Here is a 288,358-nt window from a genome sequence, read left to right as displayed (position 1 = left end):
GTGACCATACTGTGAGGAGTAAGACCTTTTGAAGGACACCTGGTTGTAGCCAAAGATTTCTCTGGTCAGCCCAGTGAGCAATGGAAAGGATTTCCCCAAATTTCAGTTTCCCTGTGCACAAGCAACCACAGCATAAGACTTGAAACTCCATCTTAAAAGCAGGAAAGATTTTGACTTGTGACTGTCTTGAAGGCTACTGCATCTCTCTAATAGAAACCTTCCTATTTCCAGTTTGTATTTATTCATGGCCCTCTTACATCTGTTTCTTCTTGTGCCAGCATTGTCCTCTACCTTAAATCTCTCTTTTCCTTTATAGAGTTTACCTCCATAATGCATTTATAGATAGCAATCATATCCCTTTCTCAGCCTTCTCTCTCTTCATCAAAATGACACTAAGCATTTATAGAGTATTTTTATGTCTGGAGGTCTGCACAGACATTATGAGTTTCTCCTCACCAAGAAGATGGGCAGATAAGCAATATGAGAGTTTTCATTTTTTCATTTTTGACTCTTAGTGCGTGTCTGTGATGAGATCATTCAGGCAGAAAGCTGAAGCTGTCACACCACAGAGGAGCATCACATTACAGCAGGAAGGAGAGTCAGAATTCACAAGCACCAAACAGCATTCCAGAAAACAGCCTGGATCAAGGTCTATTTCATCTTGGTTTTGCTTTATATAAGCCTTCCCCTCCTCCTAAACATTGGTAGTCAATAATTTGTCCTTAATTTTACCTACTAAAGAAGTGATATTTTAGTACAGAAAATGGTATCAAATTTGCTAGTGACACATTAAAAAATAAACTAAAAATATATAGGTTTTTGTACAAAATTTCAATGTTTTGGCTACACTGTGGCTTACCAGTCCAAGGGTCACAGCTGTGAATGCTTTGTTCGAAAAACTTTGGAACCATTCATATTTAGAAATTTGTTAATGGAATTATAATGGCCTCATATCTCCAAAAGCAGAGAAATATTTCTGGGGATACTGAAAGAATATATATCAAAATGTATTGAAGAAATGCAGTATCTCTGATTGCTTCCAAAAAAATCTTGCAAGCGGCACAAAGCCTACATGAAAATCTAGCAGTATCTCTGGCTAGTTTCTGGCTAGTTTTCAGATACTTAGAGGGTGCATGTAAATCTTTAGTGCTCAAAGAGCTGAAAAAAGAAAGCAAGGAATCAGATCTTATGCACACAAAAGACAAAAGCTGAGCTTTCATTTTCCAAAGTTATCCAATTCACGTTAACACAACCCGGCAAGTTTTTATTCAGTAGGAGTCCAAGCAAAAATCAAAGCAGTAGACATCAATTCCTCAGTAAAAGGAGACTTCAGATAGCTGGGTATCCTAATATCTGATTAAAAAAAAAAAAAAAAAAAAAAAAAAGAAGAGAAATTAACTCAATGGATAAGTGTATTTCTTGTAACAAAGTCCTATTTCACACTCAGGATTGTTTTCAATAGGCGAGTTTTACTGCCTCCTTTTGACATCTGCACAGCTTCACAAAAAGTTGGCTGTGTCATCAAGAATGCTGATCATCATCACCTGTTTATACAGTGACATCACAGTGGGGGAGGAGAGAGAAATGTTCTGATTTGGAAAAGATGCAATATTTCTAATATAAATTATAGCTCAATTTGATGAGCAAAGACATGATAGATTACTGTCTTGCTGGAGATTTGCATCTCTTCCTAAGCCCAGCAAGGGCAGCAACCCTCAGCAGTTACATTTGAGTCCAAAGCAACTGCTAAATGCCAAAATAATGCCATTGCTTTTGGATCTATTTGGGCTTCAAGATCGAGCACCTGACTGTAAGCAGGGTCTCAATCCTTGCTTTATTCCCCAGTCCATGGAGTGCCTCAGTACACCCAGCTCAGATTCTGAAGCCAGACCTAAGCATCCTCAGGAGCCCCTTGCACCCAGACACAGCAAAAAGTAACCCAAATAGCAAGCCAAGGACATTGCTGTTTCCACTGGGGAATGTCAGAGATGGTGTTACAAAACAGCAATTAGTTAAATATGTGTTGCGGCAGCAGAGTCTTATGCAAACCAAAAAAAGAAAATCACCAGAACAGGTCAAAAAGCAAGGCCTATTGCCAACAAAAGGACCTAGTCCCTCTGGGCTAGTAGAAGACAAATTCTTCATTGATCGATCATTGAGCCAACAGAAGACAATGTAGACAGTTAATGTGTCGAGGTTTGAGGGGAAATGTTTTTTTTTTTTTTTGGGATGGTGTGGTCACGCCAATCGGTGTCCAGATTTTAATATTGGCACCTGGTTTGTCCACTGAGGGCATGGATACGCCTCTGAGAACACAGGGGTTAAAAGCTGTGAACTCCCACTGGAAGTTCCTTTTGAGTTCCGGCCCTGGACCAAAGGAGACCTTTCCCCTGTCCAGCTCCTAGCTGGGCAGGGGGGAGGGGAGCCATGCGGCCGGAGGGAGGTAGGCCAGGCCTGGTCCGAAGGGTGGAGGAGCATTGCACTGCGAGGGCTTCGGGCAGCCATCCCCCATTCCCCCCTCCGGAGGGAGAGAGAGAGAGCAGCCTGTGCCTGTGATAGCACGGCTGGCGTGAAGGAGAAGGGAGGGGGTGCCCCGCAGGGCAGCCAGCCGTGGGAGTTCATGAACCAAACCAGCAGAGCCTGGGACTTTTAACCCTTCTTGAGACGATGGAAACCTTGCAAATGCCGATTCCTTCTGGAGTTGGTGAGATTGAGAGAAGTTGAGAAGAATCCTAGGTGGGAGGAGATGATGGAGTGGCCTTTGGCTGGACTTTTCTTGGATAGCTATGGACAGAACCCTTGAGTTCCTGTGACACAGAGACTGCATTCTAGGGGGAGGCAATGGCTCAGAGCCAGGAGAGTGCGGTGATGTGAAGGTGTGTGAACAGAGACGCCAGGTGAGGAGGGTGGTGGTGGTGCCCTCCGTCTTGGAAGAAGAAGAAGAGAAAGATGATCTCTGTTCGAGAGACCCCTCAGCCCCAGGGGGTGAAACATGGGGGGGACAGGTGTCCCAAAAGGAGAGGGACTGTGCTCTTTTTTGGAACTGGACAAAGCATCCTTAAAGGGAAAAACCCTAGAAGCAGCTCTGGTCCATGTGCAATGGTGAGAGCACTGGGCAAGGAAGGAAGAGGTCACGATGGCAAAATGTTCTCCGGGCGGTGCCACACGTGACACGGAAACACGAGAAGTTTCGACGGTTTCCTGGGTGAAGTCTATAGTGCAAGAGGGAATCCTCTCTTCTCAAAGAATTGAGAATTGATTATCCAAAGGGTGGTAACGGAATTAGAAAATTTGGTGGGGGGAGGAGGAGGAAATTTGGAAGGTTTTCATCCTGTGTTCTGTGTGTTTTTCCCTGTAGCTTTAGGTTAATAAGTTTTTTTCCTTTCAATCATAAGTTGGAGCCTGCTCTGCTCTGTCTTTGATCACATCTCACAGTAGATACCAGGAAAAGAGGTTTTCTCATGGAAGCACTGGCATTTTGCCAGGCTCAGACCATGACATAATGATAAGGACATTTTCAAACAACAAATAGTAGAAAGGAGTTTATAATTCAAATCAACTTGAATTAAAGATGGGACAATCCTGGCTCAGAATTACAGTCCTTTTATTTTGAGCAGGTGAGCTTTAAGACCTGCTTTTTGAAGTCAATCGAACCAAAGATTGCAGAGACCTAAATGAGAAGGCATTAAAAAAGTCAAAGTCAAAGTCAAATGGGTGAAATCAAACCTGGTATATGCATTCCAAGTGTGGAGAAAGGAAAAACTTCATGTTGGATGGAAATCCAAATTAAAAATTATAGTGAAGGTACCCACAAGAAAGAGGTGAAGACTGACAAGTAATTAAAACAACAACTTAACTTTATCCTGAGACAATAGCACTCAATACACTGCTATAAAAATGAAAGAACATATTCACTGCTGTCCTGCAAGTTTTTCCCCAGTCCAAGACCATTCAATATTGTCATTGTTGATGGGGAGATGATGGGATGCTGCACATGCTTATGAAATTTACAATGACAAAAGCTGTGAGAACAAGGGACAACAGGACTGAAATTCAAATTGCTCTGGCAAATTGCATAAATAGCTTGCAAAAATGAGATTCAGTACAAGTGGGAGGACAAACATGGGGCACAACTCTTAGGCAGGAATAATCAGTTTGCACAAATACGAGATAGGGAACAACTGGTTAAGTAGCAATTCAGCATAAAAGGTATGAGGATTATAGGGGATTACAAAATAAGTGCAGTTCAGCAATGTGGGGCTAATACAAATGGCATAAAGGCACAAAACCACAATATAAAAGCAGGAAGATAGCCTGTGAAATATATGAACTATTAATTACTCACTCAGCATTGTGTAAAATCTTTGCTTTAGTATTGTGTCTACTTTGAATACTTTAGGGCAGAATCTAAGGAGACACAGCAGCTGGATTGGGAGAGACTTAAAATATCTGATAAACTCAGAAGGAGTGAATGAACAACAACCAAAAGAAAAAGAGATGGACGGATGACATGATGACAGTTATTGGAGGGTCATATAAAGGATAAATCAGGAACTGTCATAACACAAGTGGAAAGTGATCAAAGGAAAAGTAAATGCACAGTAAGCCTTTTCTTACCTTGATACATAAATAGTAAAGAAAAGAGCAAGGTCATGAAACACTGAAGATGGGATCAATGAACATAATCTTCATAGACCCATCAGCCAAACAAGCACTTTAGCATAGCTTCAGTCACTTTAGTATAGTTTCAATAAAGGTGATAGTGCAGGATACTCAGATATGTAGAATAAAGGCAGAAAACTAGGATCACTGTAAAACAGGGGCTAAAATGAGGTGGAACAAAAAGTACTTATGCAATTGATGTGTCCAAATGATATCTATCCAAAAATCTCTAGGAAAACTACCATATGGAAATATACTGTGATAGCAATAGCAAAAATGCTACCTGCACATCAAAAATGCCAGTCATAAATTTCAGTGGCATACCCAAATCAATTTGCAAAGAAGCAATAATCAAAGTTACAGAAATAAGGGGACATGGTAAAGTAAAAGTCAAAATAGTTTAATCTGATATAGGTTGACCTAATCTAACTTTCCTTCTTCAGTGTATTTGGACTTGAGAAGAACATCTGTTATATATAAATCTGTATGGAAAATTACCTAGACAATAGGACTTCATAGGAGCAGCTACTTAGCAAGGCACTGAAAGGAGGTAAATAAGGATTTTCTCAAAGACTGATTTCATAGCCAGCCTTATTCAGCAATATTTATTTTAGAGGACTCAGCAAAAAGAATTTGAAGGCAGTTAAGTAATATTCTGATAAGACAAAGCTTGTGAGCATCACCACACAATAAAACATGATAATTAAAAGCAGTTTGAAGAGAAGGGATGAAATACTGCAGAGGAGGACAGCAGTAGTAAGGGATGGATGGGAAGTTCACATAGAAGATGGGAGGGCATCAATTTGATGAGAAGGAAGACATGAGTGAGCTATTTTATCACAAGTGGTACTGAGCAAAGGTAACTGCACAAGACACTGCACAGAGAACTATTGAAATGTCCTGTGAAGCCCTGTGGGCACTCTGGTGATCCACATTCCCAAAAATGATAAATTTAAGCTATTTAAACTAGAGCAGGTGCACAGAACCGTTTCTAGAATGACCAGGGAAATAGAAACCTTTGTTAAAAAGAGAAACTGGTTAACAAATGAAGGCTGAGAGGGAATATAATTGTTCTCTATAAACATATCAAAGAGGTAAACGCCAGGGAAGGAGAAGAGCTATTTAAGCTAAAGACCAGTATTGGCACAAGAACAAAAAGGTAGGCACTGGACATAAATAAGGTTAGGCTCAGAGCATGATTTCTAACCATCACAGGAAGGGAATTCTGGAGAAGCATTAAGGAGCACAAAATTCAGGTATTTTATAGTGGAGCTTTATTGGCTTGGGGAGGCAACATGGTAAGGTGACTGCCTGGGACTGCAGGAGGATTTAATTCAATGAGACAAAGAAATCCTTTCAATCCTGTACCACATAAAAATAGAGAGGTCTTTCCTGAGCAGGCTGAATGTACTGTATAAATCAGCTGTTCTCATCACAGAAGCATCTCTTCTGTCATGCAAAGTGTGGGGCACATACAACCACTGTGATGGTTCCTTCAGGACAACATGTAATAGGACCCTGCCATTCCTCTTGCATGGCTACCACCAAAAACACCTCCAAAATTCTCTCTTGCATTACGTAGCCTTTATATTAACAAGTACTTCCAGAGACAGTCACAGCATACACAATCATACCTTACAGCAATTAGAACTGAACAAATATAAAAAACTAACCCATTAGGAAATTATTCCATAATTCTGTATTACTCTTAGGTTGTGGGTTTCCCCCCTTTTCATTTCTCAAACTGATGCCTTACGTTTTAGCTTTTGTATTTTTCAGATTCTGAACTGCATTAGTATGTAAGTCTGAACTTCATATAAGTGTTAGCAAGTTCTCTCACAGTTTAGTTAGACAAAACAATCCTTTTCCAGCCCCAGAACCAAAGGCACCATTGCAGCTTCAGGCCCAAAAAGTACAAACAGCAAACTGAGGAGAGCCATCTGGGAGGATGAGACTCCATAACCTGCAGCTGTAATTGGACAATTATCCCCAGTATGTAAATCGGCCAAAACTTACAAAAGTGTGAAAACGTGTGACCTGTTGTCCATACTGGGTGTAACCTTGGCCAGGCTCTTTGTACTGCCCAAGATGTATCCTTTGAAGGCCTTTTTAAAAAATACCTGCTTTATTCCTTTAACACTGTCTAGCCTCTGTACTAGGTTGCCTTTAAAGGCATCAAAACCTCTTCATGGAAGACTTTGCTTAAAATGAAATTAAATATTATGAAAGTTTCTGGCTAAATATCTAATAAATAGTGTAAGAATTTTCAATTATGTTTAAAAAGTCTTTATCAACTATTTTTATTTAAATAATAGTCTTGATAAATTTTGATTAAATATTCCGTTAAATTTGCAGTAAAATATTTGAGAAACCCTTCTAACAAAGTAATACATTTTCTAAGAGTTAATAGTTTATTAGGTGTCAGATAGGGTTTTTTGACAAAAAATATGTTTTTGTGAGAATTTAGAAATGCCTGACACATATTTTCTACCCAGTACTTTTCCAAGGAGAATAACTTTGCATCCTGTACTACGTTACAAAAGGTAACATAGGGAAAGGAAAGTAATTTGATTAAAGGGAAGACAATGCATTATTTAAGTGCCAGACCTCAAGCATCCAGACTCCAAATCCCATCTCTTTTTACCAAATAATTTATTTCAGAAAGTATTCATGCAAATATGTGGAAAACAGTAAAATATTTTTTTGTATCTAAGGAAAAAAGTGCTATTTACAATATACTTTGCAAAACTATATAGCTTTTGAAAGCTCCTGTTGCTGTAAACAAGGTTAATTTTCCATAGACTGACAGTCCTGGTTATGATGATGATGATAAATGCTGAGAAATTAAATTTCACTTTGAGACAGAACTTAAGTAAACCCCCAAATTCACAGTGAAAATCATGACTGCGCAGCAAATCTTTACAGGGGCTCAGGAATTACAAGAATCCTAGTCAAGTTTTGCATTAAGAGGTAAAATTTATTGCAGGTCAGAAGGGTGATGCAAGGTCAATGAATCACTTAATTTCCCAAAATACAACCTAAGTAGGACTTAAGTAGGAAGGGATCCTTCCACTGCCTGCCTGCCATGGGGAGGAGACTCTTCCTGGAAAGGTTTGCACAGTGCACCCCATGTGCTGCTGTGGGGTCCCACAGACTGGGGTGACCTCTACATGGCATCCAGCCAAGTCCTGCTTGGATTCAGAAAGGAGTCAGCAAACAGAAAGCAGCTTTCTGCTGAAATTAGTTGAGGTGTGTTTGAGACCTCCATCTGGACTGCTGCAATATCCCAAAGTATTAAGAAGTCTCGTTTGAATTTGTGACTTATAATTAACCTTAAATCCACAGCAGATGAAAGCCCTAATATTTTTTTAGTGTAGTTTCTTTATTGCAGCTCACATAGAAAAAAAAACAAAAAAAACCCCAAAAAAACAAACCAATCTTGACAGGCCAGTGGTAGGACTTTGGATTTAAGGGAGCTTTAATGTTACAGCACTTGTCAACAGCACGTTGTTTCCTTTAAATGCTATCATAAAAAAAAAGAAAAGCAAATTAAGCTATCAAACTATCATTCTCCAGTGTGTTAACAGCAAGCACACAAGGAAAAGAAACCTGAAACCTTTTATTTACAGGACTGAGGCAGGAATCTGGAGCATGTCTCTAATAGGGGAGATCAGGTGCAATGAGTTACTCTGCCCCTACTCCCTCCCTAGGAGGGAGATGCCTTCATTGCACTGACTGGAGCTCTCTCAGCACCATGGCAGGCCCAGATCCAGGTGCCATGGAAGGGATAAAAAGGCTCTTTGGTTTCTGTCTCCAGGTCAGGTTTTCCAACCATCAGGATAACATTAAAAGCAAGCAAGGTGGATGTTACATTAATGAACTGCCTTACAGCTCTTAGAGAGGGTTTTTTCTATTAGCCAACTTCCCTGCGATCCTGATTTCCCCTGTAATCTTGATTACAAATCATGAAATTTCTCCAATGCCTCCAAAAATCCTCTCCAACAGTCATAAATAATGTATGTTTGATATATCCAGACTGCAGACAGAGACAGCAAGTTTCACCTGATTTCCAGGTGCAAATGGAACTCTGTGTGTTTGGATATTTTATTGGATAAGAATTTGTACTGTGCACCATTTGATCTCTAAAACTTATGAACTGAAACCTGGAGAAAATGCAAAACTTGTTAAATTCTAGTAAGAAAGGCCAGCATTGATCAGCTTCCTTGGGTATTCTTGATCATGGAAAGTCTTCAGAAATTCCTATTATGAGAAACATTTTGGAGCCAGAGGAGAGCTTGGGGTCTCACCTGGATGTGCATCCAGGGATGGGCATAAGAGAGAAAGTTAAACAAAGCATTTTAATCTCAGTCAGACTTTTCTTGCTTTGGTGAGTATCAATCATAGAATTAATGTTGTGTGTAGTAGCTTTTGTAGACTTTAATGGTCTAAGGGTTTCAGCCACTAGAAGTAAGTTATAGATACACAAAATCTTTCAAATTAAGGACTCAACAGACAAAAAAAATATTCAATCTAGTTCAAAATGTTCCTATCTCTCCATAACTAACTTTGTTGTCCTTCTGTAAAACCCTGCCACTAATGCAGCCATAGAAAGATGTGTATATAAATTGCAGCATAATGGACTTTTAGAAATTAAGTAATTTAACAAATCGAAACTCCAGACAAATACTTTACATTAGGCATTTAGGACTTGGTTTGCTAATTAAAACAGATAATAAATATGTTCACATGAAAGGCATCCTGTATGATTTCTTGTCTCAATTCAGTGGTTTCTATTATTTCAGTGCTCTAAACCAAAATCATACTTATCATAACTAATTATCCAGATAATTCCTTGAAATGGTTTTTTCATTTAATTATCCTGCAACTCAGGGTCTTCTGTAACTAACAAGAAGCAAGCTCAAGAAGGAGACAATAACTTGCAATCCATACTATCAAAGCTGCTCATCTCCAAGTCTTTGATAAGGAAACATTATATTTAATAACTGGGTGCCTCAAGAAGAGGCCCACTGTGCAAGGATTCTAAAGCTGTCATTTCCAGTAGCCTGTGTTTGTTTGAATACTTCTTTATCACTGACTTTGCTGGTAGTTGCTTTCTTCTATTTGGTGCTGCATTCTCTGCTAGTCCTGACCCACAAATTTTCCCTATAGATCAGACAGATTTATAGGCCTTGCATAGTGTGTAGGGCACAGAATGCTACAAAAACAACATTTTAGGCTGATTAATGGGTTTATGCACCACATTAAAAAGGTCTTGTTTTTCTCCTGCTCTTTTACCTTAGTCCCTTCAGGTAAGTTAATCTTGCCCATCATATCATATCACATCACATTTGTCTTGAGGTGCCTATTTTCTTCATTTATCCTCTCTTCCCTGCTTCACTGCTTGCTTGCCTTTCTCTCAGAAAGCACTGGGAGGTCTGTTCTGCAGGAGGTTCAGTCTGCTCCCTCTGTACTGCTGCCAGGGAATGCAGCCTGCTCAAAACCTGGGAGAAGCCACCTCTCAGGTCAAGGCTCTGTGCAGATGTGTGAAGCAGCACTCATTAACTGGCAGGAAACTCACAGGGCTTCTCAGCTGCATTCTGACACATGGCAGATGAGAGAGGGTGGGATGGACATTACAGTAGAAACTTCTGGAGCAAAGAGAGGTCCACAAAAAACCCTCAGGGCATTGCTAGAGCAGGGCCAGCTACAGCACAGCCAAAAGAAGCTACAGGCTGCTCATATGGCACATAAAACCTGGCACAGACAAAAGAGTATCCCATAACAAAGTTATAAAAAATTCACCTGGTGCTATCTACAGGCACTGACGCTGTCACTTTTCACCCAGTACTCCAAAACAGCAGTTTTGTCCCCATCTTTTATTCCTTCTCTGAGGTACATGTGCTCACATCAGTTTTCAGTCTGAATGGTAACACAAGGGTAAATCCTTCCCAGGAACAGGAGATACTCTAGATTTGTACAAGCCTAGAGAGGAAAGTTTTACCCTTCCTAATGAAATGTAACATATCAAGTGTTTTTATCAGCCTAGATCTTTCTAATTGCAACCTGAGCCCACCTGTTTATTTAAAAGTCTCCTGGGATTCTGCTGGCTCAAATATCATTGATCACACATACATGCATCCATAGCCTCATGATATTACCCTTTGCTTGCAAGAGATCAAGACCAACCAGAGAGTAAATTAACTCTGTCAAGGCTGTTCCAATATCCTGTATGTTGTGCCACCCTCTTACACTTAAATTCAAAGGCTGCCATCAGGACCAAAGCTGGTATGCCCCAGAGGGTCTGCTGTGAAAATCCAACACTAGTCAATGGAACACTGTTGGTTCACTGCTTCAGTTTACAGCAAGAGTGCTACTGATGCCAAAAAAATAGTAGCCATGTGGCTTTTTGCTACACAGTAAAGTGCAATGGCTGGGGTGAGAGCTGACAACCTGATGGAAATAGGAAAACACTGTACAGAACACGAAAGTTACTGACAAATTCCTAAGAGCAGAGGCAGCAACAAAGAGGATATTTTTGTCCATGTCACAGTAAAGAATGAGTACTTTGATTGCCTTCCGCTTTTTATAGGTTGCCTTAAATTTCCCAGAGTTGCTAGGGAAGAGAGTTGTATGCAAAGCAAGTGAGTATAACACTTAAATCAGAGAGGTCACAGTGACTTGTTTGGATTAATATGTTTTATACTGACCCAGTCTTCTGGTTAATATTTCCATGTACAGAGTGTGATATGTCAAGGAACACTTTGCTGTTAGATTCTGCTCCTGCTTATTGCAAGAACCTTTGTAGGCCCACAAGCTGCATTCCCTTGCTCTTCCTACCAGAACTCCCTGTAGGAAAGGGGAGTAAAACCTGTGGTGAGACATAGCTCAGGGAAAGACAAATATTCTGTCCACCTACGTACTCCTAGCAAATATGTCAGATACAACAGGAAAAAAAAGGAGGCCCACCCTCAAATTAACAGAAGATCTTGATCCACACCATGCCAGGCTGGTGCTAGCTTCAAAAGGGCCAGAAAGCACCTGTATCTCAGGCTACCAACAACAGCCAGGTCTCTCTCTTCTCCTGCTTGGCATCAAGGATGCTGCAAGAGCCATGACCACTATCGACCACTAATTGCTGTTTTCTTCTCTTTTGCTCTGGCCACAAAGCAGAAAGAAGCAGAGTGCTAACAAGACAGCCCATGTCTTGTCATGGAGACATCTATCTCCATGGCAAGTGGAGATCCTAAGAGGAACCAAGTGCCACTGTGCTGGGAAAGGTGACATCACCTCTCCCCTTCCAAGTAAAACACTGCTGAGATATCTGAATAGTTGGAGCTTATCTCCTCTCTTGGGGAATAAATTGCCCGAGACAGAGGGTTGGCCCAAATCCACCTGCATTTACAAAATGGATCATTTGAAAGGGAGAAGTGAAAATCAGGAGAGAAAACTCAAAGCCCCAGCTGATGGCTCAAACCTTCATCCCCACCACCACGAGGCACATGAGCACCAGGGCTAAGGAAGCCTGCAGCAGAGATGGCTGGATTGGAGCCTCAGCTTCCCTGCTGGCCGTCAGAGAGTCCTGAAGAACTGAGCCAAGAAGTGCAGCTCCAGCCTCTCCTGCAGTGCCTGCTGCTGGCTCCATGCATTGCCTGTACTCTCCCAGAGCCGCACCCTCCACTTACAGGGCTGTGCCTCTCCCAGGGTGGCACCAGTTCCCACCCTACATTAGTGCCTCAGCAATCACTTTGACCATAGCAGAAAAACCTCCACCTGCCTCACAGCACAGGAGTTTAATTCCTGAGTGCCAGCTCTGCCCCAGCCTGCACTGGGTAAAGCTGTGGTCAATCTGTTGTTTTCCTTTGATCCAGCTGTACCATGCCTGAAGTTCAGACACTTTTTCTCCCCCAACTCAGTGGCTTATTGCAGAAGCTCCTCCAATTCCACCAAGAGCTCCTCTTCACCAGCTTTCTTGCAGCTCAGTGGCATTAACAAGAAGATCTCAGCCAGCTGCTATGGACTTTTCCAAGTCTTGATTAATCCATTAAGCACTTCTGCAAGTATGTGGCAACCACACACAAGCAAGTACACCAGACCTCCAAAGATATCAACCAGTACCAAAACATCTACTAGCCAAGCCCACTGCAAGTGTCAAAAGATGTTGTCTCTTTCTCCAGCGATTAAGTGGCGCTACCTTCTGATTTAGAGCATTGTAGCAACTCAGGAGTATAATTCTACTTAACCTGCTCTCCAGTAAGGTTGCAAATTGGAACTCAAGACAGACTATGAAAAGTCCTTGCTTGTTGTCTGTGAATGATTCAGTGACAAATTTTGCACAGAAGACAATTCAAGGACAAATTAAAAGACATGAATATTTCACATTTAAATCAAGGCTTTCAAAAATGTTCTATGTATTCTGCTGTATCTGTTTTTTCCACACACTGGACACCTGTGCAAAAACATGGGCTAAAACAATATTCATGGGACAGTACCCTGCTAAATTTCATATCCAAATCTAAAAAATTTAATTCTTGACCTGCAGTGCATCAATATAACTCCTTGCTCCAAGGAACTCAGTATCTACAGACCAGAAAATTAATCTCCAGCAGTTTTACAATATAAGTGATTTCTTCTCCTGTATGATTAAAACACATTTTCTTCTAAAATTTCCTACCTATTAGTCTCTAACAGAGCTAACCAGCCAATCTTAAGTCTTGTTGGACTTTTTGATTCTTCTAAAGCATATCAGTGAAGTCAGCTCTTTGTCACTTCATTAATAACAAATACAGCCATTAGAAGTGACCATATGTTCCTGCAGTAGCCAGTGTTATTAATTCCCAGCAGGGGATGCTTTTTTCTTCCTAAAAAACATCTACTAACTGCAAAGACCCTTTAGTTAAAGCATGATCTTCTTCACTGTATAGAAATAGCTAAAGTTTCTCTAAGGTTTCTACAAAAGGAACAAAGGGAAATTGCAGAAAACAAACCACATACCAAGACCATCTTTTTATTATATTTCAGTTGTCTACTGAGCTGACTTGAAGGGCCTCTGTAGCAGGCACAGGGTCGGCTATGGCTCCATGGAGGAATGCTTAGAGATAAGTATTTGCTGAGTCATAGGAATTGAACCAGAAGTCTTCACTCTGGTCCTCCAGGCCTGCTTATCTCTCTGTGACCCCATAGGCTAGTTTCCCTAACCCTTACAATTGGTCAGTTTCCAATCCCCCCTAACCCTATAAAAGGGGCTGCCTTGGCCCATTTTGTTAGAAGAGCTGCATTTGGACCCTTTGCGAAACCCTCAGAATAAACCATCGTGGAACACTCTGAAGCCACCTTCTCCTCTCTCCGTCTGCTGTCCTAGAAGCCACAGCCAGCCAAAGCCCCTAGAGCAAGCTAAAGAGCTGAAACCATAAAAGAGCTGATTTCACTAAGAGCTGACAATCACTGAGCTTGCTAAGAGGCCACGGCTGTGTGGTAGTCTGGGCTAGGGCACTCAGCCCCCGAAGGGCTGAGATATCCGGCCTTAAGACTGCTTGCCTGGGGCGCTTTAACCCTACGGGGAGCCAGCTGTTTGGCTAAGAAGCTAGCCCCTGTGGCTTCCTTATTTTACAACTGGCTATTTTACAGGCCTCCACCAGTATTCTTACCTACTTGTGACACTTCATTCCTTCAGGACAGCCTAGGGATGGATGGCCAGTGGCAGCTTGGTTGTTTAGCAGAGCTGTGCATGCTGCAGGTGGTTATTCACACAATAATCAGCAGTGGTGCTGTTGTAGAGCCCACATGCAGCAACATTTCCAGACAGCTCCAGCAGGTGCAGCACACATTTCCCTCCCGGGAGGCAGGAGCTGTGGAGGGCATACTCCATTAGCCCTCCAAAATCTTCATTAGCTCTCTATTTATCTCAGGAGCCAGCTCAGGATGTAGTCACAGTGCTACAAAGCTCTCAAACATTTTCACATGAGCTCTCCTTTGTACCAGGGACAGTCATCAGACTTGAGAGTCTGGAAGTTTCCTGGGGGGGTCGAGAGAGCTCGCTTTTGAGTTTTTTGAGTCTCTTGTATCACTTCCAGCTGTTGAGCAGGTTCTTCAGGTCCCAAGGCATATTAAGAAGCCCACCAGACCTTTTTCCTGGGAGGATGAGCCTCTCAGAGCTGCTGGGTCAACAGCCACTTTGCACACTGCTGCCAAGTAACCTTTTTTCCATAATTTGCACGCATTCTAAAACACCAAATATAAATACAGGGAGCATCCACATGCAGAAGGAATAATATCATTCTCATTTTCATTTGTCTTATCATAAGGAATTTTTCTTCATCACAATGAATTAATTTGCTAATACATTTTCCCTTAGGGCATGTGTGTTTCCTTGATTGAATTGGTTATCAAAATTTACTATCGTTTAAAAGCCACCCCCCAACATGTGCAAGGCCCTTATTTATTATTGAATGCTCTGAATTTTGTGCCTTTGTAAAATGGACATGTGTGGATTTACCTTGGATATTTTGTTAGTTCACTAGCAATGAAGCTGTGGATGTCACATGCAGTTTGCATAATTTTGGTCCTTGCAGAACTTGCTGTTCCTATAAAGCTAACCAGTGCAACAATTGCCCTTTTCAGTGCAAATTAATTTGAGGAAACCTTCCTACTGGGTTGTGGAGACAAAAAATATTTTCTCCATGGACAGTGAAAAGGAAAGAGGCAGGATGCATGGAGCTGTAGAGGGGGAAAAGGTAAAATTGTTTCCCCAAATAAAGGGATTTATTTGTTTTCTTTGTCTTTATGTGCGGTACTTGAGTTAGCCATTTATTCTCCCCTGAATTTTATTTCTGACTTTCTGAAGTGGTAAATCTAATGTTGAATTATAAATCTAAAGCTCTTCACTCTGTACCTCAGAGGGCTGAGGGGAAGACGACCCAAGTAATGTATATTCAGAACAGCACTCGCAGTACCAAGCTGTGAATGAATGAGTTCAGGTAATGAGAAGAGGAAAAATTGCTTTAATGCAGTCTGGTCCAGATGCATGCCAGCTTAATCCAGCTGACCTAGCAAGACATACTTTTTGGAATAGTAAAAACAGCCAGAGGTTCCCTTAGCTTCTGCAGAAATAAGAAGAAAAATGGGCATTAAACACTTACCAAATCACAACCCTCAGCAGGTATTTACTCTTGCAAGCGTGGGAAGGTGCCTCACAGACAGTTCTGTATAAAGATAAGAAATGGTTGCATTCTGTAAAAGAGCAGCACTGGACTGAGGCCCTCCTGACAAGACCCACCATGACTGCCTGAACTCAGTTTACACTGTGCACACATGCACACAGAATTGCCATCCAGCCAGAGGTCTGCCTGCAGGAGTGGCTGCGAGCTGACCCACAGGCTGGTTTTTGTTCTCAGAGCAGAAACAGCAAGCAGAGGATGAACTGAGATCTGTCAGGGACCCAGCACACCTGCAAAACCCAAAAGGAATAGGGGAAGACAATTTCTTTGAACTCAGTGGCCTGCTTTTACACGGTTTTGCAACAAACTTTCTCCCCATCATGTTCAATGTGCTTCTTTCAAAACTGAGAAACAAGGAGGTGTCCTGCCAGGACTAAGTTAACACCTGTAAACTCCATGGCTTGCAGTGCAGTGCTGCACAATGGACAAAATGCCTACTGCAAATAAAGTCACAGCAGTGCATTTGGATACAAGCTTAAAAACACACACTCACTATTTACTTCCCTGGCATTCTGACTGCATGTTCATCTATGATTCCTAAGGCACTAAATTTAATCAGTGAAAACAAACACCAACATTTCCTCATATTGTGTTCAAAATAATTTCATTAATTCTCACATCAGAAACAGCAAGTACCTTCTTTTTCAAGCTGGTTTAACCTATCTCTCTCTGAGAGAGGGATGCAAGAGTTCTGGGCAAATAAGAGTGGAGGTAAGAGCTCTAGGCAAATAATTTAAGCTCAAGAATTCAAGATGTCTCAATTAAGTAAATTCATACCTGTAGTGCAGGTAGCTCAGCCACAGACTCTTTCAAAAAGAGTTTCAAAACTGTTTAAGTTCCTCAGATATTTGACATTCTGCTGTAGTCCACCTGTGCCCCACCAGGGGCTTCATATCTCAAATACTTCAGCTGTACCTATTTTGTCTGTGACAAAGGTTCAAGGCCAGTTTACCCAAGGAGCTGTGCTTTTGTTCAATATCTACTTTGACAGTTCACTTTTCATGAGCATGTGATCTGTATAGTACAACTGAACAGAAAAAAGAATTGCCTTAGGAGCTGTGAGTTTAGCCAGCTGTGAGTGTGACAGAGTAAAAATGTTCCCTCTTGTTACTCTTGCTCAAAACAATAAAAAAACTTCAGCATCTTCTGATGCATTTCCCTACCTGTCTTTAGAAGTTTAAGGCAATTAGTTTCAAGTTTTTCTGATTCTTCCAGTTCTTGCTGGACTTTATTTTTCTGGCAACGATTTGACCCAATGCCCCCAGTTTTTCTCCCAGCTTCTCATAGTCTCAATCAGAAGTGTTCTCACATATTTTCCATTACAAACAATCACACACAAACTGTGTTCATTGCTTGCCTATAGCTTTCCTGTTAAGTCCATTGAATCATGGACCTACTACTGCTGCGAAATCTGATGAGTTATCTTCCAATATCTGGAATCTGTGAAATGTAAGAATAATAATATCAACAATAGTTTTCTTTGAGCTGACCTCCTTCAGAAAACTTCAGCATATCCTTGCTAGCACACTGAAATGCCATTCACTGCCCCTCCCAAGGCACTCCTGTGGCTGATTTGTCCTCACCACTGAGGCAGGTGCCCAGGTGTGTAGACAAGGCGAGCACTAAGGGCTGGATCTGCCTCAAGGAGTCAGAAGCAGCAGCTGTCCACAGCAGTCCTGCTTAATTTGAGCCCCCAGTTAAACACACGTTACAAAATTGCCTCTGCTGGCAGAGAGGTAGATTGCAAACTTTTTATTCATTTGAAGTTATTTTAGGACTGCTTAGGAAGATGTTTAATTATTGATATTCTACTTAATGTGGGAAGAGCAAATTTGAGAGGGTCCCATTGAGGCAGCCTGCAGAAAAATTTGTCCTTTCAATATCTTTCCTTGTCAGAGATGTCAGTTTGCATATTTATTTTCTTTAGGCTTTAAGAAAGAATAGCTAATTCTGATGAAAAAAAAAATTAAAAAAAAAAAGAAAAAAAAATACAATTCTGGACCAAACTATTATAAGAAAAAGCTGGGAAACTAATGCTCATTTGAACAGTAAGCACCCAAACAGCACAATGCATTTGGGTTAGCTGAGCTGCTGAAGTAACAAAGCCAGGGTTCCAGCAGACCCATTCTCACAGGAACTCCAGTAGAAGCTTTTCCCACATTTGTGACACTTCTAATCTTTATTCCTGCTTCTTCCCCAGGCCTGTTCACTCCCTGGAGTCTAATTAGGGTTGAACTCAGTCTGAAACTTTCCATCTACTCATTGCTTGGCAAGTTGCAGGAAGTAAATACCCCCAACTTCTTTGTGAAACCTGATCAATAGATTGTTATGGAACAAAGGCCAAACAACCACACAAATTCTTATTCACCCAAAGCATGACCATAGTACCTTTCCTTCCTTTGAAATTTGAGGGGAAAAAAAGGGAGCTGCCGTGTTTGTTTTGAGCATTACTAGTGCCTGTGCCTAACTGGGAGTGGATGAGGCTAAAATTCAGGTGCAGCATTTTGAAAAAGCAGGGAAAAAAATCAAAGGCTCTCCTAAGGTGTGCAAGTAAGAAAGGAGGATATTGGGTGGAAGGGGATGCACACCAATTAAGCAGGCTAAGGGATACAATTAACTTCTAGTGTTTGGCTATCTTTTTAACTGTCCACTAGACAGCTCATCTATGAATACCTGCAGTGGAAAAAACCCACCCAAAGTATGTCCCAGGCAGATGTGTGCACAGTGCGGCCGTAACTCCTCACGGAAACCTAAGACATGATTTCAGGAGCTGAGCAGGGGAAGGAGGAAGATATATTGATCAGCCAGGGAGGCCAGTATCTTGAAATAGATTCTTTTATGTTTTCCATAGCTGTAATGAGTTGTTTATATTACAAAAACACAGTAAGAGCAAACAGTGCAAGTTTTGCCTTTGCACGTGCCTCGGCAATTCAGAAATGGCTGCTGCCTTCCCACACCCAGAAGCACAGAGGGATGAGCGTGCTGAGAAGCAGCAGTGCTGAATTCCCTGGCTGCATACACCTCCTGAACCTGTGCAGCTACTCCGGAGCACACCTGAAAAGCTGCTGCTGTGCCATAACACACTCACGATAAGCAGCTGCTGGGAGAGCTTGTCTCTGCTGCTCCCCTGCCACCTCCCTGCCCTGAGCAGCAGCGCACGTGTCACTCCGCCTGCCTTCCACTCCAGCAGCTATCTTATAAATTCTTCACTGTGCATTAGCCTATTGGTTTATTTACCAGGAGTCCAGAATACATTTACAACATCCCTCTCGATGAAGCATTCTTTAAGAGAGCTTCCATGCTAATTAAGTTAAATGCGATAATGACACCCTGTTGATGGAACTGAAGCTCATGATAATGATGCCATACATTTAGTTGCAAGCACCTACTCAGTTAAATGAATGGGTCTATTGTTTTAACAGCACTGAGTCCCACAGCCTGGGAGACCACAGGAGAGAAAACAAAATATGTTACAATGCAATTGCTTTGCAGGGCAATAAATAGGTTTGAAATGCACTATTTTGGCTTCGATGAACATGTGTCCAATCAATCACCCTGTCCTGGTATACAGAGATATGTACTAGTGGAAATATGGTGATTTCTAAAACTGGAATAAATGAAAAATTGATGCCTTTTTAATCAAATGAACACACATGTGGCTCTGTCCAGAATATATTTACTTGATCAGTACTTGGAAAAAGTGTTTCTTTCAAGAATGCTTGAAAATCAATAATACTCCCCAACCTTTGCTGATCAGATATCAGACCTTCTTTCAGACTGTAAATGTGCACTTAGTACTGAGTGCAAAACAATCTGAATCATATTGCAATTATTCATTGATTTTACACTCCAAGACTTCCCTGCCTTTTTCTTCACTCTCCCACCAATACAGTATAGTTTTGCTGTGGTGTACCCAGATTTGCCTTTCTGAAAGTATCTTCACATAAGGTTTAAAAAAAAAAAAAAAAAGAAGAGGTCTTTTTGGTTTGTTGGGTTTTTTCTTTCAAATTACAATGTATCTATAGTAATGTTGATCTGAATAAATTATAGGGTTGCTCTTTATACCTGCAACAGTCAGATGTGTCTCTCACAACAGCTTTCTTCTTTGCTCTTTCTTCTATGATTAAAGAAATATTAAAAGCATTCATCTTCTCAAAAATAATTTTCTTGGGCATAGAAGCTTACACTTACACACACCATTATCCTCAGAAGGCAGCTAGGAACTGTGGTAGCTACCCCACAGCCACACACCTCCCTTCCTCCTTCCCAGAAAGTCCTTTTCTGTGAGATGAAGACCATGCCATCCCCTGCAAGCCACTTCTGAGCAGCTGCCATGAGATTACCTTTCTCAAAAGGTAACTGCCTGAGGAAACTTTCTCCCCTGTTTCTGTGGTGGGTGAAGTCCCAGGCTGAACAGGGGCACACCTCGCCCTCCAGCAGTGCTGCTCCCCCGCACATCACCAGCGGGGGGCCCCACTCTGCCCAGGCTCAGCATCCCGGATTCCACTGGGGAGGGGAGAGCAGCTCATGCCGGGAGCTGGACAGCTCCAGTCTTCCCTGTCCACTGTGGCTGCACCTGCTATCCCAAAGCAGACCATGCCAGCAAGTGATCTCAGCTAACCACACGGAGTAATGACAATTCCAATATTTCCAATGGCACATTTGTCCTCTGGAGGACAGAGCAGCTACTTGTGTTTGAGCCATGGGCTCTGCCAGATTATTCTCTCTCTCTGCTTCCTACCCCTCTCTGGCTAAAAGCACATTTTGGAGGGTAGCCTGCTCTTCCAATCACACATTTGATTTGGCAAGACTGACTAAATATCCTGCAAGTAATTCACAGACCAACTCATTGTTGCTCACATTTACGTGCAATTAATATCTGGCCCTAAGATAAACTATCACTTTTCATTCATTCCTGTAAACTCTCATGTACATCCTTAGTATGGCATCCATAAACACTTTCCTTAAAATCACCACAACTCAGATGCATACATTTAGAGCATATCCATAGGTTTTGCCTGATTTTGCTGACATTTCATGTCTACTGAACCCCCATGACTTGGCATATTTAGAAAACCTCTGCGGTAGTTAACAGAGCCCATACTTCAATTTTTCCCATCTTTTGTTTATATGCTCACCCTCAAAGACACGACAGCGTCAAGTGTAAGTGGCAGCAATATGCTCTGTGTGTGCAGAGCCTAACAGATTCCATCTCACACTGATATATATGGGAAACTGAACCAATACCTTTATAACCCCCTGAGATCTGCAGATGTCATCTATAGCCTTGTAAATTACAAACTTTTACTGTTTTATTTTTACTGTTGATGATTGTAAAACATAAAATTTTGCACTATCACTGTGTAATAGCACAAGCTTTAGAAACATTGTGCTACAGAAGGGAGCATATATTAAAACAGAGTATTCAAGGGAACCTTATAATGCAATTTTAAGCTCTACAACTGACTGTATAATAAAACTGTAAAGCCAGATATGAAACAATGTTTGCTAATAACAGTAAAGTGAAAAATTTACTAAATTTGTGGGACATCAGAAACCAGAAGGAAAAACAGATTCATAGAGGACCTTTAATTAAGGATAAAGACTGTTTGAGTCATGCTGGGGCATCTGGTCACCCTACATTAAACTGAACGTGACAGTGGATAATAAAGTATGTAAGAATGACATAAAAATTACTGAAAGGCAGCTTTGCAAGCTGATATGAGTAAGGAAGTCTTGACTTAAGGTCCCTGATGCTCACTTTAAATCAACCTCCTGCGGCTGAACCACATTGTAGCCACACTCAGTGACACTATTTTTAAGGCCAGGACAAGATCAGAGACACAAATAGCCAGAAAAAAACTCCAAATTTTGCAGAGGCCAAATGGGGATGCACTGCCATGTAGAGATGTTTGAGCTCAGCACACTTCCCAGTAGCTTCTCCCACTCCTGGTTTTCCATCATGACAAGTGTGGCACACTCAACCCTTCAGGCCCTGAGGGCATGTGATGGGAGACAGCAGGCGATGGGATTTTAAAAGTTACTCTCTTCATGGTGCTCCTCAGTACTTCACTGCAGAGATTTTGTCCCCACCACCATCCTCCAGTAACAAGCCCTGAAAGAGGGAGGGAGGGATGGAGGGAGGATCACAGGATGCACAAAGCACAGAAAACATCAACAAACACATAAAACAACTCTGTCTTTAAGCAAGCTTTTCACATATGAATCCAGTGCTGAATCTCTTTTAATGAGGTTTTTTTGATCCCAGAGGTTAATGCCTACTAAACCCATGCCAGGTTGAAGCCTCAAAGGCACTACATTGCTTAGAACACTGTGGAAACAAGAGAGCCACAACTCCCATCCTCCAAAGGGCACACTGAGGTGAGGAGTCGACAGAGAAAAATGTTGCAGTCACCCACACTCTGCAAGCAGTTTCAGCCACAGTTTGTGCTTTATTGAGCACATCTACATGGCCCCGGTTTTTATCTCAAATGGACGTCTCTCCATCTGAACATCTCTCCTCACAGTATTCTCCTGAGCAGACTTCATGGTGTCCAAAAGGGGTGACCTTGTACTGCTGCTTTAGGATAAAATTCAATTAAAAATTCTGTCAGCCAAGAGAGGCCCATAGAGAGCCAGGCTTCCTTAATTCCCAAGCTCTCAGCCCTGTACAGTGCTAAACCAGAAATGGTTTTATTCTTCAAATTTCATTGGTGCATATGCTAATTTTTGCTCTGCATTAAAAATTTCACAACCCTGGGTTAGTCCCATCCCCTCCAGCTCATCAAAAGAGGACCCTCCTGAAATGTGATGATTTTTTTCCAAATCTACTGAAAAATGTGTTGAAAATGATTTTGAGACACAGGGGAGCCCTACAGCTTTGCAGTTTGTACATGTTAAGGCTACAGCATCATCTTTTTCAGAGCAAAATTGGGGATGAGAGCCAAAGTCATTCCAGGGATGCCAGTCGTGCCGAGCCCCCCCCAGGTGGATTCTATTTTTGCCTGGAATCAGATGCAAGATCAGAATATCATTTTGTTCTGGGCCAGGGAGGAATTACACCTCTTACTTAACCCTACCTTCATGGAAGAATTAGAATCAAAGAGAAACAAAAAGCAGGAGAAATGAGTAAGTGTTGGTCTGTGCAACCCTAAATCTGGTATTGGCTCACTTTCTCAGTAATACCTGTGGGAATTTGTTTTCTGTTTTCACAGTGTGGCTTGACCATACTTTCCCAGCAGCAACGTTCAGTTTCTTACATTTGGACTCATCTCCAATATCTGGAGCAGTATGTGCAAAATTCAGTACCATATGACCTTCTAGAAAAACATTACCTCACATGCACACATGGGCCTTTCACAGCAGCCCCTTCCTCTACTGCTTCCCCATCACTAATCTGTTCTGGAAGACTGGTCCTCAAACTTTTTTTTTCTTTTTTTAAATATGCTATGCACGAGGCAGATGAAAAACAGCAGAAATTGAGTAAAGAGACAGAGGCAACAGCATGAAATGTTCTGAAGAGATAGGAGATCAAAAAAGGTTTCATTCCCACATGCCTTTAAGGTCTTTTCATATATACAATAGGCTTATCATATCTGGAATTACTTTGCAGGGGAGCTCAGTGTGTGTGTGCTTTTATCAGCTGCCTTCCAAAAGTGCATGCCTTCAGGAAGGACATCCTGGAACGGGCAGGAGAGCTGAGCACCCAGAGCTGGCTGCTGCTGCTGCTGGGAGCAGAAAGTCCTGTCTGGCTGGTAGCCAGTTCTCAGCCACTCAAGTGTGAGGTTTTGGAAACAAACACACTTTGTTGTATTGTGTTCTTATGTGTTTTAGCTGCATTAAGCTGTACTTTGGTTTATCCCAGTTTCCCCCTGTTGTGATGGTTCTGCCCCTCTTGCTCCTCCCTCCTTTTTAAGGTCAATCTCCCTGCCTCCTCCCCTTGTTCCCTAAAGTTGCTGAATCATTCCCTCAGCCCCTCTCTGGTGTCCTGCCCCTCCCTCTAGAAACTTCTACCAAGGACTTTGAGTGATAGGTTCAGGCACTGGGGCCCCTCCCTCGGACTGCCCTTATTAGTCCCTCTACCTGCCCATTTCCCTGATCCCCATGCCCTCCTGCATCCCCATTGGCAGGTGGGCAAACCCCTCCCCTGTTCACTCCCGCCTTTATAACACCCTGCACACCCCATTTCATGCGCTTCACCTGGCTGGACCCCTTGGGTTGAGGATCTTCTTTGAGCTCCATAATAAACCTGGACTTTGTCCCCAACTGGAAACTGGAGTCCACTCTCCTTCTTCTACCGACGTCGTGCTGGTGTCTCATCTGAAAGGTGAAAGCCTTTAGCCACTCTCCTGACCTCCTGAGGAACAGGAGAGTGTCCCTTGCTGCCTGCAGTGCCAGAGCAAGCCGGGATGACTCCGAGCACACACTTGGAGAGGCACTGCGACAGCTTGGCGCCCAGCGTGAGGCCTGAGGTCAGCACTGGCCTCCGCTGACAAGACCTCAGATGCTTCCCTGGGCTTTGTACCTTGGAGTCCCCTCAGAGGTTTCTTGGCCAGCAAGCAAGAGATGAAATGTACACACACACACACACACATATATATTTATACTGATGGAATTAGGTATCCCCTGGGACCATGGCATGGCCATGATAGACATTTGCATCCCAGTGCCCTGAATCCTGTGCTATCATTACCCCAACCAGGGTATTTTCCTTTTCCTCATGGGAGCTCTCTCTAGTCGGGAGTCCTCCATCAGGGACAGAAAAGAGGAGATAGAGCTCATGGAAATGCAGCAACTATCCTGTACAGGTTGAGGTTTTTCCTCCCTCCTCTCTGTTAGCAGTGGTACCTCAGGTCATGTTGAAAGAGCTCGATAAAAGCTGTCTCAAAAAGTCCTTTCCAAGGTGCCCTCTAAATGAGAAAATGAAATGTGAAATTTAAAAAAAAAAAAGTAGAGGAACAGTTTTAAATATCTGCTCTCTTTCCTTGAAAGCATCTCTCTTATTTTCTGGCCATCCCATCCTCTTAGGGCCCCTTCCTTAGGGAAAAGCCATGCTTCTTGGCATGCTGCATCCCAGGCAGCCAATACATTACATTTTCAAGGAAGTGTCAGTGAGTTTAGGGAGGTCTGGCTCGTGATATTTTAGTATCTCTCTTTGACAATATTGCCCAAAACCACAATGCTGATGTCAGTATTTCACAAGTATTCATGAGAGAAAATAAAAGCAAAAAACAATTTTTATGTTTGATCTTCAAAAATAGGAAAAGCTACAGGAATATTGGAGTTTAAACAAGCTTTGCAGACATCAAAATCTATGCTAAGACAAGACTTCCTAAAAAAGTTGGTACAAGGAAAGGCCAGCATTAACATCACTTAGCATTAACTCTTCCTCCACGTAACACCCAAACAGCATTTAAATATCAGGGGAAAAACTACATTTAACTGAACTGGAAGATGCAAATGGTTTTACACTGGAAGCAACACCACCACCTCTCTTTTCACCCTACATATCTGGACTTTTTTATTTCAGCCTGGAAAGCTGGAATGTTAGATTTGAAGTGGCTGCTTTAATCTCTGCTCTTCAGCAGCTCTGGTCTCTTCTCAACTACTCTCTGCCAGTTTGACTCCTCTGGCTTTGGTGTGGCTGTATCAGAGCACCTGTGGGGAGTTTAATTTGGCTGTCAGTCCTCCAGAGCTGAGCCACACTCCTCAACTGTGTCGGCTCTGCAGGACTGATGGGAATAAAAAGTAGGTAAGAACTTATTTTTGTGACTGAAGTCAGCAGATATGACTCTGCACAGAGGCAGCAGATGTGTTGAGTAAGAGCATTTTTAAATGGTGACTTCTCAAAGTGAGATTTTAGTGTAAGTTATACTGCACACCAGTTTTGTGATCTCTCAGCCCTGAGACTGCCCCTGCAATATTAATTGTATACTTTCCAAAGTGCTACCATAAACACTTTTCTCAGTGCTAGCAAAAGTAGTAAGAAATGGCTGGTACCTTCGAGTAAATATAAATTTCCTCTTACTTCTGAGGTAATCTAATCCATACAGATGCATTTCAAGGTCTGTCAAAGTTATTCAGGCTCATTCCACAGCAGCCTGAACACCCTCTGCCCTGGAGTTTTACGAAGATATTCTACAGAAAAAAAATCCAAGAGTAGGTAAATTGGTTATATGAGCTATTTCTGGATAAAACTGTGATATTTATTAAGCAAATAAACCAACAAATGAAAAACAGAAAGAAGATGCCAAACACAAAAATGACACTCCTGTCACTGTGAGAAACATTGAGAATTGCTCAAGCCGAATAAAGAACAAGGTTTAATAAACTGTTCTTGCAGACGTGGTTATAAGTAAGTTTTAGTAGCAATAGGTTTTACTGCTATTTGGGCTTAGAACCAAAAGCACTGATGAAGCTCAATGGCCAACATTATTCAGGGGAGAGCTAAATAAAAGTCTTTGTAGCAGAACTCCATGGCATACAAATATCCAAGCATGAATAACGTGATGCCAGCTCACGCTGGTCCTTTTGTCTGCCTGCATCAACAGTGTGGCTGTCAGCAGATGCTGCCCCTAATACACCGCTGATTTTGCAACCCAGGAAACCCAACCACACAGCAAGGGGCTTAGAAATTTGAACAAGCTGATCCCAATGCACAAGCAAGCCCCCTGTGGTGTGCAGAGAATGCTGCTTAATCTTTTTCTATAAGGATTCTATCCTTCAGCTCATAACATCTAACCTCAGGGGTCTGTGAGGCTCAGTAGTGCAATGAAAAGCATTGCATATAAAATTTGAGCATCGCTGCCCCTAACATACAAGCCTCACCTGAGTTCAATGCTTCCATTCTTTTGGGAACAGCTCCCTAACCCTAACACAGATCTGCCCACCAGCGGCAGCAGCAGTGCAGCAGCAGCCCTGCCCTATCCCCCAGCTGGGAGGCTGCCCGGGGCCTCTCACCCTCTGCCCCCATCCCAGGGCAGGGGCAGGCACTGGCAGCCTGGGGAGGGCAGGAGAGCAGCCCTATCTGTCATGGTTCAACAGCAGACAGCAGCTAAGGCCCACACAGCTGCTCACTCAGTCCCCCCCTGAATGGCATGGGGGCGAGAATCAAAAGAGTAAAAGCGAGAAAACTCAAGGGTTAAGATAAAATTTCACAGTGTAGGAATCCTTGGAGGTACCAGGATGAAGGATGCTTCTGCTGGGGACATTCCAGCTTCCCAGCACCCGGTAACACAGGGCAATGACAGCCACCAAGGGAAAAAATGTTCCATAGAGGATCAAAGCACTGCCAGAACCCCTAACCTCTGTTAGGGAATTGCACAGATAGGTCAGTGAGTGCACATGTGGTCCCAAAGACCTGCCCTCATCACAGCCATCTCCTTGAGCCCACAAACAGGCAGGAAAAGGGCTCATTAATCCCCATGCATTCACCACCTTTGTCTAGTAGAACAGTGCAGAGCACTGCAGAAGACTCTTATTTACTCCTATGATCAATAATTTGATAAATAGGCTTTATCTCTACTCAAGTGGCTTTCAAATTATGTGGCTAGGCTGGGCTAGTCCCAGAAATGGAGAAATCACCCCAGCCTATGCAGGGACCTCAAAAAAAAGAATTTAAAAAAATGGTAAGTCTAACAAACACTAAGATGGAATTTTAAACCCTGGTCATCCTTTATCACCTGAGACTGTAGGCCAGGATTACAAGCAAATTTTATTTTCCTGTATTAAAGATTCCTCTTTACAACAGGAACATCGAGCTGACATTTGAAATACACCATATGACTGGAATTACCCCAAGAGTGAATGCTGCAAAGTGACTGCATCACTGCACACGGCTGACAGTAATTATTAATAGGACTGCTCTTCCTTTGATAGGCATGCATTACAGGTGGCTGAATAATGGAAACACTTGTGAACAATTGTTTGGTGGCAGAAAGAAAACCTTCTGCCAAAATTTTAATGCTTAAACACAATGCAATTAGCCAGCTCCAAAGCCCAGCTCTTGCAAAAGCAGGATCGTTTTCATGACACCTGCTGAGCTCTGCAGGAGCACACACAGTAGTGATGTTTAGAGGGTCAAGAGTAGATGAGCCAGAGGCAGTTAGACTCCCAAATCACCCTCCCTAAGCCACACGAGTTAGTGGGGAATTAATTTCACTTGGATTCAATCAGAAGCATCTATTGCTAGAGCAATATGCAGAGAGGGGTGAATGGAGTCCTGACCTAGCAGGAAGCTCTGCAACCATATAAGTACCCCCTATAATGCTGGAAGGCACAGTAAGTCTGCTGATAAAAAGAGGAGGGAGAAGTCTCTTTAGCTCTTCCAGTAAATCTGAATCAGGGTTATGTCTGTAACAGCAAAGGGATTCACAGACTAAATCAGGGAGGATCTCTAAATCCAGGAACTGAATAAAAATGTCAGCATAAAACAAACAGCAATGACCACATTTCCATCCCAAAATCAGAAATTCAGATTTTGGCTTGCCTCGGGAGGCAAAGGAATTATCCTTTTTTACAAAGGGTTTATGAGAAGGTCCCAGGAGGGCAGGAGGGAAAATTATGCTTCATTATAAGAAATGCTAAGAAAATAATACAATGGCACTATAACACACCAAACTTAAAACCCATTATCCTTAACCAAACAGGGGCATTCACATGCAAGTGTTTCTCCTGTCAGTGCTCACACATTTCATTTGATCTCAGGCACTTGATGCTGCTCCTCATCCCAGGCGCATTACAGCTGAGCCTGTCCTGTGGCCTGCCTGGGAGCTGCCCTTCCTGGCCTGACCTCACACCTACCTCAGTGCCATGGGCTCAACAAAGCTCTTGGCCAACCCATGGCTCTCTGTGTTTGGGGAGCACGGGATGCAGCTCTGGCTGGTGATGCACTGCCGCTGCTGCTCCCTGGCAGGAAGGGCACCAGCTGCCTCCACCTTCCTCCTTACCACCTGTCCAGGAAAAGCACCTGTCTGGGAGTTCCAGCATCTCCAGATGTGGTGATCAGAGCTCCCACACAAATGCTCACTGAGGGCACCTCTGAGAAAGCACAGTGGTTTTGGCATGTCCCCAAAGCTCTTCACTGTGACTTTTCTGCCATGACAGAGCCATGACTGTCTCTAGCCTGATCCATGGCAGCAAAACACCTGGAATGATTTTACCAAGCCATGCTAATTTCCCTATCCACTCATGATCTCCTTCTACCTTCTTTTCTCCCTGTTTTTAAGTAACACAATTTTCAGGTAGTCAAACCTTTATAAAACACATGAGATCAAACTAAAAAAACTGATTTTAAAATAGATTCATCTAAATGACTGAAACACTGAAAAGAATAGTCACTTACAGCATTTCATGAAATCAAAAAATATTTGTGTTGGAAGGCACATCCTTAAAATCATCTAGCTCCAACTCCACTGCCATGGCAGGGACACCTTCTACTAGACCAGGCTGCTCAAAGCAATTTGTACTGGCTGGCCTTTGCAGTGTCCTTTAGAGAAATGCATACTTCAAATGTACGATCACATGTTTTTGTAACCTCATTTTTAGAAAATGAATGCCACCGGTTATTAGTAAAAAAGCCTCCAAGCATTTCTACTTAATGTTTTAAAGAGGGGGAAACGTGTAAATGCAGTTGGCTGTCTGTAGGAACAAATAATCAAAGAGTCTGAACTGTAAATTGTCCAAAACCAGAATACATCCTTTAGCTGGGCTTGTAATTGGTGCCAGCTATTTCAGAGAAGCAAATAGCAAAGGTTTACCACTTTTCTCTCACATTAAGATTTTGGCATTTCAGATCTATACTGGCCTTATGATCTGAAAGAGTAAGTGCTATCTGACATTGACTGATAGGGCAAGAGTTATTCCAGGGTTTTGCTAGTCCACATACATGAGAAAGAAGGAAAGATTACAAGCATGGAGTAACAGGAGTCCCTCCAGTTCAGCTGAGTGAAGCCCACACAGGGACCTGCCTACTGAGGACTTCAAAGTCATGTCATCATCTGGGGAGTGACTCCAGGACTGGGCTTACTTCCACAGCTTCAGGTGGGAAGCACCAGCTGTCCCCAGCATGTGTGAGCAGTTGGATTGAGGAAAACATTCATCACAAACAAACAACCTTGGCCAACTCTTCAATTCCAACTTCACCTCAGTGTCAATTAAGGGAGAGGAGCAGCTGGTGCCACCTTCAGCATCAACATCTGCCTGAAGGGACATGGAGGCAGCAGCCAGCATGGAGCCTCTGGGATGGAGTACAGGGCTGGCAGGGAGAATTTGAGGAGCACGTTGGGAGGTCGGTACCTAAAACTGAAGTCACTGTATATCCCACTGGATGGCACTGCCAGAAAAGTCTCGATCACAGATTGAATGAAGTCAGGGGTCAACAAAAGTGTCAAGTGCTGAAATCCCCAGAGCTTCAGGCCATCCTCTCACAGACCTACAGGCAAAGGAGAAAAAAGCTGTTGCACCTCTGTTGTTGCTAAAGAGTGATGTAAATGTAGAAATACACAGATAAGGCTACTGCCAACGCGTTCTGTAGGATCCCTGAATGTTGCCATGCCAAATGCCAAATCCTTCATTACAGCAAAATTTCCAGCTGCCTCACTTGAAAATGAATTGTTTCTTGTCAGTAAGGCAAAGCTGTCACATGCCAAAGTGAAAAAAAAAAAAGCCAAATAAAATCTGCTGCCTCTCATTAGATCAAAGGTTGGCAGAAGAAATAAATCACCACACAAAATGACATTTATTCAGAAGAACAATTGGCTACAGAGTCATTTGTCACTTTTAATAATACTACAGTTGTAAAATGATGATAACAGAAATCAAGCTACCTTAATGGTAATAAAATATTTGTAAACCAAACTTGTTCATTTTGACTATAAAAAAGACATTGAAATAATTCAACTGCAGAGAATAAAGTTGAAATGGGTCTGTAATTACATAGATTTTTAGCATCTTCTTCTTTATGAAAATAACTAACTGCTGATGACTCCCACATTTCTGGCACCTTACTCTGCAAAACAAAAGATTAGAAATATGTACCAGATGTACAGAAAAGGGGCCTGCAGCAACATTTCAGAAGTGATGTATACATTTCTTCCCAGTTCTCCTTCTTATTAGTAGCATGCCAAGTGTCATATCTCATTAACCGAGTGAGCCTGTATGCCAGAGAAACTTCACTGAGTCAAAAGGAGGGATAGAGCACTATTAATGAAGTCATTGGATTTAAAATCCTCCTCATCACCATCAAGGAAAACACTGGAGGATTTTTGGCAATTTTGATAAGCAAGCATGCTGTCAAAACGCATATTGTTGTGACCTGATGTGGCTTTTCTATCCTAGATGACCTGCCTCCACAGGTTTGATGAATTCAAGGTAAGGATTGCAACAAATTCAGCACTTTTCTCTAACCCTTTAGGTTTCTTTGAATTCTGTTTGATCTAATTTCTAATGATTTTCCTGAAACATTTCACATAAAATGAGTTTCAGGGCTGTCAGCTGTAAAACATGCCGGTCCCAAAGGAAAGAGGGCGGGGACTGAAGAGCAGCACCATATCCTAGGTGTATCCTGGGCTACATTCCAGGATTTCTTGTGCTGCTGTTGAAGATTTTAGTTTATTTCAGATTAGAGCCATGTGAGTTTCTTAACTACATCTAAATTTTAGGAAAGTCTTTTTTATTTCAGAGTAGTGCAAGTGAATCTCACATCAAAATTTTGAATGTGCCTTGCACTCAGGTTGCATCAAAACTGTGCCAAAGTCAATGAGACTGGTACTTCACCTCAGACCCACCACACATGATAAACAAGAATGGATTTTGAAACTGGATAACCTGACTGATTGCACAGGAAAATTTTCAGGTTTTGAAATGGGTTTGGCTGCAGGGACTTGTTTGTCCTGTGTTAGAAACTTACAGAGAAAACCTGGACCTTAGGGAAAATGGCAAGAAACCAAAAACTGAAGCCAGTACATAAGGCATGCCAAAATTCTTGCCAGCAAGGTTTTTATAGCTGCATTTAAAAACATTCCCCACTGTTTGTTTAGGTTTGTAGTTTAGGTTTTTTTTTCAATTAAAAAGGCTGTGATCAGCACTATGCAATGCTCCTGCCATTCAGGGAAACCATAACAGCAGCTTCTGAGGACTTCAGAAGTCCACATCTGCAAGTCCATCATGTTATTTGAAGAAAAACTGTAAAACCAAACTATCAGTAACTGTATCAGTTAAAACCATATCATCAACCTCAATAACTAATGCTAATATTGAAGTAGCCAGCAAGGATGCTTAGCAAAACGGAACAATTGTCCACAGGTTCCTTTCCTGAACCAGAATGAGATTTCAAAAAGCAAATATTTTATCTCCTCTTTTGTTATTTATAGAATTACAGGAGTTTTGATTCAGTACTGTTACTATATGCATGTTTCTGGTAATTGTGTATATATATATATATGTTTGTACATAAAGTTCATCACAGACTTAAAGGATGAGGCACATGCTTTGAATGCAAGGGAGCTCAAGTATCCTAGGACAGGTTTCCTGTGTGGATCTTAACATAGAACACGGGGAGCTCTTGTGCTGCAGCCAGAGACATCATTTCAGTATAATATGAATATACACAACATAGGCAAGCTGGAGTATGTATATATACAATAATGAATATATACAATAAATAATGTATACAATATAGGCAAGCTGGAATGAGGTTTAATCCAGTGAAGCTGCATGGAGATAGTCACCAGTAAAGCCACAGTCTCATCTGGGGTTGTGCACAGTTGGGCCACACTGCCAGGCTTTGCTGCCAGCAGTGCTGGACCAGAAATTATGGAGCTGGGTCATGGCTCTTCCTCTGGTGCTCTGAGTCCAAGGACACTGACCAGACAGGAAGGGCTCTGCTTGAAAATTAAGAGGTCTGAGCTTCCCACTCAAACCCAAGTGGCACCACACACAAAAAAAATTTCCTCCCACTGATAAACTCTCTGGAGAAAGCCCCTTGAATGATCTGTGGTCTGTACCTATACTCAGTGTCACACTGTACCTCCACCTCCCTGTTGCAAAGGCTGTCTGTGCCAACACAGTCCTCCCTTTCCCCTCAGTCTGGAGTGGACCATGCCATTCATGCAGAGACTGACTTGTGCAAGCCCAGCGGGGCTCATTAGCCTATGCTTTATTGCCATGCTTATGAGGACCAGATCCAGCCCTGGAAACTGCCTGCCCACTCTCCAAAGGCATGGAAGAGATTTCAGAAAACCTTGCCTGATTGGAGCTCCTCCAGGGAAAGCTCCCAAGTGTCTATTGGCTAAGTGCTGAACTAGAACAAGAAATTATTTGGGAGCAAAGTGCAGCAGTATCACCTCTACCTTCCTTTGGAGCCAACTCATGCCCAGCCAGGTTTAATAAACGTGGTTTCAGTTTCTGAAACCAGGCTTATTAACCAGACTTCTGTTTTCAGTCCTCTGCAATGCTTCAGAGCACTTTGGGAAATCTCTGCTGTGCCACAGTAGGACACAAAGGGAGCCAGCTGGGGTGCAGCTGTGGCCAGCTTAGATGTCTTTCATCCTAGGGGTAGGCAGGCCCATTGAAGAAGCATTTAGATGCTCTGCTGGCACACAGCCCTCGGAAACACAGCTCTCTGCAGGTGCAAACACCCCGCCAACATCTGCCAGCTGCGGGAGGCAGGACACAGTAACCAAGCATGGCATCTGATTCAGTTAAACATTATTTTACCAATTACAACTTACTGGTTGTATACCTCCTTAAAATATCATGCAGCTTCTGAAAGATATGCAAGTGTAGCTGGCTTTGGTTGGTTTGGGGCTATTTTTTTTTTCTGCCACAACTGAAGCTAATCATAGTAATCTCTGGAGTGAAAATAGTGATATTTCAGCTCAATCAATTCATACCCCAATTCACCTCAAAAATTAAATTCCTTGATTTTACTAAAAAGAAATAAATAAACAAATAAATCCCATGCTCTGGAATAAAATCTAAGTGAATTTTCAAGGCATGCACAAAGGCACAATCCACCCAACCAGTCATCCAAATCTAACATACAATCAGTCTCTCAGAAGCACTATTGAGATTTCACACCCTATGTAATTTCCATGTGCAAAACTTCGTATGCATTTCTGTCCTCAAATCTCCTAAGTGTCCCAAGTGTCAGGGAAAATTTGGTCCATAATATGCTAAACATCACTTTTAGTCTTTGAGAAAACAATGCATGAATCCAAGACCCTGACACTCATCAAATGTACTAGGTGCCAGTGCAATTACTCAGCTCTGACCACTCACTGCAGCTTTAGGAGCATGCTCAATTTTAGTCCAAATCATGACTTTGAAGAAGGAAAAATAAATGCTGTCACTAGTAGTAGGAGGAGAAACAATATATTATTGCACAACTCCAATAGATCCTGATTTGGTCATGGGTTTGACTGAAGTGATGAAGCTCAGATGGATAAATGTGGGCCACAGCCCAGCACTCCTGAGCCTGCTGGCCCTCACGATGCACACACTGCTGGCAGGGCCACCCTGGGCTGATGGAATGATACCCATCAATTTCAGAGGCATTGGCTCAGTCACTGCATTTCCCAGAGCTGATGTGGGAGGGCCACTGAATCAGAACATGCCAGAGAAGTGTCTGGCATACACTAAGAAATAAAATATCTGCAGTCCAGAACTAAATTATAGGCTGAGAGATTAATTTTGAAAAATGCCTTTTTAAAGATGATACATATGTTCTTTTATATATATATGTATATATCAAACACAGGACTCTTCTACAAACACATCTGAAGCCAGCTGTCACTATCTTAGGATGAAGGACAACTAAAATGTGTGGTTTGTTTTCTTCTTCTAAGGGCAAGAGGACCTTATGTTCCGTGTTCATCACTCTGCCTTTTTTCAGTCCTTTAAAATAGCATGCATATAAGAGGAGACTGAATGAAGTGCTTCACACAGCCTTGTTTCCAGCTACAACTTAAATGATTTTTGCGCATGATTGAAATAATTTGCTGTTTATTTAAGTTTGCAAGTGTTTTGGAAGACATCTTGTAACACTGTTTTTCTCTGCTGGGCTGCTGTTTCCAGTGCCTCTGGCAGTTTCCCTCTGTGCAATCACAAAAAGTGATGTGATCTTCTGGACTTTATGGTCATTGAGTTTATCAAAAGAGAACTGCAGGACAGACTTCTCAGCCTGCAAAATCTCTCTCCATCAGCCCAGCACTATCAATGCCCAGTGGGACTTGCTCCAAGCAGCTGATACACAGTGCCCAGAGAGCTGCTGAAAGGAGTGGAAGCTTTCATTGCTGCCCTAGCAGTGGGCTTAACCACCAAAGAGCAGCTCCTCCTGAGCAGTCTGTCAAATATGAACATGGGCTCAGAGATTTTTGCTTTTTCCCTCTCTGTAGGCTGGACTCTGAGACTTATCACATCCCTGCCTGTGCTCTCAAAGACCGTGTGCTTTAAATTGCACTTTTGGTAACCATGGTGAAATGCATGGTCCTATTTCTCATGAATAAAGACTTTCCCAAATATCTTCTAATGTGACTGCCCATGAGCACAAACTTATTCTTTGACATCTTTCCTCCCTGCTCTCAGCTCTGATGAGTACAAAAGATGCATCAGATTTTTTCCACATTGAAAAAACCTCCAATATTACTCCCAGGGTCATGAGGTATAAAACTGAAGTCTGTGCAAGGTCACCCCACACACAGCATTCACATATTCCTGGCTAAAATAGCTGTTTTTTTCTCTGAATGTGGTCACTCTCAGGAATTTAGATTTTTCTAAACATGTTAGTGCTCATTATAACTCTCAAAATTTAGGATTTGCTCTTGCAATTTCCATCCACAGGTCAAGTAGTCAGCTCTAACCATTTCACCCCCAACTTCTTACAGACACTCAGTGATTCACTTTTAATTCTCTCTCATTTGCCCAATTAGCATTCTGTTAATTAAACACAGAAAGTGCCTTTACTTTCCTCACAAAAACACATTCCTGCTTAACCCTTGATTTATATATGTACCTTTACAGGCTGTTTCAATGAGATTAGAGTTTGCACACAGTTTTTGTTCTTGGTTTGTAGACATTATTCTGAGGAAATCTTGCAGTATAACATCAGACTCACTGCCTGGCGTTTATACTGGAATTTTGCCTAGCGTAGTTTGACTGCTGAGATAATTAATAGTCTTTAGTAACCATGATTCCCTGCCTGTGAACTTCAAAGACAGCAGCAGTTTAATATTCTTCCTTTGACTTTAAATAGCAGGCAGTTATTACAGCATTACATGATCTGGAAGTGAGAGACTGCACAGGAACTACTAATTGAAGTTGGCTGGAGGGCTCCACCAAATCTACCTTGAGTCAAGCTGGGTATGGGGAAAGGATTATATGATTTTTCTAATTCTCTCTCCATTTCCATCTGAACTCTGTCAAATTCAAATTATTGTATTATCCAGCTTATATTTCAACACATTAGTGTGTGCCTGTCCCAGAACCACCCAGTGCTTAGGGACTTCCAGCTGTGGGCTCTGTCTTCCACCAGGCTTACACAGCTCTGTTCTCACCTCCTGCTCAGCCTGAGGCAACATCAGGATTTGTACCTGGGTGTAAGCACAAAAGCTGTGTATTTCAAATCCCTTCACAGGTCTTCAAACACCTGAGAAATATCTCCACATACTTCCTTTCTGTTCTGCTGCCTCTTATTTCTATGCCACCTCTTTAACAAATTATTCCCAGCACACTTGTAAATAATTAAGGCACAAATACCATATATTATGAAGAATTTTGAAGAAGAAGGGAAAAAAAAAAAAAAGAGCCAGCCTACATTCATTAAAAATAGTCTAGCCACATTTAGATTTAAAAAGTAAACATGCATGTTGGAATCCAAGCTGCAGAATTTCCTTTTCTTACACTTTTCATAAGACTCAGCACACAGGTTTTGCTTACCATTTAACATGTTCCACACAAGCTTCTTCGTCTGGAAGTCTGTTGCTACTTATGTTGCCAGTGCATTTGAGGTAATCCGGAAATTGCTTTTCTCTGAGATGTTTAATAATAAAAATAAATACAACGTCATTACTTCATCTATTCACAGTGAAACCCAAAGGAAATATTTCAAGTTTATCATTTATTGAAGAAAAAATAAAATTAAAATAAATACATTATGCTCTTGGAAATAAATTTCCATCTCCTTTTTATTTTTTCTGATGTATTCATCAAAGACTTATCAAAGGGCTTTGGGATGAGTTATAGGACTATTTGGTTTCATACTCTTAAAAGTCAATTTTCTTTGTGTTTGCAATTGACTCGATGTAGCCTTTAGGATTGTTGAAGCAGAATTTTAAATCTCTGGAGAAATCATGGCCACTTAAATAATCTAAATAGCACTAACATGTTTCCTTAGTCTTAGCTGCTTTACTGATGTTCATAACAATTCAAGTATAATGTGCAAAATATGTATAAATATCTTCTCAGTCTTTATGGCTGTAGATGCTACCTGTAAGTCAGACAACAAAGGCTGCTGGACTGATCATGACAAGAGCAGACATGCCCATGGTCAGACATTTCAGTTCAAGAAACCAAACAGTAAGACCCAAGGAAAAAAAGGTTTTTTCCTAAAGTCCAAGTCAGAGTTTGGCTGGGCACTCAGATCTTTTTGTGTTCAGTGGTTCACAGCTAACACTGGGAACAGCCTCCCTGCACCAAGGCCTTTGAAAATCCCCCTGAGGTTTCCAAAGGAATCACATTGTCTGGCAGAGGCGCCCTGCACTCACTGCTGCCAGCACATAAGGGGTTAAAAGGGACAGTGCTGAACTGAGCCACCACTCCAGCTCACTGACTGTCCCCTTGGCTTCCAGTGAACAAAAGGGGGATGTCTGAATAGGAGCTGAAGATTTCATTTCAAAAGGTATTAGAGATGTGATACAGAGGCACAATCTGATACCATTTCAGGTGAAAGTACTGTGACAGTGGGGTAAAATTATTACCATTTCAGTGCATGTGTCCTTTTTTCCCTCACAGAAGAATCAAGATACTTCAAGCTCTTTAAGAAAAGAGCCAGTAAAAGGTGAATGACAAAAGCTTGAGCAAAGGGTCAGTGGCAGGTCCCTGGGACTGATTACTTCTTTGAAATCCAGGCAGCAGGGGATGCAAGGTGTCAAAGGCTGCAAAATCACTTCTGCTGAGCATCTAATCACCAATAGGTCTGATCAGTGGAGAACATGGGGTGAGGAACCAGGAGAGATCACTAAGAGGGAAATACAATGAATCATGCTGCTTTATACTGAAGGGGGAAAAAAGAAAAAAAAAAACAAAAATGCAGCCTACAGAAACTGCTGGCAAAGGAGACAGGCAAAACAAATAATTAATAAAACACGTAAGAGGGAGGGTTAATAAATAAAAAGTGGAACAAATAAAATCTAAACATTTTGCCAAGTCTGTGGGAGCTCATTGACTTTAAATGACTTCTCACAGAAGCTCTTTGCCCTGGTGCTGCAGTCACTGGGGTAAGTAGGAGGGGATAGGCTAGAGGTCACCATCTGACCCCAAGAAAGAAGAAAATGGCACAGAAAATATCAATTACAAAATATGGAAATGTCTTTTCAAAGAAATGAGAAGGACAAATGGGAGACACCTCCCCAAAGCCCAGACTGAATGACCTCCCAGGGCAGGCATGGTTTCCCAGGGAGAGGAGCCCTGCCTCACTGGGAGTGATTCTCCAGAGGGGAAGTACTTTACTGACCAAGGGCACTGCAAAACCCATCCCCCCTGCCAGCCCCTTGGCATCTACCCAAGGCACACTGGAGGAATAGAAATCGTACCTGTGCTTCAGCAATCTCAATGCAATCCACATTTTCACTTGTTCAAAGGACCACATTGCTCTAATCACTGGCAGTGTGGAGGCAGGCTTTCCACCCTGCTTACATTGCCACCTGCACAATGCCACCCAACAAGAATCTGTAGCTAGCAGATGTGGGGGTGCACACCATTAAATAGCATCATTAGTTCCACCAGGCCCTGTGTGCTCCTGCATCTCCTGAACAGAGGTGGCAGATGCACTGGTATAATGCCATCACAGGGAGAAGACAGGAAGAAGTTGGAGGCTCTCCAGGGACACGGCCACATCCCTGCCATGGAGTTTAGGATGACCACTCACCAGGATGTACAGGGCTCATGAGAAGAGAGGCTACAGGTCCCTACCCTGCCCCAGGCCAGGCTACAGTCCCTCACACTTTGCTTTTCTTCATGAATAGGCAGCCATTTAAAAAACACCTTAAAATAACTGCTTTCCAGAAGACTGGCATAGCTGTGTTCAGGGGGAATTTAGGAAAGCAACATATGCACATGTACATGAGGACATGCACTCCTGAAGGGACTGAGAATTACACTTCCGGAATTAAAATGGAAAATGCAATTCTGTTTAATGGTTACAGGTTTAGCTATACTTTTCTAGATAAACCTGGGTAACAGCAAGGCATCATTTGTATTGTTAAAAGCTCTTCTGGCAAGTTCAGAAAGAAATTCCCATAAAAAATGGTGGATATTTACCTCTGGATTACTCTTACCAAGTTTCAGGGAATGTACTGATCTGTAAAGGTATCTAGCGGCTAACTGGATGTTTATCAACAAAGTATTCAGGCAGTACTGTTTTTTTTTCCCAGTTACAAGCTACACATTTGTTTCACAGTGTTTTCACTACTTGTATGGCCACTAAAACGATATATTCAGGATAATGAGGTTTCAAGTGGCTTTGAAATGTTATTTAAATGCTGATTTCAGAAGTACTGTTCATAAACTCTGTTAGGTCTGCCGAGAAAGCACAATTTCCAAGAGATTTATATCAGCATAAATCTGTGGAGCTTTGTTGAAGCATTGCATTCAGAGAAAAATTTTGCCACTCACCTGACTAGATACTTTTTAGCTAGGTCAGTGGTTTGTGAGTAACCTGCAGCACCATAAATTGATAGGCACAGAAAAGCATCTCAGTTAAATGCGAACCCTGAATGCCTTTAAAGTTCATTTTCTCTTATTTTCCAGCACTGTTCTTTTTAGTTTGGAGAAAATTTTCCACATCCAGCTTGGTTTTAACCCGAAAGCTCGAAAGTACTTTTGCAAATGGAGTTTGTTGTTCAGGAAGCCTGTTCCTCCATGATAGCAAGAGGGAGTGGATGGATCTTTGCCTCTACTTTTCTAAAAAGCCTACGTGTGTGGCTGGGCTCCTGAATGGCATCACGTAAGTTACATCATCTGTCTTTGCTTCAGATTCCCACACACTTGGAAATAAATAAATAAAACACCTAAATTCTCTAACAGAATCCTTGAAATAGGTGGGTCTTTTTTTTCTAAGTAACAAAGACCTGTTAATTTGCAATGTGGCCAGAGCAAGGATTAGTAAATCAGGTCACACCCTGGCTCTGACACTGCCTTCCTCTGTGGTTCAACTCACCTCTCTTTGCCTTCATTTCCTGTATCTGTATAGGTGCTATTTATTCTGATGCACCCTCTCCAGAATACTGTACTAAATCTTACTGCTACGTAAGAAAGATTCTGAATTACTGAATAATAGAGAGTTGAGAATTGAAGGGACCTCTGGTGTGGTGGTGTTCGCAGGGGTCCTAGGACGAGAGAAGAGGCAAGGATCTGACTCCATGTTTTGAAGGCTGATTTATTATTTTATTTTATATATATTATATTAAAACTATACTAAAAGAATAGAAGAAAAGATTTAATCAGAAGGCTTGCAAGCAAAGGGGAAAGAATGGAATGATAACAAAAGCTCGTGACTCTCAGACAGTCCGAGCCAGCTGACTGTGATTGGCCATTAATTAGAAACAACCAACATGGACCAATCAAAGATCCACCTGTTGCATTCCACAGCAGCAGATAGTTACTGTTTACATGTTGTTCCTGAGGCCTCTCAGCTTCTCAGGAGAAAAAATCCTAAGGAAAGGAATTTTCATAGAATGTGTCTGTGACACTCTGGTGCTCATCTGGTCCGACCCTTGTCCCACTCAGTTTGGGCCACCTACAGCAGTTGCTCAGGACCATGCTCAGGTAGGGTCTCAATATCCCCAAGGAAGGAGACTCCACCATCTCTCTGCACAATCCATGCTAAGGCTTGGCCACCCTCACAGGAAAAATGTCTTTTCTGATGTTCAGAGGGAACCTGATGCGTTTCCAGTTGTACCCATCACCTCCTGTCCTGCCACTAGGCACCACAAAGATCCTGGTTCTGTCCTTTTTGCTCCCTCCCTTCAGGTGTTTGCACACATTGATAAGTTCCCCCTTGAAGCTTCTCTTCTCTGAGCTGAACAGCCCCAGCTCTCTCAGCCTTTCTTGATAGGGAGGTGCTCCAGCAGCTCACTCATTTTTGCAGCTCTTGGCTGCCCTTGTTCCAGCAGCGCCATCTCTGTCTTGTGCTGGGGAACCCAGATCTGGATAAATATCTATGAATAGCTAATAAAAAAAAGATATAATAATTACAAAAACAAAATAACTTCCCTTAGATTTAGAGACTTCAGGAGTCTACTTGTTAGTTTGCCAAGGAGAAAGTTAAGGGAGTAGCTTGATCACAATTTTTAGGGGCCGAGACATGGAACGAAATGTAACTTAAGTAATTGTCACTTCATCAGACAAGAGTGAAATAGGGCCAAATGACCCAATTTGAAAGGGAACAGAAGAGAAATGAAGTGCAGTGCAATTAGTTGTTTAACAATGGCAGCAATTAGCTGCTGGGAAATTTACCAAGTATTCTGGCTGATTCTCTGTATTTGGTGATTAAATCAAGATCAGATTTTTTGTCTCCTTTGAAGTCTTGTCCCAGTTCATATAAAAATTCCTCTGGCCTGTGTGATGCAATAAGTCAGACAAAAAATTATCACAACAGTTCCTTCTGGCTCTATCATCTACTGTTTTATATGAGAAGACATTTGCTCTTCTGATGATTAGGCAATTAAAATTGCAAAACAACAGAAAATTCCTAAAATTCAGCAGGGTTGAATGCCTTGAATTAGTCTTTGCCTCAGTCTCAGAACAAAATTCTGAACACAAAACAGCACTGGACTTGTCTCTAAAACAAGCCAGAAACAAGACGGAGAAGAATTTGCCCTGCCTATCTCAGCTGTGTGCTAATCAGCAGTAGCACCTGTGTGCCAGACACAGGCTGATAAAATCTCCATGCTGCTGATCATGACCAAGTGTGGCAGCCAGATTTGTTTATAAAAATTGAAGCATCTTTAAAGGAAAGCTGTTAAGGGGTTCTTTGTCCTAGCAAAGCTGCTCAGACAAAAAAGCCTGCATTTACCCTGGAGAGGAGTCCTTTAAAAAACAGTCCTTGAACTTAGCTAGGAGCTGGAACGCATTGACTGGTGTAGGTCAGGTTGCTGCAGCAATTATGTGTTTGGATTCTGGAGCCAGCCTACCAGATGTACCAAGGAAGAGCAACTTTTCTGAAATAGCCTTGATAATAGATTTCTAAGGGAGACAGCTCCTTGGAAGCAAAGTGCTCTGATGCCATTTACGAAGGTGCACCACAGAAAGACAGGGAGGCATTAGAAGAGAAAACATAACATATGTTAATCATCCGCAATTCAATCACTTTTCTGTACAGCTAGGAAATGAATAATTTTTTGTAATGCTATGCTCAAGACTTTGACTCTTTGTAGATAGTGCTTGAACTTAAACAATAAAGAAAGCAGCATGCTGCTTGTCATTCTATTGCAGCCCTCACGAGAGCCAAAATAAGCTTTAGGAAAGTTCATGTCTAATTTTCAGACTTGGCTGCTCTAAAGACATCAAGAAGCCTGAAGAATTTCCCTACAGATAAGTCATCCTTACTAATTTCATGTTATTTCTCAGACCAGACCTGAAATCCAGCCCAGATCCAGAACCATAGCCCTGTGGGAAGGTTTGGATGGCTCATAACTGGAGTCCTGGTCATCAAGAACATGCCACCTCCTAAGCAGACACCCAAATGAGAAGTTCCAGAGAGGACATGGATTTATTTGGCAGGCATGGAGTGTAATGTCCCCATAGCTATGGGCAAGCCCATGGACAAAGCCAGTGTTTTTCCCACTAGAGGATGACAGAAGGGAGTGGGGGCTGAACATCTACTCCTGTTTGCACCCCATTTCATGCTTGCAGGTGATACAGTATTAGAATATAAATCCCAATATTGCAGAGTGGAGCGTGCCTGGGCTCGTCCGGCCTTGGTGCACCAAACCAAAGGTATCAGCTGTGGTTTTTCACCTCAGAGACACCTTTGGCTGGCTGGCAGGCACTCAGAATGAGTCCAAGCAAAGTAGAAACTCAGTTTACCTCTAGTGGAAAAGGTTCAGGCGATGGTGAAGGGAAAGAGAGCGGATTCTGCCGGAGGGTTAAATCCAGAGTTTATTCCAGGGTCACAGAGCTCTGAATCCCGCCAACAACTCCAACAGAATCCCGAGCACATGGCTTCAATGCTTTTTAAGCCCACAGAGAAGGGGAGGGAGGGGATAGGTGAGCCACCAACCAGGTGGGAGGGGGAGGGTCTCAGGGGACAATGACACCTGGACAGGCCAATGACCCCAGGTCTGAGAAGCATCTTTTGAACTTCTGCCAATCACACGGCGCCCTTACTGGAATGTGGAACTTGACAGACAGCAGTTAGAAAGAAGGTAAGGGCGCAGGGGGAGGGGAAGGAAGTTGGCACAGCTGAGAGACAGGATATAGCTTCACACCACAACAATACAGATATGCTCCTCTGGCTGCTCAGGTACCACGGCTGCTGGAGGACTCAAAAGCTAGTCAGGAGGATACCATATAAACCCATGAAAGATTTTTATCTTTTTTATTTGGTGCATATCACCACACACTGTGGGTGGAGCCAGTAAACAACCACTGCCAAGGACTGCTCTCCCTCCTTCACCAAGGCTGGAGCTACATCCCTTTAGTGACAGGCTCATTTGCTATAGCTGAATAACTTAAAAAAAATTAGGTATCAGAATGAGAAATTTAAATTTAAGCTCTGTGTGTTTATAAGCCAAGCAAATAGCAGTATTATTTACTGTGTCCCCAAACTCCTGGTAATCAGCACACAGACAGCTGTATCTAAGTCCTTTCTCTTCACACACATACCATCAACTCTTCTCTCTCCTGCTCTTGTTATGCCTGATCCATTATATCTGCTGGAAATTTTTGAAAAGGAAAGCTTGAAAAAATACTAGAATTTAAAAAAAAAAACCCACTAATATACTTTCCTCAGTTAATAGACAAAAACCAAGCAATGAGGGAAATTCACACTCACATCCTAAAAACTGTCAACAGAAGAAGCTCTTAGTTTAGCAGAGAGAGTCTGCATATAAATGCAGGATTTCTGAGACTAGCCCATGTATGCACACATGTATATCAGCTGAAAAAAATTCAGCTGTACCTCCCTCCTGTGCCAAAGCAGATCTGGCCCTTGGTGCATGACCACCACACACAATCCCCCAAACAGGACGGCAGTGTGGCAGAAGAAATTCCAGATTTGTCCTGGCAAATGGGAGAAACGCTCCAAAAGGGTGAAGGATACAGTGGTGCCAAACACACAAAGTATGAGATGAAGGCAGGAGCATGTTAGCTGGGGAGGAGCTGCTGGGTGGCATTTTGGAACAGGGTGGGCTGGGGCACATGCTTCGCACAAGGACAGCACGAGTCCATGATGCCTGGCTGGCACAGGAAACATGTACCTTATAGAAAGGTACATGTGCACAGTCACACACGTGTCAGGCTGCTGCTGTGCACTCCTGGAAAGCATTGGTTTGAAGGCAAATAGAGACCAGCTGGGCATAACATAGGAGCACCACAAGTGGCCTCAGAAACATCCTCCAACTGCAGGTCAAAAGCTGTGTCCCCTGAGAAAGAAAACACTTACTGGTAGAGAAAGGAGAAGTAACAGCGGTCTTGAGTTCATGAAGGTGAAAAAGAAAGGGAACAGGTAAATAAAAATAGCTAAATAAGCAACCAGAAAACTCTGTGGGGATGTCTTTAAGACAAAGTCCCCTGAGTTCAAGGCCAGATTGGATGGAACTTTGAGCAACCTGGTCTAGGGGAAGGTGTCCCTGCACAGGGCAGGGGGAGGGAACCAGATGATCTTAAAGGTCCCTTTCCCAAACTATTCTATCCTTCTATGAAGAACATCCCATCCTGAGATTATCTACCTCAACAACTACAACATTCAGAAAGCACAGAAAATATAAAACACAAATATACACATATAGGAAATACATATAGGTTAATGATAGTTATGTAAAGCCTTGGCTGACGTCTGGAAAAGACAATTGGCCTCAAGTCTCACTTGCAGCATTATTTTTGTGAGGACCAGAGGTCAAATTCATAAGCTTCAAAGGGCATTCAGATGAACTGAGTTAATTTTCAGGGGGATTTGGATGCAAAACTCTTTTCACATAAAATCTCAATCTTTCCCCCTCTGATTTTCCCTTTCCCCTCTAACAGGTTTTGCCTGTGAATGCTGGTAGTGCAGAGACAGCACCTAAAATAATCTGAGGTGCACACTCCCCTAGTAGATACAGATAACTGAGGGTAGCCAGTATATTTGCAGAAAGCCTGTGACACACTAGGGAATAGTCATGTCAAACCAAGACCTTCTCTCAATTTCTGTGTGGAGTCTTGGCTAAGATAAAGTTCAGACAGAGTAGCTGAAAGTCATTTCTCTCCGATGTTCTTTAAAAGCCTAAATGCAATGAAATAGTAGTGTGAGTCCATTTCCCAATGAGCAAAAGTGTCAAAAAGCCACCATCAGATCTGGATCTAATTGGCACTCCCAGTAGGGAAGCGAGGAAGGAAACGGTGAGACACAATGCCCTGCCTCCTGTGGTACTTGTTACAAAACTTTCTGCAGCAGTTCTTCCAACTTTTGGGGCACTGAGTTTCATTTTTTTCCCACCCACATCAAACCCCCCATGCTCTATTATAGTTAACCAGACACCTTGCTGACATGTTCTACCTCTTTATCCCTCCTGGCTTTTGCTGCCAGTGCACAGTTGTCGCTGTATGAAAAGTCACGCCCTGGATCCATATTCTTGACTGATTAAATGCAACTTAAAATGCTTGACCCCATGCCAGGCCCATGACCATTCTGGACTCAAAACTGCCACGGTTGCATTTAAATATATTTATCCTTTTTGCTATCAACAGAATATGACTCAATTGAGTACAGAGTTATAGGGTCAAACATCATCAATTCTGCAGCTGAAGACTCAACTCCCCAACAACTTGCTCCCAGGTCACTCTCTATTACAGTGAAACAATCTCAGAATCAAACCCTAAGCTCTGGAAGACTGGCTGGACAACCTGACCATAAAATCAGATTATGTGAACTAACCAGGCTTGCTCAAAAGCTTTGTGTGAATTTCTGTCACGCATAACCCTGAAGACTTCATGGCAAAGGAAGCACAGTAAGTTTTGCTGTGGCTAGTCCTGTAGTCGAGTTGCCAGCCTTGCAAACCTGGTTTAGGGTAAGTGCCACACCAGGCTTCCTCTGGGAAAACAGGCAAGTCCCATTGATTGCAAAGAGGTAAGCATCTCACTTTTCTCCCTTTCCTTGCAGCCTTCACTTTGCCTGGAAATTTAATTACCTGGAAATTTAATTACCACTTTGCCTGGAAATTTAAATTACCCCACTCCAGGCACTTTCAGAGGGCAAATCTGTCTAAAAAAGATACAAGACTGATGAGAGAGGATGATTATGTACCACCAGCAGCTAGAAAAGCATTACCTTATTTCCAGTGGTTATCTGCAGCTCTCCATGAACGTATGCTAAAACAAGTAGTGCTTATTTCCTTTCAAAAAACAGCTTATTTTACAGCATCCAACATTAGGTGCTTTCTGGAGCCTTCCCAGTAGTAGAAGAAGAAAAAAATCACAACAGACTCATTTTCCTCACTAATTCTCCTCCTAAGGCATTCATCTGCTCTGCACAGTTGAGTTTGTTTCCTCATTCCCCTTTTTTCTTCACACTGTTTCTCTGTCCTCTTTGCTTGTTTCCATTCCCTCACCTCCTCAATATTTTTCTCCTTCTTTTCCCCTTCTGCCCTATAATTTGTGCTAGTCTGCAGGGAAACTAAGTAAAAGCAGCAAATTTTATGTTTCAACCTGAGCACAAGAAGATTGGTCACTCTCATCTCCTCTGAAAATGAGTTTGAAAATTTTGGTCTTGCTGCCTGCATATGAAAAGTGTAAAAGGGAAATGTATCAAGAACTGGCAAAGAGCACATAATAAAGCAACAGGTTGCTTCTGGGCTCTGGCACTGACTTTCCCACCATCCAGAGTTTGAAGAGGACGATACACATGGCACAGACAGCATTTCTGCAGCACTGTTTGACCAAACAAAAACCCCAGGCTTTCTACACTGTCAGACTTAAGTCTTTCAACTATTCTTTCAATGCAAAAAGAGACTTGTCCAAAAATGTCTTGGGAGTTTTGTCCAGAAAGATGCTTGAGTGGCCATTTTAGACAATCCTTGTTGTTAAAGGAAATGTCAAACCTCCCAAACGAGAGGGAAAACAGCAGCAAGTCTCTTTACTGGCAGGCACCAGTCCAGAGCAGGAAGGTGCCTGGACAGAGAAAAGAATAGAAAAATAGTTCCTGGACAACCCATTAACAGAAATGCATCCCCAAATCCTGCTCAGATAGTTTCAAGTAAATACATTTGTAGAAAGAGCTATTGGTACAGATAATTAACAAACTAAAAAAAAAGTCAAACAGGCTTTCTGTGAATTCAGCTCTATTACTAACCAATATAGTAGCATTAATGCTCTGCACCATATATTAAATTCTACACAAAAAGAGGGAAATAATATAGGCTGCTATCAGATTCCTTTGATTCCTCCATGGTTTCTGTAATATGCTATTAATTAATACATAATTAATGTCCTTTTTTTGTAATGTAAAGAGATTTTAATTTTGCTTTTCTGGTTCTGTGTCATTACTGCAGACAGGACCATTTCGTATGAAAGCAATGGTGGTGATGTGTAATATAGCAGCTGGTTCCAACAATTTGATTTCTCTGTTTACATCCCTGGCTTTAAAGTCCCATAGCAACTGAAGAAAAAATAATAAAAAATCCCAACTAAATTACCATATTGAAAACTTCCATATAATCCTATTTATGCAGAAGGGTTTTTCTTACAGCATTTTGCAAAGTTCCTTCCCAGCTGCTAATATTTTAATAAAATACCTTTATTATTATGGAGTGCACTGGGAATTAGGCCTGGAACTTCTCTAACAGCAGCTTAACTGGGAGAAAGAAATACACCATTTGCATCTCAGGTCTTTTTTACTATTTCTTTCCTTTTCAAATTGTTTTTACTAATTTCAAGTTTTACACCTGCTTTGATCACCCATTTTACTGATTATATTTTCTTTATCCCTGCTAGAGAGGAAGCTGGAGCTTTACACTTCTCATTGACAACTCTTCCATCAAGACTGCTTTATGAGATGAGCACTTTCCTTGGCAGCAAAGAAGGAAACCATGATGCGTTACACACAGAAGGCTGCCTCAAAAATAAATAAATAAAAGAACTCACCTAATATTTTATCCAGCATCTTCTGAGTCTCATCAGAGGAAATTAAAAACAAAATTGGCTTCTTGAGAGGATAGATCAGACAACCTAAAGAACAGCTGCAATTTGTGTTTCTGAGAAATGAAAATTGAAATGCAGGCTAAAGTGGATATAGGGTGATTTATTAACCTACTTTCTCCATTCTTTCTGAGTGTCAGTACATTCAGCAGATTATCAATATCACCGTCTTTAATGTATGATTTTCAAAATGAAATTAAACGAACAACTCCCTGTCTCTCTTCCTTCTCACCTCACACAGAGCACAAGGACATCCAGAGGCCCTTGCAGCTCCCGTTTGCCCGGCAGGAGGCACGGAGGCTGCTAGCACACCCTGCAAATCTCTCAGCCTGACGGAGTGCAACAGGCACCAACTGCTTGGTATCAGCGCTGCTTGTGCCAAAGGCTGCTTGAGAGCCCTCATGAGCTTGCCCAAGCACACGAGGCCTGTTCATGAGCAAAAATATCAAATGTTACTCCTTGATATTTTGTTGTTTTAGTAATCTGACCCCACAGAAACTCTATCAAGATCTACAAGCCATTCAGCTCTTAATCATAGCAGATATGAATCTCCATGTCAGTGAACGCTATGTGCATGAAATGCTGGCAATGTGGATTTATGCCACCAGGACATCACTCACCAGTATCACCCCTCATATTTGATTAGAACTGTGGGATTTGAGAAGAACAGACTTACTTAGCTGGTTGCAATTTGAGTCACAACCTTAACAAAAAAGTCAGGGACTGAGGTTCACAATCTGTCTGTGTGCTTAAGCAAGAGTTTCACGTTCACCCTGCTCAGATTAATTGCTTCTTTAACCTGCAAATGCTGACACACATGCACAGCTGTGCACACTAATAGGGGGGACAGCAGCTGAGTCTCTATCAAGTTTCATTATATTCTGCATGCTTAATTGTTCTCATCACTGGAAACCATCATTTTATTTAACAGTTTAAATAAAACAGAAATTCTATAACCTCAATAAAGTATTAAAGACATTTATAAGCAAACAAAATGGTTTTAAGAGGAACACATATTACAAAGATGCATGGACTTGGTCTCCTGGTGCAGGTGAAAGATTTTTCTACTCACTCCCTGTGTCTGTAGCCAAAGCAGGGTCAGAGGCTGTGATAAAAAGTTTTTTGATTCATTCAGCTTAGCCTTGTGACACTAGCACGCTGGGTCAAGTGCACCGTAGCTCCCCATAATTGCAGATATTAATGAAGCTTTGAAAAGGATTCAAAAATGACTTTAAATGTCCATGCTGACTAGAAACCCATTTTGTCCTCATATAAGCATGCTAGATCATCCAAAAAATAATTCAGCTACTAGGGTTAAAATACACAGATAACACTCAAGCTCTTTTACAGCTTTTACCCATGCCAGGCTTCTCTCTCCTTGGCTCATTATCTTGTTCGTCCCCTCTCATTGGATAGGGAGCCCACTGAATATCAGAGCAGCCCATCAGCATGCTAATGCTGCCAGACTTTCTATTACAGAACCCAGCTTGCAGGAGTACACCAGGAGGCTTTGAAAGCAAGACATTAGGTGCCAGCTTTGGAAAAGTGTCAAATTTGGATACCCTGCCATCATACCCCTCTTGAGTGGGTGGATTTTGCCTGTTAGAGACCTGTGGAGTGTCAAAACACAGGTGCCATCATCTTCCCCCAGGCACCCCTCCACTCTGCCTCTGCTGCTGTCTGTGCCCTGAGACTGCCTTCAGTGATCCTGTGGTCCCATCCTTCTGCCTAAGTCCCTCTTCAAGATGCTCCCTTTATAGATAAAACAGGTAAAACCAACTCAAAGAGAGCATGCTGGTAGCAGGTGCTGAGGGGCCTGGGCTAAACTCCAGCTTCCCAGAGACACCTGCAGGATTTCAGCATCCCTTTGACCTGACTGCATGTCTCTGCAGGCAATCAGCCTCGTCGCTGGAGCGCCAGTCCAGCTCACCCAAGGAGGAAAAATGGAGGGGCAGCTTGGAATTTGGCTTCTTCTTCCACTCTCGTTCAGCTGGCCACGGGCTGCACACATATGTACATAAGAACCTAAACTTACACCTGCTAAAATCCTTCTTTGAGACAAGAGAACTTTTCTAGGAAAGCTCAGAAATTTCACTTGTCAGCATGAAAACTTGTCTTTTCCCAGAGAAATCAGGCAAGTTAACACAGCAACTGCTCTGCAGAAGGTCCGTGAGGCGTCGCAGTGCCACGTGTCAGCCCTCCATTGCCTCTTCCCAGTGCCAGCCTTTCTTTAACTGCATGAGGAGTTGAGAATGGAGCTGTTCTATTTCTCCCTGCTGTTAGTCAAACTTCGGAGCATCCAACCGACACTAGTCTGTCAGCCTTACAGTTATTTAAAGACAGCCTGTCAGTTTATTATTAATAGCAGCAATTACTTTATTGCAGCTAAAAGAGACAAGTGGGATTGCAAACGTACTGCAGCTGGGGTTAGAGAACTGCTCAGGCCTGCTTTGTGCTAGAAGAGGCTTTCCAGTTTGGTTATATGAGCAAACCCCCCTCTCTGAGACCCATGATACATCTTCCCACAGCACACAGCAAAGACAGGGGCTCATTCTGCCAGCCCCTCTTTAAGCTGGGGGAGCCACAGAGCCAAACTTCAGCTAATACACCCTTCCTCTCAACAATATCTACTGCCTCAGGTTTAGTGAGGCACTCATCTATCCACATCACTTCTGGTCATTTCTGAGCTTGAGGCAGAGCATGCAGACATCCATTTCTGGCACATTAATCATGCAATGCCACTCCCTCATTTCCAGAGAGAGAAAAAAAAAAAAAATGCACTTCCCAAAGAGAATGTAGATATCCAGCAGAAAGCCACGCTTTATTTTGCCCGTGTAGCTGCATCTAAACTAGGGGTCTACATCAGCATTATTAAAATAGCTCAAACAATATTATTTTACAATCAGCAACTTCAAATGTAGGTCTTAGCCACAGGGAGAGAATCATTTTCCTAAGTAGGCACTGAAGAGTTCACATTTTAAAGGCTTTCTGGAAGAAGGGAAACCAAGGCAGAAAGCAACTGAAAGACTCCCCCAAGGTCATGCAATACATTTATGCAAAACATGACCCTACCTGCTTTTTAGTCCATGGCACAGATGCCATGGAGGCAGCAATTTAATAAGCTACAAGCCCCATCTGTTCATTATTGTCTCAACTGGAGATTGCCATCCCCAAAGCTGAGCCACATTAATTGATTATATGAATGCTCCTGCTTTGACCCAATGCAAAGGCAGTCAATTTAATTTAAATCCTTGTTGGAGAAGATTTCAATTTGCTGGCTGACTTTATGCTGAAGCAGACAAGGAGCACTTACAAAAGTTTCATAACCCACTCCCGCTACGTCTGACAGAGCACATCTGTCCACCTTCTACCTCCCTGGCAATTTTTAAATCAAAACAAATAAAATGTGAAATGAGCTAAAGGGAGACTTTCACTGTGGCACTACCCAGAGCTTTGGGCTGAACAGAATTTCAGCTAGCAGCATTTCCCAAAATTAATAGCACTCCTTCAGTCGGAAGTTTTCCCTGTCTGAAGTTTCTCTGGTTTGCTTTCCAGAATCTCATATTTTCCCCTTCTCTCCATACTTAAATCTGATAAAGAAAAGGGAACACAGTTCATAATGTTTTTTCCAACTAGCAGCATTAGGCAGATGTAGTAGAGTCACAGAAGCCACAGAGATGGAAAAAAGCTTTTAAAAAACTCTCCCTAAATGCTGCATCCACTCTTCTTGACATTTTAAGTCATCAAAACTTCACTAGTGATATGAGAGGCTGCTAAATTTTCCTCTCTTACCCTTTTCTTTCACTTTTATTAGCGGTTGGATTTTGATTACATTATACCTGACAAGGACCAGCTGCCTCCACAAGTAACTGCATTATCATCAGAGGCAGCCGCAAGTAAAAGCATGATGTAGGTAAAGGGGTCATAACATTTACTGTCTTTTTCTTTTCCTTTTTTATAAACTACATTAGAAACCAATTCACATGTACCCTGCTAGTGTTAAAATAATAGACTTGCAAGTCCTCCCTGTGAGCTTGGCTCCCAGGGAAAACCCACCTTCATCCAACAAAATACGTCCCAAACCACCCTTTCCCTCTTTTCTCTATGAAAACAAGACAATTTTTTGAACATATGAAAGTGAATTAAGGAAAGAGTACATTTTTTCTTAAAAGAAAGCAATTTTTAGATCTTTGTCCTAGAAGTTACACCCCTGCTTTGTTTGTATTGGGGGTATTTTTCTCTTAGTCTTGGGGAAAATGAGAAAAAATACACAAATTGCAGCTGACAAAGAAAAAGGCATGAGCATGGACACTTCAGGTATCTCACTCCACTGCAGTGACATTACCAACAAGTGCAACAGTAAATAAAGTAAGCTGATGTTCACAGGCAGCTGAACAAGGTGGTATGAAGATACCCAAATTACTACAAGCAGCCCATTTCTCTTTCTCTTTCACCTTCTACCCCATCACTTGACCGTAATGGCACTTTTGCTGTTCATCACTCTCTCTCCCCATCAATTTTCATTGCCCTCCATAGCTTCTTTATCACTTTTGTTGTCAAACCTACAACTACCTTTATCTCAAATGTTTGCCATAAATTCTGACAACAGACATCCAACCCATGAAGAATATAAATAAATTGGCTAGTTTTAAGAGGCACTAGGTGATAATGTATTTTTTCATATCCACAGATACAGCTAATACCTTCACATCTCTATTGGAAAACTGACTCAGCAGTAATGCCCTTTCTCTGACTGGTTCTCTGTCCCCCTGCACTATTTTAAGAAGTGAGCATGTTCTGGTGCAGTAAATAAGAACGAAACCACCACATGACTCAAAACAGTCACCAGCAAAGAAAAATGTTCAGCCATTCCCTTTCTGCACACCTTGCAGGATGTTTTACTACAAACTGTCATTAAAGAAAAAATATTTTAACTCTAAGCTTTGCTAAAAGACACTGAATGAACAGAACCATTACAATTTTCAAAAATTTAAAATGACGCAGTTTTATCTTTCAGAAAAAGTAATTCTGAATACATTGCCTTCTTTTTCTTGCAATTTTTTGGTGGTTTTTTTGCTGGGGGAGGTTGGTTTTGGTTTGGTTTTGTGTGTGTTTGTTTTTTGGGGGTTTTTTTTCGTTTTTTTTGGGGGGGGGGGATTTTTTTTCACTTTTACACTGATGCAAAAGCACTGACTTTAGTAGGTGCTGAGGTTTACTCCACTACAAGCAATAGAGAAAAATCCATATCTTTGCCCAGACATGTCTATTCCTCAAGCCAAAATGTGTGACTGGGAGCACGCACCAACACGGAGTGCCCAATGTACCTTTCCACCACAATGCCACAAACTGGTGCCTCATTCCCAGCCCTGCTTCTTCTACCCAGAACATAGCTCCATACCAAGTGTAAAATACTGATGATGAGTAAGTCTGGCCTTGTGAGAAGGCCAGATTCATGTGTATCCAACATACCCAGGAAATTTCAATTCTCTCACTAGTTGAGATCCCTTATGTTTTGAGGAAAAACCTCAATTTTTTCTCAATGACTCCCTGCCATTCTCATCCACAGCAAGACACAATATGATTCCCAGTAGCATGGACCACACAGTTGCAAGCTGAAGGTGCAGACTCAGTTAACAATAAAGAGACAGATAAATCTCTAGCTGCAGACAAATCTGGAGAAGCATGACCCAAATTTGGAATCACCAAAATTCTCAGATGCCAAAGAAGGAGTTTAAAAAAAACAAGTTTCAACCACAATTTCTTTTTTTTTTTTTTTTAGGACACAGTGAAGGAACAGAAGAATACACAGGGATGTTCAGCTCATTTTCTGTCACAGGAGTACTCCTAAGACATAGAAAGACAAACTCCAAAAAATGTACCAGCTGAAACTCAGGGTAGCATCACACACGTGTTCATGGAGGCCTCTTGTCCTTTTACTCCTTGTTTACCCTGACCAAAATAAAAGGGTAAGGCAATCCCTGGCTACCAGGGAGACTTCCCATCAGGGCAGGAGCTCCTGTGAGAGCAGCAGCCTGGTCTCCCACAGGTTTCAGAGTCCCTGTCCTCCAGGAAGAGCAGCTACACCCAGAGCTGTCACCTTCTCCTCTGCAAAGCCAGGGGCAGTCCCACTGGTGGGGAGGAAAGCTGCTTCCCCAAAGGTGGCAGCAAGCCCAGCTCATCTATAGAGAGGCAACTGCGTGGACTCACCTCATCCTAGGGCTTTGGGCTCAAAAGTGTGGGGGGAACTCAGCCACTGAAACAGCCACTGAGGCTGTAATTAGCTGACCTCTGCCAGGGGTAAAGATGACAAGGAGAGAAGCTGAGAGGATTGAGATGGCAGCTGAGTTCTTTTCCTTCAGAGAGACACAGGGGCTGGTGCTCCTCCGTTGCCATTGTCACCCTGAGGCAGCCACCTCACAGGCAGCTGTCAAGGCATCCTGGCAGCCAGCCATGCAGCCAGCACATTCAGGTCACAGTGTGCACATGCATTTGCACACACCTTAGCAAGTAACCTGGTGCTGCTGCCAACCACCAGCTCATTATACTGGTGCAGCACCCACCATGCTCCCAGTCCCCTCCAAACAGACAAACCCTCAGGGAGGTTTTGTGTGATCTCATTGCTATCTCAGAGCATCAAGACCTGCAAGTAAAAACCAAGGCAGCCACTGTTATGGCTACACTAATGCACACTCTGTAGAGCACTCCCTTCTTCCCCTTTTAGCTTGGCAGCATAATTTTCCTTCATTGCAGCTACTTAGGCACAGGGTTCAAAATTAAATTAATTTAAATTCCAAACCCTGTATCATCTATGATACAGGGTTTGGAATTTAAAAACATGCAATCCTAAAAACATGCAATCCCTAAACCAAAAAACAAGAGTGGAAGAGGGGATGGAAATATTCAGGCATTTTTAAGGCCATGATGCATAAGTGAAAAGCATATTCATTAGTGAGAAATACTGTTTGATATTTACAATTTACATTCACATTTGACAGTTGAGGATGGAAATGCAGCTCAGCCTCATAGAGGTCTTTCCCATCCTTCCTTCTTGCTTCCCAGCTGAGCTGCCAAAGACAAGCATGTTATTCACCTTAAGAGCTGGGTGCTGCAGAGCCAAGCTCCCCCATTCCCCAAGGTACTTGAGCTCCCAGGGACTTCCATCCCAATCCCACAAACCTGACAGGAGAGATGGCCTGTGTGGGCCAGGCAGCAAGGTGACTGGGGGCACACAACTGCCTTTTCAGGAGCTGGGACAACCGAGGTCACCTTTCAGCACACCCTTGATCTTGCTTAGGCAAACCTGGCCTGGTGTTACATTTCAGGCACCCCAGAGTTTTTAATTCCCAGTGTCACAGATTCGCAGCCACCACATTGTGCACAAGCCAGCCTCCACTTTCTGCTCTGTTACCAGGCACCTGCCACTACCACCATATGATTTAAAGGCTGCTGGTGCTGGCTGCATCTGTAATGCAGTTACTGGTGATGAATCATGATGTCACAGGTGCTAGATTGCAGCATTGCTAAATGGATCTGGATGATAAAGGGAGAAGAACACCTGTATTTAGCACAAATGTCTTCATAATCAGCAGGGCCAGGAAAGGAAATAGAATTAGGCAAGAAAATAGAATTAGCATTATTTCAGTACTAACTGGAAGAAACGTGATGCTTTAAATGCCAAGTACATGTGTTTTTTCATGGAAAAGGATATTCTTTCTGACATGCTGGAGGCAGGGTGGGCAAAGCAAGAAAAGGGGGAGCTGAAAGGTGAAAACACAGGCAGAAAGAGCATTGTTTTCTGCATGAAAGCTTTTACTTTGAGGAGAAGCAAGAAAACCAGAAAGTATGTCACAGACCAAGGTGACTGAATTTTGTTTGTTTATTCCAGAGAGGGATGAAACTCAAGGCTCAAAAGACCCAGTCATGGAAAGGACACCCATGTGGGGAGCTGTACCTCAGCTTCAGTTTTGGCCACGTACCCTTTCCCCTTCCACCTCTTACCTTCATCCTTGAGTGCGTGATGTCCATGAGACAGGGGTGACAACCTCACACTGTCAGACATGTGCCCAGTCTCAGCAGCTTCTGTCATGCAAGCACTGCCAAGAGGCATTCCTGCTGGCATTTTTCAAAGCCACACCTAGCTGGCATCCATCATTCACAGCTCTCTGCTTCCTCCCTCACATCTTCCTTCAGCTCTCAAAGAGCTGCCTCTTCTGATTGCAGGATCTTTGCTTTTGAAGGCAGCTTGGGGTGGACTGCCTCCTTTTGGCTCTCTGGAAGTACAAAATAATGACATGTTTGTTACTTTTGCGAACAGGAACCATTCAAAAGAGACAGTGTTCCTGACAGCTCCTAGAGAAATGATGCCCTAGTGACAGGCTTCGTTTTAAAGCCTAGGCTCCTCCTGATGCCCATCTGTGATCCTTAACATTATTAGGAAATGTTTATGGCCATTTCAGAAATGACAGGCTCCAGGTTTTCAATCTGCAAAAGAAACACAACTTGAAATTGGGCACTATCCTCTCTTCAAGCTGTGTGATTTGACTAAAAAACATAAACCTGCTAATGGAGGAAAGCTTTCCACGACTGTAGAAGTGCTTTTGAACAGCAGCTTCATTATCCCTTTACCTTCAGGGGTATCATAGCACTAGCAAGAAGCAATAACTTTCAAAAGATCACATAGCATTAGACTTTTGGCTAAGTATCTTGACATAGCTCTGCTAATAGTTATATTTATGCATTACTCTACGTAGCCAGTAGCATGCAGGATTTGGGGGTTCTACCTCCTTTTTTCCTATTATGCAATGGATTCCCTGTGCTGCTTAAGAAGGTCAGTTTATTTGCATGTAGCTCATTTCATTTTATTTTGGAGGTGAAGACAATACTTTTCCACCCCTAGACCACCAGTGCAGTAGCTGTGAAGTTGCTGGTTAAAAAGTGCTGTAAAGGTAATAAACTACCACTGCTGGATTTGCACACTCTCTAAGAATTCTTGTCTACAGCTTTCCAGTCTAATTTTGCCTTTTGGAAATCAATTGTGTAATTGATTTCTTAAGTTTCCAACTTGAAACAACAAGGAGAGCTGGTTATCAGAAAGAAGTGATGCTTATTCTTCCCTCTGCTGAAACCAAAGGTGCTGCACTAAATCAGTCACAAATTCTTAGCACTACCAAAGGGTAGTAGCAGGCTCCCATGGCTCCAGGTTACTTGAAAAGTTTAAATCTTTTTTAGTCAACCGAGTGATGACTAGATCAACCACATCCCCAGCCTCTGATGTTTGCAGCCCCGGGAGCCTCACAGTGAACGACAACTGAGGTGAACTGCACAGGGAGGCAAGAAGCAGCCGGACAGGAAGAGCGTCCTTCCTTTGTTCATCCAGTGCTCATCACAGCCTGTCAGCACCGACCCTGCTTTGCAAGGCTGGAAGGATGTGAACAAGGGGATGTGAACACGGGGAGCCGCAGGAGTCCCGCAGGAGCACAGCCTTCCTCGGCGCTGCCAGCCCCGCTTCCCTGCCCACGGCATTCAGGTCAAAGACAAGCGAAGAGCCAGACTTGGAGGCTGCCACAGCGAAGAGCCAGACTTGGAGGCTGCCAAAGCGAAGGGCCAGGCTCGTCCGGAGGCTGCCAAGCCTTTCAGCGGGAGAAGCTGGGGCTCAGCGCCCTCAGTGTTGGCGCTGCCTCGGCTCCGGGGCTGGGCAGGGCCCGCACGGGGACTTGTCTGTGGTTCAAACGGGGAAGGAAAGGGAAAGGCAGAGCAGGGAGCCGGGGGAAGAGCGGACAGGGCGAGGCTGCGGCGGGCAGGGAGCGGCAGAGCCGCTGCCTCCGCCGGGGCTGCACTGGCACCCAGCGGCGGCGGCGGGGCCAGGCCGGCTGCGCTCCGAGGGCCGGGCAGCCCCAGCAAAAATCACTGCAGAAACGAATTTATTTTGACTTTTAAGGGGGGAAAAAAAAGAAACAAAAAAAAACCCAAAAAAAAAACCACACACACCACCCCCTCCACGTCACCGTCTTCGCCACCCCTTCCTTCACGTAAAAAAACAACAACACAACCAGCTAATTCCAAACCATACTCCGTCTGTCTGTCAAGTGCACTTGTGCAAGCTACAAAATGGGAAGTTTCTGGGGGAAGGACTCGTACATTTCAATTTTTGTGTTACACCAGACTTACTCACAATTTGTCATTTTCACTAGGTCTGAAAGTTAAGCCTCGTTGGTGAAAACTTGGCACCTGTACATGTACCCACTGAAAGAAATGTTTTCAGGCTCACATATCTGTTTTTCAAAAGGCTGAGAATAAATCTGTCTTTTTGCGAGATAAGAAACATTTTGCATTTCATTTCAAAGAGAAAAAGTTAAATAGTTCTGCACAACAAGGGCAATGTTTCAATCAGAGCCTCAGTAATAGATGCTCTATGCTGAACAGCCTCATGTAGCAATGACAATATAATCAATTGATGGATGAGTTAAAATCTTTTAGGACTCAGTCAAAACCCACTTCTATATAGCAGCATATGCATGTCCATTTTCCAGAAAGGCTGTACCATCAGTAGTACCAAGGGAGGGGAGAGGGAGAAGCTTCTAAAATCATGAAAGATGGTTTAGATGTATCAAGCTTTTCTTTGCTTTACTGTGCCTAATTTTCCCCACCCATTCCAGTACAGCCTTACAGAAGTGTTTTGTGATACGGAAAAATTACATGCTAGGAAACAGGGCTATGGGAACTAGATTACAACAGGGCTATGGGTATTAGATGATAACCATAGCCCAATGCACCTGGAGCTGGCTGTTTGATGAAGTCAGAAGTGATCTTACAATTTCCTCACCTTGCTGCTATGATTTTTCCAACTTATCTTAAAATTCTCCTTTGTCTCACTTGAAACCCCTCAGGACAGGAAATGAGAGGGCTATACTAATAAAAAGACAATTTACTCTGGCTAAAACCAGAAGTTATTCATTCTATCAGTACTCTAATATATTTGGCAGGCTTATAATTTTGGGAGATAGACAATACAAGTTCTGAACCTCACTTTTTCCACACCAAATTAAACATCTGAGTTTTCACCACCACTGCCCAGTGCTGCAGTTAGCTCCATAATTGCCTCTTCATTATGAGCTGAGGCTCTGGGCATCTTGTAGTTTGTATGGTTTTGTGCTATGGATATAGGGAGTAGCAAGGATTTTATATCTCATTTGAAAGATTAATAACTTAGCACTTCATGCCTTCCACCAATGCAAAAAACCAAAGCACCATGCACTACAGTGTCTTGTGAACACCCATCACCAGAGAAAGGTCTGGAGAATAAGTGGGTTTTACCACTTCACCTCAAAATCTTTGTATCTAGATTTGGTGAATAGAAAAATGAGGTTAATCCCAGAGTTCAGGAGGCTACACTGAGCACAGATTCCACCACCCTTGTGATCTGACAGAAGGACCACTGAGGAGTAAAGATGTATCTGGAAGCAGCAGGAAACCAAGTGAGAGCAACACCTCCCACACTCCCTCCCCTCTTATGTTGGGGCAGGAGCAAGGAATATTCCCTTTTGTGCTTCTGTCAACTTCATCCAGCTTGAAATTTAGGTGCAGCAGCCCCACAAAAACTCTAGCTGAGCCAGTAATACAAGAAGAGAGACAATTTCTCAAGCAGGCTGAAATTTCAGCCACCAGCATTCTCCCACACATCTGAACTCCCTTCTCCCATTTATTTTTTCATTCCTCTCTCAAGAACCGTAAAAAGTCAGCTCTTTGTTTTTAGTGCTTCAATTACTCCCTCAGAGCTCTTGAACTGGTGAGCCCTCCCAACAAAATCAGGATAATGAATAATGTTCATCGTTTGCTTGTGTGTAACCGTTCCCCTGCCCAGGCTTGCAGCATGACTACAGAGGCACAAGCACTGACAGCTGAACAAATCCCACACCATCATAGAAAACAGGCTCAGCAGTGTACCCTGGCAGCCTCCTCAAACACTGCAGCCTGCTTTTCCATGTTTGAGGGCTTTATCCCTGAAACTGGACATGGAGGAACCAGCCCCACTTAAGAAGCAGGACGGCAAAGGAACTCTGCGGTACAGAGATGCCCAGCACAGCAAAAATAGGGATTCTCGTGTCCTTGTTCCCCCCTAAAAGCGCTGTTCCTCACACAACCCACATGAACAGCCACTTCCAGACACATCAACCAAGGCACCAAAGGGGCAAGAAGAGTCAAACTTTTTCAACCTGGCCTGCCTTAACAACATTAGCAGCCAAAATCCACAGCCAGCTGTGGATTTCTGTTTGTCTAGGCGTGAACAAGACTATTTCATATTAAAAATCAAGAAACATACAGATCTGTGTAACATTACATATAATATAGTATTCTGCTGTTACTCATTCTTACAAAAGCCTGTTTCTTTAGCAGAAGTCTGTCAGTGCTGACTCCCCTAGGTCAGCTTGACTCCAGCACCAGGAATCACATTTACCTGCAGCCTGGGAGGCATCAGTCACTTTGCCATCAATACCCTCACAATAGGGCCTTGCAATGGTTGAAATTGTTGCTCAATTAATTGCTGGCTAGTTCCTGCCAAATTGCCTGCAATAGCTCTTCCTTTGGCGTGGAAGGAAAGAATACGGCCCTGTAAAGTGCTCTGAGGTCACATTAGCCTCATACATGCTCCATTACCCATGACCTTGTCTCTCTGGCAGAAGCTAGAAGCTTCTATGCTCATCTCCCAGGGCCTGCAGGCACCAGGATTGAGACTAAAGGGGGAGATGTGGGGTGGCCTGAAGGAGCACAGGGTCAGATCTGCTAAAAATGCTGTCCTCAGGCTCGCAGCAGGGGCTTGGCTTGAGACCCCCACACAGCCAAACAGGGAAGAGCCCCTTTATTAAGGGAGTGGAGCCAAGGGAGAAAAAGGTTGTTTACTTTACATGCTCTGATGATCACATGGAGGCTGCTCCATCAGTAGAGGTTAGGAGGTTCAGCAGGTGAAAACACTAGATTTTCCATGTGAAACTCATGGAAAGGTTCCTTCCTTCCTTCTTCCGCCACTTCCTTCCTTACGCCACTTCCTTCCTCCCTCCCTCCCTCCATCCCTTCCTTCCCTCTTCATGAGCTAGGAATATCAGCAGTGTCAAAAAAGACCCACAGACACCTACCCAATTTCTTGCAGACTCAAGAGCAGAGGAAGGTGACAGCCCTTTGCATCTGGGGTGCAAGAGATGCTCACTCTCCTTGCCCAAAGAGTGAAAGAGAAACACACCACCACGTACCCTGGATACCCAGAAGTCTGTCTCTGGCCTATCCAACCACAAAACTGGGATCTGGGGTTATTCTGTAGTTTACCCACGAATCCACAGTGGAAACAAAACCTCTGAAGTTAAGCAAGAAGCTCATTAAGCGTACAAATATGAGGAACTGTTGGTGAAAATTATCACAAAACTACTGACTGTCATCTTGGGTTATGGAAGATTTTGAGTGGGAAGATGCTCTGTTGCACCTTCCTACGAAAGCTTTTCATGATTAACTTGTCTTACTAGAAAATGAGGAGCTGAACACAGCAAAACATTCTGTGAAGCCATGAACTTTGCAAAATTTTCATTAAAAATGTTTAAAAGCAATGACATTTTTCATAAAACATTTCAGTCAAGTCCAGACTAGCTTTCAGCTTTGAAATGCAATTTCCCTTTTAAAAATGTAAAAAAAATTAACACTGGGGAGAAGTCTTTTGATATTTTTACAATCCCATGTGACAAATGAGACATTTTTCACATTGCCAATTTGATGAAAATATTTTTAAGAGGTCATTCCAAACAGATTTTTTTTTTTTCCAAAATACTGACACGTTCAACAACTTTCATAGGCTTTTGGGTTTTTCTACCCAACTCAGTAAGGATGACATATTTTGTGATTTGTGGGGTTTTTTGGATGCAGTTTACCACAGATTTTAGCTATACAGATACTCATGATTTTTAATTAATTGCTTTACCATTCCTGGCTGTATAAAAATGTCAGAAATATAAATGAAATACCAACTAAAACACTGCATTCTACTTGTTTTCTAGGGGAAAAAAATTAAAGAAAATTGGCCTTTGGTAGGTTTGAGAAGAGAATCTGCACAGAATATGTTTTCATTTCTTCTAAAAGTTATGCCACTTTTCATCATTTAATATGAATATCTGAATACTGTGGTTGCCACACCCTTCCAGAAAGCTATTTTTATCTCTTTTCAGATACAAAATTGTCTCTCTTGTTTCAATTTCAAATATTGGAGCTTCTCTCTTACCATTCTGCCTACAGCATTTTCCACACGTAATATCTAAGGGGGGGTAAAAAAAGAGACTGAAGAATAAATAGGGTGAGGGTGGTATAGAATAAATTTAATTCTGTATTAAAACGTGAAAGGCAAAAAGGTTCTAATTTCTTCATTGTAAGTCACTGAAGAAAATTCTCTATTTTTGTTCCCGTAAGTGCTGCTTTATTTAGTGTGTTATTTCAGTGCTATTTCCAGTGTGGCCCACTGACACGAACACTGGGATCACCATACTGATCTGTCTAAATATAGCACCTGGGAGCTGACAGTGACAGGTACCAGATGCCTATTATTAAACTGCAAGAAGATGGCAAATGATGAAACAGCGAATCCTTATGGAAAGCTGAGCAGGCTCCGGCTGCCGTGGGGTTTGAATGGAGCCAGATTGCCTTGGGCTGCCAAGGGAAGTCCTCCTGAACCCCCAGGATCTTCAAATTCCAGACAGAAAGGAGGGGTCAGGACAACAGGGTCCAGGACCCCCAGTGCTGAGTGCACCAGCCTCCTGAGAGCCTGTGTTAATAGCTCTAAGGGTAGCAAGAAATCAACTTTACCACCCTGAAACTGTGGCTCTCCTGGCTATTAACAACAACTTAGAAAACCAGCAAAGCCTTCAATTATTTCCCTGCTCCTTCAGGAAGTTAAAGAGGTAAGACAGAAGGTGAGAAACTCATAAAGGCAAAACATTACTGGAATCTGCACAATCTGCTGGGAGCAAAGCATCACTATATGGCCCCATTCACAGTAGCATTATCTGTCTGTCTCTCCCAGCTCACCCACTGACTTGAAGCTATTCCAGTTTTAATGAATGTTTAAATTCAAACATCATCTCAGAACTATCCAAGACTCTGCATACAAATATATGTTTATGCCTTTTGTGCAAGGTGGCATCCTTTTCAGCCTCACTGAAAAGAAGCCTAGTCAGAATCTCAGTGAGCATCAACAGAGCCAGCATTACCTTATTTTAAACATTTGTTCAATGCACACTAGCATCACAGGTAGTTTTGGTGCCTCAGTAAAGCAGAGCTCTGCTGGAGATGAGGCTTTCATGCAGACAATCCTTCCCTCACCAGGGGTGGACAGAGGCATCCAGCAAGCTCTATATACCAACTGAAAATTCAGATGTTTCTGGTTTAAGTGTCCCTGTTTACTTTCCTCCTAGAAGAGGAAATAATAGCCCTCAGTTATCTTTTTTTTTTTAAATAGATTACTTTACCCTCTCTTCAGCCAGCCTTAGTAATCTCCTCTAAAAAATTAAATAGTCTAAAAGCCAGAAGGAAGGAAGTTTTTAAACACCTTTGAATATTTTCCCATTGCTTGAAAAGCTGGGGCATGCTGCAGTCACAGAGCAGGGGTATAACCCATGCTGCTCACAACCAAGGAGAAAGAACACAGAAATTACAATGACGGATTCACTCTCTAATTGTTCATTAAGATAATGAGAAGAAGCTATCAGAAGGATTTCTGAAAGAAGCATACTTGAAGGTAAGAGAACTGGTGAGTGGGCCTGAAAGCAAGAAATTTAGAGACTGGGGAAAGAAGCAGTGCAGGAGATGGTGCTCAGAGGGCTTCAGGGGCAGGGAGGGAGAGCACCCCACCTGCCTGCTGAAGGCAGTGGGGATGAAGCATCCAGAGAAGAATTTTCTCACTTATTTCTTACGGAGTTTGAGCAGACCTGTTCCCTGGGTCAGGCACCACACACCGTGGCTCTCAGCACTCCTAGTTCTCCCATCGGTGTGTGGGCAGGAGGACAGGGAAACGACAGGGGCAGCACCGGAAGGGAACACAGGTTCCCAAGGGTGGGAACAGCCTTGGTGGTAGAAGGAGGTGGGAAGGCAGCCAAAAGGGAATAAAGCTCCACGCTGGGGAAGTGCCTGTGTCCTCACCAAGCTTCTACTCGCGGTCCCCAGCCGTCACTCGGTAAAACCCGCGCTGCTTGCCGGAACTTCAGCAGAGCTGAGGGCAGCGCTGAGGGCAGCGCTGCGGGCGCGGCGGCCGCTGTGGCTCGGGGGAGGCTGCCCCGGCCCGGCACACCCGGCACAAACCTGCCCGCGGCGCCTTCCCCGCCGGTCACCGCAACGCCCGGCCTGCCCGTGCTGTTCCCACCTTTCCCAAGTGCCACCTCTTTGGTTCAGAGGCATTTCCCAGTAGCAGGAGGCTGTCCTGTCTGCCCGCCCTTGCTTCCCCAGCATCCCGCGGGGAGCTGCCAGGGGGCTCCCCCGCCTCCGCTCCCCGGCGCGGGCAAGCGGGGATTTAATGGAACACCACGGCGGATGGCAGCGCTCGGCTCTCATCTCGTCATCTCTCAGGCTCCCCGCAGGCACAGCTCTGCTCTTGCAAAATCTGTTGGCAAGGCGCTGGCGGTACAATCTCCTCTTGACCCTCCAAGTGAGACCCCCGCCTGAGAGCAGCTACTACAGGCTGCTCACAGCGGGACGGAGGAGAAAGCCGCTCCCTCGTCCTCCTCGGGACTGCGGCTCCCCAGAGAGCAGGACAGCCCCGATTCGAGCCCCCTCTGAGGAGTAGGTGTGGGGGAGGTACTTCATCATTTGGATGCGCAGGCGAGCCCCTGGAAGCACCGTGTAGAGACCTGCCACAGCAGCACGGCTACTGGCTCCTGGTGCTCCATGCACAGACAAATCGGACCCAGTGCTGATGTGCTCCCACACTACCAGCTCTACCAACTTTTAGTGTACCTCTCAAGCTGGGTTTGAGCTAAATAACCTCTCCACGGGCTTCTGGAAATCCAGGCTCAACCTTCAGGCCTGGGACATGGAGCTGGCTCTCACAGTCATCTCCTCACCTAACCAGAATACATAATGCACTGAAGGGTTTGGTGCTTTGGCTACAATCCAGAAATATTGCTCTTTGAAAATATTCAGACCTGCAGTAAATCATAAGACATGACAGCATCCTCAAATTCTCCTGGAAATGAAATATTTAAAGGAAGCTCTGGAATCTTCAAGTGAAGTTTCCAGTAAAGGAAAACTAGAAGTAAAAGCATTGCAGGTGAGAGAATGAAGAGATCTGAGGAGACTAAAAGGAGCAAATAAATAAAAAGTATGTCAACAGGATAATGTGACTGTTGCTGAGAACAGAAAGAGCAATTAAAAGGAGGGATGAGAAAAAGGAGCATAGAAGTCCTAAGCCAAAGAAAACCCCAAAGCAAGTCAAAGTAACACGTAAAAGGAAAGGGCACTGACCAGCAAATATATATTGTTACATCATAGCAGAGGAAAGGGACAAAGTTAGCGAAGAGTACAATTTTAAGGTGAGGGAAGGGAAAATACGGGAAAGGGAAGGGAGACAGATGTGAATGAAAACCCATGAGGCAACAGGCAGTAAGGAAACATAATGCAAAAGGAGGTCGGGTTTCTGCTAAAGCTAAAAGCAGGCCCTTAACTGAAAGGAGGAACCTATTTCACCACAAAGTGGTGTATAAGCAATGAAGAGCTCTCCTTTGGGACTTGCTATTTCCCTCGAGAGTGCAGGTGAGCCAGACAGGAGATGCTCTCCCCGTAGGCAAAGAGCAGGATGTCATGGCTGGCAGGTGTGATGCCAGGTGACTGCAGGGCACCTTCTGCTCTCTGTTCTTGCCCCAGCCACACTGGAGCCTGACAGTGTTGCTGAACTAGCAGCCAATAAAACAAAGGGCAAAACCATTTTGTCCTTGACCTGAAAGTCCTGCTATTCAATTTTGAGCTCATTTCTCACTGACGACCTACATTTCCCCAGTAAAACCAGATTAATACCAGTACCTACATGACAGCCACTTCAGACCTAATCTTACCTTATGCTGAGGGTCATTACATTTGTATTACGGCAAGCCTGAAACACTTCCATGGTCGCTTTTCTACATCTCCAAGGGAAAATAATAGAAAATTATTCAAACATTTTCTGACAAAATCACTTGTCAACAATGCCATGGTTTTCCATTGTGAAACTCACCTATTATAGCAACACTGGTCTGTTAGTCTTCAGCTCTGCTTGGCCACTTTCACCAGTTCTGCAAGCAGAACCCAAGAACGGTATGAGAAGTTTCTTTACCAAAACCCACCAGCTGGGGAGGAGATAATCTGCTTTTCATCTGGTTTGGACAGTCTTATAGGCCAAGTGAAGACATGACACCACCACCCATGCCTGACATTCTCACCATACCAGGGAGGACTAATTTTGGTTCCTCTTCTTTCAGCAAGGGTGACCCTCACATAAAGGTCAGTTGAAAAGCCTCATCTCTAAGGGAAAAGCACAATTTCTCTCACAAACTAGTCAAAGCAAATAATCCTTTAAAAAGAAGAAATCCTTTCAGAAATAAGCATGTTCCACACCACAAAATAAAGGACTGAAGGAAGGGAAGGATCACCTAGAAATGAGAGGTGATAGCAAGCAGGAAAAGCCAAAGGACAGTTTGAATGATACAAAGAAATCATTAAAAGGGAAAAGAAGCACACATGGTAGAAAACATATGAGAGCAGAGGTTGTCAGAATCAAAGAATACCCACATCTATAGCCATGATTAATTGTGAAAATAACAGGTTATTTGCCCATCTAGAATGCAGAAGTGAAGTGTTGTGTAGAAATGCCATTAATCTCCCTTGATGGGAACATTATTTGCACTGAATTCTACCTGACATTTCAAGTTGCTTTCAATATATTTTATTGTATATTTTTTCATATTTTTAGTGCTCTATTGCCAAAGATTCTGAATCATCAAAATTAATCAGCTGCCTGGAACAGAGCCAGATACAACAAATAAGGAGCCAGGCACTTTTGATACTCTCCCACTCCTAGATGGATGTATAACTCACATTTATGGGTTTGGGAAGATCTGGGGCTGCTCAGAGAAGGAAAAAAAAAAAAGAAAGAAAAAATAACAACACCCATGGGCATTGTTGCAAGAAACTGAACAGGCACTCTTGATGAACAAATGGGTACTGCTTCTGCTTTGAAGCATTTGTTTGGCTCATTGTTTGGAAAGCAGCAGAGAAAAAGGAGAGCCCCAGACACACACCTCTCTCATGGTGGGTAAATCACCAGGAACTGCATCAGATGCAGAGGTGTTACACCAGTGTAACTGAGGGAGGTCTCTGAGGATGACTGAAAATATACAGACTCCACATAAGAAACCTAACCTGAAGGCCTGGCTGCAAAATTAAAGCTTCTCCTTCAATGGAGGAAAAATAAGAAATACTTTTCCTTAATTATCCCTGAAGGGTAGCCTGATGTGATGGAGTAAAGCTTCCACGTAATAAAAGTAAATGAGAATCCCTACCCCTGCTGCCTGCCACAGAGTGCCAATACCTCACAACTGGGAAGCAGCTGTAGGGAATTTCCTGTTACGTGCCTGTGCTAACTCTACACCAAGGCAAATAAGCATAACAATGGGAAGCTAATACTGATGGGAATGGAGAGGACATGAAACAGAGACATATCATTTCCCACAAACCATCAGACGTCCAGAAGAGAAGCCTTGGTGGAAAGGAAAGTAATTTTTTCAAAAAGCCAGTGTGCTTTCCTCCTCCTTCCCATTCCCCTTTTTCCCAAGAAGGGAATGGTTCTTGAGAAGTTTGTAGTGGCAGTAACTGAGGTAGAGTAGAATTTGAGCTGGCCCCTCCTCCCCATGCAGACTCCAGCGGGGCTCCTGGTCTGTATACCTCTGCATCGAAACAAAATTAAAAATTCTGTTAAGAGAGGAAATCTCCTGCCAGCTAATATCCCTAAGCTCAAAGAAATGCTTCAACAACAAACACTGACAGGAATTTCATGCTGAGTCCCAGCACTAGGAGGACACTATCATTTTTCCGTGCTATTTTGAAGTGATGCAAAGATGTCAGCATCGAGGGGACTTAAAGAACCCATTACTGCAAAGCTCTTTCACAAATAAATAAAACATGAAAGCAGTTCCCTTTGCAGGGAGAGCAGTGGAGAAGAAGGATAAGGAGAGGGCTAGGAGCAGGAACACCATATTTGCTATGGATTTTGAATGTTTAAAAACCTGCCTCTGAAAGCAGCTTAGTAATTAGCAGTAGCTTATGTTGACAAGGGTATTTTTGCACAGCTCCATTGCACTGGCTAATTGACAGACGTCATTTGCCAGTGAGGAAATCAGGAATGGGCTTTCTTGCTGACATACCTCAGTGCCTTGGCTAACCATTTAAGAGCCATTCCCACACATAAATCTTAAATATATATGTATGTATATTTATGCAGTAAGTATTCTTACAAACACTACAAATATTTGGTGTTTTAGAAAAGGTCTCATGGAGACTTCTGTTTTCTCAGAATACTTAGCTTAAGTGTACCAGCTAGGAAGCAGAAATTACGAAAACTGTTTGCTCTAAAAATAATTGAAACTGTGGCACAATAAAGTTACTCTGAGATACACTTGCTTCACATATAATCTTAGACTGTTATCTACACTACCATTTGCAGGGTTGGACAAATTAAAATATTATGAGAACTTGCTATCTATGCTGTATTTGCCTTGATGGGCTCATTTTAAAAAGCCAGTTCTAAAAGCAGTTGCTCCTGAAATCAAAATTGAAAGCAGGAATCCTGTATTTGTTAGTTGTGAGCAGAAGTGTGCTGATGCACACTACACTCCTCATCTTGAAAACTTTTCTCCCTGACTTCTGATAAAGAACAGACAATGGACTGCTGCTTTTTGTTTCCAAAGGGGGAGCCAGCAGGAGTCGATACAATTATTTTTGGCTTCTACAAACAAGCTATGCTGCCAGATAAGCACATAGTAATCGGTGTTCCTTAGGAAAAAATCTTTAAAAAACCATTCTGAGGAATTTCTATCAGAACACATAATCTTTATCAGTAACTAATACAAGCTGAATGCCTAAAATATAGGATAAAGTCTTTGGTTTACCTTTTCCCCCACAGTGAATAACAGTTTGAGCATTATGATTAGGACACAAGCCAAAACATGGTGTGTTTGGGTAGCATCATCCATTAAGGCCACTAATCATCTCTGCTTCAGCTTCATCAGGGCTGAATTGAGACCTTTATGTTGACTTCAATGGACCTGGGATCAGCCCTTCTACTGATGCAATTCAGAAAAGCACTTAAGCAACTGCACTTAATTTCAAGCCTGAGGCTAAACACCACTAGGCTGATCTGATCAGGAAGTCAGCCAGTGAAAAAGTAATATCATTCATGGAATCAGTGAGTCAAAAGAGCATAATTTCCTTTGTGATGGCTGCTTCAAAAATCAATCCCCTGTTCCAGGTCTGCTCCTTCCTCCCCTTTGCTGTCCTATTGAGCAAGGCAGCTGCTTCCAGCCTTCCTTTGCTCCCATCTGGCTGTGGCTCTTCAAGAGTGGCAGAAGTTAATTTTTTTTCCATAAGTAAACAACAATGTTCTGTCATCATAATATTGCTAAACCTGCATTTTAGCAAGTTAATCAATAGAGCCTCTATAGAAGCTTGTGAAGGCAAACTTCTACACCAGGTCAGCCCTAGAGAAAGAAAACACCCATGCATTAATACTTCTGCCAGTATTGACTTGTCCAGCCCTTTTCCTGAATAAAATGTATTTTCTTCTTCTCCCACCTCCTGCACTGGGGCCCATAATGAAGCAGGGAGCACTGACCTCTCCAAAGAGATGTGTGTGATGTTTCCCACATTTTCAACATGTTCTTGCCCTTGGATATTTGACAGGGCTCCTGGTGTCAGCCCCCTGTACAGTTTGCATGGCTTCAAAAGGCAGCCAAGGTGAAGCTCCAGGAAGGACAGGCACTGGGGCACTTTGCATGATGACATCCAAGCTCTTGTTATTGTGCATATGGGAGGAGTTGTAAGGTGAGAGAAGAGAGAGGACCACCTAAAAAGGCAAAGTAAGACTTTTCCTCCATTCTTCACCTTCAGTAGGTTTGTACAGCCAGTCATCATTTTAACACACCTCTTGGACAGCCAGGCCCATGACCAGAGAAACTGCAGGGGAAGCATTATATCAGGCATTCACACACAGAGGGCAATTTCCACAGAGAATTCAGTTGCCTGAGGGGAAGGCGGCCTTCCCTGAAGTGCATTTTTCTATCAATAAATTTTGGCAGAAAACCTTCCATGAAACACTGTCTTTAAACATAAATGCAAGTTTTCCTTAGGAAAAAAAGCCTCCCATTGAAAAAGACTGCGGTAGCCTTTGAAGCTTAGGCTTCAGTAAGCCAAAGCAATAAGTGTTATCTGTTGGCTCCAGAATTTTCAGCCTTCATGCAAGCTTCCAGTTGTTTGAGAATGAGCACCAGCAATGGCCTTCCTTTTGCACTGCCTACTGTGAACTAAAAACCCTGTCAGCTTGATTTTGCATTTTGTATTGATTCTGCAGCAATCTGATCTGACTCTGAAGCTGACCCTGCTTGAAGCCAGAGACTGGACAGAGCCAACCTAAGGTATTCTGCATTTCTACAATGCAGCTGGAGAGGAATCTCTGCGGTCACAGGCAGCCCTACTGAGCCAGGATTGCTCCCTCAGCAAGGAAAGAGACCCAGCCTAACGTCAGACAGCTTGGAAAGCCACACAATGGGACAGTAGAAAATCTACCTCTTCCAAAATCCCGGTTTTTCACACTGAACCCATCACAGTGGCAGAACATCTTATTCTCCACATTTTGCTGTGTGGGAAGTAGGACATATCATGACCCTCTCTCCTGAAGGTCAATGGGAAATGAGGACATGTCTCCCCTTCAAGCTCAGTGGGATGACTCTCACTCCAGTACAAGCACATGCTTAAATGCTCCACTGAGTTAAAAGCCAGGAACTGTTCTATCCTATCTGCAGCTATGAGCCATCCTCCCACAAGCATTCATTCTTTGCTACACCACATGGAAAGGTGCAAATGCATGTAAAAAAAAGTTACCTTTTTCTATTAAACTGTAGTGCTTTTCTGTAAGGCTAGTAAATTCAGTTTATTGAGCAGTATGACTGCTTGAGCATTTTTAGTATGCTATAATGCATAAGAGATACTGTATTTATAATGCATAAGAGATACTGTATTATCCAATATATTTCAATCTTTGAAAAGTTTTTTAAAGACTGAAATGCTTGCAATTTAATTTTAGGAATGTATTAGCACATATACTACAGAAAAAATGTATTCATTTTCAGCCAGCATTATAATAATTTCTGTTATCATAAAGGAATCTATTCTATTTGCACTAAAAAGTACATGAAGAAGATGGACTGCATTCACCACAATTATTATTACTCTTAAGCATTTAGAAAGCCTGAGCTCATTACAATTTGATGACATTTAACAAGAGAAGAAATTTTGTTATTAACATCCTAAACATTAAAAGCAAAAAAATTCAGTATTACACTATTTTCAGAGACACATCAGAGTTCCAAAAATAGGATTTTAAATTATTTCAAATATATTTCTTTAATGAATTAACAATGTGTGACTGAGTAGGCTTTTCAGTACTCAGTGCAGGATTACAACAAGTTACACCAAGAGCTCATGTATGACAAGGTTGTTCCCTTAGTGTTGGAACTGACCTTTAAAGGCTCTGATGTAATATCTGAATGGCTACCAATGTACAGTTGTAAACTGATTGCAAAGAAAATGGTGATAGTTTAGGAGAGAAAACTATTAGGCAGTCAAAGTTGAAATTGATAAAGATACAGTAGGGTTTGGTAGAGTGAGGGTGAATTAGGTTGCATGCTATGACTAATAGTACTTGGACTAGCTGCCATAAACTCAGAATTCACAACAAAAAAAATCTGACAGCTTGTTCAAAGAGTTGTAATAATAAGGAAGAACAGATATGTGGGTCTGTTGTGTCAGTGGCACTACAGATTGGCCTTCTGTTGTACGTAGGCGACATACAGCTTAAAGCATGAATCTACCTTCAAAATAGAGAAACCATTTCTAGATGTTCTGTGGTAAAGTTTGATTGCAGGACTAAAGAAATGTGTATTAAAACTACCAGCAGTATTTATGCAGCACATCAGCACACAGAACAGCATTCTCCAGTGCAGAGCAAAGTCCCTGAAAGGTGAGATTTGACACACCAAATTGATGTTATTGAAACTTGAAAAGCTATGCCACAGGCTTAAACTTGCTGCTTTGCAAAGCTGGAAATCAAACAGTTGGGGTGGAAACAGGAGAAGGAGATTGCCTGGATTTTGGTGACTTGCCTTTTGGCAATTGGAAGGCTCTTCCCCTAAAACTTACCAACAAAACCCATGCTTTTATGGCAATTAGACTTATTAATAACACAAATGAGGTAGCCTAGAGGTGCTTCACCTTTTCCAAGGAACCTGTTAATACTGCTAATGTACAAATGGATACAGTTTCTCAGACAGCAGCTCCATCAGTTGTAAAGCATGTGATGCGTGCAAGCTGTGATGGGCAAGATCCTGAAGTTTTAACAGTTTGGGTTGTGTTTCTTCCATCTAAGAAACAAATTTCTTCTTCAGCTATCTTGGGTCCAGCAGAGGAGTTCCAGGCAGGAGTGGATGTGGAAGTGGATAGTAAAAGTATTTTTCTCAAAGCAAGAGCTGGAAGAGGATGGATATCTGTTCCAAAGGACTTAGAGAAAATACATGTGTCTTGCTAGTGTGGGTTCAACCATCAAGCAGCACCTGCTGTTGGTAAACTCTGGAACCATTAGTGTACATTTGAAAGTTAAGACATCAGATCAGGACAGCTGCTTTGCTGTTAAACCCGAGGACCTTTTCCTTCTTCCTGGCGAAGACCGAGTAGTGAGTGTCCAGTTTTTTCCAAAAAGCACAAAAACCCCGAGGTTCTTTAGGAAGTGCCGGGCCACGATGTGAGGGGTGAGCTCCCAGCTCCAGTCTGACTCAGGTCCGGAACTCGACTGGCTGGAGACTTCTGGGCTCCCGGACCTTCTCATTAGACTTTTACCGCACCCCTCCTTCTTGGCTTTGGGCCGCTTCCTCCCTCTAGGCTCCCCCCACCTCCTGCTGGAGGGGGCTAGCATCTTGTAAGCCTTAAAACGCGAGCTCTGAGCAGTCTCATTAACCCCTCCGTGCTTTTCCTTTCTCTCTTGTATGCGTGGACGCGGGTGCGGTCGGCAGGGGCAGAGAGGGGCTGCAGTACAATGCGGGCACGTGCTCCCCACCTCCGGGGTTCGCCATCCTGCGGCGCGCAAGGCAGAGGCCCCGCCCAGGCCTCGCCAGGCCCTGAGCTAACGGCAGCACCCCGCGCCCCTGAGCCAACGGCTGCACTCTGCGCCTCAGCGGCAGCGGCCGCAGTCCGCGCCTCTTGTAACAGTCCCTTCCAAAATGACTGCTTCTCCTCTGCTGCCGGTGCGCCCGGGCTCGGGAGCCGGGGAGAATGTTCCCGCGGCTAAAAATTCTCCCACTCAGCAACTCCATGATCCTGTGCGTCCGCCCCCGTACGCAGCCGAGGCTCCGCCCGCGGACCACCCTCCCACTTTTCCCGCTCCAGCCGAGATTTCTGTAGGGCCCGCATGACTTTTCCCCATAATTTTAGATTTTTCCCCGACCCTGAGGACATTGCTTCCTCAGCTAGGGCGCGAATACAATTGTCCCACACCTCCGGGCATAAAATGTGTCCCGGCTGCCCAAGAAACCCTAACTGCAGGAGCCTCGTCACAGCGAGGATAAAATCTCCTGGCTCGCAGTCGACCCCTGACTGCCTAAAAATTTTAAAAATGACCTCAGCGCGAGACTCCATTTCTCCTTCGCCGGTCATTTGGGGGCGTCCCCCCAGGCGGAGTCGAACCCGCCGCTCCGGCCGCCGTTCACCCGCCCAGGCGACCCCCGTCCCCCGGGCACCTTCCTTTCTTCCCGGGTTTCGGCACCACTTGTTGCCTCCCGTTTGAGGCGTGGCGTCCTGGGTCGGGAACGGCACGACGGCAACCACTTTTGCCACTTGGTCCAAATACTCGCACACACCAACGTGGTCAACGGTAAATGGCGTTTATTAGCCGTTGGGTAGGGTTTTTATAGCAGGGGCCAAAGGTAAAGTAACGGTAAAGGGGGAGGGGTCCCTGCTTGCCCGTGATATCGCGATATTTGCGCACGCTGATTCCCCCATAGGGCTCCTAGCAGTGCTGAGCAAACTGGTGGGTATCCAGCCACAAGACAAAAGAAGAAAGGGTAATTGAGCAGTTTGGTTCCAGCCTCAGAAGCAAGTCTCTTTGTTATTCCATGCACCCACAGCTGGCAGAGCTGCTGCCAGCTGTGGAAGACTCAGTTTTGCAACCATGGCACAAGTGGCATTTCAGGAACATTTTGTCTGAGGGCTCAGAGAGGCACACAAAGCAGCTTTGTGCCTCTAGGCGTGAAGTAATCTCTTGAGTAAAAGTGTAGTGTCTATGTGAAGTGATCAGCTGAGAATTCTACTGAAAAATAAGGCAGACAAGTTCTTTATATTTGGAGGTCTCCTTTAAGAGGAGTTCCACTGTTATAAATGAAGTGTATTTGTATCAGGGCTGGGTGAGTGTCACCAACACATTCTTTGCCCCACAAGCTTTTCCTTTTCCCAAGCCTCATCACCTCTGCAGTGCACCTTCCCATTACTGTTTGAAAGGGGTGTCTTTGACCTAGGGAGGTCTAGCTCTACCCACCCACTGTAACCATGAAAAAAAACCATACTCCTTCCTAGGGTGAGTTTGAGAAGAAACTCAGCACAAGCCATCAGTCACCCCTGGAAGAGTTAAAATACTTCACTGGTGTAAAATAGACCCTCTTTTGAAAATTGACTTTTATCAGACTCCACCATGTATTTTAAATCACACCTACCCAAATATGGAATGGAACATTACCTTGGGCCGTATGAAGTATTTTAACTTCAGCTGTCCATGGGCAGCCTTTATTCCCTCTCTCCTGCTAAAACCTCCTGCTGGGGAATGAAAGTCATTCCAGATGCACATGGATGAAAATTACATGGAACATTAGCATGATTTTGGCTTAAGGAGAATCTTCATAAAAAGTCCCCTGAGGGCTCAGGTAATCCCCATCACATTTATTTGGAGTTTCTCTCACACCAGCATTAGAGAGAACCCGTCCAGAGCAGTGGAAGTGTTGTCTTTTCACTTAGTTTCACTTTTCACGTATTTTGATTTTATTTTTTGTATGCATGGATATTATAGACAACATAAATAATGTCAGGGCAGAGGTGATTCATTTTTATTACAGTTTTTTTTTTGACAGTGGCATGTGAGATATGAGTAATACTGTGTCAGTTGCTTTGGCTCACATTTGCAGCCAATCGTCAATGAATAAAATGAAATCTCACAGCTGCCAACATTCAATTTCTGAGGCTCTCAGGATTTTCATCACACATCCACAACAGAAAAGATATCTTGCAGGTGACTTTTACTTTAAAGTTACATCATTATACCTATTTTTAAGGACAAAAAATAGAACCAGGATTACCTCCAATAAGTTATTGAAACTGCATGCTAGATGCCATTATACAATTATATTGAATGCACTTAACAAAAAGTTTATGTTTGTGCCAAAAACACCAGGTAAACACATTCATTTGCTGTGTATCAGTCTAAATTGATTGCAGTTAGCATAGCAGTCTTTCCACTGAAAGCTTCTCAGGAGGGACTGACAAGTTATACTGGCAGATATATGTTGGAGGCCTTCACATACTTGTGCTCCAAAGCATAGCAGATCAGCTGTCAGGAAAAAGTTTCCTGCTTTTTGTGATTTATGAGTTCTCATACAACAGATCCCAGGTAGCCATTTCAGCTGATAGCTGGTCTTAAGGTACAGAAAGCTTTCAAAATATTGATGGATCTAGCCTTTCAGGCTTCAGCAATTCTGTCCTCTCTTTCTCAACCCACTATATGTATTCCAAAGTCACTCAAAGAGCTTACTAATAGAAGTCTATGAATATGGCACCTGATCCAGACCTTAGAGAAGTGAAAAAGATTTGTAATTAGAATGTAGCTGGCCCCAGAACCACAGAGGTGACATATGGGCTATATCTGTGTAAGCAAGTTTACTGAGGAGCAGATCTATAGAAAATTGGTACTAACGCTTCATACCTCTTTGGGGTGAAGGGTTTAGTGCAAACCATTCACAGTCTGTCCCCATGGCCTGAACACCTGTTAAAGATGGGTAATAAGGTGATTGGCTCTCACAATTAAGGGATGAATATTGTGTGAATATTAAGAAAAGCTTTAGTGATGTATAGTTATGTTATTGTAGTTTAGATGTCCTCTGTTCTCCCCACAGTTCCCTTTCCCCCCTGTATTGTTGCCATCAGACAGCCAGGATTGTCTAGGACAGGTACAAAGAAGGCTGCACGTGTGTCCCTTGCACGGGGCAGTGGGGAATGGAAAAGCTCAGGGTGTGCTTAGGGGGTGCAGCATGGCAACACCTGACCTCCAGTCAAGTTACAAAAAAGCAGTCTCCATCGATAAATGGCAAAGAAGAGCTGACTGACAGACTTCGGGAGGGCTGGGCTGGCTGATACAACCCCCAGGGGATGGACTGAGCATCCATCTTGAAGAGGAACTGGCCACATGGTGTGCATGAGGGGCAGTTCTCAGCGCTACGAGTTTTTCCATATATAGTCCTTTTGTTGTATTTTTGTCAAGGTTTAACAAACCTTTTTAAATTTCAAAGTGAGCAGTTGTTTCTCTCAACATCATAGCTCCCGCAGTGCTGCAGGAGTGACAATTCTGGGTTTTATTCATATGAGAGGTGCCTGCTTTGTGCAACCCAAAACCACTCCAGTAGGCAGGTCAAGGTGTGGGAAGTGAAGGTGGAGAGCTTCACTTCAGAAGCAAGCTTCTCATCAAGCCTAAAATCCTTGATGAGACATATCCACACTTGTCAGTTTGTCTCTTGATGTTTTGTTAAACATGGAAGAAGTAGCTGCAGTCCCACTGTCTTGAATGTGGACGGGTTTAGTAATGACAACATGAAGCCCCTGTGGCATTATCATTACTTGGCGTATTAAATAAGCTTTTTCAGATTAAAGATTCTGAATGATATTGGGATGGAGTGAGTCAGAAGTCTACCTTATATGGACTTTTACCTGTGCAGCAGCCAAGATCAGGAGCTCCTGAATTATCCTTCAAATTTCCCTAACCAGAAGTGCACATCAGTGATTTATCTCAGTTAGACCTTTATGTTTAGACAGCAGCAGCTACTCAGTTCACAGCCTTCCCATAGCCTCCTGCACAGTGGAAAAGTAAAAAATCTAACAGTTAATAAAGCTTGCCAGAACAAATGGCTTTGTTGCCAGAAAGAGAAGAGGAAAACTTCTTATGTTTGAGAAGACCTGAATTCCTCAGGACACTTTTTGGCCACAGTGGCATGAAAACTGTGGGATTCTGAGCCATGTGGGAGACCACCTGCCACAGATACTGCCTTCAGTACAGACTCTGAACATAAAAAGAGCTGGTACTATTCTTTCCTGGAAAGATAATGTTAATCTCCTGTGTAATATGCTTTCTGTTATCAGTGCTCAAGGTAAAACAGCACATGGCAGTCTGCCATGCCACCAATTACATACATATTTATAAAATAAATTAAGTTTTTTGTCAACCTCAATTTAGGAAGAAAACAAAGGTGATGTACCCTCTTCTCCTCAAAGTTTATCATATAACATGAAACATTCTCCCCATCAGCAATATACCATAAACGGCTTTTAAGGGTTTTATATCCATGTTTTGCAGGGAGTTTTGTTAGAGCCTCACTGACAACAGCCAACACTTGTAAAACACAGTGTCTGTACAATTGATCTCTGAACCCTTACTCACAAAGAATCTGCCAACATACCTAATGAGTACTTATCCCTATTGCATTAATTCATACCAATTTGATCCACGCTATCCTACTCAGCTATGGATCATCAGCTGAGAGGAAAAACACCCAAAATATCTGCAGCTTCCTAAAGTACAACCACGCCCTAAGTCATTGCAGAAATGTTCACAATTTGCTTCTGTGAAACAGCACAGTGCAAGCCACCTTCACTGGGACACTCTTAAACATACCCCTGAGTAGGGGAGAGAGGGGGACCCAAAAAATTCACCTCTTTGTCTTTGCACTGCAAGGGTGTTTCCAGGCAGTTGGGAAAGCTACTCTCTCCCATCCCTCAGCTACATCTTCCCAAGGGAAAACGCAGTGACTGACTGCAGGTTGTAGAGAGCATTTTGGGCAAACACTGGATAGAAGCAAGCTGCACAACCCGGCATACGTGCTTGATAGCAGAGACATGCTGCCCTCGGGCAAACAATGTGAAGAAGTTTGCCAAGATGTACCCCAAGAAGAGGGATGTTGAAGCAGCGAGTGGTCAGAAGAGGGCTCGACCCTCTCAGCCACCCGGCAAGCACACAGCACGCTGCTTGCAGTAGGGGGCACTTCCTTAGGCTCGGGTATCCCAGAGAGCGCCTAGGGACAGCTGCTCCACTCTGTGGTGGAGACAGCTCCCTGTGTAGGACGGGAGACTCGCGGCAGTAATCCAGCAATGGAAGAGAGGGACTCCAGCTGAGGCTTGAAGCAATCTTTAATACTGGAGAAGTCCCAGTGCAGAGGACGAACCCAGAGCTGAAGACCAAACAAAACTCCGTTTGCACCAACTTATAAGGGGCACCAGAAATAAGGGTGGAGACAGTCCTTGGACCAATAGGAAGTGGAGAGGGGTTTGGCATCTGCGGGAGTGACAATGAGGAACAACCAATAAGGGAACATGGGGGGCGGAACCCTGGCCCCTGAGCCAATCACCTGACACCTCAGCTAGAACTTTCTAGAGGGAAGGGAGGGGGCACCGAGTGACAGGCAGGGCACCAGGGAGGAGTCTGGGAAGGATACATTGAGGGATGGGAGGAGCGGTGATGATGGGCAGTGAGGAGGAGGGTGGAGTGAGCCAAGGCTGAACCATACCAGATATGGGGGAAAACAGAACAGTCCAACTCATAACTGAGGGGGAACAAATTAACACAACAGGATGTGAAGCAGGATGTTCTAAGGATGTCAAGAGAAGATATGGGGCAAGATGTTCTGCTAACAGTTTCGCCAAGCTATGCTACGTGACCAAAGATATGTTAGCTCTTTGTCTTATACACAGTGCTTTGTAACCAATCAAATATGTTCTCATGTTGCTCATGAACCCTGCACTAACATATAAATGTACCCTCAGATTTGAAATAAATCGAGCATTGATCACTACCTCTATGAGGATTGATCTCTGACTCCCAAGGGGTCCTCTCTCTTTTCCCCCGTCTCTCTCTCTCTCCCTATACCCTCCCTTCCTTTAACAGGTGAGCACCTCCACTTCTCCAATCTCCACTGCAGGGCTTTGCTCTGTTTCATACCTGCTTGATCTGAAGATGCTCAGGTGTGGACTTGCACCCTGGCCCTTCTGAAGCATTCTGGTTTGTTTGGCAGATGCTTCACCCTCTAGGCACAGCACAGTGGCTGCACTGCACTGCACAGCAAGGTGCTTTTCCTGTCCTAAGGTGTCATTGAAACAACTGCAGAGCTCTCCCACTCTCAAGAACATGCTTGCAACTCCTGCAGTTTCTTCATGTGCCTAATGGGTCTTCCTGTGTCATCAAAACAAAGAGATGTGGGCACTAAAAAAGGGCAGAGTTCACATGTTACAAGATGCAGGTCTGTTACTGGAGCACTGTCACTTCTGCGTCCATGAAGGTTTTGGATCAATTTAACTTCACCTTGCTCTTTCAGAGAGCCTGTGCTCTGTGCAAAGTCCTGCTGAAGGGTCTCTGATTCATCCTGTCAGGACAGTAGTCCATGAAAGCTGGTTTTGCTTTTTATTTCACAGAAAAAGAAAAATGCAGTTTTGTTTTACTGGAAAGGCACTGACACAGCCTGAAATTCTGTACCTGAGTACAGAATTCTGCCTGAGTATTTTCAGGTACAAGACTGTCCCCTGCCAATAATTTTGGTTTTACAATCACCTTCTACTTTGTTCTCTTTTTGTTTTGCAATAAATTAGATTCCCCACTGCTGAGCTAAAGGTCTGGACAAACATTAAGGGAAACAGCCTTTACATAAATTGCTGTCAAACAAACAAAGGACAAACAATGCTTCCCACTACTCCAAGGTGTGACAAGACACAAAAACAGGCAAATAAAATTGCAGCTTTGAGCATGATGCTGTACACTAACCCCATCTCTTTCATCCCTGAAAGCCCTGAAGGAATATCAGGGGCTGCTTGTGGGGTGCTGGGTTCCATTTCACCTTTATCTGCAAGGTGCTGTCAGTTCAGGGTGTTGTCTGCTTTTCCTGTACTGTAAAATCCAGGACAAATGCATTCACAGAGACCTTGCCCACACAAGCTAACTGAGGAAAACCCTGCTAGGTCTGAGGTTTGGTGCTGTTGCATTAAACTCTGGCTCCCTGTCTGGCCTCAAGGAAACCACAAGATGAAAGTAAAAGGGTTTGTTGGGGATTTTTTTGTCTCTTTTATGTTTTAACCATTCTCACAACCTTGCCCTTTGCCTCTCTGAATAAAAATGAGAGCTCATCAAATAATAATTGTCATAAATGTGAGCTGGTGGCATTATGAACTATTGAAAATGTTAGGAAATATTTGGACTTTGTCACTGTGAGCATTGCATAGTGTCAAAGGTGGCAACTAATTTGGAGGGGTCTCACTTAAGGTCCTAATTGGCATTTATTGAGCAATATTTGCGACTTCAATCTATAAAGTGATCTCTGACTCGTGTTTCAGGCAACTTTACTGTGTCAGTTTAAATATGTAAATATGCTCTCAATATTAACAGATATCAGATGCCCTTGCATTACACAGTTATCCTTTTCACCACTTTTGACTAAGTCTTTGGAAGCAATTATATTCTTATCAAAGACTTTTTACAAGTTCATGGAAGTTGGGGCATTCCCTAGCACAAACACAGGCTGGGCAGAAAATGGACTGAGAGCAGCCCTGAGTGGGACTTTGGATGTTGGTGGACAAGAAGCTTACCGTGAGCTGGCCATGTGTCTTTGCAGCCCAGAAAGCCAAATGTATCCTGGGCTGCATCTAAAGCAGGTTGCAGTGTGGCCAGCAGGGTGAGGGACAGTGTTCTGCCCCTCTGCTCTGCTCTGCTCTGCTGAGATGTCACCTGGAGCACTGCATCCAGTTCTGGAGCCCCCAAGGTAAGAAGGGCATGGACCTGTTGGGTTGAGTCCAAAGGAGACTACAAAGATGATCAGAGGGCTGGAGCACCTCTCCTGTGAAGAGAGGCTGAGAGAGCTGGGGTTGTTCAGCCTGAAGTGGAGAAGGCTCCAGGGAGACCTTAGAGAACCTGCCAGTACCTGAAGGGAACCTACAAGAGATCTAGAGAGGCACTTGTTACAAGGGCACAGAAGGATAGAAAAAGAGGGAATGGCATCAAACTAACAGAGAGTAGGTTTAGATTAGATATTAGGAAGAAATCCTTTTCTGTGAGGGTGGTGAAACAGTGGAACAGGCTGCCCAGAGAAGCTGTGGATGCCCCATCCCTGGAAGCATTCAAGGGCAGGTTGGCTATGTGCAGCCTGGTCTGGTGGGAGGTGTCCCTGACCATGGCAGGGGGATTGGAAAAAGGTGATCTTTAAGTCCCTTACAACCCAAACCATTCTATGATGCTCTGAGTCAAGATTTATACAGGAAGAACAGTAAAAGAAATTGTTTGTAAAAAAAGTTCATATGCTTGCTAAATGCTTAAATCATTTCAAACTAGCATTTTGAAAAGGATAGAGATTTTAAAAAGGTTTGATACACTGTGGAAAAAGAAGAAAACTATCAAAGTTGTAAAGACTCAACATACTTTGGTAATAAATCTTGGCTGTCAACATGCTTGTCTTTGTTAATTCATGTGCATCAAAGTATTCTAACAGAACTCAAATGATATACTTAATCCAAATTTTAGGTTTTTTTAGACCAAGAAAGGACACAGTCACATACCTGACTTAATGGTTCTGTGCAGCATGCAGTTTTGTCACTAATTCATTGACTTTTTATTCTTCTGGAACCCAAGGTGGCCCACAATGAAGGCTGAATTCTGTCTGCATTCTCCAGCCTCAGAACAAATACCCTTTATCTATTCACTTCAGCCAGGTGCTGTCTCTTGTTTAATTAAATGTATTTCTCTGAAAAATAAGTTATATCTTACCAACATTAATTTTTTCTCCTTGGCATTACACTCTCACAGGCAATGATGTGGCAAGAAAGAGTTGTGACACGTGGAGCATGAGTGCAGGAGGCATTTGATAAACATCTTGTAGAATCACACAGGCCTTAAAAATATCAAATGGGTAAGAGGAAAGCAGGAATGCACAGCAAAGCAGGGTAACAGTGCCAGCTAGTTTCTGGTGTAGGTATGATGAGTTTAATGACCACACATAAAAGCTAGGAGGAGAACATGTGTTTGCTGTTAAGAGCCTGCCAACCACACTGTGCTTACAAAACAGAAGTGTGGTGCCCTTTGCTCGTTTATTTTATTGTGTTGTGATGAGCTTGGTCAACCCCCATGCTGGCAAGGTGGATTGTTAGAAAGTATAGATACTACAAATGAATGGGGAAATATAGTTGGCAAGGCCTCCTAGAGAGGATATCCCTTAAAGATATTAATTTTTTTTTTCTAGGAGAGAGGCATCATAAAGGGACTAGAGAAGAAAGCAAAGTGATGAGATAAACAGGCCTGTGAGGAAATACCCTAGCTAAGGAAAAAAGCCCACAGAGGGAGCCCAGAAAAAACACAACATTCAATCAAAACTACATTCCAGTACTTCTTAAGGAAAGAAGTAGGTTATGAAGTCTACTTAATGATGCCAGAGAAAAGCTTTGCTTTTACTTCTGAAAAAGAAGAGTGACTCTAAAGAGGATGTTTCTTGACAGGGAGACACAATACTCATAATTATTACTGTAAAGGAAACAAATTGGGTCAACATTTTCTTCTCTAGACTTGCTTATTGCAGGAATAAAAGAATCAACGTGATGGAGTGCAGAGCAGTTGCTGGCAGGGATGGCTAGAAGGAAAGGTGCCACTGCACCCAGCAAAGCACACCAGGCCAAGGGTGCCAGTGGCAACAGTGGGAAGCCTAAAGTCCAAGGATTAAGAGAGTAAGGATTAGGAGAGTAAGGGTTGCCTGTTTCTTGTCCTTTAAATTCCAGTCCCTTTATTCCATGGACTGGTTAATTATGGCTGTGTCAGACACAGATCCTATGATCCCTTTTACAGTTATTCAATCCTGTACTGAAGTTTGGGGTTTCCAGATTGCAAAGTGTGCTCTGTATTGCTTCAAGCATGAAATGAACTTTCCCTGTAAAGGGATATTGATCATCTGGAAAACCTAAATCTGTAGCAATTAGCATTAGTTACTTTTTTTTCCCTTGAATCTGATTCTTCATTCCAATTTCCTAGACTTCAGATGGCAGTTCCTTCAAATGGCTGACCCCAGATTTTGCATATGAATTTTTGAATTTTCTTAAATGCTTCTACCCACTTTTAATGCATTAATAGTAAATTCACTATGAGAAGTCTTTCAGAGCTCTTTGAAAAATGAAGCTATGTGTCCATGGGCAACAATTTTGTGGAAAAGATAAGCAGAGACCAAAAAAAGAAAAGAGGTAACAAAATCAATGAATTGTACTATTTGAGGAACAAAAATTGAAAACTCACAGTCCTGAGTTGTAAAAATGGCTGGGAGAGATGGAGGAGGAAAGATGGTGGTGTACAGCAGCTTTGTCTCTAGTCTTCTTGCCTAAAAAAGGGATGATCTAAAACAATTGTTAAAGTTTGTTACTTGCTTTGCTTGGAAGTTTCAACATGTATAGGAAAGCAGAAAGCTAGGCTTATCATTCACATGTGTTGTACTAGTAACCTCTAAAAATTTTCAACTGGATGGTTATGACATCCACTAAACCTGCTTTTTAATACCTGTGATCTTGGGTAGTAGCCAGTAGCCATAAAATCTCACTTCCAAGAGCACATGGAAATGCCAAATAGCTCTTATCATTCTACAGTTGCATTCATTAACAGCCTAACTTTGTGAAAGCATTATTATGATTTATAAGATTCAACAACACTGACACCTACTGAACACAAAATGCTGAAGTCCTGGTAGAGCACATGTGCTTACATATAGGAGAACATTGCCTGGCTGCAGTTCAAACTTAGTTTAAGTATTTATGCTCTTGTTCCTCTTTGGTTTATCATTTAAAGTTCTGACACATCCTCAGAAAAGGTTGCTCTTTGGGTGTTTTTTTTTTTTTCTTGCTGGCTGAGATACTAGTCTGTTTGAACTTTTTATTTTGAAGAATCAGAAACAGACATAAAAGAAGACACTGACAACTCTACAGCCTTCAGCAGCCGGTTAGATCACTCAGTGTCTCATGCCTGCAGCTTCACTGTCTGTGATAGTAATATGTGGTGATGACCTGTGTCTGTTGCTAGAGGTGTGTGGACTTTCATACCTTTGGAACATTTCTCTGTGAAATAAGGGTCCATTTAGGCTCTGCCTTTGATTGTGCTCCAATAACAATAAACGGTGGCCTCTTCCATCCCTATCTGCTGGGTTGCCTAGGAACACATTGCTGGAGCAGATTTTGAGAGATCAAGTCTCTTGCCTACTTTTGCAGGAAGACATATCATAATCACACTCATAAATGTACCGAGATGCATCTAACAAACCAGCAGCTGCCTTACCTTTACTGTTTCTTGGGGAAGGCTTGCTCCATGATCCCGCATTCCCACATACCATGCTAGTACATCATGTCTTTGATCACACAGGTGGCCTTTCCTCACTTGTGCTCCAGCCTGAGTTACTCTTTCAGACATAAGCCACCAATATTTCAGGTGACCTAGGTGACATAATACTAGGATACAGTAACATCAGGATTTATTTTCCTACTACAACTGTCCCCCTTTCCTGTCCTGGTAGACTATGGGACTGTATTAGTCTTTCCTGTCATGCTGTGGATCACAGGCATCCTCTATCCATTTAAATTTTTGTCACCTCTAGCTGATGAGTACCAGTTTAGAGACAAAAATTTTATATAATCCCAAGTGCTAAATGTCTTACACACTGCACTACTAAATCTCACCCCCTCTCTTTGTTCTACCAGACCATCAAGGTCATTCAGCTTTTTCATATCCAAATTTTGCTGGCTTTAATGACTTCTTTAAACTAGGGCCTAGTGAAAATACTAAAATATATCTGCTTCAAGACATATTATTCATTAAAAGGGAAGTGTTGAATCTAGAGAAAGATTAATCCTTGCCACCATTGCTTTCCTTTCCATTAGCCTTTTCATGTCCTATGGTTCTTGGAGTAATCACACCTCTCCAAATACAGGCAGATTTTTTCTCCAACATATGGACAATAACAAACATTTTTTGAAGTCCAAGAGATTAGCTCTACTGCAGTTTTCTGTCAACTTATCTACTAGACAACAGAAATGCCAGAATAATCAATTGGTGCAGCCCAAGCTGACTTTCAACCATGTCCCATTTCCCATTGAATTTTACTTCCTTACTTGATATTAAAATTTCCAGACTCAATCAGAAAAGTCTTGGCTATATTTGAGGTCACATGACAGGATGAATGGTTGTTCAGATTCTTTTTAATACTTTAGAATACTTTATTCTAAAAAGAGGCATTGCACTCTGTAGAGCTATAACCTTGCTCTTGAACTTTTCTTTCAGTGTCACAGAAAAAATATTGAGACTGGAACTGTTGTCTTTTGCCCATATACCCTAACATTTCCATTCTTTAAAAATAAAGCAGTGTATTTAGGGAGAAAATAAGAAGGACATTTCTGATTTTTTTTTTTTTAAGTCTGTATCATCCAGTATTTCACAAGGGAAATAAGGGCTATGAGTTTCTCTCACACTTTTTGTATTTTTTAAGTGGTTGAAGAATGTTTCCTGATTTTTATCCTGAGCAAGCCCCTTTTGAGCTCATCAATTCTCTAGACAATCCTATATTTCTGATTGAGCTACAAGTTCTTACATTGCTTATAAACTTTTCCAATATATCTCCTCTGAAGCATTTATTTGTTCAGTGAAATCTGGAACTCTTTCCAAAAATTGTTTACCTTGTGCTCAAGAAACAATTTCCATCTTAAATGTTTTTGTCTCTTTGCTTTGAAATTCCCAGCATCTTACACACTTATTTAATAATGATTTTATATTTCAAGAGAAAACACCAGACAGCTTTAGCCATCAAGTTTGTCATTTTTTCAGTGATTTTAAACCACAGCAACTTGGTCTAAAGCTGTTTTCCTCGTGCAGCTTGATCTGTAGGCTATTCCACATCTGAGCTCCACTCCTAATGCTTCTTTTTCCCATCAGAGAGACAGGCACTCATAATCACTTACTCATAGAATAATTTAGGTTGGAAAAGGACTCTAAGATCATCAAGTCCAACTGTTAACCTCCCACTGCCAAGTCCACCATGAAACTATGTGCCTGAGTGCTGTATCTACACATCTTTCAAATACCTCCTGGGATGGGGTCTCAACCACTTTCCTGGGCAGCCTGTTTCAATGTTTCTTCTCTAGTAAGCTGTCTCCAAGGACAGCTCTCCTTTTTTTGTCTCTTTGCTCTAATCATAAATGTGACATCAAAATCGCCTTTCTTAATTTCCTTCTAAGACCAGACAAAAAATTGTTTATCTTCAAAAAGACATATTAGAAAAAGGCAGAAAAGGTAGAGGAAGGGTAGGAAAACAATGTCTTAGCTGTAGAATTAAATTGAGTTGACATGTAACTGTTTCTTTGCTCAAATCTCTACCCAAACAGAAGAGACCCTTTCATTCCAAGGTCTAGAATATTTGATTCACATGGCATTGTTTTATATTGGTTAAAACTCTGTAGCTGCCCTGTAAAGAAGAGACTTTGCCTCTAATACCAAAAGAGGCCACTATGCCCTTTCTAGATCCCCACAAAGACAGGAATGATTTTGCACAGTGTCTTAAAACATGTTTGGCTAGAATTATAAAGCAAATCTTTCTAAAATCTCTCGATACTTCATTCACCCACTGCACTCCAATAAATCTGGCAATTTAAGGAGGTCCAGAGGTGCTCATGCACATTCTAAATTTATTCTTTCAGAACATTTAGCCTGTCCTGTATAGCCTCTGTACTTGAATGATGTTGCTATGACATTTACACTAACTATATTCATATTGAGAAAAACCTGCTTATTCAGAACACTATAAGACATCTTGCAATGACAAATCTGAGGAGAAAAACATCCTCCAGTGTTAACCAGGATTTTGAAATTGGAAGATGCTGCTGAGGGCACAGAAGGAGTGCACAAGTCCAATCTTCAGTCAAACTTTGCAGCAAGAAAGGTCTTTCTACCAACCTAGCCTATGGATAAGGACAAGAAGATGTTAAAGTACTATATAGAGATTATGACAGGACTAGTAACCTTACTCCTCATTTAAGAGTGCAACAGACTGCTCTTGTGGTTCTTTGAATATTTTTAAGATTATTACTACTGACCTTAACAAGAAGAGTTTTTATGAAGCTTTCATTGAGTTTTTCAACTCAAGAAAAGAACTGCTTTTCTAGCCTGCAAGATAATCTTGGTTAAAGAAAAAAGCCAAACCTACAATAAGCAGCTATAAAATTATTAACTTGGTGTCTCTTCTCAGTTACATAACTGCACCTAACCTTGCATTTAGTTTCCATTTGGAGTTTTTATGTAATTTTTCACTGACATTTTAACTTTCTGCCGTTTTCATATCTCAGGACGTGTTTTTTAGTATGAAGACTGCACTTTTACGTTTAGGAGACTAAGTAAAGCAAACAGAGCAGTAAGGAGAGCTCCCTATATCTTCCCATTTCATAAAAGAAAAATATATCTCACCATTATAAATAGGCCTACGAGAAGCAAATGAACAGAGTACAAAATGGTTGCTGCTGACTCCTGACATCTGTTTATAGTCAAAACAAAGCTATAATAGTCCCACAGCCAAATAATTACAAGGCTGGTTTTGAGATTTGATTTAAAGTGTTAAATGGGGGACTAAAAGTAATTTTGAAGGAAGACTAATTACTTCCCTAACTCTCCACTAACTTGAGAGATGTATATAATATAGTATGTTGTCTAATACATTATAAAATTGAAAAGTGCAAGCAAAAACAAATTACAGTTGTTTGGCTCCAGACACCAAAATGATGCAGATCTACAATAAATCAAAATATACCAAGGTCAAGCAATCTCTGTTGTTGTTTCGGCACCTTTCATAAAATGGTTTGCAAACATAAATAGTTTACATACTTCAGGTAAATAATACAGACATCTAAAAATATTACTAAATTGGTGGGTGATAAACACAAAAAATATTGCATTATTGAGGACAGACTCAGACTGACATGGTCAGTTAAAAAAGAGAAATACCAATTTGTCTCAGAAATAGAATAGAATCACAGAATGGTTTGGGTTGGCAGGGCCCTTAAAGACCATCTAATTCCAACCCCCCTGCCATGGGCAGGGACTCTGCCCACTAGACCAGGTTCTTAGAGCCACATCCAACCAGGCCTTGATCATTTTCAGGGAAGGGGCATCCACAGCTTCTTCTGGCAACATGTTCTAGAACCTCACCTCTCTCACAGTAAAGAATTTCTTCTTAACATCTAATGTAAACCTCTCCTTTTTCAGTTAAAGCCATTCCTCCTAGTGCTATCACTCCATGCCCTTGTAAAAAGTCCTTCTTCAGCTCTCCTGTAGCCTATGTATGTACTGGGGAGACTGCTCTAAGATCTCCCCAGAGCCTGCTCTTCTCCAGGCTGAAAAACCCTCTCAGCCTGTCTTCATAGGAGAGGTGCCCCATCTCTCTGCTCATCTTTGTAGCCCTCCTCTGGACTCACTCCAACAGGTCCATACCCTTCCGTTGGGGCCTCAGAGCTGGATGCAGTATTCCAGGTGGGAGTGCAGAGATGTTAAAAACTGCCAGTCCCAGCACCGACCCCTTAGGAATACCACTTGTGGGAATCCATAACATCAGAGGGTTTTGGGAAAGCTGCAAAAGGCAGGCCTCAGAGACAGCAGAACTGTGATTGGAGCGAAGCAGTAGCCATGAGATAGGTCAGCAGAAAAATTATAGAAGAAGTAGAAAAGTAAGGACAAATAGAACAATGGACTGTGTACTAACGCTTGTCTAGAATAATTTCCTAAGCTGCAGAAAAGTATATCTAGCCAGGTGTTAGGATTAATAATGGAGCTCTGTGCATTGTGTTTTAAGGCTTACAAGCAGGTATTGTATTTGAAATAAGCAAGCATTGTTTTAACCAAAGGTATGTGTGCTTATAGTGGTTGGATGGAACTGTCAGTATGCTTTTGCTTTGTGTGATTGGTCAAAAAACTTATACAGTAGATTGTAACATTAAGTTCTTGGTCTGCTGCCTGGGATGTGAGCTGATGGCATCTTCCCACTGTCATAACCATGTCATGAGACTGATGCTGGAAAATACAACAGCTTGGGACGCCTTCCCCAGCAGTCCCTTTCGTGATTTGTGCATAGACTCCCGGCCAGTGATACCACTCATCACTGCTGTCCATGTGGACATCAAGCCACAACTCTTTGGGTGTGACCAACCAGGCAATTCCTCACCCACTGAGTGGCTAATCCATAAAATCCGTGTCTCTCCAGTTTACAGACAAGGATGCCGTGTGGGACAGCATGAAATGTTTAAGTCAGATGAGATCTGGTTCTTTTCCATTATCCACCATGAAAGTCCACATCTTGTCACCTAGCAGAGAGAGGAGGGATGGACAGAGTAATCTACAGGGTTCCGTTCAATTTTGTCACCAACAATTTTATGGCCCAGTTCTTCCTTTATTGGATAAAGATTGCATATAAACACCAGAAAATGTAGAAGTCTGGAAAGAATTTGAACATCCAGGTATTGGAGCATAAACAACCTCTTAACTAGCACACAAAGGAACTCTTCTCACCAGCAAGTCAATTTGTAAGCACCCAAATCTTGCCTCTCATGGGGAAACATCTGGTACCAAAAAGAGGATAATTTCTTTTTCCTCTAGTTAAAGCTCACACACCTGAGGAAAAAAGCAAACACTGAACACAGATGGCACCTCACATTTTACGCTTGGAAAAGAGTGAAGTTGTGAGAATGATAGTGTTACACCCACATACCTGTGCTGCTTTCTTTGGCCAAAAATGACCATGATAATCCAGCATCAGAAATCCAAATTGATGATGATAATATTTTGTTCTGACAGTGGTTGTTGACCTTTACCACTGACATAGGATTGCCTTCTTCAGGTTGGGCACAAAGCTCTATGGAACAATGAATGTGGTGAAAATATTCCTCTTTAAGTCCTTTAAAGCTTACCTACCTTCCTGTTTTTTGAAGCTCTGACCTTGATAGCTTCTCCCTCTGCTCAGGTACCATCTGTATCCACTTGCTGCTGCAAGGAATCCACTTGCCGCTGCAGAAATAATAGTATTTGGCAGTTTTCACCTGATTAAAATGTATTTGTGTAGAGGAAAGAGATTTGGGGGTTTAAATGCAAAAGAAAAATAAATTCCATTTGCAGATGAATTCTTCTTGATTTTTTTCTTCCATCATTAAAAGAAAACTGTCAAAAATTTTAGAACTTTTTCAAGTGCTTCTTCCACTTCTTTTCTACATGACCTGAATATGAACCAAACTTGCAAAACAATGTTTATCGTTCCAAGACTACAGTTTTTATGTAGGCTTCAATTCAATTCACTAAATTTTTTTTAAATATTCATTTTTATCTATAACTACACAATTCCCACAAAGTATTTTTGCTAGTCTTATCCTAGCGTGATGGAAAAATATGGTTCATCAGTATTCAGTGATTCTTCCCATTGAGCTGTGAATCCTTATTTCCTTTCCATATGTGGTTCTTCACAAAAAAAAAAAAAAACATACAAAATCATATTTAAAATACATATATTCCATCTTAAAAGTGGTGATTTTACATAAGACCTGGCAATTCTTTCTGAAGTATGCATCTACTCTATTATTTTTTATTTCACTTTAAAAATTAATTTAGGGCATAGGTGGAAACCAGACTAGATTCCATGAAAATCATGCAAAACTCCCACTGACTTCAACTAACCCCAGATTTCATCCATGTGTGAAAATCCTTTGGAAACAGTTCTCTGTTGGACAGGGGTGAGCTGCTGAAATTCTTGTGTTTCAGTGAGACTACTATAGTCTGTCTGCCCAAAATACATTCATCCTGTTTCATCTGATGTTTATCACATTCCCCTACTCTAGAATTTCTTTCTCTCCTGAAAAATTTTCCATTCCTTGCCCACATGAGGAAAAAAGTTTCCTTCTCATCAGGAATTCTATACTTAACCCTTGATATTTCTTCTTTAATTTCTTCTGCCATATTCCATCTAATAAGATTTGTGGCATAAAAAGGTCACCTTAGTTTTTATTACACTAAGAAAGTTTAGAGAGGTGCTCTCAAAACTCACTTAAGGGTAATTAGAAAAAGAAACAGAGAAAAACAAAGAAACAGATGATAACCAAAGGGACAAGGCATAAAAGAGACAAGATGCACACTAAATATTATGCCCATCCCAAAAAACCCCTCTTCGGTTCACATTTGAATGCAGAAGTGAGAGTAAGATAGATGCCATGCAAGTGTGCACAAATATATTTTACAAGTCCCAAACATCTACAGCACAAGATCTTCCCAATGACTTCTGTAGAATATATGCAGCAATTGTTTGTACAAAACAGCAGTATTTAGGAAGTAAATGTAAAATCAATGTCCCTTTATAATGGGTGAATTTGTAAATGAGATTATCAGAACAGAAAATGTGGTCTGTAATAAAAAGATACTGCATAATCTCCTGACAGGAAGACAGAAATACAGTATGAAGGCAGTCATTTGGCAGTTTGCTGACACTGCTGTCTTTTTCCCAAATTGTTCTCTGCATCGTGCAAACATTTTGAGAAATAAATTCAATATTATTTTCGGTTCCTCTAGTTTTTCTCAGATTTCTTTTATGGCAACAGATATTACCATACAAAACATAAAACTACCAATCATACTAACTTAAACACATCACATAAAATTTAGCTGGCAGAAAGAGTAATAAAAAATGGAGAGATGAAGCAGGGGAAAACAAACTACCAGGAGGAAGAGGGATCCCTGAGAGAAAGATTCTCGGCACTATCCCACAAGCTGTCCCTGTATCCTCACAGACAATGATCAAGGCTACATACAGAACCAAACTGAAGTTATTTACATGGGTCTAATACATGCTTCTGTGAAGGCAATCAGATGACTAAGCCATTAGAGCTATATCATGTCGTTTTACATTGAATAAAGTGAGATGCCAGCAGCTGGTAGCTACACTGGTGCCTGGAGTTTTGTGTAGGTTCCATCTGGTTGTGGCACTTCTGATCCTGCTGAGTGGGGCCACAGCACTCCAGCAAAAAGGAAGATTCAGCACAGTAGTAGTACTGGGTCCCAAATTGTCCTGTCACTGTGTGCTTGAGTTTTTCTCTCATGTATCAATTTCCTGTTGGACTTCAGTGCAGGTTTCTCCTCAAGATGTACAAAAGCCACACACTCATCCACTTCCATAGGGCTTCTAGGACTTTCTGTGCCAGTTTTCCCACAGCAGAGGTGGTTGAGCATCAGATATTTGCAGCCTAACCAAGCTGAAAATTCTGCCTGTGAGAGAGGACATTTCCAGCTGCCTCCAACCATGGCAAATGTCCTGGAGGAGGCAAGTTATCGGAATGCAAAATGCCCCATAAATGCAGGGAAGATAGTAATTTTCTCTCTATTACCACACTGAGGACCTTAAAAATAATCATTGAGCAATCAAGCCACCTGCCCCCATGATAGCAGGCATATAATACAACATAATGTTGGGTAGTATAAGGCTCCTAAATTTCCTTAATGACTTTTCTTTGTTTGTTTCTTTCTTAATTCCCAAGAACTTGAAACATATTAAATTTCAAAAAAGTAAGAAAAATATAACAGAAACTGGTAATGTACTCAGGGTGGAAAGAAGACTGGGTAATATATTCATTCTAATTGTATTAACCTTCCCCCATAATGAGTGGGGGGGAAGCCTACCATCTGTTTAAGTCATTAGTCAGTTCCATAATTAAAGGATTAAGATTAGCTCAAACAATTTCATTACTTTTCCTAGGAAACTGAACATCTGACTATTTAAAATTAGTCTAATGCCATTGAAAAGTGCTATTGATTAGTTTTGTCTTATACTTTGGGAGGTTGCCATCAACCCAAATTCAGTACAATTGATTTATGCCAGGAACATTTCCTAAAGTTGAATACCGTGTCCAATACCCAAGGAAAATATTTTTGTCAATCTGATATAAATAAAAGTATTTCATCAGCATACAGTAATAGTTTAACCTGACACATTCCTGATCTCATACTCTGCAGTTTATGATCAGCCCTATTTTGTATTTCCAACCATTTGAGAACAGTGATAAATAAAAGGAGTGAAAGGGGATGCCCTGCTCTTTTACATAGCTTTTAAGAATTAAGCAATTAACCTCCTTTTAAGTCAAAGTGATTGTGGACTAAAATAAAGCAACAAAATCAAGGTGGGAAATGACAGCACAAGCCAAATCTACTTAAAGGGCCAAATCAACCTAATCTTGTCAAATGCCTTCTCCTCATCAGGGCAGCCTGCAGCAGAGATTTATCTGAGGATCTACAGACACTCATTAATTCCATCAGTAATCTTGTACTATCAATACCAGATCATTATTTATTAAATTCATTTAATTAGGATGACAGGTAACATCTATTATTTTATTTGATCTTGTACCAAACATTTCAATGAGATATTTATGTTGGCAGAACCTAAAGTGCTGTTGTAGCTCTTTGCCTGGTTGAAGCAGAACTGAGTAAGAGCCTCAGAAGAACAGTCTCTTTCAACATGAGCAGTTGCATACAAGGTCTAAGGGCTAACATTTCTATAAAGAACCCTTCCAGGTTCTTGTGTCTTTTTTAACAGTGCTTTTATTCAAATATTTCATCATATTTCTTAGTAGAGCAGGTGAGGAATCCTGAGGTTACCACCTGCCACCCACCACCAAGGCCTGACACCATCTACAAGCTGTGTTCCATGTAACTGAACTCATCCATAAACAATCCAGGGGGCAGGAAATGTAGCAATGCTGATATTTGCCAGTAAAAGCAAGCAATTCTTGGCAGTAAATCTTAAAACCATCAGTGAGTAGTTTTGGAAGACTCTCACAATACTCAAGTGACCCCAAAGAGGAAGCGGCAGGTGAGGCTCAGGGTTCTTAAAAGCAAAGTAAGGTCCTTCAGATAAAATAATCTACCATATCTGAAATAAATAGGGCAGGAGATCTTTCTCATTTTTAATGCCTTTATTAAAAGTGATCAGCTCAGGTGGCAAGGCCCGATGGGGCCACGGTCACGCCGCCGCTGCTCCCAGGAGTGGCTCGGAGGAGGAGGAAAGTGCAGCTCTGTCCACTGGTCTGTAGGCAGAGCTCCATCCTCACAGGAGTACCAAGGATTCCCCTTGTTCTGGTTTGACATTTGAGGACCTCTGTCCAGCCAACATCTTTAGGTTATGGTGAAAGGCAAAAAGGGTCTCAGCATCTCCACAGGCTCTGGATTCTGTTCCTCACGTCCAGACACCACTTGGATCTCTTAATTCTGTGTTGGCTCGTTGTTTTTAGGGGTTTATTTGCTAAGTTTGGTGGGGGGGCTTCCCCCGTTGCATGCTGGCTCCGAGGTCATTTGCATGTCAACTCCAATGTCCCCTCCTTTCACGGTCTGGGGGGGATGCCATCCTCCTGACAGCAGGCAGGGTGGTACTGAAAAAAGGGAAATTCTCAATATTGGGAGTTAACAACCAACTCTTAACAGGTGATTACAACATGAAGCTAACAAAGAACTCTCCTCTGCCAGAACTGGCTCAGCTTGTAATTTCACAACCTTTAAAAATTGGGTAACCCTTTTTTTACTCATAATAATATCTATATGTAGATAATGAATGGGTTTGCATTAGCTATGAGCAAAAATTCAGTCATTGTGGATACCTTTCAGAAAATGCCAGCAGAGTGGTCTGAGGCCACACAAGGAAAACCATATTTCAGCACTGTCTGCAAAAGGCCTTGGGAGGAAAAAGTATTTTGCCATTTCCCTAAGCCACCACATGCTCTTCCCACATACAGCATGTTGCAACAATCAGACCATGTTCAACAAAAGAGGAACTAAAACAGCATAGAGGGAAGGATGACAGAGAAAGACATGAAACTTGTTCAGCTGGAAAGGAACACACATAGATTAAACTTTGGCATGGAAAAGACGTGTTTGTTTGAGGGAATATGGCAGAGGGCAAGAAAAAGTTAGTACTGACTGTTGTCCAAATAGGTGCATAAGGAACAACCCTTCTCCATAATACCAAGTGTTCTGAATATTGGCAAGCCACCACTTTTAAACAGAGGAGCTGTTTGATTTTGAGGGACAGTGTGTTAGTGTATGGTAGAACTAAAAGCAGTAGGATACTGGGATGGTTAAATAAATTTACAGAGACTAGCCAAGCTTACAAAGGCTAAGTGACTATTAAGTGACTATTTGATGATATTTCTAATTCAGGTTCTGGTTTAAAGAATGCTTAAATCACTTTTTGTCAGAAGCTGAGACAAAACAACAAAGAAAATAGTCATTCATACTTTTTGAGGGTGTAAATGGCTAATCTTCCTTAACCTTGATTATCAGGATTTGAGTGTTTGAATCTCCATTTTTATCTACATCATAATAATATTTTTCTTCATCTCCTGATCAGACACAATTCATGGCTTAGACTTGATATCTGAAGCAGGTATCACGTCTTAAACAGATTTTTTGGACTAGATTCTTCATTAGCTGTAATAGGAGCTTAAACACTCCTTTTACACTGAGATACCAGCACCTAAGTATCACATATGAACTGAATTCAAACTCTCTTAGAGCATTTATCTGACTAAGTGTGTTTCTATTCAAACACAAGGCAGACAGCAGGAACACCATTTGCAGTCAATGGAGAAAGAAATGGTATTTGCAGAGACCCCTCATTTTAACTTTATGCATAGCAAATTCAATCAAACAGACCATGTCCTAAAGCCCGCAGCCCCCACCCCTCAGGATGGAGGGAACAGTGTGGGGAGCTCAGATGAAGATAACTACTGCGAGGTTTAAACACTGTGTCAGGTGAATGTTTCCTTCTGTCATGTTTAAACAATTCAGAACAGGCAGAAAAATCCCAGCTCCTTCCCTAGAATAAGGAATATATTGCACCCATAAAGTGACATGAAGCATATGAATGCATGAGTGTGCACATAACAGTCAAGCTCCTGCAGATTGGGAATATTTTTCCTACTTCACCAGGAAATGGAAACAAAACTCAATACAATTCTAACATTAGTTTGCTATAAATTCCTAGTCTTTAAGCTAATGGCAAAATAATGTTCCTCTCATTAGTTTAATGATCATATCGTGCTTAATACAAGCATTCTTCCCTCTTTTTCCCCTCTTTCATTAACTCAGTCTAATAGTTGCAGACAATTTTCTTTCACTATGAAGCTGTCAATCTTTCTCTCGTATGTAACATGCCAGTCTGTTAGAGCACAGAATTAATGCAGAGCATTTATCAGACTAAGACCTCTTTTCATTTACTCACTCAAAAATTAGTTTGAGCTATCTATAATGATGCATGTTAATGGAGCACATTTTAAGATGAAAACATTTAGATCATTTACAGATTTTCTTTTTTAACTATGATATGTGCTTCCTTGGCAGTGTTTGACTTAGAATAAACTAGCTGACACTTGGAAAAAAGGAAAGGAAGCCGAAACTGATGCAGAGGAAAGTCCCTCAGCTCTTACTGAGCTGGCTGTTCCCCTGAGGCACTCAAAAAAAGACTTTTGCTCATGGCAGTATGCAGCAATATAAAGCAGCAGCAAAGTTTCCTTCTCTCTTAATGATGCAGACTCTTGTTATGAATATGAAAAATTAAAATAAAATAATTCTTTTTATATGCTAGATTTTAGAAGAAATCACCAGCAATTTCACTGAAGGGATAAGGAAAAAGAAGTGCTAACAAAGGATGTGTCCAAGAGCTGCCATGTGAGAGCTTTTGGATGCTTAAGACCTCAGATATTTATGGGTTGACTGGAAATGTGGAGAAACTTTATTCTAGGCATGTGACCTATTCAGCCTTTATGTTGGGATCTCCTACATTCAATGGTGTCACATCACCCAAGTTGACTTGCTGTGAAAGGACAGCTTGCTAAGTTTGCTGTGAAAGGACAGCCCTGCATTTCCATTGACACTCTGAGTTTGCATTTCAGGCCCTCAACTGCCTCTGACACCTTTCTGTCTCTTGGTTATGTTTATCCCAGCTCCTTCAGAGCTCATACTGCTTTAAAAGAACAAAAATTTATCTTTGTCCACAGTCCTGCCTCTGGTCAGATGCAACAAAGCTGCTGTTCTTTTCTTCAGTTCTTTACAATAAAAGACTTTATCAAATGAAAACCAGAAACTGGTGAAAAAAATACCCATTTCTTTACCTTAGCAAAATTTAAGGGATTGCTGTGCCTACTCCCTTTGTTCTTCTCAGAGACTGGCATTCCCACCCAAATCTGTTTCTTCCCTTTTTCCATGAAAGTTTACATTAAGACTTTCCCATTTAACTTTCCCCATTGTTTTTTTCCCTCCATTTAATATTTAAGAAAAAAATGCTTCTAAGTGTCCATACTTCAAGCAACCAATTCAGAGATACTGTATCAAACAGTGTTCAGTCAACCTGTCAGTAATTTTATTACATTTTGGCTTTATAAAATGAGGTGCTTAAGAATCACTGCTTCAAAACTGTTTTTTTAGAGCTAAAAGACAGTATTAAGCAAACTGAGAAGCAAAAAACTGTTAATTCTGGACTGTGACTTCAGTGGTTGTCTGCCTTTTGAAACAAGAGGCACTCTTCATCCCTAAAATACATACTTAGGGCCAAAAAACAATACTTTTCAAGGCTGTAGAACATGGAAAGAGAGATTAAATGGAGTTAATATTTCAAACTTCAGCTGTTCTGTCACTTACATTGGGAAAAGGAGCGGGGCAGAAGACTGCCGTGACTTGAGTCTGGCTCCCTGATCCTAGCATCAAAGCATGCTGAGAAGGGTCCACAGCAATGGGAATAACAGGCCATTTACCTGGTGCTCCCATTAATCTCTTAGGTATCTGATGCTGCAGAGGAAAAGAGCCAGGGAATAATCTAGTTACTCATCCATCAAGACCCCTTGTGCTCCTATGAAATGGGCAAATAACCCGGGTTCCTTGTTCACTGCTTGTGAGCCTACACTTACCTCCTGTCATTTCCCAGAGTATTGTAAGCCTTTTAGCTTCCCTCATGTGGTATTGGTATTGGTATTTTGTAAGGCTAGGACCAGTGTCTTTGTTAGAAGGTATTTTGTAAGGCTAGGTATTGGTATTTTGGTAAGGCTAGGTATTGGTATTTTGTAAGGCTAGGACCAGTGTCTTTGTTAGAAGGTCAGATGTTCCTTGACCTAAAAGCACACAGCAAACCAACAGCCAGCCCCAAACACCTCTGACTGAAGGGAGATCAGAAACAATAGCTACCAATAGCTACCAATAACTCTATCATGTGAAATGCACTGAACCCAAATAGCCATATTTGGGATTTTTTTGCCTGTTCTGAATTGTTTAAAGATGACTGAAGGTAACATTCACTCTCCCCTTGCAAATGCTGGGTGTGGGTTTTTCCCATTTCCCCAGTCAGACAGATATTCACACTGCTCTGTCTTTGTGGAGCTGAGAACAGATCAGGCATTCTCTCACACATTGTTTCAACCAAACCGATTCTGAAATTGTCATGGGGCATTCAAGGACAAAGAAGAGGGGAATTAAAAAAAAATTACTGTCTGGCCAGGGCTGAAGAGCCCTTTTGAGACATGTTTCCATCACTTCCCCCTGAAACAGAGCTCTGGTGGCTATAGCAAGGGCTCAGTCTTTGTGACCAACTAACCTTTCCCTTGCCCTTCCCTCCAGATCTCAGTCATTCCTTTCAGCCCCCTTTATTGCAAGAACATGAGCATTTTGGATGGAACTGATTGCTTTCCTAATTTTTTTACTCGATCCACCAGTGTCATGCACAGGGAGACTGGTTCCCAGCAGGGTCTGGAGAAGCTATTCCCATTCCTTGTCTTAAAACCTTTATCTCTCACCCTTCTCTCTCCAGGCTTTGAGAGCAGCATAGGATTTCCCCTGAAATTCACAAAATTATCGTTATCTCATGATGCTGCATAGGCCAGCAGACCTTGGCTCTGGTTTTGCCCTGATAATGTGCAGATCTCTTCACCCACAGCCGGGAGGACAGACAGAACCCAGCCAAATCCTGACCCCCTTCTGCCTGCACCCCAAACCAGGGACCCCCAAAACTAGGATCCAGCTCGCACAGAGGAGCTCCCTGAACCCAACCCTTACTACCCAGTACCTCAGAGGAAGCTGTCCAAGCCTGATTTTATCCCATTAAATGCCACTTTGAATACCTGTGAATTTATTTCCTGTGTGTAGCCTGTGACAGAAGACTGGAAGTATTAGATTAAATCTCTGAAATTAGATTATTTCAGGCACACAGCTGCAATTGAAACACACAGCAGATCTTGGATGATTCCCCACACCACACTCAAGACCAGACAAAACTGGGCATTCAGTGCAATCCACACTGTGCTCTAGGCACTGTATTCAGAGGTGAAGAATACCAAGTCAAGGGATGCAAACTTTCAAATAGCACCTTTTTTTTGCCTCCTTGCATGCATCCCTATTATTTTAGCCTGTCTTTTACACTGCAATTCACCCATGTGCCTATCTTCCCAAAACATATCACATTTGGCTTTTCTGAAATGACTATGTATAAATATATTTACTTTAGCAAGTTGACACGTGTAAATGTCACTGTCTGTCATGGCTCACTCTTTCTGTTTCTTTCCAAAGAAGACAATGTAGTGCCATGAGAAAGGTCACAGGGCTGGACAGCATTGTCCTGCACTGTGTTTTCCTTTCAAACTGAGATGGACAATAGATGCATGCCTGCTGCAGGTGTGAGGAGCTAGCCGAAGATCAGTGAAGGAGGCCAATGTATATCTCAACAGCTTTCAAACTCAGTGACAGTTTCCAAAACAGCTGAATTCTGTCAGAGTAACCAGCACTGAATTAAGAGGCAAGTTTGATACTTATATTTTCATAAGGCTTCTCTTAAGAAAGCAGATGCTGAAGCCATTTAGGAGGACTTGCTCCTGGATTCTTACAGATTTGTTCCACTACAAATTAATGTTACTCAGGTATTATTGAGAAGAAAGCTGAGAATGAATCAAAGAAACTGCTTTTCATCACAGTGCCAGAGCAATACACCCTGGAGCACGGCAGACATGAAAGAGCACAGTGTGCTAGTGAGATATTGAAAGGAGGACTCGTATGTGTCTAGTATTCTCTTTTTCTTTTATGCATGTATAACTCTCCTGGAAGCTTGAGGAAGAACAATTATTTCCCCAAAGTGACACAAGCACCATCTACAAAACATTACAGGAAATTTGTGACCTTCTGGACAGACCCAGCCTCCAGGAGCAGAAAGCACTGAGTGTACCAATCCTGTGGGATTTGCTTTAGAGCAGAACTGTGGTCACCACAGGTCACCATGCCACAGCACATTACCTGAGCTGTTAGCCATGGCCACAAGTGATACGACAAATCAGAACAGTGTAGTGGCACTTCACTCTGAATAAAGGGTTAGAGTGGGAGGCTCAACTGGCAACGAATAAAAGGAGAAATTCAAGGAGAACACAAAAGAGAAACAGTGTTTACAATATGCTTTTTCCCAAGCACAAAAGTGATTGCTTACTCCTAAATGTCTTTTCTCAGCATTTCCAATAAGGCTTAGGAATGATGGAGTTGCATGTTACTGCTTAAACCAAGGTTGAAGAAACTTCTGATTATCTTTTCAGATGCAGACTTTTTATTCTATCCCTTCTCTAGTTGAAGTGATGTTTCCAAGAAATTCCCAGCATGCAGTTCTGACTGACTGCTAATGCCAGGCAACCACATTAAACTCTCTGTGCTCTCACCCACTGCCACCAGGTTGCTGTGCTCTCACCCACTGCCACCAGGTTGCTGTGCTTCACCCACATGTGGTGCTGGAGAAAGAGGGAACTTGTGGTGCAGCTCTGCTCAGGAGATGGACTGAGAGGCAGGGATTGCACTCCTGGCAGCTAAAGAAAAATGGGCTTTTCAGCACCCTCCATACTTCAAAGAAAAGCAGGAAGTTTCAAGGACTGCAAATGTTTGCCATTTGATGGGAAAAGGGCTAGGATATATTCAGGTCAATTTAAAATTGTTACCAAGTACCAAAAAACTAAAATGCCTGAAGATATTGTTTGCAAGAAATTCTTCATACTTGATTTGAAAGCAGTGTTGCATCATCTGTATAAAGGTATGTATTTCTTACCTGAAATCAATGCCATGCCTACCATATTCCTGCAGAAGGTTTTGTGTACGGTGCAGCTTGATTTGGGAAGGAGAAGTCAGACTGGGGAGCTATGAAATGAGAAAAGAAACTTCAACAAACTTTCTGTATGGCAAAGCCAAGAAAGCAAAGAAAGAGATTCACATGAGATATTCATGTAACATTAGAAAATCACTCCTTGCCATCATGTAGCAGATTGCAGTGCTTCAGCAATGACTTCATCACTGCTGAGAAAATGCTGAAAGAATCCTTAACAGGAGCAGGTTTGTAAGCCCCTTAAAAGTTCTGGCCCTTAGGAACTCAAAGTGGATGTTCTTTGCTTCTGTAACATGCTCACCAATCATCCTGTGCTCTGCAGTGGTTTTGAGCCACTTCGTGCTTAAAGCAATGTAATGATCTTAGCTGCAGGAGAAGTTTCGTTAATGCAAGTGCTGGAGGTCAATGCCCGTGACAAACTGAGGGAGAGTCAACATGAGGCTGGCAGATTGCTTGGCACATGCACCAGGGACATGTGAAGCCTGAGCTGAAGCAGCAGGGAGGGAGAAAAGCTGCTGTAGGAGGCTCTGGGAAAAATTCAGGACAGTTATTGCTCCCTTCTCGTACATACCATGAGACACAGTTTTGCAAGCTGCCTTTCTTCAATCCACCAGGATGGCTGCTTTGGGGAAAAACACTTTTAACAAGTGTGCTCAAATCACATCTTTTAAGCCCTTTTTAGCTGCAAATTCCTTATTCTCTCCCCATTGCCAATTCTCAGACAGGTTTTTAAACAGCTGTTTTTAAACTTTTGACACTTCAGGCTTCTCTGCAAGATGTGGTGAAGTTTCTGTCTGTATCTCTTGCTGCTAGTCTGATCTGCCAGTCTAAACAAAATTATGGACAGTTCTTGTCCTCATGGCAGTCCTTTATGCTCACTGGGTATTGTCCAAAAGCTTCAGCAGAAAAAAGATGCCGGATACACAAAAAGGCACAATCAAAGAGTACCATTCATACACCAGCTAGACCCCTTTGTCCAGCTATTTCACAGCATTTCTTCAACCATCTGGTCTCTTTGAACTTGTCCACTCTGCCAGATTAAGAAAAATGTAATTTAAATGAATACTGTTAAAGATCTAAATTAGTAGGCATTGATTGAATGCCACAAGCCAAAGACTACAACTAGGAGAACCCTTTGCAGTTCATACCTTACCTTGTTTTGTTCCCGTTCATATATTATCCAAAAAGGACTTTGATTTTTACTAATCTCCTCATTATTCAAGGCCCTTCAGCAAAAATTAATGCAAACATATTTCAACATATGGATTCTGTCTGTGAGCTAGTCACTTCTTCTAGCCCTTTGACTAACTATTATTTATGGCCTGTGAGTTATCAATTGAACAACATGGCATTCCCATGCCGTGGCTGGATGTTTGCACCAAGCTTTCAAGACTTTCTGAGAAACACCATTCAGTTCTATCTGACACTTCTCATTGAATAAGCTTCAGGTCTGGGTTATCGTGATGAGACACATACAGAAACCAGAGTAGTAGAAAGGGAGGGTGGTTCTTGTTACCCAATTCATGACTTGTGCCTAACCCAGTTCCCTACCTTACCAGTGGTCACAGACCAGAGGTATTTCCCACAGCTTCCCAGATGATTTATTCCATAACTTACAAGTCAATAACAAAATTATGTGTAGAGGAAGACCTGACTAAACAAATTATTGCTTTTTACCCTACTGCTCTCTTCCTTTGTAGTCCATTACACCTTGTTTGGATGTAGCTTGGATACCTCTACATGAATGATGCAGATATATCTTCAGTTTTTTCCAAAAATGAGAAAAAGACAGCAGCAGTGTTTTGTTCATTTACTACAGGCAATGACCTTACCAAAACAAAATGAAGCCAGCAGGGAGAGTTTCCCAGTGCAGGGTGCCAGCCTGGCTCCAGTAGGTGCCCACTGCAACATCCTTGTCCAGCCCATCTCCAGGGCTGCCTGGTCACTGCTCTTTCAGTCTTGGGCAGCCCTCAGTGAGGCTTCCCCAGCACTCGGATCCCTGAGTGCCTCTGGGACAAATAGAGTTTCACATCAAAACTGAAGCATCTGTCCCTTCATAAAGCTATGATTTCTAAAAGATTTTGAGGAGAAGCAACTGGTGTACCTCCAGTTTCTGGGATGTTTTATATCTTAGTTTTTCAAATCAGAAAAGTGGAAGAGACAGCCAAAGGGCTTTTATACCTTTTTACAGAGCAGTGATAAAAGCCACCAAAATCATAATAGCTGCCTGTTTCCTGTTTAAAATGCTCTTGCTTGGCTTTAGAAAAGACAAAACAACTCTTTAGTGTCATTTTCATCAGCACTGCCACCATCTGCACAAGCCTTAACTCATACAGCAGGGATTTGCAGAGGAATTTTAACCAAAGTGGCACCAACAGTGCATTTTCAGAGCAGACAGAATCTAAGAACAAAGAATTAAACAAAGGAGCTGGTTGACCCATGTTGCCAAGCTATCCCTGCAAAGTCTTACACAGAAAAGTCTGATGGGGGAAAAAGGAAAAAAAGCCACAAAGTAGAAGAAAAGTTTCCCCAGCACCATCAGATCTGTTCAATGTGAAAGAATGAGACAGAGAAAGCATATGTATTTATCCATTGCGTTGTTGAGCTCCAACTCTTTTTCCAGACTCAATCAATAATTTTTCTCTTTAAATTCCCCTGTCCACTGTACAGGAGTCAGCTATGTTTGTTTACCAGCAGATAACCATCTTAATTAGACTACTGTATTGAAGCCCTGTTCTCTTCAGCACAGAAATAGTTTTGTTCCCTCTGGCATTGTTTTCCTTGGAGGTGTCTCTTGCTAAACAGAATCTTTTCCTCTTTAATGAAACAGACTAATGTAAATGCCAACCTGTAATCTTTGTGCTCATGTCACTCCCTCTCAAGTGAAACTAGACAGGACCCAGTTAATTAGTACAAGCCATTAAAACCAAATAAAAAACACAGTTAACGTCCAGCTTATTTATCTCTAAGCATCTCATTTCCACAGCAACAAAAACAATTGGAATCAAGTAAAACGACAGCCAATTTTTTATGTTTTGACCATGAAGCCTGTGCACAGTGCAGGCAAATTGTTGTAGAAGCTGTAGCAAACTGAGAAGCAAGCCCCAAGTTACTAAGTGAGCTTTTCCAAGGCCAGCACATGCACTAGGCAGGAACCCTCACAGCACAGAGCCCTGTGCCATGAGCTGCTACTAGAGGTCTAAATCCCTGTAGTACTAGAGTTATTCCAGTCTCATTGCTAGCCAAGGCCAATTCCCAACACCAACAATGCTTGCCAACCCACAGGGAGTTCCGTAATGATTCTGTAAGAGAAGGCAAAGCCTGACCCCTCCCTGTCACATCCTGCTGAAGAGCTGTTTCTTCTCATACATAGGCTCCTGTTTCCTGACCCTCAGCATGTAATCCATGCCATTCCTGTAAAAAGTACCTAAACACAGGGCATGTTAGGGGCACAGCAGCACCATCCTTTACCTAAAGATCACACCTTACACAAACTCCTAGTAAGGCGATGTTGGGAAGGATGAAAGTTTGACAAGTTTCACAGATATGTATGCTTAGCAGAAAGATTTTTGAATGTAGAATCTGAAGAAGGAATAGAAATGAAATCAAGTTTTGATACAGAAGAAAAGAATTGCTGAGCCAGTCTTACTGGATAACCAAGGAGGCAAAGGGTGTGTTAGTTAGAAGGGGGTTTTATGACTTAGAGCAAAGGATAAACCCACCCCAAACAAGAAGATGTTTTTACCAAGCCAAAAGATAGCACAGACAAACAAGTCAGCAAATGTGGCAAGTAGAAAAAAAACTCTCAGAATTTTCCACTGCAAGAAAACTGAAACACAAGTTCTAGCTTAAACTGTAACGTACTAACTTTTAGTGATTGGAGAATAATAACGTGAATAAGGTAATTAGAGTAATTATAATAGGCTATAGGTAAAAGTTAAGGTACTGATTGGTTCTGCTGTATTAAGATGCTCAGCAAAGGAAAGTATATAATGCAATGTAACCAAAACCAAAGGGTCTCCAGGCCTGCCTGCAGCTGGAGCTGACAGCTGTAGGCACAGGCTCTGTCGCCCGTGATCCTGGACTGCTGTAACCTCATGGATGGAATAAACTGCATTTTGGAGAGCTGCCTGGAGTCCTGTATCTCTCATTAGAGCTCTTACAAGGTAAGAAAATGCTCTTGAACCTTTGAGAAACTTGCTTTCCTGGAATGAATTTTCCATGGTTATAGGGCCAGGACAATCCTGTACTTCTGAAGAGGGCTACGAATAAAATAAATTTTCAGTGAAAAAAATCCAGGTCTTTCCTCATTCTCTTTTAGAATAAAGCTACCAAATGTACATTCCTCTTCCAATGTCTTCCACCTGCAGGTTAAATCTAGAAGGAGGACCTTCTTCATGAAGCCCAATCGTGATGATCAGTCAGTTCTACACCTCTTCAGGAATAAGGAGCAGCAAGCACCACTACCAGAGGAGGAACCATGCCAAGAGACCCACCAAAAGAAAAACACTTTTCACTAAGTCAGTGACTGGGACAAGAGACTGAGGGGGAAAGGGGGGGGTTAGATTAACAAAGTATAGTTCAATGCCCAAATCATGCCTTCTAAATCTGGACATTTCTGTGTGAAACAAGTAGCCACAAAAGCTAACAGAATATTTCTGTTCTGAGCGTGCTTTGATGGCTGCCTTTTTTTTTTTTCTCAATGTTGTGCTCTTGCAGCCCAAGAAACTGTAGGCTTTCAGTACAAGTTAAGAAGATTGGCAGAAATTCTTACTCTGTCACTGGCTTTTTGTGAAAATTGACTCCAGCAAACCGCTAGCTATTTCACAGTCATAACCTAAAAATAAATTGAAGCAGATCAAGGAAGACAACATATCTAGTTCTGCAGAGCCACAGCCAAAGATTCTGGTTAAACAGCCATTGTGGTGCATACTCTCCATCACTGCTCACCTCAGCAAAAAGGTAGGAAATATTAAGAGGTGGATAATACTTTTCCACACAGTTTCAGCATCAACTGAAGCAGGGAGGGATGTCAGAAAAGCACTCATTTTAGAATAGGCACATTCCACAGTGTCTGTGCATTGCTTGAAACCCAGGGCTTCCAGAGCACCCCTCCACAAACCTCTCGTACCACACTGGAGGCAGGATATACCACATTGGAGACAACCCAGCCTTCCCACAGCCAAGAGTTCTCCTTCCCCACCTTGGGCTGATGACATTCGAAATGTGGGCATTTTTCAGGTGCACTGGTTGTAGATGCTGGAAAAAGGAGCAAGGAGGACAATTTAGGAAACTTAAATGTCAAACTCTGATATTCTCATTATAGCACCTGGTCATTTTAGGATTTATTTGGACCTGATCCAGAAGCCCTATTGTTGTATTGTATTTATTAAGGCTATTGTGTACTAAATAGCAGGAAGATAAATAAACACATCTTTGTTTAAAAAAGAAAAAGGCAAATTTCATTTTCTCAGCAGCCTTGAAGCTGCACAATTAATGTTCTCCAATTCAAACACAGCATTTACTCATCTGTCCTTTCCTGTAAAAAATTATGATAATAGAAATAGTTGGATATTCTTCAGCTGCTTCCCACTCCAATTTGCTTTTTAATTAGTACTGATTCCAGGAAATTATGTGGCTATATTTTTCAATACTGTAGCCTTTACGTGATGTGACATTATTCAATGACATGATCAACAAATGCCCCGTTCTGGCCCTGGAATACTGCACCCACATCCTTCATGCTTGCTTTCCACCCATGGTCCAATGAATGTAATTAGAAAATGAGTAAGCCTATTTCTATGCTAGTCATGTCCGTGGGCACAGATGAGGTATGGAATCTAATGATGAAGTTTAAATGAGATCCTATATGACTCCCAATAACTTGGTCAAAAGCTGAAACAAGTTTGCTTTGTTCTCAGACATCACCCAGGTAAAGAAGTTCTGTTCCACTTACATGTTTGCTTTGTTATCCTCCAAGCCCTTTATCACCTGCTAAAGAGCTCCCCAGCAGTTCTTCAAAGTCTTGAAATTATTCCCAAACTTTAATATGGTGAATTTTACTAATTTGAACTATGATCAGGTTTAATTCTACAGCATTTTCAATCCATTTTTACAAAACATGTCATTTATCTCTATTACTTTCCCCTCTTCCCTTCACAAATACTGAAATGACTGTACATTGGTCTAGAAGAAAGTGTCTAGATCTCAAGAAGCCCTAGAGGTAAGATATGACTCACAGCCATCCAGCTGTGTCTGGACTCCAAATACAGGGAGGGCACTTCCCTCTGACCCATCCCTGTGAGGGTCCAAGAGCATCCTAATTCTCCTATCTCCACACTGACTTGTGTTACACAGCCCAGTCACTCAGGACATGACAGTGCATAACATGCAGACCTTTTAGACTTTCAGCGACTATTTAGTTGGGAATAATAATTCCTTTTGAATGACAATGCACACAGAGATCATGAGGATTTATTGAGTATAACCTACTGTAGTCTATCCATCAAAGTGACACTAAGTCACTTAGAAAGTTCCTGCTCTTACTGTACTTAATGAACACTTCACAAATTTCTGCAGTATTATTTTTGCCTAACAGAGTAGTCTCTCATGTGATCCTTAGGGAGAAGGACTTCTCTAAGGAGTAGAGATCTGCCTAAGCCCTTGGCAATCACAGCACATGCTGATATTTGATCGATGTTGCTCATTTATCATTTCCCACTTGCTCTTTCCACAGCACACCACAGACTTTAGAATTAACATTTCCATGGCTATTTTGCAGTGCAATCTCATTGCATATTTCAGAGTAACAGGGGAACAAAATCCCCTGTCCTTTTGACTGCCAGCTTCCCTTGAGTGGGCATCAGAAGAATAATTTCTCTTTTGCTTGAAATGTGAATGACAGTAATGATTTAATCCTTCCTTCTAGGGGATGAAACCAGCGTCTTGTCATTTTCAGCCATGTCTTTATCAACAGCCCTGTAAATAAACAATAAGCGTTGCATATAGGCAAAACCTTACAAAAGGAAAGCCTTGTAAAACCACGGCTCAGGCCTGTTACTCCACTTAAATAGAAAAGGTCTATGGGAAGGTGACTCAGCTGAATAATAGGCAGAAAAACAAGTTATATAACCACTGTGTGTTCACATTGTGCTGTGTAGTGGTGGGTTGAATTATGTTTGTTATGATTCAAAACTATGTAACTGAAAATGGCCTGACTGCTTTAGAAGGCCTGGTTTTTGCAATAAAGGGGCATTTAAATGCAATAAATAAGGTGCAATTTCCTTTGCGCCTGACTAGGGACTCTGTGTGGTTCTGCTTTGCACAAATAAGTAATACTCACTGGAGTCAAACAACAAAAAGTAAGACACTGCTTGTCTTCCCTTAATTGTTTTCTGCATACCCTTAAAGATGTCTGTCATCTTCCCTTTATTATTTTTCAAGTTGTCCGATCGCACGCTTGTCTCCAGTTTTCTTCTGAATAAGTGGGTCTGTGGCCACCTGTTCTCACTCTTAGCTCTGTCATAAAACAGAGGTCAGCCCTTCTGCACTTCCTTCCTCTTATCCTTGGCCACCTCTTGTTTTCATTAATAGCAAGACAACTGCCAGGCCAAGTCAAAAATACTCCTACCTACAAGTCTTGAAAGGCAACCAAAATGTCCATGCCACTTTTTCTGAGACTTATTTTCAACACACAGATGTTGCCTTTTGGAACAACGTGCCAACTTCAAAAGTCCCTGGTCAAATCTGAAATCTCTATCGATCAAGGGAATGGGAGGGTTCTGCTAGGGAGAAGAACCACACAGTCCTTGCTCTAGCAAGGGACAGTGGCCCTGGGAAAACATGGACAATGACGTAGTTCTGAGAAAATTTGGGGAGAAGTTCCCATTTCATCTGAAACTCATACATCCCCAAACACCTGGAGAAAGGTCATCACTTACCAAACTGTTGATTAGTCCTAGAGGTTGGCAAGATCCTTTATTCTCCCCAACATCCTACAAACTCAAGACAAACACAATTCTACCACCACAGCCAAAATACCACACTCCTGAGGAAGGAAAATAAGTCTCTTAGGTTAAAAACATCTCCTCTTTCCAAATTTTTAACAAATCACTACAGTTTTCCTCCCTGTTTAATAAGACAAAGGTTTGAGTGTCACAGATCACCTGAGAAAACAGGTCTATGGCCCTGTCCACATAGCTTAGTAATTGACACTTGCTGAAGATGTCTCAGCAGCTTCTCTCTGTTTGATGCAAGGCACAGGCTCTGACAAAGTTGTCCTGGTGAAGAGCCTAATTACTGCTCTTATTTCTCTGGCATCCTTTCAAAGCAGCATAGCTGCAACAGGGAGGTTTCTTCCAGACTGCCCTGTAGCCTCTGATTTAAACCAGGCAAACGTGATTTGACCTCTCTCCTGTGTCCCCAGGTGTCTCTGCCTACTCTGGTGAAACAAGAGCACACCCTGCCGCTATTATTGCCCTTCTCTGAACAGCATCTCCCTCCTAAGACATTCTCTTTAAAAATAAAGATTCTTGTATTTGATGAATATAAGTTACATTTTTGCCTAGCTTCTAAACAATTGAACAGGTGTTTCCCAGTTAAAATCCACCAAAAAATAACTCACCCAAGCAGCCTCCAAATCCTCTCCAAAGTCAAGAAACAGGGATGGTAACACCGTTGTCTGCAGGGAAAGATGCGGGCCGCTCAAGTCACATAAAAGATGCCAGCTAGAATAAGAATGTGCATGTCCTAGAAATATTTGTATGCAGGTCAGAGAGTCTTTACATATGCATTGAAACTATATTAATGTCACTGACCTGTCTGATCACAAGTGCAGCTGCTGCCTTAAACCATCTCAGAATTGTTTCTTCTGAGAGCAAGTATCTGCTGCCCCTCAGATCCTTCCTTTATCTGTAGACGGGTGGAGGGAAATTATTTACTATCAGATGTGCAGTTATATTTACTGATTTTAATAAAAAAGGAAACTTGATAAAGGACACTTCGTTTCCAGTTAATGGCCTGCAAAGGTTTATCATTGGAGACATTTGACACCAGAGCTGAGGGGAAGTTTGTATTGCTGCTGTTCAGCTGTGCTTTGCCTCAGGTTAACTCATATATTTTGTTCTGGTGCAGCTAATCTCTGGTTTTTTTTCCATGAGCATGAAATAGTTGTTTTCCTTGGGGAAAAAAAAATAATAAAGACAAAAAACCAAAAAAGAAAGCCCCATACATACAGAGACAGCAAGTATTACTTGTAACTGCCATAATTTAAGGGCAAAAAGAATCCTCTTATCTCACCTGCAGAGTGGATTTAAAAAATGAGAGCAGGAAGAGAAATTACTTGCTGAAAGGAAGTTTTGGAGGGCATTATTAGGGTCCAAAACCAGATTTATGTAGCTTCCATGCTGTACTTGGATATCTTTCATGCACTTTGGCTTAGACAGGTATTGAAAAGGAGCTGGAGCAGATACAAGTACATCACCGACACACATTCTGTCATGATGTCTCTGTTACATGTTTACTCACTACCAGGTAAAATGGTAACTTCTGATGAGGATCCTAAATGTACAGCAAAAGGCTAGGAAATTATCTATATGAATATTTGCAGCAGGGAGGAGGCGCACACGTGTGTGTTGACAAGCACACTATGCCTGTGTTGGTAGAAAGCATGCTGCAAAGGAGAGGGCCTGTCACTCCATTCCCAGCATCATCAGTGCTTTGCTTCTGTGCCAAAGGAGAGAAGATGCACTAGTTCAGTAACGGTGGTGCTTTTTGTAGGACTGTTCACCTAAGTATCTCCAGGTACTGCTGTCTCTGTGTTCAACTCCTTCTCAAGGACATCAACTAACCTGCTCCAGTGCCAACATGTCAGTCCAGTGATACTGCTAGTGGTGCAGACATACGAGAATAGCTGTGTTGGGTGCACATGCTCTTCTGTAAAGAAGATACCTCACAAGAGCCAAATCACATCACAACCACTATGTAAAGAACTTCTGCTGGTGAAATAAACTCGTGCTTACACACACATACCCCTGTATATGGCCTGTGGCTCAACAGAACAATTTTGCCTCTAAGTGTCCCGAGGAGAGCTAAGCAAAACCACCTTTGTTCATGTTCCTAATCCCTCCTCAGGAAGATTCCAGGCTAGGCTATCAGTGTGCAATTAAGGAAGGTGGCAATCCTGCTCATCTAACTCTGCAATTAAGATAATGTCACTTTATATTTCCACTTTGTGGAAGATCCTGGAGATCATCAGATGAAAGCTCTGTCCCAGTGCAAAGCATTTATGCCTTCATCAATGGAGCAGATGGCATGTGGGGGACTCGTTTGTGTGAGCCCTGTTGTCAATGCTGTTGTAATTAGTTAAGAACCATCCCTTCTGCTGTTTGACAGTGCTTGGTAGGGACTGGCATTTCCACAGGAGCAACACAGACTGCTTCCATCACTGTTGTAGGTGTGTAACTACATTTTGAGGAGTATTGTGCCTATATGGCTGAAACACTGTACAACAAAGGTGTACATCAACTAATGAAAACTAAAGGAGACCTTGGCCATTGCTCTGCACAGACCAGGGTGAAGAACTCCTAAGCATTTCCCAAACAGCTCATCTAACTTGTTTTAAGGAGTGACAGTGATAGACGCCCATGTCTTGTTAAAGAAGCATTAGTTTGTATTACATATGAGGTTATCTAACATCCAATCTCAAATCCCCTTGGGGAAGTACATGTCCATTATTTCTAGTCTTCTTTCATCAATATTTTTTTCCATCCAAGGCCCTTACTCTTTGCAGCTATCTTAGTATATTTGCAGATTATTGTTTATGGTACACTGTATTCTTTTTCATTCTGCTGGGAAATATGCAAAGAGTGTACTTCTCCACTTCATCCATCTTTCTACTGCAAGCCCATGACTAAATAAAAGGAACACTGGAAAAGAAAAAGAAATTTTAAAAAGGCACAGGAACTATCTTTCAAAGTAATTGCTGTTCAGCAGACCAAGGCTGGAAAACAAGCATAAATGTGTTCTAATTATATCAGCCCCTGAGTTTTGTTTTGGGTTTATTCACATGAATGGGAGTTACAGTGATTCTGCCTTTGCCAAGAGGAATAAAGCACCTTGAAACAGGCATAGATATATCTAGCTAAAGAAAAGTTTTATTACTGAGGCTGACTGTTGGTAATCCACAAATAAATGCAAAAAAAAAAAAAAAAAAAAAGGTAATTTGAAACAAACTTGAGTAACTCATGTAAACATCATCACATGTAAGGCCAAGGAAGGTCACCTGCATTTCTCTCATGGCACAGTGCATCGATGCAAAACACTCAAGACTTCTTCTGCATCTTAGAGCACCCATACCCTGTAATTAAATTCTAAATTTTGGAGATTTTTATATATTTGAATTGTTCTCAGACTCGCTTACAGGAATGCTACTTCTATTTGTAATTCACATTCTCCAGTTGCAATAATTACTTTTCTCTTAGATGAAAAGAAGCAGTGACTAAGACAAAGGAGAAGTGGCAGGGCTTTGCTCTGCTCTGTGCTTTACTGGATTCCTACAAAAGAAATTAATTGCTGGGCTGAATCAGGCAGTAAGTCTGTTTGCTCCTATCTTGTCTCTGACAGGTACCAACAGCAGGTGCTTCAAATCCTCATAGACAGTCATGCAGTAATGTGCCCATAGAGGATGTTTCTTCCAAAACCAAGGTGCTTAAGACTAGTTAATGTCTTGAAGCAGAAGGGCTCAAATCTTTAATGATTTGCTTCATCCCAGCTCCTGCAATTATAGACATTCACTTGAGTGGAATCCTCTGCAGTAAAATTCATTACCTCAGTAACAGTATCCAAAAGAGTGAGTTTCATAACTTAAAGAAAAAAAGCAGCAAAAAAGAAAAAAATCATATAAATTCATAGTACTGTCCTCCATTTCACCAAGTTATCCTAATCTCTGAAATAACAATAAATTATATAAAGAAAGGTCTAAATTATACCTTTAAATATTTCTTTATATACTTTCATTTTTCATTACAATCCATTTGATTGCCCTAAAATTTCTGCTATTTCCTTAAGATATTTTACACCGTAAATGCAAGCCTCTGTAAAGAGCTAGCCTTGGTATCTTGTGGGTAATTTCCTTGAACAATTGAACTAAGCATCAAGACATCAGGAAACCCTCCAATCTCTCTTCTAGCCAAGTACAAACCAAGTTAACCAAAACCATTCTTTATTTGTTTATTTGTTCCTAAAATCTTCATGAAGCAGAATGTGAGAAGTTCTATGGATAGACAATTCCAGTGCTGAACTGGTGGAAATCTTGTCTCAATGTTTAGCCTAAATTTCCCTTGCTGCAATGCAAACCCATCCAGATTTTCCCTGTTTGTGTGTCATTGCATAGCTGTAGTGCAAACAACTCCTCCTAAACCAGATTGCCTTAGACATCCTTTTCCTGAGTACTTTGCCTATTGAGTAGTTTCAAAAGACCATTGCAAGTGGAGAGAGCAGTACAGAGAGAGAATTTCAGTGTCCACAAGCACAATGTTGGCAGTGATGCCATGACTACAGAATTAAATATGCGCAATGATCTGACCTACACCCAAGTGCAACTTTGTGCACCAGATCCATCTTCCAAGATGATCTCCAGAGACCCACATCCGCTGGACACTGTGAGGGCCAAACCCAGGCTCTTCAGTGCTATCCTGTGGAAAGCCAGAGTCATTGACCAGAGCAGTGGAACAAATTACAAGAGTATTATGCTTGCCTGAATTTTTCTCAGCATATATTATATACATATATATAGATATAGATAAGTAGATAGAGTGCATCTAATGGGGGAAAAAATTATCACAAGGCAATAATATTCTTTCAGGATGATGTCAAAAAGGCTTATTCTATTTAAGTTTTCTATCTCTTCAACTCCTCCTTGTTTTTCTAAATAAATATACCAAAGTGTCAAAAAAGAAGTTGCTGGGGATCAAAAGATAGCATCTTTTCAAGAAACAACATGTTCCTTAGAGAATATCAAAAGAAAGTACTTGGACTTTCTCAAAGTTTTCTTCAGAAATAAAAACATAAGACAGGATGGTCACAAAAATATAGAAGATCCTTTGTCAACTAACATATTCGGATGCAGCATTTGGCAGAGAACATGCCGTAGGAAAGGAAAAAAAATCATGTCATAGTGTGCCAAGCTTTCACACTGTGCCTCAGGCTACCTGCTCACACTAAGCAGGTGACAATTCTTTTTACAAGGCCTAGATCACCACTCAGCAAGAGGAACATATCACAAAGACACAGTCACTAATTCACTGGAGTGTTTTGGTTATCCATGTAGGCATCCGTTGGTCTAGGCGGCATTCCCGTGTTGGTCTTTGAGCCCAGTTAGTTAACTGGCCTTCCACAGGTTGTACAAGGGTTACAAGGATAAATGGCTGCCCAAATGCAGTAGTGTTTTGAAGTGTGCTATTTATGTATGTAGACACCATAGTGTGGCATTCACATGCTCTGAAAAAATCCCTTTGCTCGGGATTTTTCTCCTGGGAATCTGAGAGGCCTCAGAGAAAAGAAAAACAATTCTTATCTCATTTGCTTCTCCTGAGTTGAGCTTGTGTGGAATGTGTTTGGAGATTGTTTACCCACAGGTGATTGTTTGATTGGATTCTGCTGTGAATTGTTTTAACCTTTGGCCAATCAGGCCAAGCTGTATTGGGACTCTGGAAAGAGTCACGAGTTTTCATTATTAGCTTTTTAGCATTTAGTAGGTATCCTTTCTGTATTCTTTAGTATAGTGTAGTATTCTTTAATATAATGTAGTATTATAAAGTAATAAATTAGCTTTCTGAGAACACGAAGTCAGATGCATCATTCCTGCCTTCATCATGGCTCTCTGCAAATACAATACCATAGAACAGTTTGTGTTGGAAGAGACCTCAAAGCTCATCTAGCTCCAACCCCTTGCCATGGCAGGGACCCCTTCCCTTCCTTGTTCAAAGCTCCATCCAGCCTGGCCTGGAACACTTCCAGGGATGGGCATCCACAACTACTCTGTGCAAGCTCTTTCAGTGCCTCAGCACACTTGCAATAAAGAAATTTTTTCTGATATCTAACCTAAACCTACCCTCCTACAGTTTAATTTATGTGTTATTGGCAATTTTATGAGAGATGAGAACAGATCAGAACAGGGGAAAAAATGAGATTATGCTGTTCTCCTGGCAAACTCTGAAAGTCTTTAGAAGAAAGATGCTACAGTACACCATAATATCATTAGTTTTTCAACATATTCCAAATAGAAGCAAGACATTGTTAAACATCTGATAAGGCCTTGACAATTACAAAGCTCCTTAAATATTGATGTGAATTGAGTGAGTAATTTTATTTTTTGGCTTAGCAGTATTTTACCTTCTATTACTTTGAGAGTACTCAAACACGGAAACGGGAGCAGGATGCACTATCAACTGAGTAAAGTGCCAGAGAGAGCAATATGAAGAATAAATTGGAATCCAAATCTCATACACAAATTATTTTTAACACTAATTTCCGCAAATTACAAAGCAGCTTCTTTGCATGTATGACATTGCCTTTTGCACCCAAACATGACTTTAATTAAGATCTAACTTATTCATGACTATAATTCAGATCTAACTGCTGCTCTAGTCAAATGAGTATAATTAGTCCCAGAGGGTAGATCTAAGAGAACTAGGGTTTCCTTTTTACTCTACATTTAGGCAAGCACAAAAGATGTAAGATGCATCTGGAAACCTGGAAAAGGAAAGAGTTTTACAGAGTTGGTAGATAAACTCTAAACAAAAATATTGTTAAAAAGGACTTTTATAAAGGCTCATTCAGTTTAATTTGTTCTTGCAGACTACACAATAGAAGTGAAACAATAGAGGTGATTAAGTAAAGCTGATAAACTTTTTGTAATGATTTTCTTGTTTATTAGGAAATAGAACCACAGAAGTTTGTTAAGCCCATCCACACATAATTTTTAAAGGGATTAATGAGGTGGGTATTCATTCTTATTCCTCTCCTGCAGAGAATACAAATCAAAGAACCTCCTGCATAAGTTGTCACTGGCATAACCAAGTCAGAAGTCCTAACAAATACTCTATAATCAAGCATTCAATTATCCCAGTGTCCCCACTCACAGCATACTCCCCATCCAGAAGGCAAAACAATGAAAACAATACAGTGCAGATTATTTGTTTTTTCTTCTAGTACATCACCCAACCCCTACAGCTGCTTTGCTTTTCACTCAACTCCTCTTTCCCACACACTTTCAGCACCTTTGTCCCTCATCCACAAGGCACTAACCTTGCCTCTCCCTGCCAAAGCAGTCCTCACTGCTTGGTTCCCCTGTCCTGAAAGAAGGCTGATAGACAGTGGTTGTGCAGCAAAGACCACATCATTTCTCAGCTGCCCCAATGTCAAATCAGCCCCTAAAACAAGGAATTACTGCTAAGGCCCAGCTTAAATTTTTATATATTCTGTTGTGACACCGTGCTTGGTGACCCAGTGGTTCAGAGGACTGTAACTGACATTATTGTACTGAAAAACTGCCCTCTGGTTTGATCATTGATCACGTCTGAACTGCAAGGAGAAGTGTGAGCTTCCACACACTGAACGCTGGGGACTGGTGCTCTTCTGACTTTCACAGCTGGCTTTTAATCTCTCTGTAGCTGGGACTCCACAATGCATGTGAGATCTCCAAGCTGTGTTTGAGAAAAACCAGACTCAAGAGACCTTCTGGTGGAAAATACCATCTCATTACAACCTCTGCTTCAGCCAGAGGACCAAGAGCTGAGGCTCTGAATATTTTGCTGTTCTCATCAGAGTTAAAGTAGCAGTTCAGGTGCTACACGTGCAGTCAGCCAACTTTGGTCTTCAGAGTGAGGTAGCTTTGGCCATCACTCTGTAGGTAATAGCAAATATTTTTCTTCTTACATTCTTTACAGATTAAACTTCACATTTCCCAAGAATAAATCCATAAACTCAGTTCCCAAAGCTCAGTGACAGACAAGAACTGCTTTTTAGAAATAAGCACGTGTTCTTAATATTCATTTAAGATAAATAGGGCTCAGTATAGGCCTAGCTTCAGCCATATGGTATTTGCATCCTTAAACCAAGACTCTTAGTATCTGTAAGTGAAACTTGTTTTAAAATTATTCTCAGAGTGAAGAAAAAGGGAAAAAATACAGTCAGTTTCACAAGGGAAGAGCAAAGTTAAACTCACAGGGTTAGGTTGGCAGCTAATGCACAAGTCTTGTAAGGCCAGAACCAACCGGTGTGGTGCCTCAATGACAAAAGTGAGAGAGGCTCTTTAAAAACTCTATTTCAGAATAAATGCACACGAGAAAAAAAGACAAATTTTTGGTAAGCCAGTATTTTTGTAGTGATCTCACTTAACCAGGTGATAAAAGTAATGGTTTGATTCTGCTCTTAACATCTTTTTCCAACTGTGTATTTCCATCACTTTCGCTGATTTCATCTTTGTATGCAAAAACAAACTCTCAGGAGTAACCACTCCTTTAATTGTTAACCATTTCTCACAAGAAAGTCTCTTAAGAATGTTCATTCAGTCATGAACATAGGACAGTTATTTTTTATCTCAGTCCTAACCCAAAGAACATTCAAAGCTTAAAAGGGAAATGGAAGGTTTGTTTAATTTCCAGAGGCATTTCTGAATTTTTACATCTGACACAACCCTATCAAGACAAGACAATGTCACTTTAGGAGGAGTTAACTGGATTGTCCTTGCTTAATGGGTTTTTACTCAATCAGGTCTTAAGGTGATGTTCTGCTTCAAATTACGCAAGTATTTTTATCTAAGAAATATATTGAACAAAACATGTATGAGTTTCTTCACGGTAATGGACCCTGCACAGTGCTAAAGAAAAGCTAAATCTGAGCCACGGCTAAGAGGCTAAGAGATCAGAAATGCAATTTACATTGCCTTGCAGCAGGTTCAAGGCAAAGCTGTACTCCATGCATCCTTTACCAGGTGTTGTACGACACGTCTGTGTGCATAGCAGGAGTAGTGTTCTGCTGGATAAGCAAGCTTGAACAGCTTGTGCTGCATAATGAAAGACAATGGAGAGTCAGCTCAGAGAGGAAATAAAAACCTATTAGATTGTCTATTTCATCCCCTTACCACTATAAGACTTCACTCTATAATAATTTCAAACCATTTATTCTATTCTAGTTTAAAGTGCCTGGGGTGAAGAAGCTTCCCCTGAGATATTCACAGCTTGATAGATCTCAGTATGTGGAAGCATTTCCTAATACACAACTCATGTTTCCCTTTGAAATTTCATCCCATTACTCCTGAGCATCCACCCTAAATCAATATTTCTTTTCTTTCCATTATTTGTCACCTTCAAGTTTCAGCAACACACCCCTTTTGCTCCCATTTAACAATCCTATAATATGCAGCAGATTTAATCTCTTCTAGGAGCATAAATCAACTCCTCAGCACCCCATTACTTGTGCCTTCCCCTCACAGTGTTTCATACCTTCAGCTGAGGATGGGGCAGAGGGGCTCTGCAGGGCCTGGGCTGCAATGCCCCGCAGCCCTGATTCACAGCCACAGCCAGCCTTGCCTGGGCTCGGTGTGCTCCACTTGCAAATGTATTCTGCTCCTTGGCACAACGGATAGTGCAAGGGTACAGATCCATGTGCAAATCCTTGATTGCAGTTTCCTATCTAAAATGGATATATCATCCACATAGCAATTTAGGAAGTCAAGGAACAAGACAATTAGGAATGAAATCCACTTTTTCTTTCCATGCGTTTTGCTCAAAGGCTGCCAGGTGGCAGTGCATCCTTAGGAATTAGCCATGGAAACCTGGCCACTGCAATTGTCATTTTTTTTTTTTTTTTGCATGGGATGGTGGTCTCTTTTTCTTTTCTCCTTCCTCTTTCATTTCACATTTCTTATTTTTCATATTTATTTTCCTTCCTTATCTCAAATAATTGTTCTCCCCTTCCCTGCATGGAAAACAATTTAATATAATGTGTTTCACATCCTCTCTGTGCATGTTCAGGCATGACGACATTTTTGGTTTATTCCTAAAGGTCCTTGTCATGGTTTGAGAGGAAATGAAGCTTTTTGGGATGGTGTGGTCACGCCACTTGGTGTTCAGATTTTAATATTGGCACCTGGTGGTTTGTCCACTGAGGGCATGGATATGCCTCTGAGAACACAGGGGGTTAAAAGCTGTGAACTCCCAGGGGTAACTCTCTTTGGGTTCCAGTCTTGGAAGAGAGCAGACCTTCCCCTGCCCGGCTCCGAGCCGGGTGGTGTGGGGAGCCATGCAGCCGGAGGGAGGTAGGCCAGGCCTGGACCAAAGAGTGAAGAAGCAGAAGGGTGGAGAAGCACGGCGATGGCTTCAGGCAGCAATCCCCCATTTCCCCCCCCCAGGAGAGAGAGAGAGAGAGAGAGAGGGAGAGAGGGAGAGAGGGAGAGAGAGAGAGAGAGAGAGAGAGCAGCCTGTGCCAATGGCTCAGAGCCAGGAGAGTGCGATGATGTGAAGGTGTGTGAACAGAGACGACGGGTGAGGAGGGTGGTGGTGGTGCCCTCCATCTTCAAAGAAGAAGAAGAGGAAGATGATCTCTGTTCAAGAGACCCCTCAGACCCAGGGGGTGAAATTTGGGGGGGACAGGTGTCCCAAAAGGAGAGGGACTGTGCTCTTTTTTGGACTGGACAAAGCATCCTTAAAGGGAAAAACCCTAGAAGCAGCTCTGGTCCATGTGCAGTGGTGAGAGCACTGGGCATGGAAGGAAGAGGTCACGATGGCAAAATGTTCTCCGGGCGGTGCCACACGTGACACAGAAACACGAGAAGTTTAGACTGTTTCCTGGGTGAAGTCTGTGGTGCAAGAGAGACTCCTCTCTTCTCGAGGAATTGAGAATCGATTATCTAAAGGGTGGTGATGGACTGAGAGCGAGAGATCTAAAGGGTGGTAATGGAATTAGGAAATTTGGTGGAGGGAGGAGGAGGAAATTTGGAAGGTTTTCATCCTGTCTTCTGTGTGTTTTTCCTTGTAGTTTTAGGTTAATAAAGTTTTTTTTCTTTCAATCTTAAGTTGGAGCCTGCTCTGCTCTGTCTCTGATCACATCTCACAGTAGATACCAGGAAAAGAGGTATTCTCATGCGGGCACTGGCATTGCGCCAGGCTCAAACCATGACAGTCCTGTATTCCCACAGACATTCAAAAAAGTTAACCTGCAACGTCAGTAAGAGAGACACTGAAATGAATCAAGCTGCTTTGGGCAAAAGCTGGAAGGAGAAGGAAATCTGAAGTAACAATCTTGCTGATGCAAAGGATATCAGCCAGCTAGCTCATTCTTTCTGCCTTGGAAATATGCATTGCTGGTCTTTGATAAAAGATCAAAAACTTATCTGGTTTCTTCAGAAAACCCAGATGAGACTGGGCTGCAGAGGAAGAGAAAAAAAACAACACTGATACCACTTGTGTTTTGTCTCACCTCAGGCAGAGAGGCCCTCTGTGCTCCAGGTAACAGTAAACAACATCTTAGGGAGAGCAGTGGGATATCCCAGCAGCATCTCCGAAATCAGAGACAACTCCCATGCACTACAGGCTCTGTTCCTGGGCCCCAGTGCTGGCTGGTGGGATGAGGAAGAGCTCATGAGGCTGTCACCTGAAAGGCACTGTATGGACAGGGCTGTAGAGCAGGGGAACTCCTGCTGCCATCAGTCCAGACCAGGGGTGCTGTGGGAAAGCAGAACACTGAGCAGCTTCAGACACTGCCCCCAAATTACATGACTGGAGTTCCAAGAAGCTCCTTATTCAGGTTTAAATCACCTTGCTCTTCTTCTTCCCCACCCCAGCTTTAGTGTATGAAGCATCTGCTCCAGCACTGGGCTGGCCACTGGAGAGATAAGAGCAAAAGGATGTGAGGCAGCAGTTTTGGGATGGGGACAGCACAAGGGTGGCTTTCTGGCAGTGGAGGAAGCCAGTAGGATCATGGCCAAACGGGAAGATGCTGGAAGCAAGTGAGGCACAAACAAGAGAAAAGGCATACAACTACATAGCAAAAGCAGAGGCAGGTCCAGAAGGAGAGGTGAGACCAGAAAGTCCTGAGAAAGATGTCAGCCCCCTCCTCCGAATGCCAGAGCCACGGGCAGACAAGTTAGCACAGCCTGAAAGAGCAGCATTAGCGGTGAGGAAGAAGGCAGAACACTCATGATTCTGTCCTGCAGGCAGTCTCTTCCCATCTCTCATCTGCACAGCCTTTTGGTGAAAGAGAGATGCACAGCAGTGACTCTTGCCCCCAACACCACAGAAGCAAAACCACTTGTTTTTCAGGAATGCTACCACCACTGGCCTAGCCCCTTCACCTGCCTTTCCAGACACAGCTGTTGCCTCCCCATCCTCAGGGCAGGAGTGGAGACTGGCTGGCTTTGGGAGCACAGACAACCCCTACCGACCTCTTCATCCCAGTCCCAATCCTCCCAAAGCTGCTGAGATCCCACCAGCACTGCAGGCCTCTTTTCCCTTTGCTCCCACCAAACTCCAACACAAGAAAACTGCTGTCACACTGTCAGTCTGTGACCAAACCTCTCAGTCCTCAGGGAGCCCCATGGCTCCATATCCTGCCCTCACAGCTCTCCTCTCACCCCAGACCCCAGAGGGAGCACTGCCAGCTGTACTGGTCCTAGCTCACCACTGCCAACTCAGCTCTGCCCAGCCTGCCAAAATGCCTTCAGCCACCTCCAGCCACAAAAATTACTCTGGCCATTTATTTTTATTTATTTTTTTAGGTTTATTAGCTAATTGCTGTTGCCTCTTGGTTATGGCTGTGGAAGGCCTTTACCCTTCAGCTACTCAATCTTTGCACTGTGATGCAGGCCCACATTTCAGTGCTTTAAGTTATGGGCCATTATCTTATTCCCTGGTTCCTCTTTGTGGTACTGATCCAAAATCAACAGAGGCTTTCCTCTGGCTTCAGCGCTCTCTGGATCAGGCTGGCAGCCCCGGCACAGCAGCAGCTGGCACATTGATGGCTGCTTTGAGCAAGCTGCCATCCAAAGAGAGCTCAGAAGAAAATGGCCAATAACATTTGGAGGGGCAGAGTGTTATGGAAGAGATTGGCAGTGGGCATTTAAAAAGCACCATGAGGTGGAAAACAGCAGCTCCCTGAAGTGGGTCAGAAGTCCCTCGCAAGGAGATGCATGGCTAAAAATATGCCCAGTTTGGCTGAATGAGTATGCAGGCGATAGACCAGGTAATAACAGAAGGGGAAATGCAATGAAATTTCAGACCAAGCACCAAGGAAAAAGTCCCCAGACAGACCTCTGCTTAGCTTCTGGAATACCCTCGAACAGAAAACAATGCCAAGCCATCAATTGGTATAGTTAAATGCAGATTTGACAAAGCACCAATAAATACTCTATTGAGACTAATTCTACAGTGACAAAGCTATGAATGCTTTTGTGGAGGCTTTTTTCAGCATTAGGGCATGTGATTTTTAGGATACTAGCTGGAAAAATGACAATCCTTCCCTCCTTTGAGATAAAAACCAAAGGAGCCATGCCAAATTACTGTACCATATATGCAAATGCCTGAATGCAAATTATGTTGTTATCCTTGTGTATACTCCCAAGGAGCCATAGCATCTTTTAAGCCCTTTCTTCTCCACATACAGTGGATGTATCCATCCGTGACAAATTTGTGTTTTCTTTTCTGAGAAGTAATACACTGTATTCCTCAGTGGCAGAGAAGTGAATGGAGCTGCCATGTACAAAATTTAAATGTTTACACCCAGAGGGCAATTAAGTCAGTTTTATATGATAATGTTATAAATGAAATGCTAATAAGTACTGTAAATGGCCATGTAATCACATCCCATCATTTGCCAATTATTAATGGTGGGGGGCGGGGGGGAGAGAGCTGAAAGCCAGCAGTAGAGCTGAAGATGACATACTACTTTAAATGAGAAAATGCAGGTACTGTGTAATGCACAGCCCTGACAGAATTTTTATAACAGAAATTCAAGTTTCTAAGCAATGTCTGATTTCCCCTTGTATTATCATGTCAGTAGTAGTAATAAATTTCTCTGACACAGGCATTTTGTTACAAGTATTGCCAAGGGATTTACAGAGATGAAAATTGGAATTTCAAAGGAACTGAAGTGCACACCTACTTCAGGAGCTGCACAGTGCCCAGGGGGGCTTTGCCTGGGCTCCAAGGCTGCAGCATAACACTGTGCTCTGGAAGCTGTTTAGATGCTTTGTTGTGCAATTGTGTCCCTGTAAGAAGTCCTTACACAGAACTTATTTAACTTATTGTGTCCCAGTGAGAAGTCCTTAAACTGAACTTAGTTGCTTTACCCCCCTGCCAAAATGGTTTCTGGACAATCCCCCTTTCTACCACTTTGAGAGGCAATTTTAGCCAGGTCTCAACAGAGTAAGTAGGAATTTACTTTCAGTAAGGGCTCAGAGAGTTAAGTCTGAGGGGATGCCAGTAAAACCTTCCTGAGCATCACAGATTAAAGCAACTCATACTGTGAACTACTGGGCACATAAAATCTTTTTACAGAAACTGGACTCTGGTCCCAGAAGGTCTATCTCATGGAAGAGAATTTGAATCACATATCAAACTACTGGGAACCACTGTTGACCCCATTACACATGTGACTAAAAAGAAAAAGCCCACAAAGACCTCTTCCCAAACCAAGCCCTCTCCCCAAGACTCATGTGGGACCCAGAATTGCTTCTGCTCACACCAGTCAGAAGCCACAAAAACTGCTCATCAGTTTGGTGACTGAAGGTCAGAATGTCATCTGTTCTGGAACATTTTCCTGGACAGTCTCCCTGGGAGACAACAGGGATGGAAATTGCTAAGTTACTGAAATGACAAAAATTAAATCAAGATTCACCAAACTAACAATTAAATGAATATACCTCACAATAGCTACTACAGCCTGCAGTCTTAAGTAGAACAGAAAGCTCCTTTTCTCAGTCCTAGGGTCTCCTTTGTGAAGGTACCATTTCCCAGAGCCAGTGCAGCTAGAGCAAAGCCACCAGCAGAACTCAGAGGGAAACCCTTTCATATTGACACAGGCTTCTTCAGTTCCACAAATGCAGCATACACCCATTTTACATCAAAAATGCAGATTCAGGTGCCTAGGTGCCAAGCCTTTTTGCTAAAGCAGCAAGATTATTGCCTTTTCATCATTAGGGAACTGTGTCAGGTACTTTAAGGTTGTAATGCCTTCTTCAAGTCATGAAAAGCCACATCGGATGTCAAAAGGCATAAAATTTAAAAATTTTACCTCTGACATTCATTCTTTCACCCTTTGAGCCCTTAGAGATCGCATTTTCAAAATCCTCTCCACCACTAAAAGAGATCAGGAACTTTCTAAACAAAGTCTGAGAATCTCACCTAACCACAAAACTCCAGAAAATGAAACTTTTTTAACAGAAAAAGAATCAGTGGACATACAGCAACACAGAGCTGGCAAGACTGTCCATGGGTAAAGACTAGGAATGAACAGTGAGACTCATGTTCAGAGCTGCACCAGTGGGCAGTGAGTGAAATATGAATTACAACACTATCCAAAGAACTATACAAATTTTATAGACTTACACTATTTCACAAAATAAAAGGCTTTCAGACACTCAAGAGAGTTTTGTATCTGAGAACCTAGGACAGGATGACAAAACTCACAATTCTACCATGTTATATTTCTCAGTCTGAACTTAACTGTGGTACTTCTGACTGGGCTTTGCAGGTCAGACCCTGAATTTTCTGTGTCCTCTTCCTTAATGGGTATTGATCATAAGCACTGGCCAGAAGACTGCAATAAACATGCATAATAAACAAATTTAACTACTGCATAGGAGAAAATTACTTGACATTGATGGTAATTAGTGGGCAATTTCCATGCTTACATTTGATTTTAATCAAGACCGTGAAACATTTTTTTGCTCCTATTGTGACAGATGAAGCATGACAGAGCAAGTCATGAGCTTCACCTCCGACTCGGTGTAAGCAGAGACGAGATTTCTACAATTCACTGTGCAGAGCGCGTTGTTATATTTTATACAACTCAGCAGCTTTGGAGAGTAAGGTAACAAGGATTCTAAAAAAATCACAGAAACTACAAAGAGCAAAGAAGATTGCCTGCCTGAAAGACATCCAGTAGGACATGGGTACACACAAAGCCTTATCATAGAAACAGGCAATCCCCAGCAAGGGAGTAATGTGCTCTGGCACCATGATTCAGAATGCTGAACAATTGCTTTATTAAAACTATACTATACTACACTAATACTGTATTAAACTACATACCAAAGAGATACTGTACTATACTACACTAAAGAAAAACCTGTGGCTGCCTGAAACAGCCAGGACACAGCTTTGAGTGATTGGCTAATCACTCAAAACAACTTTCACCTGTGTCCAATTAACAAAATCACTTTTGGCAAACAATCTCCATAACACATTCCACTTGTGCAAAAACAACAGGAGCAGTGAATAGAGATAAAAATTGTTTTCTCTTCTTCTCTGAGATTCTCGCTGCCTTCCCAGGAAAAATCCTTGGGAAATTGTGCCTGCTGGTCTCTGCGAAGAGAGCTGTGGCCACAAAGCCTCACCTATTTTTTAACAGTGATGTAATCAATTCTGCAGCACTTGCTGTCTGGAGGAGTAAAAAAAGAGTGAGCAGCCCCTCAGCAACATCACCAGAAGTCAGGTTGGTTTTGAACCACCCCAATGAGTGGAGTAAAGTCAGGGGAAGGTTTAAAGCTGGTATTTGCTTTTTGCCTGCATGTGTGCAGGATGCCTGGGTGCTGTGCTGACTCTGCTCAGAGTCTTCACCACACTGACGGGCAGTGCTTTGGGCAACATTTGATCCATGGGGTTTGCCTTTGGATGCCTAAAGGAAAATACTTCTCCTTGTTGAACTCCATACATTCCCTTCCCTACCAGTATTCTAGATGAACTCAAATCTATGAGTACCAGCAGAAGGACCACAAGGACTACGTTGGGGTTTTGTTTTTTCATTCCAGTTCTGCTCTGTCTGCTTTTCTCACCATAGAGAGTAAAATAAAAAAATTAAAAATGGGAAGCTCAGACAACCATTTAAAAGAGCAACACCACATCCATCATCCTCCTCTCCATGACCAAGCCAGACAGCAGGAGCCATACATACACTCAACATGCTCTCCACTGGCACTCTTTGCTCACCTTATGGCCCAAACTCTGGCCATACTTGTAACGAGAAGCACCATCCTCCACACACAGACCAGGCTTCTTTAGCTAAGTGCTCCTGGCTGGAGAGGAGCACTGTTTTCCCTCAGGGCAGCAACCAGAAAAGAGCAAGACTGCTGAGGAGAGGAACACCAGGCCACACCCATAGACCTCGCCACCGTCTGGGGAAACGTCCTGACAGCCAGGAGCTGATGGATTCCACTGGAGGTCTGCCTGCCGTGGGCGCAGCAGGGAAAGGTACAAGACAAGGAACTGCAGTGTTCAATCTAGTGTTTAAAGCACTCTGAAGGTGAAAACCGTGAACTAGAAATGGGAAAGAGCAATGCCAATACTTCCCCTGCAGAATGTTTGCTCACTTCACACCCAGCTTTTTAAATCCTTTCTCCCACTGGAAAAAGAACTCCACACAGAGGAATTAAAAGAAATCTCTAGCATTTCTCTAACAGTGTTGAAGACCCATGTTAGACTAGGTGATCGTGAAGGTCTCTTCCAACCTTGATGATTCTGTGATTACTCTGCCAACATGTGAATTTGCATGCTACTTGAAACTTTCTTTTTTCCTGTGTGAAACACCAGTGAAGTTACAGAAGGAAACAACTCCCAAGGAGTTTACAGGAGCCATGCATATTAGGGTAAAAAAAGAAATAACAAACCACAAGGAACAGGGAAACCAAAAATCCAGCTGGGATATCAAACAACTGATTTGCTTAAGCAACAGAAGACAAATGGGAGGAAATTTCAAACAGGTGAAAGAGATGATGAATATGGGTTTGTAGAGTTAGGAAGCATGGCTTAGCACATCTCATGCAGATGGGAAAACTAAAAAAAAAATTATAAGATTTATGTACAAGGCATTCACATCTAAACATGATTCACAAATTAAACATGAGTTGCAAGATGAGAGAACCTCCCTTTTCACAAGTTTCCCTGTCTTTCACAGCCTCCCACTGGTAGGCATCAAACCCAGCTCAGAGCTCAAAGGGAAACAAGCAGTCCTGGGCTACTGCAGGAAGGATCCTGAATGCTGAAATCAGTGAAATGGCTTAAACCAGCAGTGCAGGGATGAGACAAGAATCTGGCTCCACATTCATGGGGGAGTTTCTGGAACATTAGCTGCAAGGAAAAGAAATAAAAGTCACAACATTTAGTTTTACTCACAAAAGGATATAAGTACTTCTCAGTATGCCCAAGGAACAGAAATGTTGCATAGATAAATGCTATTCCTACATATTGCCATTTCTTTCCAAAACGCACATTTTTAATGGAACAATGTGGAATAGTAAGATGTGCATAATATGCATAAAATGCATAACAGATTCATATTTCCAGTGGTTGAAAAGCCATTCAAAACTACCTTAATTTCTCCTGAAAACATTTCTAGAATAACTAAAAAATATCCCATGCAATCAGAATACATCTACATCCTTGTAATGCAATCTGCTCTAGGTATAAGTGTCAGGAGGAGTTATAAGGTGAGCAATTATAACTGAGCTCCACATAGCCAGTGGCATAAGTACAAAAAATATGCAAGACTACCGGGCTTTAGAGTGAAGGGAGAAATATATTGTTTTTATTAAAATGCATTAGGATCTCATTTGTCTAATTCCCAGTTTAATGATGCAGCCTCTTGGCAGAAAAATAGCTTTGCCATTAGTTAACTTGATTGTGTTGAGGGGGGACTTTTTTGGTAAACAGAAAAGCTTTAAAATCAATTTGGTTTTTTTTTCTCTATTCAAATGAACAAGCACAAAGAGAAAGGTCTTTTTTGAGGATGTATTTTTATTGGGGAGAGACATTTTTGTCCATTCTCTTTTGGGAAAAGATTTTGTGGAATGGATCATCACTAATCTAAGTTACTTCTAATTGTAGCAGCCTATTTTCACAAAATTATTCCTGAGTGAAATGTAATTTCAATGGAAATGCCTCATTTATTTCTATTGATTTGAAAAACAGCCAGAAGATCATTGTCCTGAACCTTTTGCAAATTTGTTACTTTACATAGCAGTAAGTTATTGATGTAAACAGCCTCAATATGAACCAACTAAAAAGTTAACTCTAGGATGATCTATTAAGGATTATTTGACCAAAAAAAAAAAAAAAAAAAGTTGGGAGAGTCAAGGTATTACATACTTATGTCTTCCTTTTTTTATTTCTCCATAAACTATTTAATACATTATTTCTCTGTTTTGTCACATTTAAGAGGAGCAAGCGCTAGAACCCAGTTTTCATCTAAAAATCAAGAAACTCATTTGAAACTATCAATAGAGTTTTATGGATTCATCTTTACTCTGGGTTTGAAGAAGCAGGGAAGGCATGATTACAAGAGAAATAAAGGAAGAAAGTTAGGGAGTGGGGAGAAAGGTGTTAGGGGAGGGGGGAAATGTAGAGAGAAGTGCAAGCAGCTAAGGATCTTTTCCAAATCAGAGGCAGAAGATGGAGGTAAGCAAGCAGTGTGAGCAAAACCAGCATGTCAAGCCAAGACACACACACTGCCACCACCCCTACACCCTGTTCCAAGGAGGAGTTAACTTGCTGTGACTCTACAGCAGTTCTCATATTTCGAAATATCAGTCAGGGCTCACTTTCTGTACCATTTAACTCATTACAAACTTAGTTTTGCAAATTCACTCATTGGAAAATCTTTGTATTTTCACAAGTTTAGTTAGATACAAAGGGGCAGAGATGAAATTAAAATTCCCACGAAGCAAATGTTTTTGCAAGATACAGCTGTTTAGAGGCATGACCCATTGTGGAGCTCCTTATCAAACTAACTGTTACAAGAAGTAGGTCACTGCAGCTTCAGCTATTCAAATGTCACTTCCAAGAATCAGTGACTTCTGGGTCTTGGCTAATAAAAGGCAAATCTCCAGCAAAGGAAAAAAAAGAATACAAACAGAGAGAAGCAATTTCCTACAACAGCAATAGCGACTCATGAAGTGGTACTGACTTTGCAGTATCTGCTGACAGAAATTGTTGTAAGAAGTCAAAGGAGTGTAACTGGCATGACATCTGTCTTCAAATTATGCTTCTGAGTTTCTCATACATCATTTAATATTGAAAGAGCTTTGTTGGCTTGAGTAACCTATCCCTAAGATGTTTTTTCTTTTTCACTGCACAATACTTTCTATGTTTATTCCTAGGCATAGATTGCTATCATGCTGAGGCTTTTTGTTCTCCTTTACTTCACCCCCTGCTATCTCACAAATAAAAAACACTCCTGTCTTCTCTTAGTGTGGAGAGGGAGGCTGCTCCCTGCTTTGTGGAGAACATGTGATGATATTAACAGGTCTTTGCACACTGTTTCCCACCTGCCATTCTCATACAGGACACCATGTACACAAGAAAAATGTGAAACACAAAAGACTCGTGTGTGTCATCCACTGCCTTTCTAGATAGGGCAGACTAACATCAGAAACCAAACCAAACCAGAGCCCCAAAGTCCCCGAGGCTCCATGCTCATGTTCTGAGGGGCTCAGGGTTTAGCAGTCACTTACTCTGTGGAGTGCAGCAATGGGTCCCCAGAATCTCTTTGCCACAACCATACCTGGTGCAGGGTACTCAGCTTTCTGTGACTTGATGCTGTCTGTCAGGGCAGTAACACTTTGCTTTACCAGCTGATACTTCACCACTGTTCTGCTTTAAGTTTCTGCTCACTCTGGAGGTGCTCTACACAACACACTACAGACTTGCAGGTTAAAGAGACCAAAGGCAATCTAGTTGGCCTGAAATCAGTAAATATGAGAGGAGATAACAAGGAATGCTCTTCTTATGCTCTTCTTTCGTTTTCATGTTATTATTGCTTGGCCATGAACTCTCTCCCCTGTATCCTCCAAAGTTCAGGGATCTCGGGTGTTCAGTAAATATTTTGAAAAACTCAGGCCAGTGGCAAGCAAGACTGCTTAAACTTGTTCTATAAAGAGTTAGCTGAACTTTTTTATGGATACAGAGGTGCTGCCTTTTTAAAATCTAAGAACTTTAACTCTTTTGATACCTTCCCACATCCAAGAAAATAAACCAGAGAAAAGCAGAGGCAAAAGATATTTACAGGAATTCAATTTGAAACAGAATGTTCAAAAAGCTCCTGATCTATTAGGCTTCCAGCAGTTTTGGTTTTAACCTATGGCACAGTAGCAAGCTTGAAATAGCACCAAGCTAATGGTGGTGCTGAATCCCACTTACGCTCAGGTAGGATGTCTTACTTGAAAATCCACGGCCAGACCTGAGTTTCAGAAGAGGGATGCTAGGAAGAACCACCTGCTTTACTGTGGAACAAAAACAGGACTTTGCCATGGCCAATAGGGATGTTCTGAAGTCTGAAATTACAGCCTCTAAATACATCCATGCAGATAAGAGTGCAGAGCCCTGCTTGGGCCTCACTGCCCTGGAACGTCCTCAGTAGCACACAAACCTTCTCTGTGCTATTCCACTCATTTACTGCCCCTACCTCCTGCAGGCAGAGGGGAGTCAAACCCCAAGGATTCTGACTAGGAGGTCACTGGAGAAAAAGGGATTTTTTGTTTTTCTTTACTTGCCACTTACTGGTATTTTACAGTTATTCTCAACAACTCCAGCTCCAGCACAGGCTTTCCTGCCTTTCCCCAGAGCCAGGGAATCCCCACCTTGAGAGCCACTTACTCCAGGACTGATTTTGGAAGGACAGGCCTTAACATGAAGACTATCTTGCTACAGACACATAAGGATTTTTATTCAAAACGGTGCTGTACTCTTTAAAACTGAAAACTGCTTCTTAAGTTTGTCTCTTTGTGAAAAACCAGCACACACTTCTACAGAAAATAAAAGTTTTTCATATAAGAGAACACTTATTTGTATTTTCAGCTGGCTTTTTAATTACTCAGTCAATGCTCCTGAAAAACCCTCATCCCTTCTAGCTGCCAAGGAGTTAATTACACATGCAAAGGGCATCTCTATGGCATTTGTCCATGGAAAAAAAAACAAATAATGGCACCAGATAATAGGAAAAAACAATCTCCTCATACTGCAGTACAATGTAGAGCACTATAAAAGCAAAACATGATATTACTCCTCAGCACAAAGTCATTTTCTCAGAGCTCACATGGGTGATGTGAAATAGCCTCATATAGCACTGTAATGATTGACAGACCTGATACAAAATATCAAGACAGATTATATGAGCTGCAGGGCTCTGATTTCTGCCACCATTCATGGGATGAACCAGTAGCAACAGGAAAGAGGTATTGAGCTGCCATCAGAAGCCACAGGACAGAAGCATCCTATCTTTCAAAAGAGGGCAAGAGATAAGGCCAAGAATTTTAGTTCATTATATACAGATACATAAATTCCCAGTAAATACCATGTATTTGTATTTTCAAATGTTGGTCTTTATAATCACTATGTGCCTTCTCTTTACTGGTAAATATAAAGTGTGACAGCTGCAAAAGAAGTATTTTTCCCAACTTTACTCCAAGAAACCCTCTGATATAGCTGGTTCTATCAGCAGTGCTTCTCTGGGCACTTACTGATCTTACATGGACATCACAGACACCACAGCATTAAGTGTAGTAACCTGAATGATTCCCATTGACTCCTCAGAAAATTTACTAACATTACCATAAACTGAGAGCAGCTGCTCATCAGTCCTTCATGCTGCCTTGACTGACTTGGAAATGAGCTAGTTCAGAAACAAAACCTGACCATATGTCTGCATCTATCACACTACTTGCTAACTTGCCAGTGTGACTTCTTAATCCTTGGTCAGTAAAATAACCTTCAAAGCACTGCTCTCTGGAGCTATACTCCATCTAACTGATATGTCCATACAGGGAAGGTGCTGCAATACACCCCTAAAACAGCTCTGGTCTGGATTCAAGGAAGTGATTGAGGCTTGACACATTTTCAGTTTTCACCTGCAAAAATTCTTTTCATTCTTGCTTCTTCATTTTAATTCTGCCTCCTTCCCACTTTTCCATCATTATCCAGCCCACAGTGTTAAACATGGGAATATGCTGCGACAAAGATGCTACAGCACACATAGGTGTTGTTCCAGCATAGCAGGAGATGGGCACTCTGCACTCCAAAAAGCCAGCAGTTGCCCTCCCAGTGCTCCAGGAGGAAGTTACACCCTAAGGTGGGCATGGATTTGTGCTTTACTTATCTTTTGGTAGCTGCCCCACATCAGCTGTCTTACCCAGCCCGAAGAGCAGATGAAGGTTGCCCAAGTACCATGGCATAGTTCACAAACCATAACTTTGAACCTCAGCTTTCTCCCATCACTTGCTCAAGACAGATGCTACAGCATCAATGAATAATCCTTCAGCTAAGGACTGTACAGGCTTGTCTCAACAGAGTGAGACTCAGAACATTATCAGATGCCAGATCCCACTGTCAAGGAAATGAATGAGTCCCAGCTAACTTATGTTCCCATTCTTCTTGTTTGGATATCAACCAAACCTGTACAATACCACCGTGTCCAAACAACTTCTTGCCACCTCAGAATCACAGCTGCCAGCTGGATTTAGTTTCATTCACCACCACTCTCTGGGCCTTGACATCCAACCAGTTTTTTACTTGATAAAAAGCATTCCTATCCAAGCCAGTTCCTCCACAAGAGCTCTATGGGAGACAGTGTCAAATGCCTTACTGAAATTTAGACAGACAACACCCCCAGCTTTTTTCTCATCAGCAAGTCATTTTGTCATAGGAGATCAGGTTGGTCAAACAGAACACACCATGTCAAGAGGTCTGTATCTCACAGGAATATCTATCCATTTCCTCAGTTTTACAGTGGCATAACTCTTCAGACGACTAAATTAATAAAATGGTAACAAATGACTTGTTTTACAAGCTCTCCTCACAACCTTCACAGTTCATGCGTTCTTTGTACACTACTATCCCACATTTATTTTTCACTGGAAGAAACCCTGTCCAGCCAAGGCACAAGTTACAATTAAAAGCAGGTAAAGCATTCTCTGGAGCCTGGAAAGACAGAGGAGATATTTCATCTAAGATGGAAGGATACACAGACTTTCGGTTTCTTTTTTTTCAAATAAAAGCTTCCCCAAAGGCTACTTTGCTAATCCCTACTTTCATTGCTATACCTCAGCAAATACTTGATCAAGGATATCTTGCAAAAATCAACTGAGAAAAAAAATTCAGATTGTTGTTTATTATTTTCCTCTTTAGATACCTTTTCTACTGTCCCTAGCAGCTTTGAAAAGAACAGAGAAACAGAAGCACTGTAATTATAAAAGGCACCAGTGTATTACAGAAGAAGTCAGAGGGTGAAGGACTATTGCAACAGTGCTGAGGAAGGTATTGAAAGATGACTATTAAGAAAGGAAAGTTTTCAGTGAGCTTCTGAAATAGGAAACCAAAATTTCAAAGAAAAGGAAAGGGAACCACGTACAGATGGAAAAAAATTAGGAAAAGGAAGCATGCAGCTTACACCACAAAATTTACATCCCTATAAAATACACCCATGTATTTTGCATCTCTATGAAATGCACCCATGTCACAGAATCACAGACTGGGTAAGGTTGGAAGAGACCACAGTGGATCATATGGTCCAACCTCCCTGCTCAAGCAGAGCCATCTCAGAATACACAGCACAAGATTGTGTCCACATGAGTCTGGAACATTTCCACTGAGGAAGACTCCACAGCCTCTCTGGCCAGTCTGTTCCAATGCTCAGTCACTGCACAGTAAAGAAATTCCTCCTCATGTTCAGTTGGAACTTCCGTGCTTCAGTTTCTGCCCACTGCCTCTGTCCCATTGCTTGGCATCACCAAGAAGAGCCTGAGTCCATCCTCCTGACACCCTTCCTTCAGCTACTTGCTGGTACTGACAGGATCCCCTCTCAGCAATCTCTTCTCAAGGCTGGACAGGCCCAGCTGCCTCAGACTTTCCTCATAAGAGAGTTGCTCCAGTCCATTATTCATTTTCATTGCCCTCCATTGGACTTGCTCCAGGAGCTCCACGTGTCCCTTACCCTGAGGAGCTCAGAACTGGACACAGCATTCCAGATGTGCCTCACTAAGGCTGATTAAAGGGGCAGGATCACCTCCCTCAACCTGCTGGCAATGCTCTTCCTAGTGTACTCATTTCAGTGTTTCTTTCAGCAAGTCAAACAGGAACTGTTTGTGAGGCAACTCTGTGAGAGGCCAGACTGTTTTCACCAGATGGAACCAGATACAGATACCATTAGCTATTCTATTGTATATTCACAGCCTGATAATCATTACAGAGGTATTCCTCACAGAGGGAAGCTCTTTCCTGACAGCAAAACAGCAGCAAAATTCAGCTTCTCTACCTGCAGGCAGCCAACAACAAGTGATCTCCATATCTACCTTAAAAGGCAGTCCCAACACACCTGGAAGCAGAAGTAACCCAGTCAATCATAGAAACAGAAACAAAAAGCAGGATGTAGGTCTCTTTCCAGCCTTCTTCCATGGCAAAACATGTAAAATAATGAGAATGGCAAGTAGCCTCTGTATCATCAGAGCAAACCTGTATGAATTGTAAGGACAAAGAGCTGAGCAAGAGCTTAAGAGGGATGCTCTCTGAGAACACAAGTGTCTTGCTGCTTTATTTTATTAACTCTAGAAGGCCCTCATGCTGTATGTAAATTCATGTAAATCAGAATGTATCAGTGACATTTTTTGCACAACTCCATTCCAAAATGGAATAGACCAAAAATGCTACTGAAGCAGATAGATTTCAATTCATTTTTTAATTATGAGGCAAGTGAAAAAATATTAGTAAAATGTGTCCCTGTGGCTTGACACATTTTCCTTCCTCTTAATACTATTAGATCTTCTTTCCAGTATAACAACAGCAGCAGACCATGCTCAATATATTGAGCATCAAAATTTCCTTAAGACTTACCCAGAGGAACAGTAGGTTTGACATTTACCAAAACAAGAACTCATTTTCTAGACTGTTAGCCAGTGTACGCTTTCATTACTATAACCAGGGGTCTCCTGTGCCCTATCCCAAGTAAATGGAAATTGAAAAGGCAACAGTCACCTAAGAAGAGTTTGGCTTAACCACCTGGAGGAGGGACACTAACACTCAGAATCAGAAACACAGTGGGGATAGTGCTTACATGGCTCCCACACAGTCAGAGCTTAAGGCTAAGCTGGGCTGGGTGGACAGAAGCAGAATTGCAGTCAAGGCAGGCTAGGGCCAGGCATGAGAGAAGGCAGGCACCTGCCAGTCAGGGAGCAACAGAAACTATGGTCTTGGCAGAGCACAGGGGTTAGAGCCTCAAAAAGCCCTAAAGCAGCAGGCAGTGTCAGAAATGCACACAGTGGTGGAAAACTGCACCAGGAATGAAGCCAAGGATTAAGGCTTTGGCTCGAGTACATTGGAGGTGGGGAGAAAGTTAAGAATTAAGGCACAGAGCCTGACTTCAATTTAAACTGTCATTCCAGCCACATCCAGCAAGAGACTGACCCAGAAGCACTGTCAAACCAGAATCAACCAGTTTCACCATACAGCCATCGTCTTTTAGACCATTTCCCTGCCTTATTCACTGGAAACTTAACTTCTTTAGTAAAGAAGATAGGGCTCCACTCAGCAGCAAACTCCTTTTCAAACATTGCTTGAAACTACCCTGGTTCACTGTTCACCTTGTGCCTAGGAGGCAAAGCAACATTCCAAGGAAAATAAGAGCCTTTCCAAGAAAACACAGCATATCTGAGTGTAACTCCTTAGTGCTTTATTTGTACCATTAGCTTTCTGTCAGGATTGGATTTCTGATGCCATTTCCTGATTAAAAATAAGCAATATAACAACCTCTGCTGTGCAGCATTGTCATTGTCCCTATCATACAAGATCAGCAGAACATGAACCTTGAACTGACAGTGACAATCTCTTTCAACCGGACAAATGGAGGAATGATTTATTTCAGCAGGCAGTAGTCACTGTCTACCTGGATACCAGCAACAAATGGAGTACTGTGGAAATCTGCTTGAGATTGTCCTTTTTAATGCCTTTACCAATGATCTGGAGAAGGTGACAGAGCAGACTATTGTCAGATTTTCAGATGGCGCAAATTAGGATCACCACTCAATACTCTTGGGAGCAGGGCTGCCATTTAGAGGGATCTCACCACACTGGAGGAATGGGCTGACAGGGATGTTATGAAATTCAACAAGTACAACTGCAAAGTCCTGTATCTGTTTGGGAGCAACCCCTGCAGTGACACAGGCTGGGGACTGGCTGGTTGGGAGCAGCCCTGGTGAAAATCAGTGGGGGATCTTGGTGGGCAGAAGGCTGCATGGGAGCCAGCAGTGGGTCCTGGCAGCAAGGCAGGTCAGCAGTGTCCAGGGCTGTAGGAACAGGAGCATGGCCAGGAGACTGGGGGAAGTAATTTCTCCCCACTACTCATCACTTTTTGCACTAACTAGATAACCTATGTCATTTTCTAATCCCCACATTAAAAGGAAAACATCAGTAAACTGGAAGAAGTATGGTGGAGAGCCAACAAAATAGAGGCTAGAACAGCTGCTGAGGAAATGAAAAACCTAATATGCTAAAAGAATTTGAAGATTTGAAAAATGCTAAGAAAATACAAAGCGCTATCATAAGCTATTGGCAATTTCCACTCTAAGGATTAAAACTAGGGTAGCAACTGAAACAGGACCCTACTCAAAGCATGTCTAAGTTTCACATTAGCAGTGAAGGAACAAGTCACATCGCCATTTTGGGCCTGACAGACCAGAAACACTCTTATTAAGAGAAATTAATTTAATAGCATCTCCCAGGAAGAGGCTCCTGTCTGAGCACTGTACCTGCGCAGTGTTCTGCAAGCACTGATAAAAAAGCTGACAGAACTGAGTGCACCCAAGTGCCACTGAAGAAAACCAGATGTTGCTGCTGTAGAAGGTGCTGTTTTCTGCACCAGAAAACAAATAGATGAGTCCTTGAGGTTTCAATCTGAACACTTATGATCTTGATGTAAGCTGAGTAGCAGAGCTGATTTGCTCACTAATTCACACATTTCTGTTTCTGTATTTAATTGGTGTTCCCAGAAGAGCAGGTCTATGTGGAGTTCACGTGCTGTTGTCATCTTACTGCAAAAGTTCCCATACCGTCTTGGTGATTGCTCGACGGCAGCTCCTCACAGCATAGACTTCTTCTTCACAGCACAGCCAACAAACTACAGCTCCCTTCTCAACCAGCTAACCCACTCTTTTGTAGCACTCACTGGACACAGCTGTGGCCTATTAAGGGCAGGCCTGTTCCTAATATTTGGTGATTAGTACAGCTGCAACTCCTCAGGTGTGAGATTACCTTCTGCACTATTCTCTTACATTCTATCCCTCCTCAACATGCAGCAGAACAAGCTGCTCAGCAGTCTGCAGCAGCAGCAGCAGTGCAAACAAGCAGCACAAGCACTGCCATGGCTCTGCTCCCACTTTGCCAAGTTCCAGCAAACGTGCAGAGCTGTCCCAGAGTCAGACCTGGAGCCTGGGAACACCAGGACACGGTGAGGAGGCTGATTGGGAGCGCCTGTCCTGGCCACCCATCTCATGGTTCTGCCCACAGTAATTGCAGTGCTGTGATGACAGTATGCAACCCAGTACTCAGTGTTTTGGGGTGAGGGAGGGAAGCCCCAAGGCATTACTCCATCACATGGCATTGACCCAGCAGTGCAGCCCCTTACATCCAGAAGCAGGGTTTGACTCTGAAGTGAGACAGTGCCCAGTCTACTCACCTCCTGACACATCACTGGCTCCAGAACGGGTGCAAGCCTCTGCAGAATACACACCCACTGAGCAGGCATGATCCTCTGAGTCATCCACTACAGACCCTACACTGAATTTTTACCCTACCAGTCATTTGCAATTAGCATTTGCATTAACAGGATCATTATTTTTATCTATTAGAATCTGAAGAGGGGAAAATACAAATCAGGAATATCTGCTGTATGAAGTAGCTTGTGATTGTACTGACTGGTCCAGTTCAGTAATTCCTCCTCATAAAGTAAAAACAAAAGAATTAAAAAATCAGTTTAAAAGACCACACTAAAATGAGGCCTGTCCCTCAAAACAGCTGCTGAGCAGAGACATATTACTACCTGATAAAAGTAATAAAATTGTCCAAATAGAGCTTTATTCAAGCTCAGCTTGAATCAAGAGACAAGGGATTACAACACTGAGGAGAAAACAGTCACAAGAGCAGATTCGTCTTTACCCACTTAGAAGAGTGTCTGTAACGGATATCATTCAGCCTCTCTGTCTTGATGAGAAATATAGCAGACTGCTGGCAGGAACACCAGGCCTCTCTTTATTCAATCTTCAGTCCAGGAAAAGGGGTTGAAAACATGCTGAAGCAAAGCTATTTTTATTTTTGTTTTATTTATGCAAAACAAGAAAGTTTGATAAACATACTTCCGAGACCTAGAGTCTATACACAAGGAGGTCAGGATGTAAACAGAGCATTTTATGCCTGTTCAGGTGAGGATAGTGAATGTCTATAACCACCACCATCTTATGAGTTCAAAAGAGTGAAGATTTCCCCTTTTCACAGGGGATTTCAGCAAACATTTCAGCTATGGCTGAATTTTTTGGTTGCAAAGACAGGAGGGGATCCTGCTTTAGCACAAAGTACTTTTCATGCTACACCCTGAAGTCCAAAAGCAGAGGTTGAAAGTGCAATAGCAGCATTTGAAATCTGGCTGGCCAGCACATTCCTTGGTTTACGAAACATGATTAGTTTACCTTCTTCACAAAATAAGTGACTTAAACAACTTTTCCACTGTATATTTTCTATTTCTCTAATCTCAAGGGTGTGCTTCCTAATTATACAAGCATTCTCTTTAAAAGACCAGGAAAGAGTTGGTTAACTAACAACAGAAAAAATAATAAAACATTTCAAAAGAGACATTATGGCAAAGAGCCACGACAGCACGGCAAACACAGGTCCAGTCTGTGCAGAGCTATTCTCTGATGTCTCTTCCATGTCCATCCTACCTTCTTCTTCCTGAAAGGCATGGTGGAAGGTCCAAGTGGTATTGAAGTAAAACCTGGGAGTAACATGAGGGAGGACCAGTTTGTAACACTTGGAACATTTCCTAGTTTACCACAACACTCCTACCTATGTCTCCTCCAGATGAAGAGGTGTGTGGTTCAATCAGAGCAAGTCTGCTTCTTCTGGCACCTTTGTGAAGCCTAAGAGATATTGAGAGTAAGAAATACTGTCTGCTGAATGAAGTAGGAAATGTGATTTACTTCCAGGTTCCTCAGCCAAGGCCTGTTTCTCAAACATCAACTGAATTTATCCCAAGCACTGGTACACACAGCTCCAGTTGGATATGCCATTTATCTCTTCCAAGGGGGAAGCCTGGAAGTGTTTTCACCCTTCTATACATTTATTAAATTCTACTGGATTTAGAACTGAGCTTAAAATTTCAGTTTCATTTTAGTCTGCTGCACAATCTGGGTCACAGACCTGAGAATATTTCAGTACACTATGATTACCAGCAGAAACCTGACCTCTGTGCCAAAAAAGCATTACAAAATACACACATAACAGGCATCCCTAAAAGAATTGCTTACATTATCAGAGCCACTACTCTTTTAGCAATTCTGTTTCACTTAACACCTGCAAAACTCCCATTTTGTATCGGGCCAGAGCTCCTTCACACAAGGTACAAAGAGTTGTCCTTGTTTCAGTACTTCATTTAAAACTTATGTTTTCATTCCATTCCCCATTCCCTCTCACCTGACATCCTGCCTTCCAAAAAGCAGAATGTAACCTTCATGCATATCCACTCAACTTCTGCCTAAGCTCTTACTTGAAACTTGTGAGGTCACAAATTATGGATTCCATGTATTCCTTAATACCTGTATATTTCTTTAAACAAACCAGGATGGGGATGTTTTTACAAATTCAGTCAGTCTTCACCTTCCTAGAAATATTTTGCCAGCCTGGCTCAAGTTTTCAGCTCCCCTACAACTCATAAATCATTCCCATGTCAGATCTGTAAATGGAAAAGCCTTGGTTTAGGCATCATTTTCCACCTCTGGCTCTCCATGTTTCTTTACCAAGGAGGAACACATATTTATTTCTTTTAATGAATGATGGAGACAAATACAATCTCAATCCACAGCAAGCTCAGTAATGACCCCTACAGATGGCTGCTGGAACTCTGTCACTAATTTAGCTAGAGGGAGATCACCCATTGGTACCAGCAATTTCCACATGAGGAAAAGTTACACAAATATCTTACCTGGTTCTTCACAAAAACAAAACACTATAAATTTAAAAAAAAAAAAAAGAATAATAACATTCTGCATATTACATTATTGCATAGCAACTCCATTTTTGTAATAGGTTACCTGAGCCTCAAAAAATGTGGTCAACAAGACTTTGTTAATTACTATGAAATACATTTCCTTATAGAAAAGCAACAAATTGTCTTCCAGAAACACAGAGGAATCAAATAGGACAAGTATGATACTTCATCAGCAACTTTTTTTTTCTTCCAACACCATTCACTTTCTTTTTCTGTGGTCTTAGCCAAACTGTATGGGATTTGTGTCAGAAAAAGTGTCTCTCCCTCCCTCTAGCAGACACCAGCCTAACATTTTTTAACAGCTGGTAAGTTAAAATGGACATATTCACATTAGTAAGCATTTTTAAAAGTATTGAAGAGATCAATTAACTGCTAAAAAAACTTTCTAAGGATGATAATGGCTATCTCCATCACTGGAAACTTTCATCTAAAGCTGAAAGCAGCTAAAGCAGCTAAAGCTGCTCCTTACTAAGTAGTAATTACATTAATGGGATTTTTGTGGTTGCCTTTATTAGTAAATTAAAATAGATTATCTGAATTTATTTATCCCCAGGCTGGAATATAAATCTCCAGAGTTTACCACACTCCTTTAAAGGTCAGTAAATCTATAATTATATTAATTTATCCTGTATATTGAAAGCTCTTATCAAACCGACTTAAAAAAACAGGTCCAGATCTCCTTTTTGTAGAATGAGGTCCCTGGAAGCATGTACAAAAGTAACAATTGGACAGGGGAAGGAAAACAGTTCAGACAAAGCATCCACTCTGAAATGTTTAATTTTATTAAACAATCGTGTTTTACATGTCATCAGACCTAACCCCTGAAGTGCAAAATTGTTTCTGAGGTATTAAGACTGGAGGAAAACAGGCACAGTATTTGTTGTTAGGGATACTGCCCTACAGCACAGTGGAATTTGCAAACAGGCCTTTATACAGCATTTGCAGGGTCAGAGAAAACTGAGAACAAGACTGTATTTGTCTTTAGCCTTGAGAGCCAAAAAGCCCTGATCATTAGCCAGTTCTGACACATCAGACACAGTTAACACAGGATGATGATAAATATCAATGAGGTGTTTCTAGGCCAATATGTACAGTACAGGAAAAATGAAATTTAACTGCTGTATGTGTGACCAAAATCCCAACTGTCTATCCAGTCCAGCTTAATATGTTGTGTCAGTGGTGGCCTCGCTAGTACCAGCATTTTTGTCTACTCTACACAGCTGGAGCCACTGCCTTGTGCTCCTGTTTGAGGGCACCTGCCACTCACACTCACTTCAGGTAAATCAGATGTTCATCAGACTGACTACAGGCAACAGGACAGTTCTGCTTGTAGCCTGTTATCCTTCTAGTTGCCCTCTTCCCCTCATCCATGCCGTGAACAAGTCTAACTCATGCAGAAAATCTGCTAAAGAAATAAGCACTGATTGATGACTGTTTGTGTGGAAATGAAGGCTTTATCTGAGAACTGAAAAACTCACGGGGCAAAACTTGCCCTTAACAATTAGTATATTAGTGAGAGCTTTACTCAGTTGCCAAATTGTGCTCCAAAAATAATTTTCTGTGAGGAAGGTTTGGGAGATACTTGATACATGATACCTCCACAAGCCAATGGAAGATATACATAAGAAAATACATCCAAATTACAAATAAGTAAAAGTCACTTGTTCCAAGCCTCTCTTCAGTTATTTTTAGCCAAGACAGCTGAAAACAAATTCCTCCTGAGACACATTTGTTTTTGTGAAAAATGTAATGACAAAAGGGAAGTTATCCTTATCTTACTAGGTGTTAATGAACTTATGAACTTTCCTGAATATGTCAGCCTATGTATTAAAGTGGCACTCTTGGAAAGGTTCTCATCTGCAGCCTCTTCAGCTTTTAGACCTTACTGAGCAGATGAAGACATGAGCTCTGTTGTCAGCACATTCATGGGCAAATGTCATGCAGTCTGATCGCAAACACAATTGAGATTCTCAACATTTTCTAGGCTTGTTACCAACATCACTGCTGCTTACCTACACAACATCATCTAGCAAATCTACAAATACAGAATAGCTGGAACAGAAGCTGGATACCACTGGAGTGTTGCCTTAATATTACTTTTTAATGGAATCATACTTCACAGGCGAGAAAGGCAACCCCAAACAAAAAGTGCACACAAATCATCACTTTCAGTTGAAAACTGGGTTTCGGATGCCACTCAGGACCAAACTGTTGGGCCAGTTTCTGTGCAGAAGGGTTAGAGAACATACAAAAAAGAAAATGCTTGAAATTCCTAGTACGACAATGCCTGAAATCAGCACACTGGTGACCGTGTTCATCTGGAAAGGAGGTCCGTTTGGATGAGCTGCAAGGAGAAGAAAAATTCTCAGGTGACATCTGGTTTTACCTCTCATGAGTGCCAAACACTTCTGCCTTCCCCTTCCAGTAACCAATATACTGTATAATTGCAATGAAGGAGCTAAAACTAACTGTACCTCATAATGGGCACCTGTCGACTTGGATAAAGCTAATCTAAGTATATTTTGAAAACAGTTATTAATTCTTTCAATATCAATCATGTTGGGGGATAAAAACATGCGCCTTCTGAGGCATTATCCCTCATCTGCCAGTGACCAACCTTGACCTGTGTTTTACAAGGCAAGGCTATCATTATCCAAGGGCTTATCCAAGAACTTATCCAAGGACTATGAAGGTAGATGTATAAGGATTAGTGGCCTAATCAAGTTAATGAAAGGATTTCTTCCCCACTATCATTATCTACATTTCAATTCAAAGTCTATATAAATCAGCAGACATGTCTGGCACTGGATATTAGACATTCTGGAAGCTTGTTGCACACCTTCAGAAAGGGCTTCATAATATGTTTATCAATTCTCAGGTAGGAAAGGTGACATATTTAATACTTATTGCAGATCAGCAAGCTGCTCACGGACCAGCCACATACACCCACAGCAAGTACTGTGTTTTCCAGCAGGAGGGGAAAAAAAGCATTTGAGCACTAATGAGCATTGGCCATTACCAGTGGTGGAGAGTGAGGTGAAATGACAACACAGTCTTCATGTGAGAAACCAGACTGCTCCTCCCAGAAGCAGCCACCTGCCCCCAACACGATTAATCCCACTCTCCTCACCCAAGCTGAAAGGAAATCAGCACTGTTGGTCTGGTTACCCTCCCCTTTCCAACACTGTCCTGCTTTCTGGCTGCTACAGCAGTAACCTCACCTCACTCTACCTCTGTGCTCTCCACAGAGATAGCAACAGGCAAAGGAAAGGCTTTTGCTCTGGGATGGAGAGGATGCTTCTTTTGTTGGATGGGAAGGAAATATAGCAGCCATCAACACAGCAAACTGTGTGCAGCAAATAAAGAATTTGCTTTTTATCATTTTAATTATATCCATGGGTAGAAGCACACCAGGGAACAATTAATTACAGGCAGAACTCTCCATGACAGACAAGAACAGCAACTGCTTTTATATGTTCTAAACTGAGTAAAGAAAGGAACAAATAGCGTTAGAGTTCAGAGGACAGATTGGATTCTTTGTTCCACTCAGTCCTGTTGTGAATACCAGGTGGAATGGCCCAATATATCACCTGATCATCCTTTCTTAGCCATCAGCCACTCCTTATTACTAGCAGAGAACAGTAACAGGCTGAAACAAGTATTCCAAGTGCCCAAAGGAAAAGCACCCTAAAACTTAAAGAGCTGAACTACCCTGCAGCCTATTTCCTTCACTACCCTAACAGGGCTCAAGTTCCATCCAAATTTCTCCCCAACTTCACTTGTGTGGTTAAACGCTAGGAGAACAGGAGCTGAAGCTCTGACCTTCTGGCTTTGAGATGTGAACCAAGCTAGACTGCACCATAACAACAATTTTCCTGTTCTACTCCTGTGTGGCATGGCAAATTTTACTGCTTAAATCTGGTTTTGCATCTGGTGGCTATAATGTACCCTTTACCCTCATATGCTGTAGCATCAGATCTTCATTTCAATTTCATCACAGGAATTAAAGTTTCAATGTAGATGGTGCTGGGTGCACAAATTAAACTGAGAATTCCATACTCACCAATTGCTTTCTTTTCAGAGCTGGTATTGACTCATTTAAGCAACAAAAATAAATAGAAATTAAAAGAGGAAAAAAATCCCAGCGCATAGATATTAATCAAAATGGTTCATCCTCAGTTCTGCTTCCCTCATAAACCCTCTCTTATGTTTCTTGAAACTCTGATTAACTTACCAAGCTGTGAATTGTTGGTTGGCGTCTCATCTACATAAAAAAAAAAAAAAGTGTCATATTTTTAAAATACCTATGCCTACCTCTTCCCCTCTTGCAACACAAAAGCCAATAGTTGTAGCTTTATTTTAAAAGTACATCAGGTCTACTTGCCACATGGACTAGCAGCTTTTAGCATCTCTGTTAAAATATGGACAATAACTTTAATTGCATGTCTTTGCTTCATTTTTAATATCAGGAGATGTATAAAATATTAATTAAAATTTTTAATTTCCTGTGGAGAAACAAATCAACACCACCTTAAATCAGTAATCTCTTAATTGAAAAGGTGGCCAGTTCTATTGTCTCCCTCAGTAACAGCACAAGCATAAGCACAATGTTATATGTAAGCCCCTTCACTTAATCATATTATAAAATAGCTCTATAGGAAAAAACTTGAGTTTAACAAGAAAAAAATATGTCAGTGACCATAAATTATTACAAAAAAACTCTTTTTTCCATGTTCTTTTTCCTCTTGGCAGTTACATAGTGGCTTTATATTCAGGCTAACATTTGTATTTTGTCTTCAGTTTTTACTTACCTGTGTCCATTTCAGAATTACATTTCTCGTCACTGTTTTGGGGGGGTTTTGTGCAATCTGTGAGCACAGTTCACTTATACATTTTTTTTGAGCAGCTGTCTTCCAAGCTTAAGTGAGATATCCATCAAAAGCTACATAATTTTAACTTCACAAGTAAGTCCCTGCTTTGTTTCCATACAGAGACTAAAGCATTTTCTTCTGTGTACGCCTCCTGTAATGACTTATTTTGGATTAGCAAAAAAGAATAACGTTTCTCTGAAAAGAGCCAAATGCTAGAAATAGGAGTTCAGAAACACACAGGAGAAGGACCAGCACTCTTTTGCAGCAGCACTCTTCCATTCCTACCAAGGCAGTTGCATCAGCAGCCCCACTGCCAGAGCAGCTGGTGGCAGGTCACGGGTGGACCTGGCTACCTTGAGGAGCCTCTGCAGGTGCTGATGTGCCCAGGCCAGCCCTGGGACAGCTGCAGCTCCACCCTAAATGAGGGAAGGGCACATCTGTGCAGTCCTACTACTGGCATATGGACTGTGGTGAGCCAGGTGCAGCAGGTTTGACGGACAAATGTATCTGTGCTAAAGCTAGACCAGAGCTGGCCTTGGAAACAGTGTAAGAACTTCCATGCACCCTCACATCAATGCAAGCCAGTGCTACTCCCTGGTATTCCTCATCCAAAATTTACCTAACTTCTAAAAAATTATCAAAAACTTTCCAAATTTATGCAAAATTATTCATCATCCAGTTAGTTTTGTTCAAGTTCTCGCATGATCTTCCCTCTTTTAGTTTGTTAACAATGGTATGCATAAACCTCCTGGTTCTTATGAGTTTATTTTCACAAAGGGAATTGACAGCAGGACTAATTCCCTGTTTCTGATCCAGAAGAAAAAGGGAAATGCCAGGGAGATTGAGGGACTTGCCCAATGCCAATCATTAAATTCGTGGCAGAGTTTAGAATTGAATCCCATTTTTTTTCAAATATTTCCCATTAAACCATCCTTCTGTCAGCATGAGTGTAATGCTCCAAAAGCACACTATGAAGATGGAGGAATCAAAAAAGTTTTATCCACCCACCTTTAGAATACGCCTAAAAAATTATTTTCCTTTTTCAGCCTTATTCATGATTTCATTTAAACAACCTCAACAGTTGTCATGAAATTAAAAAATTGCTTATACTTTCTTTGGTGCCATTAAACATCCATCAGATCTCTTTGCTTGAAGCTATGCAATATTTAAAGATAATTGATTAGTATCCTTTTTTTTTTGTATTTTTTGAATTGTAAAAATAGCATCCCCAGCATTTGAATCATGAGCTATATTACCTACCAGGGGCTGTTTGTGTAAGAAGCTGTACCTAGTTTCCATTCCTTGCCTAAGGCAGCGTTACTCCAGCACACTTGTTTGGCTGAGCAAATCCGTCATTCATTTCCCATATGTACTCATGTATGCAACTTTGAAGTTAGCTCTTCTCACTTTTTCTTGGCTAATCAGATGGCAGCAACTCAAATGGGACCATGTATAATGAAAAAAAATCGCTCATTTTCATTGCAGATATGCTGCTCATAACAGAGCCTGTTTGCTCTAGAAATGGTCTCTTGTTAGGTGGTTCCCCATTCTGGAGGGTCAGTTGCTCTCTTTGTATACAAGTACAACTACTTGGCACTTAAAAAAGGATTTTATTCTCAAGTTTTAAATTAGATTTCCTAGACCACCAGGTTCAGTCCTACTCTCAGCATCCTAAACCTAAGCCTGCTGAAATCAATTGCTTGACTGCAACTACTTAAAAATATTTGTAATTTGTAAAACTTAAACAGCAGCAATATATTTTTTTTTTCAGAGACTGCAAGTTACATTTAGAGCTGCCTTTTATTTTTTTCCTAAAACAATTGGCAATAAAAATGAAAATCGTGGAATTTCACCCTCAATTAAAAGTGGATTCTGTCCCACTGCTTAAAATTTACAATGGTTTTGTCCCATTTCTTTCTTATAGCTGAATCTAAGAATAGTGTGCATTAATTTTAAGCAACATGTAGATAAAAACCCAGAGGGAAGCTGGAAGAAATGCTGAATAGAAAGTGACAGTGAATATTCATTATCCATCCAAATTAAATTGCAACATTGAACACAGTGCCTTAAATCCTATTATCTCCAGTGAAATCTGACCAAAAAAAAAAAAGTCAAGCCACTGAGCCTAGACTTTTATAATGGCCCTATATGTATAACAGTATCCCACAGTGATTTTATTGGAGGAAGAAACATGTGAGAGCCAAACAAAAATAGTAGCTCAAAATTTCTACCAAACAAAGTAGTAAAAAATGTCATAAAAAATATTCAGTAGTAGTAAAAAATACTCAGCAAAAAGTCACTGCAAATTTACATTAAACTGCAAAACATTTCCCCAGGTTTATGAAATTCCTGCAGTCCATACAGAAAGATTGCTTATTCCTACCACTCCTGGTAATGATGGGGCCAGCAGAGATTACAGCATTGCCAGATGTGCTCTGAGGGCGCCAGGTTGTCCTTCCACCAGTGTCTCTTCTTTCTCTGTTACTGCAGATCTGAGTGGTCAATCAAAACAATCACAGACTCAGAGTGGAACAGAACTGTGGCCTTTTTGTTCTTCCTGATGTAATATGAATTCTTTGGTAAGCAATACTACAACTTTGATTTTATTTCTTAGTGTGCATTAAATCACTTTGCAATAAAAACATCTGCAATATTGCCTAGAAGTGCATCTTATAAATTCCTGGCTTCCCATTTTATTTTGCCTCACTTTGTTTACCAAACAACATTGCTGTTGTGTACAAGATCCATCTTATAGTATATTAAATTTTCAGTAGTTAATTTCCCAAAGCTATGTTTACAGACAGTTTTCCCCAACAAATCTGTTTTGCTTGACAATCCCTATTCTAGGAAGCTTCTTGAGTGAGAGTTTGCACATCTTCCATGGAGTTCTAAGTAGCAATGACACACTAAAACAATCCCCAGCACTCTCATCTGGAATGCGCCCTTAACATTTGGAATCTACCATCTACCTTAATCTATGGTACTCAAGCGTGCTCCAAACAAGAGCATTTCCTTACTTTCAGCTTCTTGTGAAAGAATTTCAAAAACCTCAGAATATAAATTGAATGCAAAATGAATTTTGTAAGTGTGTTACATAAAAATATAAAATAACGTACAAAATTTCAGGACTATACTGAACTGACCGCACTCTAAAATTCTAAACGGGAGGTCATTCAGTAGGAAAAAATGCACTGTTCTGAAGACAGCACAGAACTTTCTGTTTATTTAAATGTTTCCATTTCCAAAATTTATTTGTTGTTCCCGATACTCCTAAAATTAGTTAATTTTAAATAGACATACCATCATGAACTTCAGCGCAAGACTAGTTTTCAAATGATAGAGGAGATGATATACTCTGAGGGGCATGGTATTTTTTTCACTGTGAGAAACTTCCACAAATTTTCCTTGTCAGTATTACAACACTTTCTATAGCTTTAACTTTTCCATAAACTATTTCCAAGATACTTCTCTTCATCCACTGTGATGATGGATACCTTACTACTATACTAAGAACATCAACTTGAAAGCCATCTCAGAGTTGTTACTTTTAAAAATTAAGTACCACAAGGCAAAGAGGTATTTTCTCACATATTCAACAACCTGTGTTTTGCAGGTCTAGCATTATTTTATCTCCAGACAACAGTATTCATTTCCATATTCTTCATCAGTACTTTCACCTTCCTTCAGACACAAAAAACATTCTTACTTCAGCCTCTACAAGTTGCTTTCATTCTGTGCCATCCAAACTTCCACAGCACTTGGGTGCAGAACTCCAGGATGCCTATTTTATATCCAGATAATTACAACTTACTGGCACAAGAAAAGGACAGTCATCTGCTCTGCACAGCTTCGTCACACAGTGAAGGAAGACCGTGGACATCTTCTGGTTCTTGTGCTTCACAAAGCGAAACACCTCAAAGGAAAACCGGCCCATTTGACTCTTGCCGTTCTCAATTATGGTTGTCTGCGGGTCCTTGTCACAGCTAGTTTTTGTAGGGAAGAGTGAAACTGGGATGAGCAGCTCTGTTAGTGTTTTGAAGCTCTTAGCTGGGAATATGATAGCTTAAGCAGCAAGATCAACATTTTAGTTCCTTGGAAACGAAAATATCTGCAAACAGTCTGCCTGCTAGGTGGCAGGTTCCTGTGCTGAAACACATTCCTACAAAAACACTGTTTTGTTTTGCAGCACCGCAGCTATAACCAAGGTACCATTTAATTCCAATGCTCAAAGGAACTTGAGACCTGAAGCAAGAAGCAATCAGGTGTGCTAATCAGTACAGACAGGTAACTCTAAATGAAGACAGTACCTCTCCATTAGGTGTCATGGATAAAATTGAATCTGAGATATTGCCAGGATGTTTTTCAAAGTTCCAATTCAAATAAATGTTATTACTGGGAGTAGAAGTAGGAGCAGCTATTTATATTTGATCATTTGCTTAACTACTTTCCTGGACTGAAGTCTCTGTTGTTTTACATCACTGTCATTCACCACATTCACCTTTGGTAAAATAAAGGCCAGTTTAGCCATTCACTTTAAGCATTTATGTTATTTCTGGTAGAACTACTTTGGATATATGCTTTTCTACCTTCATAATTCTTATGACTTGGCTCCTGCTTCTATGCTTACGTTCACCCAAAAAGAAGCGCTATCTATAAGCCTAGCCCTTGGTCCTGCCTACTAATAGTGCTTAAACTTTCCAGGCAGTTTAAGACACCACTATTGAAGAGGTTTATAATTATTTTTTTAAAGAAGTACCAACAAAATACTGGGTTTGCACAGGCCCTACCTGAAGAAAAGATCATATCGAAGATCATCACTAGGATTGCCAGATGGTGTGGTGTAACAGTAGTCCATCAAAACATTCCACCTGCACAAGGAGTAAAGGGATAGATGAGGGGAGCTGGCAGTGCAAGCATGGGGGGTGTGAGTGAGGTGAGATGGAAGGACAGCAGAAAAAAGCATACAAACAGGTAGTGCAGGCTGTTACAGTGAAACTGAGATACTGTACATTAAACAGGTCACATGCCAGTCATCCTGTTTCTTCAACTACTTGGAAGATTAAACAGCACAACATAGCAGCAGAACATCATAAATCAAATAATTTGGCTTCATGTAAGTCACCATACCAACACACACTGCACACCTCCTCTCAGAAATCATGGCCATGTAGGACTAGAAATCAAAACCAGCCCACTTTTAAAACCCCTGGATACTCTCACTTGGTCCAACAGAGGCCTTTTCTTAAAAAAAAAGCAATATAGGATTTAAAATCTAATTCAGGAAAACTTTCATAACGAGAACTGCAACAAAATATGCATTCACTGCCAAGGACCTGACACCCTCCAGCTGAGAGCAGTGATTATTGAACACCAACCATTATTTTGAAATACAAAAAGCTACAGGGAAAGACAGATGCTTTTAAATCAGGTAAGTAACAAGAGCTGAAAAGCAAGCAAGACAAGAAATAACATCCTCTATGGTACCTGCCATCAAGGTTGGTTGCTCTTACAGCTGCATATATTTTGGTTTTCAAAGGTAAACCTGTGCTTGGAATAAGGAGTTGCTGGCTGTAGGTTGAATCCTGTAAAACAAACATTGCCTCAATTGTAACAGAAATTCCACTTTAACAACCCATCTGCATCCAGACTGAGCGCTCAGCCATTTTTCTGACCCTTCTGTGTAGAATGATTGTTTACTTTGTTCTCTGTAAGGGAAGAAGCAAGAAGCAATGCCAGAGAAATTGCCTACAAGTTTGTATGTAAAGACTGACTTTGCCCCATGCAACAATTTGGGAGAATATATGATTTAATAAGCTGGTTGGATTAAGTGATTAAGGAAAACATATCATTCATTGCCACTTCAGGAAGTCTGCCAGAGCTTACAGGCACACACAGGAGCTACTCTGGTTTTCTAATAGAGGAGCTTTACTGGGTTGTCACACTGCACTCTTTCCCAGGAAAGGTTGCCAAGGTGATTTGAATTAGTGGAGTTAGCAATGTTATCTATGAGATGTTATACATTTTAAGCTGTAGTCTGGGAGCACAAAGACATTCTGCTATGCCAAAGTGTAGTTTCTGTCAAAGCTGACTTGTTGAAAACTACAGGTAACAAACATTTTCATTTAAGTTCCAGTATTTCAAAAGTGCTGTTTCAAGAAAGCTGTATTCAACATAAAAGTTGGGAATTCCCCATATACTACTACTTAAATGTAGCTGTTTTATTGGGGCTTTAGGTTCAAAATCTAAACCATTAACATCCCTTTACACTTTAGCAACAAAGCAATGAAAGAGATCTGTGCAACAGAGATTAATTGAGAATATCAAAATGCACTACCTGGTAAAGTCACCTTTGTCAAACACAGTGCTAATGCAGATAGCACAGTGACTCGGCGTGTTGAGAACCTCTCGTGAAAGTTCAAAACACTCAATATATATGAAAAAAACTGGTAGATAAGATTTCAACAAGGTTCATTGTGGCAAGCAAGACCATGGCAAGCAGCAAATGACAGCAACAAGAGGGTTTACACCAGAGACCAAGTGATTTTTTTTCAAAATTAACAGCATGCCCAATATCTAATCTATGCAGTATCAGAGGCCTTCAGGTAGGTTTGCCTTCTTTCAAATTAATTATACATTTCTATAACACTTAGTTCTGCCACATTTTGCAACTGATTAAAAAGGGCAAGACCCTTTACACTCTATTTACACTCCATAGTTGCTCTTTCATTCTTTAAGAGTAGTTTTTATTCATTTAGAGAGACGTTTGCAAAAAGGCATAAAAGCACATAGCCACTTAGGCTCTGTGAAAGCCTATTAAACATTTTGCTATTAAACTCTGAGTCTACCATAACAGCTCTTGTCTTTCCTAACAATGACATGTACTAGCATCACAAAGTAAATCTAAACAACACTTTGTGACTGGAGACAGAGGTAAGCTTAGAAGATGAAGAGTCAACATGAAGAAATAGCACTACAGCTAAATTTGGAGAAGACAGCTTGCAATCAAGAAACAAACCTGTACGAATCCCCTCACTAATAGCAAGGGTGGACATGAGCCCTGAGGCCCAAAACAAGGACTACTAACAGGGATCAAATGACCCCATAAGACAGTAGGTGTCCAGAGGCACTCCCAACAGGGAAAAATGCAGGCAGCGCAGGCAGTGCACAAGCTGTCCATGTATTTATCCAGCCCTGGGAAGTGAAGCAGAAGGGCATATCCACCACAGGAATCTGCCAGCCTCAGCAGTATTATTCATTGACAGTACTACTCATTAGGGCAAGTCATGTGACTGCTACAAGGATGAAAAGACACCACTGGTCATGGTCAACTTGTAAACTTACAGGGGTGGGCAGGGTGAAAGCACATTTTGGCTTTTGGGGATATCTGAGGGGGAAAATGTGCTCAATATGAGCATCAACAGCATTTATTCCTGTTTGCTGAACTGGGCCCTGAAAGGCAGTCAACATGCAGCTTGGTTTGACTGAGAAATTTGCCTATCTTCATTCTGCCCCATCTTTTTGATCACAGGTTTACTTAAAAATGAGAGAACTATAATCATCATTTTAACAGATTATAGGTTGTTATTTGGAGCTCGGCTCATTCAAATAAACATGATTTTTTTAGAGAATGCCGTTGAAAAATGTCCTGTTGCAATATTTATAGCTCATTATGTTCAAAGCATAAAGCATTGACTTTTAAATCAGTTGCATGAATTATAACTCAGCAACACGATGGCATGAATAATAATGCAAAAAAAAATCGGATTCATAATTTACAAAAATGATGCTTGATAGATTGAAAAATTGATATTTAAATCAGGTATTTAAAATGTATGAGTAAAAATTTTAATCAACACAAAAATATAATTTCAGGGATTAATGTTAAGTTGAGGTCCTTGCATTTTTCATGTTTCAGTGTCACCAACCCATTTACATGGTAAAAGCTTTTACAATAGTGCATATTCAAATTACCTAAAACATAAGGAAGAAGCATTGGATGAAAACTGTCATAATTATTAACCATTAAAATCTTTAAAGTCCGCACCATAAGGCAACATATGCATCAAGATATAGATTTGGAACTGATGCATCCTTCAGATGATCGAAACACTCTGATGAGGCTTGAACATAAAAATACCACAGCCAAAGTGCTACAGTTCATTGCTATGGGAAGAGGTCTGGAATAATTTTATAGAATTCTACAGAGTACTCTCTGTTTGAGCACAAAGCACCCATACACACACCAAGAAACATAATAAATGCAAACAAAGTATGCACTCTGGAGTATGATTGTTATGGCTACGATTGATTGGTCACGTGGCACTCCCAGCTGAAAGCCAGAGCTGTAAATTGAGGAACTGTATAAATGCAGGACAGAAAGACTGTGTCTGTCCTCAAAGACCAGCCATATAAACACAAGACAGCAGGAACATGCAAACAAAAAGGAAAAAGGAATTCAGAGATGAAACATGCCCAGAAGAAAGGCTTGGCTCATGGGAGGAGTGGGAAGAAAACAGCAAGTTATGAAGAGGAATCTATACTTTTGTCTGCTAAAACAGTTTGTATCCACATGGCAGAGAGATTAATTTAGTCCAGGTCATACTGTGTTTTATACTCACATTGTAAAGCAACAAATTCAAAGTGCTGATAAATGTACCATTGTTCTCTCTTACAGAAATAGCAGCTGATGACCTACAACAGACCCAGAAACCAAAAACCCTCATGAAGAAAGATACCTTATTTTTGTTTTTGCATACTTCAGTAGGCTTTATCATTAAAAAACTCAATGAGTCATATCACAAGGAGTTAATTTATGCATTTGGGTTATAAACTTCAGAAACAGGAATTTATAGTGGAAATACTGACAGTCTTAACTATGCAGAAAATAATGGATAGTACTGGAAACACGAATCAGAAAAATAATTAGCAGAGAGGCAAAGTGACAGAAAGAAACTCACGCTACATGATGTACAAGGTTTACTCATGGAAATATTTTCTCTTGCATTCTATATTTACAAGCTTCTATTTCATGAAGAATTTTTTTCTGCTATAACTTTTGAGAAGAAAACCTGAATTTTAAGGGAAGTTTTACATTATCTAAGGGTCTCTTCATAACAGCAGGTCTTCATAAATTATATTATCTCATATAGTGACGCTACAGAATTTTCTTTTTCCTCGCAACACTTCTTATTTTGGTGCTTTTTCCTTTCCCTTTATTCTTAAACAGCCAAAATTGCTACATGGACAATGCTGTTATGGCCTGCACATACACATGCTTACCCAACCACGGGGATGAAACTCATAGAAATGGAAAAACACACTTACGAAGCCAGCTGGGTATTGTTAACCAAGTACTCCAGTGGGTAGCTACAGCTAAATTTGTACAGGAGCCCAGGCAAATAGCTGATAATCGTTGGTGGGTCTGGTGTATCAATATAGCCTGAAACATTACCTATCTGTACCACTGAGGTATTTCCATAGGCATTGATACCTCGAGCTGAGGATACCTATTGAGGAAGAGAGAAAATTACTGTTAGCTGAAGTTAACTGTGGAGCAAAAGCAACTGAAGGACAGTGATGGTTTAGTCCATAATTTACCCTGGAATATCTTCACTAAAACATTCAAAAATTATTTAGTCTAATAACATTTTCACTGTGTTCTGTTTTTTACCTCCCTAGAATCATGAAAATAAGTCACAAGCTGTATCCCTGTTCTTAGAACAGACTTGAGCAACATTTGAAACAAATTATGAATCTTGGAAGCATATTTTTTGGTAGGTACTTTTTTTCTCTACATTCCCATTTAATTTATGCAACTTCTTGGGAAAAACTAAAGCAACTTTTCTGTTACTGTTAAAAATGAACTTCTATATCCAATAAAAAGGCCAATACACAAGTAAGAAACTATATTCTCTCACTGTTGCACTTCAGTTTGGACACATGAAAAATAAGGTTCTTTTATAAGCAGATACAAGCCAAATAGTTGAAATTTGAGTGTGGCTTTGTTTATATTACATATTTCTAAATCTTAAATATAAACTATAAACTGTAAGAAAATACAGAGCTCAAAAGTAATACAAAATTAATGTCAATGCAACCTGAATTGCATCCATGGGCACGCACTACTCTGTATTGCTCAGCTCACAGAGTGTGCAGAGCCTGAAAGAACACAGAGGAAGACTGAGGGACACTTCCCTGCTGGTATCAGCCCAGCCCCACTCCATCTGTAGCTACTGATCTGAATAAGGGGGCTGTTTGAAAAGAACTGAGAACAGCACAAATTCCTTTCTCAGTAGGCACAGACGCAACGGGGCAAATTAACATAGCACTGGACTTCTACTGCAGCATTTCTTTTGTACAACTGTATTGGCAAAACAGATGTTCTCAGTAGCTTTAAAACACATGGTCTCTTAAAAAACCATTTCATTATGGAAGAATCATCCTGAGGTTCATGTGAGTCATAACATTTTGCAGTTAGTAACACATATCACACAGCAGGAATTTTGATTTCTTTGTCTATCAAAAACACACCTAAAAGACAGAAGCAGGCGTGCATTTTGCCCATAGAGTACTTAATAATTTTTTTAATGGCACAAAAATGTTGAAAATAGAATTTTCCAGGATCTGAGTTTTTGCCTAAACAGTACAGGCTAAATTAGTACAGTCAAGCAAAGCTTTTTTAACTTCCTCACCACCCTTCTCCCATAAAGTAAAAAGGAGAGTCTGCTGTATTACAGAAAGACATGGGGTTTACACAAGTTCTGCCTGAACTGTTGTCTTTCCTTTACTTTTATTGAAAATTAGCTTGAAGGTCTTTGCTGTGAAACACTGCCAAGAAATGCAGGGGATTGTAAAACTCCAGTGTGGGGAACATGATAAGAAATGCTCCCTGCTCCATTTTTGTCTTCATTTGGGGACACAGCATGAATAAACAGAGAGGATGGGGGAATATTTTTTGTTATATTTTTAGCAGCTGCTTTGTCTTTGTGTTCAGTGCAGCCTGGTGGGGGACTTCATGGGAAGCTCCAATTATTTGGACTTATCAGACCGGGGGGTCTTTTTATTTTGTTTTTTAAACATCAAACTCTTCCTATTATGATCAAATAGCAAGTTCAGGGAGTTTACAAGGTGACCAGCTACACAGGAACAGGAAGAAGTTGCTTCCTGGAAAATTCTTCTACTGCAAGTCATAGAGGTGCTATAGCTGAAAAAGAGTCTTGAATTGGCTGAACTGGTTTTCTGTTGAAATTTTAAAAGAAAACTCACCCTAAGGCAAAGAGGTCACAGAGCATAGCAAACATTTCAGCAAAATTATTAGCAACAAAACAGGAGGTTTGTTATAAGAACTGACAGTGAACAAGTACAAATAAGAATTTTGGAGAGAATAAAAGCCTTGAAAATAATACATTTTTAAACTTGTTTTTTTAAGTTATTCATAGGTACTTTGATATCACTCAATGAGATACACATGAACTATCAAACTCTCCACTTCTGCAAAATCTAAGGCACGGTCAGCAAGACTTTTAGAAACATCTTGTAAAAATCTCATTCTTCCACTGAAAAAAATACTTAAATAAAAATTACACTTTCTAATCAGAGGACAAATGTGTGTCCCATCATATATTCTCAATAGTAATCAAGATTATAAGTTACCAGCTTCCTCTGGTTTTCTTTGATGTATGCAATATGTTTCCAACGGGGTAAGACAAAGTAAATATTATCTATGAAAGCTACAATGCTGTCAAGGGCATTCACTTGATCCTAGGTATACAGAGCCATGCTATAATTTCACTTTGATTTGGTCTTACCACTAAAGTGTTTCCACAAGATTCCAAAGTACTCAGATTGATGATGAAAATGACCACTGCAGGAAAGGTGTTGTTATTGATGAAGCCCCTGCAGTGAGCATCCCCATGTTTCCCATTCAGCGCCAGATCTGTCTCAGAATAACCAGAAAAAAGAACTGTGCAAAAATTTATCTTCATAGTAATTGTCTGTACTCCACAGAAAACATTGATATCTCGCTCAGCTGCAAGAAAAACACAGGGAAAGACATTGTAAGAAGATTTGAAGTAATCATTATACAACTATTGTAGCAGTTACTTTAGCGTTGTGACTTCCAATCAAACAAATTTTTAGATTTCAGTTTCAGGAAAATATTAAAGTATAAAGGTATGACTTGCATTAGTCTGAAGAACAGATTTTGACCATTTTGCTGAAGAAAAAAATCAAAAATTAATATAGTAACATAGTGTAACCAAGTAAGAAATATATTAATCCCGCAGCAACTCTTTTAGTAGCACATTCATAAAATGAAACACTGCAACAGAGTAGAAAGCAGCAAGTGTTTAAATATTTGGAATCTGATTAAGCAGCCCCCTCTGGAACAGAAATTTCCAGCAATTTTGAGAAATAGAGAAGGCCAAGCTCTGCCTCCCAGCCCACTCTGGCTGCATTTTTCTGAGTTGTCTGGAGTCCACTTTTTATGAGATCACAGACTCAGGCTGTGCAGACTTTGAAGTACGATCAACAGCATATCAGAGTAATTTATTATGATCTCTCTTAAGTTGGTTTTCCCTGGGTTTTGGCTTTAAGTTGTTTTTTTTTTTTTTTTGTTTTGTTTTTAAGAACCATCAACTTGAGCTTTAATGAAAAATCAGTTGGCTCTTGAAAAACTATGATCAATACCACAAAGCATCTTACAATCTTTCATTCTGTGCATTATGACAACACAAAAGACCTAGAAAGAAGCAGCTGTTAAAACTGATCAATTTTTGAAGAGCAAAAAAAGTGTCTTCGCCAATTTGACCTTTTATTCAAAAGTTTTGAAGATTTTCATGTTCCGAATGGAAAAGTATCAGGTTCAGATACAGGCATAGGCAAGAGATTTTTTTGCTTTAAAGCTCTAACATTGCTCTTCTTTAAGGTCTTCTTTGCCCATAGATGGTTGGGGGGCTGTTCTGGTGTTTCCCCTCAGTGATTTACAAAATACATACTGCATTGTATTAAACACAGACATTACTCCTTTATAGAACTAATTTATTACATCTGCTTAAAGATTAAGGGCTATTAAAAATTGTAAAACAACTTCAGTCAATACTGTACCATTAAGCCTGCTAAAACGAATTGTTTCACTTTGTAGTCACAGCAGAGAGGAAATGAAATTTCCATTACAATGAACTAGTTCTTCCCCCATGGTACAGGAGCTAAAGTAGTTTAATTTAGACAGCTTTAATGGTGGCTTTCGAGCCAAAACAATCAAGTGCAGAAAATAACAGGCTAAACTCAGTCCTGAGCTAATGTCATGATAAATGTTACTCACTGGGTGTAAATCTGGGCAGAAAGGTACTGGAGGCAAGGCAGGAGTTGAAGTGATTTGGCATGAAATTCTCCTGGTTTGTACACAATCATAATCCCACTAATGTAACACACAAAGATCAGGAAGCAGCATGCCTTCGTTTCCTCTGCAGGAGGACTATTACCATCCATTTAATGAGTGTACCAAGGTAGAGGGGCCAGCACAAAACAGGGAATGGCAAAGTGAGCATTTATGCTTCCTTGGGCTGATGCACAAACAGTCAGATCATAACCAATTGCAGGATGTAACGAAGTAGCTCAGGTAATTTCATAATTCACTTCAAGCCTTTTCAGAAAGCAGAATAATAACTTTACCAATTAAGTTATCATTACTGCTTGCAAAATTATCATTTGACACTATAGGAGATGAGATCATTCTATACAAGACCAACTTCTTTGAGATACAGGAAGAGGATAAACAACCTTTCCAGACTTAATCTTTTCTGCCCACTACTTCATGAGGAAGTATTGCTGCCAAATTAGTCCATTCCGGAAATTAAACATTTTTTGTGAAGAAATTTATGTGAAGCCAGTCCCAAACAGATCTAATGTCCTCTTAGATGTTAAATATCTGGTGCATTTCTTGACAATTTGGGAAGGTAAATATTATTCCTATATGAATTAAAAGAAACAAACAAACAAAAAGTATTTGCATTCCTGCATTAAAAGCCTCTGGTTTTCTGAGTCAGAGGAGTGATGGCTTGAAGGTTATGGCACCCAGCTGATGAAACCTTAACTGTAAGGGCCTCACAGTTTCCATACAGGCAAACCACTTGGTTTCTTTCTGACTCAGATCACACAAGCTATCTACAGCCAGAAGTGCTCATGGATGTCTCTCAAGCAAGAGAGTAAAGCCCAAGAGGGACACAGATCCTACAGAAACAGGATCTTGAATTATGACTCAGACATGGGGGAGCAGACTCATGGGGCCAAATGCTGGGAGCTCTGCTGCCCACTTCTGCTCTGTTACCCCTCCATGCATTGACAACTCACCCCAGGGCAGGCAGCAAAAAAACCCTCAGAGAACAAGATTTTCCGCAGAACACCTTTGATAAAAGTCATTCCATCAGAAGAGGAATGAAAATACCTGTGTAGTTCAAAACCAGCTTCTCCTCATGAACCTTCTCTTTGATCAAATCCCTGCTTTGATATTGAAATAAAATGCACAGTTTATGTGAAAAAGCTGCAGTATTTCCTCAGTCCCAACAAAGTTCTCAACTTGAACTCAAGACAAGAACCCCCTGAATCAAAACTGCAGGTCTCAACTGGAGACAGACTGATATGGCTCTATGCCCCAGAAGCCTTCTAAAAGCTATGCTTCACTGCAATGCAGAACTAAAGTTTTTTTCCTATGTAAGCTTTCTGAATGATGGCAAGATCTAACCTAATTATATATTCTCTAAAACAAATCTAGCTTTGGTACAAAAAAAAATCACTGCATTTTCAGTCTGCCAAAAATGGGGCTATTTTTCCTTCATTCCTGATGACTATTGCATACCTGCACTCTAAAATAAAGCTTCAAACTGCAGAAACAAAAGTTCTGTTTGATTGTCATCCTGTTTATGCAGCACTATTCCTATGATAAAAGCACAAACAAATGAAAAATGGATGAGCTCCATGGTCTCTCTAGGAAGGCTTAATTTGTCCTCTTTGTTGAAAACAACTTCTGTTTCTTATCAACATTTAAAGAAAAAGAGGAGACAACTTCAACACCCAATGGCTTCTCCAGTATCTGCACATCATGCTTGGAATTCCAGCTGGCAGCAATAAAGACTCCTTGTGTGGAACAAATAAGGAACAGGAAGAAAAATCTATCCATACAAAAACTCTACCCATAACAAAGTTCTGTGAGTATTATCTCAGCCTGGAAGATATTGGTTTTAAAATGTTCTCCTTTGTGACTTCTCCTGTGCCAAGTGCTGAGGAAGCCAGCACAGGAAGAGTGAGCCCCTTCTCCCTGCAGAGGCTCTCTCCACCCTCAGCAGCCTCACAGCTCCACTAGCCTCAGCCCATTACATCGCAGACCCTTCTGCATATAGAAAATAATACCTGTCAAATTTGGGGCAAAAAGGGTTTCCGGCTTTTACCTCCATCTCAGATGCACAACTAACAAACAGAATTATTTTTCTTTCCTAGCTGTCAACATCAGCAGTAAGACTTTTGATTAAATCCCGGCCTTTGAATTTTTATGACAAACAACAAAGAAAAGGACTGCTCTCAGCTCTTATGGCCAGTTAGGGGTGATTAGCATTTACTTTAAAAAAAATGTTTGCCTGTAACCTAAACAGATTTTCACCCAAATCAATGAGATTTGGCAGACATGGAATCTGATACGACTCATTTTTATGAGGCAGAACTGCAAGAGGCCCCTAAATACCCTCAATAAGAGATGAATTCAATTCGCAGGTATCACATTGCAAACAAACATTGGCACAGAGCAGGTGCAAAAAATGACCAGAGAAAAATTTTAAAACACAGAAAGAAGAACATAAACTTCCCTCTATCTGTTGCAAACATCTCAAGAAGCCTGAAACGGGGACCAGATAAGCCACAATTACATAAGAAACTCAAAAGGTAGCTCCGAAGCAGGTGGGCAAAATTCACTTACACTTCAGAGGCAAGTCTGCAAAAATTGATGCTAAGAAGTGGAATATGTATATTATGAATAGAATAGAATAGAATAGAATAGAATAGAATAGAATAGAATAGAATAGAATAGAATAGAAATATATTTTAAAAATAGCTGGCAAAATACTCAGCTAAACTGTGATTTTCTCAGGGGGGAAGGCAATGTATTTGATCTTCTTTGCATGTCTTATTTCTCTGTTCTTCATGTTTATATTGATTAAGTGGAAAAGAATCAAACCCACTGTTGGTCCTTATGTCAACAAAACACCTAGCAGTGTGATAGTAACACGGGAATCAATAAACCGACTTTCTGCCTTCTGCTGACTTAAATTTAATAAAAGAGCTGACCCTTCCTGAAAAAAAAAAATAAATCAAAACTTTTATTATTCAGAAAGCAACAACAGGAGAGGTATTACAGTGTAATACTACACTGAGTGGTCATTACTGAACTTTTCAATTCAATCGCTATCTCAGAAAAACAAGATGTGAGAGAGACACTATTCACAGCCTTCTTTTTATTATTATTATTCTGCCCATGATACAACTGAAGCAGGAAGGATCAGCAATGTAATAGAAACCTGGATCCTTTGCCGGAGTAAACCCTGATACCATGCCACTAAGACTGACATTTCATTTCTATTTCTCATCGTATTAACAGCTCTGAGCATCCAATGTCCCCAAAATTACTTCATTCCCATTTTCCTAGAGGAAGGAAAATGTATCATACGTAGACAAAACTCATTGCTTCACCTGTCCCTAAGCAAGGACTTAATGTTGAAGTGAGGCACTAAAATTCTGCCATCAAGGTAATTTTGCTTAAAAGAGATACATATTTCTTTATTTTACTAAAAGGATATAATTAAATTCTCTTACCCAGGAATACAATTATATCCTAAACATGAAAGAAAACCCAGTTAGAAGTGTGAGAGTGTTAAATCTATAGAGAACATTTACAACAATATGAGCTCTGGAGCACTGGCAAAAGCAGGTCAAGTCCCACTGGTGTGAGGGGAATTGTTTGCCTTGCTACAAGGCTGAATTTGACCCATTGTGCAATTAAGAAGGAAGTAAAGTGCAGCATTAGGCAAGTTCATTGTCAAGAAAACAGTTAACACTCACTTAATGTGGAGTCCTACCCCCAGGCCTTAGACAGATTTAAAGCTCTGTATTTAAAAATAAGCACTGCTTTGAACCAAGACAATAAAGAAGCCATTAGAAAAAAAGCCTATTAAATACTTACCAGGAAACCTGCTATGGAGGTTAGCATCACAGTTGTATCCATTGAACTGAGCAGTCACTGGAAGCACTTCAATCGTCAGCAGGAGCAGCAACCATACCTGTTCCATTGCAAAGCCTAGCAAAACATGGAGTGGTTATTACTCACATCTGTTCATTGCATTAAAGATGCTCACTGCAAACATTCCATTGCTCGGGAGGCGATGATCTCCAGCAAAGGAACTGGGGATAAAGCTCACAAGCTTGTGGGAAAGAGGTCACAGACAGCAGGGCCCATTTCTCTGCTCCTGAGTAATGCCTAATTTCTATTAACTTCTACAACTTTCAGTCATAACTTCTGGCAAAATAAAAGGCACTCAAGGATAACAGAAAAGGGAAAAAAAACAACCCTAAAATATATTGATAGATTAGAACTGCTTGAATTTTTAAATTCCAGCCATTTTTTTACGTTTCAGTGTAAAATTGCTTAAGAAAGACATCTTGGCTAAAATAAAACTATTGTTCCAAGTCATAGAAAACCATAGAAATAAATGGTTACCTCAGAAATTCTGAGGTTCAAAATCCTATAATAAAAATTGCTTCATATCTATTTGCAAAGATTTGTTCTTTGCAGCATAAATGCAATTAAATAGAGCTTTCACAAAGAGCTGGTACAGACACTTGCATCTACTTGAATTGTATCTGGCAATCAGAACACATGAATTTCAACTGTTTTCAGTAATGATTCCTTTTGCAAGGAACTCTCTAAGGTGTAATACCTGTGGGATTTACCACAACCAAAAAAATCCCAACTTCTTATACGTGTCTGTCAAAAGCATCCCAAAATATTGAGATTTTTGTCAGTGAATCCAAGTGCACTAATTTTTTGTTTGGTTTATTTTGTTTGTTTGATTTTTATATATGTAAGATTTTTTCATGCTAGAGAATATAGCTGCTGATGTAGACCCCAAATGTGGCAAAGCTCTCCATTTGCCTAGACAGGAATTCAGCAATTCTAAGATTTAGGAAATTGCTTCCTCTAAGACTACAGATCACCTCTCCCCAAGTGGATAAGGTACATGCGCAAACTCCAGAGATGTAGCACACCTAAACGCAGCCATACCTGGCATGGCAAGGGACTGTCCTGCATTGCTGAGAAGAGCTGGCCACAGCACATGGAGAGAACATTTGAGACAAGCCCTCACTCTTTACTGCATCTTTCAAGGCCACACAGCAGTCTGAGCTACTTCTCCTCAATAATGCAAAGGCTTTCACTAACTCTCAGACCAAGCTCATTTAATGCTCTGTGCTGAAAGACCCTTAGAGGGCACTCCCACATGCTTTGTCAATGAACAGATCAACTCCAAGAAAACACTGACCCAAATTCTTCTAAAAAGTCAAAGGTGTGTCCAAGTGTATAGCCAATGATTCCTGAGCAATTCTGCTTGGAAGTACAAGGAATAAAACGTAGAACTGGAAACACCAGCATCCAGCTAAGCATGCACATTTGGGAAGTCAGGTGTAACTTTTGCTATTATCACATTCAAAAGCAGCTCTCCCACCTAGTTCTTCACAACTTTCTGAACGAGTGTCTTACAGCAACTATGCAACCTCCTTTTTGTTTCAGGTGGATGCTAAATTCCAAACAAAAGCACTCTTTGACTCTAAACACTTTTTCCATTAGATTCCTGTGGAGATTGACAGCACTTGAAGCTAATGTTGATGAAGAATTGTGAAAACATAAGAAAGAAAATAAAATGTCCAGCTGGGTTGCTATGAAACCTCTGTATTTTCATGATCTCTTCACCCTGTCCATCACTCTCAGACGGAGAAGCACAGCAGCGTTTTGCTTGTTTGTTTACTATGAAAATTCATACCTTATTTTGAAAGAAACATCTTTTCTTTCAGAATATTGGCATTTCTCCAGTGTTCTGGAGACTTACCTTTGCTTGTACATACAGCAGTTACATTGATAAAGTGGATATTACTGTTTTCTTGTATATGGACTGGTTTCTGATGTCCATTACAATGGGATGCATCAAGGGCAATTTACCAAGATCTAAATCTGAGTTTAATTTTCTAACATCCACAGTGGTTTTTTGCTAGTAAAAAAACTGTTTGAAAAGAGTTAAATGAAAGATGTCACTGATAAAGCTGTAATTATTATTTTATATGAAAAGCAGAACTTCACAATAAATTCTAAAATTTTAAATTATTGAACATAACTTAAACTGCTGCATTTTGGAGGAAGGACAGATGATTGCTAAGGAACAAATCTGAATTAAGACATTAAGTATTTATAGCATTATTTCTCTAGCTGCATTCAGAACAATTCAGATTTTAACACAACCAATAATGTCCTACTTGCTTTTTGGCTATTTACTCATCTGCATATGAATCAACATGCAGATCCACATCACCAATTGAGCCGACTCCTACTGCTTTTGGTTAAATAAGCTATGAATATGCATAATTTCTCATTTTTCAAGAGAACTGAAGGGCTAGAAAGCGTCCTGAGAGGCCAGCACTGCTGATCTGCCCACCCCAGACACAACTAAGGCAGCCATTCTTGCTTTTCCAGTCTGGTCTTAAAGGCCCCTAGCAAGCCATTTCTCAACAGAAATTTCTGAACTTCAGCCCTCCCAAATGTTTTCTACCATACCAATATGGTTGACCATTTAATACAATTATAGAAGCATATAAGTTTTATCAAAATAGTAACAGGAACATGATATTATTGCTGGCATATAAATATGAAATTAAAAATCCATGTACAAAACCATAAGACAGCATGCAAGTGTCAGGAATGGGATGATTTATAATCTTGGAGTGAAATACACGAGGATTTTTTTCTTCATTTAGCATGCAATTCTTAGTATGCCTTTTTGAGGAATGCAGCTCTTGGTGGTTTAAAAAAAAAGGCTTCTTTGATCTACAACAAACATATTTGGCTTTTAAGAAGATTTCCAGGATTAAAAAGATGCCAACACATACTGCAAGGGAAATCTGACCCTTTCTGTTCATTAAACTCCTAAACAACAAGCCCATATCAGGTTTCACTGATGTACCAGGACTCAGGCCCTGCTGTTCTGTGCTGCTCATCACTGAAGAGTACAGAGAGGTCAGAGTTGCAACAGGCAGCCCTCACTTTAATTCACATCACTTTACAAAGCCCTTGTCCCTGCTTTGATAAACTTCACCATGTCAGAAAACCTGCAGAGAATTCCCAAGTAAAGATGTTTATGATTTAAACTTCACAAGCTTTTGCCGTCAGTTTAGGAATTTAATTCCACTGAGAAGCTATAGTTTGATTAAAATTCCCTCTTCTTTCCTCTGTCATGACCTGATATTCATTTCTCCTCTCTCCCACCCTCTCTAAAAAAGACGCTCAAAAATTTTCCATTGTCAACAGTATTCACTGACTCAGCCCTACATTTTTATTGAATTCCATTAGTGAGCCAGTTGAAACTTCCAAGTACATTATTATTTCAAATATTCTTCCTGTATTTTATAAGAACTTCCTATAGTTCACTGCTTATTCTCTATTTTTATTTCACAGGGATGGCAGCTCAGCCAAATAATATGGTGATCCTCATGCCTTCTGACTGGATACATCTTTCAAAAAGAATAGTTAATAGTAACAACAAAAATTTCTGAAAGAAAATTACAGTTGTGATAAGCACATAATAAACTGGTGCCACATTTATAAGTGTTTTCATACCTGTCTGGTATGCCTAGTAACTGCTTAAATGTTTTCCAGCAATGTACACTAGGTATCTACAAATAATGGAATAGGAACATTACTTATGCTCACAAAAATATTTTCAAATTATCATTACATAGTTCAACAAGCCCATCTCAACCACCTCATGACAAAATAGTTCCTCGTCCTTCTGGCTTGCATTCATCTTTCTGCCACACTTGTTTCTGCATGTGCACCCAAGATGTGAATAGTTGTGAAGTGCATTTACTGTGCCACTGTCAGGTCCTCCAGAACCACTGTGCTTCTAAACACACACGAGACTGCCATCACTTAAAAGTAACCCAGTGAACAAAAACAGAAGAATATCTCTCTACCTCAAGTTCTTCAGTGGAACTTTTTCTTTTGACTTGTACATCCTGTTGGAATAAATCATCCAGATCGTTTTCACTATCGCCTTCCACTTTATATCCTTGGGTCTTATGATGCAGATAAAACAGGACTTAGATCTTTACAGCAACTGTTTTAAAGATAAGTCTATCAAAATGTGATAATTGCCTTTTTCAAAGTTTTTTTAATAGATAAAGGGCAACTGAGATGCAAGGAACTTTAAAACACATTTCAACTACAAAATTTCTCTATGTTGTAGATAATCTTTGGTTCTGAGACTTTGAAACATGTATATCTTTTTTAGAGTGTTCTGTGATTTCAAACCCCATAGTGCCATCACATTTCTGACACCTAGAAAAACCTGCAAAACGGAAAAAATAAATATATACAGACATGCACATACATACATGTACATGACAAATGCAAACACACAGAGGCACACACATGAGCCTTGCAGTTCAACAGTTTCCCACTAAACCTATGAACAGCCTGTATATTCCCAAAATTACAGTATTTAAGGCTCACAGGAAATGTAATAATTTGACATATGTGAGGAAATAATAAAACTAAGAACATCAGAAATTGGTGCACCTCAGAATGTACAAAACCAGCTGATTGTTCACACATGAAAAATGTGAAAATATTTTTGTTTAAAATAAATAAACTAATATATCTCGTAGCTATTCAGAACACAGCAGTTGTGGACTGAATGAGAAAGACCATGATTTAAAAACGCACATTAATCAGGCAGACTTGCCTTCAGCATCAATTATCTGGCCTCAGAATGACCTGTATGTATTTCCTAGTCATATTTCTGCCCTCAATACTCGAGATTTATAAAAAAGAATCCTGAATTAGCTCCATAATGTATTAGATTTGTAATTAAATATTGGGTCAAAGCTTGGAACACCTCCTTAATCAAAATACTACCAGAACCACATGGGAGCTTTCCCTGACCAATTCTAAATCATAGCTAAAGTCTCAAAAGCCAAGATGTTTTGTGAATCAGGTAGGTGCCCATACTGTCTAAGGAAAATGAGACTGAAGAAATTTTTGCAGCTTTTGAAAAACAAAGCTTTTGCTTTGGTTCAAAAGTTTAAAATATTCTAGTGTAAGTTAAAAGAATTTTGTGCTATTTTCAAGCTTTTTACAATAATTTCTTTCACAGAACAAAAAAGCCAAAGGGTCAGAGGAAGAGATGTTAAGTTTCCATAAAAGGAAGCCACATTAAAATCATTAGACTTTAATTTGAAAGACCCCAGGTTTTCACCAGCACACGACAACGGGCAACTCATATTCAAGATCATAAAATATTTATATGGAAGCAACACATAGTGTGCTTATGAATTGAAATGAAATAATAATTATAAACCCTTCTGAACACCAAAAGGGTGAAAACTTACATCTGTTTCCAGAATTCACAGCTCAGTATTTTTTGTGAATCTTATGACTGTAGTGAGAAATAAATGTGTATGTTGGGTAAATTATAGAAGCCTTATAGCTTTGGAATCTATAAAACCAGGTGTGTTTAGAGGGAGACACTAGCACAGGTCCATCTGGAGCTTCATCTCAGAGCCTCAGATAGGTAAAAATCCAGCTGGGACAGTTTTTCTGCCTGCCTAATGACTAGGGAAATTTAATTGGTGTACCATACTGCCAAAAAGCTCTTAAACAAAAAATTACAAACCTACCCTGTAACACTTCAAAACATTCCTAATAAACTTTTAAACATTATACCTTAGTATATGTGTATGTCTTTATTTTTACAACCAATCCTTGGATGGACTGACTTTTTTCTTTTAGTCTGAAAAGAAACTAAGTTAACTGTAAGAAGAGAACGGTGATCAAGTGAATACTACACCTTTATGAAATATTTCCAGGAGATTTATACAAAGCAGCATAATACCTTCTTCCAAGAAGACAGACTACTGGGGAAATACAATTATAATAGTATAAATAAATCTAAACAACTATTTGTTGAACAAGCCAGAGATCTTGACTTACTAGATCAACTTAAATTTATTCATTTGCAAGCATTGAGGTCTCTTTTCCTGCTATTCTGTGCTAAAAGCAGATTTATTCTAGTGTTTCCTACAACCATAAATAATATTCTTCAAATGTGATATCTTCCCCCTACACTGTTCCATATTACTTTCACCGTAGCTCTGCTTAGTAGTGTCTACTGCATCAGAAAAACTTTGACATCAGCAAGATACCTGAGAAAAAGAGAAAGGAAATTCAGTATAAGATTTGGAGACTATTGCAGTGACTAGTCTGAAAAGATCATTTTAGCTCAAATTTGGATGCTCCTGACAAATCAAGACCTCCTTTTAAACATTAAAATCCACATAGCTTGGCTTGTTGTGCTCTGCTTTTCTTTAATTTTGTGGTTAAACTCTTTAGAACAACCACAGTGGATTCAAACACCAGGAACATAAACCAGCTGGGAACATTGATAGATCCCCTATTGAGGTCACTGCATTTCTGTCTCACATCATAAAACTAAAATAAAAATCATGCTGGATTTTCTTTATCTTACTTCAGCCACAAAATACTATAAACAAGCTGATTACAAAACAAGAGCCATCAGATAAACACCAGCTGTGCCACATTCACTTACAGGCTGGCAAGCACATATAGAAGTATCTGTAATGAACAGAACTACAGTGTTTAAGATACTGTCTAATTAATCCAATAGTGAGGAAAAAATAGGACCATTTAGCTCAATTGCAGCTGGTCTACATCGTGTTTCTCTTTCAGTGGAGACACTGCAGTTTGACAATCACTGAGACTAAAGCAAGTCCAGGATCACCTTGGACTGAAACACAAAAGTAAAACCTGTGTCAGGTCCCCTGCACAGGTAGCATACAAAGGCTGTCCCTAAAACCTGGAACTAAGAGACTGTTCTTAAGTTTAAATACATTCTCCACACATGCACATTCAGTCTAGATTTCCTTCTCAGACCACTGATCATTGTAGGGGTTCCACCAGCTAGCAGATTTACAGAGACTGTCAAAACATCTGATGGAGGCCCCTGAAGTGTCATCACACTCCACTGGCCTTCGGTTGCCTCTAACCATGGTCTGGATTCAAACACACTGATCTAGTGATGAGATGCTCTTAATCCTATTGCCTGACCCCAGAGCCCTGCAATCACATGGGCAGATAAAGATCTAAATGAGTATCATTCTACTTATTTACATTTTTTATGCTTTGGAAGAGAGAGATATAAATATAAATCTTCAGTAAAATAATGTTTGATGTCACTAGCAAGTAGATTATACTGCAGCCATCTGTTTGCAGCTTGAAAAGTTACCAGCAAAATAAGACTTCCCTGACAAAAAGCACCAAGAGTTTACACCATCATGATTACTTCAATTTCCTCGCTTTTAGAAACAGCAACTAAGCACTAAGGATGTAGAATAACACTGCAGTAGAGTACAACCTTACCTAATCCTTGGAAGTTAAACAAATTAGCAGTAAATAATGCTGCCAATATCTTGGTCAAAGAAAGCATGTAAAACCACAGATTTCATAAACTATGAAATCAAAGAGATTCTGTTCCCAAATTTACATTTTAAAAAGGAAAACTACTTCTACTGTGAAATAGAAGACATTTGCTTATGGCTATTTCTTTCATCATGTTTCGAGTCCGTGTTGTAGCCATCTGGGACTTAAAACAAGATTTGAAGTAATTTTTGAGCCAACCTGTAAAACAAGCCTGAGGTGTACTGCTGAAGATCTAGTTGGAAAAAAAAACAAATCATCATGCACAGGTAAAACTATTCTTTGACCAAGAATATGCAAGCAGGGCCAGCATTCCTATCTCCTGCAGCTCTTAAAGCTTTCCCCCACAGAACACAAGGCAATTACAGTAACTATGTCAATTTGGCCAGTATCAGTTCATCAGCTTAACCCAAGACTTGATTCCAAATCCCCGTGATCTTCACTGAGGAATATATCGCTGTTATCATTACTTTAAAAATAAACAAAGGTGGTGCAATTACCATGTCCAGCCAGCTTTGTGACCAGAAACAATGTCACTTCCAATCAACAAACTCTTGTCATTCAACTTCAGTGGAGCCAGATAAGAAGTCCTGCTTATCAAAATTTTCCTCCCTCAATGCAATGACTGTGGGAACAGGCTGACTGACACCACAGGCTGGATAACATTGCCTCCTTCAAGCAATTGATTGTTTCCCTCCTGAAAGGAACACGAGTGGATTTGACATACACCCACCTCCACCTTGCACAGGGCTTATAACCTTCCTCCCCTAGCATTAATAGCACAAGTCTGGTCTGTGTATCCTTAGGTAAAAGCTAACTTGCAAAAGTCAATCCCAGTTGGATGCTAGCACCTCCATGTTTGCAGCATCCATTCCCTACATACATTTTCGCCAACAAACTACCACTGAGATTTCCTAGTGAGGTTAAATTTGTCTGACGGGTGATAAAGTAAGAATTTCCTTTTAAAAGTAATGAATACTGTGATATTAACCAATATTTTAGTAAGTCCTAGTTGGCTGACATGGTGGGCACTTACCCAAATCCCCTGTAGTTGTTGAGTCAGCTGTACTCCATCTATCCCGTGCTCCTGCATGTGATCAACTGTTCAACTCCTCTGCCCTGCAGAACTTTTTCAGAAAATACTCTGAGCCTGTGGATGGAGGAAAAGAGACGCTCATTATGAAAATTCTTTTTAAAATAGGTCTGGATTTCAGATGGGAAAATTTGACAGGTCTCAGAATACTTTACAAGCCTGTTCATCATCAGAATGAAACCTGAGTAGGTTCTTTATGGTGGCTTTTTTCAATACTTTGCCTGTTTTTTTTTCTTGCAGGCTTTTGATCTGCTTCTCTCCACTTGTATGAAGAAATCCAGAGGACCATGTGGGGCATACAATCAACCTGAAGAAATTATTCTGTCATCAGCTTGTTGAGGGAAAACCTTGTCTGCTTAAAAAGAGGGGTGGGAGGAAGGAGAGAGATGGAAGCATTGAGATAGGATCAGTAACTAAACTGCAAGGTTATCAATGTACCCTTGTGTGTTGTGAGAAGTGTCTTTTGTTTTTTTTTCAGCTCTGGGCTAAACTCATAGTACTAAACAAAACAAAAGCAAAAAGAGCGACATTTCACGCTGTGATGAAAATGTGATATAGGGGTGTCATCATGAATACAGGTGACAACAGAATGATAATTACCAACAGGACATCAATGCACACAAAGCCAAGTGCACACAAAGGCTAAGATCAAGCTGCTAGAAACTAAGCCTACTTCATAATGTCTACTCCTCTATTTCTGGGATTTTCGAGGGGAAGGGGAGGGAATGTTTAATTCCCGTTTCTGGCATTAGACTTTCTTCCTCCTTCTGCCCCCTCCCTTCAGTTTATATTGTAACCATCTATGCTTGGAAGCTTTTGTTACACCTCTGGCTAGGGAAAACAGTCGTTTGTAGGCTTTTGCATCATAGAGACAGTTCTGAGGTGCCTGGATTTGTTGGAATGTGGGGCAGTTTTTAGAAAAGTCCTGCCTCTGCCATGCCTCCACTTTGGCCAGCTCCTCTTAAACAGCAAAGTGCTGCAGAGCACACTGCATGCATTGATGGCAACCCAGACAGGCCCCACAGAGCAGACATGGCAGAACCAGCACCAACATGATGCACTGACTCACCTCCTCCTCATCATCCTCCAGTGTCAGGGCAGTGACAGAGGAAAGCAGATTTTCCTCTTAACGCTGAAGTGCTGTACAAATCCAAAGTAAAATTTCTCGATGTAGTATCAGTTTCACAAACAAGCATATTTAAAGAACAGTCTAGCCTTAGTAGGCTTCCAAAATTATTATCCTCTAATAGAAAGCATCAAATCATCATAAATCACAGTGCAATTCTTGTTTCCATTGACAGCAATCACAGCTTCTGCAACATCTGGGTTTCCTCCCTCTGCAGGAGTATGTACACAATGAAATCCTGACAGGTGTCATCCCACCTTTCCCTTGCTGCAGACTGTTTTTCAGCAAATAAAGGAGACAAAGCACAGGGCAGCAGGACAGGTCCTTATTATGTGAGCCTTACTCAAGGAGCTGCTCACCAGCAGCTACCCACGGAGGAGCTGTGGCAGTGCTCTTCTGGGAGACAGCTCTCCCCAAAAGCTGTAGGAGCAGCTTGGCTGAGGCGAGCACACCTCCACCTGCCCAGGTGTCTGAGCAGAAGTGGGTTAAAAGCCGGCTGGGCAGCACAGCCCACAGCGGCTGCATCCTGCATCGCCTTCATCCCTGCAGGGCACAGCAAGCGCCCCTGGGGCAGTCACTGCTGGCAAGCACCTCTCACCTTTACTTTCTCAGGGAAACTCTGATTGATTACCTAGATGTTCCCAACCCCAAACAGCTTTTGCCACCTGGAAGGGCAGCTGGTTTCCCCTCAATCTCTTAAAACCCCATAGGCAGGGTGAAAAACATCCCAGCATGTTTCATGATTAATTAACTGCTCTCGTTTACAGGAAGCTGTCAATCAAGAAATCCCTGTTCTTAGTAAAAACAAGCCCTTGACTGCTAGAACACTGTACCTATAAATGACCTGAAGGATATACCACATGCCCTCAAAGATCCAAGTTTCTTTTTCAACTTCTCTATGGAGAATCCAGTAATTCCTCTGTTATAGAATGTGCTATTTCTCTATTCTTTACATTAAAAAAAAAACAAAAAGAATCCCTGAATCCTTTGACAGGAAAAAAACCAAAAAACCAAAAAACCAAAAAAACCTGACTATTTCACCATTAACCCTTGAGACAACGTGTCCCCAAATATTTAATTTTCCAATCTAAGACTGTATTTATAAGAAAAACTATTTTCACCCTGTATAATATTCAATAGTTTTGAAAGTTTTCAGTATGATTTCCAACAGCTATTCTGGTCAGAGCAAATATAAGACTACAGTTCTACACATAGATCACAATACGCTTTCCAAATGTACCTCATTAGGAGACATCTTGCTCATTTCCAAATAAAAAATTTGTCTCCATTCCCTCTGCAAATCCCTCTGCCCATCTCACACATATTTTATGTATTATTTGAAATCAGACAAGCTGATTCTTCTAAACCATAATTTTCTAGGAAACTTGGACAAAGTTTGATTACTAATTTTATCTATTGGCTTCTAAGGAACTTTTTCTTTTCATATAGAAGGTTATAACACATAAGCAAAAACATTTCTTTTTCCCTCTTCTCCAGAACTTAGAAAGCCTCCATGCCTTGCTACCCATATCTAAATACCTGCAAGGAGACAGAGAAACTGCAAGAGAATAGAAAAATTCAATAGAGAAGAACAAATTTCAAATAAAAGATTATGTCCAAAGACTTTTAACCAGTCCACATGCAAGCCAAATTCCACTGCTGTTTTGCCCACAATATAACTACATATTTTGTCAGGTTTGCAATTATCTTAATAAAAATAAGATACATGAGATCATCCTTTATTTATTAACCAGAATAAAGAAAAAAAAACTCCTGGGTTTTATCATTATTATCCTCTAATAGATAGCTCTAGAATTATCTTAAACTTGCTTCTACCAAACACAGACCACATCAGAACTTCACTGTTAACATGAAATTCTACAAACCTCAGCTAGATTGAAGCACAGAGGCTATTTCAAAACAAAATATTCTTCAATGTCTTAAGGCATATGAAATTCCCATTATCAGTTTAAAAGTGGAATGCTTTGCTCTGTGAAGAGGGATTCTGGGTTTTTTGGAAATGGGCTCTGAAGGTGCACAGTGATTGCTGGAGCATCCATGAAATACATTCTGCAGCTTAAATGACCTTCTAATGGAACAATTCAGCCAAAGCACATCTCTATTGTTTAGGAGATGGAATTAAGGAGAGGAATTTTTATGAACTAGATAAGTAATTTTTCTAGTCACATGCTTTTTGTAGAATATATATCAATATCAAATGTTTAAAATGTCTGGAAAAAAAAAAAGATAGTTAAAAGAACAACCTCAGCTGTCAAAACATAAACAAGTAAATCTTTCTGATAAAATAACCTGTCAAGGTTTGGCATATTTTGGGGACATATATCTGTGTATAGGCTTATATTTGAGAGTATTCTCATGGATTATCTCCCAAGATATCACCATCATCACCATCATCATCATCATCATCATCCACATTCAGTTCTTCTGACAGTGAAATTTTGGAAGCCTCCAAACAGGCCCCCACTCCTTCTCCTGTAGCTTTGTGTTTCTTATAGCTATATTCATCTTCATTTAACTCCCCCCCCCCTCCCCCCAAGACTTGCTTTTCTGGGCATTTCTCAGTATTAAGTCCACATTGAGCCCCTTGATATAAGCAATTCACATTACTACCCAAGTGTATTTTCTAAAAGATCAGACTTCATTCAAACCCCAGCTAAACTGGATTAATAACTTATATAATTCTTACTGTACCAAATCAATGTGTGCTGTAACCACAAGGGAAAAAAAAGTAAAAAAATCGATACTGCATGAGAGATTCCTCCCTAGTTGTAATCAAATATACTCACACAAACATATGGCTTAAAAATTGTCATGGCTGTTTACATTATTGGCACCCAGAGAAAGTGCACACCAGTTTAAGTGAATAGTATTCAACCTCAAAACCATCTAGTTCACTTTCTATCTTGCCAAAACAATTGTAATTTAAATCTCGCCAATGCAAACTATTAGCAGAACAGGGAGCACAAGTGAGAAAATTGATCATGAAAGTATACCTGCACTGAAACATCACAGAACCCAAATCCAGTCTAGGCAAAGTTTTACCAAAAACAAAAACATGACCCAAACAGATTGTGAATAACCCTGGCATCAGTTTCATTTGGGTACAGACCACAAAACTGGGATAGACAAATCCCTGTTAGTTTTACTAGCACACAACAATATACATCAAAAGACCAGCATGTTTCAGTACTAGCAGAGGTAAATGTGAATTAGAAATGGCTGTGGTTACAAATTGGGAATTGGAATAAGAAATACACACAAGACTCCTTCAGCTTCTCTGGATTTATGCAAACCTGCCTGCTCAGTGGTAACAAATACATACTCCCTATGCTTTAGAACAGCATTAAAACCAGCTCATTTCTCCATTGAAAATTCCTTTTTATTTCACAACTCTGCTTTTTAGTTTTAGATTGTTAAGCCCATACTGGCAGAACATACATCTGATCTACATCTACACCACAGATCACCTTAGCTCACCTGCGGCTGTTTTGAAAAAGAGTTTTCATGTTAACAGTTACAGATTTGACAGTGTGAAAATAAATCTGGAATTCAACTCCCTTTTGGATTATACAGAAAATTTTTATTTTGTCCCAAATCTAAAAAACCCAAAAATATCACCACATTACCATTTCCTATCTGATCTCCAGTCACAGAGAGTTACACTTTTCACACACAAGACACAAGTTTGTTTTTAAGGCTACAATTTCCAAATATATACACTCTTTGGTAGCATTAGATGAATCCTAAACACTGCACACTTGTATGTAACAACTGAGGCACCCTCCTTTATGAGCATATTTCCACCTCCCAGCCAAACCCACAGTCTTTATTCCTGTTCTGGATTATTCTTAATTTGTCTGTAGTTTAAGTATTTTCTTCTTCTGCAGAGGCCCCCTCACCCCTCAGATGAGAAAGAAAAGGTGTTTTTGACCTGAAAGGAATATTCACCTGGTCCTCTTGCTTTACAGCAAAGCCTTTTTCCTTGTCTCCCTCTGCCATTAGCTCCTTCAACTAAATGCAGATGTCACCAGCCTTTCTTTAGAAAAGGGAAATAAGTGTCCCATTAAGTACTTAGAGGAGTGGACAGATTCTCCCATTCACCTGGTTCCCTACACACTTGCTGGTGCTGAACAGCAAATCTTCTATTTCTGAGAAAGGGCTATCACAGAGAGGTCATTTTCCTCTAAGTGGTTTCCTTTTTTCATCTGTTCTCAAGTTTAGTGTTAAGTTGCTGAAAGATTACCTCATTCATATGATTGCAAGCCTGTTCGCCTCCAGAGTGTAGGGTGAATGAAGCAATAATTATTTGTTGGAAAAATACAGGTAGTTTAGCTTGCATCGCAAAGAAATATGCCTGAAATTTTCATTATTCCAGTGACAAATCCTGAGACCTTTATTTCCTTTTCAGAGAGTCAGGCCCTGCTCACAATGGTGAAAAATTACATGCAGATAGCCCCAGCTTCTGCTCCAGCTCAGTGAGAGTCCAAAGTGAGCTGGGCAAAGGGGCTGCCTGACCAAGCACTGCTGCAGAACACGTATGCACCCACAGCCTGGGGTTTCTCCAAGAAGGAAAGCAATCACCAAGTAAGGTAGGATGAGAGTTTTATGTACTTTAATACACCAGAGAAGTTGCCCAAGTGAAAAGGTTCCCCACGCCTCCCTTGGCACAAGTGGGTTTTTCAGCTTCAGAGCCTGGTTTACATTTCAGCTTCAGAGCCTGGTTTACAGAAGGTTCTTTTGGGAGTTTCTTATTTTTGGAGGCAGGGGGGATTTAGACTACTTATTTTCATGGGGAAAAAAAAAAAAATGCAAGTGTAGTGTGTATGAAATAAATGCTCATGTTTAGTCAATTCATTGACAGATTTCTAAGACCATTTTGGATAAGATTTTTCCCAGCCAAGTACAGTCACTGTTGTAGTTACTAAGACAATTTTTTGTAATTAAATGCAAGGTTAAAACTCCAAAACAATAAGACCACTAAATGTCAGGAAACTCTAATAAAGGAGTAAAAAAGACTGGCAGAGATCAGAAAGATTTTTCCACAGAAGAGCCTTGACCCATTCCTCCTAGATTGCACCTGCTCTCAGAATACAAAAGCAGCAAACTACCCCTAGGAAGAAAAAAGCTTACTACAGAGCCTCTATGAACTGCATTTGAGATGCATGTTCATGATTTTGCAGAAGGAACATTCAGCAGGATCAATATGCCATCAAGATAAAAGAAAAGTATAAATTGTCCGGAGAGTTGGTCAGAATTTTCTTTACTGTCAACCAGGGAATTAAAAACAGGGCAGGAGGCATATTAAAACTGTGCTTTTATAAGCCTAATCAGTAGGCTGGAAAATGAGTTTCACAAAGAGATAATGAGCTCCCAAATCATAATTTGCCAAGGGTGCATCGATTTTCACTCATCTTCAGATCATTTACGAGCACCCAGCACAAGAACACCTTTCTGCCCCAGGCTCCCTCCAAGCAGGGACATGTGCCAGAACAGCTCTCCTTGTGCAAGGAGGAGCTCCAAGCTTAGTGGTTGCATCAGCTAAAAAAGGACATGACTTTGGATCCACCCAAGATGGATATTTCATGGTCATTATCAAAGCTGAGAATGAAAGCATTCTTGTGCCCTGTTGAACAAATATTTGCTTCCCCTCTTGGGCATCTTCACAGATATGGCAAAGAGCTAATCATAATAAGCTGATGATAAAATCAGTTGTGCTGCCATCACTGTGGTTTTACCAAGACTGTGCTCTCATCCCACTCCATGCCCAGAGCTGTTAGGGCATTTACCCAGTGCACAGGAGAACAGGCTGAATGTCCCTCCTCCAGCTCTACCTTGGGGACCACTCCATTAGGTCAAGGGATGAAACTTACACCTGGGTTAGTGGCAACAGGGTTTGTCCCCACCAGCTCATGCTAAAAAGGTTAAATGAAGACTCTATTGTCAATTACAGCAAATGAGAAAGTAATCCAGTTCAACATACGTTCTAGATCCGTGCCTACAGCACTGTCCTGAGAAACAAAGTTGAAACAATGCTCTCAGACTAGAGAGGAATTAAGCCTAAGTCTTTTGCATCTTAGTCAAGCAGCCAGATCCCTGAATTAACAGAGAGGAGCTACTGCAGAGGCAGCTTTCTATCATGGCCAGCAAACTTTTTTACAAATAGCATCACAAGAGGGAAAACAGAAGTTAAAAACATGGTCTTTTCATTCAAGTTGACATTTGATTTCTTCTTTTATGGCAACACACAAAATCCACATACATATCTACATTCTTGCTACCATGAGTCAGGCTTGTTTTCCTCCCACCCATACATCACAATCCATAAATGCCCTATGCTAAAAGCACTCACTGGATTTTTTCAGGAGAAATGTTGGAATCAGTCTTGTCATCTGACTCCTTTATACATTAAGTTCTTTTAATTCCTCTAAAATTTGTATTTAGATTTAAGACTTATATGTACAAAATTCAATATTAATTCTTCTCACTTGTTTCACGCTCTAGTGCTTTATATTTGATTGCACCCTGCTCTTGTCAGCAATTTAGACTGACTGACTATTAATTGTCTATTACATCACCCCTTTATTGTGTAGCAGGCACAATTTTCTCTTGTAAAGAGTTATCTTCATCCCAGAACCTGGTTGCATTCCAAGGGAGCTATTTGTTTGTCAGGGCAAAATTCAATGAAAAAAATGTTGTTTATCTTCAGGAGCTATTTATCTTCTGCTAGAGAGTAAAGTAATTAAAAAATGGTATAGTTTGGGGAAAGGGAATAGGTTGCTGAGATGTTGTTTTCTGTTTAAATTTGGTGTTGTACTCCAAAATTCACTAGTACTTCAAAATCGTTTTTGCTCTAGCTAAAGGCACAGAACTATAAGGGGGAGGAGTGCTCCAATTTTTTGATATATCCTTTCTTTTTTCTATTCTGTCACATCTCTGAACAAGTTAGACATTCCCTAAGTTGTTCATTTCAGTGGAGAATGAGGATTATGTCGCTTACCTTAGTAGTCAGTCAAATAAGATCAGATATTTTTGTGGGGGATGAGGGAAAGAACATGTTACTCTCCCTCTTTGATTGTTTGAACATGTATTTTTAATTGCAGAGTTTATCTATCTCCCAAGGCAGGAAACAACATACCCCACATTCTTCATTGAGAGAACTCGAAGCTGGTGCTTCCTCCCTTTGTTCACTAGCTGAACATGCCCAACACCAGACCTTAGCAGATCCATCTGAATTGGTAAAACTAATCCCCACTTTGAGCTGCCCTTCTCTGAAATACTCTGAAATTCTTTACTCTGCAGGTGACTGAGCACTGGAACAGGTTGTCCAGAGAGGTTGTGGAGTCCCCCTCACTGGAGATATTCCAGACCTGTTTGGGTACAACCCTGTGCTCTGGGATGACCCTGCCTGAGCAGGGAGGCTGGACCAGATGGACCCATTGTAGTCCTTTCCAACCTACCCAGTCTGTGATTTCATCCCTTCTTTGCTGTTGTACAAGGGTCTGCAAGACTACTTCTCAGGACTGAAAATTAAAACATACTGGTGGTTCAGCATTACACATCTTAATTTTCATCTTCCTCCATGTTAAACCAGCACAAAGAGCTACAAAGTTTAAGTTCCAAATTTCATATTCGTTTCCTAGAGAAAACATAGAAGAAATTAATGCTTGCAAATCTTCATTAGTCTGTACATTATGGAAAGTTACTGTAGGCTAAATATCAGAACTGCCTATTAAATACCATAGCAACAGATCAAAGTATATTTTAGTACACTAAAAAAAAACATTGCAAAAAATGAAAAAAACAAAAAACATTGTGATTAAATACATTTTTTAAAAATCCATAAAGTCAAAAGTTGAGGAAAATATATTTTCTCAAGAATTACAGCTCCATTTGATCTATTTCTTTCCTTACTATTAAGTCCACTGAATTATTTATTCATTCAAGTGCTTTAATCAAGATAACCACTCAGAAGTCATTTGATTTAAAAGCACTGTTACTGCTAAATGCAGCAGTAACAGACCACAGGAATTTGCAGCACACGGTTACATGTGGCAGCACAAAAGGCTCGCTGTACTGAGGACAGACTGCACGGCCACAACCAAGAAAGATATTTGAGGGAGTAAAAGGATATTTTTGTCTTTCTATGATAAGAAATGCTATTGTGAGAGACAGACCTCCCCCTTTTGCTCAGGCCCAGGACCCACACTAACCACACCAAACATGGTTTGAAAGTTTATCCTGAGAGAGGAGACAGTGTTTAGCTTCAGCATGTTTCAAGCACACAGTTCTACCCATGGGAGCCAGGCTGCAGCAGCAAGGGACCCCAAGCATTTTTAAAAAACTATCCCTGAATCAGGAAAATACCCAGCACGTTTACATGGACAAAACACACTGTGTTGTGCCTACACAACCTGCACAAGTGTTGTCAGGCTTTTGAATGCTGAGCAGCAATGGCTGAAATGACACAGGGATAGGCACAGACTCTCACATTTGTTACTAGCTGCACAAGGACAACAATTCTTACCAAAACATGGCTTTTTAGGTAAAGCAATGTTCAACAGATGTTTTATTTCTTTTTCTATGTATTCTCACACTGTGGCTGGAGAGTCTCCTGTACTTTATTGTTTGTAAAGGTACTTATTCTTTTCCTCTACACTTTTTTGAGCAGTGAAAACAAAATGAGTTTAAAGAGATCAAAACATTAGCATGTTGGTCGTTGAAAATATCTCAAGTAAAATGTTAAATAAATCATTAAAACAGCATCAGAGTTTGGGTTTGGAGGCTTTTTTAGCTTGATACATCTGAAAGATTTTTTTTTCAGAAACTGAATTCTACATAACACTTGGAACTTCATTTCCATTTCAAATCGGGGTGCTGAAGAAATAAAGAGATCATTTTTCTAAAATAAGTGTAGGGAAGTTCTCCTGTGAAATGGAGAAATCCATTTCTCAGCCAGCTGGCTCCATCACATCTCTTTCTGAAATCAAGCCACTAAGAAATACAAAAACTTTAAAGTAACATAAAAAGGAATACATTGAACACTTCAGCTAAATTTGAACACAGACTGTTTTAAAATTAGAACAGAGAAAAGAACATATGAATAACAATGGGTCACAAAACAGAGAAGATCCAAGAACTTTAGCAATGCTATTCCTGAATAAAATACAAATCACAGCTTCAAGAACATCCTTGTAGCAATGTAGAGCTGCAGACCTATGATTAACCTAAAAGAAATACTGGAGAAAACTAGAAAGCCCATGTCCAGTTGCAGAGCTGCAGAAAATGAAGATCATGGTTTAAAAATCTGCCCAACACATACACACAAACTCTACTTATGCAATAAATATTTTTATACATAAAAAATTATTTTTCCCTCAACAGGACCCATGTACAATCTCAGGGACAATCTCATAAAAGACAGAGAGTCAGTTTGTGCTGTAAGCTCGTGGCAACATTATCAGTAGTAAAATATAGAATCAAAATAAAGTAGATGAAAACTCTTGCAAAAATAATCTACAACTGCAACAACTAATGATTATAACAATCTTTGAACAGATGCATCAGGATGTGATCTTGTATCTGTTTTAAAGCAGTATATCCACAGACCACAACTATACTTGTTGCTTACAGCTTAAGCTAGCACAGGGGAAGGGAGATCATAAACAATGCCTACTGGTTTTACACTTTTTCTAAACAGTCCACATCATTTTCAGCTTTACTTCCAAACAAAAGTAACTGCTATTGCTTTTATTGTTCTATGCAAGAAGCTGCTCTCTTAAGATGAAAGCCTGCTACTTGCAAGACAAATACATTTGGGAAAACAATTCTGCTTTGGAGAGTTTACTGTCTGTTTTAATTCCAAACATTTTAAGTGGGAATAAAAATAGCATATGGAAACAACATAAAACATAATGCACTAGTTAAAAAAATCCCACACTAAAATGCATTTTTCTTAAATAAATAACATTTTCAATTCTCTTTCAGCTTTGTATTTCTATTTTCTTTCAGCTAAAGCTCTGGTTAAAGAACTTTAACTAGATAAAGCACTGTCTATAAAATCCATTGACAATTATACAATCCTACATTTGTGCCAGAGACTGCATAAACACCCAGATGACAGCACCTGTCCCAAAAGCTTAGGAGTTATATTTGCAGTCCACGAGAACATGTGGCTTGCAGACAGGACATCCAGTGGAGCCATGAGACCCCACACAGCAGCAAGAGAAGCTGTGGTGCTTGGGCCCTTGTCTTGAAGCAGCAGGGAAAACAGGCCAGATAATTCCCATCCCCAGCCACAAACCCAGCCCCTGCTCCCAGCCTTTCCATGTTCTTTCCTGTCACATTGAAGCATCTTTTCTGGGAATGGAAGAGAAATGGTTTAGACCATAAGCAGATGTGTTCAGGCCTTAACATAACAAAGCCTTAATAGAAAGAGGAGCAGGTATATTTAGAGATATTTGCTGGGATTTCTTACCTGGCTTGAGAGGAAGCAAAATAATGAAGATAATAGTTTCAGTTTTAAGCAGGACACATCACTGATTAAAGGAAAAGGGAAAAGGCAACATATTATCAGTACTGAATGAGGAAGGAACTGTAACATCTAAAGCCACAAAGGATCTTGCAAGGAGCACAGACACAAGTCAGAGGAACTCAGCAACAAGTGAACAAAAGAAACAGGCAACACTGACACAGCCAGCTAAAACTTTCACATCCTAGAGGAGTACAAGCAGAGCATGAATACACTCAGCAAGCCACCAGACAATGAGGCAGAGCCCCCATCTCTGGAACAAGAACAGAGTGCAATGACAAGAGTGGCCTCATCTGCTTGCACAACGAGGAAAACAGAGATTTCACAGAAGGGAGCTGCAGTACTTAGACAGTGCCTAGAGATAATCACATTAACACAGATCGATACACTGGGTGTGAACACCAATGTTTGAAAGTAATTACTTACAGAATTCACTTACTTCTACTTATACTCACATTGTTTCTATGCACACACTAAACTGTAACATTTTATTACTTTATTTCAAAAATCTACATTAATAGTACTAGGCAAGGGCTCTCAGCTTGTAAATAACTCATATTGGGATAAAATGAGTTCCATAATGTCATTATTTTGAAAATATTATGAACTATGAGCAAGAGAGGAACAAAAATTATTATCAGCATAAATACTTGGGCCAGATTTATAATTCATAACTTTGCAGGGACAGATGACCTTGTGGGTAGGTTCTTTTGCAGTAGAGATGCTTGTTCTAGGGATATAAAATGTCATGCAATTAATGATGTGAACAGAGCTAGATTTTAATAAGTTTCATCTGAGCTCATTTATTGACTTAGGTTAGCATGGTACATTTATGAAGAAGTATGGGAGCTAAAACACACCTATAGGAGTAACAATTAGGTCACACAATTTTCCCATGCCCTTAAGAAAAAGGTTATCAGCCAGCCTAACACTTCAGACCACTTAAATTTTCTATCTAAATATTTGTATTAGGAAAAATATGGGCAGAGACTTTGCTGAGACTTCAGTCTATTTTTATGCATGTGCTTTCTTATTGTACTAGTAAATAGTTGATGAAGTAGATTTAGTGGCTCTACTAAATTAGGGTGTCTTATATTTACATGATTATTTCATTACCTGTACCTTTAAGTCATTTATCTGGGACAAAAACTTCCTCAGCTTAGATCCAGACTAAGGCCTTTTAAACACTAAGTAGGAGCACAGTCAGCTGGAAGTGCCCATATGTCTTGTGTAGATCAGGACAGAAGGATAAGTGTTTGGAAGCATGCATAGAGGGCAAAAAAAAAGTGTGTAATCTACAAGCAGCACTGGTACAGACAAATCCAGTACTCTGAACAATCCTAGCAACACAATCCAGTACTCTGAAAAGAGGGAAGCAGGAATGTTATGTGATATAGGCAGTTAAACAAGATTGTTACTACTGTCCACAAATTCACCTTTCCCAAGACTTTCCATTTTTAGCACATCAGCTTTGGTCACTGCCACAAGCATCCCCCTTCTTCCACAGGAGAACAAAACACAAAGGAATCCGCAAACACTGAAGAATATCCTGATGGCAATCATGTTGAGCTGATCACAGACCTCATGTGGTTTTTATGTTTCCATGACACACAAAAGCTTCTATCACTGACCTACATCAATTTAGCTTCCCATTTTACTGCAACATATTAATGTAACCATTCTTCTCTTCTCCACTCAGGAGATGCATACAGGAGACTACACTGAAGGGCGAGATGTTGTGTTAAGGTGGGTAACATGAATAAAATTTGTATAATTCCTCCCTAATTTTAAAATTGTCATAGAAAAAGGAAAAATAAAAAGAAGGTTCCACCAGTCCTGATTTTTCAGGATAATAATTTCTCCATGCTTTTATACAGCAGAACAAATCCAAGCCATTCCCAGCCTTGCTCCAGCACCTCTGAAACAGTCCTGCATTCAGGACTGTTAACAGTCATTAACATCTCGCTAAAAATCTTTCATACCACCAGCACATTTCAGGTTTGTAAAGAAGCATTCCATAGTTGAAAACCCAGTTTCTTCAAGTGCTGCATGTCTGTCAAAGGAAATGGCATATGTATCATGTTTTAGACCCCACTGTGCAGAAAACCACAGTTATTATACTACTAAAGGTCTTGGGCCATCATGGCATTGTTTCATTATGCTCTGCAAGCAAGATATCAAGGAGATATTTTCTGTCACAAGCTACCAGAAATACTAACATTATTTCCCCTGTAGAGCTAACACCTTGGATAAACAAAGAGACAAATGGTTTCCAGGACCTGATTCCTCAGGACAGCACTGACAAAGACCCACAGTATCTCTGGGCACCTGAGTCACCCAGTGTCAGGCAGCAGCAAAGGGCCAGCTGCTCGCCAGGGCAAGGCAGCCACCAGCCATGGTGCCCTCAGCGCCAGCTCCCAGGGTCTGGGGACAAGAGGCAGACCTGGTCATGGGATTCATCAGTGGCCCTGGACAAAACAAACAAGGAATCAGATCCAAGGCCCCTCTGGAAGCCACAGGCAGGACCACACAGAGCTCTGTCCCAGACCCTGCTGTGAGCCAGGCAGTGATGCCACCATGCTCACCCAGCCAAACAGAGGTGGGGAGGGGCTCTCACAGTGGAACAGGGTGATTTTCCACCCATTAGCCACAGATCTGGACCTTCCTTTTCAGCAACATTCAAGGAAATGAGCCTGTTTTCCTGCTGCCTTTCACTGCAGCTGCTCCCCATGCCTCCCTGAAAGGCAGCAGGGCTCACATGGCCATGGGGCATGGCTGCTCATGCATGGGAGATGCAGGAGCCCATCATCCCAAGGACTGAACACAGCACAGCTGCTGGCCTGCTCCCAAATTTAAGATGCTTATTTGTCTCATCAAGCAAATACATAAAGATGCACCTCTAAGACTGTGAATAATGTTTGGTTTTATCAAGCATCCAAAAGTCCATCTTAGGAATTAGCTACTCTTAATTTATTTTGATTTCTTTGTTCAAATTATTGAATAAATAGAAATATTCTTTCTTGTCTTATATACACCAGAAGGATTTAAACACACCAATTGGGTGTGTAATTAGTCAGCATAACAAGGAGTCCATGACCAGTGTCATGGACTCCTTGTTATGCTGACTAATTACCCCAGTTACCAGCCTCCAGATGAATACTCTACTCCATCATCCATTTATTTTCAGTGGCAAAGTACCTATGCCAGGGCCCTGGAAATGCTCTCACAGGAACCAATTTAACAGGGTCATTGTACCATGTCAAGTGTTCTTGCTGAGAAGTCTCATTGTTGGAGCTGTCACTAAACACCTCCAGGAAAAACAAACACCAATGAAGCAAAGGCACAGTAGAGGGAAAACACCACCAGCAAAAATATCTCATATGAAAACTGGTATTGTTCCAAACCCTGCAAAGTACCAAAGCGTAGAACCATCTACATCTAATGGCAGGCAGAAAACAACCAGCATCACAATTTGTAAATGCCAAAACCAAAGTTCTGAGTCCTCTGCATCATGTTGCATAGCATGAATTCAGTTATTAGCATCTCCACCACAATCAGAAACATTCGGCCTCAGAACAGCATAAATCTGACTTCTAACTTCAAATCTGTATTGAAGACCAGAGGAGCCCCTGTGATGTTCTAGTCTGAGCTTTTGCACAACAGAATGCCTCCCTCGCTCTTCCTATTTCAGGTTCTGACTCGTGCTTGAAAAGTTGTTGGGTTTCTTTTATTTTGTTCTGTAATCTAAGTGCTGGCAGAAAAAAATGGTAGTCAGAGCTTTAGATCAATGGCCAAAAGCAGGTTTGATCTATGCATTCCCTTTAGGAATTTATTCACCTTATATAAATGGCACAAGTACAGAAACAACTGTCCTTCCTCTAATACAATCTTTCACAATCAGCTTTGAGAACAACAGTCCCCTTAAATGGCTATCCCAAACGGTACAATATTCATCAAATACTCCAATGATCAATATCAAATTTGTAATTAGATGAACACTAACAAACACACAATGCTTAGTCATACATTATTAGTGGGGTAAGGCATGCCACCCTTAGTCGTACCTCATTAGCGGTTTATTACGTCTCTGGTTTAAGTTCCAAATCAGCAGAGAAGCTGAGTGTGGCCAAAGACACAAATGGCAGAACATACACCTTTGATCAGAAGAAATATCTCTATTTTGAAGGGACTGAACATGACACTGCCCCCCCCCCCCCCCCCAAAAGACAAAATAAATAAAATCAGTTGGCAACAATTAAGATGGGGACAGAAGCATGCTATGTAAAGGAGAGAATTTTTTTTATCTCAGGCAAAAGTTAGTCTAACAAAGCTCAGACCTCAGAAACAAGTACAACTTCTGGATGGAACAGTTTTCCTTTGTCAAAGGGAGAGGCTCAAGCAGAAAGGTCTCCCTACAGTTTTTGCTTCTGACCCTAGAATCTGAGAATTTTGCCTAATTGAGAAGCATTAGAGAAGAATTTATTGTATAGCCTTATTTAAATTTACTCTGCAAACCACAGCATCATATTTTCAACTGCTGACAAAGTGTTCATAATGCTGATTGGTCTTTACAGCAACAGAATATTGTCTGCTGGATCTAGCAGCACTCACTTACTCCAAATCTTTTTCAGGCACTAGCTATTAAGTGCTTCAGCTCTATGGAACAGATAAGAGTTCAGACACACACACAAAAAAAGGAAATAATTACAAAAGGGAAGCAAAATTCATGTTCTTAGAGACCAAAAAAGATGAGATGAAAAAAACCTGATTCAAAAAATTGTACTTGATTATGAAATACCAAGATATTTGAGGCTCAGATAGCTTAAATATATAATGAACAAATATCCTGAATTTTGATACACTTTATCTTGTAGTAGAATTGGGAAAATTAACTAGAAAAATCTTACTGCATTTGTTCTTGTTTAAATTTCATTAACTTCTAGGTACAACTGTGTTCTCAAGCAGGCAGAATACATGAAAAGAACAAGGATTCAAAATGCAAAGAAAAGCCCTGCCAAGCCTCAAAATTAATTCTGCAAACTCAAAAGCACTTGTCAAAACATGCCTAATTTACAATGCTATACTATCTTTCCACTGAAAGACTTCCATATGATAGAACTACAACAACTGGCACTAGTAGCCTCACAAGAGAAGGCTGATACTTTATTCAATTTTCTTAAATCAGGATCTTCCAAACACCATTGGAGTTATACACATAATACCACACATGTGGTGAACAGCAACAGCTCCAGACAGAATTCTGGCAGCTGCATTAACTAGAAAGGTACTTTAAAGGTTACTTTAGATTTAAATTTCTTGGATAAAAATCACCATATGTTCAAGCAGCTGTTTTGAAGGCCAAGTTCTTCATATTCAGGTTCCTTTCACATTACAATCTATTGAAAAAAATCTAAACTGTGGTCAGTAAAGAGCATGCATTTCTTTACATACAAATATATGGTTGACAACAGCCAATTACATAAACTGATTAGCTGTATATAACTATACAATGTAAATACATATCAAGTACAAGCTCACATGAATAGATTTCCAAGTGTTTCTTGTGCATGGCAGCCACTGCTAACACATCCTTGTAGTTTCATAAGGGTATTTGCTTTCTGTTATTTCAAAGAATAAGAAAGCATAGAATCTCCAGAGAAGCACCAGCCCACCTCTATCAGCTGACATAGGCCTTTAAATACCAGGGAAAATCTGTTCAAGTAATGAAATAAGCACAGAAACATACCCCCCAAGTATTAAACTTCTACTGAATAGCAGATGAGTGTGGTTCAGTAGCCGGGTATTCCTTTAAACCCCACATCACTGGGCTGGAGATTCACTCCTCATCTCTTACTCTCCACACTTATTTCACAGCCTTAACACTCTTTTAATGTAGCTGTTTCTTGGTGCTGTGAAAACAAGCATGTATGCATTCAGCTGCACTGAGCAGAAGATTCATACCCCAGGTGAGAGACAACTTGAAATTCCATTCCCACTTCATAATTACAGCACACATAAATGGAACAAAACATGAAGCAACTTTCCACTCCACACAACACATGGCAATCCTATATCATCAAAATGTATTCAAGGAAACAGAGCACTAAAAGGACCGAAGTACATCTCCATTTGTCAATATGTTTACAATGCATTCTCAACAGGAGGGCTCATCATGCTCCTCTAGCAGCCCTTTTATTTTGATTGCTATTATTATTGTCATTATTACAATATGTTTTTCCCAGCCTGGGCTTGCAGCACAAGCACTGATTGATGAGATAGCCCTGCCCAAGCAGAGAAATGATAGCTGTGCCACATGCCAGCAAGAAATGACACAGCCTTTTTGTAATCTGAAGTGTCTACAGCCATAATTATTTGCCACAAGGTGTGAAGGCTGTACTATAGTCTTGGCACCTCTACAGGTCTTTCCCCCGTTTTTCCTTAGAAGTAAAACAAAACTCCACAATGCTGTTCACCTGCAAGATAGGCAGAGAAAGGTGTTTATGTCACACCTCATATAAGCGCCCAGTGTTTCATTATTTATAAGTTCCCCTCCAACAGCCAGAGCAACGGACAGCTTCCTTCCACTCCTTTTTCCTGCTCCTAAACACAGAAGACAAAGCCAACATTTGCAAGGCCTTTCCCAAGGCTTTTCAAGATGCTTGCAAAGAGAGGACAATAGTTCCTTCCACAAGGAAAGGAGGAAGGAAATATTACCTCCTGTGTGAGTAGGTTTTCACAGCTCTCCCACTCTCCCTGCTGGTCTCATGCAATTCAGTGCAAGCTGAGTGCCAGCCAAAGCAGATGATTGCTTCCATGGGAAGATCCTAGCCCCAGAGATCCAGAACTGGGAAGGTATCTACTGAGTTCAGACAGGCACTCAGAACCTGAACTATCAGGGCTGACACCCACAGACAGCATTTCTTTTTTTCCCATCAGCTAATGGGAACTGGGCCAGATGGGTATCTTCAACCCACTGAGGGACCAGGCAAAAGCCCTGTCAAGAAGTGGACAAGATGGGGCCCTCTGCAAGCTCTCACAGGGAAAACAAAAAGCAAAAAAGTGAGAAACACTGTCTCTAACGCAGCAGGGACACTGCAAGGCAAACCCCCAATCATGTTTTCTTTCCACTGCTTATCTTCAAGCCATATTCATGCTTCACACTTGCCTTGTATATGATGGTCAAGTTTTGGCCTGAAGCACATTCTTCAAGTCCATTGATTTCATCAAACAAATGGAAAATAAATATCTGCTTTCATGCCTACCAACAGGGGCTTATACAAACAACATTTCAAATCAAAACTAGACTAATTAAAGTTACAAAATGTTTGCTATATACTTATTCCCTGTTAAGAGTATTGCTCCATAAAACCTAGTAACATGGTGAAACAAGTATGCCATTAAATGTAATAATCAACTACTTTGAATTTGAAAAAATCCAGCATATCATTTGTCCCATTCATTCCTAGAAACAGTGGTGATGATTGTACACTATTTTTTGTTTATTTATTTCAACATCTCCCATGATTAACCTCCATATATTCAGGCAGTCTCAGTCTCTGCACACAAGAAAAATTCATTAATCACTAATTTCATTCTGCCTACAGACAACATCAGCCTCCCCTAGCAAGCTAAATATTGATGCCCATCATTTGGCTACTTTTGGCTACCGAAAGCAGTACTTTAGAATTTCAAGATGCTTCATCTGGTTTGATTTTATATATATATTGTTGTTGTTGGTTGGTTGCTTGCTTTGGTTTTGTTGAGTATAGAGCTGAAAATCTGCAAGATTCAACTTTCAAAATCTGAGTATTAATCAGGTATGTGGAAGGTGTTATGTTGCAAACTGTGGAGATGGAAGAAGATCAAAGAGGAACAAGTGCTGGCCATGGGGCCTTCACCTTCATTTATTTCTTTGTGTTAGGATATAGGCTTCACATGATATCCATGGCTCTCATTCCTATGAAAGCAAATAAAATGAGAAGAAGAGGCGAATTCCCTTCACAAATGAGTGCCACTCAAGCCAACATATGATAAAGGAGTGTAGCAAGTTTTCACTGACTTCCTTTAAGTGGTTCCTGATTAATTGCTTAGAGAGTCACAGATAAAAGCCAAGACATGAAATAGGTGGCAGCATGTTAGGGCATAAGTGGTCTACTGGGAATCAGAATGAACCCCAAATAGCCATGGGGGTTGGACAGTGACATTTTAGCCATGTCACTGTATAGCAAGAAAGTTAAAACTAGGAACTTGCAAATAGCTGATATTCAACTTAAATATCTCAAAAACTCCAGTTTTAGTAAGTCCAGTAAAGTTGAAAGTAATTTAGAAATGGCATTATCTTAATTCTGAAGTAATCTGAGAAAAGACAGCAGTAACTGAGCAGAAAGACATTGAGTTACTTCAATATTCCTAATCTTTTTATCTTCTTTTTTAAAATATAACAGAGGACACCAACTCTTCCTTAGTTTCAAACATAATTCTATTTGAAAAGCAAAAAAGAAGAATAAGAGTAGTTTCAAACATCATTCTGCTTTGAATTATCACACAGAACAACTCTTACATTAGTCTTGGACTAATACAGTGAAATATTTGGATGGCAATCTGTCATTTTCCTGTGACCAGTGAGGGCAACTGCTGTTGTGTCAAACTGCTCTCATGTAACCTGTGCACCCCAAAGAGTGGTCACAGCACAGTGCTGCAGTCCAGCTTCTTGCACAGCTGCAAGGGCACCTAAAGACAACAGGATTCTGGTACTAAGGAACTGGCAAGACAGGTAAATGCAGGGCTTTTCTCCTCAGCTCCCCCACTCCTACAGCCTTCTGTGAGTCCTACACACATGGATCACACACCCACACCCCAGTCCTTTACCTTGCCCATACTCATTTAGGCACCTCTGCATCAGCTGGAGCCCACAGGAGCACTGCTGAAGTATCCATCTTTGTCAGTATTGTGACAAAAATAACATTGGACAACAAACCACGACTGCACCCTGCTGTTAGACTGATAGCTGGCCTTGCAAGTATTCTTGCTCCTGTGCTTATGATCCCCTGGGAGCATTTATGGGAGACTGAGTGCTGGAGAAAACATGAAAGTACAGAGCAGCACATTCACTGGAGGAACTGGATAAGATCAATAGTATTCGTATCTACTCTGCAGTAAATGAGCTGCTACCTATGGCAGTCCATACACTTGGCACAAAAAAAGGTAACTAAGATAAAGATGTATACCTAGAAACCCTGCATTATTGATTAGGAGCACTCATTTAACAACTGTTTCTTTGGGATTGTCAAAACTGATGACCCAAAGTAAAGTGCTCACTTCTGAGGCAGTATGTATTGATAAAAGCATAAACCAATAATGCTATTTATATTTCTGTTTTCTCTACAGTGCTATTTAATGACCCGTGGTAGTTCTTAAAAAGGTTATTTTAATTACTCAGATCTTATTTCTTTAAGAAGAAGTGTCCTTTGTTGGCAGCTCTTCTAGCTTGGAAAGGTGGAGAAGGAAGATAAGCAGGGAAAAAAGACAGAAATAGACCCAGTCCATTTGTGGAAGTCCATGGGAAAAATCTATGTCAGTAGGTTTATGTACTTGTGATTAAATATACCATTGCATTGTCTATATGGAGAGTAATTTTGCATATGGAACATTCCAGGCAGTCAGGACAGTTCTCAAACAACTTTAATCAACCAATGACCAGAACTAGAAAAGGGTATCTAAACCCTGTACCTGTATGGTACATGGAAAAGTTCTCTGGGCAACTTGTGCCAGTGCTTCATGACCATCAGATTAAAGAACTTCTTACTAATATCTCATCTAAGTTTCTCCTCTTTTAGTTTAAAACCATTTCCCCTTGTCCTCTCGCTATATGCACAAGTAAAAAGTTGCTCTCCCTCTTTTTCATAAAGCCCCCTCTAGGTACTGGAAGGCCACAATGATACCTCCTTGGAACCACCTCTTCTCCAGATTGAGCAATCCCAACTCTGTCTCTCCTCACAGGGGAGGTGTCCCACCCCTCTGATCATCCAGACCTCTGGGCTCACTCCAATCTTTCTCATGCCGAGGACCCCAGAGATGGATGCAGTTCTCCAGGTGAGGTTCCCACAATGACAGAGTAGAGGGGAGCATCACCCTCCTACACCTGCCTTTGGACCACCTACTGTCCAGGGTGTGGTTCACTTTCTAGGCTGTGAGCACACAGTGTGGGCTCATGTCCAGAATTTTATCCATGAAAAGACCCTAGTGCTTCTCTACAGGGCTTCTCTCAATTCCCCTACCAGTCTGTGCTCATGTCTGAGATTGCCCCAACACAGATGCAGCACCTGGCTCTTGGTCTTGTTGAACCTCACAAGGCTCTTGAAGGCCCACTCCTCAGGTTTGTCCAGGTCTGTCTGGAAGGCACCCCTACCACCCCTGAAGCAACAAGAGCCAATAAGGGACATAGAAAATAAAACTGAATGGGTAGTCTAAGTATAAAAAGAAGCCTGTTTCACTTATTTGGTTAAAAACCCCACATGCCTGGTATTTTTGATCTCAAGCCAAATAGCAAGACACATATCCCAATCACCACATTTAATCCCAAACAAATACGCTTTGTTGCCTAAGCCAATGGCTAATTGCCAATTTGTTTCATGAACAAAACCTGACATAGAAAACAGAACCCAGCTATTAAGAGTAGAGGGCTACAAAAGAATGCAGGTAACTTTAAGTTTAAGGCAGAACTGCTCTGCCAGCAAGCATCAAGGCGCAAAGCAAAATCCCACCTTCTTTATCTCCTCTTTTGAATCTAACTTTTTTGCAGCTGGTTATCTCCCTCAAGGGAAAATGTATTCCAAACATTTAAGGGCTCTTACAAAAGGCCAGCACTGATCTCTGTTCTTGAATAATACCCCAAATGGACCCTCATTGGTAACACGATAACAAAATCAGTGTTTCAGTCAAAAGAGAAGAGTCTTTCTGCTCCTCTGTTCTTCTCTTTTTGTGCATTGATATAAAGATCAGAGTCACCAGCATGAATAAGATTTAGAATTCTGATGAAAATAATAAGAGATACTAAACACTTTCTGGCCCTCCCAAATTTGTATTCAACCTCTCCCTTTGTTAAAGCTGTAATCACACTCCCATCGGTATTCAAGGGATTTATGCAAACAAGGTCTCTTCTGTCAAAAATCATAGCAATTTAATGCAGTCACAGCCTGTTGGGTTGTGTAGATTACTGGCACCAAAGACACAACTTAGTATTCTGATGTGTGTCAGCTCTCTATAATACAGGTCAGATGGTCTTAGTAGACTCCTCAGCCATTCTAGCATAATATACTGCATCCACATGCAACAGAACCAAGGGAAAAGTAACAGAAGGTGACTTGAAGCCAAAGTCATAAGGAAATGTAACAATTAAGCTAAAACTCAACCAGTTCCTTAATTTAAAGGACAGTATTTGCTGAATATCCTAAATTTGCTCTCCATGCTCATAGATGCTTTCATCCATTGCTTAGGGGTGGACGCAAATAAATAAAAGCCTGCTGTCTTTACCTCTGTGCAAGTGCTGTTTGTGCCTATTACACATCCACCTTGTACACCCAACACCCAAAGGAGAAAAAGAAGTCCATTACGAAGGTTCTAGACACGGGACTTAGCTCGTTAAATCCAGCTGGAAAAAAATCAACACTTAACGCTCCAGTGGCTTTCTGCCTGACATTCTCATGTGTAATACCAGCTCCTCCATCCCTCAGGGCCATATCCTGCCTCCCCTGGGCAAGCTGTATACCTTATTTCAGTGGGCACAATTTAATCACTTGAAATGACATGGACACAGTCTAGCCATGACCTGCCCCCATCACATTATTAACTATAGACAAATCTGGGCGTGTTAGAGAAATTCTACCTGCACTTGCACAGGGCATCACGTCTGTGCTCAATGCCACCTTTTCAAGAACAAAGAATGGATTTCTCTTCCCGGCTTAACACTTTTTTCTAAAATCAGTTTGATGTTCTGAGAGAAAAGGGGGGGAGCGAGAGTTGATTAAAAGCCGTGATGAAATGCCGGCAATAGAGCGGAGTACCTGCAGTGCTCTGTCACCTCCACCCACTTTCTCCTCAGGCAACCAATGGCCATTACAGCACCAGGGCAATCTCTAATTGGATGCATTCTGGATACAGTTTCTGATCAAAAATACACATTACAAAAAAAAAAAAAGCCATTCCCAAAGCAGGTTTTAATTTAGGCATCATATTACCAAACACCTCACAGGCGTGATAACTTCAGCAACTTCCCTGAGTAAAAGAACAATAAGTTAAGATCTGTATGAATACTATATATAAAAATTTAATACATATATATGTATATATTAAAGTCTCAAAATACAGAGACTGCCTTTGATCACGTGGACCTCTTTTGCATTCACTTTCCAATGTGTTTATGCCACCAAGTCATGCTAGCAGATACGGTTGAAAAAAAGGATTTAAGGATTTCATTAAGAATTTAAGAATTTCATTAAGAATTTAAGAATTTATTTGCAAAAAACAAGTGTTACACTTAAGCAGATCTTGGTGCCAAGATGACTGTACTGCTCGTGTATTTTCCAAAGGAGAAAAACAAGATTCTATTTGCAGGATGAATGCCTGATTGTGTATTATTTACTCAACTGTAGTACATTAATAGCTGGTTGCAAATAAGGACATTGAGGTATATTTAGCACATAGCCTTAGTAGAGAGAGCTCATTCTGCCAAGTGAATTGGGGCCAAACACTTGACTTAGTATTATTCAAATCTAAAGGGACCAGAAGTAAATCAGGTTCTATTCCTTACTTCATTCCAGTCCTTATCTCCCCTCCTCAAACACATGACATGCATAATCCAAACACGGCATTCAAAAATGAGCCTCATTATGTATAAAATGAGCCACATTAGAGAAATCCACAGAAGTGGATAAAAAAAGGTGATGCTCATCCTTTTTTCATGTTGATTTACAGCTCCTTCGAACAAAATTCTCATCTGCGTTCTGTGTCCAAGGGCTGCATATTACTGGTCTCCTCACGGGCTGCTCAATGCACTGATGTGATCTAAATAAATCAACCACTAAAACACACAACACAACAGCTGGTGTCTGTCAAGAGATGTTATTTGGCCTCACAGTATAGAAATGCCTTCTTCAAAGAGAAATAAAAAGTTTAGCTGGTTTTCCGTATTAAGTGCCTTTTCTAGAATTACAAAACATGAATCAAATCCTGCAAACTTGCATTCTCTTCACAAGTGTTGAGAGATGGCGGGAGCTCTGCCTATCAAGTGCCCTCATCTCTTTGTATTTATACTGCCTTCATAGGACCCTGAAACCTCAATATTCATCTACTTGGCCTCAGTTTAGCTGCAGAAGTTCCAGCTGCTTTTTAACATTCAGTCTAATTAGGGACACAAAAGAAGTTTCCTTAGAAGTGTAAGTTAGCTTCAGTGGTGAATAAGATGTTAAAGAGTAGGTGATGGACTCTCTAAAACAGCTTCTCTGATCTTCCAGTACTTCTTTCAAGATCCTAGCTGGTCTGCACCACTATTAACCTCCCTCCACACTGAGAATTAGCTATTTATTCTCAGCCTTTGTTCCTTCTCTCAAAGGGCCCCCTCCTCTCACACTTTAACCAAGAATTCTCAGCCATCTTCTATGAATGTGTATAACAAAAGCCTTTAGAAAGTCAAAATAAATTATATCCACTGGATGGGATACAGAGAAGCCCCTATTTTGACCATTTACAGCACCCTTTGAAAAACGTGATCCTGACGCAATGCTGTTTTTACTGCAGTCTTATGAGTTGACAGTGGTGTTAAGAGCATATCCAAACGACCTCTGCAGCCTCAAATCTTTCTCTCTAGCACTAGCAAAAAGCATGTTCTTTGTCCTTGTGGTGTTCCAGCAAAGTAGTTTCATATAGCTTCAGTCTTTAGCACAGAGCATTCCAGCACTTTATCTTATAATTGAGAAATAGTTCCTCCTGTCCCAGGATCTCTGTCAAAGAGGTACAACAAGGAAAAAAAAAATCAAAAAACTTCATACCTCCTTAAAATATCTGTAAATGTAGGAATAACAATAATAATAAAAAAAACTCTTACCAAAAAATCTAAAAATTGAAATCAGCAAATTGTGAACAGACCCAACAAAGTAACCATGTGCAATGCAATCTTTGTTAAAATTGGCACTCTCCACAAAGAAAACAGCAAACTACCTGAAGTGCAACTCCTTCCACATCCATAGGGTGTTCAGTAAATCCATGCTGAACTTTATTGACTCAAAACAAATGTAACAGTTAACTAATTCAGTGCCTAAGGACAAAATCTCATTCCCAGCTCCCACACATCACAAAATGTCACAACATTTGGCTGCCTTCTATCAAGCAAAGCAAAATACCATGACTTCTCTCAGGGCAGGATTAAAGGACAATGTCAGTGCTTCATTAGAAAGCTGGCAAATGTCTTCTTGTTTTGCTCAAAGTCACCCTGCCAAAGCAGCACGGTGGTAAGAGGCTGAATGGAAAAAATGGGCACGAGAGAAGGAACACATTCCATCTGCCTTTCAGTGTCTGAGAAATAATGATTAAATAATTGTGACTTTCTAACAGAAACAGCAAAGCACTTTGCCATCTTTCTACTCCATTAGAAACCATTTCACTGGTCATTGCAATGAAGCCAAGGCACAATGCACGGATACCTGAAAAAAACCTAATTTAATTTTTAAAAAAGAGAAAATAAGTGAAACCATAGAACCTATTTTAATGGCTCAATATTTGGCACAACTCTGAGCAGTACATCACACCTGAAAATAGAAACTGCATCAAACCTTAACTCAGCACTATCTCAGAGACTTTGTTTCAGTTTGGACTAGGTGGGAATGATGGGTTTGAGTCACCAGGACTTCTCACTATCCCACATAAATCTTCTCCAGAGGTTCCACCCAAGCACTGCTGGGGCATAGTCTGTCGGATTTGATGAGACAGGAGGGCACAGAATGAGAACTGTTCAACCAGATCCGAGAGCAATCAGACTTCCTACAGCATGACAGGGTGTTACAGTAAAGCAGTGCCATGGAACATTGCATTCGGGCTTGGTAATCAAATAAAGCTGTCATTCAAGACATACTATTCTCCTGTGCATAGTTATCCATTATCTGCAACAAAACCTGAACTTACGAAATTACTTCATATTTCCAGTATTATGCTGTTGTTTATTACAGAGCAATATGAAAGAATGCAGACAGAGTAATTTTCTACTAATACTGAACAAGGAACATTATTAGATTAAGGACAGAACATTACCCTTGCAGCTTTTCTCTCAGCTTTGTGCCATTGCAGAACATGCAGTTATATACTTCTCCCTGATGCCTCCTGCCACAGACTTAAAGAACCAAGGCAAATCACTCCCATCACTCTTCTAAGGCTGGGGAAGAGGCAGAGAAGGAGATATGTTAATTTTAGTAACATACCAGAAAAGTACATTGGTGTCATATTCCTTCCATCTGCAGAAAACAAAAGGCTAGCTGGTTCCCACCACACACCTATAAGATGAGACAGGCAGAAATGCCCAATGATAAAAGGTGGTTTACAAAAAAGAAAGAAAGATGAAAACTGATACACATGTAATAGCAGTACCTGGGTAATGGACAGGAGGGAAATCATGTTTCAGACAAGGCCCCAGAATCCCTTTTCAGCGTTTCAAAGACAATGCGTAAGTTGGGGGGTGGGGGACACACAAGAGCCTGGAGTCTCTGCTATTATTCCTCCAGTTCCAATCTTGTATGAGCAGAAGCCCCAGGGCAGGAGTTTAGTTACTAGCCTTTGCCCACAGGTTGCTCTTCTGGTTGTTCATCAGTCTGTCACAGCTCTTCAGTGCTTGCAAGAGCTAAGAGCAGAGGCACACAGAGAACAGAGAGCAGTGCACAGGCAAGGCAGAAGGAGCTTTGCAGGCAGTCTTATCTCCTTGACCTCCTACAGCCACACCCAGAGAGCAGCTAGTCATGATACACCAATTCTCTGGTCCCCTCAGCTGAACCCTCTGAGGCAAGTGGGAACAAAGTAGAAGAGGGGCAGAGAAGCCCAACCAGATCCACTTTCCCAAGTGGAACCCAGCAAGGTCATCTCAAACCCTGACAAGCTGTGTTCTTCCCTCTTCTGGGAACTCTGTCCATATGTTTATGATGAGGAAACAGCTCTGCATGCACCTGCCAGTTATTTTCATTTAGCCCCAGCATTTGGCAATGTGAGACTCTGCAAACAATCTTTTTACTGAGTTTCCATGTGTTTACAGGGTCATCATTCAGAAGCTTTCTGATCAGTTACATCATTTGCCAACTGAAATTAGAGTGCTCAGTAGCTGTGAAGAGCAGATACGTGGTATAATCAAAACCCATAGAAATAAGGATTGGTTTTTTTCAACTTTAACCAAGCTTTCTGACTTCTGGCCACTTTTTTTGATTGATTTTTTTGATCATGAACAATGAGAGAGTTCTGCAGTGAAAACCTTCTCCAACCTCCAAGTCCTAATGAAGACGTCTTATTCCAAGATCTTGGATCAGGAGAAGAGAGGCATACCCAGGTGAATGTTGCCTCAGGATGAGGACAAATTTACACTGCTTTTCTCACTGTGAAGGGCACAGGAGGAAGCCACAAGACAAGCTAGCAAGGGCAAAAGTCTGATCAGCCTCTGATGTGAATAACCTAAAAAAAAATAAAGACTTGGATAACATTTTAGCCCGCAGGCAGAACAGGAGGTTTATATGGCTAAAGGATCCAAAATTAGATTTAACACACTATAAACACAGCCTGCAATGTGGACAATACGTCTTACCCACTTTGGCACTGACTGCTGCCACCAAAGTACAACAAAGCTAAATTCCGACAACAGGGCTCTTACAAGACCTACAATACCCTTAGGCTGCCCTCAGTGCCTTAAGGAAACTCAGAAGTGAGGGAAGTCCATCCTTCCAAGAGACCTTAACAGAATTAAACTATTTCTGGCTTTCACACAGGACAAAAAAAAAAAAAAAAAAGGTCTTACATTGTTTCAAAAGTTAAAACAAGGGAACAGAGACAGGCAGGGAGATATCTACAGCTACTGAGTTTGTATCATGAAGAGCACGAGTAGGTGAAAACTGAAAAGAACAAAGTCTCTGCCAAATGGAAGTAATGTGAAACTGTTACCAACTTCTAAATGTAATTTGCAAGAAAAGAGATGGAACATTCCAAAGCAACAGACAGAAAAGTTGAGAGAGTTGCTCTATGTGCTATCAGCATGCTGTAAACCCTAATAAAATATGGGCAGTGTGTACACTACTGTCATCTGGACTTTTCTGATTGCACCATATGTTGGAAGTGCACATCTGCTCTTTACATAAAATGGATAATATGCACTTTAAAAGCAAATGTGAGGAATTTACAGGGTAGAAGCTGATTAACATTGAGCTCAGCACATGAATTTGTTAGTCCAGTGCCACGTGTCTGACTCACATAGTCATGCTGGTGGAACATTCTTTAGGTCCCTTGCTGTGAGCCTGGAAATTGAACATCTATTCAGTGCTAACAGCAGCAACATCTCCAGCAAGTGACTCCTGGGACAAATGAACACTTTGCACTGAAACATTGGGCTTCTAGAAAAAGCATTTCTCCCCTTTTACCAGGTTATACATATCTCAGTCTCATTTGTATTACAGAAAAAAAAGAAACTTGGATTGTACAAGAATCTTTCAAACAAAACTGTGTTACAATTCTGTGGCAAAAAGTAGATGTATGAATCTGTGATGGGCTGCCCATCAATTTTTGACAAATCAATATTCTCATGACAGATTAAGAGGGCACATACTTCACAATTTATAGCACTCACAATATGCAAACATAGCAATGAGCACTTTGGGTACAGTTTCCTGCCTAGGAAACTTTTTACATTAGGCTTTTAAAGTATTTTCTATCAAATTCTTTTAAATATTTTCTTTTCAGTAATATATATTCTCCCTAATGCTGGAATTCTCTACAAGTGGGTGTTTCAGCAGAACACTATTATGTTCAATTTTTCCTTGCCTAAAACACAATTAATTCTACCTCAGGAAAGAGGACTTGCCCAATTTCTGTAGAAATTGTAACAGAGGTTATCATTTTACTATTAAATAGAGATGTCAGATAATAGAAACTCTAACATGACAGTAGACACAATGTGTCAGGTTTTGAGGTTTTTTTTTCTTCATTTTGGGACATAATACCATGACTAGAGAGTATTAGGAAACTACTTCAAAGAGTTACATGAAATCAAGCAATCCCCTCTCTTAAAAAAAACTCAAAAACAAACACCCTCAATATTTTGCAGAAGTATCATTCCTTTATCATTCCTTTTCTTCCTCTTTCCAACAAAACTGTTTGAAACTCTAGGTTTAATAAAGTTAGTCACAATTATGCAGCTCCTGTTTTTGAGCTCTTTTAATTCTGGATGGAAATGTTCCATTTTTCATGTTTTTTATCTAGCTACAGTTGTTTCTAACATACATCTAGATAAATAGCAGCACCTTCTTTCTTTGCACTTCTTAATATTGGATGCAACATTTTAGGAAAATGTTTTCATTTTAGGAAAATCTCTGGGTTGGGACAGCAATGAAGAGACAAAACAGTCTGGCTTTCTGAGCTCTACCCAGCTTCTGATAAGAAGGCTGGATTAAAAATAATCACCTATGCAGGAAAACTACCCTGAAGTCCAGAGATGAACATTCAGAGAAGGAAATTAACTTGTAGAAAATCAAGGAAAACTACCTCTCAGTAATCTGGCTCACATTTTGTGGAATTTGCAGTGTGTTGCACAAAAATATTGCTTTAACATTTAAAGAGCCAAGAAAGCAAGTTTTTCTAGATAGAAGTTCTCTCTTGAAGAAAAACAGGTAGCTGGAGACTACAATGATGGGGTGGGATAAAAAGGACAGCAGGAGCTGACAAAGCTTACAATAGCTAGAACCACATTGCCACCATATTAAACTACTTTTATTTACCTAATTCCATCCTGTACCATGATAAACCTGAAATAACACCAAACAAGAGCCACGCTTGAATCTAATTTCACTTTTCAAAACGTGCTCTATTAGGATGTTATACCTACAGAAACCCTGTTTGAAGATGAATTGCCAGGATGATTAACAGTGAAAAAGATAGTATTTCCTTTCTTATTATTGACAGGTACTTTTGAAAGTGTATTTTATAGAATTACCTCAATATTTTTGTTGTATGTATATATATCTGAATACAGCACATGTAAAGCATTTATATCTACATCACTTAAGTTATACTCCTATTTAAGAATGGACTTAAATTTTTTATGCAAAAAGTGCATGTGTTTGTAGACTGATGGGTAGATAAGTAGATGTTACTGAGGGCAAAAAGAAGAGTTTTATGTATTTCTAAAAACATGTGAATTTTGAAACCTGCAGACTATCCTAAGTGAGAAAAGAATCAGTCCACTTACTTTTTATGAGTAAATGGTCCAGTGTTTCCAAACCTATTTTTACTTTGTTGAGTCATTCAAAACTAAATCCATCTTCTACAAATATCTTTGCTCTCTGCAAATTACTCACTGAATAATTTATATGAAGGAAATTCACCCTAAGGGTTTGCCTGTGAGCTTGTTCACTTTTACTGTTCCCTGCCTATTATCCAATGTGTTTGAGCAGGTTCCCAAGTCACACAACTTCACTTCTACTCCCCAAGTGAATGAGTGAAACTTTAAGCTGCTATATCCATACAAGAGGAATAACAAATCACGAATCAGGAACAGCCAATTTTGTTTTCTACTGAAAAGCCATCTTTACCAAGCTGTTTAGGAGCTGACAGTATTCCCTCAGGAAGCACATCAAGAAGTGTGACTCATGAGCCACAGCAGCAGGGCTGGCAGGGTGCTTCATCAGAAGGCAAACCCCATTTCAGACACAGGCAGAAGGCTAAATGCTACAGGGGGCTCTCAAAATGGCTTTGCTTCTGTTTCTGAAGCCTAGAAGCACCCTTCAGACCACTGACCTCCCTAGGACAAAGGCAAGACTTCACATTTTGCAGACATTAATAAGCAGTTATTTGGCATCCCTGTGACCCCATGGTTCTTTTGTGCCATATTCTGCTGTACTGTACAAATCATGAATTGCAAGAGACCACCCAAAATAAGTTCTCCAGAAGCTCACCATTGTTTTCAAATGGCATGGCATTCAAAACCATGAAAGAGTCATCAAGTAAGCTAGTTTTGAAGATTTCTACCCAAGCTGAGATAGAGATGGACCAGAGAAGAAGAACTGAACAGAGGCCATGGAAGGGACAGGGAGAGAGCAAGATGACACAAAAACTCATGCACTGTTCAAAACCATGGCTCAGTTAAAAGTCGGGTAGTTGTTTAGGAGGACTGACCAGAAGACCTGGTCTGCACAGACCCATTCACCAGCCAGCTTCAAGGTAGATCTTGCCTTGCTGTAACAACTGTGGCTCTCGAGCCTGAGAAGCAGTAAGCACTTAGTTATTCTGCAGTAAGCAATGACAACATCTCCAACAGTCTGCTGCATAAAATATTTAACACTTGTCAGGGTTATGTCCACCCAGCAGAAAAAACACTTGGGCAGTGTCATCTACTTGTCACCCTGTCTCAGAGCATTCGTTTGTTTTGATCCAAATTCAGACTGCATCACAAGAAAAATTACATGTAGAATATGATTAGTAAAATAATCAATTTTTAGGACCTGAATGCTACACACAGGGTCCATTGAAATAGATACATTACATTTCTGGATTATCCTTCCTCTTTTCCTTTGTGCATGCGTATAAAAGAAATTTTTACACTGGAATCATGTAATACTACCAATACTGAACTCCTTTTCAGCCCACAGAGATTAACAATCCCTTGAGGATTGTATTGACCTTGGCTTTGCTCTCACCACTATTTACCTCTCTGGTCAATGAATCTTGATGCTGATTACAACAAAGTCAATACCTGCTTATTACAGTTAGAATAAGAATCACTGAGAAGGCTTATGAACACTAGCTTGGTGTCTGCCAAAACTACCCAGTTAAGGAGTCTGTCAAGGTTTCACTCTGTCTTCTTTTCTAGTAAAACCTGTCTCAATGAAAAAATGTCACTTGAAGACTCAATAATCCAGTTTTTTCTTATAAAAAGAGCCCTGAAAAGAATATTTTAATATTTGATATATACAAGTATTCATTAGTATACAAATTCAAACACATAAGCCCGGACTTTATACTGGATAATTGTTATTTGGAGGTTGTGTGTAATTTTGTGGGTTTTTCAATAGTTACTGCAACTTTCAGGATTTAATTCAAGTCTTCTTTGTATTAAATATTGAGTGCTGGTCCCCAGGGTAGGTAGCACATTTAGTTCTCTCTTCCCATTTACTTTTATTTTTATGACAGATTTAAAATGAACTCCAGAGCTCATTTGTTGTTCACAACTTTCCGAAGAAAGCTCCAGAAACTGTCCAAGTAACATCTTTACAATCCTAGCACCAGAATCCACAAAAATCCATACATCCATCCAAATCCTGAGCTAGGATGAAACAAAATGGTGAGAAATTATTTTGGAGGGAAAGTATCAGGGAAGAAGGGTAGCTCAGTAAACCTTGAGAAGAAAGGTATGATGACCATGCAGCTTTGACCAAATTCGTGGCAAACACGCAGACATTCTCAGTTATGCAAACCTGTGGTGCCCACCCTTCCTGCTCCTGCTAACAGGATCTGTCCTTACTGTGCAGTTAAGTTTACTGACAAATTTATACTTGTTCATGTTTTATTCCATTAAGGTATCATAAGTGTCTCAAAGCCACAGACAACAGCTAAACCTACATTAGACATCCTGGTTCCATGCATTCATTGCATGCAAATTCAGACAAGCACTATCAAAATTCTGAAGACCTTTCCCCTTTACTCATGCCAGAGGCATGTTCATCTCCACTGCATTCAGCAACTCTTGTCTGCCCACTCAGCCAAACAGAGAAATCCTCGGCTGAGCTTTCGTGCGCATTAAGATGTATAAGACATTGAAGATTAAAGCAAAGCTCATCAGCACAGCTTTAAGAGAAACATTTCAAATATTTTCTGACTGCCCACTTCCTAACTGCCTTAAAAATCTGAGGGAAGGTGAGGTCTCAGCTAGGTCTTAAGGTCCTTGGATAGGCAAGGACATCGAGCATGGTTGGACTGCATTTCTCACAAGGTCCAACACCTTTCCAGTGTTTCTGCAAGACCGGGTGTTTGCCTTTTGTTTAATCACCTGCCCACTCTTCAGTCTTGTTCCTAGAGGAAGAAAAGGGTGTTCCTAAACTGTTTGTTATAGTTAAACATAAAAATTCGGAATAGATTTTTCTAGTCAGTTAACCATATTCTTGAGGGAAAACATAAGGTAGTATGATTATTAAAGAGCACTCTCAGTAACAGTCACATCTTTATTGTGTCAACCCTTTGCCAAAAAAAAAAAAAGATTTATAGTAAAAGCCACTTACATTTCTTCTTTGCAGAACCAAGCCATCTGCCTCCAATACACCATCAGCCCCTGCTAGATGAATTCACACATATTTTAAAGCCCCAGAGTAACCATTAGAATGGAAATTGGACACTACTTGTCTATTGCAGAGCTTTCTTAACTGGAGAGGCTTCCCATTTGTTCAATTAAATGTTTGCATGTGCAATACACTTTATGAAATTTATCCCAAAACAGTGAGGACTGAAATAATCTTGGAGGCAGATGGCACAGCTGTTCCATTTAGAGCTATCCTCGGCAATATATGAAGTGATGGACAGGACTGGGAAGTGGGAGTGAAAACTTGGTACTATGAAGAATATTATCCATGGGTTTTAGCAATAAACAAAGCATTTCAGTGCCAACCTTCCCTCCCCTATCATATGTAGCTGCGTGACTCACTTGAGTTTATCCAATTAGAAAATACCCATTTAATTCAAGAAGTCAACCACTGAAGCCATGCAAGGTTTTCCCCTAAGAGAATCCATCCTTCTGCCTTGAAATCTAAGGGAGCTTGAAAATATGTCTCTTACACTGACACAAGGAGGCAGATATGTGTATGGGCTGAGGAGACAGCCTGCATGCAGAAGTGACACAGATACCAGTAGGAATAGGGAGCAAGTTTAAGCTGCTGCTTATTTGCATGCCTCTCACAGAGCAGAAATCATTGCACCGTGCTCCAGATGCTGCAAATCTCAAGATGCACATCCAGGGCTCATAATTAAAACTGGAAAACATTTTCACTGAGGAGAGGGAGTAAAAAGACCGAGAACAATCCCAGATACTCTACATCTATTTTGACATTTCTGCAGTGCTGATCTGTTCTACCACCTCAGTGTAAGGAAGTTCCACGGAACAGTCAAAAACATTCCCTCACAGACACAAGACCTGAAAGAACCTGATGAGGGCATACCTGTTTCTGTACAGCACCTAGACTGGGGTCAGAGGTTCACTAAACTAAATGAGCAAAGTAATCCAAACATTTCTTCAAAAAGATCTTTCAACCTTCATGAAAGAAAATAGGATAATATGTAGAAAGAGATTTAAATCAAAATAGGCTGTCAGGAAAGGTTTTCATCTCAGAAAGCACTGCTTTACTGAAAAACAAAGAATGAGGATCCCATTGTCCATTGTAAGCCAGCACATTTCCCACAGAAGATTTTCCTTAGATGCAGAACAAAAACCACTTGGAGCAAGAAGACAGATCCCAATCCTTATATCCACAGGTAGGAAATTACAGCAGCTCAGTGGAACCCCGGTCACCTTTTCTGCAGATTTAATAAAACATCAACAGTTAAAAAAAGTTACGAGGCCAAACTCAGTTAAGAACCATAGAAACCAAAGGACAGGTCTCACCACCTCCTTTCCTCCCCACAGCCTACTCTTCCTGCTTTCCTCTTCAATCCTACAGCTTATTAGAGACATTCACAGCTGGAGTGCCGCTGAAAACAGAAAATCTGTTTTGTATGGACTGTCAGTGAGATGAAGAAAGTTCTCCATAGGTGCCATGTGACAATAAATGGCCAGGGAGAAAATGCTGAAAAGCCAAAAAGTACATCCTGGTTGAACACCCATGTTTGAATAGGTTCAGCTGGAGACTCTTATGCCTAATGTCTTAAGAAAAATTAGAGAGGAAAAATACTGCCAATGCACAAGTAAGGGAGGTGAGAGGGCACTTTGGAAATGAATGGCACTCTGACTAGCAAAGAATTTCTTTGTGACAGTGAAGGGGCACCAGGTTGGACATTCAGTACTGTATTACTTAGAAAAATATTTCTTGACCTTGATGTTTCAGTATAAATGCTTCCCTCCCAACCACCTCTTTCCCAGTGGTAATACTATAAAAGATGTGCCCCAAGGGACAAGTTTCTAATAATGCTCTGATCTTGCTTTCCAAGCACTTACAGCAACCTCAGGAGCAATTTTAAAATAAAATGAGTAAATTCATAGGACTCAACCTCTTCTTTATTTGCAGGAAACTTTGGCAATGCTTAAATTATTGCAGACTGTACCATCACAGAGAAATATATTTAGTTTTGTAACTCTCATTTTCTCACACTGCTGTAAACAGCACAATGCATGGAAAGTCCAGACCAGTGATGAAAAATAAATGTCCTAATTTACTGGTTTTGCACCCTGGCTTCATTTCAGCTACATCTTAAACGGCCAATATCTACATATGATTCCAGTAATTCTAATGACATAAAATGGCTATTCATAATTAATTATTTTCCACCAAAGTTGTAAATATGGAAGTCACCACAAGGGCACAGCTAATCCAGAAGTAACCCTGCTTCTGCACAATACCTCTACAAAGCATCAGTGGGAAGCAGAGGGAATTGGTGTACATTCTAAAAAGCATGTCCTCTTTGAATCACTATTTCCATAAGAGCAGTTCTTCCACTCTTTCCTGGCACCCCTGCAGCTTTCTCATCCTCAGTGGAGCAAGACATGGAACAAGTTACCCTCAGACACAGAGCTATGATAATGGCACCTGCCCACCTTCAACTGCTTGTCTCGTTCTACCCTGGCCTGGTGCCCCTCTCAAGGGCCTCTGATGAGGCTCTAACTACTGCTCACCAGCTTCTGCTCCTAATTTTTGGAGAAGGAGTGGAATTCAGCTCACATCCACACAACTGTTACCCAGTAACTCTCCATAGTTCCCTCTTTTTGAACAGCCAGGTAATGATGAGGGGCAGGAACTTGGCAGCTGCAGTAGACATTACACTGATGGACTGGGACCTGAAGGACAGTAGGATAAGATTCCCACCTAAAATCTTGAAGTGTTGCAGGAGGTAGGAACCAGGTCACTGACACGTCTAGGAAATGTGCACTGGAGCACTGATTTTTCCTTATCACCCCTATACCTTGTGGGGGACTTTTCACTTTCTCCTACAAGAAAATGAATGAATTGCTAGAAACTCTGCAGGTGACGGGGTTTTTCCCCTCTCCACTCCAATGATCTTCAACCTGAAAGTTACCATAGTGGCAAAATGCGTTTCCATTTTTAGGGTTTTAGTTATTGGGGAGACTGGGGGGAAATAGGGGGGGTGCAGCAGCTTGGTTGGGCTTGTTTGGTTGGTTCATTGGTTGGGGTTTTTTTAAGGGACAACTGAAGCAAAGGTTCAGCTCTTCAAACAGAACAGAAATGAGCTTTCTGCCATAAAAATTGTGGATATCAGAAACAAAGGAAGCTAGCAGTTACATTTTTTCACTCCTGTAGGGGTTCATGAACCCTCTGTTGGAACCTCATGTGTCCCCTACTCCCTTCAAGCGAGAGGATGAAGCCTCAGTATCTCAGAAAATGGATGTCCTCTTTCTAAAAATAACCCAAGAAACCTCAGCAAACAGCCAAATTCCAGCTGTATGCCTGAGGTCTCCAGAGGAACAAGACCATGCTTTTACAACAAACACCTTTCTGCACTTCTGGGATACCTAACACAAAGGGAAAGAGTAAAAATGAAAACTGAAGATGGCTCTTCAATTCACTGATCTTTTGTTACCAGAAGAGTCACTGGTGGTGTGTGGACTCTGTAATCACAGACAATTCAAATATCAAGTTACTGTAGAGTCAAGGTCCCCAAAACCATGTTCCTAACCTGACTCTAAAGGCCTGTGTTAGTCCATAGGACTCCCCAAGAAATGAAGGCATTCCTCACTTCTACCCAGAGAACACAACCAAGTTGCTTGTCATCAGACCCCTCCCTCTATTGTATCTTCTGGGAAATTTTGTGACCTGGCTTTATTTTTATCATTACTGCCTCTGCTAAAAGGCTACTTCCAGGTTATGTTATTGCTCCTCCAGCAGCAGAGGGTGATACATTAGGCTCAGTTTCAGCAATGCTTAAAAGTTCTGTTACACAAAGCACAAGATAATTTTTCTAGGCCCTGATGTCTCCTCCAAACCCCCTAGATTAAATTTGGGAGACTCCCCTACACCAGACTTCTCTTCTGCATGGTACTAAATAACTCCCACTGAAACACTTACAACTCACACAGTTTTTGATGTAACAAAAATAAATCCATACGAAAGATTAGATCTCTTAAAATCTTTAATACCTATAGGTTGTCAGTAGCATTGAAATGGTGCATTAATAAGTATAGACCCGCATGAATGGTGCTCCACCAGCAGTGAGAAATAAAGCTCTTCATTGCTCAAATCAGAAGTATGCAAACTTGCATTTGCCAGCATTTACCCTTAACTATGCCACAAAAAGGTCTCAAGCTGGGGACCACTGCAATCCACTGGAGGCTGAAACAACTTCTAAATCTTGCCCTTCCCATAAATGATTATCTCATTCCTTGAACAATGAAGCTGCATGAATTTTGCATGTTACCTCAAGCACTTTACTTTACTCCAAGAATAACACTTCCATTTCGAAGCACTTTAAGCCGAATCCCCATTTTATCACCCTTACAAAATGGCTGCCAAAAGATAAGATAGGCAATGAGCACAAGAAACAGACATTAATACTTAAAGCACTATCCATAAGGAAATCCCAAATTAATTTCGAGGAATATATCCCCCTATTTAAAAATAATTTTAAAAACGTATATGTGCATATATATATATATATATATATATATATATATATATATATATATATGTTTCCTAAACTAAATTGAACTCCTTGCACCTATTTCAGGGGTCTGTGGAGCATTTCCATAAAGCTGGAAGTACACTCAGTATATATTTAAACCTTTTAGTCTGCAAATTTTAGTTAAGTGAGAGAATTTATCACTGATGCTGAGATAAGGCCCTGCTTAGAAATGAGTAGTTCAGTTCACCAAACTATTAGAAATTTGTTCTAACCAGCAGAATCAAAAACTTTTTTTTGAACAGCACAAAAAGGATAGAGCAAAACTGACGGTGTCTGACCCGTGATGGTTTGCATCTGACCCCCATTTTTCACCTCTTCTCTCACTCATCCTGATTTTAATTATCTACAAATTTGTACTTACTCAAGGCTAACACCTAATTTATCTATGGAAATTCAAATCATCCCATGTTAAAATAAAGTTTCTAAAATAGACAGGTTTGTCAGCCCTTAATGAGATCGTTGTTATTCATATTAAGTATAGTTGAAAGTGAATTAATAGCAAAATGCTTCCTTTCATTTGCAGGGAGCAAGAGGGATGACACAGTTTGCGGATATCTTTGCAGTGTGGGACCAGTTTTCAGTCAAACCAAAAGGTCTTTCAGCCATGCAGAATCCTGCTCTCAGAGACCTGGAGTACATCCCAAACATTCTTCCTAAGGCAAAACCACCTAACAAAACCAAACAAAACAGCATAAATCTTGAGGATTGGCTCCCAGTCCCTGAGAAGGTGATAAGACTTGAAGAGGCTCATACAAAATCGCATCTTGTCACAATATTGAGCAATAGGAGTTAACCGTGTCACATTGCATTTGAGATTGTCACATGCTGAGCTACTGAAGCGCTCAGTATTAAGAATTCACAGCAGAGATGGCCAGTAAACAGGGCAAGTTCACTCTGTCAATGACTAAGTTCTCAAATTCACCTAAGGGATGCTTCAAGTTTCGTTCTAAAGAGAACAGAAAAAGTCTAAAACATGAAGGTGTGAAAAGGAGCACAAGTACTAAAAGTGACAGCTATGTAATACTCAGAGGCCTGGACAGCTAATTGGAAAAATGGGACTAGCACTCATAATGAACTTTGGATCTTCAAGAAAAAAAAAAAAAAAAAAAAAAATAGCAGGGCTGTGAAGGACGACCAGGGGATCCTTCTCCTGCTTACCAAGGCTTGGAAAGTGAACTATAACCGATAGAGACCAGCAAACCTTCTCTTACTGATTGAACACGCCTGTCAACACAGAGCCGCCACATCCCTGCCTCAGGAAACTTCTTCCAGCCCTTCCCTGTCGGGCACCAGCCCGGGTTCCCTACCCGTGACCCTCACACCAGCCCCCGCTCCCTCTTCCCCACACCCCGGCTGGGCTCCGCCGCTCCGGGCCCGGTTCCCGGTGCGGCAGCGGCCCCTGGCGCCCGCCCCGCTCCCGGGAGCGGCTCCCGGCCCCCGCAGCCCGCCCGGGGCTCCGCAGGGCCGGAGCGGGGCAGGAGGCGCAGCCCAGCCCGCCGGGCCCGACAGCAGCACGGAGTGCCCCGAGAGCGGCATTCTCGAGCTCGGCGGCTGAGAAAGGGCAGCGAGAGGCAGAAGGCAACTGTGTGGGAAAGGGAGGGATTGTACAGTGTGCAGGTGAATTTCCAAATGGGGCGAATATCCAACAAATTTGAAAAATTATGAAACACGGAGACAGTGCCCAAATAAAAAAATTATAGAGTCAGCCCAAATGGCAGGAGTTTCTGCTGTCACTCTTGACAGGTGCTTACTCTGCTCTTGAATACCTCCTGCTGAGTGTGCTCCCTGTGTCCCTCTTCCCATCCTTGCCGTCTTATTCCCCACAGATTTCCCCTAACACTTTGCCTAAGCCAAACGCAGCAATTCAGGTCCATCAGGTCTCATTGCACCCACCACAGAGACAGGGAACACATCACTGCCCTCCTCTACAACACTCTGCAGAGGAATGCCATTTTCTGAGCCAAGCACCATCAGTTTGCTCCAACCTGTCAAAGGTTATGTTTGCCAGAGCTCTCAGATGGTGCTGTCTGCTTGGGGCCTCCCCAGGAGATCACATCTTTCCTGAGCACTCCATACAGAATAACTCACAGAACTCCAGCAGTGCCAGGACAGCAATGGGAAGCAGTATGTCTGCTCAGCACATCTGATTGACTGTAATTCTGTCTACTACACATTTTAGTAACATATTTGCCTCTTTTCTTAGTGTCATAACACTACTGATGCATATGCTACTTGTGATAAATTACCATTCCCTACCTCTTCTTTTGTAGAGGAGACCAGATTCACTCTCCTCCCTGAGTTATACCCACTGAGTTACTCCCCCACCCTGCTTCTGTGCGATTCATTGTTCCTGCTTAAGCAAAGTATCTCATTCTTGTTCTGCTGAGTTATATTTTCCTTCTTCTCTTCTATTCTATGCTATTGTTCTCTATTACACACGATTTTCCTGGTTTCTCAAGCTATTTGTCATTTCCAAGCTACCTGCAGTTCTTTTGAGCCCAGGAAGTTTAACATCCAGCTCCAGTACACTCAATAATCATCTTCTGTAACTTCTCAGCAGTATAGGCTCCAGAACACACTTTCCAGGCTTACTAAGTTCTCCCATTTTGGTGGCAAACCACTGTAAATACTGTGAATTTCATTTCCATTCATGTATTCCATCATTCTTCACCTGTTGTATTGCTGCCTTCATCTAAAACACACTTCTCTGGCTCAGAGAGTTCATTCTGTCTTCACAAGACAGCCCACACAACCTCAAGGTCCTTCTCCATCGTTAGTAACCTCCACTCCTACAGCAGTCCTGTACAAAGATGCTATGCAGGGAGAGGTAGAAAAAAGGATTCACACCAAGGTCTTCTGAAAATAGTGAATATTCAGGGAAGTCCCATTGTTTTAAAAACTTTATTGACAGTAACTCCAATGCTCCTTGCCTCAGTGCCAACCTCTGCTAGCAATCTGTACTTTGTTAGAAATTGCCAGTATTGCTTTACCCAGTCAACAGTGCCTGAATTTACAGACACACCTCACAAACAAAATCCCACCTAAGACAGAGTTCTTGCATTGTATGCCAGGCTACAGGGACAGATACCATCATTGTTATATACTGTGGCACACTGACACCTCAGCTTGTTGTTTGAAGCCAAGCTAACATGGAAAACAGATTTTTGATTAGAAGTAGCTCAAGTCAAGGTTCTGCAGCACATGAGCAACACAAGCACACAGCTCTCACTGCTACAATGATTTCATTCACCCACAACAATGAATAATCATAAATGACCACATGGGCAGAGCCCAGTTTCCATAAGCTTCAATGTGAAAATTAGCTAGGCTTCTGAGAGCATTCAAGGAGCTTATTTCAAAGCCAGGGTCTAAAATGAGAGGAGCAAAGATGGCAGTATGACTTCAGAAATATTTCCAAAAACCATCTTGCAAAGGTCTCACTTAATTCAATCCACAGCAAGTCAGCCACTCCCCACACTTCCCCAGCTGATGGGGATGCCACTTTTAACAGAGGCAAAAAGCTGCATTCAAAGAATTAAAATCTTAAGAATTTTGGCCACAAAGCAATGGTTTCTGTGTGATTTCACTTGCATACCCTAGGGTGGTCCTTGGAACAGCTACTGACCACAAAACACAGCCAAGTATCTCTGGATGTATGGATCCTTGTGACTAGATCAGCTTGGAAGAGAAGTGCCTGACTTCCAGCTAATGTACAGTGGGATCTGCTCTCTGTCCTTTCTGCTGATCTGCTACCCTAAGCACAAAATTTTGGAATCCTTTATCAGAACTAAAATTCAAATCCAGATATTTCTTGTGCCAAGAAGTGTTGTCTTGTGTCAAGAAGTGCAGATGTCATTCTCTCAAAATCATAAGTATTTTAAGCAACACAGATCAAAATCAGCCATCAAAGACTTCAGGTGACATCTGCTGACATCCTTTATGCAAAAGGTGCTATTCTGAGACATTTCTTTTTTCCACTCCCTATCCAAGCCAAACCTACATGCTTAAACTCTACATTTCCCATACCACAGGTGAAGTTATGTACTGGGATCCACTCTGTTTGCTCCTACACACTGATACTGTGACAGCCTTAAGTATAAAACCAATTTGGATCGGGAAACCAGCAACTCAATGGCACTACTGAGACTCACTCATCTTTCATTTGACTGGAAGTACTTGACTATTTTGACTTGACAGTGCTGCAAAATTTAAGGAGCCAGATTAATACTTTTGTTATTTAAAGCAAATATATGAGGGGGGGGAAATAGCCTTTCAGCTGCCTGTCTGGTGCTGGTCAACAGGGCAGGTGATAAACATGAAACAAAGCACCCATCCTGCTGACTGACCCTTATGCTAAGAGCAAACTCCATTTTTAGCTCATTTTCAAGGCAGCAAGTACTACATCCACACCTTAGAGTTATTTGGCCACACACAGGTTCACTGAGCTGTGTACTACTGCTCAATATGCCCAATAAACCCCATTATACAGAACACTGCCCTTTTTTTCAATTATTTTGGTGATTGTAAGAAACCACTACCAGAAACATGACTGCAGACAAAATTGGCATATTGTCATGATTTCTGAAAGGAGTGCAAGTACTCTGTTTAATTGCACATTTTCCAGAGGTTATGTACTACCACCTGCGTGTGTATAAAAATACCTAATAAAAACACTGCTGAAGAAGAGCTGTGTTGCATGGGCAATAACCTTTTCTCATAGCAGTCTTATTTTGATTGATACCAGAACACTAGATCCATTGCTGGGAGGGCTTTTAATAACAGTAAAACATACCAACAAATAAAATCAGCCATTATTATATACAGTAAATGGCCTCTTCAGCCTGCTAGAATGATTACATTCACCCACAATAATAAATAATCATAACAGACACCCAGAGCTAGATCCTGGCGCACAAGCTAACCATGCAAAAAAAGGCTCATAGCAAGCTTCAGCAGCTGGCTGAAGATTTCTCAGAATAAGCTTCACCCTGGAAGTGATGGAAATTCAGAGCTGAAGCCCGCCTCCCACCTTGTAACACATACAGGAGAACAGCAATGAGGACAAGGTCTATTGAGAGTCCTACAGCTTTTGCAATTCACCTTTAGCTGCTGCAGCAGCAGCCCCTGCTACTCAACAGTCAAATAACCATTCATGATGTTACTTCACTCCTTTTCCTGTCTGGGGGCTTCTGATCTCAGGTCTCAAGGGAGAAATTGTTAAATAAGAAGTTAGAACTACTCTAGAAGTAGGTCTCTCCCAGTCTGTATTGGTACCTTGTTTCTCTTTGCCAAAGGCATCCCTCAGCTCATTCTGGGAGCAAGAGCATTCATCAGAACCACAGTTAAGAACACCATGATGGGAAACAGCACCTTCCTTGGTCAGTATTTACTGAGGACAATAACAGGACACACTGAGAGGACATCGCCCTATAATACATTTTTAGTATGCACTTTGTGTTTAAGGATCTTTGTGTCTTTACAGTTCGCTTTCTTCCCAAGGGTTATTTTTTGTCAGCAAAGCATTGAACTCCAACACCTTCGCACTCGGTTTGAATATCTGAATTCACTGCCCTCACTCATCAACCTCGCAGAAGGATTCAGTGGAGAATGCCTGAAGTTCTCCATTTGAGGCATCTCTGGGGATGCTGCTGAGCCGAGCGGACAGGGCTCTGCCTTCGGTGCTCTTCTGCTGCCATCTGCAGGCTCGGCTGCAGCTCTGATCCTGCTCCTTCCCCCTGGCACTCAGCAGAGCCAGCCCAGGGAACAGACTAGCCTGGACTTGAGGCATTTGCCAAATATTCTGACAGTCACACCATGTGTTTCTGACATGCCAGGATTAAAAGGATGCTTCGGACCAGACGCACAAGGGATTCCATTTTTAGAGACCAGCACACAACAACAACAACAAAAAGCCATTGTCTTTGAAAGCATTCAGTTTTGCATGCACTGGGTCAGAACACAAAGACCCTCTGTGGGTCCTTTATCCCACAGCTACTGTGAAAGCAAGTTGTGGTGCAAAAAGCAATTGCCTGCTTGGATGTACAGAACCAATCTGCAGGACTCTCTGCCTCTGAAAATTAAAGAGTGCTATGTTACCTAGGAAAGGCTGAATCATTTTATTTACATTAATAATGCTTTCAGCTCCACAACCTACAATAAAGTTTGGAATAAGATGATAACCAAATTTCATGCTTCACTGGGCAGATCACCCTTGCAGATAAGGAAGCATTTCTCACACATAGCTCTCCACACTTTATACACTTGTACTACATTTTAAGGTGTCCATTTTCTTTTTTTGCCTTTCCCTGAAGCATCCATTCATGTAGAAATTAGAATACCAGATGAGAACAACCAAGACCTGAGCTAGCAGAGAAAAGGCAAATGTAACAAAACTTTTTTCAGTTAAAGGACTTCAAAGGTACTCTAGCTTCTTGCAATAAAATAAGTTGTATATTAAGTTTATGCCTGTGAGGAACAGATAGGCTAGAAAACAGTGCTCAAACAAAGGTCTCTTTCCTGTCTTGTATCCTATTTTCCTATCCTTTCCCTTGCACAGATCCTTCTCCCAGCCCCAGACTGAGCAGTGTTATCCTGTGTTAAAGCTGACTTCACCCTGCCTCTCCTGAGCATGCATTGCTCACAGAAGGTGGTGAGAGCAGAGCCTATTCACCAGCAAAAGCAGCTCCATCAGGAAGGCTAGACAGGGAGGCAGTTTTTCCAGTTTGCCAGTTACTGACACTTTTTAGTCAGCCATTTGAATACTTTTTTTATTCCAAATGCTGTTTACGCATATAAAGAAAACATGATTCTTCATGGTCAACATCCTAAGCTCTGTAGGAATCAGTTAGGGAAGATTTTTGTGGCTAAAATATAGTTTAGCGATTTCACCCAAGCCAGCTTTTGCCAGCCATATCTTTTCAGGGTTATCTGAGACATCACCCTTTCCCAGTCTCATTACAAATAAAAATAACACTCTGCAGATGTTAACATTAAGATGGTTTCTACTGTATTTTTCAGGCAAATCCCAAAAAGTTCTTCTTCTTGGTATGGCTTTAAAAGGCAGAGATGAAGCAGATTCTAAGAGAAATCTGAGGCAGATTTAAAGAGAAAGCAGCTGATGAAGCCTTTACTGTGCCCTCAAACAGGAATAAGAAACAAAAAAGGCAAAAGGTGATGTGAGGATGCTCTGAAAAATTATACCTTTCTCCAAGGGTGCCTAACCTCACTAGTGAGAGCATCCATGTCCCTATTGGACAAGTACAAAAAAGTGATTATAAAAAAAAACAAACCTTTTTTATTTGAAGGGCAAAAGTCAATGGACACCATTGGAAAGCCTTGATAGACAGATACTCAAGCCAGTTTTTAGAAACACTTTATGGGTTCTCTATTACACACTTCTGAAAACTCAAATGTGCCCTCATGATGCTTCCAGTGCTCTAGCAAGCGTGTGTTGCTCAGCACAAATCACAGGATAGAGACCACTGCAAGCAGGTTAAGTTGCAGCAGATAGAAGGGGAATTAAGCTCTTTTTTGTTTCCCAGGTTTCTGTCTCTTGCAGGGTGAGAAGGTTCTCCCTAGCTGCTGAGGGACTGAAATGACACAGGACTGTGGCTGGAGAAAGGAGGAGCGTGAGTTGCAGCATGCCTGATTCCCAATTCCCTCTGACTTTTCTGGGCCAGCTGCAGGCATGACTCAGCTTCTCACAAGCAGCTGCCTAGCTGCAGCATATTCATATATAACCAGTGCCAGTTTCAGCTTTCCTCAGTAGGCCATGCTGTTATTTGTGCTGCTCAGTGCCCCAAACAGTTGAGTCACAGCTGAAGCAGGGCCAGATACCTCAGAGGGGAATAACATCTGAGTCCGGGGCATGATGGATGTCCAGGGAAGGCTCACTTTTCACCAGCACAATTTTACAGTTTGCTCATGTTTGTGAGTCAGCACCACAGATCAGAAGTAGAGAATTGTGAAAGTTTCTTACTGCAAAGAATGTTTTGTACTTAACAAGCACTAGGAATAACTTTCTTCAATGTCAAGAGATCAAAGTTGTGGGCAAGCACAGGTGTGAACACATCTGTTGCAGGATGCTATGAAAGGTGGGAAACATATTCCCCAAGCACAAAGCCCCCAGAAACTAAAAGCAAAACAGAGATGCCACTTGATTTGCCTTATCTGCTAGATGCTTATACTGCTTAGGATTAAAATGAAAGCTAGCAGATAAACAAATAAGCTGATTGGTAACATGGTTATTGCTTATCATTTAAATCTGTCTTTCAGGGAATGCATCCTGTTGGGCTAGGGCTTCCTTTCATTCCTAACACACTCAGAGTGAGCAGTTTTGCTTCTGCAGTTCTCTTGTGGAGGATGGTAGAACATGCTATAGACCAAGTGAGATGGGCTGGAGATTTTGAAACTACATCCTCTGACACCCAAACCAGATGTCTGCTGCTAAGAAACTTCAGAGGGCCTACAATAGAGCTTGGCAAATTAGAGAAGTAAACATTAATAAATTACAACTGCTGTGGTCTAATATTTACTTTGTCCTTGTCTAAACGTTCTCCTCTATTACAGCTTGTAGGTTACTGAAAGCTTCACCTGTATATTGAAAAGTACCAATGCTCTGGCAGTGAGATCCAGTTGTGTCACCAGTTGAAGAAGTTAGCACATCTCGTAGTGGCAGCTCTTTTAGTGCAGTACTGATGAGTTCAGTGCTGCTTGACCTCACCAGAGCAGGTGCATGATAGCAAGCAACCTGTTTATCCCAGCTCTTTAGTCATTTTATTTTCTTTCACAGATTTGCAGACCCTAATTAACACAAAGCACCCAGAAAGCATCAGATCACCAGTCCAGAAAGCCCTGACTCTCCGTATCTGACATTAACAGACCACTAGAGGCCACACTCAGCTCACTTGGTACCAACAGAGGCAGGACCCTTCCCATTAAAAACAGGGCTGAATGACTAGTAGAAGATACAGAGCAGAGGCAGCCCTGGATATTACAAGATAACACTGACGTGCACCTGGGTCAGGGGCTGAGATCTGAGCAAGAGGAAAACCTTTGCTTGCCCTCACGGTTATCATCCCACCCTGGTGCTGACCTACCCTGTGTCCTGAGGGCAGCTCCCTTCCCCTAGCCCAGCAAACCCCAAGGTATCCTGTCATCCCCCACAGCACCCATGGCCCATGGCAGGGATTCTGGGACAGCCCTGAATTCTGTAGGTGAGTGTAGGTAAGACACTCTTTCTTTTAGAGAGGAGCCTTGCTAGAATAAAGCAGCAGGGAAGTAGTCCTACACATTTGCCTCAGATATCAAATGGTCCTTGAATAAGAGCAAGATTATTGCTCACCATCCTCCCTTGCTTTTTTGGGGTGTATCATAGAACAGTTTGAGTTGAAAAGGGCCTTTAAAGACTTTCTAATCCAAGCAGGGACTTTTTCAACTAGATCAAGGTGTTAAAAGCCCTGTCCAACCTGACCTTTGGTGTTTCCAGGAACAGCATCTACCAGCTCTCTGAGCAACCCATTCCAGTGTTTTATCGCTCTAATTTTAAAGACTTCTTCCTTACATCATTTCCAAATCAACCTCCTTTGTTTAAAACTGGTACCCCTTGTCCTATGCTGAAGCCCAGCACATGCTCTGAGGTGACCTTTGTAGCCTTTCAGTACCTGAGGGGACCCACAAGACACCTGGAGAGGAGCTGCTTACAAGGGCATGCAGTGACAGGACAGTGGCTTTAAACTGCAACACGGTGGGTTTGGGTTGGAGTTGAGGAAGAAATTCTTTACAATGAGGGTGGTGAGGCACTAGAACAGGTTACTCAGAGAAGTTGTAGACCCCCCCATTCCTGCAAGTGCTCAAAGGCAGGTTGGATGGGGTTTGAAAACTTGGTCCAGTGGAAGGTGTCCCTGCCCATGGCAGGGGAGGTTGGAATGAGATGGACTTCAAGGTCCCTTCTCACCCAGCCCATGCTATATTACTTTGGTAAAAAGGGGGTTGCCAGCCCTGTACTACAATCCATGCCACACAACTTGCTATAAAGTTAGAAAAACAGGGAAGAGCCTTTTCTCAGGTGTAGAAAAACTACTTCTATTAGACTTAGCCTGTGGCCCCACCACACCAGACATTGACAGGGGCTTCACCAGCCAGTGCTAATGTGGTGAGGACAAAACCAAAACAGCACTGTCAGGGCAGAGCTGGGCCTCTGCAGAGCTGGAGCTGCTGTGATGGTGGAAGGGGAGTGCACACCTGCTAACCCAAGAGGACAGTGGGCACAGGTGCCAAAGCCCTGAAGCACTGACCAGTTATGGAAGTAGATTTCAGTAGCGTTGAGATCCTCAGCTTGAACAAAGTCACGGCAATGTGATTAGGACAGAACATAACAGGAATGCATCATCATAGTTTTTTCCTGTCCTTGTACTCCTCTCCAGTCATCACTACTGCAAGACCACAAGCTGGACCTTTTGACAAAGTTGGGATGTCCTCCTTTAGCTTTATGAAAAGGACAGAGAGCAAAACCACAAAGTGGACAAGGCCATTCTGGTGCCTACCTCCAGGGAGTTCTTTAAATCTCCTGCACCCTTTTCAGAGCCACAGAAGGCTAAAATACAGCCTGGATTTAGATAAGAGAATAAAAAAAAAAAAAAAAAAATCAACTACATGACAGATGCTGAGAGAAAAGTCATTGTTAGAACCTGGTTCCTTTGTGTGACAGATAATGCTCATAAGGAAGAGCAAGTGCTGAAGCTAATGGGAGACAATGAATGGAAATGGCACTTGGCACCAGCCATTTCAGCATGCAAAAAGGGAAGACTGTTTAATCAAGAAGGTGCTTATTATTCTAAGTTGAAATTTACTATTGGACAACACATAAAGGGACTTGTGTTGCAAACACACTCTTACGTCCTATAGTTACATTTTGATCCATCTAACAAGCTTCTGAACATACATTGTAAAGTTAATTAAACACTAAGTAAACGGTTTCTCATTCCGTTATTTTCTGTAACATTTCAATTAAAGACTGTCTTGGGCATTTTAAAATCACTATGTGAGGAATTCTATGTTTTGGTTTGATTAATAATACAGCTTGTTTTCATGGAGCATCTTCCAGAATTCAGCCTTCATTTAAAAAAATACCCGAGAGTATTTCATAACACTAGATTAAAAGATTGTTGAATGTTTTTATTACCAGGGTAAGATACACTATATTGAAGCTATTGCTATGGATTAGGGGTATTTTTCTCATTAAAAATGTTGGAAGGGTTGAATTGATTGTAAATTACAGACAGCTCAAGCATACAAAGGAAAAACGTTAGAGACACAAAATATCCAGATTTCTTTCAGGGATGTTAAAAGAGCTCCCTGTTTCACATGTTCCATTACCCACTCCACCACTTAAATTTAAAAATCTTGCGACAGCCTTGATATATCTTATGAAAAATATTTGGGGAAAGAGAACAGCAGCAGCAAACAAATGCAGTTTCTCAAACCTCACTGCAGCAGAGCAATTGTGTGGGGAACAAGCAACACTGCCTACAAAGCTCACAGTGACTTGCTCAAAAGAGCACATGCAAGGACACAAAAGAAAAGTTTAAAACTATTAAATATATTGTAAGTAGGGAATGAGGTAGAAACAAAGCTAGAGAAGGGAAAAGAGTAAGGATGTATTAAGCAGAAAAAATCCCGTGTATCTTTACCAGAAAACCAGGGTGGGTTTTTTTAATACTAAACTCTCCCTCCAATACTTTCCAACAGCACTAAGTCAGTCCACAGCCAGGATCCATAAGACACCTGCTACCCTTTGTGGTATTACCTGTTTTCACTTATTCCTAAGCCTCACCACTGAGGAGTAGTTCCCACACTCTTTCCCTCAGGCTGATACATATTTTGCATTTTACAGAGCAGCCCTGCAAGCTTTGCCATCAGCCTCCAGTCCCACAGACCAAATCCACCTGTAGCAAGGCAACCAGAAGGGCTACCAGAGAGCAGCTGGCTCAAGCCCTAACACCTGCTTGCTCTTCTGCTCCAGAGCAGTGCAACAAATGGACAGGCATCATGTTTCTGCCAGTCCCTGCCTTGCATATGAGATCTAAAACCTACTGTCTAAATGGCTGCTTAAGGTCACACAGTTCCCTCAGTACTCCTTTCTTTCCCACATTCCAGAGCTGAGGGAGTATCTCACTATTCATTGTCTGCTGAGCAGGCAGCATTCTGCCAGCATAGTGCCAGCCTGAGTCAAGTGCAATCCTCCTTCCTGCTGATGCTCACATGTGTTGAGTCAGGGCTGCTAAATTCTCATGACACTTAACTGAGCACCACCTTCCTCTCTGCCTGTCCTGAACAGGGTAACAACAGATACAACCCAGGACAGTAGGGGTATCCAGCCTGAATGCAGCAGCCAAAAAGTTATCCTTAAAGAATGTTTTGATCTTTAATTTCTACTACTTTATCCACTCTTCCCCAAAAAGTAAAACCCACAATTCATGCAGCAATGCAGTCTTACAAATCCTGATTTCTTTGGGCTTGGGGATTTTTTGGTTTGGGTTTTTTTTCCTCACTAGAGCAACTTCACTCTCCTACCTTTCTTAGGGTGCTGACCTCTTTAGAAGTTTAAGGAAAGAGTAGTTTAGTCCATGGGGGAATCTGACATAATTTCCAGTTCAGTCAAATTTTCCATGGGGCATTTGAGCTGATTACTCAGTGTGTACTCTAGATCTTGTCGACATTTGTGATGTCTCTCATTCACATATTAGGGCTGAAACTTCCCTATTGAGTTCTATCACCAAAGATACTTGGAGGCCCACCCCCTAAGGCTTTAAATCTTTAACAAACTAGGCAGGAAACTAAGATCTGAATTAGCTAAGAAGGTCTCCTCCTTCCTCCTCTTGAAAAGGAAAAAAAAAAATTAGCATGTTTTTTCCTTTCTCTGAAAATAGATTCAGATTTGAAATCAGCAACAACAAACATTTTAATACTGTCCATTTCTAGCACGAGCTTTTACATTGCATGTGATATGTCAGTCCTTCTTGCAAGGCATACTCATAGACAGCATTCTGGAGAACATAAAGCATGCCTTGCTATCATGTTTGATGGTATCTTAACTGTTACTTGCTCTGCCCCCACTGAGAAACCAGAGTGAAACAGGGAAGTGCCAGTTTAGAAAAACCCTCACCCTCAACCAGCTCACTATTTTTCTTTCACAACCAAAGGAAGTTTCATTCTGTGGCAGAAAGAGGTGTCAGCCTCGTAAAGATGCACTTCACTTCTACACGCCAGGGGTTGCTCTCTATGGCTCTGCTAAAGCTACACAGGCATCTGGAATATTGTGGCCCAGAATGATTAGGGTCATTGTAAAAGACACATCCCACTTTCACCCACAGAGCTATGCAAAAGCCTCTAAAACATTAAGGAATTAATTTCTAATTCTTCAAACCAGGAGAACTGAGAAGGCAAAGCTACAATTAGAGAAAGCATAGTCTACCAAAAAGCTCACCTTCTCCCTAGCTCCACATTTAAGAAGAAGAATCTGTCCTCTTCTCCCCAGCCACACTTATTTTCTAATTTTCCTTTTTCAGCCATTTACACACTCAGGAAAATGTATTTAATAGCTTCCAGTAAGTCATACTCCAGACAGTAAAACCTCTACATACTGGTGAGTTCAATTTGTGTCCAGCCCAACAACTTTTAACAATGCAGACAGCCTCCTGATTAAAATTGCACTGAAAGAGCAGATAAAACAGCACACATCTTTACTGTCTTTTTATCAAAACTTTTAAGAGCAAGAGCTGAAAAAGCAGCCTTTATGAACAAACAGTCTAGCAAACCTCATACGTGATAGGTATGTGCATCTATTACTCTTTATATTTAACCATGTATAACCAAAGAAATAAAAGTGTCTTCCCTTTCGGATGGAAGCTGCACAAAAGTATCGACCATAGAAAGGCAGAGCCTGCATTCATGGATTTGCAGTACTGAATTCAATTAGTCTGATTTTCCTGGGTCTACTCTAGGTAAAGAAAGCTTTCCCAGGAAACTGCACTTATATTCCAAGTGATAAAGGAGAAGAAATTTAGTGATTTGCTTTGAATCATCACCTAGATGCAAAAACATTTAACTGTCTGTTTCATCCTACACAAGGCAGATGCCCAAGTAACTTTATTATTTGAATTATGGAATTTTGTATCCTACTCCCGGCTGAAGTTTTGTCAGAATCCAAGCTAGATATCTTAACAAAGAGCAACAAATCTGAACAAGATTAAACATTAAATCTCAATCAATTCAGATTAAAGATTTCATGTCACCTAAACACATAGTAAAAAGTTCCTAAAAGCCATTAAGACAGCACCATAATTATAGTCAATATTTATTTAAACAAATGTCTGCATTTATAGAGCAAGCACTGCGTACTTTGGAGTGAGGCACGTTTTTCCTAGTAACTGACTTTCCACCTGCTGCTATCAGGCATCCAGACACAATGCACTTATTTGTGACCAAGACTTCTTTGGTTTTACAAGGTTGAACAGCTCTATAATTCGTTCTACATTTTATACTTCCATTTCTTTTTTTACCTGTATGAGGTTTTTTAAAAGAAAACTTCATAAAAAGGAATTTGTCTGTGCATATATATATATATATACACAAGTGTTTATAAATACAGAAATATATACAAGCATGCACCACTACCCTGTACATTGGTACTTGTGTGCAATTATACATTTTCTCTGTCTCATAATTAAATTTGATATTGCTGCATAATCTTTTACACAGTCTGAAACACAACTGGGATAAATACTTTTCCAACTGTTTATGTTTATTGCCAAGTTTTCTATTTTATCTGGATGTACAGAACTTCAAAGAGGAACTCCTCCAAACAGATTCTGTTCCTGCCAGGTTACTTGAGATGCACACTAATAAGCTGCTAATATCATTGATTAAAGCTACTCTACCCAAGCATTCTTTACTTGGGCTTCAGGAGCACTTCTGCAAAGTTCTTTGAAGATGATCAGTGTAAGAGGATTCTACTTCAAGAAGTATTAGATGCTGTTTGACTCAGGTTTCCATTCTTCAAAAATACCAGTAGTAGTGATGTAAAAATACTCCCATATAGCCTGATTTTTTAAACTAATCAGTCAACTTGGAATCACATGCACAGTTTTTCTCTCCCAGAAGTCACAGAAGACTCCTCTAAGATCCTTAAACAGGATGCAGCTCCTTTGTAGAGAAGACTTCAAAAGCATCACTGCAGCTCTCGTTCCTTGTTCTCACTCTTTTTTTCTTGTGTGGGTATGTCCTGGACCCTGCATCATCTCTCTTGCTCCTGGTCTTTCAAAAATGAGCTTCACTTCTCCTCTTGCACCCCACCTTCTTCTGTTTGGGAAGAATTGCTGTGTCAGTTTCTTTCCCTCCCTGCAAACCTATTGTCCTTTAACATTTTTCCCCCTCCTTACAAGTGTCCCCACAGTGGGAAACCACTCCCACCACAGCCTGCCATGCACACGGCAATTTCTTCCTCTCATTTAGGTTCAAAAGCCAAGCACAACTAAAAACTGTTCTGTGTGTTAAAAGAGGCTGACTGATCACTTAAAAAACATGATCAGTGGTCAGAAATTAAAAGACCCCAAATGATCAATTGAAGACTCCTCATGTCTTCTAGAAAATGGAGATAGTGTCACAGGATATCCAGGCTAGGCACACAGCTGAGTTTAGCAGTCACACAGTCACAGAATATTCTGAGTTGGAAGGAGCATCGAGTCCAACTCTCAGCCCTGCACAGGACATCCCCAGGAGTCACACCATGAGCATTGAATTGTGTGTGTTCATGACCTTTTTTTTTAAGGAATCCCAATCAGAAAGATGCTGAGAAAGCAACCATTTTTCAGAAATAATTTAGTGCAAGGCAAACTAAATAAAGTGGCCACATGATGCCAGCATTGTCTGAGAAACAGCAGAAAATTCCATTCCTAATCAAAGTATGTGGATTCATTTCTTTTTCATTCTAACCATGTTTTTTAAAGTTTTCTTTAGTGTGCACACATCCACCCTTTCACTTCTTATTTTGCTGCAACCTTTTCATCAAGACTCTTTTCAGCCTGCTTGGATCACCCCACGAAGAGTGTGAAGCCCCCTCCTTCCAGTACTACAGAGATTCAGCAAACCTGTGCTCAGCCATCTCATGACTCTCACCCCCTTCACAGCTTGTTTCTTCTTTCTGCTTTGCATGCCAAGAATCAACTCAGACTTTCTGCTTTTACATACAAGGAAATCCCACAGAATGATGCATTTCCACCTCACTGCTTGGGTTTGCTTTTAGCAAAAGTCTGATTTAACTTTCAGGTCATTACAAATTTTGATCTGGATTACAGGAAAGAAGAGAATAAGGATGGGTTTTTTCCCTCCAAAACAGAATCCTCCTGTCCACCACAGTTTCTCAGTTCAAAATTGTCTTGTAAGAGCATCCAAAGTTCTTACATTCTTGCTTATATTCTTATATTCAATATTCTTGCTCCCTTCCATGAGACCTTGCTTTCAGCTTTGTGATGTACACACGCTTTCCTCATTTTTCCTTAAACGTTGAAAACCTTCAGAAAGAGCATAGAACTAGAATCATAGAATCATTTAGGTTGGAAAAGACCTTCAACATCACCAAGTACAACCATTAGCCCAGCACTGCCACTAAAGTCCACCACTAAATCATATCTCTGAGTGCCACATCTACACATCTTTTAAAGAACTCCAGGAATGATGATTCAACCACTTCCCTGGGCAGCCTGTTCCAGTGGTTGACAACCCTCTTCATCAAGAAATGTTTCCTAATATCCAATCTAAACATCCCCTGGTGCAAGTTTAGGCCATTCTCTGTCATCCTATCATTAGTTGCTTGGGAGAAGAGGCAAACCTCTGCCTCACTACAGCCTCCTTTCAGGTTGCTGTAGTGAGAGATAAGGTCTGCAGTAGCCCACGGGCTGAGCCACACTCTCTGCTTCTAGCAAAGCTAAATTTTTCAATAACTTGGTCCCTCTGCTCTGAGACCATAACTTAAAGAATTCTGAAGAAATTGTTACACTGTTAAACAGAGGCTTCTTTTTTTTTTTTTTTAATAAAAATTAGAGAGACTGAGCACTTCTGGTTTTTACAGTGATATCCAGTAGATATGGACTTTCTCCCCAAAGCTTTTTATTTCTCTGTGTATATGTTGCCACTTTTATAAGAACAACTTCTAGGTGAAAGAGTTCTAGCTTACATTTTTTAATGCATTTGAGATGTATTGATTGGCAGGTCAATTGCACACAAATTGACCTACCCAAATAAATCCATTCCAGCGTCAGAAGCTGCAGCTTGAACTCCAGGCAGAACCACACTTGTCTCCCCTCTCTCACTCCTCAACAGGGACTTGCTTTGCTTGCCTTCCCCTCTCACTATGGTACACTGAAACAGAGCAGAAGTACACCCACACCTGCTCTTCCCAGGCAAAAAACCCCTAGCAAATCAGAACAGCAGCATTTCAAATCTCATGTTGTAGAGGAGAAATACACAACAGCCAAGGTCAGACATATCAGGTACAGACATTTGGCACAAGGATAAATACTTCCCTTTGAAAATCCTCAGCAGAGATTAGCTGGAGTCTCTATTCAGCTAGACCTGCCATACAACCCTGGCATTCATCTCTCTTCATACCAAGTAAAATATTTCAAATGGCTCACAGCCATGCTGATCTCAAGACTCACATCCTAGCACAACAGAAGTTGATCCCTGTTACCTCAGACTCTGTGGAATTGTGTCAATGCAGATTTCAAAAGTGCATTCAAATTCCCTTCACAGCAACAAGAGGGTGAATAAAGATATATTTACCTGTTTCATTTCCTCATTATATTCCCCAGTGCCTTAACAAAAGACGTGCTTTCAATGAGGAAGGTGCTAAAGAGAGCTGGCCAACAGCAGCCTCCAGCACTCCCAGCCTGTTAGGCCACCATGCAAGGGCAAAAGGCACCTGCTTTGGTGGAAAAGCCAGAGCTTTAACCCAGCTGATCTCATTCAGCGTTGCCACCAACAATGACCAGTTGACACACTCTTTGTCCTAGTACCACATCTACATTTCCTATAGCTTTGAAAACACAGCCACCACATTCTTTACTATTTCTTCAGTGAAAACTTCTATTCTTTCTACACAATGGGATAAGCCCATATTAGAAAATGATCAATATGAATTCAGATAGAGCTCTTTGTGCAGAGTCTACTCCACAAGTTGAGCATACAGTGAGGTGGAAGAGCTGGATTAAGTGACATGAGGCAGGAGAGGGCCTAGCCTGGGTACTGCTCATTGTCAGGACCCTCCCCTAGATATCCCACCAGTACTGGTGAGGCATAACAGCACAGCTGCTCCCGCCTCTTTCAGCCAGACTGATGAGAACAGGAGTGATGTCCATGTCCTGACCACCACCCTACAGGTGCCAGCTTGCAGCTGAGACTGAATCACAATCCTTGGAGGCTCTGGGTGTCACAGCGTCACACTACCCATTGATTTCCACTTTACACAGTGCTTTAGAAAGCCTTGTTGCTGCCCTGCAGCCCCACCATTTCTCAAAAAAATAAGCTAGCATGCCTAATTTCCTCAGCTCTGCAACAGGCAGGTGTAATTTCCAATAAATTAGTGGCATCTGCCCTGAAGGCAGATCCCAGCTCTCCTGGAGAGCCCCAGTACACAATTATGTCAGAGCCAGGCAATAAAGGCCAAGGACCTTTGTATTCTTGGCCATTGCTCATCATTCCTTCATATCAGAGTATGCCCAACACCTCTTCCACAAACATGTTTTTTTAAAGTTAAAAACACAAATGAACTTTCAACATATTCAGCTTTCACCTGCTGGATTCCTTTTGCCCCAGAGGTATATGCTATGAAATTGGGGCAATTTCAGAATGATGGGAAGACAACCAGTTTGTTCATGATACAAGAATCCATCACAACTTCCTTCACTTCATGATAAATAAGGTACCTCTGCTATTTGATTTACCCAGACATTCTTGGTTCAACATTTAGAGCATTTGAAACAACTTCACCTTTCAACAAAACTTTTTAAATGTTGTGAAAGGGGGGAGGATGGCTGCTCAAGCAGGTTGGATGATCCTGTTCCACATCAGAAATCTAAAAAAGTGACATAATTGAAGTGTCTGGAGAGTATTACAATCACTTGGGGTTCATTGTCTAGCTCTCAGTACCACATAAAGGAAGCTGCCTGTTAAGTAGGGAAAGAAAATAGTTTTGCATCAAAAGGTGCATCAGTATAAACATCATAATGCACAAGTGTCAGCTTCTGCCTTTTATTCAGACAATGAAGAGAGCAGAGAGCCTATCTTAATGTGAAAAGTTATATGCTTCTGTCAGAAAGACAGCAAATTTGAAAGTCACAAAACAAAAAATTGTAACATTCTTCGCATGAACTGAATTCAGTTACACCTTAGAAGATGCATATTTGGTTATTCTAAAAATCCCAGAAATGCAAATTAAGTAGTGCAAGACATTTCAGATGACTTTTTGTTCCCACTTACTAACATCAATTGCTGAAGCAGATAAAGCTCTGCACACCTGTTTTTCTTTTAATTTACCAATCTGTTACTTTAAAAAATGAATTTCTAGTAGAATTTCAAGTGTTCTCTGAATGCTATATAAAACTTACAAGCTGACAAAATGTTGATCAATACTAAGGGGTCCACTCTTACTTCAAGAGACAAGGAAAATAACAAGAATTTCATTTTACGACTCAGATCTTTTTCTTAGCCATAAAGCTAAATCATTTAAAATGTTCTTATCTTGGCTACAATATGGCTTTCAACAGCATTGAAATGAAGAATACTCAGAATGCAGTTGAAGAGTTTTTACAACAATTATTCTTATATTTTTTATGCTTAAGGTTATGACCAGTATCCATCATCCGTTACACATAAGCATTTATTTGAAGTGTATCTTTTTATACAGCTCCGTGTCAGTTGGCTATTTGTTCATACTATGTTGATACTGGAAGAGATTTAAGTGTCCTTACCATATCATGCTATTTCTTCAGTTTCCTGGCAAAGATGTCTAATAAAATACCTGCCAGAGCAACTTTGCAGAGTCTCTGGAAACTACTTCACTTCCTTAAGTGACTTGGCAAACCTTTGCTAGCAAAGCCAGAGAACATAGATGTGTCTGTTTGGATTTCTACCTGAGTTCATGGCAGAATTCTTTTAGCTTACAGCATGCCAGGAGCTGGGACATTTGGTTGTGCATCCCCTAGCACAGCGAGGTCTCAGATCTATAGCGCAGAGCAGCAGCAATATCTAAAAGCAGAGGTTTCCTCTTTATCTGTCCCAAAGCCCACCTGAAGGCACTGCATCATTTCCAGTGCTGGGCCTGACTGAACCACTTGTGCATCCTCTGGCCAGCCTGCATCAGAGCCAGGAGCTGAGGCTCTTGTCACTGCCAACCCAGCTCTGAGGGTCAGGGACAGAAAGTGAGGGAGAAGGGATGTGGGAAACCTTGTATTGTTCATGGAGGTTATTTGCTGTTTAAGACCTTGAGTCATGGGGAGTTCCCCATGAAGGCAGAGAAGACTGTAAAACCACATGATCACATAATATTGTAAAAACCCTGACCAAGTGCATGACAGAAATTCTTGGGTGACTTTCAGGAAGTTACTGTGAACACCCCCTCAGCAGGGGAGCAGTAACATCCACACATGCCTTGCTCTGCCTTCCACCACAGTGCCTGTTCACCTGGCCACTCCTGGAGAGAGAACAGGTTCCAGACAAACTGGTGAAGCCCTTTAGGTGTGCTCACCATGGCACTGTTGGACAAACTTGCCCAGAAGAGTCTCCAGTCCTGACCTTCAAGTGAGCTCCTTACAACCAACATGGACACAACACCTGGACAAGGCAGGTTTATACAGTGCAGCCACAAGAGGCTCCACGTTTAACTCTCTCCCAGTTGTATCCAGGCCACAAGGTACCAGCACAGCTTCTCCCTGCCACCACGTGCTAGGTAACACAAGCACACACTCAGTACCTCTGCTCTGCCTAGAGCTACTTGGACTGACAAGATCATCTGCCTCTGAGAAGGGTGTGTTTTCACTCCAGAACTAAAATCAGATCACATTCACATCATGGTTGAGCAAGCACACAGATTTGTGTATTTAGGTCCTTCAGTATGTTCATCCAGCACTGAACTATTTTGATTGCCATGCTTTAACATGAGGAATGTGTCTCTTAGGCACGAATGTGTTGACACCGTTCAAGAGAATTAAGAGGCAGTATTGATTATTCCTGCCAGAATCAATTCTTGTGACTGGCAGTAAATCCAATCAGAATCAAACTGTGACTTCGATGCCCTGAAGCATGCATGATACAGTTATTTCTAGCTCTGATAGACTTTGTTTCTATTATTTATATCTCCACCATGTGCTAGCTGTGGCATGGCCATGTAGCCAGAGTTGCTGGCCCAGGAGCCTCCAAGAAGAACAAGGCACCCTGAGGCCAGATAGAACCACAGCACCATACAGGCACCCCACTCACTTGTACACCCTCCTACCCACCAGCCATGCAGCAGGCAAGCTGGCCAGTCTCAGACTGAGACACTTGTTCGCACTCAGCAGAAGTGGAACAGTCCAGGTGAAGTAAGGAGGATGACACTGTAACCACGTTATGTGGGTGCAAAGCATTCCTTGTTTCTAGAAACAACTCTGTCTCTACTTGGTTCGGAGCAGACCTGAGCCAAGAGAGTTCCAGGCATCCACGTGGCTCCTGCCTGGCTGGGATCTGAAAGCCATCCAGAGTGTGGAACCAGCCCCCCCAGTGCCTCGCTGAGCCTCCAGGGCCAGCAGCAGCTCCTGCAATCCGGCCAAGGCATCTCTGCACACACAGTCCCATCAGGCCGGTGACTGGGCAGGCCCTGTCCTGCATTAGATGTATGACACAGTAAAATTCATGAACTATGACCTCTTTCTGAAGGGTATGGTCATGGGCAAGCCTACAATACTTAATTCGATGTGTCTCCAGACCATCACTGATGAACTTTTTGTTAAGGAGGCAATTGGTGCCTGCTGGAAGAGCAAACCCCCCAGAGCCCCACCAGCACACAGCCAGCTGCACAGCACCAGGTGAAGATAAATCCAGGCACAACCTGCCAGTGCAGCCTCGGAGCCTAGAAAGTCAGGGCTTCAGCAAAAGTGTGGCCAACAGGTTGAAGCAGGTGGCTCTGCCCCTCTATTCCACTCCTATGAGACCCCCACCCCCCTGCAGTGCTGCACCCAGCTCTGGGGTCCCCAGCATAAGACTGGCCCAGAGGAGGGTCACAGAGAGGATGCAAGGGCTGGAATATCTCCCATATGAGAGAATCGGGGTTATTTAGCTTTTAGGGAAGAGAATGATCCAGGGAGACCTTATAGCAAACTTCTGGTACACAAGGGGGGCCTAAAGAGAAGACTGGAAAGGACTCTTTATCAGGCAGTGTAGTGATAGGATGGAGAGTAACAATTTTAAATTGAAAGACAGCATTTCAGTAAATTCTTTAGTGTGAGGGTGCTGAGAACTGATTTGCCCAGAGAAATTGTGCATGCCTGGAGCTGGTTATCCAGAGAAATTATGGATGCCCCCACCCTGGAAGTGTTCAGGGCCAGGCTGGCTGAGGCTTTGAGCAGCCTGGTCTAGTGGAAGGTGTCCCACCTATAGCAGAGGGAGGTGAAACAAGATGATCTTTAAGGCCCCTTTCAACCCAAACCATTCTATGATTCTCTGGAAATTACTCCTCATGGAGAGCAAAGGAGGAAGTGGAATTGCTGACTTGTCAGGAAAAAAAAATAAGAAAACTGATGTTGGTCACTTCTTGGTCAAAGACGGAAATTTTTTTAAGTCATAGTGAAACCAAAGTGTGCTGTGTGCATCAGCTATGTCAGCCATACCTGTAGTGAACCAAACAGCAAATTCTTTCAAAGACCTTCCAGTCCTACTCCCTTCACATCCATAAATAACTTTCTCTAAACCAATATGTGCACTAGCTTCTATGCATGAGATTAGTAAACCATTAAATATTTTTGATTTTAATAAGTAATGAAACAAGTCGTTCTGCACTGAATACAGAATTTCCCAGTAGGGTAGCCACATTTTCTCTTGGTGTAGTTGCTCCAATTGATTTTTTTTTAGTTCAGGATTGAGTCATCACAAATAGACTAGAAATTTGCTCTACCAGTGAAGGAGCTCCTTCAACAAACTACATCGAAAGCAAATTTCAGATGATGATTAGAGTATAATTCATCCCTACTGTCACAAGTATTGACCCTTCCCATTATCTGAGAAATATCAAAATCTTCATTACAGCAGATGTTTGGGGTTTTTTTAATTGATTAAATGAAAATTCTAAAAAACAACAATCTATTCTTGCTGGATTTATGGGTATGAGTTGGTTGACATCAGCCTGCAAAAATTAAGATTTTTGATACTCTCCACAAGTGCTGCACTGTGGAGTCAACCACAAGCAACTGTGTTTAGTGTCTGTAGAAGGCTGGATTCTGGCAAGCTTGCACACCCTTTCACACCAGGGAGGAGTGGACAACACCCCTGTGCATGCAGCCCACAAAGGCAAAACAGATGTTTCAAATCACGGTGTCATGTCAGAGACATTCCCCATGAGGTGAAGTACTGCCCCAAAGGAGGCAGTTAAGCAATGCAAAGCTCCTTTGTGTCAACACAAAATGCCCAGATGAAGCCTCCTCTTCCCCAGTGACACAGCAGGTGAGGTCTGCCCCAGCAGAGGAAGGGGCTCTGAGTCCCACTGAGCACCTCCAGCTCTGCCCTCTGGCTCCTTCAGCCCCACTTCAGATTCTGTGCAAAGGCCCGTGCCCCAGCAAAGCTTGAATCAAGAGCACTTCCAAACAATTCACCTGCTCTTCACATTACCCTGATGGAAGTGGCCACGTTTAATGGCCAAAATGCTGAAAGCACAAATTTCTGAAGACCAAGGAATGTGGGAAAAGTGCACAGATATGCTCAGGGCTAAAGCCTGTGAAAGAATCCCAGACAAGGAAGTCATTTGCAACTCTATCGCAGATATAGACCGCTACAAATCACAACAAATATGATAATAATAAAAAAAAGTCCATGAACAAACTTTGTTTTCTCCAAAACATTTCCATAATGATATATTGGCTTTCAGAACCTAATGTCTTTTTTTGGTAGAAGACTTCAAAATATATCTAAACTTCAGTTCATCCATCAAGCTGTTCCTTTGAACAGTCACCTTCAGATCACTAGACTTTGAGCTGCTTCTCTGACATTGTGACAAGGAGGAGGCATGATAAATTAATGAACTCAAAGTGGGCAGGAAAAATGCAGAAATGAGATATCAGGGTTTGCTTTATCAGTTAGTTAAAGAGCTAGACTGCTTAATTAAGAAAATGTAGGATAGCATCCTGTTTAAAGCAATTACTGAAAATAAGACAAAATTTCCAATCCTGTAGATGTCAGAAACTGGTGTATCCAGCATGTTCAGATGGCTTTAAAGCTCAAACCAACACAGAGGATTTGCTTGGGCACTTCAAAATGCCTGCAACTCCACCCCTGCAGACCATCAATAAACAAAAGAAGAGGTAGACAAAAAAATGAGAAGTAATCATACCCTTTACTGAGCAGATGTGAACAGAGTGAGGCACTGCTTACCAGGGATCACTGCCTCTGGGGTCAGGCACTCCTGGGAGCAGCTCTCTGCATCCCCCCTGAGCTCAGCCTGTGCCCTCCCTCCTGCACTGTGATCACACCAACCTACCTAGCCTCTCACATCTGCTCCATCAGACTCCTGTAGCTCCCAGCCACCTATTACCAAGATAATTAAATATTACTACATTTAATTAATAAGTTCCCTCAGAAAACACACTCATATGAGCAGGGTTTCTCCTGCAGCCCTGTATGGGTCAACAGATTATTGCTCTGGACTGATTAGACTTTCAAAACGTGCCGCCTGATGGGCTGTTCCTGGCAGGGCAGGAATAGGCAGCAGTTACCAGAATCCATGTCAGCACAGCCATTATGTAACCTGGCACTGCTCACACCCTTGGCTGCCTGCCTCTGAGGTCCCTCCCTTGCCTGCCCTCCAACACTACCAAAAGGAAAAGAAAACAAAGGAAAATCCAGGAGGCAGCAGGCAAGAAAGCTTTGTGACCCTGAATTTTCTCTCATTGACCAAGTGAACACAGCGGGAAAGGCTCTTCAGAGTAACTGACAGCTGGGGAAATAGGAAGGGTCAGAGCATAGGAGAAAAGCTTCAGTTAGAGGCACTGTTTCTCACTCAAGAATGTGAACATGGGGTTTGGTGTGCTTTGTGCTTTTTTGGGATTTTTTCCGCTCCTTCCTTCTGCGCAGGGACCCAGCCTTAACCAAGCTAAAGCTGGCGCAGAGATGTTAAAGCCATGATTCAGAAATGCTGGTTTTGAAGTTCTTGGCTCACAGAGAGATTTCCTGCATGACCTTGGGCAAGTCATTTCTCTGTACAGCACTTCAGCCTCTAATCCATAAGGCAAAGACAATGCCTCACAGGCAAGTTATGAGGTTATTAGTGACTGCAAATAGCCATGATGATGGGAGGCAGAGAGGCAATCAGGCAGATATGGAAATCTACCTCCTGCAGGATCCTGATCCCTTGGGGATTCTGTCCAAGATCAAACCTCCCACAAGTAAAATGGTCACTGTCTAATTAACACTGATTTCCAGGCATGTTTCAGCCTCTCACACTGAAATTGCATTTATTATTGAAATATGGCTGAATCAGAACAAGATGGACTGTGGGTTCCCCCCTACATAGAAAAGTTTTCCAGATGTGAGGGAGAGAAAAAGCCCCATCAAGCCCTTTGGTCTTCACCTTCTGGACTCCACACTCACTTTTCAGACTTGCCTCTTTCCCTCTCCATTTCCACTCCTGCTAGAAGGGATACAAACATTCACGATGCCCTGGTCATAAAGGGTGGTTAAATATTAAATTCTGCAGACTAGTGGGGAAGCAGATGATCCCAAAGTAATTTTGAGGTTTAATATTCTCTTCAAATTGCACTGTCCTGTTTAAATAAAAGCTCAGATAAATGTCCATCATCACAAGCCTCTTGGGCGTCTCCCATGAGGGCTCCCACTTTGCCCAGCAATTCCTTGGCCCTCCAGAGTGTGTCCTAGTCAGTTCAGCACAGCCATGGCTCCAGAGCCCTCACCCACCCCTGGAGTACAGTCACAGAGGGAGCCACACAAAGTGTCCCTAAGAAGGATGCAGCTGCTTTCTGGCCCAGCTGTGGGGCTGCCCCTCAGCCCCCAGCACTACAGCTCTGCCCTGCTCCAGGCATGGGCAGCACACCCTGGCAGAGCCGAGTCCTGTCCAGCACCCAGGGGGATTCCTCTATTTTATTAAAACAACTGAGAATTCATTCTTTCAAAAAAGGGCTTTGTTGAGTGAATTCTAACCTGCTCCAGTCAAGAAGAGAACTCTACTAATTTGTAGCTGCTGTGTTCTAAGTTTTTCTTTGTCGATTCATACTGTATGATTACTCACTGGGCATGTTTATGATGTTTTACCAAAAGAGTAATAATACATGAAGTCATAAATTAGGAAAAATCCAGTAAGTAGTTGTTAATTAATAACTTCAATCCATCAAAGGCCTTTGACCTTTACCCCTTTGAGCTGGAACCCTGAAAATAATCATATTTGCTTCCTCTATTTTTGTTAGTTTTAGAAAGCATCCCAACTTGTGTTATTTATTTTTTAAAATTAAAAAAAAAGTGAGTGAGTGGACTCCTACCCTACAATCTAAAATATACAATGTTCTGTGCTGACAAAACATCCCATGCTGTAAGTTACTGGATCATGACTAATTTAACATCATTACTTCAATTATGGTGTTGACTGAAGAAAGAAAACATTAATCCAGGTTACAGAAGACAAGTATGCAGGTTAGAAGTGATGGCTGAAAACATTACCAAGTGCAAAATATCTTGCAGACTTTGAAATTCCAGCCTTCACTTGACTTTAAATCACTGATCAGCCAGTTGTAAGGCAGGAAGAAACCCCCCAGTAGGAATTCATGAAAGCTCAGTAACTGATCAGGCTAACATCAAAATAATTGTGGAAGATCTCACCAGAAACATGAGCACAGCCATATGAATTGCACTTGCTTTTTCAAGAGAGCTTCATAACATATGTTGTTTGCATTTCTGTGCTGCCTAGAGGGCCACACTAGGAGCCACAACATAAGTTGTCTTTCAAACCTTCATATCCTCTTGGACAACATATTTAAATTCTTAGGCCAAGCTTTTGGGAGCAGCTAATGATTTTGCTGCTCTTCTCAATGTATGTGCAGGACACAGGCACCTGCTCTCTGAGAATAGAGCTCTCTCACCTAAAATTCCGTGGCTAATTTTTGAAGATACACCAGCAGCACCACATTGTCTTATTTAGAAGCCCAGAAAATTGTGCATCTCTTTAGCTTCTTTTATTCAAGAAGTCAAAATAAACGTGAAAATTTAAACAGAAACTCTGAGACTTCGCCTCGGTGCATTCCTGTAGTGTTTGTCAGCGAGGCGGGGAGGAGTGCGAGAGCTGGAACCGGCACAGCACACAGGAGGTGTCGCAACTCCAAACATTTCAGTGCCCCGGGCTTGCCCTCGCTCCAAGCAGCTCCCGAGCACAGCACAGCGGCTGCAGTATCGGTCAGGGCTGCTGCAACCAGCGTGAAATACAAAGCTGTGTTTCGTGTCAGGTACACACAGGCAACGTGTGTATTTGTGATTGTGATATGTGTGGAAACCGACCATGGGACAGTTATAGAGACGAATTCTAATAATAACTGAGGAAAGCAAAGAATAGAAGAAGGTCTTTGAACTTATCCTTTGTTCACAATTAACTTTTATAAGTCTTAAGTTGATTTAGGAGCATTTCAATTAAAGCTTTAAGATGTTGTTATTTGACAAGAACTTTCTGCTTGTAGTTAGGCCTTAAAGAGTTTTGCAATAATAACCTTTTGAAGTATAATTTTAGAATATTGCTTGTAGTAAGGATCTTTGAAACTATAGCTTTAGAATATATAAAAAGGAAGCATGCTTATCTCAAGGCCTTAACAAAACAGTGAAAAGCAGCTTGAGAAAGAAAGATGAACATCAACTCAATGATTAATAGTTTCAACCAAGGGAAGCTGGATATCGCTATTATGAGATTTATAGTCCTTGAAATTAAAAGGTGGACCCACATCTGGAAGCTGGACCCCACCAGCTGGGATACTTCTTTCTTCTTTCAGAAGCCAGACCCCACCATCCAGGGATACTCCTTTCTGGGGTACATCCTGAGAAGACTAAGACAATAGTGTATAGAATTGTGTCATAAAAATTGGGAATAGAAATGCTGATGAGTAAAAATTGGGAATAGAAACTGCTGAGAAAGCTTATGAGTACCCCTATAAATACCTGTAAGCCCCAACCATCGGTGTTGGGGCTTTTGCATTTGGAGGGAAACTGCCCCCACTGTACCCAGCGCTGTATTGCTCACACTTTACCATATTAATTATTAAATCGATTGCTGCTTGAATATTGGCCTAGTCAAGCTCTCATTTATAACACCCACTTCCAGGCTGGGCTCCGTGGATAGGTGAGGAGAGAGGGAGAGCAGGAGCAAGAGGGACTCGGGGGGCTCCCAGACACCGTGCTCACGCTGGCAGCGCTGCCAGGAGCCTGGCACAAGGGGTATGTCCCTTCCCAGGCTGGCAGGAGGCACCATGTCCCCACAGCTGGCCAGGGACATTCGAGTGTACCGAGGCTCTCCTCCTCACAGCGGTGTCACTCGTCGGAGCGGCTTTAAGCGCAGAGCTGTAGCTGGTGAACATTCTCTCCCCCTCTTTCACAGCCCTGGCTCACCCTGTCAGGCCCTGTGTGGGCTCTCACTGATACCTGCCAAGCACCAGGGTTCCTCCTCCTGCCCCCACCTCCAGATCACACTGATAAAATGAGTCAAGAACATGTCAGCAATGAACGGAGGTGATCAGGAGCAGCGTTCCACAAGCAAGTGCAGGGTCACCTCCAGAGACACAGAACACCTCAGCAGTTGAAACAAGATGCTAAACACAAGGGTGACTTCTCCAAAACAGCCAACACAGGCCAAGGAAAAACAAAACAAAACAACCCCAAACCAACAGCTCTGCCACTTGCTCTTTTGTTTACATCTTGGTTTGGATTTCAGGCTGAGATCATATTCCTTGGATAATGAAAGCCTTAGGCAGCAGCAGGAGAGATTACACTGAAGAAGGGAGGAAGAGCACTTGAAAAATGGGAAGGAATAGCCACCTTTGTAAGCACAGGCACTGAAAAAATGTTCTCTTAAGCTATGTATGGCAAGTCTCACATGCCAGGGCTACACGCATTTAATAAGAGATTGGGTAAAGCCAAATCAATTCCATTCTGCTCGCACTTAGAGGGACAGAACTTTCTTGTAATTGCAGCCAAGCAGCACAAAAAAAAAAAAAAAAAAAAAAAAGTTATTTCACACTTGTACGTGGTGACTATATCTGAAAGATTTATTTGCAGATCTGTGGACCTAACAAATCTGCAAAATCAAAGTGGTTTTGAGGGTCAGTCCGTTCATGCTACTGTCCATAATTAACAGGAAGACTAGCTCAGCTCACTATCCAGAGTCACAGCTACAAAAATGCTTTGTCTTCCCCAGGCTCCCACCAAATGTTAACTAAGGCATATTAACAGTACCTCTCTTTTGTAACAAAACCAAGGCCCAGGCTCAAACACTTATTAAATTGGGCTGGTTTTTGTCAGAAGGAAATAAAACTATAATTGCTCAGAGAGGGCCTTTATGCCTGTCCATAGCTACTACCAGTTCAATGGGTAAGGCAAATAATAGAGGCAGCTTGAATTAAGTACAAATATTCCTTTAGAAGTCACACTGATATAAATTATTTATCTCTTCGTGGATGAATTAGAAAAAAATAAGGACATTAAAGAAACTGCAGCTAAGTCAAATGATTCACAAAAATCAGGAAAAAATAAATAAAGCCTCACTAAAATTTTACACAGCATCAGCACAAGAAAAGGTACTTGCTGCCTGGAGAACACATACAGAAATGAGAAATAATCATATCTTTTGGGCTAGGTTTTCGTCACCACCTGGTCTCTTAGCCAATAAGAGAATCAACATACAAGCACTCTCTTGGCCACAGCCATAGGGAGCAGGTCCCATCAAATCTTTCTGTCAATGTTTCATCCCTCTAGACAAGAAAATAGAAATGTGATAATGCATTTCCAGGCCTTTTATAACCCAAAGGAGGCACCTTAGAGCCCACTTACCTCTTCTCCAAAGGGGATTCTCCCTTCTATAACACATTGATGTAACTATCATCAGCCTCTTCCAATTTCCTCAGCCCTACTGCTGCGTCTCCCTCCCAACGAAGCCCAGGTGGGCCTCTTGACATTAATCTCCCCTGTTCCTTTAAAGAAGGGCTGGTGACTTACCAGCAAAGGGGAATTACACTGGAATAATGGGAAAGAGAGTCTTGAAATACTCAGCCATGCAGAAAAATCTCATGGCATTAAAGATGGGGCTATTCTGTCTGAGCTGGAGGTGGGTCAGCCTTCACAAGCTGTATCCTGTGTTGCTGGAGTCAACAAAGCCAAATCCATTGTCTCCAGTGGGCACTGAATCCAGCTCCAATGGAGTATAACCAAAAATTAGCCTGTTTCTTGACACATACTATTATAATTCAAACAGCACAAGCTTTCCAGTCCATGATTAATTATCATCTCTGCCTTCCCCCATCCTTCAGACTTTGAATTAATGGACAGGGTAATTAGCATGGGTTGGGAAGGAGAAATCTGCTAGCAGTGATGTGTACTCACAAACACACATGCTCACGTGTGAGCATTCAATGAACTGATGGGGCTCAGCACCATGATAATAAATACTGAGGCTCTGAGTCAGCTATGACAAAGCAGTTTTTCATCTTATCCTTTAAAAAATAAACAGAATTTTCAGGTACTGTGCGTCATATCAGATGTAGAAAACAAAGTTACTCACAACTAAAGTTCATGTCCACTAACTGGAAAGCAGCAATAATAGTCAGCCACTCCTGAAAACTGGGCTGGAGAGTAAGACACATAAAAAACAACCCACAGGTTCTGGTACACCTCTGGCAAAGGTCTTATGATTGCTACTGTTTTTCTTAGCAGTGCCAAGTATCATGCAATTAAGACAATCTGGACTCTCATTAAAACAAAATTAAGTTCCCGGAGCTCAGAAGTGCTTCAAAGCAGATATCTTTTAAGAATCAAAACCAAAGGCAAGTGAAACCTGAGTTTGTAAAAACATCTATGTGCAGATCAGTTTTAGAAGCTCAACTGCTATTTTGTGTGTGTGTGTGTATGTGTGTGTGTGTGTGTGTGTGTGTGTGTGTGTGTGTGTGTGTGTGTGTGTTGGTATTAAAAACACTGGGTTATGGAAGTGATGTGGGATACACACTCACCACTGATAAAGCTCAGAAATAAATATAGACATGAATGAGAAAGTGGGTGTGGTATCACAGAAGAGTTTGGTCTGGAAGACACCTTGTCATCTCATCCAGCCCCCCTGCAATAAGCAGGGACACCATCCACTGGACAGGTTGTTCAGAGCCCTGGAATGTATCCAGGGGTAGGGCATCCACTCTTTCTCAGGACAACCTGTTCCAGTGCCTGACCATTGTAGAAAACCTTGCCAAAGACCAAGGCCTAAATCCTTACAGAGTTTGTTTTTCTAGCCCATAAGAATTGGCCAATTGCAAGAAAACTACCTCAAGAAGCATCACATTGAGAGTCCAAATGTGCTTCCATACTACTGGTTGGACATCCTAGGCATGGGCAAAGGAACACTGGAAAAAATAACAAGTCTACAACATGATTGTTTAGGAGCTATGAGTCAGCCAGCATGAAAATTGGTGTTAATCAGTATATTCATAGAAGCATAAGCCCTAAGACAGGGCAGCTAAATCCACTCTGATCTTGGGTTTGGTGCTACAGAGTGCTCATGCTTGCCTGATTCTAAAAAGCTCCAGTATTCATTGGAAGAAGCCATTGTGCACAAGCATTTCCCAGTACTCCTTCTCACATACAGCCCATTCACTTTTTTAAAACCTCAGCCATGCAGTGTGCCAAAGCAGGACATCTGCCCATGCTGGCCCTTTGCCCTCAGCAGTGTGACTCCCTGGTGGTGTGGAAGCCAAGGGCTCCCTGGCACTGCCAGATGGCTGGGTCATGCCCCATGTGCTGGATGGGCAGGTCCCCTCTTCAGCTCCTCACCACCGGGCTCCTGGCACATCTACCCTTACACTGCCTGGGCCTGAAACCCTTACATTCAGAGAAGTTCTGGGAACAGAGAAGCACACAGCCAGAGAAGTGGCTGGCTAAAAGCCAAGGACTCTAGTTTTCCTTCCAGTATGGATTTCTTCAGTTCAGCTCAAACGCTGATACAGCCATTAAAAGCACAGAAATAGAAAATCCCTCTTGGGTCGTCTTGTTCACTGTCCTGGAAGCCAGCTCAGAGAGGGCCAGCATGGCCCATCTAACAGCTGGTTTTTTTATTACTTATTTATATTATTGATTTATTAATTTTTTTAAAAAATGATTCTATGAGAATCAATCAATCAACACGCAATGCCAGAGTGGCACTCTTAATACATTCTCTAGTCATTTGTCCAGTCTTCTATGAAAATCCGTACAAAATGGACCTCTTCCCCCAGGACTTTGCCCTCCAGCCTGTCTTCTATAAACACTTTCCTAAACTGGAGCTTTGATATTTGGGGTACTGAGGGTTACCTGTCTTTTTATGTAATCTTCTAGGCTCCTAAACACATTTCTCTTTCTTGTCAATACACAGAGTTGTTGCCATCAGTAGCTTTTCATTATCTGGACCTGTGGGAAGACAATCACTCAGGTTAGAAAAATAGATGATGAAGCTCCTAAACCCATTATGTTTAGAGGAGTAACCTACCTTGAAAAAAACAGAAACAAAAGGGGGATGCAGAACACTAACAGTCATATTTCTCCCTGCTGTGAGAGAGCATCAGCAATAGTTCTGGACAGCCTGGATATATCAGTCCAAGGGACTCTGGGCAGGCTGGGTGCACACCTCTGGGATTTTTGGGACACCCAGAGGCTCTGGCAGAGCAGCTGCAACTCTTCCCCTTGCTGCACTGTCAGAGATCAGGAATCCCAACAGCAGATGCACAAACTTAGCACATTTTGGGAATCCAACAGCAATATGCCCTGTCCTTGCTCCAGAAGACTGCAGATGAGAAGTGATTTAGGGTGACAGCTTGGATCTGCCACCCAGCTCAGAGCAAAGACAGATGTCACTCCTTGGAACAACTGCAGCAAAGTTACACAGAGAGAGTTACACACCTGCCTGAGAAGACTGTTGGGCCCTGTTACCACCTTCTTGTCACAAAACAACTATGCCAGTGACACAGGGGAGGGCTGAAGGGAGAGATGGGACAGGCAGGAGGGACAGCACCTACAGGGAGCCCAAAACAGAGGGAGAAGAGGACCCTGCACAGCAGTGTCAGGATCAGAGCAGGATTTAGTGTGCAGCTTCCCCACAGTTCAGAGACAGCACAGAGAGCTCAGCCCCGCAGGGTGCAGTCAGCGCCAGCAGGACCTTGCACAATGCAGTGGCAGCATGTCCCCAACCCCAGGGGACACCTCCTTCCTTGTGCCCGTGGCTGGCAGGGACACCAGCAGCAATGCCAGCAGCAACACACCCATCTGCTGCCTGGAAGGGTCGGCAGGGCAGCTTAGCAGGAGAGGGGTTAATTCATCCCTCCCAGCCATGGATGGAGATGCAGAAAAAGCCAAGTGGGATCACCATGCCCACACCCTGTTTAGTTTGGATGGCAGTGGCCAAGGCTCAGAGTTTGTGTTGTTTGTGTTCATTTCATTTCCCCACAATGCTGAGAAGTCCCAGCATAGAGACAAGTCATGCCAAAATGGGAGGGTGTTTTCCAAGCCTCTAGCTGAGCCCCCTCTGGAATATTGACTTACTTGAGGCAACAGCACTGAGCATCCTCCTTGGCCAGGCACAGGGAAGTGGCATTCACCACCCACAGCCCCTGGCCTGGCACAGGGAAGCAGCTTTTTGTGCAACCAAGGGCCAGCAGCAGCTGCAGAACCCAGCCCTGCCCTGGGTGCTGCCAGGGCCTTCTCCATCCACAGGGGTGAGCAGCTTGGCACTGCCAGCTGGTCTTAGCTGGATTCAGGGTGAGACTCCTCAGGGGTGTCCAAGACCATGCCCAGCCAGAACTTGTCCACTCAGGGAGAGCACCAGCTGTGTTTTGTGCAGCTTGAGCTGGAAGTGAACCTCAGCAGTGAAGAGCAGCCTTAATTACCCAGCCTGACAAATCCCACACTGTCAAATCCTAGGCTAAGAGAGATGTGGGGCAATTGTTGCCTCCATGGGCCTCAGTAATAAAAGGCCCAATGCCCAGGGAGAGGGACTGTGAAAGAGGAGGGTTTATGAAAAGATTTTATCATCTTGCCTTGTGAGAAACTGAGTTCAAAATATTGATGTTTTTCAAGCGTCTCTCCAGAATTAAATGAGACTGTGTTAGTTGTCTCATGTACAGTCACAGGGATGAAAACTCTGCTTCTGAACACACCCAAATTTTGGGAAAGCTTGGGATTTTATGACTCAGTCACATTTTCCAGCCCCCACACCCTCACAATGAATAAACACCACTTGCATTTGCTCTGTAATACAGTGTTTCCTTTACACATCATGGATTAAAATCCACAGGCTGAGGCTGAAAAATAGGCATTTAACAACATCATTCATCCTTGCTGTACTGACCATAACTTCACAATGTTTTGGTAAATTTAAAGAAACAATATTTTAAGCCAAACAATATATAAATTCACAGCAGTTAATAAATAGTTGCTGACATTTTAATAGGTGCTAAATCAGAGAACAAAGGAGCTACAGAGACAAGCACAACAACAGTTATTTTATAAATATCTGTGTCACATTATCATCACATTGAGGTCTGTATCACTTTTGTAAAGATCAACCAGTCATCCAGACAAATCTTGAGCCTCTGTTTATTTCATGGTAGAGCCATTTGAACTGTGCTTTTCACTGTGGGTGGAGCAGTATGCTGACAATCTACCACCACCTTCAAAATTAAAGGCATACCTAGACTTTGTGAAACCAAAAGTAAAAGACTGAGTAAATCATCTTGCACATTTGATACCAGCACTGCTATCTAAAGCCAAATGACATTTGGGTTAGGGTTTAATTTCCCATTTTCTGTTTCCTGGTCTCTCTCCTCAAAAGCAGACAGTGTGGATTATCCTGAATTTGTCCTGCATTTGCCAAATTGTATGGTCATGCCACAGACCACCTTCTTATACTTATTGTATGTGCCAATGCTAATCACTACACAGTAGAATGAGACTTGTTTGCATGATCCATTATGAGAAAATTTTGCACATTCTTCCATTTTCCTTATCCTGATCTTATTGACTTGTGATCTAATTCTCACCTTATTCTTACTGCATAATGAGTCAGAAACACAAATTAAAATTAATCTATGAGAAAAATATTTACAGCCTGTGAGCTGTTTACACATTTTTTTAATGGTGCTGTGACGTTTCCCATTGTGAGCTGATTATCTTAATTGCCCAGTATTGCTCCTGTTTCCTGATGGAATGCCACTCACGTGAGTGAGAGCTGTTCATAAGCATGCTGTGAGGCACCACCAGGGTACAGGACACACATCCATGCACAAACAAGGAGATGTCTTTACAGCAGGGCAAGGCAGATGATCCTGCTGTATATGAGGATCTCACTGCTATTTTCTAGATGCCAGCATAACTCTTTGCCTGCAGGTAGCCAGTTTATTTTTTAAAAACTGCATCTGTGCTTTAATGTACACAATTGCTGCCCACAGAGACTCTAGCTGAGAGACAAAAAGAGATATTTGCACACCCACAGCCATTCAAAATTCTTTGCAAAGGGGACAAATTGCACAAAATCCTGAAGTGACTGGGAGAAACAGATGTGCAAGACATGGATGCACCTACCACAGAACAGATGAGAAGAGTTTAAGGGAAAAAAAAGCAACCATTGAGGGGCACTGTGATGAGGACATTGAGGACCACAGTGCTTGCCTACCAGGCACCCAAGCAGGTCCAAGGCTGATGGGGTTTGTAAGATTCTGCTGCAAAATGTTACAAACAGGGCTGTGCCAGAGATTGGCATTGTTGTGCAGCTCTGCTTGCAGGAGGAGAGGCACCCCAGCCTCCACCCCACAGCCTCCACAAAACCCAGCAGAGACCCAGCAGGTGTTAGCTCCCCTCCCCTCTTCACCTCCAGCCCCCAAGAGATGATCCTAACAGCAGACAACAGGGCTGTGCAGCTGCCCTGCTTCCTCACCCCATCCTGGCCCAAATCACCTTCTTGCTTCTGCCACTGCTCCCTGCAGGGGTGGGAGATGGAAGAAGTCATCTTCCTGTGGCTCAGACTGGTTAAACCTCTTGAAGGGAGGGGACTTTCTTCCTTCCCTCTGCCCCCAGAACTAGGTGATACCACATTGGCAGCTCAAGTAGAAAAGCAAAAACCAAAGGCACACTTTGGTGTGGAACCAAAGGCATGCTTTGAGACTCAGCAATGCTTTCTAGATTCTGGCTGAGACCTTCTGTTTATTTATTTTGTCAGATACTTTAGTTGTCTTTGGTTTCCCTTGTGTAGCACTCTAACCTGTATCTATAACACTCTAGCTTGCATTATTCAGAGTCAAAAGCCTGATCATATCCTAGTTAAGCTCTTTGTTATTGATACCTGAGTGCAAAAACATTTTCTTGTTATTGGTTGAACTGTAAATGCTATCCACTGAACCATGACAAAGGAGAAACAGCAGCTTTGCAAAAGGAAGTATCACAGAAACCAGCAAACCAACCAAAGTGGTCCTGCCCACTGTGAGAGCCCCTCTAAGCCCTGAAGGGGAGCAGGAGGTCCCATTTAGGAGGCTGTAGGGGAACTGGACTCTGTGGCAATCCCCAGCATCTATCCCAAACTGGGAGTCTGTAGGCAGCCTGCCTCTTCTAAGTCCAAACACATGTTGGTGTTTCCAGAGCTGGAGCTCAGGCACAGACTTGGGAGATGACCCAGTTTTGCAGAGGCATCAAAACCGTAGGGCAATGACCCAGATCTCTGAGGGCACGTGCGAGTACCTGCCCACAGCTCTCACCTCACCCCAGTGCCAGGCTGAGGAAGAGGAGAAGTGGTGTCACCACCCAGAAAATACCCACTGGCTCTGTGAAAGCCCCAGTTCATGCATTTCTGTCACCACCAGGTGTTGAAGGAAAGCTCTGCTGCTCCCTTAGGAAATTATTCCCCTGCAAGCTGGAAGGCCAGGGGAAGTGCCTGAAGCCATATCAGCTCTTAGCCAGCAGGGCTTCCAGGCTGCAGCAGGGCTGCTGCTTGCCAGCACGTGGCCATTGTTCACCCTCTCACCATTGTTCACCCTCTCAGGGGAGCTGGTGGTGATGCCAGCCCCAAATGTGACACGTTTGGAGGGCAAGGCTCACACAAAGCAGCGTGGGAACACTGGCAGGGTGCCGTGCCAGGAGACAGGGCACTTGTGGGTTTGGGAAGGCTGGGAGGCTGGGTCCAATCCTCCCCGGTGGCACTGTAACTGGGAGCAGGGTGCCTCCAGGAGTCTGTGCGTGGATTTTCCTTAACAAAGGTGGTTTTCCTTACCAAAGCACATTGCCACCCTTCACACTGCTGGCAGATTTACCCCTGAACACTCCTGTGACAAAGCACAGCTCTCCCTTTGCCCTCTGAAACATACCCAAGGAGTGTAAAAGTGACTTGTCAGACAGCCAGATACAATCAGAGCCTACCAGAACATTCAAACACAGCTTTGATCCAAGCTTTCCCTCTCTCTTACCTCAGGATATGTCATGCAGGGTTTGCTGCAGGCCAGCTGCCAGGGCTGATAAAAAAGTAGGAGACACTGCTCCAGCTGCAGCTGAGCTGGGAGCAGAGAGTGTCTCCTCCACCCTGCCAATACATAAATCCATGGAGTCAGCTCCTAACCCCCTGATACCAGCGTGCTCCAGATTTCCATTTACCTGGAACGTAAAGGTTGGGAATTGGGATTGAAAGACTGAGAAATTTGGGGTTGTTCAGCCTGAAGAAGAGAAGGCTCCAGAGCGACCTTAATGCAGTCTTTCTGTGCCTGAGGGGGCCTAGAAGAGAGATGGAAGGGGACATTTACAGAGGCATGTAATAATGGTAGGACAAGAGGGAATGGCTGTAAACTAAAAGAGGGTGGATTTAGATGAGATATCAAGAAGAAATTCTCTTCAGTGTAGGTAGTGAGGCACTAGAACTGATTGCCCAGAGGGACTGTGGGTACCTCATTCCTGGAACTGTTCCAGGCCAGACTGGATGGGGCTTTGAGCAACTTGCTCTAGTGGAAGGTGTCCCTGCCCATGGCAGGGGGATTGGAATTAGACGATCTTTAGGGTCTTTTCCAACCCAAAACATTCTGTCAGATATTCTCTTTTCCTTTTCTCCCCTTCCACCCACCCTTCACCAGGCTTACCCCCCAAGATCCAGTTCAAATGCATGCAGACACTGTGGATGGAGCTGTCAGCTAGCAAAGCCAGGAGAGTAATTCCTCTGGGGAAATGACTGGCACCTCAACAGCTTCAGAATGGAGTTCATTCACAGATGTAGATAGATTATAGAGACAACAGGCTGGACTGATTAATACCTTGCCCTGCATGTACTTTAGTCCAAAAGTTGCATTGCACTATGTCTCTACCTAAAAAGATGAGAAGCCACAGCAAAAAAGGATAACTTTAGTACTCACTGTCAGTCTGTGTTTGCCACAAAAGTAGAAAATCCTTGGGAAGTCCATGAAAACAGTTATGAATAGAAACTTGTTTCACCTGTTAGCAGTGGGAAGCAAAAAAGAAGGCTGCATGTTTTACAGGAGTTGGAATCAGCTGAAATGGAGAGCCAGCAGGTCACAACCTGACCAGACCAGCCCTGCCACATTAGCGCCAAGGTCCCTCTGAGGGCAGCAGGGGGTGGTTGCTCTCTCCTTGGCCCTTCTCTGGGCAGTGGCCCCAGGTCACTGTGGGCACTCAGGCAGGCAGGCTGACTGTAAAAGGCTGGCTGGGGGCAGATGCAGCCTGTAAGTGCAGGGCTTGCAGGGGAGGGCACGCTGCAGTCCCACCTCCTGGAGCAGCCCACACACAGACCAAACCTGCACCCACCCCCACCACATGGGGTGGCTGGCAGCCCAAAAGTACCCCAGCTGGGAGCAGACCTTTGGCTTTTATGCCCTCCTGAACCAGCAGGACAGGAGCTAATGCGTGGTGAAGTGGCAGTGACAATACTTTGCTAAACATCATTTCACTGAGTTTTCCAGCACTCACAGTGTACCTCGTCGCTCCCCACATGCAGCTCTGCTGGTTACACCACAGAAGGCTTCACCAAGCCAGGTGCTGATGCCTTCTCTTCTTCTGCTCCCTGCTTCAAGTGCTCAAGAAGTGCCAGTTCACACACACCCAGATTGTTACACAACAGCTGTGTTGTTTCAAAAGCAATCAAAACAGTGAAATCCATTTGATGTGATTATAGGTGGACGTTGGGAGATTAGATGATCTTGTGATGAGCAGCAGAAATAGGCCTGTGTCAAACTGAAATACCCAGAGTGTTATTGTAACCTTCTCTGCAATGTTTGCTTTGCAATTTTACTTCCAGATCAGAGTGTAAAACTCCAGTACAGGCATAAAGCAACTTAAACCTGATAGCTGCATTTTATTGTCAGAATGAAAGTGGTGGAGCACAGGCCAAGCCAACTATGAGAAAGACCAGACAGACTGAGATAACAAAGAGAATAATTTCTTAGAAAAGATCTCTCTGGAGGAAAGAGACATGTTTTCTCATCCTGAATCCTAATTCAAGAACGAGGAAGGGGGTTTTTGAAGGCAAGCTGACATGACAAATTCACCCCAGGCAGAAGAACCTCCACATGGGTCTAGAAGGGCACCAGGCAAAGTCATGCTTCAGAAGAGCAGCAATATCCAACTTCAGCAGGCATTCAGGATTTGTTTCTTCAGGCTTCATAACTCTACAGACACTCTGTTTTAAGGCTGGCTTCCCTCCTTTCTGACAGAGAGCTGAACAGGTGCTCAGTCCTCCCTCAATCCCAGGGGAAAATATCCCAGGGACCAGGCCTGGGAAAGGTGCCACTGCCACTGCCACCCAGGGTAGCTGAAAGTGAAACTCCCACAGGAGACCACAGCTACCTGACAGGTGAGAACTACACAGTTTGAGAGTTGTTGATGTGTGCTCCAGGTAGGAGGGCTCCAGATGGGATGGCTCAGCCATGCTCATCCAAAGAGCTGCTTCTTGGAGACTGTCATGGTTTCCCACCTTATTTCCACCCAAAACTCAGGTGAAAAAATGGATCTGGTTCTGACTTCAAATTGTAGGGGCTGAATGTAATTTTTCTGCTAGCAACAGTTGTTTCCAGTGATGACTATAGCTATAAATCAAGGCTGTGCATTTCTTTTAATGTACCAGTTGAACTGGCATGAAAACTTTGTTTTTCTCCCCTTCCACCCACCCTTCACCAGGCTGACCCCCCAAGATCCCGTTCAAATGCATGCAGACACTGTGGATGGAGCTGTCAACTAGCAAAGCCAGGAGAGTAATTTCTCTGGGGAAATGACTGGCACCTCAACAGCTTCAGAATGGAGTTCATTCACAGATGTAGATAGATTATAAAGGCAGGTTATTCCTTTCCTACCTCAGCAGGCTGTATTGCCCAGAACAGAAGAAACATACTAAAATAAGGAAATGCTTTCTGGTAGATGACAGCTGGATAGAAGCACAGTCACCCACAACTGACCATACAGCTCCATACAGAGTCACTCAGGAGTTTATTCGACATTTACATCCTTGTCTCCAAACAGAAGTGAGCAAAATTCCAGTCTGTGCCTCTGATTCACAAATTCACATCTAATCTAATGGTTGAGGCCACATCCTGCCAGCTTCCTCACAATACAGTTTTACTGCTGTTCCAGAAGAGAAAGGAGACTAAGAGGCAATGAAATATCCTCTGGAGGCTTCCAGATTGCTTTCACTCATAATTCTGTCTCAGTACTGTAATTGAGATATAAATAATCTCCTTGTTTCCACTTCAGTTACTGTCAACCTCCCCAACGTGAGAACAGCCTTCTATCTCTCAGGTAACTCAGAAAGAAAGTTATTGCACCAGAAAGCAAAGATGATTTTAAAAATAGTTTCCACGTCAGTTCAAATGATAATGCAGTCATGCAGGTGTTGTACAACTGATATTATATTCAGAGTAGTTTACTTTTTGAATGTGAAGTATAAACATTTCAAGCATACCTACTTACGAGAAATATGCTTACAAAGCATGATTACTTCCTAAGAGGAAAAACCCCCAGGACTCTTCTCTTCTTCTCTTCAAATGGGCAAACAATACATTTCCTCTTCCCACACCACAGTAAAGGCTTACACATGCACATCACGTACACACACCTAAAGGCTCACATGTGTAAGATCCACCACAATCTCAAAAGGAAAGTGCCATGAAAGGACTCTGCAGTAATTGGGTAGCACATCTTGATGTAAATGAGCGTATCTCAGAAAAGCTGCAGGCCTCGGAGTCTTGTTTTGCTGTGCTAACCACATGCAGACACACACACAACAAACTACTTTCATGTTAGCTCAGCTCTCCTTCCACAAAGCTTGGTGGTAAAACTCTCCCTGACATCCATCAAAGAGAGGGACTGATGAGGTGAGAGCTGATGAAAGTTTTGAATAGCCAAGGCAACCGAAGATTCGAAGAACTTAATTCCTCCCATCTTAAACAAATGCTGGTTTGCCTGGGAACTCATCAGAGCAGCTGTTCTGAGAAAAAAAAACCTCCTTTTTTCTCCTTGCCATACCCTGTCCTCAGGACAAAAGGATTCCTCTGCCATACAACTACCCATCTCAATTCCCAGTGTGGGCAGCAAGAAGGGATATGCATTTTTGGAGCAGTCTTTGTCTCAGCCCAAAGTAAATGTGTAATATAGGTCAGATGAGTTACCCCTCCCCCAAAATGCATGTTTCTCTCTGCTGATGGTAAAAGGAGGCTCCCACACTGACCTTGGAACTGGACCATGTCTCACCCCATGGGCTGAGGGCAGGAAGGAAGCACAGCTCACAAGGCTTGTAGGAAAATTCCTGTTCAGCTCTAAATCCAGAGGTTAAACCTGAGGACACAAACGGGGTGCACCATCCCTCCACCAGAGCACTGGACAGTTTCTTACTTCATCATACATCCTGCCACTATCTATCCATCTCTCCTGGGGAGAAGAAAGGGCTTCCTCTGTGGCTTCTACCTCCCTGTTGCACCCAAGCATGGGATTAGTAATAAGGGAAATGTGAATGATGACCTAATCTCCTTTCCAATCCCTTTGGACATGATATTTCAGGGTTAGCTGGAAGATGTCTTGTTAATTATTAAAAAATTTTCTTCCTCTACTGCCCAATCACTTCAATAAATTGGTGCATTTAATTTTAAAAATTATCTAGGTCCTTGCCCCCATTACACTGCTTGAGAAACTGATCCAGAACTTTCACCTTTGAATGGTTTTACTAATTTCAAGCCTGAACTCCCTAGTGACCAATTTCTAGCCAGTTGGGTTGGAGCCAGTAGTGTCACTTAACTCAAATGCTTCGTTTCCCTCTGTGATTTTCCCCTATCTCCCTGTTCCCAAAAACATATTTATAGGGAGACATCATTAATGCTCCAGTTTCAGAAGCCAGCATGGTTCTTGCAAAGGAAGATATGACATTCTTCCCACAGTAATTCGTTTATCCTTCTGGACCATAGGTAACCAAAGCTATAAAAATAATTCACTGAAGAATGGCAGTATAAATGTACCAATACTTCCCTGTCTCTATTCAGAAAAAAGTCCCTCACCTGCTAATCAAGTTAATCATTGCTGCTCAGTAGGGAAAAGACACAGTGGTTGTTATGGCATCCTCTCACTGATCCACAAACCCAAGCCTCTCTCTCAGCTTGTCCCTTCACAATAGCAGCTGTTGTGAAAGGAGAGCAGGACCCACAGCAGGGTCAGTGCTGAGCACTAATTGCGGAGCAGGGACACAAAGGGATTTCAAGGCTGGCAAGGCTGGGCACTGGAGGCAATCGGGCTGCTGGGAGTGGTGCCATGAGCTCCTGGGCTCCAGAGGCACAGCTGCCTCTGCCAGCCCCACTCTCCTTTCACTCCCCATTTCCCAGCCTGGCTTTCCCTCTCCAAAGAGATGTGGCTGTAGCTGAACCAATCCTCTTCTCTCAGCTGTCCAGGTAGATGCCAAGGAGGTGCCAGGGGCAGCAGCAAGTGCTCCAGCCATTACATATCACGAGACAGGAGTTCATGCTGCATTCTCTCACTCCTTCCCACGTGTTTCCTAGGAAAAAGGACAAAGTTAGCACACGTAGGGATAAAATAAATAAATGCACATTTATAATACACTCTCGCTTCCCCCTTGTTTCCTCTTCCTTTACAAGCCAGTGGGATTCAGCCCACATCACCTTGTTTGTTCTACACATTGAGAGGCCTTTCTCTCTGCTGAGAGGAGCAAGGGAAGCACAGGGCTTGGCTCAGCCTTTCCAGCATGCCTGCTCCTCCTGCGGTGAGGGAGGCACTGCAGTGCCCAGAGCAGCACATCCCCTGCCCTCAGCCCCAGGCAGAAATGCTCCAGGCTACCCAAGAGGAGTGTATGGTTATAAGGTCCAAAAGCCCTTGCCCTCTTGAGACTTATATTTAGCCTGAGAACAAACAGTACTTTTGGCTTATGGCCTGGATTCTCATCAGAAGGAAGGAAAAAGTTGGTCTGAGAGGCCTTTTCAGCTGCTTTCCCTAAACCATCTGATTTTACTCCTCTTCATGGAAAACATTTGTGGTTTTATGTTGAGGAGTTCGTTCATCAGTTCTCCACAATACAAAAAAACCCAGAGTTTTTCTAAAAGGGGACAGAAGTGTGAAAAATGAAAATATTTAATTCCAGCTATAATTGCTGGAGTTTTGCAATGTCATTCATTTTCCTAAGTAATGCCCAAATATTTTTCTTGCTGTGCTGCAGCCAATACCCACTTGAGCTTTCACACAAGGAAAATAAAAAAGATGTGAATTATTCAAATCTATAAAAAACCAAATCAACCACTCTACAAGCTTAATAGTTCACACTGGCAATCCTGTACAAAAGTATCTATGACCTATGTCATTATCTTCTGTTAAAAGGTAATGAGGTGGGGGAAAAGAACCACAATGAGATGATTCATAGAAGTGGGTATCTCACAGGAGGTTAGATGAGCCCTCAACCTTGGCATCAGCAGTGTTAATTAATGGGATTATTGTTCCACTGGGAAAAGACCCTTTGTCTGATCCTTGGCAAGATTAGTCCTACTCTGTGTACATCAAAGGAATCAAATCTGATAGGCAACGCTAGTGATCCCAGCTCCCTCAACCTTTTCAATTTTATAAGAAAAACAAATTCTTTAAACTACTGTCCTAGTTCAGTCTTGTTCTGTTTCACCCCACACCAATCCTAATTCCATTAATTAAGGCAGGGACTACTGGACAAGGTGGCCTTTGATATACATCCCAACAACCAGGACAATCACCTTCCAGAGGGAAAAGGCAAGAAAGGTTTGCAATCAAATGGTGCTGTAAAATACCTTGTAACTCTTGATACATAAAATTTGCACATTTCATACCCACCACAGTGAGACCACAACTGGTGAGAGCACTCTGAGCCCTGGTGATGCTTTGGTAGCTGGAACATGGTGGTAGGCAGGATTTCCAGAGGCATTCACATCAGGGAAAAGCCTGTTAACATTGAATTAAAGCATGTGAGCTGTCTTCCTCAGCAACATACTCAAAAGGATGAGTGAACCTGGGATACAAGAAAAGTATTTTTTGTATCAAAAACTTAAACTTTCTTCTCCAAACAAAAGAAATTAGTCCAGCCCCATGGATATTTTCTGGAAAAAAGGAAATGAAGAGGCAAAGTTTCATTTCTTTGCTGAAAGCATTTTACTGAGCTATTTCCCTACATCCAGCAGCAAAATTCATGTGGTGCTGCAGAGCCTGTGGTGTAGGTAACTGCTGAAGGAGTAATGTTGCTTTACTGATATAGTTGAGCTGCAGCTGATGCGGTGGTAAAGACCCCATTGTGTGGCTTGGTCACCCCCCCATGGTGAGTGACCAAGCCACATGAAATACACCTTCTAGTTCTTTTGCTAAATTAACATGACAGGCTCCCAAACCACTGGCATCCTTGAGAAAATCCTTTAAAAGTTCTAATGGAGTTCAGCTCACAGATCTGTTCAGTTGCATAAAGCAATGCACTAGACACTTTTGAAATTAATTATTGACAAGACTGAAAGGGATTATTTTGCAAATATTTTGCTGTCTGTAGTTCATTTGTGGGGCAATCCTGATTTCCAAGAATGTGTCAGTCATTCAGTTTGTTCTGCCACAGGGATGTTGAAACAGCTTGGAGTCCTACAGTTGTTTGAAAACACTTTTGTTCAACTGTTTACAAATCGTTAAAATTGTTTTGTAATGCCAGCATTACTTCTGCCTTTCTGACTGAGGCATTCTGAAAGGAAAAGTACAAATAATGATCAATAAATAACAGCACAATGACTTTGGAAACAAATGCTTGAAACCACATACAGATTGAGGTATTTGTCTGAATGAAGGACACACAGGCAAGCAAAACCCAAGCTGCCTGGAGCAACCACCTCTCCCTCTTAGTCTGGCCTCTTCTGCATCCCTGCCTCTTCCCAGCAGCACATGGGGACACCATGGCTGACTCCCTGATGACTTTTCAGTGCCATCTTTTTTTGCCATCCAACATCTGGTACTTTGCTATCAAAACACTTTCAGGATAAACACCACCTCATATATACACAAAGTGACATGGTCAAACAAGCATACCAAGGGCTGGGCAGCAAGGAAACTTCCAAGGGCTGACTACCTAAGAGCTTCTGGGCACTTTGTGAAGTGGTGGAGCAAGGTTTGGGTTTGCCCAAGGCCAGTATCTGTATCTAGCTGGTCACCAGAAGTTTCATCCCTCTCCATCCACCTGACACTCAGGTAGATGTAGGATGACACTCGTGGTGTAGGATGCTGGCACTTTCTTCAGCACAGAGGGGAGCCAGCCCATGAGGTTTCCTCATCTCCCCTCCCTGAAACCCAGGTGGTGGCCATGTCCAGTGATTTTATTAACACCTCCAAGGATAGTAACTCCACCACCTCCCTAGGCAGCACATTCTGAAGTGTAACAACCCTGTCCATGAAGAAGTTCTTCCTGATGTCCAACCCAAACTTCTCCTGGTGAAGCTTGAGGCTATGGCAGCTTATGCTCTCATCCTGCCACCAGTTTCCTGGAAGAGATTGACCCCCACATGGCCACAACCTCTTTTCAGGTGATTATAGAGATTGGCAAGCTCTCCCTCAAGCTTTCTTTTCTCCAGGTTAAACACCCCCAGCTCCCTCAGCCATTCCTCACAAGACTTACTCTCTAAACCCCTGACCTCTCTGGCACCAGCTGGGTTTCCGCTGTGACAGAGGCCAGCTCTGCTCTGTGGGCAGGGCACTTGGGCTCCCGTTGCTGCTGGCCAAGCACTAGGGTGAGAGGGATGCCAGTGGGCTTTTGAGAGCCAAACTGCCCAGCTGTATGAACATTGTGTGATGCCCCATTGTTTTAGGGAGAGGAAATGGCATGGGGATGGGGGTGAGCATGTAGTGCTTACAGAGACTTGGCACAGAAAGAGCTGAGCAGAGCTTAGCACTTACTGAGCAGCCACTGCAGCCTGCTGCTCTTCAGGCCAATCAGACACAGAGCCAGACCAGAGAACATGAGGGCAAGGTGAGCACTCCTGTCAAGAGTCAGCCCTGCACAGAGGAAAATTTGGCAAACATTTTGGAGATGGTTCAGTAAGTGCACACACAGTACAGCACTGCTTTGAGCCATCTGCAAAAAAAACCCTAATTACTGGTTAAGGCCTCCTGGGACATGCTTAGAGAAGCAGATGGTGCCATTTCCCAAAAATTTTTACAGACTTGAGTGACTTTGGCAGAGGAACATATCTACTATGGAGTTGCAATGGGTTATAAAGAAGAGCAGGAAAATATTTGTTCTGCAGGACATTTTTGGTGCTAGTGGTTAGAGGGCTACAGCCCAGCGAGAGCTGGGCTTCTTTCTCCACCTCTGGGAGCAGAGGCATCTCAACAGGGAGAGCCAAAATTATAACCAGGACAATGGAAAGAACTGAACATGCTCCTGAGCATGTCAAATCTATGGGCTATCCTCCTACCCTGCGGGGAACCAACAAGTTTTCAGATCACTTTTCTCTGATGAATATCAATTCTGAACAAATCATTGCTACCACCAGGACATTTAGGGGTACATAATCATGGGACAGGTATGGCTGAGCATCACAGCCTAGCTCAGACTAAAACCATCCCACATCATGCCCAAAAGCTGCAGCACAAAGGTCTGTCCAAAGCAAGAATCACATTATTCCTCTCCTCCTCATCGACTCTCTAGAAAAATAATGGCTGGAAACTTGAGCCAAAGGTGTTTGGACAAGCCAGGCAAAAGAAATTGCATCCAGTGTTGAGCCTAAAAAAAAAAAAATAAGAAGCAAACTTTTCTGATAAATTAATATCTGTGGTAAATGCACATCATTCTATGCTTTTTCACACCTGTGCTAAAATTTTCATTGCAATAAAAGACCGTGTTCCCTGTTAACACAGGACAGCCCTCTGCTTCTTCCATATAAAGCTGAGGTAGCTCCATTCCATTGCAGTCAGCCAGTTAATGAAAACAGAAGTAATTAGGAGCAGGGGGGAGAAACAAGATCCAGTAGGTGTCTCAAGTAAGCAGTTTTTGTCAACTCAGTGAAGCTGAGTGAATTATGTCTTCCATTTTGACTGACAAATGCTTTCCATTCTCTGAAATTTCTCATTTTCCATTTTCAGAGGCTATAGATTTCCATCTCCTACCCTAGCAACTGTTTTGGTGGTTTATGATTTTTCCGGCCCCTTCTAATTTGCTCAGAAAACACAGATAAGACAGCTATAGCTGTAATAAACTATTGCAGGATGTGCAAAATCTTCACAAGAAATAAACATCTACAGTCTCTTCTTGCAACCCCAATGATACGTAAAACAAAAAGCAACCTGCCTTGTGTGGGTGAGATCTGATTTCTAATCTAAACATCTCTTAAGCTGAGTGCTGTTTAATAGAACATCAGTGGCTTCTCCTAAGCATAAAACGTCACTCAGAGACACAGCATTGTTTTGAGATGGCTGAAACCTCCAAAGGATGAGGTCTTGCCTCTCAAAACCAAGTTACAGTGAGCCAAGAGCATAAAGTGTGTACTCTACTTTTAAAGACATGTGCATGGGCTTTGCTTTTCATCACTTACTCATCATCATTTCTATATCCCCAGAAAGAAGCACTGGAGCCATACTCATCAGCTCATTACACGTACTCCCTGAAACACCCCTAGGCAGCTGTCTCCTCTGGCCACTATCCTGGGTGTTGCCCACTTCATTTGTCAGCAGAACCCACCCTGACCTGTCACTCTGATATCCAGCAGACTCCTCATTATACAAATTGTCTGTCATTACCAAGCAGATACAAAGCTCCAGACAAAAGTTAATAAAAGGCTACACAAAAAAAGCAAAACGCTCCAGATGGACCAGCACACAGTTGTCCACCTTTTTGCAACCATTCATGTTAATGCAAAATGATCAGATGGTGTTTTACACAACATTTTGAATGACTTTTAAAGGCTTTTTCTTAAAATTAGCGACACAGAAAAGCACCCCTGTGATTCAGATGTAAGGAAAGTTGGGAAACATACTGGTGGCTTTGGTTTAAGAACTTTTAAACCCATAGGGCTCCACCACCTGAAGGAAAGTGTGAGACTCACCCAAAACTGCCGCTCACCACGTTGTCCAATAGTACAACACATAACACGTTCAAGCTGAAACTCCTGCAGGAAACTCAGGTTAAAGGAAAAGAAAAAAATTAAATTATCTGTTCTGCTAACCTGTTGAAATTGAGCCCAGCAGATAGGATGATCCTCAACAGCGTTCCTTTGCCAGAAATTGCCTCGGCATCTTCCAAGGTGCTGCCAGCCTGGCCAAAAGCAATGACTGTGATGTTACAAATGACAATCAGACATGACTAAAATCCTCCAAGTTTCTGCTTCTTGCCATGTTTTGGTCGTGCTAAGTTGTTTTAGGGTTCAATGCTTCACTGAGCGTCCAGGATGCAGTGTAATTTTGGTGAACAGGCTGATATTTATAAAAGGAGGAGCAGTCAAGGTTAATGGCCCTCTTCTCTAGAGGAAGCTTTGAACAATAAAAAAAGCCCATGTTCATATAATAAATGCTCCATGTGCTCTCTCACAGACATGTAATTCGTGACGCAAAACCTTTTCAGGATAGGAGTTGAGCATAGAAATAGGAGTGAAAGTCTGGTAAATATTCTTTAGGAAGCACTCTCTCATATCTGCCAGAGAGCAAAGCAAATTCAGCCCTTATTTTTCTCTCCATCCATGAGCAGTCTGTAAACCTCTTAGAAAGAAAGTCAAGCCACAACCATTGCTCATATCTGTTCAAAGTAAATTGAAGTCTTACTGGAGAGACACTGACCAGCAGTTTTGTCCCCACACCATGAGAGATTAGGTGCTCTTTTTAACACCTGTCTATTTAAAAAAAAATCAGTTTGCTAGGGAGCTATGTAAACTTTTGTGTTAAAGTCACAGAGAAAGGGGTACTATATTAACTAACTGCTTGGCCTGGGAAAAAGGCTCAGAGAGTGATGTGGAGAGATTGAAAACAAACCAAAATAAACCACTTCTAAGTAAGTAACTTAACTGGGAATGCCTAGGTTCACTTTCTTCTGTCACCCTGGGAAAGTCACTTATTCCTTGTGTCTATTACCAGCTGTAGGGCCTCTGAAGCAGTAAGTCCCAGCAATGACCTAATGTGGAGAAAGTGTGGTTGTGGAAGCCAGGTAACTCTCAGAAACAAAGCCTCTAGTGCAGAAGAAGTTGGTGGGAAAGGATTGAAAGAAAACAGAAAAACAAGCTGGTTACCAAGCATTAGCAAGCCCATAGCAAATTCCTAGAAGAGATAAGGTGACTGTGTTTTTTACCACAAGATAACTAATGAGGACAACTTGCTCCACTCCACCCATAACTAACCTCACCACCTTCTTCACTTCACAGTACATATGGTATTTGCAGTGAGTAACCATATGTAAACTGCAGATAGCATATCCCTAATAGGCTGCTGTGATCTGCATGCTCTTTAACTCAATTACATTAATCTTTTAATTAACATAAAAAGTCTTAACTGATGGTTTTGAAAGCTTCATTTCAAAAGGCTTCATTTTCCTAGGTGTGGATTGGCTCACTTCTCCCATAGACCCAGACATACAAAATCAGAACCAGCCTTTGAAATGGCAGACCTTCACTCCCACACACACATTTTCTTAAAAAACATGAAAACCCAGGGTCTCATTCACAGCCCCAGCTCCACAGTGGTTTTTCCATGTACTTTAAGACAGTAAGGTCTCACTGGGAACCTGGTGTCAAAAGGTCATGCACCACCATTTGCCTGTATATGGAAGTGGTACAGGCTGTGGGGTTTCCCTGTAAGAGCTTGAGAATAGCTTTGCCTATAAGGCTTTCAGGCTTTTTTTAATTTAAAAAAAAAAAAAAAAGAAGAAGAAGGAGTAAACACCACTACTACCAGTTGTTTCATTAATGGGGCCTACCATATCATCTTCTTGTGCTTGAAGCCTGAGGGACAAAACCAGAGCAGGGCTCCTGTGCAGGACCAAGCCCAGAAGTGAGGACAGCTCCCCAGGCTTGGCTTGTATTTCCCACAGTTCTGCCTCTGCTCCCACCTGTCCTGCAGGGAACACTTGTCTGTGCCCTTTCTGGCAGGGAAAGCAGTCTGGGCTACCTAAAAAATGAGGAGGAGAGGTTCATCACTGTATCACAATTTTTTTTTCAAGGGTTAAAAATCCTTTTGAAAGCCCTCAGTGTTTTGGCATGGGTGGGGAAGGAGTCTTGTTCGCTGCAGCATCCAGGATAGAATTTCCTGTCCCGTAGCATGTTTGACAAAAGGACAGAGAACTTAAGGGTGCCAAGAGCTTCCAGCTCTTCTCATCTATCTTGGAGCTTTCCTGGAGAGCCAGTCCCCAGACCTTTATGGGTGTACCAATCTGACAAGCTGGATTAAGAGGGTAGAGAAAAGTTGCTGTGGTTCAGAGTTGCAGAGAAAAACTCAGGGAAAGAATTCCATGGCACCATTTGTAATTTCTAAAATCGTTTGCGATACTAGAACCTTGGAATTTTGAGTCACAGGACTAACCAGTAGCACAACACATGTGATTTGGATCACAAATCCTGATCCTGTTTTTGATGTCCAACAAGACAGCTTGACAGCATAGGTCACCAGAGCCCAGTTCAAACTCCATTTCCTCCTCGACCTACATCTCACACAGCTCCCTAGCACCATGCTCAGCCACTCAGGCTGGGAAGCAGCATGAGCTTGTCCTCTCAGAAAGATCTGAACAGCTTTGGAAACCCTGTGTGTTGGAGAGGGAAGGCACTGTGGGTGATGCTGGAGGTTCTGCTCTCTGCACAGAGCAGCCAGGCCTGGGTCAGCTGGGGCCAAATTGGCTACTTCCATGAGAACCAGGACCCTGATTACCTGCTAAAGTTTGACTGGAGCGCACACTGCTCCCTCTCCCATCAGCAGCCCTACCTATACCTGAGTCATGGAACATCTCCTTCTCTCTCCTCCTATTCGCATCCACCTGCCATGGGGCAATCCCCAGGGGCATTTGTCCCTTGGGAAGGTGGGCAGCTTGAGCAGAGGAGGGGGATAGCACCAATCCATGAGTGCCTTGGTGCACCCATTTGCCATCAGCAGCATGTGCCCCACAGCTGGTGTGACCTGCTCATGGAGGGGGGTTCAGCAGATGGTCCATGGGACCTGGCCGTGCCCCCTATGGCTGGCTGGCACAGCGACCGTGGGCTGGGAAAAATAATAGAAGAGGTGCTGGAGGTGCTCAGCCAGAGCAGTACCAGGACTTCCCCACTGTGGTCAAAGCTGGGCTGACTGAGGTAGAGGTCACCCTGCAATTTTCCTGGAAGTGACAAGCCTGCATCACTTCTGTGGCAGCACATCCTGGCAGGGGAAAACGTGGATTTTCTCATTGCTCAGGTCGCTCTGAGGTACAGAAAGTTCCCTATTTACTGACTGCCAGTTGGAAAAGGACAAAACACCCGTGATTTACCAGGATCCTTATTTAATGTACCAAATCCACATAAACTGTAAACTCAGCCTTGCTGCAGCTCCTAGCTGTGGAACAGTGGTTACCACTTCTGCAATTAAGAGAAAAACAGAGCAGTTTATTAAGCAGAGTTGTGGGAACGTAGTTTCAGTTTTCAGTGGGTTCATCTGAATATTTTTTCCATTTTAGTTCATGTAAGTTCACGCCCTTTGGGTTTCACATAAAAGCCGTAGGGTCTGAGAAGCTCAAAAAATCTCAAAATCAAAATGTCAAGTTGAAACGAAACCATAAAAGGTATTTGGATTTGCATGAAAACGGGCCCAGATTTGCTTCAGGAGTTCCTGAAGCCTGGTAAAGCTTTTGAAGAGCCTAATCTGAGTTTTGTGGTTTCAGTGCAGACAGAAAGCAGTGCAAGAGAGCAGATGGGCTCCTTTCAGGAAGCCGAGGCAGAGGAGAATGATTGAGAAGCTATGAGAACAAGAACCATGGAGCAAGGGGGAAGGGGCAGGGGGGAATCTAAAAAAAACTTCCAAAACCAGATTTTCAGTTGCTGAATGCTTCATATTAGGACCTAAGAGAACATGGGTCATGTAAAGGTGCTACAAGATAGTGGACAGATCCTGTTTCTGAGGATCAGGCCCTGAATGGGAATACAGAGGTTTGGAGATAAGTTCAGCCGTAGTAGTGCCACACACCCTTCTGCCCATACACTGAACAACCCTCTCCCCTTACAAGTAATCCTCTTCCCACAGTACTCCAGACACACACGAGGTAGGAAAACAAAAAAGAAAATAATCTAACAGGCTTATGCTCTCTGGTTAACACCTATAAACCTGTCCCAACATCAAATATTTTAAATTCTGGCTTTGATCTATTTTTTAAATTAGTTATTTCAATTTCATATGCTCTAAATTTATTCTTATTGCATTATTTTACTGACATAAAAATAAACATTTCAGAGTGACAAGCCAATTTAGTTGCTCACCTGAAAAGATGCAGAATAAATTTAATTGAGAAATCAACTATTCTGTCCACAAATAGTCTATACATTTCATTCAATTACACTCTTTACATTAACATCTTTTACATTGACAGGATGCAGAGGAGGCACTCATTGACTGCTTGAGATTCAGTCTCCTGGCTGAGAGGCTGGGTGTCTTAAAAACAGAAATCTCTCACCATGCCCGACATAACAAGGTATACAATGTTTGAACAATGTAAGCAAAACCTGCAACACTTGCAAGTATCTTTATTTGAGAGCATTTTTCCTTCTAACTACACAAAAATTGAACATCTAACCTGCAAATTAAACTTTGTTGCCTCTTCCTGCCTTTTCTGGGAAAAAAAGATAACAGAAGAAGAAATTTTCTTCTTTTAACAAAAGAAAATATAAATTTGGCTGGAAAACCGAGTTTTGTTCCCTTTCATCAAAAGGATCCTTACTTTCATATCTTCTCATGAGATCATCTTGCCAAAGAAAATAAAATCACATTGCATAGCTTCAGCATTTGCTTGAATTCTCATGAACTTGGAGTGCTACTCACATTTATGTCATCCTCCCAGGAGCAGGCATTTAGGAGATTTGACACTCCCTGCTGACATTGTCATGCAGCATCACTACAGACCAGCCAGCAGCATTTCCAGCATCTGCCCATTTAATAACCATGGTTTGCAGAACAGGATAAATCATTACTTTGGTCTCATCTTGCTTTGTCATTTCACCCTCTCACTGGTTTACTTCCATGCAGGCCACTAAACTTATTTAACCTACGAAGCCATTTACTCTCCTTACCCTTTCAGCACCTTCTTTTGTGATATAAAAGAATTCCCACTACTTTGTCCTGTCCTCACAGCACACACTCTCCCCAGCCATGTCCCTTTTTGAGAGTCCATCACAAGTGCTATCTGGTACTACAGGTTTACTTTAGATGCCATCTTTTAGACAGGATGTTCTTTGCACTGTCAAGAGTTGTCTACATCCTCTTAGCTAGCACCATACCCTGGCATTCAAAGGATGCTTAGTCAGACCATTTCCATTGAAATCAGTTTTAAGGGCTTAAGCAGGCTTGCAGGCTGGGCCAAACAGCCTTTGTGCCTCATCTAGTAGGTCTGTAGACAAACACTACATTCCCACACTGCAAAGACAACGATTCGGTTCATTTGGAAAATTGTAGTAGAGCAGCTTTACAACCTGACAACTCAGCCTCGATTTCAACAATACCCTGGGTCAGGGTAAAAATGGTCAAAAGGCAAAAGTTTCCATGCCCCAGTCACAGCCAACCAAACTACTGAGGAATCTTCTTTCCAAATGATGATGTTTCAATACATTTTCTGTTAATTTCATAGAAATGCGCTATAGTAAAATACACAACCTTAAGATGCAAACCAAAACCCAAACTATAACAATTTACTTTATCTAAACAAAACTAAAGAGTTTAATATTCTGTCTTCGCAGGAAAGGTTACAGGGGGTAGTCCAAGGTCTTTTTGTTCAAACAGTTTGGACCTTTGTGCAGCAGTTTCAGAAGACATCCCAAATAATAACAATTCAAATTCCCACAATTTCCACAAGCAGGATTTGAAGTGTCCAGCCTGGCCCTGGGCCAGAGCATGCAGGAGGTGGGCCCAGGCAGTTCTCCACCCTTCACATCAGGCATCCCAAACAGCTCATTGACCTGTAGGGTTACTGACCATTTTATGGTCACTCCTCCCCCGCCAAAGAAGTTAAAAGGAACAGCTGCTGTGGCAGCCAGACAAACAGGGTTTATTTCACAGAATCACAGAATCACTAGGTTGGAAGAGACCTACAAGATCAGTGAGTCCAACCCAGCCCTAACACCTCAACTAAACCATGGCACTGAGTGCCACATCCAGTCTTTTTTTAAACACATCCAGGGATAGTGACTCCACCACCTCTCCAGACAGACCATTCCAGTACTTCATCACTCTTTCCATAAAAACTTTTCCCTAATATCCAACCTGTATTTGCCTTGGCACAACTTAAGACTGTTTCCTCTGGTTCTGTCAGTTGCTGCCTGGAGAGAGACCAATCCCCACCTGGCTCCAGCCACCTTTCAGGAAGTTGTAGAGAGTGATAAGGTCACCCCTGAGTCTCCTTTTCTCCAGGCTAAACACCCCCAGCTCCCTCAGTCACTCCTCACAGGGTTTGTGTTCCAAGCCCCTCTCCAGCCTCGTTGCCTCCTCTGGACGCGCTCAAGCGTCTCCAGGTCCTTCCCAAACTGAGGGGCCAGAGCTGGACACAGCACTCAAGGTGTGGCCTCACCAGTGCCAGGTACAGGGGAAGAATGACCTCCCTGCTCCTGCTGGCCACACTGTTCCTGACACAGGCCAGGAGCCATTGGCCTTTTGGCAACCAGGGCACACTGCTGGCTCATGTTCATGTCAGCCAGTAACCCCAGGTCCCTTTCTCCCTGGGCACTGTCCAGCCACTCTGTCCCCAGACTATTTAAGTAGCTTTCACCTGCACTTCAGCCTTTTCCTCAGAGAAAAGAAATAACAAGTTGCCCAAAAAGTCAAACTCGTCATCCTATGTCCATGGTCAGCTTGCAGGGTGGTAGAGGAACCACCTCAGACGTTTCTCTCCCTAAGGATGTGTATGGCCTATGTTAGGGTTACTGCTGCATCAGGGAGTGGAAGGGGGGCCATGAGGATGGTCTCAATCATAACTCAATTTCAGCTTCAGAAACTGGGTGACCATTAAACTTGTTACTACAGGGTAGTGAGCAGATGGTTTTGGCAACCTGTTTTTTTCCTGCTGGTTTCACAGATTTTCTAGGAGCCATTGCCTTAAACCCACCATCCAGATCCCAGCTTCATGTAAATTGTCTTAGCAGCACTGAGTGAAAGAAGAGGTGGTGGTGGTGAAATCTTTAAATCATATTTTAAAAAGAAAAAAAGAGGAAAAAGCAGACAAGGAGTCCTTTCATTATCCATCCATCTATCAACAACATTTAAAAGTCACAGCAGAAAAAGGAGGAAATGGGAAAAAAAAATATGATACAGGGTAAGGGAGAACACAACAGAACAAAGGTGTGACCCAGAGTAGCTGGTTCCCATGCACAGCTGCATGCGTGAAGCTGTTATGCTCACTAGCTGGTTGTAGGCATGGGGAAAGCTGAAAGCAGCCAACTGGGCTTGCAGTACTTTCTCTGAAATTTGCCACTGAACCTCGTCCGTGTCCTAAAGCAAAACCAAAAAACGAATAAACAAAAAGAAAAGCAGAAAAAGAGTGAAAATGCTACACCACAATGTTATGTAAAAGAGAAGCACAGCTGGAATCATTTAGAGAAGATTTGGGGTTTGTCCTGTGACCAGTTCATCTCTGTGGTTTTTCTCGGTAGTGATGCAGTGTGAAAAGTGTACAGCTGTACTTCCCTTCGTAAAAATAAACACACAGTCCTAAGCAGAAGTCCCTTGGTACACAAGGGAGCCAATTCTGCCTGATGTCACCTAGCTGTACAGGCAGGAACTTCCCCACAAGTGCCACCACTTTGGTCCCCGTGAGACCACGCATGGAAGATGGCACACTGGGACGGTGTGATCTCGCCTGGAGCTGGGCCATCACACCCTGGATACAGCACAGGGCCAGGCAGGCTAGGCCTGAACAGAAGACATGAGCCATGGCACCCAAGGACATGCAGCTCCTGCGGCAGGGTACCAAAATTTCTCAGGAGCTCAGCAGTCCAGCAGACACCTAAACACAGGGCTGGTTTTTCCCATAGCTCAGCACCGTGCTCTTTGGAAAACCTGACTCACAATGTTACAAGCAGCATCAGCAGCTCAAACCCTGTTATTTATCTGTAGGACAACAACGTCTAGAGGCCCCAGGCGTGGTGCAGCATTGCTCTGTCCAGGCACTGCACAATCCTGCTGGCTGCGAGCAGTAGCTCCAGGAGAGCTGACCTGGCACTGGCAGCAGCCATCAGCTTCCCAGGAAACTCTTGAGCAGACACGGCTGCCCGCCAGCCTGAAGTCATTCCATTTCTCATTTCTGATCAATCACAGCACTGCAGAGAACATTTAGCTTTGAAACCACGGTGCCAGGCTCCAGCAGCTCTGCTGCTGTTGGTGAGGCATCCCAAGCACAGGTCTCTTGGCTTAACTCCAGCCCATGCAGACTTAGCCCCTCTAGGTTTGTATCACAGGCAAGACAGACTCGGGCAACCAACATCCTTTTCTATGGGTCATGGATGTGCTCCCAATCCTTCATCAGCCCTTGGGGGAGAAGTTGCCACTCCCTCCTTGAGCTCATGTTTTCTTCATCAGGAGTTTTTCCCCAGCTTCCACTTAGGAAGGCAGCATGGGCTTTCATCCCTCTTGTTTTCCAAGACTTTCTGAAAAGATCCAGTTGTGACTTCTCCTATACACAGACATTTAATGGGGACTTTGTAAACAGAGCTCATGCCAATGGGAATGCAGTCAAAATTCATCCGGCACAGTTTCACAGTGAAAGGAACACAGATCAAAATAAGGAGGGAGCTTAATCTTTTGGCCAACGTAGGGAGAGGGAGCTGACTGGTAGCCCCCCTGCCAGGAGGGGTCAGACATGGCTTAGTGACCTGCAGCAGTGATTCCACTGTTCAAGAAGCCCCAAGCAGAAGGAAATACTCTCTGCAAAGGAAGAAGGAGACTTTCTCAAGCAGAGAAGAGATGGAAAGATGGTGGGTCTGGACCAGTGTAACATATCAAGATCTACATTTACTTCTGGTTTTCCCCCCACCCCAACCTTCCCTGTGACTTTAGACAACTTGTCCTAATCTCTGAGAAGTTGTGAGTGTTTTGTGCATGCACAGAAAGGGCCAGGTCTCAGCAGCCTGGCAGACAGGCTGCATGCCCACCTGGCTCCCACTGGTCATGTCAAGGACAGAGTGGAAAGGAGCCCTGACCAGAGCAAAACCACAGGCAGAGGTACCTTTTGCCTGAAACACCTCCAGAACCAAAAACATCTCATGTTGCCATCATGAGAGGACTGAAGTCAAGCTCTGAAAACACATAGGAGCTTTCTTTCAGAAATTAAACAGTCCTTCCCCATTCCCCACAGTTAAATGTACAAGAGAGATTAGTAGCAGTGCTATCCGACATCACAAGTCTTTTCAACCCATCTGACCCAGAGCAAAATAGACAAGAAGAGGAAAAACCTTTGCTGAACCATAACAAATAGCATAGCAAATCCCTCTGATCCAGACACAGGCTCTCAGCCCTTTCACCAAAATTATGGGATAGCTCCTTACCCTGAGTCAGCAGGAGCACATGGGTTTCTGCGGAAAGGAGGAACAGTTCACAAAGGATAAACATACCTTCATGCTTTTTGGTAAAAAAGTACAAAAAAAATAAATGCTCGTAATAACCTGTTAGCCAGAAACCTGTGCTGGCTAGCAAGATATCTGAAAATTGTCCTGCAATTCAACTTTTGGCAGGAAATGAGCAAAGGAATAGGTCCTTGTTTCAAACCTAAACCTCTAAGACAGGTCTTGGACAATTATTACCAAATGTGAAACTCTTAGCTCAAGCTAAACAATAGAATTAAGTAAGTAATTTGAAGAATCATTTCTTATATAAACACTCATATAAACACTGATGTTTCAGAATACACATTTGGGACAGACACATCTCCAAGAGCCACAGCCCATGGGTAGAGATCCCAAATCAATATTAGCTGTGCACAGCCAGCCACCACAAGCTTGCTCACGTTTGCCTTGTGCCCTTCCCATCTGTAAGGAGCAGACTATAAGAATAAGCCTGTGCTATCAGATGGAGATTTTTGGCTTCTGTGTTTGGGGCCAGTGAGATTGCCCACCCAACATCATCTCACTGCTGCACACGGGCATTTGAAATTTGCTTTTGCCCCACAAACAGGAACAGTTCTCTTCTGATTCACGCTGAAAGCAACAGGGGATTTTCAGAATTATTACAACACAAGACGTCATCTTCCTCTGCTGGCAAGAGGGATTGAAAATGACTGACCTGATTTCATAAAAATATCAGCATGTGTGTGGTGTGTGGTCTGTTACTCTTCCACACTCCTGTGGTTTCTGGGCACACAGCAGCAGCCTGCCTGCTACAGACTGTAAAGCAAAATACAGGTTGGGAAACTGAAAAGGTGGAAGAGGAAGAAAACAGAAATGCCTGGACAGATCTGTATCCAGTGTAGACCAGCTAACATTTGAATCAGAACAAAAGTAGTAACTGAATAGGAAAACATGCATTTCCTCTCCTTCTAACACAGCAGTAATGTGAGGCACAGGAAGTACACATGCTCTCATGTTTTGATTTTCAAATAAATGTCAGATGAAATGACATCAAGAAGAGATGGAATAAGTCTGGGAAAGTCCTTTGTTTATTTTTTTTTCCTTTGTTTTTCTTTGCATAGAGGCAACGTTTTGGCTTACTTCTACATTTGCAGATTCACTGAAATAATTTCAATCGTACCTGAAATTCAGAATATGTCGAGACAAACTATTCAGCAACTGGACTGGAAAATATTTTTATTACTTAAAACCACAGGTTACTTCAAAATTGAAGTATATCGTCTCCTTAGAAACATTTCAACGAGACAAAAAAATAACAGGGCCCAGTGCATAGGTATGAATTTCTCCAGTAAAAGCATAAAAATAATTTTTTTTAAAGTTCTTTTTCCTTACATATTCTACACCCTGCCCTCACCTCACTTTCACACTGCTGGACCTCATGGCACCTTTCCAAAGCTCTTCACTACTTTAAAGTGCATTGAATTTAACAGGCTTGGTGCAAAGGCATTATTTTTTACATTGCTCCCTTATTTTTCTTCAATTTCTGATTCAGCCTTGGGTGACTTCCATTTCTTTTCACTCCAATTTAATGTATTCCAGAGTATCATTTCAACTCTACACATTCAAAAGCAGCTTGTCTGGACCCACTGACGTGTCTCTACTCCACTGCTGGGAAGAGGGAAGGAGCAGAGCCCTCCTGCTGGGAAGGAGCCAGCCTTGTGGATGGCAGGCAGTGAATCAGAGATGAACTCATCCCCAGCAGTTCACACCAAGCAGCAACTGCAGGAAAGTTTCTGTTTCACAGGCTTGCTTCATGAATGCTCTGATCCTGTGGGGTCTTAAGGCCAACACTGAAAAATCCCATTTTGGCACCACGAGGCACAATACAAACACCCCAGGATAGCTGAGGTTGTGACACACATCACCAGAAGCCAGAAATAATCTGATTTACTCCATTCTTCTCAAGCTCAGACAGATGGCCAGTATGGACCAAGCACACTGATAACCATCAGAAAGGATAAGTACAAAAATGCAACACTGATGATAATGTTCCAAAAGTCAGCCTTGCATGTAGACATCTAGCACTGCTCAGGAGGCACCAGCAACTTGAAGCAAATATTGAGCAGCGTCTTGCTCCCTGTGTGGTCTTCTCTCCAGTGCAGCAGGTTAGGGACCAACTTGTGAAAAACAGATTGAAGGACTCATACCCCAAACCAGCTTCTATCCTAAAAACTAAAAGCAAACTCTGGCCAGGTTCACTTTTTGAAGACCAGAATAGGAAATGGGATGGAGCGAATGGTCCTACAGGCTTGTTCCTGCAGAGTTCTTCACTCTTCCAGGCTGGGGTGGCATTTGTACTGACTGCAGCCAGCCCACATGCCAACCAATTTTTCTATCAAAGGATCCCTCTTCAATGTGTTTACTCCCTAGTCAGTACTGAAGCACTGTCAGCTTCTCTACATTCATCAAATGGCAGCGGTATTATTGCCTTTAAAACTGTGAGCACAGCCTCTGTGCAGGGTTAAAGCCACGGCAGCTCCTCCTGGCCCAGCAAAGATCCTGCAGCAGCAGCCCTGGCAATCAGAGTAACTCATCTCTGGGGAAACCCTGATTCATGAGCCAGCTATTCTTAAATTACAGTGCAGACACCTCTTGCTTTTAGGAAGCAGCCAAAATGTGCATGTGTCTCACCTATTTCAAGGGAGCTTTTTCTGAGTAATTCTTCCCCAAATTAGTTTGCAGCAAAATGGCTCACCAAGGCCTCCTACATCATGTAGTAGTGTGCAGTGATGTCCTTTGTCAGACAGCACTTTCTGTTCTTAGAGAGAGAGAAACCAAGAAGATCACTCTCATTCTTCTACAACACAATTATTGTAAGTGATTTCAGCAGCGTTGTAAGCTAACTTCAGAAAGGTTGGGTAATTCAACCAAGTCAAGCATCTCGGTAGTTACTGATTTTCCCTTGGCTCTTGTCACTTCTTCTTTTGGAGGAATTTATTAATTTTAAAAGTGATGGATATTCTTCTATTTTAGAAAGTTGAAACCAGACAGAACTGAGGTTTTCTTACCCTTTTGTGCAGGTTAAACAGCCTCTAGTGGGTACTTGATTTGAAGAAGCCTGCTGGAGCTGGGGAAAAAAAGCATCTTCCAGTAACATGAACATCCTGGTATGAGAGGTGGGACCTGCCTGCACACAGAGCACTTCTCCTGCACATCAGAAACACAAGAGAAATTGTGAGTTTTAAAAGCAGGGTAAGTGCAATATTGAAAAAATATCCTTGAACCAGTCTGCTTTGGGATGTACTGCACAGCATCCATAGCAAGGCAGTTGGTGTATGGGGGTCTGATCTCTGTCCTTCTCATGGAGGAGCTCAGCTGAGCCCTTCAATGCCTGGCAGTGCCCATACTGGCACCTCACACTCACTCCAGTTCTCCTCTTTCTCCCTGCACTTGCCTGTGTGTCATGCCAGTCTCCTGACCTCAAGCAGAGGGTCACCAGCAGCCCAGCACTGCAAGTGGAACTGACTCAACAGATCTGTGGGGATTGCTCTGCACACCCACAGAAGAACATGGCAAGGCTCATTCAATTGCCCAATCCTGCCTCATGCTGTCCTCAGCTCAGTGCCTCGCTCCTCTCCATGGCAGCACCAAGGAAGTGGCTCTTGTGAGTCAGCAGGCAGCACCAACAGCACTGGTACAGCAACACAAGCTGGGAGGGAGGATTTGTCACCTCAAGGGTGGAAGCTCCTGCTTGCTGTCCAATGCAACATGCCAATCCTTTTTCTAAAGGGGAGTTATAAAAACCCCTTCCCGTGCAAGGAAGGAGGAAGAGAAAAGCTTCAGGGTGAGCTGGTGGTTTGAAGCAGGACACAAAGTGACCCCTGGTCCACCAGCAGGTCACATGCAAAGAGCCAGAGGGTGAAGAGACATTACTCTACTCCCTGCTCCCACACCATGCAGGTTTCTAGGGCTCCTGGAGCAACTCCAGGCCTGTGTGAGCCTCACTTGACCTCTTCTAAAGCAAATCAGGGGAAAAAAGTGAATAGGAGAGGCCCACAATGCAGCTCCTGGGCTTGGGTTGACCTTTCACTTCAAGTTGCAGAGGTCTGGCTCCTCTCCCTGCACACCTCCCCGGTGCCACTGTCCTCACCTCAACAGGAGCTGCTGGGCTGCTGCTCCAAGTTTCTCTTCCCTCTCCAGTTATACAGCTGCCAAAGCTCTTGATAAGAGTGTGAAAACTGCTATTGTCTGCCAAACTACTCAGATGTATCTGCTGCAATGATTAAATATTTTGCAAGACCTGATCCCTCTTCTGTGTAAATCTGGTTTAGATGAGAGCATTTTTCACCACCTCTGGGAAGCCAGCAGAACATTCATGGAAACAATTCATCAAGTCAGGGTGACGCTCTCTGGCTTTACTTTGACCAACAATTCCTGCAGACCACGTTATGTATGTCCAGAGAGAGATGAGGTGTCCTTCAACAATCCCACAAACACCATCCCTGTCAGAAACAGTGGAGGGATGAGATTGGTAACCCACTGGGAGTTTTCTTCTTTCCATCCTCTGCTCCTGCCAGAACCCACTCCTCCCTCTCTGTCATGCTGCTGGTACTTCAGCACAGCCTCATGATCCACAGGCACATTAAAGCCACTGAAAGAGCTGCAAGGGGAATCAAGCCCTGAGCAGTGCTTCAAGGCAGATCTGCATCTAGAGCAGCACACTGCATTTCAGCCTCTCCACCTGCCACATTCACAGGTGTGTTTGCAGATTTGTGTGTTTTAGGAGGAAAGTTCATCCTTGAGTCAGAAATTCACTGCACCAGTGATGAGATAGTTGAAATCATACCAGTTTGCTATGGCCAGCTTATTTTCTCCCTCAGAAGCAGCCAGCCATGAAAAGTTTTGATTTTAATTCAATTACCAAGGGATATATTTTCCTGCAGTGATAAATTATGACCTTTCATCAAAATGTGCTTCAAAAGTGCATTCCAGGCACCTTCTGAAAGGGAAACTCCTTGATATGTGACTTCTGAGTAGAAGACAGCAGAGTCTAAATGACATTTTCTGCTGTCTGGAAAGGAATCTCCCACCTGAAGGTTAGTTTCAGATGCACAAAGAGACCACTGGTCCCTTGCAAAGGGAAATTCCAATGTGCTCCTCTTCTTTGCTCCTGCTAAAACTTAACTGTGAAAGCCTCACTGTGAATACCAGTTAGGAGGAAAAGTGCAAGCTGCAGCTGTGGTAGCTCCCAAGTACCTCAGGGTCAGAGAGGGTCAAAGATCAACCCCAGAAATTATATATTCAATAATGAGAAACTACAGCAACTCTGCTCTCCAGCAACACAATTGCTGCTTTCATCACAAACAAGATAAGCAACTTTGTGTTGTGAAATATCTTGTTTGACACTGAAACGAGGAAAATACGTAAGGATCACAGGCAAGAATTGAAATGGCTTTGGTTGGCATTCCTCATCGACTTTTTCACACAGCCCATGGGAATCCAAACATAGACATCAGCGTTGCTTCCCATCAGAAGGAAAGTCATTCTGCAAGTTAAAATATCTGAAATCTCAGGGTTCTCTTAAACTACCATAGGCACTTGAAGATGTGCTGCCCTTTTCTTCATCTGCCATTTAGAAATAAAAACAGGCACCTTCCCATGGCTGCAGACAGAAGCAGCTTCTCATGTTTCCAGTCCAAAAGTGCTTGGGGTACATTCCACTGCTACACATCACAGTCCACTCTAGGTCTGGAGTTATGGAAGGACAAGACTTCCACACCTTGCTCTGTCAGCTCAACAGCTTAGCACCACAGCATGCCCATAACCTGCTTTCCTCCTTAACACACTGCAGCCACAATGGGCTCATTCCAAGAGTTTAAACAGGTAAACAGGGCTGCTTTCATCTCCAGTGGGTTACAGATAACAAGTGGTTTTGCTGGCAGATCAAGTCAGGGCTTCGTGTTGTCTTCCTGCCCACTAGCTTGCCCTGCACCTCGTGCTGAGGGCGAGCCCTCAAACCACCAGAGGCAGCTGCTTGCTCCAGGCAGGAAGATTGTGCCTGGGAAATGCTCCCAGGGATCCCACCATGACACACTGGAGAGGGCTGTTGCTCCTGTAGCTTCCTCCCTCTGGCACAGAAGCCAGTGAGCAGGCAATGGTAATATCTTCCTCTAGCATAGCTGGTTCAAAGTGAACTTGCCTTAAATTATAACTGGGTAAGCAATATTGCTTTTCAAGATATTTTAAGGGAAAAAGAAGTTTTGTCTGAAGAAACAATCAATTTATAACCTAGCTCTTTCTTATACAATTACAGCTTAAAGTTGAGATTATTAATTTTGAACTTAGAGGTTTTTTTGTGCAAGACTGAGATGGAAACACAATATTAGCTTTGAGCTATGAAGTGAATATATTATCTAAGCTTGACAAGACATTGATAAATATCTAAGAGGATGGGGCTTTTGGCAAGAAAAATTTCTCTTTTTCCACTGATGCAACAGAAATTGCTTTTTTAAGTACTGTCTAATATTGTTCAAACTGAACATGCATCTCAGACCACAGTCTCAAACCACACAGAATAGATGATCCCTGGTTCCTCCAGTGATTTGCAGATGAGCTCCACATGCAAATGACACCCACAAGGTGATCAGTGACTGTCACCACCAAGTGTAGCATGCAATATTCCACAGTCTCTGCTCCTTGATGAACCATGGGCCAGACACCACCAGACTCTGTCAGGGAGGCCATTTCAGAGATGTCAGTGCAGGTGGCCAAGTGGCCACCTCCTGAGGCACAGACAGCACCTAGTGTCAGCTCCTCAAGAATGAGCCACTTCACAATACTGACTGCAGGTAAAAAAGCCTTTGTCTGGAAAAACCAGACATCAGCCAAATAGAAATGGGAGTGAGGTTAAAAAGCAGATGTGTTTGTGAAGGGTTGGGGAGGATCATCACACATTAATCTTGAGCTAATTTTAGGCATCTAATTTAAGTGCTCATATCAGCCCTAGGGAGTCAGCAGAGTATCCAGAAGGTGACTCAGATTCCCAGAGCCCACCACAGGGTTGTGCCCTCTGGGTGGTCTGAATGCCTGCACCCCTGGAACAGGGGGCACCTCAGGTGGCCGTGATTCTGCAGAGAACCTTCCCCCCTCTAGAAGAGCATCATGTTAAATTGAGGCTGCAGGAAACAATAGGAAAACACCCAGCACCCAAAGAAGTTACCATGTTGAGTAGACTGGTGGTTGCAGAACTAAAAGGCACATTGCTCACAGCAGAGGATCTGGAAACAGGATCTGCAGTTGCTGAAACCCCGGTCTCTGCTCAGACCCCTCCCTGGCTGGTGCTGGGAGATGCACCTCTGCATCTCCACACACCCTTTCTTTGCTGGCTGGGGACCTCTCCAGGGACATGCCACCAGCCCATATGTTCAGGCGATTGTCCAAGTGCTAAGACCCTGTCTTCTCAGCAGGGAGCAGCAATACTTGACTCAAATGCAGCTCCTGGCCAGTCTTGCCCCCTCTGCCAAAGCACAAATGCTCTCCTCATGTCGCAGTCTGGAACAAACACTTTAATGGGAGCAGCTTCAGAGGACTACCAGCTACCTGGCTCAAAACCTCTTCCAGACACATGAGGGTCTACAGATGGAAAAGTAGCCGAGCCAGCAAAGCTTCATTACAGCTTTACAGGAGCCACTTTTTAGGAGGTGAGACTGAGATACACCTTCATCTAACCCCCAGTCACAGTTCCTGCCCAGGACTCACATGTACCTATCCCAATTCAAGAAACAGATATCAGATGTTGGACTGCAGCCAGAAAATCATGTTAAAGAGCCTTATTTTCAGGAATAAACATTATTCTCTCTAGGCTGGATTTAAGCTAGTCAGTTACAAGAGAGAGATTCATTAACAATGCCCAAAGCACCTACTGGCATGTGCAAAAGTGTTTTTCATCTCTGCTGTGTACACATACACATGGTCACAGCTCCTTTCTCCCACTCCCAGCAGCACCAGCAAGCACAGTTCACGGCCAGCAGGCACACGTGAGGAGCAGATCTGTGACTGTCACCCTCAAGCGTGGCACACCAAGGAGCCACCCCACACTCTCTGCCATTCAATGAGCCACGAAGCAGTCACTGCCAGACTCTGCCAGGGAGACCATTTTAGAGATGTCAGCAGAGGTGATCAACTGGCCACCTCCTGGGGCAGACACAGCACCCAATGTCCGTCACCTTCCCATGGGAAACTCTGTGTGGATCCATTGTGGGAGAGAGAGGAGAAGAAGAAAGGCATTTTATCTATCTGACTTAGAGATTGTAAGGTAAGAAAGGCTTTTTTGCCATCACAAAGCTGGTCAATGCATGGAAAGCCATCCTTCCATGGGAAAAACCTCAGCAGAGGTGCAATGCAGAGCTCAGCATTTGGTATGACTGTGGTGAGCCCCAGAGCTCCCGAGCCCAGAGTCAAACTGTTATCCTGACTGGCCTGGACCATCCATTCTCTGGGTGAATGTGAAGAGTATGGAAATGCCACAGACCTGCCAGCCCCCGCCCAAAGTGACAGAAAAAAATTGTGGAGGAACAGTGTGCTGATTTGTAACAAGTCACCTTCATTACCCTACAGGCTGCTTAAATAGCGAGAGCTTCCCTGGAGCACATGCTGGGTCTCCAAGTGCTCATGGAACAAAAGCCATTGGTGTTTCCTATGTCTTTTGGAACATAGCATGTTCCTGCTGCTATTTTAAAACAAAGGCTGGCAGGAGTCAGTGGAGACCTGCCATTCCATATCAGCTGGGAGGAGAGAGCCTGAGTTACTACAGTGTTGTTTTTTTCACATGACTGCTCAATATGATAAAATTTCTAATTAACTGCATAAATGCGATGGGAAGACTCTTTTGCTAATTATTTCTATACCTTCAGGCAACAGAATAAAATCAATATGAAGCAAGAAAATGATAGTTAAATAACCTTGTCAGGTTGTGCTGCAGGTAAATTAACAGTGTGGCAGCAGATGGGAATGCCTTCACAAATCAGGGTGCTGGTTGAAACCAGGCTTCAGATGTGTGTCACCCACCAAAGCTGCCTCTGCCTCCTTCAGCACAGCCTCACAACTCCCTGCAATGGGGTCCTACAGCCCCCTCCTTCACAGCTGCACCAAGGAACCTGCTCAAAGCAGAGTAGGCTTCCTACACTTTCTTGTATTGAAAAGTCTATACTAAAGCATTTACTTGCTTTAATGCCACTGGAAGAGCCAAAAGGAGGGGAAATATCTTAGGAGCCATGTAACTGGCACAACATTTCTTCTTATTCCTTACGGGCAAAAAAGTTTTTGGATTCAGTCACGTTTGTGTAAAACCAGGGCTCAAAATTCTATTACCCCTCATCAAGAGTTACTTCTCCCACATGCAAGGAAAGACGAGATTTTAAGATTTAAACCCAATGGATTTGTCACTTTGGCCCTCTGTTTTACTGCACCCACTTTCATCACGCTTGAGGGGATATGTGTTTCCAAGAGCCGCTGAAAGTTTGTTCAGCGCTGGGCACCCAACCCGAGCGCTGCGCGCGTCTGAGAGCCGCGGTACGTTAGCGCTGTTTGTCGGCCACAGAGCAGTTCCATCGATCTGGGAGCGAGATAACGATTTACAAAACAAACCCACAACCACTTGTTAGCTGTGAGTGCCTTCACACAGGCTGCATTAATTCAGATGTGAATCAGGCATGGAAATGCAGCCGAAGCACCGGGTGCTGCCGGAGCGGCGTTCCCTCGCAGGCTGCTCGCATCAAGTCCCATCCTGCCGCATTCCCATGCCAAGCTGGCAGGGATGGGGCCGGCGGAGCGCGGGAAGGCGCAGGCACGGGGCATGCCTGCCAAGCCCGCTCGCATGACTAACGCTGCGTTCCTGCGATAACAGGCTCGGCCACCTACACAACTAGCCCTCGGAATGAATACCGCGCTGCCTGGGTTCCCATGAGCGGCAGACTGATGGCAGAGCCAGATAAGCCCTCGCTGTCGCTCTCACAAGGGGTTTCTAGGCCTGGGCTATCTTCTGGATCTCACACACAGCTCTCGTAACTCTGCTTGCTATCAGTCCTTTTGGTCAGGTTCACTGCTTCACTACCGAGGCAGTGCTTCTGTCCATACCTGCATATCACTCCCAAAAATCCCCCAGAAGCACAGACTGCAGCAGGGCAGGCAGGACAGCCCAGTGAAACCCCCTCCCATTAAACCACACATACACATCCAAAAAGACACTCAGAGTTTTCAGACCTAGTGCTTAGCAGACTTTTCAGACCTAGTGCTTAGTGCTCTCCGCTACCTGGTAAATGCATCCTCCCCTTCCATCTTTTTCCTCCCTCCACAATGTCCCAGACTGATATACTTTGAAAGGTGTATCTCATGGGTCCATACTGTCATTACACACCAGAGAAAGCCTTTGCAGCTTTCAAATCTTCAATTTGAATTTTCTTGCTTTCAAAATTAAGATCTCAGACTTATGCACAAGAATGAGTTTACATCAAAGCAAGCTGTCAGCAAAATTGCACTAACTGGCACAAATCAGGCACATCCAGCAGTTGGTTTTTCTGTTGGCACTGGTTGTTGCTTCCATTTCCTCCACACAGTGCTCTTGGCAAAATAGACTTCTTGTTTGTCCCAGGTCCTGAACCCCTTAGGATCATTTCCAGAGCCCATGATTGGCTAGCTAGGAATAGCCATGTAAAAATTACTGCTTCCCACACTGGGGGTCACACCTCTGCCAAAGAGGAGTTCAACAGCCCACCCACACCTGATACTGGGAATGGGAAATGCAGGGGAGCCCTACAGAGAACAAGGACGGGATAAGGAGGAGAGAGACATTCCATCATCACTGGCACAAAAGGAGCTCGTCCTCCAAAATATATCATGCATTTGGAAAAGCCCACGGGGGTTTGGGGCCAGTGGGATCCCAGCATGGACTGGATAGGCAGGAAGATAACCTGAGCAGGGAGACAGATACAAGACTGCAGGCAGGGTACACCCAGAGGGACCAGCCCCAGAAAAACTGACTGGTAGAAGGAGCTTTTGAGCTGGGTGTTCTAATGCCTGCCATCACTGGGCAATGATTTGCCAGCATCCACTGAGCCTGGGCTCTGTGCAGAAACCAGGGAGACCACCATAAAAATCATGGGCAGCTTTATTTCTCAGGGCCGTGTAAACTAGAACCACATCAGTTTTTTTTGTTTTGTTTTTTGGGTTTTTTTTTTTTTGAGGAGACTCCTTGCCCTGATATCTTTAATTAAGAGGGTTGTGTGTTGTTTTTCTTTTACTGTGTGGTAGCTTTTATCTAACAGGTATATGTAAAAAGTGTGCCTGGGGAAAATCATATTCATGGGAACAAACTTAGCAAAGCCACTTTAACCCAGCTGCTTTTTTAAGAAGCACCTGAGGGCAAACCCTTGAAGATATTTATGCTCTCTGGTGAGTTAGAGGCTTCTGAAAACTCCCACTGATCCCACTTCCCTTTATTCCCCTGGGTACAAGCAGTGGGAAGCGCCACTGTCCCTCTGCTCTCAGTCTAGAACATTCATAAGGAGCTACTTTAAAGACAGATGATGGGCTCCACCCTATCAATTGCTGAGAGCCCCAGCCCCTCACAGTAAGCTGAGTGCCCCAGCAGCTCAAGGGGTTTGAATGTGATTGTGAAGCTCATGCAAATCTCCATATCTGCATAAAACATTAATGACGAGCACCTTATGGCTTCATCACACAGGCCAGGTACACATCACCAGGCTGAGGTGGCCAGAGAAGTTGTCAGTCTGCAGCTGGGGTGTCCACATGATGCACCAGTGCTGGCAAAATGTAGCACAGCTGCTACCAGAGTCACAGAATCACAGGATGGGTAACGTTGGAAGGGACCACAGGAGGTCATCTTGTCCAACCTCCCTGCTCAATCTGAGTCCCCCAAATGTATTACTCAGGACTGTGTCCAGACAGCTTTTGACTATCTCCAGTGAGGGAGACTCCACAACCTCTCTGGTCAACCTGTTCCATTGCTTGGCCACCCACACAGTGAGGTGAGTTCTTCCTCGTATTCAGGGGGAATCTCCTATGTTCCAGTTTCTGTCCCTTGCCGCTTGTCCTAGCAAAACTACAAGAGAAAAGAAGATTTTAAGTTACAGCTGGAGATTAGAGAGGTACAGGGCATTTTTTTGCAATGCTTTGTCATTCCTTTTGTATAATATTAATCTGCAAGGTCGTTTCTAGATTAGATTTTAGTTTCTGTTAAAAAAACTTTACAAGCTACCTTAAAGGTTTGATCCAGCTCCTCATTAAGTCCATGTGAAAAGGGTTTTCTGAAAGGATCACTGCCTTCCTAAGCAGCTCAGACCCATGCTTTTGTGGAGAAGACCTCTCTACATCAGAAGGAGGGGTAGATGTAGTCACAGTGAATAACACAGTCCTGTTGCCACTTTCACCAGCCTTAAGCATTCAGAAATTAGGGACAAGCCCCTTTCCTCTCCACAGGACACATCTTTCCCACACCAGCTGAAAAAAAATCCCCACAAGGCTAGCTTGTAAATTCAGGTCTTCAAGAAAAAAGAATTTAAAATAACAAAATCAAAAAAACGCGAACATCTGGGTGGTTTACCTCCAGGTGCCTGAGTGTGGGGAGTTTTCCAGCCACAACCCCAAATGCTTTCACCACAAGCCTGGGGGCCAACAGAGCTCCCACTCAAGAGGCAGAGCAGGGCAGGCAGCTGGTCAGCAGCAGTTCCTTGGCAGCCCAAACCCTGGGCTGCAGAGTGCCAGGGAGCAAAGATGAGCAAACCCAGCCCAGTGCAGCTGCTGTGAACTGTGACCCCATTTACAGAGGTTGGCAGAGCTCCGTGGGATGCACCAGCATGTTTTTTCCATCTGTGGACAGGAAGCCCTACAGGGAAAGGGAGGGAGAGGGGAGGTCACTGGGCATTTTTTCTCAGTGGAAGTTGGTGGAGTTAAAAATTGCCAAGAACAGGCCAAAAATAGGGAGGGTTAGGCAACATAAATTTGGGGTGCATCAGGCAGCAGCTCTAGCGCAACCCTCTGTATGGCACTGCCAGTGAGTGGAGAGGGAGCCGTGGTGTGAAGCCCCACCAGCCCTGCTGCCATTGGGTTTTACCACCTGCACTGCACCCAGACAGCACAGACCTCGGGAGAAACAGTCCCAAAAAACTTCAAAAAATGCATTCAGGCCCTTGCTGCCAATCAGGATGATGAGTCTGCCCCCATGCCTGTGCCTGGGGCAGCACTAGGCTCAGTGTTCACTGCTGGGGCACAATCCCCATCCACACAAGCTCCACCAGGATGCACTGGCACCTGGCCACAGTACTGGGAGCACTGGGGGAGCAGCAGTGGGGTGCAGGCTGCTCCCTTGAGCTGAGTGTATTGCAGGAGGGAAAGGTTTGACCTTCTTGGTCCCACTGGCCCTGCTGTGGGGCAGGGGCAAGTCCCTGAGCCAAGCAAACCTGTGGTCTGGTCCCTTACACATCTGCCTTGCATTCACATCTCTGGTATGAAACAAGCTCTGATTTTCACATCCCTGCTGAAAATTCTGGACAGGAACAGGAGTGGTTCCTTCCAGATGACTTCCTTCAGTTGTTCTCCGATGTTTCCTTTTTCCTTCACCATGCCACTCTTCCTGCTCTTTCTCTGGTTGTAGCACAGTAAGGCTGCAGTGAGAGGGAAGGTGCAGAGGTGGGTTTTGCTGCTGACAGGGACATTTCAGACCCTCTCTTGCTGCCAAGTCATTTGGACATGGGCATGGACCACGCACTGGCATTCACTCAGTGCACAGCTGCTCTGCAGACAAATCCCCACGCACAGTCTGCTTGTGGGAAGCGAGTAGAGCAGCATGAATGTGATAAAATAAAACCATGGAGCACTCACACTGCTTTCTGTGTCCTCATTTACACTGCAGACATGAACAGCCAAGGCTGGTCTCTTTGACTTTGCCTAAGTTAGGAAACAAAAGGAGCCAGGGCCAGAGGCCAAGGGCCAAGGCTTGCACCCCTCCAGTCAGCCTTTCTCCCCCCAGCCAGGAGATTGGGACCCTTCTGTGCTGCCCTGGGGGACAGCCCCCAAGGATGCACTGCCCCTGCTGCCCCAGGGCCAGGGCTGTTCTCACCAAGGCACCACTCTGGCAGTGAGGCAGGGTTCCTGTCCAGGGAACATGCCCCTGAGACTGCTCTGTCCCTGCCCTTGTGGCTGGTGCAGATACAACTCTTTTCCCTTTGTGTCTGTGCTGGGCATTTCACATAGGAACCTCTAGGGACCACTTTGGGAGCCCTTTGCAGGCCCCATCCCTGTCTGGCAGTTCTGAGCCTGCAGTGTCACCTTTGAGATGATATGCACTCAATTCTTACAGAAACTGGCAGAGTTAAATCTGTCCTCTGGACCCCCTTGCATTGCTGACACCAAAGGTAACATCCTGGCAATACAAAGAGACTTCACAAGAGGCCTGGAGCAACTGCTGATGCCATTCCAGCACCACTTCTCTGTGGATTGGACAGGGAGTCTGCTGGGGTTTCCAAACTGGGATACCAAAAGGCAAGGATGTGCATATTGGCCAGGCTGGGCGTTCTGACACAGAGAATGGGACAGGGCTATTATCATTATTATTGTTGTTGTTGTTAAGAAGTACCTCCTCCTGTTTCCAGGAGGACTCAAGAGCCTCAGTCTTGCTCTGGACTCCATATGTAATAGGAGGATGTCCCAAAGAGTTGCTCAGCTCACCCCAGAGCACAAACTAGCAGCTCGAAGTAGCACAGATAAAATCACAGCTGCAAGCTTTTATTTTCTACCCCCAGCCTGGTGAGTCAGGAATGAGCATTGCTGGGTGAAATCTCCTAAAACAGGCACAGGAGCCCTTCCTGAGATGTACTTCTAGTTGCAAACCAAGAGGCAGTGGCCTAAATCACATATCCAGGTATATAACACTGTGAAACACCTCCAGCACAATGTTATATGTCAAATGTCAGTCCATTGAGAGCTTTCATATCAAAGGGCACATTCTGATTGAAGAGAAGCAGAGAAGTGCAGCAGAGAAATAAATAAAAGGAAAGGTCTTAAGAGGCTTACAGCCACCCTGGTATAAAAGAATAATCTTTCAAGCTGATAAAAATATTGTTACATGCTCTGATAAGAATAATCTCTCAGGCTCTGATAAGACTACAATGAGAACAAGCCTTTTACAACACAGCATTAGTGAACCACAACCCCATCCTGCCCAGAAATACCCTTTCTAGCTGCCGCTCCGTTTTGTTCTCCAGTGGGGCAAGCACTGGAAAGAGCTACTGTAGCCTTCCTCCCTGTCTAGCAGGGACACAGGCAGGAAAGGACTCTGTGGACTCCACCCTATTGAATATGGAGCAATTCACTCCAAAGCAACTAAAGCATGCAAATAATTGCATTGACTTCAAATGAAATTATTCCTGTGTGTAAGTTCTCTACTGAATCAGGGCCAGGGTGCTTAGCACTCTGGAGTATCAAGTCTTAAAATTTTGGAAGGCTTTAAGTGAGAGGGAATGGTTTGGGAAATAGGGGGGAGGAAAGTGGGTGGGAAGGAGTTCTCCCACTGAATAATAGGTCAATTATCTCTGAAGTCTGTGATGGGTACAACTAGATAGAAGGGTGTTGGAAGGTCTGAATCTATTTGGACATTTGTGTTAACCATGACTTAGCATCCCAAATCCACACCGACCCAAAAACTGGACTGGCTATATGGTCAGGAATTTGACTTTGGAAATACATCCTGAAGTAGCCTATGCACACAACTTATCTTCTTTCTTTCCTTATTTCCATCAAAATACAAGAACATATCCAGACAGCCTGCTGTTCTTGAAGGGATGGGATGACTTCCACGGCACAAAAAAAGGCTGAAATCCTTCATGTCCCAAGCTGAAGAAGGTAGATACTTTTTATTGAGTGAAGCTTGATGTCCATGAAGCTCAATGAAGCCAACTAGGCAGAAGCACCTACTCAGGCACTGTAATGCAGGGGGACAGCTCAACGCCTGAGGCACAGAGCTGTTGTGCTAGGTTAGTCACACTGACAAGAGCAGATACAGGGATGGTTCCCCCAGAGCCGCTGGTTTGGCAGGAGGGAGTAACACAAACACCCTGTGGAAATGACCTACTGAGCTGAGTGCCACACAGGCATTTGGCTGCAAATATCCAAAGCAGCCTGTGGGTGAAATGAAGGAAAATATGAAGTGAAAATGGAAGGCCATAACTTGAGTTTCCTGCTGAAAGACCAGGAATATTCTTTGCTGTGTTACAGTCATGAAAGGTCTCATCCCAAGAACGTGGCCATACCAACCAGTTCATTCCCAAACCTCCCCCAGCATCACTGGCTTCCTTCTGCCCTAACAGACACTAGTTGTGTGCACTTCTCAGGCCTGATCCCAGTTTATTCCAAAAACAACAGATGAAAGGCAGCAAGTATTAAAGTAAATAGGAGTTTTGCTCTCAACCACATTTGGAGCAGAATTTGACCCAGAATTAAGAGGACACTTTTTACTGGGGATCTAGCAGGTTTCTGAAGCTGTTCCAGTAGCTCCAGGAGGCACACCTGCTCGTGGATCTGCATAGCAATTTCTGTGGTTTGGCCACTGAGGAGGGTTTTATATTATTTTTAAACGTTACCATTAAAAACAAGGAGCTATTTTTCTCTTTTCTCTTCACTTTTCTTTTTTTTGCAAAAAACTTGGACAGGACTGACTAACCACATAGGTGACAAAGCCATACAGAAAATATTCTCAGGGTTGTACACAGAAAATATCTCCCACAGTTGTTCTGGATACTTCACCCAGCCTCAGCCTCTCATGCAAGAGCCCTTCCCTCAGCTGCCTGCCTGCTGCCTCTCAGAACTGACCCCGCACAAGCCGACTGCAGCACAAGTACTGGTGCACCTGGTGTGATTCCAGGGGACCTCCACAGCCTCTGCTCTTTGTTTATGACTCACTTCTCTCTCATTAATCATGGGAATTGAATGGCAGGCTATGCCAAGCTGATAGACTCCGAAAGCTTTTTAATCCACCCATTACTATCCCATCTTAAATAGGGAGAGCAGGCACAGCCATGGCACAGAGCCAGGCTGGGTAGGGCAGCAAAGGCTGTGGTCTAGTGCTTCCCACCACCAATACCCAGGGTATACCTTATGCTTTGGCCATTGCACAAATGACATGAGATGGCATCTACTACAAATGACCAAATCAGACGTGGAAACATTTATGAAAACGTAGGAAGTGATGTGATACTGAGCTGATATTGAAGCAGTTTTCCCCAGGTGTCACCAGTAGTACAGAGGACAACTCCAGTTCAGTGACGGCAGTTCACAAGTCCTGGTGAAGCAATCTTGAATGATTGATGCTACGGGAGAGTTAGGCCAGGAACCTGGACAAAAAGGAGAATCTTTAAGCCATTTAATATGATTTTAAACAGTTTTGGATAATAGCAAAAACATATGAAATTATGCTTAGACAGGCATCTGAAACAATTTCTACATAAAATGTGGGGGGGACAAAAAAAGATCCACATATTTAAATCAGAAAAAAAGGCCAGAGCAAAGAGCATTTCACACCAAAAGAAATGAAACCCCCCTTTCAATATAACCTACCTATGACAGGAGCTCAACACCTGGGGAATTGAGAGGCCTGCCTTTCACCAGGATATGGAGAGCAGTAATAGTCGAGCAGGTCATTCCTGCCCGGGAGCCAGCAGCAGGGCTGAAATTGGACCCAGTCATTTGCGTCATCCCCAAACAATTAGTAACTTCAGGTAACCGGGGCCATCAGCCAGCGCTTTAGAGAATGTCTGTGGCCGGATAAGGACTGTCACATTCCTGATGTCAACACTGAGTGTTTGCAGTGAACTCTGCACCCTCACGTAAGAGCAGCCGGGCTGGAGGAGAGAAGCACCCTCCCAAGGTAAAGAACTGCTGGTGGAGAGAAGCACCCTCCCAAGGTAAAGAACTGCTCCAATCTGCCCTGCTGCCTTAACAGGGCAGATGTGGGACTGCACAGAAGGAGAAGCTGGGCCAGCTCACTTCCCGCCAATGTGCAAAGTTGGGCTGTGGTGGGGATTTCCACTGGCAGAGGCTCATAAGGATTCATAATGGAAATCCCATCCACAGATCAAATGTCCACAGCTTGCTGATGCTCACTTTGGCCAGCAGAAATCATAACACTGGAGGTGCTCCTTTAGCCAGCTTAGCTTCTAGCATTTCACAAATCAAACTTGTTGATAAGCTATTTCTAGAAATGAAGAGAGCAATAACGTAGAGAAATTGGAGCCAG

The 288,358-nt window shown here is 42.1% G+C and overlaps 1 protein-coding gene across 22 annotated transcripts; it reads right to left on the bottom strand.

The window, feature by feature from the left end:
- Positions 1-142,537: 142,537 nt before the first annotated feature.
- Positions 142,538-287,873, bottom strand: ZPLD1 (zona pellucida like domain containing 1). Of its 22 annotated transcripts, none has more exons than XM_059836920.1 (18): positions 287,680-287,873; positions 287,218-287,456; positions 260,521-260,609; positions 256,169-256,276; positions 249,479-254,855; positions 244,163-244,258; positions 199,514-199,634; positions 172,482-172,595; positions 163,874-163,987; positions 158,457-158,677; positions 155,974-156,155; positions 155,268-155,340; positions 152,134-152,231; positions 151,437-151,517; positions 150,461-150,632; positions 149,033-149,141; positions 146,013-146,042; positions 142,538-144,122 (listed from the first exon to the last, which is right to left on the bottom strand). In XM_059836920.1, the coding sequence occupies exons 9-18, from the start codon at positions 163,977-163,979 to the stop codon at positions 143,947-143,949; spliced, it is 1,248 nt and encodes a 415-aa protein (XP_059692903.1). In that variant the 5' UTR covers positions 163,980-163,987; positions 172,482-172,595; positions 199,514-199,634; positions 244,163-244,258; positions 249,479-254,855; positions 256,169-256,276; positions 260,521-260,609; positions 287,218-287,456; positions 287,680-287,873; the 3' UTR covers positions 142,538-143,946. The 22 variants fall into 22 exon arrangements, with proteins under 22 accessions (XP_059692903.1, XP_059692916.1, XP_059692910.1 ...); XM_059836933.1 differs by lacking the exon at positions 199,514-199,634 and having other exon boundaries at positions 249,479-249,595; positions 250,225-254,855; XM_059836927.1 differs by having other exon boundaries at positions 250,225-254,855.
- Between the last annotated feature and the right edge of the window lie 485 nt (positions 287,874-288,358).

The sequence above is a fragment of the Haemorhous mexicanus genome, chromosome 2, assembly GCF_027477595.1.
Source record: "Haemorhous mexicanus isolate bHaeMex1 chromosome 2, bHaeMex1.pri, whole genome shotgun sequence".
Classification (NCBI taxonomy): Eukaryota; Metazoa; Chordata; class Aves; order Passeriformes; family Fringillidae; genus Haemorhous; species Haemorhous mexicanus.
The sequence above is the reverse complement of the archived record's forward strand: the minus strand, read 5'-3'. Positions and strand labels throughout refer to the sequence as shown.

Bases quoted from the DNA above. Each gene is read 5' to 3' on its own strand.
- ZPLD1 (XM_059836920.1), bottom strand. From the start codon at position 163,979: ATGGAACAGGTATGGTTGCTGCTCCTGCTGACGATTGAAGTGCTTCCA. The intron at 150,633-151,436 runs GTAGGGCCTGTG...TACAAAAACTAG, and splicing joins CGATATGATCTTTTCTTCAG to CTGTGACAAGGACCCGCAGA. The intron at 149,142-150,460 runs GTAAGTTGTAAT...TTGACCACTCAG, and splicing joins ACTGTCCTTTTCTTGTGCCA to ATCTGCAGTAACAGAGAAAG.